The sequence below is a fragment of the Paramisgurnus dabryanus genome, chromosome 1 (assembly GCF_030506205.2).
Source record: "Paramisgurnus dabryanus chromosome 1, PD_genome_1.1, whole genome shotgun sequence".
NCBI classification, from domain to species: Eukaryota; Metazoa; Chordata; class Actinopteri; order Cypriniformes; family Cobitidae; genus Paramisgurnus; species Paramisgurnus dabryanus.
In genome coordinates, this window is record NC_133337.1 from 61,347,464 (window position 1) to 61,635,821 (window position 288,358).

The 288,358-nt window shown below is 37.4% G+C and overlaps 3 protein-coding genes and 1 long non-coding RNA gene across 7 annotated transcripts in view; 2 read left to right on the forward strand and 2 right to left on the reverse strand.

Moving 5' to 3' along the window:
• Positions 1-16,970: 16,970 nt before the first annotated feature.
• LOC135720565 (cGMP-dependent protein kinase 1) lies at positions 16,971-203,752 on the forward strand. 2 transcript variants are annotated; one of them, XM_065242768.1, is made up of 18 exons: positions 16,971-17,270; positions 40,829-40,995; positions 83,656-83,769; positions 142,580-142,685; positions 144,029-144,092; positions 153,577-153,654; positions 154,590-154,684; positions 167,685-167,750; positions 173,084-173,158; positions 190,810-190,906; positions 194,043-194,182; positions 194,269-194,358; positions 194,440-194,581; positions 194,666-194,829; positions 194,918-195,040; positions 195,271-195,333; positions 197,588-197,654; positions 202,354-203,752. In XM_065242768.1, the coding sequence occupies exons 1-18, from the start codon at positions 17,005-17,007 to the stop codon at positions 202,450-202,452; spliced, it is 2,016 nt and encodes a 671-aa protein (XP_065098840.1). In that variant the 5' UTR covers positions 16,971-17,004; the 3' UTR covers positions 202,453-203,752. The 2 variants fall into 2 exon arrangements, with proteins under 2 accessions (XP_065098840.1, XP_065098839.1); XM_065242767.1 differs by lacking the exon at positions 16,971-17,270 and adding an exon at positions 20,854-21,381.
• On the reverse strand, positions 36,856-38,398 carry LOC135720566 (uncharacterized). Its single transcript, XR_010521303.2, has 3 exons — positions 38,315-38,398; positions 37,274-37,395; positions 36,856-37,130 (listed from the first exon to the last, which is right to left on the reverse strand). It is a non-coding gene; the product is annotated as an uncharacterized lncRNA (long non-coding RNA).
• A 3,119-nt stretch (positions 203,753-206,871) lies between the features above and the next one.
• Positions 206,872-208,534, forward strand: dkk1b (dickkopf WNT signaling pathway inhibitor 1b). Of its 2 annotated transcripts, none has more exons than XM_065242848.1 (4): positions 206,872-207,168; positions 207,259-207,403; positions 207,500-207,640; positions 207,966-208,534. In XM_065242848.1, exons 1-4 carry the CDS (start codon positions 206,965-206,967, stop codon positions 208,214-208,216), a joined length of 741 nt encoding a protein of 246 aa, XP_065098920.1. In that variant the 5' UTR covers positions 206,872-206,964; the 3' UTR covers positions 208,217-208,534. The 2 variants fall into 2 exon arrangements, with proteins under 2 accessions (XP_065098920.1, XP_065098921.1); XM_065242849.1 differs by having other exon boundaries at positions 207,262-207,403.
• A 50,221-nt stretch (positions 208,535-258,755) lies between these two features.
• pcdh15b (protocadherin-related 15b) overlaps positions 258,756-288,358 on the reverse strand; it is a 409,107-nt gene continuing 379,504 nt past the window's right edge. The window contains exons 30-38 of one of the 2 annotated variants that reach the window (XM_073815853.1): positions 284,566-284,742; positions 281,928-282,146; positions 281,004-281,012; positions 278,890-279,000; positions 269,140-269,161; positions 265,607-265,645; positions 265,201-265,274; positions 263,849-263,978; positions 258,756-260,001 (exon numbers count right to left, since the gene is read on the reverse strand). In XM_073815853.1, coding sequence (XP_073671954.1) covers positions 259,423-260,001; positions 263,849-263,978; positions 265,201-265,274; positions 265,607-265,645; positions 269,140-269,161; positions 278,890-279,000; positions 281,004-281,012; positions 281,928-282,146; positions 284,566-284,742 — 1,360 coding nt within the window. In that variant the 3' untranslated portion in view covers positions 258,756-259,422. Of the gene's footprint in view, positions 260,002-263,848; positions 263,979-265,200; positions 265,275-265,606; positions 265,646-269,139; positions 269,162-278,889; positions 279,001-281,003; positions 281,013-281,923; positions 282,147-284,565; positions 284,743-288,358 lie in introns of those variants that run through there. The other variant, XM_065242769.2, reaches the window with a different exon arrangement.

Genomic DNA, 288,358 nt, shown 5'->3' on the forward strand with positions numbered 1-288,358 from the left:
ATTACAAATTAATTTCTGGATATAATTTCTAAATATTATACATATATTTGTTAATGCACCAGCGTGAAAGCTGCAGAAAAATACTCTAAATAGGCTATTTTGTAAAAAAAAGTGCTGTGCAGTGTGCACTAAATGTTTAAAGTAGAAAATATGTTGAATGCACAATGAGTTGGACATTTATTTTAAATGACGTGAACAACATTGATTCAACATGATTTTTGCATACATACCTGACGTAGATGGGGCACCCACCAGAGACAGGCTAGCTAGGCAGTCGAAAACTTTGCATTTCTCTGTCTGCACGTAATGCACTTTTGAAAGATGCTTAGACAGATTGCTCGTGTTTCCGCCCTTATGCAAAAATCTTGTTGCACTTATGACAACGAGCGTTGTCTGCATCAACTCTTGTAAAGTATAACCACACTTTTGAACGTTTTGCTCTCTCCGCCATCGTCACTCTTTGTATTAAGCGGGAGTTTTCGTGCTGTTATGCGTGTGCATGCGCCGCACTCGTTGTTGTGTGTGTGACAGACAGCCTCCGCAGCACGCATGAGAGATCTCGCAGATCTTACAGACAAACGTCTTAATATTTTTGCAAATTAGAAATGTGCAAGAAAACATTATAAAGCAATAATACATAGTACATTTATTTTTATTTTTTTCTCCAGTACCGAAAGCAGGACCGATAGCGTCAGATCTTACTGATACTGCGGTCTTTCATAATTTAGCCCCGGGGCCAGTTTAATACCAGGTTTCGGTACCCATCCCTAGGTAGCACGTGGTGCTATAAATAGTAATCGACATGCTTTATTAACTTTTATGTTTTTCAGTGGTTGAAAATTATTTTCTGATTGGTCGATGTACTGTTTGTCCCACCTCTACTTCATTGTGATTAGACAGCTGGATAAAAGCAACTTTATCAAGTGCTGTATTTAAATACACATATTATTATTTGTCAGCGTCCTACCTCCTGTTGTTCGCCTCCTTGCCTCTAGAGGTCCCCCTAGTTCCTCTCTCTCTTAGTTCTTCCTCATGTGGCCTTATGTAAGTCACCTGTGCCTTGTTTCTCATAGAGTATTTAAGTTGTGTTTTTTTCCCTTGTCCCTCACTTGCTACCGCAAACCCTGTTTTTTTTATAAATCTACCTACATCAGCTGTTTTCTTAAATAAATCTACATCAGCTGGACATCTGCCTTAAGTGTTTCATTTGGATCCAACATCACTGCTTTTGTGGCCAAGTGGTAGATCTCTCTGATCACCACACCAGAGATCCAGGTTCAATCCCAGCCAGTGACATTATTTCCAGATTAACAATTGTTTTACAAAGGATTTTACATGGTAACGTTTTTAAATTTATAAGAACCTAAATTAATATGTATATTTGTTGTGAAATATAACTTATTTTATAAAAATCTGTTTAGCCAATGGCCCACTTTACAGGGACTTTAAGTCACTTAAAGAGTGACGATTACAAGAGAGACAATTAGGGACAAGCCATTATTAAAAAATATATATTTTAAAGATTTACAAATCCTTGGCAACTTTTGGGATAATGTGAGTACACAACTGTAGGAATTACATTATACAGTGCAAGTGGTTTTGGATATTTTATTACAAAAATCTTACATTTACATACCATGTTTTGAGCAAGTTACATGTGACTGCTTTATTGTCATCACTTTGTTGTGTTTGCTATCTCTGGTCTTGTTTGTTTGAATCTGATATGATGAAGTGGTCCTGTGTACTCTCAGAACAAACCCTATATGCTGCTCGGTCATTCTACTGATTCCTTTCTGTTTCACATGAATAAAACTGTCAAAACAAAAGTCTTCAGTCACTGTATAATGATGAAACCTCACTGCAGTGAGTTACTATTACAGTACAGAGACTCTAAGTGAAATTGCGCCACCCTGTGATGAAAATCAGCATCAGTCAGTTTTGTATAAGATGATATCATTTAGGATTATCTCAAACTCAGCCATTCAGAGAGTTTAATGGATGAATAATTCAGAGCTTTATATATAACAATGTAACTGTGAACAGAAAACAGGAAAGCTTTACAGACCAGACTTGTGACATGAACATTGAAGACAAATTATTAGCCGTCAATAAGAAGGTTGGTGGTTTAAATATTAAGTCAGCTTCCAGAATGAACAAAGCACTTGTTTTTCTGACTGAAGTTAATATGGTTGATGAATTGATTGAGATGGGGCTTGAGGTAAACAATATGTTTATACAATTACGTTATTGAGTTCCTCCAAAAAAGTAGTTCTTTCCAATATACCACCATTCATAAAAGATGAAACTTTGAAAAGGAATACTTGAATGCTTACTGCTCTGGGCTGATAGGATCCTCACATAAAGCATATCATGTCTTTCCGACGATTCATGTAATTCTAATACCGAATGCATGACATGACCTGCTTGATGTAGCGATAAAAATATCAGTTGAAGGTAAAGGGTTAAAATATTATATCTGGAGCCAGATTAGATAGAATTTATGTTCAAAAATCTGAAAGACAGTGTTTTCTTAACATTAGTATTAGTCCCACACCCCTATTTGATCATCACTACATATCTGTCACAGTCACAACATCGAATACTTATTATAAATCTTACTGGCATTTAAATAATAGACTGTTAAAAGTTTACACTTTTGTGCAATGGTGAGTCAATGGTGAAAGATCCAGATTACATCTTTCTGCCAACAGTATACTAAAAACAATACGAATGAAACTAAAAAGAAGATTGTAGTGTATTTAGTCGGACTTTGGAACTCTAAAGCATATACAGTAAAAGGAAAAATAACCCTGAACAAGGATGCAGTACCAAAGTTTCTTAAGGCATGTCCCGTTCCCTATGCTATTCGCCAGTAAGTTGAAACTGAGCTGGATCGGTTGAAAGCAGAAGAAATACTTTCCAAGTTTGACTGGAGTCCATGGGCAACCCCAGTTATTCCTGTTGCCAAAAAGGATGGGACTGTTAGATTGTGCGGGGATTTTAAAGTCTCCATTAACCCTGAATTGCAGGTGGAACAATATCCACTACCGAGAATAGAGGATATTTTTGCTTCACTTTTAGGATCACAGCTCTTTAGCAAAATAGACCTTGCAGAAGCCTATTTGCAAATGGAAATAGAGGAGGACTCAAAAGTGTTCTTGACTATTAATACTCACAAGGGCCTATATCGTAAATAACAGGCTTTTTGGCGTTGCCTCAGCACCAGCTCTATGGCAAAGAGCTAAGGATCAGGTTCAGGGATGCCCCAGTACCCAGTGTTACCTGGATAACATCATTGTCACTGGTGAGAGTGACAGCAGGCACTTGGAAAACTTAGCACATGTTTTAAAGAGACTGGAAGGGTATGGAATACATGCAATACATGACAAGTGTGAGTTTTTCAAAGAAACCGTCACATATTGTGGACACAAAATTGACGCAAACGGTCTGCACAAATGTCACGATAAGCTAAGAGCAGTTGCAGAGGCCCTTCAGCCAGAAAACGTCTCACAATTGAGGTCCTTTCTTGGATTTGTCAATTACTACAACAGGTTTTAGCCAAATCTAGCTACTGTACTGCACCCTCTGAATGCCCTGTTACAAGCAGGAAAGGAATGGACATGGACAAAACAACAGCATCAGATTGGTGCTTTCACATGTAATGTCTGATGGAACGGAGCGTCCCATAGCATTCGCATCACACTCCCTCAATTATACCGAAAAGAATTACGCACAGATTGACAGAGAGGCTTTGAGCCTATGGGTTGTGAAACTATTCAATCAATATCTGTATTGAAACAAATTTACCCTGGTTACAGACCATCAACCTTTGGTTTCCATTTTCAGTCCACAGAAAGGAGTTCCACTGACAGTTGCAGCAGGAATGCAGAGATGGGCGTTGTTCCTGGGAGGACACAGATACCAGATTGAGTTTAAAAGAACACACAGACATGCAAATGCTGATGGACTATCATGTCTTAAACCGGATGGACCTGATAAAAATTCAGCTACAGAAAATCTACCAATGGATGTGTTTACATTGACTCAGTTTGAAAGTTCCCCTGTCACAGACAAAATTATTTGAAGAGAGACCAGGAGAGACCCTGCATTGCCGCAAGTATATACAGCCATACAGTCTGGTTGGACTGCAGATAAAAAGATCCAGTTCAAACAGTTCTATCAGCGCTGTGAAGAACTAACTCTGGATGGTGGTTGTGTTATGTGGGGACTGAGAGTTGTTGTACCACCTAAGCTGCATACCCAAGTCTTAAAGGAGCTTCATGTGGGACATCATGGAGTGGTAAAGATGAAGTCACTCACCAGAAGCTTTGTATGGTGGCCCGGTATAGATCTGCAGATTGAACAGCTCGCCATGCAGTGCTCTGGCTGTCAACATGTGCAAAAGACGCCACAAACTGCACCACTACATCCATGGGAGTGGCCTGCATTACCATGGCAACGGATTCATGTTGACTTTGCGGGTCCTTTCATTGGCACCACATTTCTGGTCGTTGTGGATGCTTGCTCAAAATGACCAGAGGTGTTCAGCATGGCCTCCACAACAACTGCTTAAACTGTGATGGTTCTCAGATAACTCTTTGCAAGAACTGGTGTACCAGAACAGCTAGTGAGTGAAAATGGGCCCCAGTTTATATCTGAGGAGTTTCAGATCTTCCTAAAGAACAATGGAATCAAGCATGTGACCTCAGCACCTTACCACCCAGACACCAATGGCCTGGCTGAGAGGTTTGTGCAAAGCTTGAAGAATGGTCTGCGAGCCATGAGAGATGAACGGCTTACACTAAACCAGAAGCTACATAATTTCTTGTTTGCATATCGCAATGCAACAAATCGAACACCCGCCATGTTGTTCCTTGGTAGACCTTTACGCTCAAGGCTAGACTTGCTGAAACCCAATTTGAGGATACCTGTACAGGATAAGCAGACAAAACAGTAACAAGGAGGTGGAGAAACAAGAGAGTTGGAAATTGGAGAGAGTGCTTTTGCTATAAATTATGGAGGAGATCACAAATGGATACCTGCAAAGGTTAAAGAAAGATCAGGACCACTCTCATATACTGTTGAGATTGCACCTGTCTGGAGACGTCACATTGATCAATTCAAAAGATTGGCTGTTCCTCTGGAAAGTGCTCCTGTGAGTGTTCCATTCACCACTGTTGATACTGCTACAGTATAGGTGGAAGTGATATAACAACACCTCAAGATGTCACTGTATCTTTCAGTGAAGCACCACAAACTTCAATTTCTGAAGAGAAACGTTACCCTACCAGAATACGGAAACCACCAGTCTTCATTCACCGTCTTGATTTAAAAATAATAAAGAAAATAAAAAATAGAAGTACAAAAAAAATCTTACAAAGGACTATTTAACTCTTTCACCGCCATTGACGAGATATCTCGTCAATTAAGAGAAAACGCTTCCCCGCCAATGACCAGATTTTCCGTCTTTCCGCAATACCGCTATTATCAACCAGGTGGTGCCCTTCCGCAACTTTTTAAACCCGGAAGTATTGCCCTATGGCAAGCGGCTGCATGTCCGTGTCTGTTTTAAAGATCGCTCTGAATGGGATCTCTATGAAAAGTCCGTCACAAAAATGGAATTATCTCTGCTTTTTGCTCAAAATGTGGTGTTTTTGCAGAAACCTACCCATATTCAAAAGCTGATTACAAAAGAACCACTGAAGGTAGGATGAAACGGGTTTTTTGTTTGAAAGCAGAGGGTCTGTTCTTTCATTTGGTATATTGTATGTTTATATATTTAAAGAAGAAAATGTTCTGGAAGGCATTAAACTTTGGTGAAAATCATGAAAAACGCTGGCGCTGGCTGGCAACTTTTTTTAAAAACGCTGGCGGTGAAAGAGTTAATGGCATACATTTCTTTTTGTTAGTATACAAAACATTTTGTTATATGCAAACACAATAAAGATAAAACTTTTGGAAAAAGAAATTTTAAAGCTGAGTAGCTCCATAAGTTGGGAAGATGGAAAAAGTGAAGATCTACTTGAACAGAATACATTTCATGCAAAATTATATGATGAAAGAGACCAAGGAGTAATAGTTTGAGCAAAAATCGCTCAACTTCACAATATGAACTCTTCCTCAGCATTTTTTTTCTTCTTGCTTTAGAGAAAAGAAAGTTCAGGAGAGAAAATAAATTGGTCACCTTAAACTACCTGATGGGAGAGAGACAACAGAAAAAAAATAGATTATCTCACAAGCCTTGTCATTTTATAAAAAAAAAAACTTTAGAGTGCAGTCTTGTGATCCTGAAGTTGTGGAACATATTCTTAATGATGTTCCTAAATTAAATGATGGTAACAAGAAAGAACATTCAATTTCATTTGGAGATCTGAGTACAGCTTGTAAACAACAATCTGCTGGACGATCCCCAGGATTAGATGGTCTAACATCTGAATTTTACATCTGAAGTTTTTTGGTCACTAATTGGACCGGATCTACATTCTGTATTCACTGAAAGTGAAAAAAAAAATAAAGGTTTTACCTCTTAGTTGCAGAAGAGCTGTAATAACTCTATTACCGAAAAATGGTGACTTAAGGTCCTTAAACTGGCATCCAGTCTCACTTTTTAAAGGCATTAACGAATAGCCTTAAAGCAATTGCCTTAAAGCATGTTTGGCTACTATAGTCCATGAAGATCAATCATACTTCTTCCAAAAGGCTCCAACTTTAATAATTTGTTTCTAGTGCGTAATCAAATACAGTTAACAGATATATACAAGCTTGATGGTGGACTTTCGTCACTTGACCAGGAAAAAGCATTGACAGTCTTTTGTTTAACCCTTCATCAGATGATGAAGGGTTAAACAAAAGACTTTTAATTACAAACATAAGAAAAAACAAAAGCCCACAAGAGGGCAAAACAAATCAACAAGATATATATAAACAAACAGAGACTAAACACTAAACTTGACAAACTAGACTAGACTTCAAGACTGGAAAACACACAATGGTACAAAATGATCCTAAACAGAACAAAGGAAAAAAATATAGCTGCAAGCAGCAATGCCGGGGCCAAGCACCTTCAGCGCAATGAGCACCCAAAGCACAGCAAACAAGACGCAATGCAGCAAACGCGCAAAGCGCAGAAAGCGCGCAATACAGAGCCCGAACCCGAAGCAAAGCAAACGCAGAGCAGAACCACCACAGTGCGGAGCAACAACAGCAAAGATGCCAAAAATAGAACACGTGTGGAAAAGCAGAAAAATAGGTGAGAAAGAACAAAACGTTAATAGAAGAAATTAACGCCTCAGACGGGATTCGAACCCAAGAACTCAGAATCTCTTTGCATGTGCTTTACTAGATGCACCACTCAGTTGACACAGTTCAAGGGGCAGCAGGAAAGAGATTACAGAGATGCAAGCATTGACATATGCCAATCACCAAAGATGTAGAAATGACACCGCAGGGCAGAAATAACTGAAATACAATGTATATGAGAATCAAAAAGCTCAAGTGAGATTGAAGACAAGAACAACATTCTGTAGAGAAACGCTATAAAATGTAATATACAGTGATTAATTATGACAAATAGACAACGTCACAGGCACGATCAACTTTACAAAGGTTTTTCTCAAAAAAATTCCTAGGTGCCAGAAAAAATGTGTTCAGTCATTTCTGTGCGGATTGCTCCAAACATTATACGATCAGAACCTGGCATAAAATAAACAAAATTTGTAAAAGGAGTAGCGAAAACAATCATTTACCATATGCCTTACAATAACACATGAACAGAATGATGGAAAATGACAAACAAGGTATCGTTGCAATCGGCATAAATCAGTGAATACAATTTCACAAAGAAAATTTATATCAGACAAAGTATTCAGAAGTTATAAGCAGTTCTATAAGAACTGTTATAGTTTATAACCCCTAGGTGGCGCCGTACTCTGTCTTCCCAGGTACCTTCAGGACATCATCCCGAAGCTCCCTACCTATTTTTGCGCCGATATATCCAATACTTTAAAAGTTATAGCAATTTATGACAAATTTCAAAATGGCGGACAGGCGGTTCGGTCAAACCCGGCATAATACACATCCACAGATGCGGCATGAGCCAAGGAATCCGTAGACACCACAATCATAATTTTCTGACAAACAATTCAGAAGTTATGGGCAAAAATAGCCTTTATTCATATCTCATGACCCATAGGTGGCGCTGTCACCAAATTTGGCATGGTCCCCCAGTCTATGGTGGACATGAAGTGTACCAAATTTCGTTTAGATTGATCAAAGAATGACCGAGATACAGCTTCAGAACCAATTTTGTGTCAACCTCGTTAAGTTCATGCATTTATTACTTTTGAACTAAGATAAATATCAAAATTCTGTTCAGTCATTTCTATGCGGCTCACTCCAAAGATCACCTGTGCCAAATTTCATAACAATTGAAACAAATTTGAAGGAGGAGTAGCGAAAAAATGAAATACTGTACATTTCAAAATGGCCCCTACTGTAATAGGTGGAGTCTTACTGTAAGGTATTAAAAACTATAAGTTTGATGAGAGCAAACACGTGAACTTAGTAGAATTTTCATAGATCAAACGGATCTGCAGTTATAACCATTTGAACATTGAATTTTTGCACTGCTGGTGGCGCTATAGAGTTACTGCTAGAGACCCCATTTTTGGCCACATGACTATTTATGACCACAACTACAACTGTGCCAAATTTCATCATTTTCCTACATACGGTTCATAGGACTGCCATAGACTCCCATTGGGGAAGAAGAAGAAAGTACAATTCCAATAGGTGCCTTAGCACCTTCGGTGCTTGGCCCCTAATTAGCACCTTCGGTGCTTGGCCCCTAATGACATCAAATAGGGAAACCAGACAAGATAAGGAGGAGGGAACAGGTGATGGGAATTAACTAATGATTAACAATAAGCAGGAGAACGAGGGGGCAGGGACAAGAGACGAGACACTTGAAGGCACATGACCCGATACGCAAGGCCATGAGCCTCCACATAGAACTGCCAGAACCCTGCCATCATAACAAGACATAAATATTAAACATGACTCTTTGGCAGGATCCTGACACCATCACTAACTGCTTTTGGGTTTGGAGAGAAATTAATTTCATGAATTCAGGTACTATATAGTGATGTTTACAGTATGTTGAAGATGAATGGAGTTTTGACAATAACTTTTCCCATGTGCTGAGGTGTTAGACAAGGTTGCAGTCTTTCTGGACTTTTGAGGAGGTCATCACTTTCTGAATTTAGGCTGAGATGCCATTCCCACGCTGTGGTTTCAGGTGTGTACGAGTATAGTGGAAAGTTATTGTGGAAGATGTGCTTGTTGCTACAAGAGGTGGTAGGCCATGAGAACGTCTTTTCTGCTTCTCAAATGAACAAGGCTTTTTTTGTGAACCACAACAACTTTTTGTCCCGTTCATACAAAAAGGATAACATTTATCAACAGAACAAGAAACAAAACACAAGGAGTAAAAACAACAGGCAGGTAAGTAACACAGGAACATCCAACAGGAACAGACATGGAAGTACAGTAATGACAATGGGGAGTGAGTAAGACAGAGACAATGGTATAAATACACACAGACTAGATAACAAACAGGTGGGATGAATCAGGTAATTAATCAATGAATGTCCAGGTGACGACGATTGGAACAGAAACAAAACATGACACGGACTAACCGTGACACTTGTTAATCAGCTTATTGAAAGTGAAAACGCTGAAAAATGAAAAGAAAAACATGTTTAAAAATTTGAGAAAATGGTGGGAATTGGGAAAATTTATATTAAAATGTTTTGTTTGCAATATACTGCCAATGCTACAAAGTTAAAGGAAACAATTAAGGCTGGTGAGGAGGAGATAAAATCTATAGAAATTGATTTAATTAATGGATGTGATCCTGTGTTTAAACAGTAATTTACAAAAGCTGAGATCCTACCCAAATGAAAAAGTAAAAGGGGCTTTGGTTGGATTTTGATTTGTTTCTCTAGCAAATACAGATGTTCCAAGGGCCTATTTTTTGAGTTTAGAATACAAATGGTGTGTTTACATCTTCCTAATGGGAGAATGATTTATGATGTTAAAGACATGCATCATCATGCAGGGAACTTTAATTCTAATCTTTACACCGCGGATCTACCCCAAATAGACTCTGACTCAAAGATTGCTGTGCACTTGGATATATCCTGATGCCATAGGACAGCTTCATTCAGTTAAATGTCCCAAACATGTTTTCGGGTTTGTTCTCCGGAAGTCGCGTTGGTCGACCGCATACGTCATCAAGGTGTAATATTTCTGGTTTAATTTCAGAAAAGCAACTGTTAAATTTCAAGGTAAGAATGAAACTACAATGATTGTATGTCTTAAAAGAAATACTGTAAATCTTAATTTTCTAATGTATTTTAACTGAAATGTGAGAAACTTGATGACGTATGCGGTGGAGCAACGCGACTTCCGGAGAACGAACCCGAAAACATGTTCGGGACGTGTCCAGCGGAACTGGCACAAATGTCCACCCTAGGTATATACATTTCAAAAAAAAAATGCCAGATGATCAGACAATCCTATTCCTAAATCAATAGAAGACAACCAGACACAAAAGACCTATTAAATATCACTAGACCTAATACATGTCTTTGTTATGTATAGTACAGTCAACAAATTGATTTAAACCAAAGCACTCCAACAAGGACAAGAAGTCCTTTGTTAATGCAGAATCTTTTTTGTCCATGTGGATGTTAACCCCCCCCCCAAAAAAGAGTTCTCTAAAATTTGAGGCACAGATACAACAGCAGATCCACAAACTCAGTTTTTGTCAGCTGTTCTACAGGGGTATCAACCAATTGATTACAAATAATCTGGTGGCATCTATACTGATTTATTTTGCTACAACCACCAGCAGGTCTTGTCCAAGCAACCTAAAGACACTTAGTCTCCTTTTTCTGGTCAGGACAACACTGGGTGTGTTCTGCAGCACTGTATCTTCCCAAAAAGGATGGGGGACAAGGCTTGGTAGACATCAAGGCAAGAATAAATGACTTTTAATTTACAGGCCTCTCAGAGACACAATAGCGATCTTGCTTGGACCAATGTTGCTTTTGGGTTTAGATAAACATCTATTCCTCATGAACCTACAAGAGGCACAACTAGCAGATCTTCCTCCTTTCTACAAGTCCTTATTCGAGGCTTAATTGGAAAAGGTTTGCAGTATCTAGACCAGGGATGGGCAACTTTGATAATGCAGAGGGCCAGCATTTTTCTCCTTTATACCAAGGGGGCCAGAACCACACGTACAATTTACATCATTCTTAATTTCCTTTATTAAGAAACCACAATTAACCTGTCTTTAAAGTTTTTAACTATAAAACTTAGCAATTATGCTAATTCTAAATCATAACTTTATTTTCAGTGGACAAGCACTTCAGATAAAACTTCTTAACTGCATTGCTTTAACATCTGTAACAAGCAAGGCACTTTTAAATTAGTATAGAGGAGTTTCTTGTCCAGCCCTTAGAGAACAAAATTATTTGAAATAAATAACACATAAATTCAAAACAAAATATATATAAAAAATGTTAATAACAATGTATTTTACCTTTCAAATCTGTGAGCAATTCTAGCCCGAGTACGACCCATCACCCAAACCAGTAGCATTGTTTTTAACCCGACTGGACCCGAATGTAAACTGACGTGTGTGCAGTCTGCAGCCCCGGTGGCCTCGCAACAAATTTGGCGAGCTGCTCCATTTGTTTATATGACGATGACACCAAGGTAACCGCTAAAATTTACATTTTAAAATATCTGAGATGTCTGTCTGAACGAAAATTAACCTGTCGCCAGCCACACAATGTCGCAAGCGCTCTTGCAAACAGAGGAGAGGTTTGAAAAGGACATTGACACACATGCGAGAGTTCAGGGCTTCTCGGGTCCGTTCGGCAAAAACACATTTTAAATAACCCGAGACCGGATTATTGTACCCGACCCGTGTCCGAGGCATGCGTGAAACTTTTAGACCCAAACCTGATCGGGTCTCCGGTCGGACCTCGGGTTTTTGGACTACGTGAAGACCTCTTCTTCACATAAGCCCAAACATGGGACAATGCTTACTGTGAGGATCCGCGGGACATAGCGCCCCCTCCTGGTTGGGAGTATTTACGTCCTAATACAAAAATCATAATTTTAAAAGTATTTGATTAAGTATAATATGGTCCAGCGGGCTGCGGGCCGTATTAGAATTTATCCCGGGCCGTGTGCGGCCCTCGGGCCGCCAGTTGCCCATCCCTGATCTAGACCATCAGATTTAGCACCTGGTCTTTGGTTGTTGGAAGAACAGTTGCTCTAAAACCCTTTTCTTCCAAGTGTATTACCATCTGCATATCTTTGGTCACGACTGACAATGGCCGAATATATAAAGCTGGGGCATGTGCTAAGCAGCAATGTGGAAGAAATAAGTCAAAAGGCTGGAGTTAAATCTGTGAGACTGATGTGCTTTAACAATGGACAGATATACGACTAGATCCTCCCTGCAATCACTGTTTCTGCTGCTGTGGAAAACTGGGAAGAGCATAAGCAGTACCTGTTGACTTTTAAAATCCCAGTTTTGGATGTTTTTGAACTGATTAGAAAGAAGGCACTGTATTTGACTTGTGTGAAAGTTTCCCTAATATGCTCACTGAATTTCTTTTAACAAAATGTAAAGACTTTTTCAGACTAGATTCTTTCCCTAAAGGTTGCTGGCGTGCTCTGCACAGTGTCCGATTTATAGTGGCCTCCAGTGGAGTGTTGTACATGGAGCTAAAGCTAGGAACAGACACGTGGAGCACCTTGATCCTAATGTCCTTTTTGTTTAGAGACAGAGTCTCTATTTCATTTGTTTGCTGTTTATTACTCAGTCTTCTCTATCGTCGTTGTTGTGAAGCCATCTCATATGTTGCTCTGCAGAGAACCCTTGTGGGCACAGATACACACTTTGCATGGCCCAGCACGCCAATACGATTTTACTGGACTCATGTGCTGCACTATGAGTATCCGCTGATGAACTGTGGCCGGAGATACAGGGTTCCATTTTGCAGGCATAATCCATACAAACATTTGTTTCATTGACAAGCAACTGCAACAGGATGGTTGAATTTTGTATGAATTAATGAGTTCTTGCCATGAATATAGAAATGTATGCTGGAATAGCATTAAACAAATGCCATTGCTAGTCCAACATTGGCGGTGTTGTTTTTTCTTTTTTGCCTTTTTCTTAGATTAGTCTATTTATTATTACTAGAATAGTAATGTGTTGTATGTTACAGTGTTGTGTGTGGATGTTGCAGCAGTTCCCAGACAAATTTCTCCCAAGGGAAAGAATAAATACTACCTTGATCTTGACTGTCAGGTCACAGAGTTTAGTATTGCTAAATCTGAATATCTACACTACAGCTTGTGATGTGTGCTGGATTAATGTTACAATTAACATTTGGCATTCATACCTTTCACATAGAGAAGAATCAGATGAAGTGTCCTCGCAAGTGTAAATTAATTGACAGTTTAAAAAACGAGTCTCGCATATATTACTGAGACACAAAAACACTGATAAATTATATATAAACATATATTGCTCCACTAAGTTGAGTGGAAACAATTGAATCTACAGTATATATAACAGTCTCTCTGCAGTTTCAAAGAAAATACAATTTTAAAGCATTTTCAATAAAATATCTCTGCAGCGTTGTGCAAGATGCCTCATCATTCATGTGTCTTTCTCTTAGCTGATCTCAGTCTCCATGAATCTGAATGATGGCACTTGAGAATCAGATCCCGGCAGGAGTGAGATGTGAAGTTTTGGGTTGAAGGAGCTGAAAATTTGTTGCACAACAAGAGATCCGAATAAGTTCTAAAAATAAATTCATGACAGCCAAACAAATCATTCACATATGACGATTTGATCACTTAAACTCTTATGTGAAACATGAACAAGAAGAATTTGTGAAGAACTTTCCTGCAGCTTCTTTCAATAAAGTGACATCATTCTGTCCATGACCGTCAAGCTAACCACACGACCAACAAAAAAACACAAAAGATCTACAGTACGTAACTTGTGCACTATTTAATTTCTTCTGAAGTTGTATTTTACATTTGTGTGGGGAACAAGCAAAGCAAAGGGAGTTAGTTGAAAACGTCGGTCAGGTGCAGGTTGTTATACATTGACCCGTGCATTCCTATCAGCCTGATCTCCTGAGAAATCATACATATTTTACAAGTTGGCTAATTCGTATCAATTCATTCGAAGTTAATCGTGCAAAATCGTATGATTCTCATTAAAAAACAACAACAAAACTGAATCCCTAACCACGCACCTAACCCCAAAGTCACAGGGGTCAAGGCAAATCGCACAAGAACTTACGAATGTGGTCGTATGAATAAATAGGAATTAGCCAACTCGTAAAATATGTACAAATTCTTGTGAGATAGCATTGTTTTTTATCAGTGGCGACTGGTATTAAATATTTTTTAATATTTGTCTTTAATTGGTTGTTCCTCTCTTGCAGTTGTTTCTGATTATGAAATAAATATTTTGTATATTCCCATTCGTTTACACCAAGTTATCACAAGAGTATATGGTTTGTCCTTTTACTCATTTCATAAGAATTTATTTAGAATGTGATCCAATGTTGATCCAAATTTGGGGATCTTGAGTGTTTAAAAGAGGAGCTGATGCTGAAATGCTTTAAATTACCATGGTTTTATTATAGTAAAAGTGTAGTAACTTGCTTTTAGGCAGATTGATTATCATTTGTATAATCACAGTTTTACTACAAATACCATATTTATACTATGGTTTCTGAAGCAAAAACAGGTTTATTTTTTGAATATAGGTTTTATTTGTAGTAATGGATGTAGTATAATATTTAGGGATCCACATGTACACAACCCCTTGTTAAAGAAGAACGGGAGAGAAGAACCAAAACCATTGGTAATGGTCAGGTGGGTTTGGACGCAGCTCTTACCTTCAGTTTTTCTGCCAAAGTTCTGATCTCAAACGGACATTGAAGGAGATTGCCCAGAATATGTATAAATAAGTGAAGACTATGACCGCTATTGTCACGTGGTGAAAACTGTGCCCTATCTGTCAGTCCTGAATTTAGCAGTTTGGGGCAATAGAAATTGCCCATCATGGATCAGTTTTGAGGACGCTGATTGGCTAAATTTTATGTCATATCATATGTTTTTATTTCTTGAATCAGCAATTGACTAAACTTCTACAAAGACCCGCCTTCTATGGTCAATTTCTAGATAGCCCTACAGCTGAACTTGACAGGCAGAGGGGACATACGCGGAACACAAATATTTTCCACAGATGATTTTCTATCATGCAACATAATATATACACTGTAAAAAAATCAGTAGAAATTACAATGTTATTGCAGCTGGGTTGCCGGTAATTAACCGTAGATTTACATTTCTGTTATTTACTGGCAAGAGTTTGTTCAAAGTTAAATAAATTTTAAATATTAACAAGTCTTTATCTTTACAGAATAAAACTATACAATAACAGCCTCATGCAAAGCATTCTGGGAACCAGAAATCATCATCAACCTTTTTCTGTTTTTTGCTTCAGATTTTGTTTCCCAGAATGTTTTGCTTGATGCTGTTTTTTTAGTTTTACTCTGTAAAGACAAAGACTTGTAAATGTTTAATGTTCATTTAACTTTGAACAAAATATTGCCAGTAAAAAACATAAATTTGAATCTACGGTAAATTACCGGCAACCCAGCTGCAATTTCTACGGATTTTTTTTTACAGTTGATACATTTATATAATTTACAAAATAATGATCAAATTATTATTCTTTTGTGTGTGTGTCCCAACAGTGGCTGTGAACTGGTGTTGTATAAACATTTCTCTATTTGTTACAAACCTTAGTATTATTTTTGCATGAACTTGTCCTTCATTTTAAGAACACACAGCAGTAAATCAGATCAACATCCCACCATGTCTCTCAGCAACATCATCTCATCTTCCTCCCCCTTCATTCAGATAAATGCTGCTGTGGAGGCCGATGACATAACTGTTATTGATTTTAACATCCGGTCTTCACTGAGAGATGTTCTACAGTTTCAACGAGAGAATCTGTGTGTATTACAGGAAGACCACTGTCTGTCTGAAATCTGATGCTGTCCTCCCTGGAGAGCCACGAGTGCAGATGCCTCACTGGGCTGAGATAACAATCCAACCGTGCTCGAATTTTGTGAATCACAGCAGGTTTTTATTTAGTGACATGAGCAGGTGTCAAGGTGACCCGATCAATGTACAAACATGACGGTGTTATTAGGTTGAACCATGACAAATTAATATATTAACAAACTTCACAGAAGTCAAAGTGAGGTGAACAGAAATGCAAGTAAAACACTTTTCCAGTGAGTTTGTAAAGATTAACTTTATTACCTCTGAGCCAAGACCACAATACACATACAAATATATTTGAGATTTCCACTCAGAGGCTGGAAATAACATAATATGACTGAATAACACAATCTGACCATCAGATAAAATCTAATAAAAAATTCAGTACTCATTCAGTTAATGTGCTGACCAGAAGACACTTAAACTATATTTGTTAAATCATGTTACCAAAACTGACACTACTGTAACTAACTAAATAAATGCAAGAAAACAAATTCATTGTTTAGATGGATTAGATGTCTTTATTATACCTGCATAACCCACTCTCTTTCATGTATTGAGAGATTAATGCCTGAACAGACTTCATCTTGTGTCCTTTAATAGTCTGTAAGTGCTGAATGGACAGTAAAGTCATCTTATCATATGGTAATCGATGCCATAACCCACAGTCTCTTCAGAGGAGGAGGAGGAGTTTCCAGTCTGCTGGAGTCTGCTGTGCCTGGACCGACAGCAGTCTATAATACAATAAGTCTTGTCAAATAGTCGGACAGGGAGAGATCCGCGTATTTAGCGGGAGTTCAATCCGCGCAAACTTCCATCATGAGTGAATTACACGAGGACCTCGGCAAGATGTTGCTCATGAAGGAGGAGAGAATAAAGGAGATGGAGAAACTGCTTTTAGAAAAGGAGCAGGAGTTAAATGAAGTGAAGAGAAAACTGCACAAATGTCAGTCTGTCCTGCCGAGCGCTATTGGACCCGGACCCAGAACCAGACGAGCTCAGGGGATCTCAGCCGAACCTCAGACCTTCAGATCCTTTCAGGAGTTAAAGAGTGAAATCCTGCGCAAACACTCAAAATCACACAGGTAAGATCTGCACACCTTTAGGCTATTGGGACTTTACTGTAAGTGTAAACTATACTGTATACAATAGAGTGCACTTTTAATATACTCTACCACATACAGTAATGTTGTAGCTTATACCTTTCACGTGTTACTTACTAGAGTAGGTTTGCTTACTAAATAGGCATAAATTGGATTTGTATCTAGGGATTTGTTAATCTCTTATTGATTCATATGTGCCTTGTTGAAATGCAGATCATTTTTCATTGTCATCAAAATATTGTATTGTTCTTTAAAACATGCAGGTGCTTTAAAATGTTATACTTGTAATGGCTAGAGTGAAATACATATTATTATCATACACGTTTATTGAAGTGCTGTGGTATAGTAATCAATTATTCTGCATAAATGCATTATATGTGCCAGTGAGCGACAGTATAATGTCTATTGCTCTTTCTCGTGGTAACCTTAATGAATATTTAATGCTGCCTGTTAAATATTTAATGTTATAGATATCCGCTGCTATATATTTAGGATTAATATATTTTACATTTCAACTCTTCCTGGAAACGTGGGAATAAGTAAACCGTATTTCTGTAAATCAGTGTCTTTATTAACTAAAGTAGGGGTCACTTACCGTCCACTGGTGTAATAGTGGTTAAAAATCACATTGATTATGCATTTAAACTAGGAAGACAAGAAAACAGCTGTGGGACTAAAATAAGTTAGTCCATTTAGACACTTTAGATGCAACTTTATAGTTCCTGTCTGAAATATACTGTATATAAATAATATACATATAATTATTTGTTCTTAGCCACTAGATGTCACTAAAATATCAGCCCATCATAATGGGGTTCTAAAAAACTGTGGGTGGGATCTGAAATTGACAAGTGATGCATTTTGATGCTTAATTTTATAGCTCATTTGAAATTATTCACTTGGAATATCATTATATTCAACGTATTCAGTAAACGTATAGGCAGAGCATTCCATTTGTTCTCACTTAAACAGACTCACTGTGGCCTCTAATGCTTGACATATCATGAAAATCTGACTTTTTCATGTTTAAGTCTTATAATTGGATCCCCAGTGCTTCTATCAACCTTGAAAACATGATAAAGAACAACCCAGTAATTTAGTTATGGCAAACCATTCTCCTCAAGCATGTAAAAAAATAGAAATCCGGCTCCCTTTGTGATGTCAGATGGGGATACTACTGCCCCTTAATCTGCACTATCCAACCACAACACAGCCATACAGTGCAGAGATCAGCTCATTTGCATTTTAAAGGACACACCCAAAAACGGCACATTTTTGCTCACATCTACAAAGTGTCAATTTTAATAAATTATCTACATGGTATTTTGAGCTAGAATTTCACATCAGTACTCTGGGGACACCAAATACTTATTTAACATCTTAAAAGAGTCTTGTTTATTACAAAAAGATGAAGTTGTAAATAGACAGGTGTTTAACTGGAGCATTTGTTGAATTGATTCTGATGGCTCAGCAGTTCATTGTATGTGTGTTGTGATCCTTTATTTGTGCTCATCTTTGTGTTATAAGATTATAAATTCAAGAGTTCTGGTCCCTATTTGAGAAATATTAAGCTCCTCTTCTCTGATCCTGTGTGTTCTCATCTCAAACTCCTTATGTAATCAACAAGCTCCTTAAAAAGCCCTTGAGAAATGAAACGTGTGCTACCTTTCTTGTCCTGATAAAAGGCTGCAGGGCAAGGTCGTCGGCTCTTATGGCACTAATACAAGCCTTTAACATTAACATCACATCTCATGTCCACAGTGACACAAACGCTTTGATCTGCTCCTGCTCTGCAGTTCTTCTAAATGGTTTACGAGACTCATCAATCGTCCTTAATTGGTCTTTTCTGCTACTGTATGCATGATAAATGTGATTCAGATTCACTATAAGGTGGCTGTCGTGGTCTACATTTTGCACAGTATCCTTGTGAGATTTGTGTGTTACATTATTACACGCGAGTTTCTAAATTCAGGACATTCATTAACAAGTGTGTTGGGATTCATTTTTAAAAACCACCTTACAGCAGAAATCTACTGTAAATGTACACAGTGCAGTACAATACAAAACCACAGATAGAATTGAGTTTGCAGTTGCCTTAAAGGATAATGGTGATTTTTAATATATCTAATAAAACATGATTTAGCATAATCTAAATATCAGAATTTAATTATAGTTTCATTTAAAGTGAACTCTCTTCAAAAAATCTTGTGGTGTGTCACTTGATTTTTACACAAGAGGGCGCTTTTGATCCTATTTTTGACATTCTGCTTTTATTTAGTAACATAAAGTCTGGTGCTCTTCTTCCATACATTCATTAAGTTATTTTTAAGGTTATCACTTCTATGATTATACTGTAGGATCCTAGACATTTTTACATTGAACTTATAATGAACATAACTAATGATACTAGAGATGCTATTCAATAAGATTTATTCTGTAAGATCTTTAGCTTTTCTTATAGCACAGTGTTATAGTACAGATAATGAGGTGAACTAAAGCATCATCTAGTTGGGTGTTAATAGAAAGATTCAGATGATGTTAGAAGCTGCAAGGAAGAAACGTGCAGTTCAACATAAACCCTGAACATGCAGAGAGCTCAGTCTGCTGCAAGCTGCTGTGTTTCTGAAAGTTTCTTGGCCTGCGGGTACCACTGTGCCATATTTTCTAACAAACACCATATGAACAGAGATTTTTTAGATGGAAAAACGTTTGTGAGATCAGACCAATATGTTTTCAACTAAACATATGTTTAGTGCCTTTGTTTCCAACAGAGGAATATCTGGTGCAACCTGCAGGCTTAATACATTTGAAGGTACAGTATATCACAGAGAAATATAAGTACATGACATCACTGAGATGTTTCAGTGTTTACTATACGACTAAATTTCTTAACTTCACAGCTCCACTCAGATGCAGAACTTGTACAAATTTGTATAATGTATACAGTGTAATTACGTAAGCACAGAACAAGTACAGAGCAGAATATTAAAAGCAAACAAAATTAATTTAATGAATGCATAAGGGTGTTGTCACACATAGCTCATTTTTAAAGAATCAAACCTAAAAGTAATGTCATAACCGATAAAGGTTTTGCTTAGATTAAATTGAAAATATTTGTCAGAGGAGTTTTATAAAATCATTAATTTTTTTAATTGTCTATATTATTTTTTTACAACACACATTGTTTTAGTAAACACTGAGTTAAATAAACAAGCTTTTGGCCATAACTGACCATAGTCTCGGTCACATTATGCAAACACAGAATATGTGACATTTTCTTACGGCTCTGTATCATATTTGATGGCCTTTAATATGCAAATGTGTGCCTAATTACTTAATATGGTGTCTGATTTGCATATTTTAACATTAGAAATGGGTAACGTCACATTACAAATAAAGTTTCATATGTGGAGGTATTTTAACGACGAGAAGTTTTATTATGATCAGAGGAAAGCCACCTGTAGTTGCTCCCTGTGCAGGCGCTCGTGCGCGTGTAGGTGCGCGCGCTCGACTCTTTTTGCCTGCGAACATGCCGTTTTTGCTGCGCGTTCACTGCGAGCTAGTTGCGATCCACAGCTGCGTCTGACGTGTCTGTAGAAGAAATAAACGAGTGAAAGTTCGTCTTCTGACAGCGATGTGTGCGCGCTCCGCGGGTGTTTCCCGGTCATTCCTCTGACCGAAGCGCGTTAACGGTGGATGCGGTGAAGTGTGTGTGGTTTCGCTGTCGCGGGAAATACGACATAAAGCGTTTTGTTTTAATTCCTCTGTTTATTGTGAGTGGTGAAGTGTGAGGAGCAATGGGGACTTTACGCGACCTTCAGTACGCGTTACAGGAGAAGATTGAAGAGTTGCGACAGAGAGACGCGCTCATTGATGAACTGGAGCTGGAGTTGGACCAGAAGGATGAACTGATCCAGAAGCTTCAGAATGAGTTAGACAAATACAGATCTGTGATCAAACCCGCAACTCAACAGGTGCACAAGCAGAGCGTCTTCGAGCATCAGAGGACCAAGAGACAAGCCATCTCAGCCGAACCGTTTGACATTCAGGACCTCAATCACGTTACCCTTCCTTTCTACCCGAAGAGCCCACAGTACGTGTTTCATACTTTATATCATGCTGCTGCTGTTCTCATTAAGGTGTATGATTGTATTTATACAGTCAAGTATTGATGATTTTACTGTTATGACATCTTAAAGAGTTCATGAATGGTGGTTTATGTAAAGCTCCTGGAGTTTGTGATACGAAGTGAACTTTACTGATGTGTCTGATGAATGTGCACAGTAGTCAACAGGTACACTACAGTAGTCAAGTCTGACATTTACACCTGTTGATGAGCAACTTAAAAAGACAGAAAAAAGGTGCACAAGTTTGAATGGAAGAAGAAAGAGCTTTTCAATCTGTATTTTGTTATGCATCAAAACTTAACATCTAGTCAGAAGTTTAAATGGTAATATCAATACTTGTAACTATGTTAAGTACACTGGTAAGTGAGGTAAAATATCAGTAAGTGATGTAGTTCAAATAGGGTTGCAAATTTTCATGAGAATTAACAGGAATATACGGGACTTAACTGGAATATATGAGAATAAATGGGAATAAACTGGGAATTTAAAACAAATTTTCCTGTAACAGGGAACTTAAATGTAGTTAAAAAAATCTTAGCAGCATAATTTTGTTTAAAACAACAAGATTTAATTTAAATCCTGGCTTGATGAGCGCAAGTATATGGCTTAAAACAAAGAACAATTTATTTAAAATAAAAGTATTTTGTAACAATACACACACTTACCATTCAACAGTTTGGGTATTGTTTTTTTTTCATTTATTACATTTGTATTACTCGTATGCATGTCTGCTTATGACCAAACAAATAGTTTATTTATGTTTGTATATGATATAGTTTATATAAATTTCCATACATTTCCAAATAATTTCCATAAATTCCCATATAACCGCGTTAAGTTGCCAATTTGCAATATTTTAAAAGTTCCCCAGATTAAGTTTCCATGAAAAGTTTTCGGAAATGTAGAAAACTTTCAGCCCATGCATTTGCAACCCTACGAGATGTGTTGTATGTGTGGGCTGTTGTTTAAAATAGTGACATGCAAATTGGCAAAATCTGTAAATTGAGTACATTTGTGATATTAACATTAAATTTACATTACATACATATAGGCATTTAGCAGACGCTTTTTTCCATAGCGACTTACAAAGATTAGGAAACAATAAAAGCGATTTGTCAAGGGAGGCAATAGTACAAAGGTGGTTATAAATAGATACAAGTTTTCACTATGCCGAAACAATACCTATTGAGAGAAAAAGAAAGTGTTTGAGGTTTTTTTTTCTGAAAAGGGAGAAGAGAAGGAATTTACATTAGTCATTTAGCAGACACTTTTATCCAAAGCGACTTACAATGATTAGGAAACAATAAAAGTGATTCGTCATAGAGAGGCAATAGTACAAAAGATGCTTAAAGCAATACAAGTTATCACTATGCCGAAACAATACTCGTTGAGAGAAAAAGAAAGAGTTAATGTTTTTTTTTTGGGGGGGGGGGGGCTTTTTATAACTGAAAAGGGAGAAGAAAAAGAAATGTGGTCAATAACTATGTCAAGTATTTTTGAACAAAAATGTTTCCAGAAGCTTGTTGAATCTGTGCCTGAAGGAATTTAAGGCAAAAATTGGGTCAAAGTTTAAATTTGATTGGCATATATTTCACTAATAGCACTCTTTCAACATTGGTTTGAGATCATTATTTGGTCCCAGAGATGAAATAGGGCTTTTAAATCTATATATAATGCATAGCTAGAAAGACGAAGCTGAAACAGCTGTAATGAAATGCGCAGAAGTGTGCGGCAGAAGAGATTCTCAGCATCTTTTCATCTTCTTCTCAGCTGGATCTCCAGAGCAGTGTTATCCAAAGATCCAGCATTTCCTCTTCTCTTCATCTCCTCCTACTCTCACCAGCAGCTTTCTTCACAGTTTGTGAGCATTTCAATACTGCTCATGTTTATGTCTGCTGAATTTTAACTCATGTAGTTGAGTGGATCCTGTCTCTTTGAAGGCGTCACACTTTTGTTCTGCTTTCATCGGTACTGACGGCGCGTGGAGGACTAATTTTATCATTCGCAGGAGTGAAATAAATAGCATCACTAAAACAATATGAGCACACACTGATACCAGCATGGTCTCACTGTTAATACTTAGTATTAATACGTACTTTCAAAAACACCAAGCGTATTTTTTGTACGTTTAAATTTCCCTTTAACCGTTTTATTGATAAAGTTACCACCCTTACCCTACCCAAAACCTTACTTTAAACACAAAACCTTTTAATACCAGAATGAAATACGTAATGTATTCGTTTCATATTATGATTTTAAAAGATCACGTCATGTTAATATTACACCTGTGTGGATTGCAGATTGGTTGCAGTGATAAAAGCAATCGTACATCTATTGCAACCAAAAATGTTTTACAGGCGCAGGTTATCAATGCTCCCCACAGAGCTAACAGCACAAACATTTCAGAAAGGCTAAAATGATATATCTTATTGTATTGATGCAAACAATGACCTTTAAATACGGATGCTAGATTTGTTTTCATTGGCTTGTTCACCCTAAAATGAAAAATCTGTCAACACGTGTGATTTTTTTCAGACCACACCAGGAAATTATCTCCATGTTTTACTTTCCATACAGTGACTGTGAACAGGGAACTGTTGCTGACGAGATGGTAATAAATCATGGCAGAAGGTTTATTTTTGGGTTTCTCTGTCACAGTAAAAACCACAGGACCGTCTTTACATTGTTTTCTCCCACTCCGAGGTTTTGTGGAATGGATCCATCTCGCTTTCCACCAGAAGAGCATATTTTCTCCTTTTAAGGCATTAGCTCAGCGTTGTGCTCTACGTTTGGCCAGACATAAATCTTTGTTTAACAAAAGAGTTGAGAGTGGGTTAGGAAGACCTGTAAAAAGCACGGTCGGAGAGATGGACCAAACACAAGCCGCAACCGTGCCAATCTGCGCTCTTCAAGTTCTTTGAAACAGCCCAACTGAACCATCTGGCAAAAAAATTCCTCGGCATTCCTGCGAGAGGTCTGCCAGGACACCCTAATGGTGCCTGAAATATCAAAGCTGCCGATTAAACTGAAGCTTCTGATGCGAGGTGGCATTTTCAGCACTTTTTTTGCTATGGTAACCCCATCAGGACAGAAGCGTTGCCAGACGCTGAAGAAATCTGCCCACCACCTGCAGCTCAGAGTGCAAAGAAAGCATTTGGCAGCAGCCCGCGATGGCCCTTTAGATTGCTGTCATGAATATGAGGAGACAGTGTTTGACATGCAAAACGGCTCATGGTGAATCAAAGTGTAGAAGAAGCGTTGACAGCGGACGTGGTGTTTTTTTTTTAGAGATATTTTATAAGATTTTGTTTCATTGTTTGCCTGCTTTAATGATTCCATTTGTGAATTTAGCTTTTAGCCATGGTGTTTTTTTTAGTGCACTAATGGCTTTTGAGTATGCACGTTCCCTGGATATCGAACCCATGACCTTGGCATTCGCATGCCGTTGTTAATCTCATGCTCTGCCAACAACCTCTATTACATTGTCAAGGCTTCAGTCCACACGGATCGTTTCTGATAAATCCTTTTTTAAAAGAGAAAATAATCTTAGGCAAACAAGAATGAAATGCATTCTTGCATGAGAACGTAGTATTTTATCAGACCACTGCGCTTATGAATGTGGATTCTGCTTATTTTGGCATTCAAAATAAGTCATGATAAAAATGATTTGACATGATCTCACACTGTAAAAAAATTCTGTAGAAATTACAGTCTTACTGGCAGCTGGTTGCCAGTAGCTTACTGTAGATGTTACACTTATGTTGTTTACTGGCAACAGTTTGTTCAAAGTTAAATGATGATGAAACATTTTCAGTCTTTACTTTCTACAGTAAGTTACTGGCAACCAGCTGCATAATTACAGCAATTTTTTACAGTAAAACAGACTGTAAAGTGAACATAAAATCAAAACTCATCTTAAAAAAACATGTTTCTAGTCTTATTTTGATTCTTCTGTGAATGTTAGTGCATATTATTTGCAAAAGGATGTTTATCATTTTTTGATCAAAAGTTAAAATTAAACAATGTTTTGAATGTGCTGCTTATTTGGTCATTTTACATCACTTTAAAGTCATAACCCTTCCCTGTAATGTGACTCTTCGGTGAAAAGTTGGCATTGGAACTTTAGTATTGGTGTTTAGTATAGGTTTTGAAATGTCTCCCATCCCCTCCCGTTTTGTTATTTCTCCCGGGGAACTCCCGTAATTTGTACGGCTTACCTCGTTATATGAATAATCACATCAATATATTATTCCAAGGTTGTCCAGATGCCAGATTTTGTATGAAATGCATTCTACTTGCACAATAGACACATCATACAATTTTAAACCTCAACCTGGCAACCTACAAATCAGTTTGGCTGTTGATCTGCACAGGTAGACGGGGGATGTTGAATCAAGCATCACTATTAAAAATAGCATTAGAAAGCTCAGATGGTGCTACAGCAAAAAAACTAAACAAAATATAGCTGCAAATTTAACAACAGCTGGACGGAGGAATTTAATTTCTTATCGGCACCATCGACAATAACGCAGCACAATAAATCACAACGGCACAATTGCACTGTGGAGGGACAGTATGGTCAGGGTGCGTGTGGAATTAGATGAGGAGATGAGAAAAATCCAATATGAATAAATTTTTATGACAATAATAATCTTTAACAACAGACAGACAATAGACTGAAGCTGCGGTTACACTAGACTTGAGCATGTGATTATTTGTCAGATTTTGCTGCAGGGAAGGGGGGGAGCAGCTCATCAAAATGATCTTGGCTTCATCCATTTTCGTCACGTAATGACATGTTTTGTACTAGTCACAACACTCCAAGTCATATGATTTCGATGGGATAGCTGATTTCAAACTGACGTTTCGATGCTGTTGTCCCGAAGATCTCGAAGTGTAGATGTTTCAAAGAAAAACAACAACAAAAACATTTAATTTCAGTTCTTCGCAATGAGGTGGACAACGATGCTTTTTCCCGGGTTCGATCCTACAGTAAGGTAGTCAAGAACACTATCCACTTGATCATTTGTGTGATCCAAACAAGAAGTATGCTACAATTAGTCAGTGCTTGTCTGAATCCTTGACAAGACGTAAAGTTTTACATCAAGACGTGCAAATGACAACTTGGGGTCACTGTGGAGACGGCTTTGTATTGATGTTTCAAAGCTTCAAAAAAATAGGGCCCAACAGCTTCAACTATTAGGGTGTTTCAGAAAGCATTATTCTGTCCACCACTACGAATTCACAGGTCAGAGTTCAACAGACTTGAACTTTGCAACGCAGTGACCTGCGAAATATCACTGCACAGTCTTGCGTTTTCGGTCTGACTCATTTGCATGCGTATGAATAAAAGTCAATGCAACAAAATGTCTAGTGTGACCGGCCCTTAAAGATGGTATACAAAGAGGAGCTGATGAGGGTGATAGCTGGCAGATGAGGATAACTGCAGACACTGCACAGTAACAGTGTTGGGTGTAAACTAGTTACTAAGTTATTAGTTGCTGTAATTTAATTACTTTTTCCTTAAAAAAAGTAAAGTAATGGATTAATCTTTTTCCAGTAAAGTAATGGATTAATCTTTTTCCAGTAATTTAATTCCAGTTACTTCTGCTGTGATTAAACTAAATACTGTGTATGAACTGTCTCAATGATATACCAGTGCAGCTGCTAGCCATTTTTGGTGCCCTAAGCTAAATTCCTTTATGATGCCCCCACCCGGACCACGAGAAAAAAAAACTTAGTTTTTACCAGTTTACGTTTTTACTAAACATATAACTCAATACCAATAGCCAACACACACTACACATATGAAAGTGCACTACACTTTTCTTCAGTAAATGGCATAGCAAAATAAATAAAAGATTGGATGTTTTTCCCAAATTCAATGTCACCTAATCTTGAATAAATTACATTAAATAATCATCACACAAGACAAACAAGAATAGACAATCTTCTTAAATAAAACAAAGATTTAGAGGACTAAAAGTCACAACTTTACTAAACACAGTATGCTATGTAGAACAGCTAATCTAATCTAATCTAATCTAATCTAATCTAATCTAATCTAATCTAATCTAATCTAATCTAATCTAATCTAATATAATATAATATAATATAATATAATATAATATAATATAATATAAAAGCATAATAGAATGAGGTGCAATAAAGCACTGCATTTAACAGTAATGTTTGATTTATATCATACGGAGGCCCTAAGGGGACATGGACCAAAACTTAAATAACGTTTAGTTTTGCGTGCGCACGTGAAACTTTCGCGCGCGAAATTTGAAACTATCACGTGTGCACGTGAAAGCGAAAGTTTCAAGTGCGCACGAGAAAGTTTCACGTGAGCACACAAAACTAAACTTTACAAAAAATTCTGCACATGAAGGTTTCGCATGAGCATGTGAAAGTTTCACGTGAGCACGCAAAAGTTTCAAGTGAGCACATGAAACTAAACTTTTGATTTATTTTACTCCAATGTCACCTACTGTAAGGGGCTGGGTAATATCATTCATAATGACATTTTATATATATATATATATATATATATATATATATATATATATATATATATATATATATATATTTGACAGGAATTGTTAGCCTACCATGTGCACTGCACTGACTGCGAATGTTAACTGTTACTGAGAAAGTATTAACCAGTGTCACGTCAAAACAAACAATGAACTACTCAATATCCAAAGAAAGATAGTAAAGAAATTAAAATCTAGCTGGCATCAGTTATTTGTAAAATGTATATGGCTGGTAATGTTTAACAGTAAAATCTCAATTTAGCTTGCACTGAAGTTATAAATTATAACAACATAGTTTGCTAACATTAACAACAGCAAGTTCAAGGCGCATAACAATAAGCAGCAGCACATGCACATTTCCCATGCTTAAACACGGACTTACCTTCAAGTGATGCATCTCGCAGTTTCTTTTTTTTTATTTTCTCAAATCCTGACTCCTGCTGTCTTTTCGGGGCCATTTCCATAAAAGTTGCCTACTGTCTGTCAAAACTCGTTAGGCGCCCACGCGATTAACTGGTGTGGCCCATACGAAGGGGGCATACTTTCTAGACTAGACCAATTAAATTTTCTCGTTCCCCCTTTTTTGTTACATAAACATGGCTAAAAAGTGCCAAATAATATTTCTATAGGTTAATGAAATAATATTGGCACTTTAATTTTTTTCATTAGGCTATTTTTGGTGCCCCATCAGCACTAGGTGCCCACGCACAGCGCGCCATGCGGCACTGTATAGTGGATTTAACATCAACATTTAAAGTCTATGGCAGTGTTCTTCAACCTCGGTCCTCGAGGACCCCTTAGAGAATGTTTTAGATGTCTCCTTAATTAACACACCTGGTTTAACTCATTAGCTTGTAGGGAGACATTCTGGAAGGAGGCTGATGAGTTGATTCAGGTGTTTCAAATAAGGAGACATCTAAAACTTTCTTGAAAGGGGTCTTCAAGGACCGGGGTTGAAGAACACTGGTCTAAGGTTAAAATGCATTGAGGATCCTGAGAAATGAGGTCCAGAAAAAAAGGGGGAAAAATAAGGAAACGGGCAGGAAGACAGACTGGGACCGTGACAGGTTTATTAAGTTCAATTTATTTCTCTCTGTAGTATTAGTCTGTGTCAACACTGACAGAAATCCCCCACTGCATTTTTCATGTACAAATATTAACTTCTTGCTTTAAACATTTTGACTCTTGTTGTTCACTCTTGCGTTAGGTAAAGTTATGCTTCTATGACTAAAAAATAATAAATGTGGTAAAATAAAAATATTTAGATTTAAGCTTTTATAGCCAAACTTCTATTTCTACATTCTGATGTATGGGAAAACCAGACGAAAGTAACAAAGTAATTTTCTCAGAGCACTGACTATATTTGCATTTCAAACTATGACAGCATCTTTAGCAGGCAACCCTTGACGGAGCTGACAAATATCACGTTATTTTGTCATTGTTTCGCATATGTGGGTCCAGAAGGCTGTTTTTGACCATGATAAGCAAATTCCTAAAGCTGTAATTTTTTGTTCTGTTTCTCGTTTTATGTGTCACAGTACTGATCAATCTACAGGTTCTATAAACCATCCTGATGTTTGACTTCTTAGAGTTTTTCAAAATAAAAGTAAATCAAGTTTAAATGTAGTGTCTGTTGGGAGGAAAGTAACACTTTTAACTTTTGTCCACCTGCTAATACTGTTGCATTATGTTGAAAATGTATATTATTATAATTTAATTAAATCTTCATAGTGTTCATACTGCTGAAAAATGTTTTATTCTCCACAGTTCAAGTTTGAACTGCCGGGTTGCTTTTGAAACATTTGAAAAAAACTGAATATCGTCACCTTCCTAAACTAATTGCCATTTTTTAAAAAGTCATTTTTTGAAAAAAAAAAATGTTTTAGGCTTATTTATTTTGCCTAAATCAAAAGACATTGAGACTTAGGCAATTTTACAAGATTTTCTAAATGGTAGCTGCATCAAGAAGAACACAAATCTACTCAACCTCTGAAGTTAGTTCCATTTATTTGTGTTTTCTGAGAAACCTGAAAAAATGACTTAGGCAAGACTTAGGAAGGTGACAATATGTAAAATGCAGTGGGGAACCTTCAGGGCCTTCTACGCCTTCAGAGAAGGCCTAAAAAAATTAATAAAAAGATTTTTTTATAATAATAATACAAATAAATAATATAGTATTCAATAAAAATATGTTTTTACATTTTAAAATTTCTATTTAATTCAATTTAATACAATACATGTAATATATTTTCTCTCATCTGTTCTAACGTTAAGCTTACTGTCAGGTTCATGTCATGAAAACATCTAATCCAATCAGAATCGTCTGTCTCTATTAAGGCCCGGTTATCTGGCTCATTCATTGGTTAGGACTTCATGAATCCCAGGGAAGGCCAAGCTATGTGTTTTGGTGTGGAGAGTGACGGGCAAATTGACCAATCACGTTTTGATTTCAAGGGGGCGGTAAAAAAACAAAACATTGTAAGCCTTCATGAAGTCCTAAGCATGCAACAAACTGGATGCGAGCTGCCGTAAAACACCAAAGACGAAGATCATAGACCGTTAATATTAATACAGTCTAGTGCCCCGAATCTCTGCGGTGAGAGTGGTTGAGGTAAATGGCGGAAAACGTGATTGACGTTGTGGTTAGCTTGATAGGGCTGAGGTAAAAACGAAATTACTTAAGCGCGTACTCGTGAAGAGCACAGCCGGGAGAAGCACGTTGAAAGGAGACTGTGCATATGACGCGAACACGAGAAAAATAATGGGTTTAATTATACTTTTACTTCCTGACAGTTTCACTTGTTACGTGAGGATAGTAATGACTGACAGACGACGCCAAATTACATACAATATAATTTCCTAACTAAATCTGAGAGAATATGAAAACATTCAAATATTTTTTTCCCCGCTATACTCGATGGGCAGGGCGGAGATACATTTTGGTAGCCCTCGGGGCTCGGGCTAGAGATTTTGCGAGCCCTGGATATCTTATAACAACAGTTATAAGCCACAAGGAGGTGCACTGAGAACGCAGGGTGCTATATTTCCCCTTATGAAAAAGGCTAACAAGGTATCCTACAGCTAAATATATATTTCCAAAAAATAAAAATAAATTAAAGAACATAATTTAAGCTTGTTAAATGCAAATTTACAGAGCCCCTGACTGTCATTACAGAGCAGCAGAATCTGTATTTGTGTTTATCAGTTAGATTAAAGTAATTTTAAACTTTAAAACTGCATTTAAAGGCAGACAATGCCCATTCTGTAATTTAACTTTGCGTGCTCAGAATTTTTACACGTTCACTGTATGATTTAACGAAATACGAATAGCCTAGTATTATGGATGGAGAGGCATTTGCACTTCATTGCATATTTTGAAGGCCCAGCTGAAGTACCCACGGTTCGCCACTGGTAAAATGTAATTTGATTATTTCTGATTATATAAACAACAAAATATTTTTGCAGTACATATTAACAAGGTCATATATTTACGAAAAACAAGTGTAACACAAAAAATCTATCTTGTTCTGTTGTGTTACTTTTCGTCCCAGCTGACAGGGTCTAAAGTAACAATGTGCTACTTGTTCAAAGTGAAATTATACTAAAATTATAAGTCATTTTACATTTGTTCAAAATTCCACCTGGTATTCGTAGACCACACCTGTGAGTTATTGACCACAGCAAAAATATACCTCTGTCTGAAACATTATCTTTAAAAATGAAGTTTTTCTGAAAAAAAAAAACAATGGTACTTTCGCCCCAGCTACCCTAATACTCTCATTCAACAGAAATAACATACACCATTTTAAGTTGACTTTGACACTAAAGTGGATAATCAGTAGATAATCCTTTAATGCATACAAATGATTCTGCTTTAGCGATGACATGGTAATTTAATACCAAAATACATTAGATTTATTAATATCATTCTGTCTCATTACACGTATGATTGGCTGAGATGGTGAGCTCGCTGCACAACATCTCCTCTAAATGTTGACTGATAAGAATAATCTGTCTTGTGCTTTCCTATCTTTTATTATAACTCTCATTATTGTTGGTGGACGGGCGTCTGTGTGTGCTTGTCTGAATGTGATCTCTATCTAGTATAAAACCTGGAACCATTTGTCTCTAATCCCCATTCAGATATAGGAAATGCTCGAGGACATATTTCTTCTGACTACTGTGCCATCAGAGGGGCAGAAAAACAGATTAAATGAGTTTATAATCCTATAAATGTTCTATTAGTTTCAGTCTCATGTTCCTCTTGAGAATTCAAATGCATGCAAATGATCGCTGTGACGACACACTGTGTAACTTTTAATGCTGGGGACACACCTAAAAACTTGCTGAAACATCCTAAGATTGGACCCAACACACATATTGGGTGTTTCCTGCATGAATGATTTTTATCTGTGATTGTAAACAGAGACTGAGCACAACTGGCAAAGCCTGGCATGATCAGTCATTATGATCAAATTGCATTCATAATCTGGGCAAAAATCAGTAGGTGTGTCTAGGGCTGTCACGGTTATGAAATTTGGCTGAGGGTAAATTGTCTAATAAATTGTGACGGTTATTAATGATTAATTGCCTGTTTTAGGGCTTTGACAATTAATTGTCTGTTTTATTGCTTTGACATTTAATTCTATTTCCTTTTTTTCTTGTTCAGGAAATAGATTTCACACATTGTTGTGGTTATTTAAATTAAATATTTGAAAGGTTTACCTAGCTGTATTAATACTAATACACATAACACATATTTCAAAGTAATTGTTTAATGAATATATCTTTTAAAAAAGGAAAATTCTTCATAAGATATAAACACAATAAAGTGCTAAAAAATAACTGAAAATAAAAATTCAATCAAAATAAACTGACTATACCAGAACAGGCTCAAATAGTAGCCAATCCTACTAAGGTCAAATTAGTACTAGACCACATGTCTGTAGTGGCTGCATAAATTTGGAATTTCTTTTTCGGAAATATATGTTTTACCTGGCAGTTCATACCGCTTATCAAAATTTTGCAGCATTTCTTTAAATGTTTGTATTAAACGGCTTTGCATAATGTACCGCGTTACATTGTCAGTTAAGGAGTGCCATCTGATATTGTCTCATTTGTACAGGCGCTGCAGCTCCCTCTTGTGTTTTTTAGAGAGATGTGCGGTAATCTGAAATCATTGTGATGAGGTCAAACAATTGCCATGTTTTGTGGGGACATTCCATAGACATAATGCATTTGTGACCCGTCACGGAAACCAGTGTGACAAGTCGGCAGGACAAGTTTCGAGAAAATGAGAAACAAAGTTTTTTTTACATCTATTTTTTACACGAGGTGCAACCTTTCGATCTCTCTGAGGAGGCCCATACAAAAGTGACTTAAACTGCAATTCATCGACTGGCAGCTAGAAGCTGCGTGCCAAGGTCAACGTGCTGCAAACTAACTGGTCTTCCGCCATACAATATAGTTCTAATTTTCCACTTAGAAAAATCGCCATGTTTTATTTTATGCCACCATACTTACTCGTGGAACTCCTCATGTAACAGTCTTTAAATGGGGAAAACATGAAAGTGTTTGGTGGCTTCTAAATTCATTCCTGTTTGGATCCTAAGAAGTTAATGGGGCTAGGCTAAATGCTAACAGATTCACAACACGCTGTACACTGTTAGACATTTTCAAGGATTTTTCCAGTAAATAAGATTTACAGTTCTAAACTGTATTTCCATTTTACAGTATTTAAATGCTACTGTAAATATGTTATACAGTGTGCTACTGTAAAAAACCCAGGTTTACTGTATACTACTGTATACTATACTACTATTCTTTTTATTTTTTTATACATTCATTTTTATTATATTTAAATTAGCTATAATTTTTAGATAAAATTAATTTTTACATTTTAACCTACAGATATTGCTAACATTTAATTCAAAGAGACAATTTCAAATATTGAAGCCTTTATTTAAAACAATACAAAAATACTTTAAGAAGTTGTGTGAAATTACATTTAAACCATACACATTTCAAATCATTTGCAGTAATACATTTAAAATAACACAAATTATAAACATACATACGTATAACACTGATTACAGGTTTAGTTAATCCAAAAATTATAATTTTATAATTTAAACAATGATTTTCTTTGGTTTTCCAGTTACAATGGGAGTAGTCTGTGACCGCATTATAAAATGGCTCCACATTATATGTGCTATATATTTCAAGTGTCCCAAAGACATACAAAAAGGGGTGATGAAAATATAATAAATTTTGACCCTTTTTTGATTTGATTTGATTTATTTATAGATTGCCAAACATACATAATCCAAAGGATAACATGTTAAAGTGTAAACACTTATTTCCAACATGGTCCTTGCCTTGGTGGTAAAACATTTCACACAAAAAAACAAACAAAGACCTATTATAGGTCAAAGACATAAACATTTACACAAATCATCCAAATTCACCAATATCCTAAAATCAAAGAATCATAAATCACATAAATTAATCAACTCCACGCTAGTTATAAAAGAGATCAGCTACTCTATTCCATAAAAGGGCCTTAATCTGATATTTAAAAGACCCTCTGGTATTTACCATCTTGAGGGAAATTGGCAAATTGTTCCATAGCATGATACCTGTATAAAAAAAGAACTTCCAGCTGCATTGTTGACTCTGGGCACTTTACAAGAACGGACACTGGCCCTAGTATTATGGTAATGCTGTGTATGAACAATTTTTATGCTGGAGTGTAAATATTTGGGAGCAGAACCATTTATAACATTATACATATGATTCAACTTTAGCTGCTCCACCCTAACCTGCACTGGCAATAGTCCTACACTTTTAAAAGCATCTCTGCCAATATGAGTCCTAGGGGGTGCATTTAACAGGTAACGGATAACATTATTTTGCATCACTTGCAGTCTGTTTTTAAGTTTAACTGATAATCCACAATACCAAGCGGAGCATGCATAATCGAAATGACATTGAATTAACGATACAACCAGTAATTTCTTAATAGAAAAATCTAAAAGCCTTGTTTTACGATACAAAAATTTCAATTTACCTGCACACTTGGATAGTATTTTTTCAGCAATGGATGAACAGGTTAATGATTGGTCTAATTCTATCCCCAAGTATGTAACACATTTCTGAGACACTATTTCAGTGCCATTACATTTGATCTTAAGTGATTTTACTTTAGACAACTTCTTTTTTGTTCCAAATAAAATGGACTCAGTTTTTCCCAGATGTATTGACAGCCTGTTGTCTATAAGCCATTTGCTGACACTATTTAATTCGTTACCCAGAGTCTTCTCAATCTCGCTGATGTCATCCCCAGAGACCAACAATGCAGAGTCATCAGCATATAAAAGCAGCTTACATTTCACGGCAGCTGGCATATCATTAATATAAATTAAAAATAAAAGGGGGCCAAGGATTGAACCTTGAGGCACCCCACACGTAATATCTCGAGAATCTGATATGGCCCCCTCAACATCACAAGATTGAGTTCTTCCAGTGAGGTAAGAGGTGAACCATTTCACCGCAGTATTTCTGAAACCTATGCTTTGCAGCTTTGATAATAAAATTGCATGATTTACAGTATCAAAGGCTTTTTGTAAATCAAGAAGAATCATACCCACATACTTTCCTTCATCAAATTTTTGTCGGATATAATCACATAAATGAATAAGACAGGTTTCAGTCGAATATGCTGCTCTAAATCCAGACTGAAATTCATACAGCAGATCATGTTTGACAAGGTACTCTTCCACCTGCTCATACACAAGACGCTCAAACACCTTTGATATGGCTGTCAGAATTGATACAGGCCTATAATTGCCAACATCTGATCTACTATTTTTCTTAAAAATGGGGACTACTCGAGCCATTTTCATATCAGCTGGAAAGATACCCTGAATTAAAGACAAATTTATTATATGGGTGAGCACCCTAGAAATTACATCGGCACTATCACGCAAAAATCTGGGTGGAATAAGGTCCTGTCCAGTAGCTTTGTTAATTGACAAAGTGGATAGACACAATCTCACCCTTTCCTCGATTTCTCTAAATGAGTAATGCAAGTAAACAGCTGTACCTGATGGATAGGATGCTCACAGTCAAGTTTACTGTCAGGTCTGCAACAACCAGGATATACAAACAAAATATACACATCAGGAAGAATGTGTAGATGCAGTATTTGGAGAGTCTTTGGCATAGGACTTCACACGCAATCCTGTCTGCCTTTATACGACTTTGTCAAATTATGTCAAGTTACATGGAGTTATGATAATGATTTGGTGTTATACATTTTGCATCCTACTTTTGAAGCTAGAGAGGTGATCATGATCCACTACCACTGTAACCAGAAAACCCATAACACCACAGCATCATAATAGCAAAATAAAAAATTTTGTGACACTTTTATTTAGTCTAGTTAAGTTCTCTTATAATAGAACTGGTTTAAAATGAAACAATGACTGTCTGTCTTTACATTTATCTTCACATTTACAGAAAAAGGCAAATAACATACAGTGCAATGCAAAGTATAATTTTTTTTTATCAGCATGTGCATTCCCTTGTTCGAACCCATGGCATTTTATGATGCTAACACAATGCTCAACCACAGATAAAGGTTCTAAGAACGTTCCTTGAAAGTTCCCAAAGTTCCCAATAACGTTATGAATGTTTTTGCTTGTAATGATAAAAAACATTACATTCTATTATTTACAAACTGTTGAAAAACATTATTTCTTAATGTTCTGTTAAAATATTGCATATAAACATTCATAAAATATACTAAACATGTGTTTTAACATTGGGAGTACATTTAAACATGACATTGTCTGAAAATAAAATGTAACATTCCTCTAACATTCGCACCATCAAGAAACATTCCTAAACAATTTAAAAACTGGACACTTTTATGTTGGCTTAACATTATTGGGACCTTTGGGAACGTTGTTAAAACTTAGAACTAGAAATTAGAACTAGAGGAGATATACTCTTTAGCCTTTACTTACAGTAAATACAGTAAATGTACTTACCAACTTACAGTTCTGAATGCACATCAAAATGAATTGTCATAAGAAATAATACAGTAGCTTCAAAAAAATACCATACTTCTGGTATAAGATAATCAGTCTTGTTATAAAATAATCCTGTGAGTCCTGTAAGCAAAAGAAAGATGGTCATAATTATTTTGAACCACAGTTTTTTTACAGTACTGTTTGTTACAGCTGCTAGTTAATTAGGGAGACCTAACTAACCCATATATGCAGCACATACTGTATCTTATTAAGAAGTGTCTCACCTAATACAAGTTGTTTCACTCAAACTCTGTAAGGTGGTGAAGAAAGGATGGATATTCTGTTGTCCTCTTCATCCTCACTTGTCTCTCATTCCAGTTCTTGCAGTGTATTTTGTTACATCCTCCTTAATTTATGCTCCCAAAGAATTTTAAAGAGCAGAATAAATGCAGGGAAACAAGGACATATTTAACACATTTAATACATGATGCTAAACACTCATATTTTTCAGTAAATACTGTTTTGAAATGATAACCAGAGTAGATGTACACTACTCGAATCACTGCACATTGCCACAGGTCTGTGTGTTAGGACAGTGGGACGTGGTTTTCTGATTGAGGCTCAATATTTACTGTACAGCTACCTTGGCCTCAAAAGCAATTTAATACAAAACAAAAACACATTATAAAACTTTATTTTATGCAAATTAGGTTTCAGCATTTATGTTTAAACATATTCACATTGAAAATATAATGTTTTTCCGATTGGCCACCACACACACATAACATACGTTGAAGTCGTTTGTAAAACTAAATGTTAAGCAAACTCTTATAATGGTCACATGGGACTTTCTAAAATGCTTAACGTAGTTTAACGAAATTGAAAGATAAAATTTAGTTATACACCTTATTAATAACGCATAATTTATGTAACAGGTAAAGCCAAGCGGATAAGAATATAAACACAACGTGGTAACTTACACTTTTTTAAATATGCTTTTATATTAATAAATTAATCTCTGTGGTAACGTTATATATTAAATCTGATCTTTTCATATCATTTACGTATACATTAGGCTACGTTAAGCATTTCTTCATAATAGTTTTATAAAAGGAAAACACTAGCGTGTAATTTAACGCACCACGCGTGCTCGTAGGCTTGCATACACATAGTATGATTTATTAATAAGGTTTATACTGACTTGGGTAAACTAATATTACCGTTAAACGTTAAGCAACGCGTCCGGTTAACGGTTTTAAAATGTCCCGTTCGGGTAAACAACAACCGCAGGTCTGATAATAAATAACTTATATAGATTATTTTACCTTGCTGGTCTTTTTTCAGTCTCTCCTCTCGTGTATCTTCAACTGAAAAGCGCCGCTGTCCCAGGGAAAGTCTTGTTTGAAAACTCTTTAGTTTATGTGCACACCTGAAATCGGTCCTCCGAACACCTGTGCTGCTACATGGTTCCTTAGCTAAAATAAGTCAACGCGCATGTGTATACAATTGTCAAAAATGATGATTTTGAGAAAAATAAAATAAGGATTTGTGTGAATAAGGAAAATACCGCCAAAAGACTGTTAGAAAATATACAGTAGCATACAGCAATTTTCAAAAATACAGTAAATTACTGTATATGATGTATGATGTCACAGAAAATTCCCAAAATGCAACGCGAATTACAGTTATGTACTGTATAAATTTTTAAAGTTTACAGTATTATACTGGGTGATATACAGTAAATAACTGTAAAAATTACAGAAATGTCTAACAGTGTACAAAGATTAAGTGCACGTATTGAAAAAGATAGGTATATATTAATTTGTCTAAGTTGAGGTAAGAACATAGTAAAATATTGAAAAACTGTGGTGTTTTCCTTTAAGCTCGTCCTTTACTTAAAGCAGGTTTATGTTTTTTGTCGTGTTTTTCTATCTACTAACTGGATTGTCTTCATTTTTCCAAATTATGTTACTGTTGTATCTGTTTTCACAGATTCCGTGTTTTCCGTTTTTTTTTTTTTTTTTTTGATTCTGGTTTTAATGGTTAAATTAAATTTCAGTAATCAAAAAGCATATCTTATCAACTAAAAACATTAAAGATATACAATTTAACACCAATTTATTGAAAGTTTATTTAAAATTACATTTAGGGCAATGTCACTACAACAATGCTACTGACGAGCAACCAAATGATTCTTTTAATCATAAGAGTCTTGTTTTACTTTTCAGGCAAATGTATTAAATGTAAATATATTAGTTATGAAATTGTCTGTCAATATACTGATTAACATCTTGTTGTTTATGTTCACTTAAACAAGAAAGAAGCTAAGTTTAGTGATCCCGCGTGTATTTACTGCTGGGGCCAATGCTCCTGTATGCGTGGCTGCTCACTTCAGATGTGAGTCCTTATGTTGTCTGAGGAATTTACAAATATAATCATATTCATGATTGATCCTGTAAATATACTTTCAAAACCTGCTTGCGCTCTTAAGAGACAACGCATGTCAATAGTCCCTTTCACACAAAGTCTTTACTGGTAATTTACTCGTAAATTGCAGGTAACAGGTCATGTGTGAACATAACCTTTCCGGTAAATCAGTGCTTGTGAGATTACCAGTAATTTACCGTTAAGCACTATGTGTGAACAAAAAATATAGATTGCCGGCGTTTAGAATGGACGACGTAAGACCGCGCTGACAGCTTCGGGCCAATCATAATGTGCAATGCAATGTTGTTTGGTCACGAGCAACTTCGCGACCGTCAGCATTTACCACAGACGTTAAACAACAAACCACGGACCGTGGATATGAATGATGTGGAATGTTTACAAATACAACACTGAGCTCACCGCGCGCCACAGGTAACTTCCGCTTTTTCACCTATTTTACCGGTATTTTGATATTGATGTGTGAATGATGTCTTTCTGGTAAAAAGATGGAACGTCACTGCGTATGTGAACAGCACATTTTTGTATTTACTGGTAAATTCATTCTAGTAAATTCATGGTAATTTACCAGAATTACTGTGTGAAAGAGACTGTTGTTTGCCAGGCATGACGAGAAACGGACGTACCTTTCTTTACATCCAACATTACACAAAAGGATAATGTTTCTGCACATTTTGGTCATTTTTTTCTTTTGTAAATTAAATTACACCAAAAATAGCATTTAAAAATGAATTAGAATGGGTTTTAAAAATAACTGTGACATTCCACGTTTTACAGTAAATAAATTTTTTTGTGTTTTCCACATGGCACAAATAAAAATGTCTGTTATCATGTTTTTTAATGTCACTCAAATTATATTTAAAATTTTCCATCCAAAATCACACAGACGGTCAATTTCTAGACCTCATCTCTGCCTCTACAATTAAATTAAAAAGCAGTCATTTTCCACGTTTGTGTGATAGTAGAATATTGAAATAAAACATCTGCAGGATTCAAAAATATAATTTGAAAGGGAACTTGAAATGCAGGAGAGCAATATCAAGGACATCTGATGAGCATTTTATTCAATAACCATCAGTCTTTTTCATACAGGTTGTCACCCATAAAGAGGAATTCATTCATTGAAGTGGTAAGACTTCGATTGCATTTACAAAAACCTGGTATGGGGGAATCTCTCAAATTATTCTTTCTGAGGTTTACACCTTCCTGTGAGTAATTTCACATGCCGTGCCACTGAATGGAGGTGTCTGGGATTTGTGACTGCCATCATTTTGACATTTCCATGAAAAGGAAATTTCCGTTCTGTCGGAGGAAGTCCATGGATCAGTTCTCTTTGATTTGAACAGGAATAACTTTAGCAGTTCTTATATTAAAGTACATTCTCTCGTCCACAGGTCTAAAGAACTGATCAAAGAAGCTATTCTTGACAATGACTTTATGAAGAACCTGGAGTTGTCTCAGATCCAGGAGATTGTGGACTGCATGTATCCGGTGGAGTACGATCAAGAGAGTTGTATCATCAGAGAAGGAGATGTGGGATCGCTGGTCTATGTCATGGAAGGTACATCTGTACATTTGATATTTCTGTAAACTGCTTAGTTTAGATTGAACCAGTTGAACAGTTGAACCAGTAGCTGGGTTTCCATCACTCACAATTTTATGCACATTTTAAAGTATCGCAACGATTGATGGAAATGCCAAAATTCAAATAAAAATCCCTAAAATCATAAAAACAACTCCAGGTGAGTTTTGACTGAAAAGGGTAAATGCGAATAATGGGAGATAAAAATGCTTTTTTTTAATCTCCCATAAATATTCATAAATGAATAAAACTCAGCAAGCCTCATACCTTAATACATTAAATATCTTTGCAGCATTTGTTCTAAAACAGACAAGGGCTTTCTCGCACACAGTCAGTTAGCCCCACCTTGGCCGGTGCGTCTTTTATGCATTCTGAAGGTGCCCGATTTACCCATTGGTTTTATCGTGTTGCAGTCTATTAGGCAACATTCCACATAATATGGGCTTAGATTTGGAAATAAATTTCTTTATTATTGTTAGCACTACCTCAAACTAAAGCACAGTCTCTTCTGAGCTTTCATTTTCTTAAATGAGAAGCGGCAATTTCCAAATGAGCTTCACAAACGCCTTTTTTCAACGCGATCACCTTGTACCTAAACCATTTCCATGCTGTAGGGGATTTAAAAGTGTTGTGAGTGGAAGGGTAGCGCCGGGGCTGTGTTTGTGTGTGTGTGTGAGCCGGAGGCAGAGCGCAGAGAGATGCAACACAGTTGCGAAATTGCATGCGCTGCTCGAAATGGCTGTTATTTCAAATAGCGTAGCATATTTTAAACTAATATGCCTATCGGTTAACTGGTTTCAACCAGCTAATGAGGCTCGTGGCCGGTCAAGAAAATGTTTAGTTTTTGCCATCCCTACATTAAACCCACTTGACTAATCGTCTAGCTGTATTAGCTGACGTTGTCTTAATATATGGAGCTCGACGTTGTCGCAATGCCCTTGCTGCTAGTGCCTGCATAAAAAATTCAACATTTCTTCTTCTGTGCACAGCATTCAGCGCAGCACATTTTGAAAAGATCGTCACTTCCTGATATATTGGCGCTAAAAGAAAAGTGTAAAGTTACTGTATTTTGAGGGCTGCATAATGAATAATCACAACTATTCGTAAAGCTTTTGTTTACATTATATATTGTATACTGTGTTTCACTAGTTCACATTAACATGTAATTATTAGGGAATGAGATAAATCATATTTGGCATGTTGTCTGAGGGAAGGGCTTTGAGCTTGAATTTTTCGCCCGAACTCAGAGTATTCCCCCTGTTTAACTGGGATAGTTGTACTAGCTGAGTTGCGGCGATGGGGTGGAGGAGGGATGCTACAAAAACTGTAATGGGCAGAGGTGAGGGACAGCTATTTAACACGGAATTTAACACGGCTATTTAACATTGCCCAATTGCACAGCCTTAAGAGCGTGCATATCATGAATGCTGGGTCTCATTTGTTTTCTGAGAATCTACTGAACCTACTGGTAACTTGTTTGCCACGTAGTAATAAAAAATATACTAAAAACCTTGATTATTCTGGTTAGTCACATTGTACTGCTATTATTTTGAACAAGACTGTATGTAAACAAAAACGTTTATTCTGCAAACAATTAGTTGGGATTAATTGTTGTGCAGCCCTACCATATTTAACCATTTTCGTGTATAATCACCTCAGAGCGTGAAGATGAAACACTATATGCCTGTTATCTGCTTTCGGATGTGGATTTCTGAGTTGTCAGTCAAGTAAGAAAGTCCTGCAAGTAATATTACCAAACTACTGAGATGTCAGACTTTACCTGTTCATTTCAAAACTTCCAAAACCGCATTTTAGATGGTGTGGAATGAGTTCTGTAAGCTGGTTAGTCCAGTAATGCTGTAACGTGCAAAGTCTTTATGTTGGGATTTATTTGGTTAAAGTGTTTCCATCATAGTTCATGTGCATGTTTTCTTATCAGATAAGAAATTTACACTCGTTTGAGCACATACATTTTCTGCACATTTTTTTTTATTTATCCACAGTTAGCTTTTTATGTAATATCCAAAATGGGCATTAAAATAGGTGGATGGCTGAACATAGCCATAGCCATAGTAACAAAATAAGATAAAACAGGTGGCAAATGTCATTTCTTTAAGAAAAAGAACCGGCCTGTAAGATCATGCTAATCTTGTGTTGTGTCCAGTGCTGATTTTTTGGGTGTTTATGCCATTACCTGATTTGCATAATTTCTTTAATCGCTATCAGGTGCTAAATCAATGTAGACAGCAGTGGAAATAAACAACAGAGGTTCTTACTAAAATGTCCAATCATGCGATAACCCAAAAATCATTAGATTTTCTCTACAGATGTCCAGCTCTGTTACTCAGCATTGAGCCTGAAGGTCCATCCGTACCTGTCGTAGCCTCTCTTACGCCAGCTGAAACTGAGACTAGATACAGAACTGAATGTGATGAGTCATAATGATAACCAGATATCAGTTTAATAGAAAACCAGTTCAGCGTTACAGTTTTAAACAGCTGAATCTGATGCTCTGTTTGAGCTCTGTGGTGCTGCATGTGCATTTTGTGAAACTGACTTTTTCTTTGTTCACCATAAACAAAAGTCCCGTTAGATTTGCATCTTATTTAAGCCGTCAATAACAGTCCAGGCAGCAGGTTTGGGACATGCAGGGATATGTGAAGGTTTATAGCTTGAAGGCAGTCTGAGAAAGAATCTGACATTGAATCTTGTAAAAGACTTTTATGTGGAGCTCTTGGTCTCCAGGTGCATTTTGACAATGTGAAATGTTATTGTGAGATGTTTTATTCTGCTGGTTTAAAAAGCGTCTGCACTGCCACTAATTGTATAAAAAAAGACAAATGATGCTAATTTTAGGAGTTGTACTAACTGGGTGGGAACCCAGAAGAATAGTTTGCATTCGTGTTTCAAGGGTCATTAAACGCTTAACAAGAAAGACCCTTAATGTGATTTTCACTCGCAATTATAATTCACCATTAATGCATGTTGAGTATTTGAATAGATGATGCATAACAACTTTTAAAGGTTTTAGCTCAAACTGCTTGAAGCTTAAAGGGTACATATCATTGATATAACTTCATTTATTTTATGATTAGTATTCATAAAATACTTTTACTTAATACTTTTATGTAGTCATGCTTTGATCAAATTAATTTCAGTAGTTTTTTTTATTTAATTTTACACTACACTGTAGGCCTGGCACAATAGCTACTTTTCATAAGTTGAAAATTTCCCCAGAAATAATGAGGATAATCCATATTATTGTAATTTAATGGCCATTTTATGTCACTGATTATATAATGACAATAAAATAGCATAATAATGCAAGTAAAAAAATTTTTTTCCAAGAATATTAAAGGCGGAGTCCACGATGTTTGAAAAACGGTTTGGAAAAGGAGACGGGCCGACTACCAAAACACACTTATAGCCAATCAAATCAAATCAAATGCCGGGTTGCGTATGTGTGGGGCGGGTCTATCAACAGAAGGTCCAGATTCTATTGGGGTAGGGGCGTGTTTGTTTAGGCGATTTCAAATATCAACACTGGCTTTCAAACATCATGGACTCCGCCTTTAAAGGCTTTTCTGAAAAAACGATTTGGAAAAGGGAGTCAGGCCGAGTACCAAAACACACTTGTAACCAATCAGCAGTAAAGGGGGGTATCCGACATCGTTGCCTGGGTCGCGTATGTGTGGGAACATCTATCAAAAGAAGGTCCAAATTTAAGGGTAGGGGCGTGTTTGTTTAGATGATTTCAAATATCAACATTGGCTTTCAGAGATCATGGACCCTCCCTTTAAGACATTGAAATTGGAATGTAAGAAAAAAAATATATTAAATAATTAAAACAATATAAAAGGTAAAGTACCACTCATTGCATGAGCTGCATTTTAATTTTACATTGCTAATAGTTACTGTTCAGTGTAAATTTGGGCTTTACAGCATTTTTTTGCTTTAGACGAGTGATCGTCACGTTTGTAATATCTAGTGTAAAACAACTCAGATGTAAATGCTGGGTGTCATGGTTGTGTTTCAGATGACTTTTTATTTGTATTGCTCTTTTCGTTGCCTCTGTTTTTGAACAAAGTTGACATGCCGGCTTGTTTACATTTATTTCATCTCCTCATGTCTCATTCACGTCAGAGTTGAGGGTCATTGTTGAATTGCCAGTCATTGTCCCTGCGTGTTTATCGTGAAGACAACACAGAAGTGACTTAAACTGCAATTCATAGGCTGGCCGCTAGAGTACGGCTCCAAAAGGGATTCAATCCCCATACTCCCATGTTAAAACTGCCAACTTTACGGGTGACGCGATGAGGCAAGATGGTGACGGCAGGCCCCGCCAACTATTGGCTTCAAAAAAGCTCTTCACTACCCTATAGGTGACGTCATGGACACTACGTCCATATTTTTTAACAGTCTAGTATGGTGTGGACCCTGAGCTTCGTGTGCCACTCCGCTGAGGCAGCACGAATGGCTAAAATGTTAATGCCATTCATTTTATGCAAACAAGCACATATGTAAACACTATGGCAATCACCAAGGTCATGTTCATTATTTGTGCGATAAGTCTATTAAGTAATTATCCCGACAGGCCTATATAACACTCCAGGATTTTATGTAAACTATGCATTTAAACAGTGTACTGTATCAATACAAGTGCAGTCTTCTAAAGAGGTGTTCAGGTAGGGCAGATCTGTCGCGTAAAGCCTCTTCCTGTGGTGTTTTTACAATGATGCTCCTTTGACCTTCCATACTTGGTTTTATAAACTCAACCCTGCCAAACTCCACTAGAGATTTTCTCTTTTTGAACCCTTTGCTCTTCTCTCTTAGTAACGTACACCCGACAAGCGGCTCACCTCATCCTGCTGTATTGTTGTCTTCACAGAAAACCTCTCAGTAGTCTCCGCTAGTGTCAGCGATGCTAATTCGATCTAATTTATTGGCTTGCCCTTTCGTTTGACTGCACACCCTCATAAGATTGACTGCTGCCCACCTCACAGATGTATTTCATAAACTCATGTGGCATTAAAATGCTGTTGGACTGAGTGAAGTGATGTCATGCTGCTCCCACGATTATTGAGCAGTGTCAGGTTTGCTGTTACTGTCGAGCTGTGTAATATTTTATCTCTTGAGTTGTGTACACCATTTTTTGTGCGACCAACGTAGGTTTCAAATGGAAGTGCCACCCTTTTAAAAAACGTTGGCAGCTGGCGTTTTCTTTTTCCGCAAAGAGCCGGCGTTCTGCGTTTTCATGCTTTCATCGCTGAGTGCCCAGAGTTGAAAAATGTTCAGCTTTGGGGGAAACTGTTAGGGACAAATACAACAACCACCAACTGGTGCATCATACAGCGACTGATAAACAAAATGGAACCAAAAGCTCTTTGCTCAAGAAATTATTTTATTTGCTGAAGGACAGAAAGTTAAGCATGTGCGTTTGATTAAAATACATGATAAATCCAGATTAAATTCAGGCAACTTTGGCCAACCAATAGCAGACTGTTAAGGGCTCGTTATAGTTGTGTGTAGGTCCTACGGCATAGCCGTGACGGCATAGGTTCCGCGTCGATTTTCATTTATACTTTTGCGCCATTGTCCGTGTCGACGTGCATACACATGCGCAGACTGCTGGTAGGCAGTATCCACGCGTGTAACCATAGTAGCAGAGTGACCATCAATAAAGAAGCAACTTGGCAAGTTAACGCACAAATGAAGAAGAAACAGCAACTTGTTGTGTATGATTTGAGAAGACCAGCAAAGATGGAAGTAAATAAACAGTGACTTTTGTTGCAATTTAAGTTAAATCACTCCCCAACTTGGCCCATCTTTGTTATCACCATCCCAAACGGAAATATCTATGACACAGTTTTTTTACCTGACGGGAGCATGGATTAAAGTTCTCCGTCGTAGCGACGGATTTCCGTCGATTGCAGCGAGTCTACGACGGATTTCCGTCAGTTGCAAAATTATTAAATTAACTTTTCATAAAGACGCAGTGTATTCACCTTGTTAAGTGGAATGTGATAAAAGCCTGGAGTGGAGCGAAATCACGTTCCTCTCTCCACTGTAAGCGTTCTGTAATCATACGCACCAGATCCATTCCGGGTTTTCTGGCTGTATCTCACGTTAAGCTGAGGTAAAACTTTATTTCTGCTAGCATGGACATACTTGTAATGCAGGAAGGATCCGATGTTTTGGACATCAATAAACGTGTATAAGACCAATAGAGATTAACTTGACTTAGCGAAATGAGGAAGATTGGCAAGCCTTTCAGTTCGTGGGCTAAGAAAATCAAACAGCCAGGTAATTTACGTGTGTTTGCACAGTAAGCCTAGGGTCCTGTATTTTGGGGGTAATTGGTTTGTCTTGTACGTGATCGTTTTTGACCACTACGCTGATCTAACCAGTGGCTGATATACAACGAGTTTGTTAAACTCATGGGTAAACTTCACTTGGTGCCACAAGAACCAAGAGGCAGTCAGATGACATCAAAATCCCGTGAGAGCGAATCGAGAACTCATTAGACGAGACTGCTTCCGAAATGCTCTCGCAGTACTTTGATGTCATCCACCTGTCAGTTCTTGCAGTTGCATGTGCGCGTGGTCAAGAAATTTTGACGTTTGTACATGTATCTGCATTTAAAAACAAGTGATTTTAAATTGAAACAATAACAACAGTGTTAAATGCGCTGTTTCTGTATGAGGGGAATAAGCAAGTCGCGCATTCGCTTCTCTTTGAGCATGTGAGTATTTTTGCCGCTTTATTTACATAAGGTTATGCATCAAAAATCCAGTCTTTGCAAGTATCCTCAAACACGACCATTTAGAGCTTAGGAGAAAGTAAACAGCAGAAAAAAGTTAACTTTTTTGCGTATCTATCACTAATGTTAATCAAACAATTAATCTCTCACTGCTCTTGACTAAATCAATTTATACCTTTACTAAGATATATACATTATTGTTTATTATCCTTATTTCATCACTGACTGTTTATACGTGAGCTTGAATTTTGTTCTTGTGTAATATACGCACGTTGCGCACAATGCGTTGTTTTAAGTGCATAACATTGCGCATAAAATTGCACCTCAGCTCTGCCTCTATTGTAAAATAATAATTTTTTGATAAAGGGTACAGTATTCAATGTACAACTGTCACTATGATTACAGGCATCCTGTGCGAATTGTACACGAGTTTTATTCGAGTTCGTTCAGGGTTTATATTCATACATAACGTTACTGTATTAGAGCTGTGACTGTAAGCTGTTTTGTGAACAGAACAGACCCTGGATTATTCGTTTATGTGTACTGAATAATATGATATGAAAAAGTTGTATTTGTTCACATTTTTAAAAGCATTATATAACATGAACAAACTATTGAAAATATAGAGTATATAAGCATTTATTAATTCATGTTTATGTCATTAAAGTAATTGATGTTAGTTCATGGTGCATTAACTAATGTTAACAGTTTCAACCTTGATTTAAAAAAATTTATAAGTAAATGCCAACATTAATAAGATTTACAATGAATAAATAATTAAGGTTCATTAAAGGTGGTAATATTCATATTTCTTTTTATATAGGGAGTTATTTAGCTGTTTCACCTTAATCTGAAATGCCCTGCAAACTACATTTTACAGAATACATTTTTTTTTAGTTTGTCACAACAAGTAGATTAACATGACGGGATAACGTTTTTAACCCTTAGTGCAGGAGTCACAAGTGTTTTGTTTTAGACAGATATTAAAGGTAATGGTTCAATTAAAGGACTGTGTTAAAAGTAAAGCTGTAAATTAACAAACTATTAATAAAGCTATCATATGTTGTAATTAAGTGTTATTCACAAAAAACATACCCGCACTGCTGCTGTATTTCATAGCAGTTGGCAACCCTATAAATGCCACAGTAGACTTTAATATGGCATTGATGGCAAAAAATATCTCCCCTTAGAATGCTATTGGTCTCGCCTTTTTACAAGGAATATGACTTGGCCTGAAAAAAATTTCAGTCAGAAGAATTTTTTTCACTTTAATCCATGCGGGAGGGGTTCTTGTGGACCAATCACAGCGGTCCTCGTAGAACTGTCGCGCTGTTAAAAATTTTGCGAGGTGCACGTCAGGCTACGCAGAGCTATGCACAGGCTACAGATAACCTATGGCGTAGCTACGGCGTATAGCTTACGCACAACTATAAATTAGACTTTAATATTATTTGGGAAACCTGTTTGAAAATATTATATTATTCAATTTAGTGAAATGTGTAATGTATCTGTCTTGTGCTTTTGGTTTGTGGTCATGACTTTTATTTTGAAATGTGTATTTTATATTGTGCATTATGTCACTTTCTTAGTTTCTAGATCTTATGCTACATACACACGCATTTTTCATTTTATTTAAACATGCTTAAAATATAATTGATAGACAGCAGTCTGATATTTAAAGTTGTTAAACAGCAGGTCATCAGGTTTTCCAGAAGGCAGGTAAAATAATTAAAGGTTAGAAACATATTAATCTGACATTAAGCATTGAAGAAAAGATTTCTTCTGCTCGACTGCACACTTAAAGTAGAGCACTAGATCATATAATATATGTGACTTAGTGACAGAGTTCATATCTACCAAGGGAGTCTTCGTTTTCATTGCAGGATTTAAGTGCATTGTGCAAGAGCAGAGAGGTAACTTTATGATCTGAGTAAATCTCTGTCTCTGCTGGGTTAAACATATATAAAAACATTTAGGCAAACCGTTCAGATTCTAATGCTAATCATAAACCTATGACATTCACAATACTTTTTCCAAATATTTCTGATGATCATTCGCTATATGACTAAAACAAAATTGGCTTTATGAGTAACGTTATCTGCTATGACTGGTTTATTAGGCACAGTAATATAATAGATGTAGTAGGTTGAATTATAAATATGACTCTTACTGTATATCAATATTCTAATAAACAGATGTCTGTACTGACTTATATGTCCTGAACTCATAAGATTTGAAAATCTTAAGAAACCTTACAATTTTTAAGGGATAATGTATAGGCAGCAGGTTGTTATCGCAGAAAAAAGCCCTGACAGTGTGATCAGGACTGAAACAACCTACTGCTTATACATTATCCCGCTTGTTATTTACCTCATGAGTAAGGTAAGGAACATTACATTTTGATTTGAAATATTTTATTTGCTCATTTGTCACGAATGCAGACCTTAAGTGACTTACTTTCAGTTGAATATTACATTACATGATACTTGATTCTGTTTAGGAAGAACAGAAGAACAATGCATTAGCAAAGAAAAAAAACTTTCATGGAAGTCTACTTAAATAACGGAATAACAGAAGAAAACAACAACCAGAGTTATAAGAGAGAGAGAGAGAGAGAGAGAGAGAGAGAGAGAGAGAGAGAGAGAGAGAGAGAGAGAGAGAGAGAGAGAGAGAGAGAGAGAGACGCGCAGGTCCCTTTGCTGATATTAAAAGTACAGTCTCAAAGACAAGCGTATAAAACAATATGTACTTTATATATTCTCAATAAAAACATCTTAGGACAATATATTATATTTAATTGCATTTAAAAAAAAAATAGTTTTCATATATCAATGCAGATTTCTTTTGTGCCAGCCTCAAGTTGCATGAATTAAATGATTATATTCTACAGATCTGCTTAACACTAAGTTACATTAAACAGTGATTGTATTTGTGGTAAAACAGACTTTATCAAACACTGAGCCAATCAATAACAGTTTCATAAAACCACAGTCACGTTTCGCACTGTTTTAAAAAACTAAATTTGTTTGGGTTTGACTGGTATGTCTTCACATTCACCACAAATGAAATATTTATTAGTAACAATGTTTTACCGTGTCAGTTCAGAGTCATTGATGAGTAAGACTGTTTGTATGACAGGATACTTCAGTACGATCATTCGTGATGTCAAATATTGGCTAAAATTTGCTTGCCACTTCCTGTTCTTTTAACATTGGATGAGAAATTGGCATTTCCAACACACTTGCAAGTGCGATTCAAACAGTAAAAGCCCCCCCATGCTCTTTTTACACAGAAATGATGATGAAACGTCACTATATTTAGCCACGTGTAATTTGTGCTCTGAGATCATGAGAAGACACAGACGTGACAGATCTCTGCTCCACGAAACAACCATGAACTGTTTCTCCAGTTATCTGCCAAACTGCCACAACTGTCCTCGCATGCCGATTGTTGCATAGCAACCGCGGGAATGCTCACACGGGATGGTTATTTACATCCACATTAATAGACTCTTCTGCTCCACAAACCCAGCATGGAGTATTGCGTAAGATTTTCGGAAGTTTTGATTATGTGGAGCTCGAAATGTGTAAGCTATAGTGAGAAAACGTGACTTATTGCTTAATTTAAATGTAGTGATTATTCATAAGGTAAAGAGTTTAACCTAAACACACACACACACAAAGTGGTGTGCAAAAATGCTTTTTGAACAATTTACATAGAAGTGCTAAAAGGGTTGTGAGAATTATCATATTTTTTCTAAGATTTATGAGGCAAAAATTGTGTTAATAAAGTGCACTGTGTCATCACAAGCCAAATGAATTGATTTGAATATAGACGGTTTTATTGGACCGTCTGGGCAGAACTTAACTTCTATGTCCGGTTGCATAAAGATAGCCGTGATGTTAAGACTGCGTATTAAGAATGAGTCTGAGTAACTAGCAATTAGTTAGGGCTAACAGTCTTATTTTTTGGATTTAAATTAGACCAATCTACCTTTCTATGTATACTTAAAAACAGTTATGATCAGTCTTGAAGAAAAAAAATTCGGACTAACTTTTAAGACTAGTTTTAAAGGTTTATGCAACCGGCCACCAGTCTATGTTTATTTAATGGTTTGACTAGTGGCTAAACTGAACTCCTGTGGACCAAATACCTTGTTGAAAATAATAAATGTTTTGGTTTCCTAAAGACGATGGCAGACAGAAGGGAGGTTTGGCAGCCGATCTATAGTTACCATGTATACATTATAGTACACATTTTACACAGCTTAAGCTATGATTTGAACTAAGGTAATCTACTTGTTGTTTATTTTGCTTGTTATCAGAAAAAACTACTTTAAAGAGTAACTAAACCCTAAACCAAACTTTTTTTAGTTAATGATCTGTAAGAATGAGGCTTTATTAGTGCTGTTCATTGATTTTAGTAAGTTTTTTGACATTTGGATGTAAATTGTTTTAATACTACAATATATGGTGTAAAAACGTCTGAGTGCTGCCCTCTTCAGGTTGAACGGTGGCTACTGCAGTTGAATTTTCCAATTGGATGTTGGGTCCAAAAAATAACTCGTGACGTAGGCAGGTTCAAGCTCACCACGCCCTTCATACGATCTCACCACACACTTGGTACAAGCTTAGTTTGTCCCCTCTATCTCCTGTTGGGATCTGCCCACTTTTCTTGCATTTTGCAAATATTGCCAGTGGGTGGAGTCAGGCTCTGACCAGAGGTTTAGTTACGCTTTAAAAGGACTCTGTTGTTATTTATTCTTTGCAAAGTTTACCAGAAGTTATGTTTAGTCCACAAAAGCCATTTGTTTACGTTGTTACTGCTGAAACCGTCTATACGTTGACATGTAGCATATTTAACTCATTCCACGCCAGCCTTTTTTTCAAAAGTTGGCCACCAGCATTTTTTGTGATTTTCACAAAAGTTTCACAAATTGCCTTACAGGAAAATGTTCTTCTAAAAATATATAAAAATACAAATATATCAAATGAAAGAACAGACTGTCTGCTTTCAAACAAACAATAAACAAACAACCAAATGGGGAAAAAATGTTACATACTATCTATATAAATATGATATTTTTTCTTAAAACATAAAAAAATAGCAAAAAGCTGAAATAAATGCATTTTTTGTGAAGGAATTTTGTTAGCGATCAGATTCAGAATGATAATCAAAACATACACGGGGTATAAAATTAATAGAGAAATTTTTGCTTCAGTTTTTAAATAAATTGGGATAATCGGGGTATTACAAATTACCATAAAACTCATCAGGAACACTTTTTTTTTTCAAGCAAATGTTTTCTCTTAATTGACGAGATAACTCGTCAGTGGCGGGAAAAGAGTTAAAAAGGGTAAAATGCTTGACAGTTTAATTTGATGCTAAAGTCAGGAAAGGCATTTCTTTGGAAAATAACTAAGTTAGCAGTTATCTCCAGTGAATACATAACAGCTACCGTAGTTGCAACACGCATTTGGAAAAGCGAGGCGCTAGAGAGCACTATTCATTTGAATGCAAAATACAATTTCACCACTAGATGGGGGTAAATCCTACGTACTGTCCCTGTAACACAGGTTTACCACTGGCTTTTTGAACGACAAAAGCTGTGTCCCAATTCAAGGGCTGCAACCTTATAAGCATGAGACCTTAAAAGGTGAGCACTCGGTCTTTCAAGGTGGAAGCCTCAGAATTTCGCGAAGAGCACTGAAATGAGATGGTCTAACCTTCGGATGACCCATAATTGGCGTCACCTGCTGCACGCGCCCACCGCGCCTGTCAGCAGAACACAACGGACGTTTCTGACTTATTAAAATAAATATGAAATCAGAAAAATATTAATTTATTTTAGAAAACATGACACGTTGATGTAGATACGCAACATAAAATGAATAATATTAACACAAAACATAACTTATAATACTAAAACAGTGACAAGATTTTTTTTCCTGATAAATACACTTTTATTTAATAAAGGTTTTAATTGTTTATTTTAGAATATCCAGCCATTATATGCAGCCGTTGCAGACGCGCAATGACTCTTGGGATATCCTCGTCTGTTAAGGATCCATTTGTTCCATCCTTAAAAGCGCGGAGAAATGAGGACGCATTTTCAGGCTTCATTGTAAGCATCCTTTTGAATTGGGACGGCCTTAACAGCCTCAAGTCGCACTGCTTTGACGTAATCGGTCTTAAAAAACGTCCTTAGAAGGTCGTAGCCTTTGAATTGGGACACAGCCTATGTACTATAGACCCTTTTACTGTTTGTACACAATGATGACTTGTCAGCGTATGCACGCGCATTTAGGCAACGGAAGTATGGCAAGAATTAGCAGTGAAGCAACAGAGAAAGTTATTTTAAAAAGATGACTTTATTAACTTTTTCAACACAGTTACCAGATCCGTGTACTATTGTGGAGTGGATAGAAGACGTTAGCAGATGGCCAAAAATAAAGTTGCCAGATACATAGTATATTAGTGCAACCAAATGCAACAACCAGACATTTTGATGCTGGGAAACATTTTTAATAAACTTTCTGAGTTGCTAACACGTTAGAACCAATGGGGAATAACACCACTTCTGTTGCGCGCGCAGGCTTTGATCACGTGAGCTGTAAAAGGGTCTATAGGGGGTGACGTCACTGCCTGTGAGAAACCTGACAAATCTCCAAATCCCACGTAAACACAGTTCCCTTTCAGTCGGTCACTACGACGTCACGTCGTGACCGACGAAGTGGGAACTCGCTTAGAGAGACCAATCTGCTTCGTTTACTACTAAAACGCCAATGAACTTGGCATTGAGATATTTGCATAATGCTGGCGCCGCCCCGCCAGGTGCCTTTATAAGCAGCAGGTGCAAATAGGGAAATTAGCTTTTTCGCTTCGAAAGCCGGCTTTATCTGCTACTGAGAAGCTACTCTCTGCTCTTCTGGGAACGGTTGCTGAAGTTGATTGACAAGCAGTACTAACACAGCGGACGCTCGCAGTATTCCACGGCTCTGCATCTTTTTTGTTTTGAGTTTAGTGTGTGCGTTGCCTTCCCTGTGCGCATCATCAGCTGAGCACCTAAAGAGTGATTTCCCTAAAAGAGTGATACGTGAGAGCTCTGTGTCTTTTTAAAGGCAGCCACTCTCTCGTATATGCGGAGATCAGCGTCCTTTTCAGGATAGCTTTTCGCCCGTGCGATCTTGGATGCGAGAAGTATAGGGTTCCAGTGACGGTCACGAGCGCTGTCTTCGTGCTCAGGCATCGAGCACTCCGGGGCTGCGTTCGTGGAGAGTTTCTGTTCTCTCTGTGAGAGCATAACCCTCTTGGATTGCGGAGACGACTGTCGTTTCTACGGGAACGCTGTCCGCGCCTTTGCAGTGCTGACGCCGCCATGGTGCGGCTGTCAAGCGCTCGCAGGGCGCCCTTCGCGTCCTCCACCTACCGGCCTTCTCATCCTCAGCCGGTTGAGGCTCCGGTGGAGACTGCAGAGTCGTGTTCTACGATGTCTGCCGAATCCATTGGACCTCCTTCTGGTCCCGTCACTTCTGCAGCATCAGAGGGGTGTCCATTTTTCCTCCGAGGCAGAGTCGTTCCGGAGATGGCGGCCGTGCCCGCTCAAGCGGCGGAGACGATAGAGTTGGAAAGGTTAACCCCTCTCCGCCCAAACCGTCCCGCCCACATGATTGGTACTTCGGAGCTGCTCGGGCCTCTCGGTCCTCTCCTCCTGTGCCTTTCTTTCCCGACGGCACGAAGAGCTGACGTGATTTGCGGCCGTCCGGCCGTTCAGCTTTCACCCCTCACCTCCCTCACCAACGGAGCCGCTAAGGGCGGGGACCCCTTCAGTGGAGCGGGATGCGTTCCTGGAGGGACCACCCAACCCTTCCCTCCCGTGTTTGTAGACAGTCGTCCGGTTACGGACGCTGCCCATCAGGCATGCCGGAGAGGCGGCTTCGGCCCTGCACGCAATAACGTTGCTGCAGGCTCACCAAGGATTTACGAGGGAGACCGCGACCTTCAGTCGTGCGATGTCCACCACAGTGGTTCAAGATCGCCACCTTTGGCTGTGTCTGGCTGACATGACGGACGCAGGCGAGAACAACTTCTTTAATGCTCCTGTCTCACAGACCGGCCTCTTCGGCGAGGCCGTGGAGTCGTACAGCTCCGCTGCGCAGACTGAGGCGATCTCCTAGGTCATGCCCCGGCGAAGGAAAGCTGCCCTTGGTCCACCACGCCGGCTCCTCAGTCTGCCTCTCGCCGTCGGCGTCCTGCGGCGACCACCTCCGTTCCCCTCCTCAGACCCCATCTCGGCAGCGCAGGGGAACCGGTCGTCAGCAGCTCGCCCCGCCCGCTTAGCCGCTTCCCGTGAAATTCGGGAGTTTAAGTGGCCAGTGAAGGGCGACCCGGATTGGCAGAGGATCACTCTTCAGGAGATGGAGCTCCTTCCCCCGATAGAGGGTCGGGTGGAAAATCCTTGGTTTGCATATGTTCCACCGGCTGTTCGGCCGGTACCCACTTAACCACACATAAGAGTGCATTCCTCTTCCCTCTCTAGGTCTCCGGAGGATCGAGAGAGCCGTGAGCGGGTCCACACCAGCTCCCCTACCTCTCCTCTATCGCCAGCGGGTGACCTGAGGAGTCCGAGCTCTCCGCTGAGGAGACCGGACCACCAGCACCCTCATCGGAGTCTGCGCTCTCCGTAGAGGAGACCAGATGACCGTTACCCTCAGCGGGCTCAGGTCAGTGTCACACACACATACTGTAGATGTTTATGCTGTCACAGCAGACGCACCGGCAGTCCCACCTGTCTCGCTTCGCTGCCCCACCGCGGGTACTTCGGTAGTGTCGTTATTTCTCCTCGTACGGTGCCTGGGTGCTTGGCTTCAGTTCCCAGCCCGTTTCGTTGGGTTTTACGCACGATCCGCCTCGGTTACGAATCCGGCACTCCCCAAAATTCGGGCTTTCGTTTCACTGTGGTGAAAGCGTCCGATGCACATGTACTGCGTGCAAAAGTCGATATCCTGTTGGCGAAGGATGTTCGAGCCGGTCCCTCTTACCGAGATGATGATGATAGGGTTTTTCCAGCCTTTATCTCATAGTACCCAAAATACGCGGCGGGTTACGATCGATTTGATTTACGCACCGGCTCTACGAAGGTGTTCTTTTTGGATGATAACGCCGAGGCTCGTATTTCAATATTCAGATCGGTTTGCAGCCTTAGACCTGTAAGACGTGTACTTTATGTGTCCATCTCCCCTCGCTTTAGACCGTTTTTTCGCTCTGCGTCGTGGGGTGGGCATATAAATACTGAGTACACCATTCGAGCTGTCTCTCTCTCTCTCCGTGTCTCCATGTGCTAGTCACGGCATTAAAATATCAGAGAGAGAGCGTTGTTCGCATTCTGCTTTTATGTACGTCGACTTATAATAGCCCGTTCTTAGCAGACGTGCGCGAACACAGAGAGTTAATGCTTCGGCATCTCGCTCGTTTAAGTCTTCAGGTCGACTGGGAAAGAGCAACTTTGCCCCGTGCAGAGGATCCTTTTTCTCAGTATGGAAATAAGACTCGATCGACTAATTGGCGTGTTTTATAAGAGCGCGCAACCTAGTCAGTTCTGACTTGCCTCGGTTTAATTCGAGGGAAGTACGCGGTCCCTCTGAAACAATTTCAGAAGCTCCTGGACATATGACAGCATGCTGCGGCTGTGACACCGCCCAAGCTGCTTCATATGAGACCGCTTCAGCGTTGGCTTACGATCGAGTCTCGAGGAGAGCGTGGCACACCGACATACACCGTGTAAACATTACACCTGCGTGTCATCTCAATTTTTCCCCGTGGTAGACCCGGCATTTCCGATAGAAGATGTGCCCCTGAGGGGTCTCCTGGCATTCTGTATATTGCAATGCCCTCAGCACGGGATGATCAGCCACGTATGACGGGCTTGCAGTCTCAGGGGTGTGCATAGCACCCCAACTGCCGCGAGCGGTGAGCTGTATATCTGGGACTTGTACGCTCCGCTATGGAGATGCGAGGGAAGGATGTATTAGCCATCACCGATAACATTGCGACTGTTGCGTTATTTACCGTTAAGGCGGTTTTGCGCTCTCGTCACCTGTCGCATCTCGCTCGTCATCTCCTCCTTTGGAGTCAGAAGCATCTGAGGTCCCTTCGTGCCATTTTCATCCCGGGTCGCTCAATACAGCGGCAGACGCGCTTCCCGAGCTGCGCCCCCGGCGAATGGCGACTCCACCCCCAGACGGTCCAGCTAATTTGGAAGAAGTTCGGTCGTGCGTAGATGGATCTGTTTGCGTCGCCGGACGATACCCACTGTTGCCTTTTTTATTCACTAACCGAGGGCAGCCTCGGCGTGGATACGTTGGCACACAGCTGGCCGCGGGGGCTGCGTAAATACGCATTCCTTTCAGTGAGCTTTATCGCGCAGACACTGTGCGAAGTCAGGCAGGACGAGGAGAGCCTTTTTAATAATCGTCCGTACTGGACGACTGGGAATTGCTTTTCATAGTTAATGCACCTCGCGACAGCCCTCCCTGGCGGATTCCCCTGAGGAAGGACTTTCTTTCTTTAGGAAGGGGCACATTGGCACTCGCGCCCCGACCTGTGGGATCTCCATGTATGGTCGTTGAGCGCGCGCAAGGTTTAGATGATTTATCGCAAACGGTATCTAACACCATCAACACGGTTCGAGCACCGTCCACAGACGGGCTTACGCGCTTAATGAAACCTTTTCGTCACCTGGTGCTCTTTGCAACGCGAGGACCCCAGAGAATGCCCATTAACATTGTGCTTTATATCTTCTACATAGGTTAGATGGTAGGCTGTCCCTTCGCCATTAAAGTTGATATCGCCGCTATTTCTGCTCGTCACTCACTCACTTATCAACGGCAGATCAGTGGGCCAGCATGATTTGGTTATTACATTTAAGAGGCGCTCGCAGGCTAAAACCCTCGCGCCCTCCCTCTATTCCTCCTGAGACCTGTCCATGGTGCTGAAGCCCTTCAGGTCCCCCATTTCAGCCTTTGCAGTCTGCGAGTCTGAAGTTTTTGTCAATGAAACTCTGACCCTGCTAGCATTGGCCTCCATGAAGAGAGTAGGGGATTTACATGCATTCTCTGTTGACGATTCGTGCTTTAGTTTGGTCCTGCTGTCTCACTGAGACCCAGACCAGGCTACGTGCCCAAAGTTCCCACCACTCCCTTCAGAGATAAGGTGGTGAGCTTGCAAGCGCTGCCCCCGGGGGACGCAGACCCAACCATAGCTTTGTTGTGCCCCGTACGCGCACTGCGACTCTACGTGGTTCGCACGCAAAGCCTCAGGACCTCAGACCAGCTCTTTGTTTGTTATGGTGGCCAGCAGAAAGGGAAAGCTGTCACTAAGCAGAGGATGTCTCATTGGATAGTTGATACTATCGCCCTGGCTAATAATCTTCAGGGTATTTCTTGCCCTTAATTTGAGAGCGCACTCCACACGGAGTGTTGCCTCATTTTGGGCTGTCGCTCGTGGTTCCTCGCTAACAGACATCTGTAGAGCTGCTGGTTGGGCGACACCTAATACGTTCATTAGATTTTACAGTGTTCGTATCGAGCCTGTATCCTCTCGTGTTCTTTCCTCACCAGGGAGGGCACGGAGAGCAGACTCGCAGGTCGGCTTGCAGCCTCCAACTGGGGCTCCTAATTGAGTTTCAGTATGGAAGGCCATCAGAGCAAAAATGCGTAATGGTTTGAATTGCTCTTCCTCCGATGCCTTGGCAGCCTTTGTTGCGGAGCATTGGCTGTCAGCCTCTCACTAGCTGTATTCTTACGAACCTACGTGTTTGGCTTGGGCTCCACATTGTGTCCCAACGGGTTCCTTTGTGAGTATTATTCCGTGGGGTTAATCCTACCAGCCCACGTTTCCCTTAGCAGAGCACTGCTTTGCTTACACAGCCACGGCTGTCATTTTTACCTCAACTATGGTTGACTTTCGCCCACCAATAGCCCTTAAAGGGGCGGTGGCTTCCGCATCGTCCCTATTCCGCTCAGATAGGGCGCTTCCCAGTCGCTGGCACTACTGTGGGGTTAAAGGAACATCTAGTGCCCGGCCTTCTGCCTTAAAACCTAATTCTCCTTCTCCTTAAGTGGAACCGGAGGGCTTTACGCAGACACTGGAAGAGGTCAGCCCGTGGTCAGTGGCGTTTTGGTAAGGATTCCCAATTCGTCGGTCACGACGTGACGTCGTAGTGACCGACTGAAAGGGAACGTCTCGGTTACGGATGTAACCCTCGTTCCCTGAAGGAGGGAACGGAGACGTCACGTCCCGTCGCCACAGGGCTGCTCCCTGCTGTTTATCGACCGGTCACTTTCTCCCGGCTTTCTCAGCGAAAAGAAGCTAATTTCCCTATTTGCACCTGCTGCTTATAAAGGCACCTGGCGCCGGCATTATGCAAATATCTCAATGCCAAGTTCATTGGCGTTTTAGTAGTAAACGAAGCAGATTGGTCTCTCTAAGCGAGTTCCCAATTCGTCGGTCACGACATGACGTCTCCGTTCCCTCCTTCAGGGAACGAGGGTTACATCCGTAACCGAGACGTTTTCTGCATAGCCAGTTTATTGATTTGCATGTAAACACATGATAACAGGTTTCTATAATAAGCAGATAGTTATTCGCTTATTCTGTGCATGTAAACGCACTCTAGTTCTGGTCCTAGATGCTGATTGGTTGACACGTGTGATTTATTTATTATAAAACACTCTCACAGAGTTCACATGAGTGCTTTTGAAACGCAGGTATTAAAACCATAAGTGCTGCGAGACTTTTAGTATGATGACTCTTATGAGAAATATAGTGTAGATCTGATAGAGATATTAAAGTGCTGCTCTTTTATGTAATCTTTTAATCATGTGACAGCGTTCTGTTCTGTATTATTTGGAAGTGAAGTGGGCTGTGTTTGGCATTTGGTGCGAGTTTCGTGTAGGAGTTAGAGACGGATGGTAGATGGGTCAGGTCCAGTTATGAGATCTGCCAGGAGAGGATCAAGTGTCAATTAAATAGATTTTATCAACAGCGGGAAACACTAATGCCAAGGGTAAACCCATGAACGTCTGTGAAATGAAATGAAGACTAAATCTCACCTGTCAATCTGCTGTGGCTTGTACACTAGAGGTGCCAGAAAGCAGAAATAGGTTGGAACCAAAGGAATATTGCTTGTTTTAGTATTCACACAGACCTATTCTAGTAGATGACGTGTGGGTATGACCAAGCTGGTGAAATGAAAGATTAGCTGTGAAACCTTGCAACCTCATTGATTGGTGGATGTTTAACTGATGTTGATATAGTTCCATTTATGATCTTTAAAATATGTGACAAAAATGTATGCAAAAATGTATTTAGATTGAACCATAACCAGCTATTAAATAGTACTATTAAAGTGTTTTATGAAAAAAGGGGTTTCTAATGGCTCAATGAGGACATTTAACTGCCACATAACGTGTTGACCTTTTAAATGCAACTCATTCTAGTTTTATTATCCATAAAAAATATCACAGGGGTCATAGTGACGCCTATTAGAACAATTAGGGAACTGCCTGGCTGATTTTAAAATCTAATAATAAAGTTAATGAAATAAATAATGTGATCTCAGTAGTTGTTGTTTGAGATATAAATGAGAAGTTCTACCAATTCGGTGAAAGTCTGTTTTGTATAGACCAGTGTTTCTCAAACTTTTTCAGCTCAAGGACCACTTTATCTTCCAATTTTTTTCTGAGGACCACCTAACAGAATCCGACTCTAACACGCCCCCCAAAAAACAACAAAATAGGAAGGATAAGCTAAATTTAATAATATGCAACTGTTTCAAGTCAAAAACTAATTTTTTAAACACAAATGCAATGCTATGTTTAGAAATTATTATATGAATTTTATTTCATTTGAAAAGTAAATGTGAAATGATTTGCAGCTTAATATGAACAACAAACTGCACATGTGAAAAAAACTGCAATTAAACATACTGTAACAGCCTAGGTCCCACTTAATGTCATTCCAAAGAGACATTAGTTTAAAACTGAGGTGGTGGATATATGAAGTCTATGGTTTTAACTATGGTAACAATAAAATGCTAAAAAAAAAATGTTCCCGTTACTGTCCAAAATCAGTGAAATTACAGTGACACATTACAAAACTAATAGATCTGTGGATTTTAGCTGCTTTCAGTTGATGTTTGATCTTTTCTTTTGACTCATCTTTGGTTTAGCCACCGATCCATTTATGTTATTAAAACAAAATGGCAAGAACTGATATCACAGTTTCGCAAGTGCATTAAAAATCTACTTAAATAAGTGACTATTGTATAAACACTTGCCTAGTTTAGGTCACCTTTTGGCGGACCACTGGGGGGGTTTGGCGGGCCACTAGTGGTCCACGGACCACACTTTAAGAATTACTGGTATAGACAGAAGGTTTTACACACTATCTACATTTACATGCAACCAAATAAGCCGTTTGTAATCGTATTGGTGGCTCATTCGTATTGAAATTACACACTTCATGTAAACACCTTAATTAATACGATTAAGGTTGATCGGGTGCAAATTTCAATCGTATCGAAAGGGGTGGTGTAGTCCGATCTGTGATCTGGTCATCAGGAGAAAGTACTAATTTAAACACGTAAATCTTAGTATTTTCTCAATCGGAGGCAAAAATACCTTGTGCACATGCGCAGATGAATTGTGCTTAAGTTCACGTCTTATTTACGTATCACATGATTCTCGTCACAGGCATGCAATAGCAAGGCAATGGCAACACGCATTATTAAGGTACTGTAATGGGGTCATGTGTTGTACATTCTGCAGCATTCATGTCTTTTTATAACATTACATAAAGCAATAAAATAGCGTTGTGCCTGTCAAAAAGTGTTTTCTTTGACTATATCTGAAAACCTCTTAAGAACAACTTTCTCCAACTCAACTCTGTACATTTATTCAGAGATAAAGCGTGAACTCGCTGAGAGATGCTATGTGCTGAATTGCTAAGTACTCTGCTTTTTGGGGGAGTTTAGATTTCGGCTACTCTATAACTGTTTCCATGAGTTTATTTCTTTCTGTGTGTTAAAGATGAAAGGATTTTGTTTATTAGTTATTGGTATTTTGGCTGTCAATATTCTTTGGGTTGCTTTTGGGCTAGTTTTTAAAAAGCAGGCTCATGATATATCATTACCATGTACAGAACTCTTATCATTCATCTGTGCTAAGATAGATACAGTTTTACATTCTACAATTCCACGTTTAAACCACATTTCAAATTCAAGTTTATTTTGGCTAAGTGGCTTAATTATAGCCAGACTCTATCGTGTCTATAGTTAGCCTAGATGTTGAAATGACTGCTATTGCTTGCTGTGAGGGCTTCATATAGGAGTCTTAAACAGTGTGTTCTGTTTCACCACTTCTGGAACCTGGCAACATACAGAAAAAGTAAAGCACAGGATTTCTGTAGTTTTATTTGAAAATGATGCTAGGTATGTAGAGTTATGACAAAATAGCTCTTTTATGCAGCTATGAACACACAGATGTTGCAGGTGGAAATTGTTTGCATAAGAATGTGACGATTTGCTGTTGTCTGTATTCTTGACAGCTCAGATGAAGAGTCATGCCAGCTGCCTGCTTCATATTCAGCATCAGACAGAGGGAAAGAAAAAAAATCTAATGTTCATCATAAAATCAATGACTTGAATCTTAATTTCCCGTCCTTTGTCTCAGTATGAACATGACTGTAATGTTAACCCGATGGTGTGCTACATTCCAGATGAGATGTTCAGGAGATTTATTGAAGACTTTAATTCCCTTAAAATAGATTTGTTCGTATGGATTTATGTTGTTCACCTAAGTTAACTATATAAGGGTGTTTCTTTGTCTATAGGCCTTATTCAGCCTGCCGCCATATTGATTTCAGAACAATGCTACGAGGAATGCACAGCCAGAGTGTGCGCTTTAAACCTGTTTTGTACAGGGATGATGGTATTTAAGCCATCAAAACACAGAAAATACATTGTTTTACACATTTGCTAAGGACAAAGAACCTCAGAAATCATGGATTGTTAAAACGATAAGACTTAACTTTGAGATAAGAGCAGCGCAATGTGTTTGTTATTAGCCTGTTGGCTAATCATTCATTTCGTATGTTGTATGCATGCTTACTTTTCTTTAAAACACTAATATAGTCCAATTACCAAGTACATATATCAAATTCGTACAGATTACAAAAAACGCAAGGCATGAATATGTTAAAAACTTTTCTCTAGTAAGTTTTTTAAGCACATTGACCAGAATCAACTGAAGCAGGATTCATTTCAAATATGTGGTTCATATGGGGTTTTACCTCTAGCAATACTTGTACAACAAACATCACATAAATAGCTTGTTATTAAATCAATCACACATTATTAAGTCAATGTTCATGTCATGTTTAATATGTCAACCATATATTATCCAAGAGAGTTGAAATTGAGAATGTATGAGACATCTGGGAAATACAACAAATAGCTTCCTGTGAAATGTCATGCTGAAACAGGGGAAGACTGCAGAATTATTTCCAGACGTTTTGTTTATTTGTACGAGACGAGCCCTCGCTGTGAGCATCAGATAGTGTGCAAATGGACCCATTGGGATTTGCATTATTGCCTCTCCTTCAGCTCCCACAGTTAATGAGGAAGTGAGGTCATCATAAAGACAGGAAATCATCAGTCATGTGATTAAAGAGCAACATTACAGCAGAACCGAAGCTTTATTCCTGCTAAATGTGGTTTTGTAGATAAGTTGTATTTGTTTTGGGAAGATAAGTTGGTTCAAAATCTAACCAACAGTGATGATGTCATTAAAGTACTGAATTTATTTTTATAAAATAACATCTTAACCATTAGCAGACTCCTGAAGTGCATGGATGTCATCTTGTTATGTATTGATTCTGACAGGAAGTATGAATGCTAAGGTTTTATTATGCAGAACCCAAGCCTGAAGTCTAAAGTTAGCTCAAACTTGTTAGCTCTGTTCTTCAGCTGCTTTACAAACACAGATCCTTTCTCCAGTTTTCTCCGCCGCCTTCTTACAAGATGTTTTTCTGCCAAAGTTAAAAGAAAAAGGCTGTTAAATATTTGGAATTAGCCACAAAAAAAAAAAAAAAAAAAAATGAAGCAGCAACATTTCATAAGCAGAGCTTATTTTATTTAATTATAAATCATTTGTAGAGATGCTTTTAAGCACACATGTAAACTGAATTATCATCAGCATCATTTTAGTCACAATGACAGGCAGCACTGGAAGGCTTCAAGTTAATTGGCCTCTTTGTGATTATGTTTACTGTGTGAAATCATTAAGCCTGAGCCTCACATGTTAGCCTTCTAGATTGATTGTGATTTGTAAGTATAATTTTCATGTGAGTATACGTTTAAGTATTGTTTGAAAGCATTGTGTTGAAGAGATCAGCATGCAGATGTTGTGCTGGTGTAAAGCACTTTCAACAGCTGAGAATGGCAGATAATTCCTTCAAAAATCAATTAGTGCTATTTTTTTCAAATACTTGCAAACTGCTACATAGTAAATATATTACATCTCAAAAGTTTGCATGAATTATGACGCCCAGCAAGCAATGGCTGTCATTTCACCGTTTAGGTTAACTATAGAGTCCAGCTATAAGCATCCCTCCTTTTAGCCAAAATAAACTTGAATTTGGTTACATGATGTTTTTGCCAAAATTACTTCTGAGATCTCTAATATTCCAGGTCAACAATGATTTCAGGGTGTTTGGTTTCATTTATTTTTATTTATTTTTTAGGAATGTGCATGTATTTTTTCATTTCGATTAATCCATAAGTCTGAAAAACGAGTATTCGATTAAACAAACAAAGGGGCATAGCCATGGGCGTAGATTTAGGGTGGGACGCTAGGGACATGTCCCTACCAATATTCAGAGAAGACTGAATTGTCCCTAGCAATAATTTCGACCAAACAATTAATCTGTATATATATATATATATATAACCACTAATGTCCGTCTTGTTCTTGTGTTTTCTATTTTTTACTTATTATATTTTTGTCAGAAATAATTTAAATTAGATTAGAAATCTTTTGCAATCCCGTTCTGTTAAAATAACGCTCTATGTGGTACACAAACGGTTAACAGCTTTCGTTCTCTGCAATGCCCGCCTCCGTAAGTCACATCGCTAATATGATTGGCTTTGCATTTCTTTAGTCCCGCCTCTCTGACGCACATTGCTAATATGATTGGATTAGCATTCTTGAGTCCCGCCTCTCTAACGCACATCACTTTTTGATGGGCTTGTTTTTACTCGCTACGTGTGATAGGATGGTTTCACTATGTACAACGCGCCAAAGTTCACTCAACAAGACGCGCGTGATTATTCGGCTACAGGTAAGTGAGGAAGAAAGTATTATTATACCCACTGTAACTGTTTCATCCACAAAAAAAGTTGTGCCACATAATGATTCAAGGACAGTGTTTTCACCAATAGACGACAATCCCATGTTAACCCTGAGGAGTTGCAAACTTGTGTCAACCTTTTAGAAATGGGGTGGCAAGGTTATTTAGAGGGTCCCTAATCCATGAAAGAAAATAACCCCAACATGGTAAAAACATGAATTCATGTCATGATTGCTGAATACTTTCATTACTGCACTGTGGTCATTACTTGCACAGATGTAGACATAATGTTGCATTTTAAACAAACTAGTTTTTTCACACTGATTAACTGTCTGTTAATGAAAAGAAGATTTAATGTGAACTACAGAAACGTTAATAAACTGTGTTCAGGAAACAGCATGATATATATACCTACTTCAACACTGGGATTTTTTGGCAAAATTAAATTAAGAATTAAATATTAATTGCATATTCTTCAATGTTATAAAGTTAATATGGATTCATATATGTTACAATGTGATTTTCTTTTTTTTTGACAAAGACTTAAACAGCTGTTTATTAGGCTCTAGGACATAACGAATTGTTTATTATAGTACATTAAATTTGGGATGGCACCGGGGGTGGCGAGTCAGATATCACTGAGTAAAGTGCATACTGAGTTGTCTGTTGTTTATGTCAAGTAAACAGTGATAAACAGTTTTTGCAATGCAACCATTTTATTTATGTCCCCACCAATGCCAGAATCAAACCTACGCCCTTGGGCATAGCGTACGCGTCATGGTAAAAAATGAAAATATTTTTATTAAAAACATTCAAAACTTAATTTTGAAGAAGCCATGACATATGCTAGATTATTAATGAATTAAATGTTTTTTAACAGAAACCTTTAACAGGAAGCTGCGTGATGAAGTAAAACTAAATGGTTGATAAACACAAACTGAAGCGCTTTCTATATGACGCACTCTACATAATATTAAGCCTTGATACCACATAAATGTATTATACAACATGCATCTGCACAAAATGCAAGACTGAAAATAAGTAGCCTAATGTACTGGACAGAAAGTTTAACTGGATTTGCACCAAAAACAGAACACATGAAGGTATAGGATGAAATGGATTTTTTGGTTTGAAAGCAGAGGGTCTGTTCTTTTATTTCATATATTGTATGTTTATATATTTAAAAAGGAGCATTTTCTGGATGACATTAAACTCTTGTGAAAATCATGAAAAATGCTGGCAGTGAAAGAGTTAATCACGCATGGTACGTAGTCATGTCATCAAACACGCACCCAGTCTTTACTACCACAGGCACTTGTTATGCTAACCAGACGTCCAAATGGCACCATAACCACAAAAAACAAACATTTTTTTTGTGATCGATTGACAATGCCATGAGTACTCAAGTGTGTTCAGGGGCATTGTTGCTATTTTGAGGCAACTAAAACAGACTGCGCTATTGACCAACTAAAACCTGGTCAAACGTCTAAAGTCAATGCTGCAATATTGTTTTTGTTGTATAAAGACAAAAACAACCAGTACAGAACGTTTTTCTGTAGAAATCAGTGGTTCTGAATATATGGCTTGTTTATTTGATCTGTGTTTGTTTCACAAATATCTCTAATATAACATATGCAGTTATTGGGTTACCAGCCTGAAGTCCTTGTTTTCCAAAGATTTAATGGTGTATTTTAATGAGAAACAAGTTGAGAGTGAAACAGCAGATTTCCTCTGTGTTATAATTGGAGGATGAGGAGTAAACTGTGATGGTAATGGTGAGCAGTAAGGCAGTATGGTGGAGGCGGTTTAACTCACTGTCTGTCTGCAGATGCCACATGTGATTAAAAGCTGGGATCAGCTGTAGAGGACGAGTTGGAGTTGGATGTCAGTTGTACATCTGTCATCAGCCACAGCTACAGGTCATCACTGGACTGAAACCAAACAGGGTTCAGCTGTAGCAGGTGCAGATGCAGACTCGCTGTCTGAGATAATGAGCCGGTACAGAGAATACATCTACATGTTTGTGTTACCTTGCATGAGTGGTTAGCAAAGGAATCTGCAATCTAAATAAAAGTAAAACATTACTTACTGAAAGCTGTTATTATTGCAGATGTTATGCTGTTATTTATTTCCCAGCAACACAACAGATGATTTAAAATAAACAAAAGATTCCACTTGTCCACTTTTTCCATATACAGTATATGAAAAATAACTGTGCCGGACAAGCTCTGTAAACTTCACAAAATACTATTAAATCCCATAAAAAATAGGCCATGCCACATGTCATTAACTGTTAAGGGTTTTAAACTAGGACTGTCAGAATTATAAAATTTGTTTGATGATTAATTGTTTAATAAATAATAATTTATAATTTATAATTGTGATTATGGCAATTAATTGCGTATTTTAGAGCTTTGAATATTAATAGGGGGCTTAAGAACATTCAGTGCTGCTCCGGTAGCTAGTGATCTTTAACCAGCGCTGTTAAAATGATTAAAGGTTTACTCCATTTTCTTTAAAAAGAAATCCAGATAGTTTACTTACCCCAGTGTCATCCAAAATGTTGATGTCTTTCTTTGTTCAGGCAAGAAGTTTTTTCTTTACTTTTTTATGAGAACATTCCAGGATTTTTCTCCATATAGTGGACTTTAGTGGACCTCAACAGTTTACAGTTTGAATTTAGTTAGGGCTGCACCGATATATCGGCCGATGATGCTTGCTATGCTTCTCAATGAATTAGGGTGAAATGCCGCTACATCCAAAAGCCAGAGGGCGCCTTCATGCAGAAACTTAATATGCGCTGTAGATGAAGAACCATACACACGAAGCTATGACACTCAGTTCCAGGAAATTACTTAAAGATATATTTATATTGCTGTTCTTCAAACCTTTTCATGTTATAAACGAGTCAAACTAACAGTGATTTCAGATCGATAAGGATTTACTGATCAAAAGCCGTAGTACATGAAATAGCTATGAATAATATTGGCTGTGCGATTCAGAATAGTTATCGGCCATGTATTATTAGTATATAATGTCGATATACGACATTTATCGGTGCACCCCTAAATTTAGTTTAAAAAGGAAGTTTCAAAGGGCTCTAAATGATCTCGATAGAGACAATAGTCCAAAATCTCTAGCAGCTTTTACACCTATGGTTTATCGCCCATCCCTAATATAAAATATATTTTGCTTTGCAATTTTTTGTATTACAACATAAAGGCAATGGTTGGTATAATATAATCATATATGTATTTGAATATAACACCTTTATTGTCATTACACAGCTGTACTTTGAAATGTAAACTCTCTAGTAGTTTAAGATAGTAGTACACACATTTATAAAAACACATACAAATAAGTAAAGTGCATATATAAACAAATATGTATAGAGCTTTGTGAAGTTTCATATTTGCATTATTTTTGTTTACAGTTACATTGCAATCTGTACAAATAAAACACAACTTACTTTATTTGTGTTATAACTCATCCACAGCATCAGCTTGTGCAGTGTTTCTCATTTTTATGCCATTTCCCACTTTGGAGGTAAGGAAGGGTTCTGTGCCCTACCTGTCCCCAATTGCCCAAACAAAATGGTAATCAACTACTGTTTATATAACAGAGCTAGTACACATTATCAGTAGCTAACACAGTAAATCTCGTAAAAAAAAAAAAAAAACTAGAGTAGCATTGCTTCTTGCATAGCCGCCAATCATCCCTGCATCTGAACATGCAAACAAAGATAACGACGAATCTGACCCCCTAAACCAACCAATTTAGGCAAGCATACTTAGATTACTTACATAACAGCTTGAACCCTTTCAAATCTCGTAGATCCCTCCACCTTTCAAATGCCGGTCCGATATTGATCCTAGTTTTATTACGGGCACGGTCACTTTCTGGATCTGTGGCGTGTGCAGAAGCTGTGATTGACAGGCAGATTTTACACAGCCCTGTGCTGATTGGACCAGATGAACCGGGAGCGCTGTATTTTTGCCAACAACTGTGGACAGAAGTGCGTTTTTTTTCTTAAACAGTCTAATTTATGTTGTTCTATCGGAGCATAGTGTCCCTTTCAGTGAATATGATTAAAAAAATCTTGCCGACTGCAGCTTTAACAGAGATGGGCACAAAAATGACCAAACTTCATCCCTTTTGTCATGCCTCACTTGTAATGTTCCTATTCCACACCAGTGGGGCCCGCCCCACACTTTGAGAAACGCTGAGCTAGTGCAGCTGCTTTGACCAATGTGCAGTAATAGCGGATGTGTTGGCTCGATCACATCTGCACTCCTGAAGTGATGATAACCAAATGTAGAATCAGGCTTGAAATTAAAATCCTTATGTTTAAGTATTGTTAATCCATGTGTGTGTGAAAACTCAGAAAAGAGTTTTGTATTATAGCACTGTGGCATGTTTAATGTATAATATTACTATATACTTTCCTTTTGCCTCTACAGTAGCTCAAAATTAGACGGTGCACATTCCGACTCATTTTGCCAGCAGGGTAACATATTTTTTCTTTGCTTCATCATAAAATTGTCAAAAAAAATTGTGATTATTTTATATGTAGTATAAGTAATTTATTCAACAGAAAATATGTCTTTCGGAAATGTGAATTCCGTAAATAACAGAAACATTCACTATAAAGGGATCACAACAGAAAAGACAATGAAGTCCTGAGTCCTAAACTAAACCTGAGACACGGGAATGGCATTACTTTAATTTACAAGAGTAAGTGCAGAGTAAAACTGGTGGCTGTAGGGCTGCTGCAGACACAACACCCTACATCTCATTGGTTTTATAGAGGCATTCAATCATTGTGGTTATCAGACTGCAGACGACTCCGGGCCATATCTGCACAGATCCGGTGTAGATCTTGCCCGGATTCATCTGCTGTCTGGAGATTTATGTCAAATAACTACGATCAGATGACTGTTTAATAACCATATTTTGTACAACATGAGACTGAGTAAATGATGACAGAATTTTCATTCTTGACTAAACTGCTCTTTTAACTCAAACCCTTAACACTTTATTACAACCTCATCTGTTCTGTATATCAACTTATTGTTCCGTGATATGAATTTCAGCTTTTGAAGCGGTTAAAATTACATAAATTGAGCAAACGCTTTCTCATTCATCCATAATGTTTTCTTCTTGATTGGTTTTCATGAATTTCTTCCATTTTAAATCTCTTTCTAAACATCCAGACACTCTGAACCATAACACTGACTGCAAGTAATAACCTTTCAGACACATTTAAAATATCTCTTGTTTTTGTGAGATCGGGTTTTTAAATGACTGCGTCTTTCTTTTTAGTAGACCCTTGGTGCAATGTTGTTTCATCTTTATGAGGCCATCCACAGGTTCATGTCTCTCTGCGAGCTTTGTCTGCTGCGTACAAACTAGTGCTGAGAGCGTCAATCGCACATATAAGAGAAACACTGGAATAGCTAAAGTACAGTACTGCCCTGTGTATATATGTTATGCACTATAGGGGAATGAAGCACGGAGTATATATATCACAGTATTAGAGGCTCTTCCACGGATCAGTGCAGTTATTCCTCAATGCTTCTTCATCACAGAAACACTTTAGCAGAGAGCTCATGCTGTTGGACTCTTACGTCGCCTATCAAACCTGCCACAGGGGTCTCCCATACACAGGGAGGTCCACTACAATCACACAACATAGTGTGTCACAGTGTCAGGTCTGGGAATGATGAAAAGGCCTATATGTGAAAGCCTATGGGCACCTATTATGGCCAATTTTACAAGATGTAATATAAGTCTCAGGTGTGACCAGAACATGTTTGTGAAGTTTGAGCTCAAAATAGCCCACAGATTATTTTTCATAGCATGTTCAAAATGCCCCTATTTGGGTGGGCGCAAAAACATTGTATTTTTGTGTGTTTACTAGGGCTGTGACGATGCATCGTGTTACCCATTAAAAACACCTGTCTGAAATCGGTTCTCAAACGCAAGCCTCCGATTCTGTGTTTCATGCACAGCTTGTGCATGTACTACGGCTCTGTGATCAGTAGAAAGTCCTTATCAATCGAAAATCACTATGAGTTGAGTCGTTTATAATGTGCATTTAAGAAAGCACAGACAGTCAGTGAGCACTTTAACCAAAAATATTTGATTTGATTTGATTCCTGTGAATACAGTCTGATACAATAGTATCTCGCTATTGAGATAGAGCTACAGCGTACTCGCTCAGGGCATGGTACTGCAAACTATGGTAATGCAGGACTGTCAGCAGTGTTGGGGCAGCTACTTTAAAACTGTAGTTAGATAAGCTACAAACTACTTAAAAGCAGTTAAACTATAGCCAAGCTTCACTTTTAATGTTTTGTAAGCCCTGAGGCAGGCAAGGGCAGCCTTCAAATCATCGGTACTGATCCTGCTGGATCTACCTACCACTTTTAACACTGTCAATCACCACATCCCCATGCAACGGTGCTACTATGGTTCAGGTCTTACATCTCAGGTAGTTCTTTTAGATTATCTTGGAGAGGTGACTTCTTCGAACCCCAACGTCTCAATACCGGTATACCCCAAGGCTCAGTGCTTGGACCAGTGGTCTTTTTTATATACATGACATCCCTGGGTTCTGTCATTTTGGAAACGTGGCTTTTCTCTTACCACTGCTATGAGGATGACACACAACTCTTCTTGCCGTTTCAGCCTGATTATTCAATGTTTATGCCCGCATCCCTATGACCAGGGTTTAAATTGGGCCGGGGCCGTCCAGGGGCTAAGCCCCGGCACATAGGCTGAAGGTCGCGCTCTGCTCCTGCCAGTGTACCCACTGCGCTTGTGCGTGTGTACTCGCTGAGCTGGTGCGTGTGCACTGACGTGAAGGAAATAATGCGTTTTCATTCATTATGGGGCATACTCACCAACGCAAGTTCAACGATTTGCGCGAGCAGATTACATACAAAGTCAATGCAAAGACTCAACCAGGCGCGTCCTCGCACTGGGCGATGAAAATGACGCGAATTGGACACCGCAATTGCCGGGAAAACACTGGCTTTTCCCTTTAAATGCGTCTTCGGAGAGAGAGAGAGAGAGAGAGAGAGAGAGAGAGAGAGAGAGAGAGAGAGAGAGAGAGAGAGAGAGAGAGAGAGAGAGAGAGAGAGAGAGAGAGGTAAGAATGGTGCCCACGTCGAGAAAACGTAATAGAAGACTAGAAACGTGTAAAGGATTAAGGTATTTGTCACTCATTTAATTACAGTATGTTAACTGGATAACACTGAATATAACTCATTGTATAGGCATAGTTTAATAAAATAATTTATTTTAATTACACAAATCAAACCTAACTATATGATTGTTTAAACTGCTAACCAGTATAGGGAATTTCTATGGATAATTTATAAGACATGTTGATGATACAGTACTGTGTGTTGTACCTTTTCTTTTTAATTGAGTCTTTTTAGCCTATCTTATGCCTAGAATTATTCAAGGAGATTGATTCTTTTAACTTCCTTTTAAAGTTTGATCAGTTGTGCATAATGGCATGTGCAACAAATGGATATAGGGTGTCAAACTCATAGATTTGCATCATTTAAAATTCAGAAGCTCTTTTTAAAATATTAATTTTGGGTCAACCTCTGGCACAGCTTTAAAGCTGAAACTTATCAAATCCTATCAGAGGTCCAGAATGTCATTGAAACACACCAGTGGCTTTGCTATCATCAGTATTAAACATGTTACCCCCTCAAAGTACCCCTCCCCGCATAGCCCCCCCCCACATAACAAATCCCAATTTAACCCCTGCCTATGACCCTAAGATTTATCACAATCATTCTTCTCAACTATGTTCTTCAACCATTATGCTTTCCAGGACAGCCAGAAAATTGGAAGTGGTCATTGATGATCAGCTTAGTTTTACAGACCAATGTTGCCTACACAACCAAACCCCTACAGATGATCCCAAATTCTGTTTCAAGAGTGGTCTTCAATGAGCCAAAGAGGGTGCACGTCGCTCCTCTTTTTGTCAGATTACACTGGCTTCCTATAGCAGCTTGTATCAAATCAAGTTCTGCCCCTGAACTTTAAAACGACCGCTGTGTCAGCTTCCCCTTATCTTCAATTGCTTATACAGACTTATGTACCCTCTAGATCCCTGTGCTCAGCCACAGAGCGACGGCTTGTGGTGCCATCCCAAAAATGGAAAAAAATCACTATCGCTTACCTTCTCTGGATCTGTTCCTCATCTGTAGAATGATTTACCGGTCGCGATAAGATCTGCAGTCTTTAAGAATCGCTTAAAAACCCATCTCTTCCGCCATCACCTCACTTACCGATCTTTTTTTCTTTTTTTGTCTATCTTTATCTTTACCTTCTGTCAAAAAAAATTACCAACCCATATGCATTCTGTGTTAGATTTGATGGGACTAGTTTTAGTGCACTTACGTATTGATGTTCTTATGTTGCTCTTATTGCTTCTATTGTTTACCTCCATTTGTTGGACAAAAGCGTATGCTAAATGACTAAATGTAAATGTTAATGGGAATTAAAAATGAGGAGTGGGTGGATTTTTTCATTGTAGGGTGGTTGTGTTCATACACTGCCAACGCACATTTATGTTAAATCACCTTGTAAAGTGAATTTTGCATAATAGGTACCTTTACACTTTTTGGAACTTTGGTGTGCTGACATATATATTTTTCTTATATGATTTTTTGGGTTGAGCACCCACTTTAAAGAGTAACTAAACCCCTGGTCAGAGCCTGACTCCACCCACTGCAATATTTGAAAAATGCAAGAAAAGTGGGCAGATCCCAACGGAGATAGAGGGGACGAACTAAGTGTGTGGTGAGATCGTAACAAGGGCGTGGTGAGCTTGAACCTGCTTACGTCACGAGTCATTTCTTGGACCCAACATCCAATAGGAAAATTCAACTGCAGTAGCCACCGTTCAACCTGAAGAGGGCAGCACTCAGACGTTTTTACACCATATATTGTAGTATTGAAACACTTTATATCCAAATGTCAAAAAACTTACTAAAATCAATGAACAGCACTAATAAAGCATCATTCTTACAGATCATTAACTAAAAAAAGTTGGTTTAGGGTTTAGTTACTCTTTAAGTCGGTGTGAGTGCTTGTGTTTTGTTTTTTTGCCATATGATTCCTATTCCCGAATAATTATCCCGTGTGATTATACAAGTCACAACACATAAATAGGAAAATGTTCGCGTTATTTTGTCACTTATTGGGAGCAGTTTGCTAGCTGGAGCTATTCACTTCCAGACTTTGTGCTAAGCTAAGCTAGCGGGGGCTGCGTCAGACAGAGTTACAGCACGCACGGAGATGAGAAAGGTATGTATGGACTTATCTAACTCTGGGGGATATGGTGAATAAGCTAATTTCCCAAAATCTGGGCATGTTCCTTTAATGATTTTCACAAAAGTTTAATGATTTACAGAAAATTTTCTTCTATGAGAATATATGAACATACAATATATCAAATGAAAGAACAAACCCTCTGCTTCAAAAAAAGTTTCATCTTACCTTTATTTGTTCTCTTTCTATCACCTCTCAAATATTGCTAAGTTTCTTCAAAAATACCACATTTTGAGCAAAAAGCTAAGATAACTGTATTTTGGTGAGGGACTTTTGTTAGAGATAAGACTTAGAGCAATGATCAAAACATACACAGAGTTTGAACTCTCTAAGGGGTTACTTCTGGTTTTTTTAATGTTGGGATAGAGCGCCAGAAAAACTCGTCATTGGCGGGGACAGAGTTAACTTATGTGTTGTAGATTATAAATACAATCTATGTGTTGTAGATTATAAATATATTTTGACAAAATAAAACTTCAAAAAATTATGTCATAATTGTTTTTTATGAGCTCAAATATTCGACTATTATATTACTGAAAAATGTCCATCCTAGTAACATGTAATAATAACAATAACTATCTAAAATATCACTGATGAAACTTTAATAGGTATGAAAAATAAATGTTTTTGAAGTTAAAATAATAGTTCACCCAAAAATGCAAATTCTGTCATCATTTACTCACTCTCATGTTGTTACAAACTTGTATAAATTTCTTTGTTCACAAATGTTTGTAACCAAACTATTTGTGGATCTCATTCACTTCCATAGTAGGAAAAAGGAATACTATGGAAGTAAATGGGGTCCATGAACGGTTTGGTTACAAATATTTCTCAAAATATCCTCCTTTGTGTTCATTAGAACAAAGACATATATAGGTTTGTAACATAATGATAGTTTGTAAATGATAATAGAATTTGCATTTTTGGGTGAACTATCCCTTTAAACATGCAAATGTGCTATTCGGTAATTATATTTACTTAAGATTTCAGGGGGTACTTCATGTATATAATGTAGATCAAGGGGTCCGGCTGACAAACAGTTTGAAAACCCCTGGACTAGAGGATTGATCACACATCTGAAGTGTCCTTGATTTAGAGATGTACGGCTAAGGGAATGATAGAGGGAGTAAGTGAGAGTAATTGGAATCCAACAGTGCATTCATTAACACAGCGAATCAAATTCCACTGACTCATTTAAGAGAGAAGAAAAATCTGAGCCCGCTGTCTCTTCTTCTGAGAATAGATCACAGTTATATATATATATGAGACTCTGAAAGCCCTTTACTCTGCTCTGTAATGAATAAAATCACCTTTAATAAACACTTTAAATGTATAGACCTCCACACACGTTTGTCAGTCCAATGCAAGAGTCGCTCTCAGAAAGCAGAGCTTATCTCAGACGCTTCTAAACCACTTTCCCATAACTTTCCAGAAGGATGCTGACTCACATTGTTTACAGGAGGATTTTACACTCGAGAGCCTGGCCGTACCAGTAGAGATTTTGCTTGATCCTTTATAGCACAGTAGATTTCACCACACGATAATCAGTAAAAGAAATGCTTTACATTATTTACACATAACAAATAAATAAAGTAATACAGTTTTACTGATGTTTGCTCATTGGTGCATTTAAATCAGCTATTATATGACTTATCTATTCAGAATGTAGAATAAAAACTATGCATTTATTATATTGTTTGCTCTTATTTGACTCACTAGGAATGATGGAGTAGGAATGAATAAATCTTAAATATGCTGCAATAATTATATTGTGATATACCATATGTTCAGTTACAGGTTATATCAAATTACTCACCATTTATACTTTAGTGCTGAATTATTAAAAAGGGCAAATCCGTCCGGGAAGAATGGCACGTAGGGTCACCCTAGACAAGCCCAGCTTTTGCCGACCTTTTATCTGCCACTGTAACTGTTAATTAGGTTCTTGGAAATGTTCCTCCCCTTTAAGGGGTCCCTGGCCCCAAAAAGTATGAGAATCCCATAGCCTTATGTGCACCTCCCCAAAAATTCAACAACGTGTCAATGCTACGTGGACAGCAAGTGATGTGATTAGCTTGCGATGGTATAAACAAAGATGGACCAAGTTGAAGAGCAATATTTAACAACTCAAGTTGACACAAAAACTGACGCAGAAGTATAAATGAACAGTGTTGGGGAATGTTACTTTTAATAGTAATGCATTACATTATTAAATTACTCCCAAAAAGTAACTAATTGCGTTACTTAGTTACTTTTCATGGAAAGTAATGCTTAAGTTACCTGTTAGTTACTTTTGCATTACTTTTTCTTGTCTGAGGCTTGATCTCTTTCAGGCCTTGCAGGTGTTTTTATGACTGAAAAGTTCTGCATTCAGACATCACACAAACGTCGAGCTCTGGCCTGCCATCTCAATTTCTGACTCAAACTGTTCCCACACAGGTGTGTACACATAGAGTGCATGATGTTACTACGTTCAGTTTAAATCAGTACATAATTTTTAAAAATTAAATTAATTAAACTAAAAAAGTAACTTAAATATTAATGTGTACATTTAAAAAGTAATGTGTTACTTTACTCATTACTTCAGAAAAGTAATATTATTATTACGTAATGCACGTTACTTGTAATGCGTTACCCCCAACACTTTGAATGAATACCTAGGTTTAGACGGTATGCCATAGCTCTGACGCAAATGTATATATATCTGTCTTAAGAAGTATGGACTTCATGATCAGAGCATTTAAAACCGAGCATCCTCTGCATTGGCACATTGATTTTTCATCTCTCTGTTTTCTCCTTGTCTGCAAGCGTATATTACTACATTTGGCTTCTTTGTTACAGCAGTTTATTTCCCTTGGTTGCAGATGCAGGCATTGATAACAGAGTCGTGCCACACAGCACTTCAACACAGTCAGTGTGACCTGCTTAAAAAACAGACTGACAGTCACGGCTCCAGATGAAAGCATCTTTTGTGCCTGGTCCCATACCTAATATTGCTCTGTCAAGATAAACCACAAGAACCTGATGGAAATCTAATAAAACGCCTACGAGGAGACAGTGGCACTGTTATCTCCACTTTGATGTATTACTGTAAGGCTTGTGTCAGAATGGACTTCAAACCTGTGAGTTGTACTTCCTGAGACTTTCGAGTTGACACATACCTGTACAACAGATGTTAATTCGTCTGGACCTGATTATCAACACTTGTGATAATCAAAAATGATCATCAAATACCACAAATACATCACAACATTTGTGCAAAAGTTGACTAAAGGAGATGTCGTCTGTCAGCGGGAGACAGTTAACAGCTCCAGTGACTCGGTTCCCTGCTGAGTTAATGGTCTGACTGGACCTCTGATCGCATACAACATCTTTAAAATGATTGTTGGCAGCTGCTGAGGTGAAACTCCAATGTTATAGCGGTGACTGAGAAGCATCTTTCACAAGATGCTTAGATCAAAACTAAGACCTTCTCTAATCTCAAAGGTTTGTTGTCTTACTAAAGTACACTACCACTCAAAGGTTAACCCGCTCACTCACTCATGATAATAATAAACTCATTAAAACTATGCAATGACAAATGTAAGCTCAGTATGGGAAATATGCTGTGATTAAGAAAAATAAAAAGCAATTCAGAATAAATCAATCTATGTCTAATGTAGTCACCCTTTGTCTAAAATTGGCAGGAATGTTTTCTGTCAGCTTTTTAAACAGTATTAAAGGAGTTTCCATTTATTGTGGCCTATACTGTATGTTGGCACAATTCACCCCCCCCCAGAATTTCGTATTTTAATTGTGATTTTTGCAATCAAAATGACTGATTTGTGGTGGTAATTTCCAGAAATGTGTGCAAAACAATTGTGATGTTTTTTCTCTCTAATTAGGATACCTGTCTGATACTAAATGAATATTAAAAATGAAAATATGATAAAATAAATACAACTTTAAATAGACAGCAAGTAGGGTTTTAAGTGTTTTATTAATCAAAATCAGTGTCTTTATTCATAAATATGTCCTCGCTGGTGTCAAATGACCTCTGCCAGTGATCTGACTTTTCTATGTAAGCTTAGAATTTCTTCTCTTTACTTACATTGAACGGGTAAATCCAAGGAGGCTTCCATGTCGTTCCACCATACTGATAATGGCAGAGAGGGACAAAAAACTAGTCTACCAACGCGTTTCCACAATGCATTTTCATTCAGAACACGTGAACAGACAAGGAGATCAGTGAGTTCATAACGGCTACCGTAGTTGCAACACGCATTTGGAAAAGCGAGGCGCTTAGAGAGCACTATTCGTTTGAATTCAAAATACAATTTCACCACTAGATGGGGTAAATCCTACTTATTGTACCTTTAAGATACAGATACACTGTTTGTTTTTTAGACAGCTGTCACAAAGTGGTTTAGGGGTCTTGGCTGATTTTGCATCCTTGAGCAGTTTTGACCTGCACTGACATTTGTGCTTTTTTAGTTGCTAAAAGAGCACCAATGGTCCAATTCACGATTTACATTTCCTTTGGTGTGTAAATGTGTATTAGTACATGTTAACGATATGCAAAATGTAAAAACCCCAAAGTTATCATCTCCAAATAAATCTCTTTTCTTGGATTACAACAAACACACGGATTGTAGGCAACAGTTTACTTCCTGGGATTGGTGACATAGAAAAGACCAACATTATCAAAATTCCTCCCACTTTGACTCACAGCATGTAAGTTAACTCCTGTTAGCATTGCATTGTGAGCGAATATTTCAAACATGGTAAGGAGCGTCACATTGTAGAGACACAGACCTTTTTTTAATTTCTGCGTTTCAGGAAGAGAGTGAAATCTGGAGCTACAAAAATGTATACGGTATGTAGAAATGTGTTTTTTTAACCATAAACCACGTGAACACATTGTATTATACTTTTATAAGTAAACAAAATAAAGTTTTTAGCAATTAAATAGGTGCACTTATACTGTATAAGGACTTCAAAATAGTAAATTAAAATGAATTATTATGACCTTATGCATTATGAAAATAATGGATTATACTAGCTTACAATTAAAAGCTTTAGCATTAAAAAGAGATAATGTAGTGATATGTCCTCAGGAGATTGTGATTGAATGTTAATTATGGGACCTTTTTAATTTTTGCAATTATTTAGTAGGATCTCAAAATAATGTGACATTTTGTTGATTTTGCGCTGTGTCCCAAGATCATGGAATCGTGGAAAACTGGAGGGACTGTATATTTGTGTCCATAAAATAATTTTCAATATTTAAATGATCATAAGAAACTTTTCAGTCATGACTGAAGTCTAAGGTTTTCATTTGTATGTAATCTACATCAAGTCACAAACTGTGACCTCTCCAGATTGGAGCTTTAGTTTGCTTGTGTCATTGTTTATTTATTCTGTCAGGTTATGGATGATGAAAGAAATAGGTTTGCACAAAAATCTTGTCATTATTTTCTTGGCATCACGTTGACCTTCAATACTGAAAGTCTGGTGTTTTGCGTTGCTTTTTTGGCCAATCCCCGCCCACAATTACGTTTTTTTTTTCAACAAATCAGAAGACGACTTTGACATTCCCACAGGGTTTCCAGTTAAGTGTACAATAGACATCAGAAGTTTAGCCAACATTCTGTGGGCCTAACGTCTGAGGCTGAGACAGGGACGGAATGGATTGGCAATCTGTGCGTTCTGAAAAAGTCCAGAACGGCCGTTCAACGGAGGGCCGTCGCCCGGCCGATGGCAAAAAAAGTCTAATAACACAATATGAACAGCCAACAGCAGAGTCACTAATACGATCACTTATATGCTGCTACGTGTAAAAAAACAAGGAAGAAGAGTCGGCCTACTAGCCGTGATTGGTCCACGGATTCCCGGAATTCGCGAGCGTCTATGTTTGCGAGCCTGAGCATCCACAGCCTGGTCATGATGAGGGACAGACCGACTTAACTTCACATCAGCAAGAGCTAAGTGCCAGTATTAGCAGGACACGTGACATTATAATATAATATACACGATATAAAAATAAATAAAACTCGCGTGAAAATTAACGTAATGCGCAACTAGTGTTAGAGAAAGACGTGATGTGAGTGTGTGCGCATGCACGCGTGTGTGTGTGAGAGAGAGAGAGAGGCGCGGGCGCGATGGAACAGTGGAAACATAAAAACAATACATACTCTGTCATTTTGTTCATATGGGACATAATTCAAACTGCAAAGTGTTTGCTTATATTTGTATACATTCACAATAAAACAAAACATTTTGCTTTTGTCAAACTGTAAACTCTTGTCAAACTGTAACCTACAACTGTCATCTAACCAAAATCACACACATCAAAGCAAAAAATATTTATCCAACCCCGTTTAAAAACTCTGTGGGTGGACATTCATCGTATTGCATTGGTTTTCATTTCTTTCATTGACTTTATTGTATATGAGAGGTTGTAGTGAGCTCACATTTTCTGCTACAATGAAGACTAAGGTATTGAATTAAACGGGTAAATATCAGGCATGCATTGCAACCACTCTAAACGTGCTAATAAGAAAGGGGGCTAAATAATTGACCAAATATTAGTTTAACCAAAAAATCCTAGCTTGCACTTTCTGTCTGTCTTCCATCAGAGTGCAGTTTTTCCTTGTCTGTCATATTTGTGTTTAGTGTTGTGGAATTGGCAAAGACCTGGTGTGAAAGCTGTAAAGACAAAATTAAAAGGCCTAGCTATTTTCATTATTCACAGCCTTATTATACATCAAAGTTTAATATGACATGGACAAAATATTAAATATCCTTGTCTAATAGTCTGACAGTATTGTGGCATAGTATCAGGACATCCTTGTGTCTGTTGCGCACGGCTTGGGGCGAATGGCCGGATGATGGGCCTATTTGGGAAAAAGTCCAGGGCTGTTTTTTAGCCCCAGTCCGTCCCTGGGCTGAGACTACAAACTTACAAAAAAAAGAAGTGGGTGAGATTATACCTGTTGAATATTTATTAAAAAGCACATACATATCATAATTAATGTTACTTCTTTGGACTCAAGTTTGTCAGGTGTTGTGTTTGTGATTTTAACACATCGTGTTGCATCATTTTATACTTACCTGAGCAGACTGCTGCTGATAGTGGATTTAAAGCAGATGTTTGTTGTTTCATTCTGTCAGAGCTTCTGAAGGTCCAGTGGCTCCTGAGGTCTTGTTTCATCAGACGGGCCTCAGGTGGCATGAATATAGAGCCACAGCAACTGATTCTGGGTCAGTGTATTTGTGGCCTGTGTGGATTAGCCTTGCTGATAGCATCACACAGCTGCAGAGCAGCATACTGAGTATGAAGATGAAAATCTGGTATTTTTCCTTTGGTGAGAACACTTAATGTAACCTCAGCTGTATAACATTTGAGTTTTTGTTTCCGTGTATCTGTCAATCTTCAGAGGTCACTTTGCTGTGTCACACATTCAAACTGGAACCAAAATACGGAAGTCTAATAAATAAATAAATAAATAAAGAGTTAACAACACACTTGCATCACTAGTACACAACCTAAATTATTTATTAATATGTTGAACATCAAACCAAACTTCTTGCTTTGCATTAAACAGCTGTGAAGAGTCACTAGCTTTCATTTCATTACAGAAATTGTCACATACAACATGAAAAAAAAAATTCCACTGGGAATACAACCGGAATGGTCGCTCAAGTGCTTGTAAGTCATAATTCCGATGGTTTATACTCCACTTCAAAGCCACGCAAGACTGTTGTTGAATTTCTGATAAGCTAATGCAAAGGAAATCACATCACTCGAACCCTTTCAGTATAGTTGTACTCTCATCTTACCTAATAGTTTGTCATAATATTTCACCAATCCCCTTCCCATTTCCATCCTTCACTGGCCTATTTCTCCCTCTGCCCATTATGTTACAGAGCTTCTAGGTTTCTTAGATCACACCAACCCCCCAACCCCTTTCGCGTCTGCTGGCTTAATGAAACCAGACTTTTATTTGAACGTATTAGCCTCGGCCCGGTCCAATCCAAGCATCTGCACGGCTGCATTCCCAGCCTGTCATGTTTGCTCCCATGAGCGGAGCGTCTTCAATAGACTCATGCATTTTCTATCTGATTGCTTTCAGATGGTAAGGTGGAGGTGACCAAGGAGGGCATGAAGCTCTGCACAATGGGACCAGGGAAGGTGTTCGGAGAGCTCGCCATCCTCTACAACTGCACCAGGACTGCAACGGTTAAGAGTGAGTCTGGAGAAAAATGCACCCACATGTTTGCATATGTGCATATGAGGTATGCATACTTATAATGCTTATTTGTGCAATCACTTACAGTGCACATTAAATAGACATGCATTAAAATGCACACATAGAAAGCCATTTTCTCTTCATATGTGTGCAAAGACAAACCACAGTCAAGAATAAGTAGCCATGGAAACTCATAGACTGTGTTGTCATCCATATCTTAAGAACAGTCATTCTCAGAGGGAGTAACCATGGAAACAACACACACACATGCACGCACACACAAACACACACACGCTGCGCTCTTGCATCTGTCTGAAGTTAGGTCACCAAGTAATCTTGTTTCTATTTGTAAAGTTATATGCATTTTAAGCGCGCTGAAGCAAAACTATCCTGATGCGTTTTAAATATGAATCGCATGCTGCTGGACCGTTTTGTTTGCAAGACACATTTTAAGGCACCATTGCTTTGACCTGATCCCAGCAACATTATACAAATGCATTACAACTCATGTTGTTCTGAACCTGTATGAGTTTCTTTATTCTGTTGAACACAAAGAAGATATTTTGATGAATAATGGTAAGCATATAGTTTACAGTACCCATTGACTTTCATAGTATTTGTTTTTATATACAAACAAGGTTCAGATTAAGTCAGGATTAGGCCTTGTTTACTGTAAATTAGGACACTTAAGTAGCTTTTATAAATGTGACATAAAAACATTACTGGTGTGCATCAAAACAATGGCACTGATATTTTTTAACATATGGCAGGGCAAGTTGTTTTGAGTTAAACTCAAACATGCATTTTAGTGTAGGATTATGCTTAATCCTTGTCTGTGAAACCAGGTCACAAATGGTGCTTTTCCATTGCATATTACCCCATGGTTTGGTTTAGTTTGGGTCGGGTCAGCTTACTTTCGGGAGCTTTTCCATTAGGTGCAGTACGTGGTACCCAATACTTTTTTTCGTACCACCTCAGTTGGGATTCCAAGCGACCCGAGCTGATACCAAACTTGATGCGAAAACACTGATTGGTCTGAGAGAATCGTCACTACCAACATCATTGCTATAATGTAATAGATTAGCTTTACCTTAGTGCTAGCTTGCACTGTCTCGAGCAAACATGTTGTCATCTGTGCTCTGCTTTAAGTTCCCAAACTCCCTTTTAGCAATGAAAAACATCCACAGGTTGAGAATCAAGGACACCATAACAGTTTTTTTCAGACTTGCAGTTTGTGGCGGAACATTCGCGATGAGCACGTCAGCATTATATATGCTTAAATGCAACTTAAATGAGGCTCAGCGGAGCGCCGTCGACTGACGCCACGCGGGTGTTTGAACAGAAACTGTCATGTGAGACAGAGGTAGTGATAAACGCGATGTGCAAACATCTATTTGTGGTGACCAATTTTAATTTTGTGGCGGACCGAGAAATAAATAAATGGATGATGTCACAGCAGTCGGCAGCGCAAATATAACGACACGCCTATAATCCCTCCCACTGCGAAGTGTTAATAAACTCGATGGAAAAGCTAACCATGCCAAAGTGAGTTGAGCTGACCCCACCCAAACTAAACTGAACCGTGGGGTACTATGCAATGGAAAAGTGCCACAAGTGTCTTGATAGTGACAGGCATTTACATAATGCATTTACATACACACACACACACACACACACACACACACACACACACACACACGCGCACACACAAAGATTTTCCTCCGATTGACTCACTATTAAAAGTCTGTTAAGGACATGATAGACAGGGATTATTTCTGCTGCCAGTGCCTGCTGTTACAGCAGTGGATTTTACCCATTTAGTCATCTGATGTGATACTGGAGTGACCCAGAGTGACTTTTGAAAGCAGTATATTTGTGCTGCCATGTAATTATTAACGGTCCCACAACGGTGTTTCTGTTCATCTCATGCTAATCTTGAGTACCTATAGAGTATTATTGCATTCTTCAAATCTCCAATGGTTCTTTAGTTTTATCAGATTTATAAAAGACAGATCAGCTCTAGCGAATGTTTCCTGAAAAGCATGAAATTCTGAAGGCGTCCAGTAGGAGGAGCGAGCTACAAACAGCGATATATTCAGCGAAATCCAGAAATAAACAAACACACACGCAAAACTACCCTGGATAAACAAACTATATCCATTGTTTCTGTAAGGCTGGTTTACTTGCAAAGCTGAACAAGGCTTTCTTCTCCTTACATCAAAAAACACACTTTCTTTTTTTTTTGTCTTGATATAAAACAAAGCTGTCGCGTGCAGTGATGCCTGTGACTTCTACTCAAAGAAACAATGCTAATGAGCATCTTCATTCACTCTCACTCTGATTTACGTGTGAGCATGCTTTTTCAGGGGAAGTGCCCATAAAGGAATATGGGGTCACTGATACCTCACGGGTACCCATGTTCGGAAAAAAAACTTTCCAAAACTTGTAAGAAAGAGGAGGCGAGTTTGGCCCAGAAATACTCAGTCACCAGAACATTCAGCACTGATCTGAAGACAGATTTTCTGCGTTCTGTCTTCCTCTCTCTCTAGATAGCATAGAATAAAATAGATTTTTATTCTCTAGGTGTTTTCACTTAATAGTTTATAAATTAATGCATTTGGTTTTTAAAGTCATCTAATGTTTGTTGAGATAGAAACAGATCCATTTTGTAAATCTACTCATCCTCCTTAGGGTCACAAACTTTCATAGATGTCCAGTCAACCACGTGGTAATAAATTATTTACAAGTGTACAATTACAATTAGAGCAGTTATGAAATTCTCTCTATTGTATTAATTTAATCCTGAATCCTTAAATTGCAATGACAATTATGTGTGTGGTTTGCTACCTCAGTGCAATTCAAAATCAGGAACTGTATTCGACTGCACCAGCAGTCTCTATTTAATTCTGAATGAATCCTGCTGGTAACTGGCGCTGTCACATATAAACAACTCAACAGGTAGAGAGAAACTTCTGACACATAAACACATCAAGGAGAGACTCGACAAGCCAGATTTTAATGACCTCATGCATATAAAGTAGAAATGAGACGTTCCCCTTTGATTTCCAGCACAGCTGATCTGAACACAGCATCTGTAGACACAGGGAACTTCAAGGAATGATCTGATTGAATATGTGAGTCATCAGTACACGAGAAGCACAGTTGTTGTGTGAAACATGATGGATCTTAAACACATAAAGTCATCTTTGGGATGTGAGTCATGTAAATATTGTGAAAGCCCATTATTTTTCCTCTTGAAGTGACACATCTCATTGTATTTCCTTAAACGCAGTGCCTGAACAATGAGGAAATGAATATATCTCACTGAAAATATCATTGAACAGAAACTCATCACTATGTTAGAGACTGGATGATACAGAGAGAAAAGAAGTAAAAGGTACCCTGAACATAATGTGTAATTCGACAGGCCGTTGAATTATTTGAAAATAATGCACACCCAAGGTGGCAATGCAGCACGACACAAAGCGGAGTTATATTCAAATATAATTCTCATAATGTGTTTTGCCCAAAACGCATACAAAATGAAGTCATTTATGGCCTTCTTTCGGTCTGTTTTCATCCTTCGATTGAAAGGAGCATTCAGCCTGGCTCAGTGTCTCGCTCACTTCTTTGATTTGACAGCCTTTTGCAGTGTATCTTTTTAAGCACATTGTGTGTTTATTCCTGTCACAGACACCCTATCAATTTCACAGACACAATGATAAAAGTTTTCACCAGTTAAGGATGCATAGAAATCAATCACTAGTGATCACAGACACAATGTTCTTCTCCAGTGTGTCCAAACACAGCTCTTCTGATTTTGCCCTGTGATTTATTTTTTTTAAGGGCAACCTTGTGTTGACCCTGGGACAACATTTCAATCAACCAATTTCGGAAATAATTTTACAGTTTGTTTTATGTTTAAGATTAGCTGCTTAGACCATTGCTGATATAAAAAAATGTGGCTGATATAAGGGCAATATTTAAAATATATTTATATAACTGATAAACATACTTTACAAACAATTAGTGAAACTAGATTAACATTTATTTTGCATAATATTTATGCAATATTCTCTTAATTATAAAAAATGCAATAAGGTCAAATTTGTAATGAGGAAAAATAATTACTGCTTCTTTAATCCAACAAAAGATTATAAATAACATGTATAATTAATGACAAAAACAATTTTAATTCCTTAAAATTAACAAATAAATTGCATAAAGTTATTCTATTCAGTAAAAGGATGTCTCACTTTCTTAAAGATAAAGTTAAAATGTATTACGAGATCAAAATAGATTTTTGTGTGTTCTTCTGATTTGTTTTGAAAAAACACGACAAATGCAAAGCGTAAGTTATATATTTGCTTAGTTAGAGGCATGTAGCATCAAAACAGAACAATGTCTTGTCTTCTCCACACACACACATGCACAGCTTTCTTGGTGGGCTTCGAGTGACGCTGGTTATTGAGTGCAGTGAGAAACAGTTTCTTATTTATAACCCACATATCTGAGGAAAAGCCGGTCACAGGATTTGGTGAATTTGTTGTTTTAATTATATTTGTGCTGCCAGTTGTAGTTAATGCTGTGCTGCAGATGTGACACTTCACAGAAGAGTGAGACTTTCTGCATCCCGGAGTGTTACACACAATGTCACCTTTAAAAGGGAATGATGATTAGTTATCTCACATCTGTCAGATGCTGGCTGTGTTGGACACCGCATGAGCCGGTCGGCGTGTAGCACAGGGGTTCTGCGGGAGTGATTTAAAAGCATTATGCAGAAAGCAGTTTGCTCTCAGGTTGCTCTCGCAGTGCTTTGCTGTCGTGCAGAACCGGTCTCTGGGATGCTGTGTGGTCTCGAGTATTCATCTTGGAAAACAATGCTAATGCGCTAGCGTTACCCAACCGGAGAATCTATCTGCCAAGCGGAAAGATTCATTGTCCCATGTCGATAATAAAAAGTGTCCAAATATGTGCAGATATATCAACCGACCACTGAAAACAAATAATCACGACTAATTGTTAGCATAAAAAAGTTTTTTTTTACATCACACATGCAAGTATATATTTAACTCTTTCCCTACTTCCCTCTTTTAACATTTCCCTACCAATGACTCTCTTCTGACGAGTTTTTACAGTAAACTGTAATTATCCACTAGATGCCTCTCTTATTTATAAAAAACTGAAGCAAAAACAAATTTTACAACAGTTAAAATTTGGTGTATGTTTTTATAATCGTTCCATATCTGATCTCTAACAAATTTCCTTTACGAAAATGCAATTATTTTAGCTTTTTGCTCAAAATTTTGTATTTTTTAAGAAACCTTCCCATATTTAAGAGGTCATAAAAAGAGAAAAAGATAGGATGAAACATTGTTTTTTTGTTGTTGTTTGAAAGCAGAGGGTTTGTTCTTTCATTTGATTTGTATGTTTATATATTTATAGAAGAAATTTTTTCTTGAAGGCATTTTGTGAAACTTTTCTGAAAATCACAAAAAATGCTGGCGGATAATGCATTAAGACATATAACATTTATATTATATACAAATACTTTATAAATAAATAGATTTTTTTCTTAAAATTATCCATGCATGTGTGTATTTAATATACTTTATGCATATTTTTTATACACAATACACACACATGTATGATGTAAACAAAAAACTTGCATTCTGTTTTATAACAAGTTTTAAAACACCTGGTATTATGGGACTTCTCCTATGTTCCTCTGGCATTTCAAATAAAATACTCTGCATTGTACCACATACTCTCTGATCTCTTCAATTGCTGCTAGTTCAAGCGTAAAATGATTTAAGACATGCTTTTTTACCATGTTAAATAATGGCGCAAATATCAGTAATATCACACGCGCAAACCTTAGTAATTCGCATTGCCATCTCCTCCCATAAATTTTGCATCTGAAAGGGAAACTCCTAGAAATGCATATGCAATAAGGTCAGTCACAAAAATAACTAGACCACACCTTTACAGCACTAATTATCCACTCACGTCTTTAGTTAATCCTGACAGTTGTTATTTAACGCCAAAATGATGGTTTGCACTGGCCCAAGCTGTTAGTAAAACGGGCCCTTAATCTTCGGAGTTGATTGGACTTAAGTCACTAGTTGAGTAAACACAAAATATTGATTGTTGCTTAATTGTTTAATTTTGTTGGTTCAAGTACAACTCAGTAAATTGAGTTAGCTGAACTACATGGCCCAAAGGGGGGTTAAGTTTGGGTTAATAGGTTGATAGATGGCATTTATACTTACAGTAGATAAAGAATCTGGATTGGATCCATTCACAAATCATCAGTGCTACATAGTGCTACAACTGAATGAGGGTCAGGTGACTAATGTCCTGGCACAGGGGTAATACCACATCTAGGTTTATGTTGCTGCATTCACAGTAAACATAATTTAGCTGACTTAAATTGGGACCTAAAATGTTACATTTTCAGACATTGGACACTCGCCAGTTTAACCAAGCCTTCTTTGTTTTGGACTTCCCATTTTACTGCCCATTACCTTTGTACATATGGAGAAAAGTCCCGTTAAAAGAGAGGCAGTCGTGCGAGACTACGTGATTTTCTCTTTGATCCACAACCCAAAGTCATAAAAGCCATTAGCAGCTAAAATTTACAGAAGCGCATTATCTACCACTCCAGCTTATTGTCGTGTTAAGTGCCACGATTCTCTTGTTGCCATAGAAACCCCTCCACATTGAATATTAGTGGTGAAATCCCCAGGGGAGAGAATTTCACCCATTTGGTTTTTGGCAGTGTACCTGTGCTCAGGGAGCTGATTTCATTAATAGCAGCCTTTCTGATGGAAATTCGTGTTGATAGTTTGAGCTGTTCAAGTGAGATAAAGCCAGAGATTTCTCTATGATATAAAACTGTTGAAAACGTAAGAAAGTGTTTCTTGTGCACCTGCATGAGTGCCACCGTATTCTCAAGTGCGGTTTTCAAGTCTAGTGTTATTCATATCAACCCTTTTGCATTTTTATCCCCTGCAAGCATTATTTCTTCAACAGTTATATGATGGTTGTGTTATCCAGAAATTATGTACTTCCTCATTATGAAGCTGGATGTTTCATGATTGCTTGTATTCAAGGGTGTAGATTTAAACATTGGGGGATTGAAATCTCAACTGTAGATGTTTTCCTTAATCGTTGTAGAAATATTGTGGTGGGGGTTGTAATTGTTACACAAAAAGTTTTCGACAAAAGTGTTAAGTACTCTGAACTTGTTGGGTTTTACAGTGTTGTAATAATCATGGGCTGAGTGACTGACTGATATGAAGTTTGAACAAGCAGTTTCTTTCTTCAGACTGTTTGTAGCACTGTGACATCTGCAGCCTCCAAAATGAGCTAACAGGAGGTCTGAAATACTTATTATCAGACATGAAACTGTTTATTGCTTTTTTGGGGATTTTTGCTTAAAGGAATATTCCATTTTCTTAAAAGAAAAATCCAGATAATTTACTCACCACCATGTCATCCAAAATGTTGATGTCTTTCTTTGTTCAGTCAAGAAGAAATTATGTTTTTTGAGGAAAACATTGCAGGATTTTTCTCATTTTAATGGACTTTAATAGAGCCCAACATTTAATACTTAACTCAACACTTAACTTTTTCAACGGAGTTTCAATGGACTATAAACGATCCCAAACGAGGCATAAGGGTCTTATCTAGCGAAGCGATTGTCATTTTTGACAAGAAAAATAACAAATATGCTCTTTTAAACCACAACTTTTTGTCTAGGTCCAGTCCGGCGTGACCTAACGTAAATGCGTAGTGACGTAGGGAGGTCACGTGTTACATATATAAAACGCACATTTGCGGACCATTGTAAACAATAAACTGACACAAAGACATTAATTAGTATCAGCTGACATACAACAACATAGGAATGGTCCTCTTTCAACACACTTGTAAACACTGGGGCGAAGTTTCGCGTTCGTCCTCTGTGACCTCTTGACGTCATGACGTATTGCGTGGGGTCACGCTGGCGCATCACGACCGGATCTAGACAAGAAGTTGTGGTTTAAAAGTGCATATTTTTTATTTTTCTTGTCAAAAATGACAATAGTTTTGCTAGATAAGACCCTTATGCCTCGTTTGGGATCGTTTAGAGTCCTTTGAAACTCCGTTGAAAAAGTTAAGTATTGAGTTAAGTATTAAATGTTGGGCTCAATTAAAGTCCATTAAAATGAGAAAAATCCTGCAATGTTTTCCTCAAAAAACATAATTTCTTCTCGACTGAACAAAGAAAGACATCAACATTTTGGATGACATGGTGGTGAGTTAATTATCTGGATTTTTGTTTTAAGAAAATTGAATATTCCTTTGTGTGTGTCATTTTGTCGTATGCAGGTTCATAAATTAGGAAACCATCAGAGAAGAAGAAGAAAATGAAATTGTTTATTCATACCCTCACAATAGGCTTTGATAAAACAATGCAAAATAACACATTGTGAACACAATATAACACAAGTGAAAGTAAAGGGGTTAATAAACACAAACTGAAGCGCTTTCTATATGACGCACTGTACCCTTAAGCCTCGATACAACATAAATGAATTAGACAACGTGCATATATCTGCACAAAATGCAAGACTTAAACTAAGTTATGCACTGGACTGAAAGTTGAACTCCCGTTGTGGATGTGCACACCATAACAGCGCGCTTTAAAACACATCCAGTCAAAGCACAAGCTTCATAACATTAAGCAGCTTTTGCTGTTTCATCTCAGTCAAGATGTTATGTTCGTATGCCTCTCTTGTATCTCTTAACATTTGATGTTTAAATATGAGATGATATTCCATTGAACTTGTGAAGGCCCTGTACATTTCGCACCTGACTGACTGTATTTTCGTCTTACCAAAGTGAATCAGAAAATCACTGCATCCTTTTAAACCATAGTGCCTCAGTGACAGTCATGTGTGGTGTGTTCGGCTTCACAGCTTTGTGTGGATCGACAGAGTTGCTGTGGCGCGGGTGCGTTTGAAGTGGACTTATCTGTTTGCTTTTGATTTATGCATGGTACTGATATCATACGCCGGTCTGCGCAGTTTAACACGACGACAAACACGCACCCAGTCTTTATTTTCACATGCTCGTATAACGCTAACCAGACCTCCAAATGCCAAAATTGCATACGCATATTTCTATGTCCATTACAGGTATGTGCATATGCAACGTTTATCCATCATGCCCCTGGTGTTGGAACAAAGAAATACGATGTAAAAATCTGCTCAATGGTCCTGGTCGTTCTGATTCCTGAACACATATATGTCATTTTTATTGAATGTTCTTAACATTTTTATACTGAGGTCAAGCTGATGCGAGCAGCAAAATTTCCACTCGGTTCCAATAAATATATGACACTTTCATAACACTTGAACACTTGCAGCTCTAGTGTGGAAATGACTTGTACGATGGAGAGAAGCTCTTCACCGGTCGTGACGACTGCAGTGGCGGAGAGCTTGATTATAACCACACGTTTCATAACCAGTACAATGAGAGGTTACAGTCTGGAGTGTCTGTTTCACACTGTGATTGACATATACAGACGTTTCCTGTTCCTCGCCCGGAAGAAAGGCAATATTGAGTTTGATTAGGGTTATGTTCCCTGATCATAACCCAACATCCAGTGTGATTTTACATCAAGTCTAAAGACGTGATGTCCTGCGTGTCTCATTCATTCTTTTGTTTTTTCAGAATGTGCTGTATATCTTTACAACTTTATCTTCTGTTGCTGATCATTCAACATTATCGGATATTTTCATTTTGGTTCCAGCTGCACATTTGATGGATGAAGACCTCCTCATGCTGTCAGCTATTCTTTGTGATGATATGAGTGTTACAGTGACCTTTAGTTCTTAAAACTGCAGCTTACCAAGATACAAGTTACTTATAATTAGTTAAACTATAGCCAGTCTAGTTTTTGAAAAGCTACACGATAGGCTATGAAACAAATTAAGAGTTTATACACAAAAGCCTCTAAGTTTTTAATCAGACTCTTTTGTTTAGGCTCAGTAGTTAGGGCTCGAGCCCCGAGGTGCGAGAACCCTATTGTTCTTCAAGGAGTTATTATAATTTCACTTGAACTCATTCCCTGCCAGCCATTTTTTGAAAAGTTGCCCACCTGCATTTTTTGTGAAATACATGAAAGTTTCACAAAATGCCTTCCAGGAAAATTTTCTTCAAAAAATATATAAACATATAAATATATCAAATGAAAGTGCAGACCCTCTGCTTTCAAACAAACAACAAACAAACAAAACGGGGAAAAAAACATTTCATCATATCTGTATTTTTTTCTCTGCTTATAAACTCTTAAATATGGATATTTTTCGTTAAAAATTTTTTTTAGCAAAAAGCTAGTGGATAGCCATCTAGTGGATAATCTCTGTATTGCAGATTAACATAAAAATTCTTCAGAAACATCTTTTTTTATTCAAATGTTTTCTGTTAATTGACGGATAACTCGTCAATGGCGGGGAAAGAGTTAATGGCATCAAAAAATTTATCAGTCAGTCACTGAAATGCCTTATTTTCACAAATGTCATTGGTATACAGTGTTGGGGGGTAACGCATTACAAGTAACGTGCATTACGTAATAATATTACTTTTTTGAAGTAACTTTTCAGTTGAATTAATTTAATTTAAAAATAAAAGAATGTACTGAATTAAACTGAACATATTAACGTAGAATTACGGGAACAGATTGAGTCAGAAACGGAGATGGTAGGCCAGAGCTTGGCATTTTTGCGATCATAAAAATCACCTGCAAGGCCTGAAAGAGATCAAGCTTTAGCCAAGTAAGAAAAAGTAACGCAAAAGTAACTTAAAAGTAACGTAAGCATTACATTACAAGTAATGCAATAGTTACTTTTTTGAGAAGTAACTTAATATTGAAATGCATTACTTTTAAAAGTAACTTTCCCCAACGATGTTGGTATATAACAAATTTGACTGTCTTTTGATGCAAAAATATTCATTTCTTTGGGCAAGACATAGTAAACAGTTGCAAAATCACTAAAGATGCAACTAAACTTTGCAAATGATGAAAGTCAGAATGTAAAAATTATGAAACTGAAGCACACATTAACTCATTCCCCGCCAGCCTGTTTTTTTTTTTTAAAGCGTAACTAAACCCCTGGTCAGAGCCTGACTCCACCCACTGGCAATATTTGAAAAATGCAAGAAAAGTGGGCAGATCCCAACGGAGATAGAGGGGACGAACTAAGTGTGTGGTGAGATTGTAACAAGGGCGTGGTGCGCTTGAACCTGCTTACGTCACGAGTCATTTTTTGGACCCAACATCCAATAGGAAAATTTAACTGCAGTAACCACCGTTCAACCTGAAGAGGGCAGCACTCAGACGTTTTTACACCATATATTGCAGTATTGAAACACTTTATATCCAAATGTCAAAAAACTTACTAAAATCAATGAACAGCACTAATAAAGCATCATTCTTACAGATCATTAACTAAAAAAAGTTGGTTTAGGGTTTAGTTACTCTTTAAAGTTGCCCGCCAACATTTTTTGTGATTTTTACAAAAGTTTCACAAAATGCCTTCAGGAAATATTCTCCAAAAAAATATACAAACATACAAATATATTAAATAAAAGAACAAACCCGTTGCTTTCAAACAAACAATAAACAAACAAAAAGGAAATCTTATCCTATCACTATTTTTTTCTCTGTTTATAAACTCTTAAAATGGGTTTTAACATTTTGAGCAAAAGCTGAAACAATTTCATTTTTGTGAAGGAATTTTGTTAGAGATCAGATTCAGAGCAATTATCAAAACATACACAGAGTGTAAAATGAACAAATAATTTTTGCTTCAGTTTTTTATAAATTGGGTATGCCATAGTGGAGAATTGCGGCATTACAAATGACAATAAAAACTCAACAGGAACACATGTTTTCTCTTAATTCACGAGATAACTCTTCAATGGCAGGGAAAGAGTTAAAAACATATTAAAACACTGTGATCCATGTGACGCGCTGTGGGGGCGTTGTGATCCATGTGACTGCCCAACCTGATCTCACAGGAATTCATACATATTTTATGAGTTGGCAAATTCATATGAACAATAATGAAAACCCACAAATAATTCCAGCTTGGTTTTCGTATTGTTTCTTTATCAATACGTTTTTGCACAATTAACTTTACAATATGTATGAATTCTCGCATCTTTTCTAATTAAAATCATATAAACATTTACAAATGTGGTCGTACCAATTAATACGAATAAGCCACCTCGTTAAATATGTACGAATTGCCGTGATATAGCGTTGGACTGCCACATACGGGTTGTATTCAGGTCCAAGTACTCACAAGGGCCACAAGTTTGAATGTGATTCAAGGTCATTTTGCACACCGTTGTTCATCTAATTCATCTTTCATGATAACAAATTGACGTGGCATTTAGCAGATTCGGATAGCAAAGCGGTATTTTTGAATGACCTGAGGCTAGGATTAAGCGGATTTGAAGCTAAAGCATTTAATTTGCCGAGAGCATTCAGTCAATATCATTGTCTCATTTTTTGACGGAGGTGATGTTTAGCATCATATTGTGTTAAAGGACAGCATTTCATTATATATATATATATATATATATATATATATATATATATATATATATATATATAAAACTGTTATGTTATAGTATTTAAAGTAGGATTTTCAAAAACTTGGGTGTTGCAAAACCTGCAGGCAGGCTTCAAAAAAGCAAAGCGATGTCGCGACACGTAATAAATGTTTTTTTCCATGTTAATCAGAGTTTTTGTCTTAACCAGCTCAACGTGGCTGACAGCTCCCCCTACACAGAGATCTCATTCAATGAAAGTTCTCAAACATGGATGAGGAGAGACTGATTATAGACGTGTAAAAGCAGAAATAAATAACAAATCCTTCAATTTGCAAAAAGGAAAGCCTTGAAAAGCGGAGGGATGCGTCTCTGTATGTGTGTGTGTGTGCTGCTCAGCTGCAGTTCAAGAGAGCAAAATAACTAAGCAAACTCAAACAGGGCAAAACTGTTTTGATTGGCTGTGTTGTTAAGTGATTGTGTCACGCACGCCCCTTTATTGTGTTCAGTATGGACAGACAAATTGCCCTTCGCTGAAATCATATCGCATCTGGTTGTGACATGGTGTTGGTTTAGTATGTTGTGATGTTCCTGTGGTCTTAAAGTGGTTTTGTCTTTGGCCAAGTAAAAATAATTTTTTGATTGCCTAGAAAGAAATATCAACAACCTGAACCTACAGCAGTGATCTTCACTATTTTTTCATGAGAGCCACACTGATAGGACAGGATTTCAGGTGCGCCCCCCGGAAGTCACATTTGCCGACCGTATACATCATCAAGATTTATCATAATTTATTATTATTTCATTGTAAGAATGAAATTTTTATGTTTTAAGAGAAATTAATGTTAATTTAATAATGTTCTTAACTAAAATGTTAGAACCTTAATGACATATGCGGTCGACAAATGCGTCTTCCGGATGACGCACCCGAAATCCTGGCCAATGGCACGTATGGTCAACCTACACATTTTGGCTCTTTAATGAGGTTTGTGAAATGTTTATATTGTCATCTTCATTTATACTTTGATATTTATTGACACACAATGCATTCACATAGAGCTTTAATTAAGTCAGCTGTCTGAGATCAGGAAGCTTACAGCCGGAAACAGAGGATGTTGTCCAGGGTTTGTGATGAAAGCTTCTCCATGGTTCTGCCAAGCGCTTAACCACTGGAGGAACATGCAGATGATGTTGTAAGGTCTGCATTATATCACTTGTGTCCTTGTAAAACAGGAGGAGGCAGGCAGAGAGCTACGCTGTGCTATGTAAACATGCCGGGATCAGAGCTGAGGTGAGGCTGACAGACAGCACTGCCTTGATATTTCAGTCAGTACTGTATATCAGCAGTCGCATGGAACCACAGTTCACACTTCACTTGCTGTATGATGCATATATTTTACATAGATAAATACTATCTGAAATCACCAGTTTATGATCTGATTGACTGCTTCTGTGAGTCACACTGCATCTGTCATCATAGCCACAGGCTGCTCATAGTCTGTTTACTGAGTCTCTGGCAAAATGCATGCAACCGGAAAGCATTTTCTTAATCTGGCAAGCTCTGCTTTGATTTACTGGTAATAAAACTTCCCACACAGTTTTTATTGTCCACGTGAAATAAATATAATTTTTATTATAAGAGAAAAATAGCAAATCAGATTTTTTTCACTTTCACATTTTTAAAAGGACAATGAGGTCATTGCAGATTTATTCTCCTCAGCTTCTGTCTGATGAAGAAATAGGCCACTTTAGGAAATATTTGTTTTTCTTCAGGTCTTAACAATAAATTAAAATTAACTATCTAACTATCTTGGAAGCTAAACGTTAATGGTAATACTTTACAGTTAAGGTCCATTTGTTAAAATTATTTAAAAAAAATATACACTCACCTAAAGGATTATTAGGAACACCATACTAATACCGTGTTTTACCCCCTTTCGCCTTCAGAACTGCCTTAATTCTATGTGGCATTGATTCAACAAGGTGCTGAAAGCATTCTTTAGAAATGTAGGCCCATATTGATAGGATAAAATCTTGCAGTTGATTTGTGAGATTTGTGGGATGCACATCCAGGGCACGATGGTCCCGTTCCACCATCCCAAAGATGCTCTATTGGGTTGAGATCTGGTGACTGTGGGGGCTATTTGAGTACATTGAACTCATTGTAATGTTCAAGAAACCAATTTGAAATGATTCGAGCTTTGTGACATGGTGCATTATCCTGCTGGAAGTAGCCATCAGAGGATTTGTACATGGTGGTCATAAAGGGATGGACATGATCAGAAACAATGCTCAGGTAGGCTGTGGCATTTAAACAATGCCTAATTGGCACTAAGGGGCCTAAAGTGTGCCAAGAAAACATCCCCCACACCATTACAACACCGCCAACAGCCTGCACAGTGGTAACAAGGCATGATGGATCCATGTTCTCATTCTGTTTACGCCAAATTCTGACTCTACCATCTGAATATCTTTACAGAAATTGAGACTAATCAGACCAGGCAACATTTCTACAGTCTTCAACTGTCCCATTTTGGTGAGCTCGTGCAAATTGTAGCCTCTTTTTCCTATTTTTAGTGGAGATGAGTAGTACCCGTTTGGTTCTTCTGCTGTTGTAGCCCATCCGCCTCAAGGCACCAACAACCATGCCACGCTCAAAATTGCTTAAATCATGTTTCTTTAACATTCTGACATTCAGTTTGGAGTTCAGGAGATTGCCTTGACCAGGACCACACCCCTAAATGCTTTGAAGCAACTGCCATGTGATTGGTTAATTAGATAATTGCATTAATGAGAAATTGAACAGGTGTTCCTAATAATCCTTTAGCTGAGGTTACTTCTAAAGCATTTTTAATGCAATGTTAATTTCAACATTTTCTAAGAAAATTACAAATTAAAATCAAAAGTTGTATCTTAATATTATCTAGCATAAACAATTGTATATCTATAAAAAAGATACACACTTAAAGGTGCCAAAAAATGCATGGAAATATTATGTTAACTCTTTCCTCGAAAACATTTGCATGAAAAAAACGTGTTCCTGATGGTGCATTCCCACCAGCCACGGTAGAGGCGGCAAAAATGCACTATTTACACATAGTTGGATGCTTGAACATTTGAATTCACTAACTTCATTCACGTGTGAAATTCTAGTCATTCGAGACATTCACACGGAAAATCGCGTCATGGGAGGGGCTTCTGCAACTCCGCTGAGATTCCTGTAATCACGTCACTACTTCAGCAAGGTCCTGATTGGTTAATGCAGCCCGGAAATCCGCTTAAGTTCAGATTTTTCAACTTGCGCGTTTCCCGCGGCAACGTTCAATCCATTTACAACCCTAGGATTTTTCCTTTGAATGAAATGGTCTATTTTTGCCCTATTTGGAAGGGTGATGAATAATAATGTTGAGCTCTGCTCTGATTGGCTCTGCCCTCTCTGAGGCTCATGCCAGTAGCTCACATTAGTAAACATGTCGGGACGTACATCTCGACTGTAATGTCACAGTTGGTGTTATGTTGAGATTGGTCTGTTTTCCAGCTGTCTTTTGCATGCATGTGGTTTACATAAGAAGGAGGAAACAATCTTGTTTGAGGCGCAAGATATGTCATTACCATTACAGATCTTATTATTCATCTATGCCTAGGTGAATACAGTTTTACATTCTGCGGCACCTTTAAAGTTAACAGCAGTGCGTTCTGATATCGTTGAGTATATTTTGAAGAAGCATGATTTAAGCATCATTGAACCTGGATGAGAGGATTTTACTGGAAATATGAGTCTCTACCATTCCTCTAGTTTGTGTAATCCTCGTGAACTCTTATGATCTCCAATGAAAACGGCTTAATTCCTCTTGCTCTATCCACTGAGGCAGGTGAATTGCTCAGACAACCGGTTTTCTTGCTGATGATGTTGTCTTTTGTCAGCCTGAATGATCAAACTTTACCGTGAATGGTTTACTAATGCACAGTGTGTTTGTGTGTGTGTGTGTGTGTGTGATGTTGTAAAAAAGCATTTATGAATGGTTTGCTCTGTGTATTCCAGCACATTCATTTCAGATGAGTACACATTATGATATCACCTCCAGGTCGTTTTTGGCCATCAGGTACATCAGTCTGATCTAGACCACTAATCTGAATATTATTTCAAGATGATAAACATATAGAAAAGCAATTTATGTTTCTTTTCATTAATGTGACCCAGAGGCCACTCATGTTTAATTTCTACCTGTCAAAAAATGCTGATTCTTGGTGATTTTCATCGATGTGCATCACAAAATATTGATGGAAATCATCACACATGACTCACTGATTAAAGCCCAGTGTCTATTAAACTTTTACAGATATGTGTCATAGTCCAACACAGCTTCAATAGACCTCGCTGACCTCTATTGATAATATACAAAACTTGAGTAAATGTAGGGGAAAGCGGATCATGTGACGAAATGCTCAGTTTGAGAGTGTCACATGATGTTTAAAATATTAAAATACAACAAGTGACACATATATACTGCATCTCTATGGGGCAGTTTCCCAGACAGGGTTTAGATTAATCTAGGACTAGGCCTTAGTTATATTAGGACATTTAAGTAGTTTTTACAAACACACCTTACAAAAATAATACTGGTGTGCATTTTAAAACAAAAAATGGCAGTGATATGTTAAAGGAAAAAATCGAGAATGAAAAATCTTTCATTATTTGGTCATCCTCATGTTGTTGTAAACTTGTTTGAATGTCTTTTTTCTGATGAACACCAAAGAAGATATTTTAATCAATGATGGTAAGCACACAGCTGATGGTACCCATTGAATTCCATTGTATTTGTTTTTCCTATTATGGAAGTCAGTGGTTTCAATCAGCTCTCTGCTTACCATCTTTTATCAAAAAATCTTACATGTGCAGTATATTCTAATTTTTTTTATCTTGCTGTTTATCATTTATACAGCAGTGGGACACATGAGTTTACTTTTTAATGATTTGCATGTACATTTTTTTTATCTTATTACGACAAACTAGATATCATTGGAAAGGTCTAAGAATTAGGTTTTCAAAACCTTGTAGCAGTAATAATAATGCAGTGGCAGTAATTTATTAATTTGTGACAATAGTATGCAGCAAAACGTTGACACCTAGTGGCCGTTGTTGGTAAAACCACTAAAAGTATTACACAAACCAAATTTGTTGTGATAATTTTGTGCATGAAATACATGCTTTATTGGATTATTATATATTTTATTTAAATAAATTTAAACTCCTATAATAACTTTTTAATTAATAATTTTTATCTCAGAAAACTTTAAAGTGTCTGTTTTAAACCAAGACCGAGACAAGGCTTATAGATAAAAAAATGAGTTATATTATTTTGAAGGTGTACATCACCTTTTCAACCCCCCCTCCCTTACAAAAAAGGGGTAAACATGTTGATGTTAACAAACAGCAGAGACACAAATTTCTTGAAATAACATTTCTTTCCTTTAGGAAATACTTTTATGTAGATGATGCATTTATGTGTCTATTTTCTATATATATATTTGAATTGATATAGACCATTTTGCAAGATGTAAACAACACTGGTCCAGAAGCACTTCATGAATAAATCCAAACTGGGATAAAATACAAGCAACAGAACATATATAACTGAATCAAAAAGTTAAACATTTCAAACATTTAAGATATATGTGAAATAAAGAAAACAGTTATAAACTGAAACAGAAAGTGTTTCTGGACCAGTGTTGTTTACATCTTGCTAAATGGTCTGTATAAAGTGTTTGGTGGTAGGGTGGTTTTACAGGTAGCGAGTGATGTTGGAATAAGAGATTATTCTAATGAATTATTACACGGCTCTCTGGTATGCTTGATTCTGATTGGTCAGTTGAGACATTTGCAGGTTCGTTCTTTTCAAATAATAACCGCTCCAAAGTAATAACGCATAGCCGGTACTACTTGTACGAGTAAAATCGCTCTGCGCCAATAAAGATCAATAAAGATTACTGTTTGGCGCCATCTTGTGACAAACACTGGACAACCACGACAAGACACAGACAGCTTACTGAGACTGAACTTGTCAAAATAGAGCATGACAGCTACGAAGCCAACACACAAAAAAATACAGAATGGACATTAAAACTTCTCAAAGACTGGCTAAAAGAGAAAAAATGGAGACAGACAAGTATGAAGCAGAGGATCTTAATAAGGTATTACGATCATTTTATGCATCTGTGCAAAGTTTTGCGGAAGGATAAAAATGTTAATTTAAAACAAATATGCCAATAAAATGTTTCAAATTCATATTCATGTCCGGTTTTTTTCTTATGTGACAAGTAGCCATGTAATAAGCGGGATAATGTAGAGGCAGCCGGTAGTTATGGGGAAATAAGCCCCTTCAGTGTGATACAAGACCCTCCGCTTTGCGTCGGGTCCTGATCACACTGTCGGGGCTTATTTCCCGATAACTACCGGCTGTCTCTACATTATCCCTTACATAGTACCTTTTTTGTTAAAAACATTGTAGTAAGCTTATCTCTGTGTAGTATCAGAATTAATAGCACTTTACATTTAAGTCTGGGAAATGTTCATTTGCTGCCAGCTACAGTAGTTTAAAAAGACATTGAACAGCCTGCGGGGAACTGAATCTATTTATCATCTTCATTTATCCCATTGTGGTGCTTTTGGTTTGCACTAATTTATCTAGAAGTATAAAAGGCCTTTAAAGACTAATTTCTTCATGCGCCTCCACTGGGTCTGTCTCAGATGCCTCAGTAGAGTCTCAGCAGTATTTTGTAATATAAATGTTAATATCTCTGAGACCCAGCACATTTAAGACAAGAACACTGTTAGGTATCAAAATCGTGTAAAGAGAACATGAAAGATAGTTCTGTCAATGAGTGGAACTGAAAAGAAACACTGAAAAAAATGTATGAATTTTTTTAAGGTAAGTAGTTGGACAGAATTAAATTATCTAATCTTACTCAATTGTTTTTAGTTACCTTAGCATAATTAAATAAAGTTGATCTGAGTAAAAATTAGTTATATTCAGCAATGCTTCTGAATATTCTGAAAATTCTTAGTTTTATTTAAAGAAAAACACCACCGTTTTTCAATATTTTACTATGTTCTTATCTCAACTTAGATTAATTAATACATACTTATCTTTTACCTATGCGTTTACTGTTAATCTTTGTGCAGCCCTTTTTGAATGTGTTAGCATTTAGCCTAGCCCCATTCATTCCTATGGCTCCAAACAGGGATGAATTTAGATGCCATCCTAGGCAAATGCTCGACTCATCTGCACAATGGTAACTATTTAAAAACCCAACAACAAAACAGAAACTTTCAAATACTAATATAACAACATACTAAACATTAATAAGTCCCCCATCTTAATTAAAAAGCATAAACAACCCTTTATTCAGTCTCATGCAAAGCATGCTGGGAACTGGAAATCCCCAGCCAGTTTAAGCAATATTGATTCAATACAACACAAATTATTCATGTTGTCCCAATTTAAATGAGGCAAGTTCACATAAGTTGATTTAAAACACATTTGGTATGCCTAAAAAACTAGTGGTGTGACGAGATCTCGTGTGATAAGGTCTCGCAAGATTAATTATGTCAAAAGATTTCTTGTGGAGGTGAAATGCTGTATGAGTTTGTGCCAAAACATTTTCCAGTGCATGCATTATATTTTGTCTTTTACTGCGTGTGCTTTTTTGTTTGGGTTTCCAATAATGTTTGTTTGGGAACTCATATAAAGTCTGAGCTGCGTTGTGTTTGTCTGTTGATCATTTACGTTCAATGTCTCAGCAGATTAAACCCTCATGATTTAATGTCTGCATGTTCGCACTCAAGTATTACAGTGGCTGTATCATTTCTGTTGTAAAGAATCTGCCAAATATTAAATGTTATATGCTATATGTGTTAAGAATATAAAATGTACTTGAATGAAATATTAGTGGCTTTAAAAATATGCAAAGAACACTCTCTGTTCTGATTCTGTTCTGATTGTGACTGACTAGCAAAACAATGCAAATAAAATGGAACTAACCATTTAATGGCGCACTTCAGGAGACAAACATTGTATATGCATAAGAAGAGGGTCTCTCAAACATGTGTAGCAGCGTTTTAATAATGTTGCAAATGTAACCACTAGTTGCTTGGCAACCATACATCCCATACATTCTTAAAACACCCGAAATGCAATTAGCCACACAGCTTTCAGGCATACAAAGTCTCCACTAGAGGAAACTTTTAGCTGTACTTTTAGAGTGGGAAAGTTTATCTAGATGCTAGTGTTTCTTATGGTCAATTATTTTGAACATTCTGGTAAAATCATTTGAGTTTTTGATTGAAATTCACAGTAGTTTGAGATATTGGTAATGTGGTGCTGGGTTATTACACATCTGAATATTGGTTAATTCATGGGTGTGCTGTGCAGACTTCAACCTCTGTCCTAATAAAATCCACCTAAACCAGCGAATCAATATCTGCATCATAATTCACCTGTTTATATTATGCACTAAAAGCCTACTCTCTTTGTAATGACATTATATCAGATTTATTTATCTAAAAGCACTTTTGACAATGTTACAATCGTTTCAAAGTGGCTTAAAATGAAACAAGAAATCACATTATATCTCTTAATATACAACATTAATCTAACATCTCTTTGAATTTCGCTAATGGCTTCATGCTGTAAACAATCTAACTGGTTTAAGCAAGTGATATTTAACTTTTAAATTCAACTCATTATGTTATAAAATATATTTTTAAGATGTTGTGAACAACTGTAAGAAGTCTGAATTAAATGTGTTGAGAGATATAAATAAGATTGTGCTTTGTATTAGCACACACAGGTTTTTTCACGGTATGGGTCATATAGATTGCACCTATCATTGAGCATTATTATAACTTTCTTCAGCTTCTGACATAAATTCATAATTAAAAAACGGGCAGTTCTGGTTCTTCATTCTGACTGGTTGAAACGTGTTCTAAACCGTGATAAAATACCCCAGTAAACCCACGGTTCGGACCGCATTACATATATATCACTGCGCCACTGTTGCTGCGTACTGATTTATGAAAATAAACATCATTTTTTTTATTTGTATATAATTGCACAATTATGGCGATATCCAGATACATGTCAATAAATATTGTTGAGTTATCTAATCAATAAAGAGAAAATGTTCGCTGAGGAGTTTATGACTTCAAAGTCATGTTTCCGCTATCCACTGTGTGGCGCTCTTACCCAACTTAAACACAGAAGCATTCACTCAACACTAACACCACCGTGTTTTGATCAGGCTCTGAATCCGATCTCTTACAAAAGTTATCTATTATATAAGATATATGGTTGGGAACTGCGCTCTGTTTCAGTCACACTTGATTCTGAGGAACTACTTTGTTTGGCGGAAGAGTAATATATGTACTAATATAATTACAGCTTATTTCTGTTTTATTTTATAAAATCCCGCTAAGGTTATGCATATGAAGTAACCGTTTTATAAACGCAATAACCCCCGCGAAGCAGTGGGGTTACAGTGCATTTTATAACAGCTAAGGGGGTTTTGTCTCCGCTTCGCGTCGTGCCTAACAACGCCCCTTAGCTGTTATAAAATGCACTGGTAACCCACTGCTTCTTGGGGTTTATTGCTTTATTAAATCTCTCTTGAGCTGCTTTGGTTTAACCTACTGTATTAGTAACAGTTAAAACTCAGACATCACAGAAGCACCACTTATTAATATCAACTACTGTATACAGGTATCTGACTGTTTCATTTTTTTTTATTTCACAAAAGATCTGTTAAATAGCCCTAAATTACTTAATTGACTTATTGCGTGATTAATGAACAGAGACTGGTAAAGAAAAAACATGAACTCACACAGTTTAAAAGAATAAATCCAACTGGTATTGGTTTTTAAAGGTATAACCCACATCTCCAATGTGAATAAGATGTGAGGAGAGGAAATTAACATAAACGTTTCCCGGACACGGTTAAGATTAATCCAGGACTAGCCTTAGTTATATTAGGACATTTAAGCAGTTTTTACAAACATGGCTTACAAATAAACAACACTGGTGTGCATCTTGAGACAAAACAATGACACTGATGCTGTATATGTTAAGATATGCCCATGCAAGATGTTTTTAAATTAAGGCAGCTCAAACATTCATTTTAGTCTGGGACAAGGACAGTGTTCTTCATTGCGCGGCTCAGCAAGCTTTAATTTGTGGCTCGCATGGTAGTAAATAATATGGTGATATGATCATGCAGGCATGCGCTTTTTCTGTCTTTTATGCTCCAGACGCTAACTTTATTAGAAAACCATACCCATCATATCAAGATGCACGTTGATAAGCGTGTTCAATCTAGTGCAGCGCTTGCACAGAGCAATTGTCATATAACATCAAAGTACCGTGAGATCAGACTGCTTGTTATGCTTTGTTATTGCTCTCACGGCACAAAAATGTCAATCGTTCTGTGCAGCGGCGCATAAAATTAAGAGAAAGGTGGCCCCCTAGTGGTTTGGGGGGCACTGCATATACATTTTATAAGACTGCTAAGCATTAAAATCCTGTTTTTTGTCAGAAAATTATAATTATTATTCATGGGTGTGATTCTTCCGGATAAATCCAGAATTCCGGCTTTTCCGACCTGAAAATATGGCTTTCGTGAATCATGCAAATCCAATTTTTTGTGTGTGCGTGTGTGTGTGTGGGGGGGGTGCAAGGCACCGTTATAAATAAGGCATATCACTCAGCAATAGTCTATTTATTTGTCACGATGGAACTTCATTCAAAGCAGAGCTCACCAAAGAGCTTGCAGTCGGGTCTCCGGCGTGTGGTGTTGGCTGCGAATTAAAATAAATCATGCATTCGCCTACAAATAGTATGAGAGAAACACATCTTTCACTCTCAACCAAACTAACAAACTAGCCAATCAGAAGTAGAATAGGTGGGGTCTTTGAGGTGTGGCTGAGATCCAGCTGCAGATGCCGCGCGGCCGCGGAGAAGTCATAACAAGTTAACGTTGTCAGGTGGATGAAGAGTAAGTTTATGAAGCCTAGGTAAGACGAATTAATTGATAAAGGACTTAAATCAGTGGCGCTGGGCATGGATAGAAGGAATAGGCAGAGACAAACAGCATTTTAGTAGTAAGAAATTAAGAGAACCTGCCAGGTGCTTGCTGCTTTGACAAAACTGTCCGTTTCAAATCAGGCTATGCCAGTAATGTAAATAACAGATTTCTCGTCGAGGGGAAATGCGGTCTCGCGATATCAATATAAAGTTGCGTTTTTGTCCAAAAGTTTGCAAGCATTATATTATACTGTAATCACATACGTTAACGCACGCATCCACGCAAATCAGATCCAACGTCATCCTGACGAACACACGCATACATTTGCTCCTCTTAATGGTTTGTGTATCTGGCAGTAACGCTTGCGATTACAGAATAATATAATGACAGACACACACATTCGTTGATCTGGCTTGTGAAATGCGTAGATCTTGACTGTTGGATGCTTTGCCAAAAGAACTATGCAAAAGACAAATGCACTTGACTGCCTTTCCAGAAAGTCACAACATATGAATTAAGTAACAAATGTTGTAATCAATAATTAATCTGTATTAAATGCCCCCACTAATTATTCTATAAACATCAAACATGTTTTGACCAATGGTGAATCTCATTTATCAAGTTGTGTATGTGGCTTGTGTGCCTTATTATTATTACCATATGCAACCAAAGATTTTACTAAAAGGGCATACATTTGTTTACAAGAACATAAAAATCCTCATACATGTAGTCTCTTATTTTACTCTCAAAATGCACCACATTGATGTATTTACCTTTAAATGCACAAAATGATTTTGTTTAGTAGAGTTGGGTCCGAGTCCACCTTTGTCGAGTACGAGTCAAGACCAAGTCCTTAAACATCAAGTCCGAGTCCAAGTCCGAGTCCAAAAGGGTCCGAGTTGGACTCAAGTCCGAGTTCTTAAAGGCAGAGTCCAAGTCGAGTCCGCCCGAGTCCATAAAGTAATTAAATTGAAAAAAAAAGATACAAAATTTGTATTGTAAATGGTTACTTTCTATTAATACTTTAACCTTTCAACCCATTTAACCAATGGCAATATAAAAATGTTATAAAAATACCTCTTTTGCATCATGTCATTGCCATTGAACATTTTTATTCTATGTCAACTAGTTTCCTATCAAAACTGATTTCAAAGAAAAGAAAGGGATATAGAGATATCTTCTTTTTACCAGATGTCATGCAAATAAATTCTCTATGATTTTCGTAAGCAAAACAAATTATTGCTGACTTTGAGGACATCGTGCTAGCCACGCATGGATGTATGTGATGTGTTTGTCTGCAAGTATGATGCGACTGGCTGCTGCCTGCCAATGTGTTGCAGTAAAATAACAGGAGGGGAGACGGTCCCGTACACACTGCATATTAAAGGTAGGGTAAACCATTTTGAATAATGCTAACGGTAGCCGCCTAGCAATGAAATCCCGATCCCACCCTCAAGTCAAATCGCCATCCAAAGTCACGCCTCTTTCCAAACACATGAACACGCACAGATCAGACGGTCACATTTCATGTCTCATTCAGCAGTGAGAAAACTTTGCAGTACAAAGTCGAATAACACTTCCAAAATAACCAAACAACTCGTTTACATCAGAATTAGTTTAAGCACACGTTCGGTTGTGTAAACGTAGAAACTATATCGTTACGCTAATCCGTAAACGAACACAAATTTCATAAGCAACACAATGTTTCATCAAAGTAGAATATCTGAATCCATCTCAGTACAAACATATCGCGACCTACCTTACCAAAATAAACAGTGCAACGACCCTTTCAGACCCTTTCCTCCTGCAGCTGTTTGTTAAAGTTACCGATGTTAATTTGGGTTTTTGCTCTTGTTGATCCAGGCAGTTTTTGCTGTTGTTGTTATAAAAGATGTCTTTCATTGTGTGCCTCCTGTGTAGGTTGTCAATTCAGCAGAAAAGTTTGCTGCTCTCACTGTTTACAGACAGGAGATGAGCGCACGTGAACGCGCCGATGACGTATGGTGTCTGCGTGGACTCTCTGCGCGGTGGGCTTTCAAATTACGCTTACGTATGAGGGACAAAAATGGAAACGTCCGTTCGGACCGAAATCTATGATTTGTTGAACATTTTTTGGTCCTACGCCTTTCACAGATGTCATAAATTTCTACAAATACATTTAAACAACTTAAAGGTGCTCTAAGCGAATTGAAGCGTTTTAGACCATAAAACATTTTTTGTTACATACCGGAAACATCTCCTCACTATCTGCTTGCTGCCTGTCCGCTGATCAAACTGTAAAAAAACGCGATCTCTGTAGATAGCCCAGGCTTCACAAACGGCAATATCAACAAATGGCCAAACCTAGCCAGCACAAAACAAAACAAAGTATTCCAGCCAATAAACGGCAAGAAGGATTTGGGGGTGGGGGTTGGGCGCGTTCATGAAAGCACGGAAGGAAGGGGGAGGGGGAGGAGTTAGCTACGCTCTGTCTGTTTGAAAACAGTTCAAACATCAACAGGAAGTGACGTCGCACATTATTCGCTTAGAGCGCCTTTAACACAGTGATTGCTATCAGGATGTGAGGAGACTTTTAACCAGCATAACAAAAAATGTTTCAGGATCAAATCTGTTACCCTACCTTTAATTCGGTTGCCACTTCACCTTTTAATGCTTAATCCTGTTCTGTACACACACACTTCAGTAATTTACGGTATTTACGTACAAAAAAGCAGAGGACCTGGCAACACGGCAAGACCGCGCGCTGTGAAGCAGCCTCACAAAAGAAGCGTACAATACCCAACGCCCGGACGGAGGTTCACTGCAAAACACAATGCTGTTAGATTATTTTGGTCAAAGCTGTGATTGATAAGCACGCGAGACAGCAGAACGCTGCTATGGTTATTTCTGTGTCAATCATCACATTTTCGGGAGTGAGTCTTGTTCCGTACAGACATGAAACGAACATTTAGGGGATTCACTCCCGCATTTAAATGCGGTTGTCACTCTCGAAAGTTTGCAGTGTGTACGAGACGAGATATTAATTAATTTTTTAGTTCATGCTGTTTTTAATGTTGCACATGACGTGGACTCGACTGTACTCGGGATATTTTCCGAGTCCAAAATGTCCAAGTCCGTGTCAAGTCCGAGTACAAATTCATCCGAGTGCGTGACAAGTCCGAGTTCATTCAAAATTGGACTCGAGTCCGGACTCGAGTCCGAGTCCAAGTTCGAGTACCCCAACTCTATTGTTTAGTCTGATGCAGTGGCAAGGCTACATAATGGTCAGGGTGGCACTTGCCCACGCAGATTGACGATTGGCCACTCAGATCGATCAACTTTGAGCCCAAATTATATTTCAACTGTATTTCATTTTGTATATATGTGTGTGTGTGTGTCTGTGTGCATGCGTTCATGTGTGCGTATGTACTGTATGTCGCCACGTCATGGTAGGTGTGCCGTATATCTTCCTGCTTTTTGTCCTTTGCCAATCACACCTATGATTATTTGTAAGAATAAGCAGACATGCTATATATTACATTGCAACAGATTGACAGATTTATAAGCAAACATGCTATTTATGACTGGATGTAACTTTTGATACTTTGCAGTAAAAGCGGCTCTCCTATTGATTCTGACCTATCAGCGTAGCTCCCATACAAAAAATAGCGAAGACCACTGCACTAGGATAAGCCCTGTCCGGGAATCCACTCCATAGGGTTTAGATCTGATGTTTTCTACACATCTATTATAAACGTGACTGCGTGTAATAGTGCATACTCACAGATGCGATCAGAGTAACACTTGTCTTGTCAGGACTCTGCCTTGAAGTCTTGTTATATTTGTATTTTGTCATGGGGGCAGAGTTCTGGCAGTCCCTGGACTTGTGTGGAGGTTCATGCCTTGTTTTTGTGTTTGGCATGTGCCTCCGGTGTCTTGTCTTTGTCCCTGCCCCCTCGTCCTCCTGCTTATTGTTAATTATTACTTATTCCCATCACCTGTTCCCGCTCGTTATCTTGTTTGGTTTTCTCTATTTAATGTCAGTGTTTCTTTAGTTCTGTGCAGGTTCCTTGTGTTCAGTATCGTGTTTCGTGTTCCAGTCAAGTCTTGCTAATAGTTAAGTGTTCCATGTTGCTTCATGCCTGTGTATACTCTGTCTAAGTAAGTCTAGTCATATCCAGTGTTTTGTAGATTAAGTGTTCTGTCAGTTTATTGTGAAGTTTTCCAGTTTAGTGTCTTAGTCTAGTCTTGTTTCCCGTCAAGTGTTTATTCTGTCATATTAGTTGTCCTGTTTATGTTGTTTTGCTCCCTCGTGGGCCTTTGTTTTCTGTTTATCTTAATAAAGTGTTTGTGTTCATCCACCTCTGTCTGCACTTGGGTTCCCTCTTTGAAAACCGTAACAGAATGAACAAGCCACCAATTAACCCAGCAGACAGAGTGGACCCGGCTGAGCGAGCTCGCCAAGCCCATCGTCTATTCGGCCTCCGCCAGAAGGAGGCCGAGGTCTTACCCTACGCGGTGGACTTCTTGCAAGCAGCAAGAGACTCCATCTTCACTGAGGACGAGTTAAAGACAATTTTTAATCGATGCCTCAACGAACCTCTCACTCCCAGTGAGATGAGGATGCTGAGACCCCTGGGCTTCAAGGACATGGTGCGTTATATCGGTAACCGGCCGGAGCCCAGGGTCTCAGCTAGGCCGGCGCCTTCACTTCCTCTGCCTCCTATACCTGAGGGTCTCACCGTAGGAGTTCTGACGCTGGAGGACCCAGCGTTCTCCACTCCTGTTCTTGCAGGCTCTGCCCAGCCCCCTGACCTCAGAGGAAAACGAGAGCGGAGGGTCTCGTGGGAGTCGCCATCCGAGGGGTCCTTTTCGGAACCTGCTGCTCCCACCCCAGTCCTCACCTGCCATGGCTTCTGCGCCACGCCCGAGGAAGAAGAGGAGGAGAGGGTTGAAGCCACTGCCGGCGCAGCCTCTTCCACTGCCGGTGCAGCCCACTGCTGCGCCCTCTATCATGGACCCTGTCTTGTCACCGCTGCTGGACGCAGCGCCCCCTATCTCTACACCTTCCTCTGGGAGGTTCCCTCAGCCTGCTGCAGTCATCCCTGTCTCGTCTGCACTGCCGGCCGCAGCGCCCCCTGTCTTGGTCCCTGTCTCGTCTCCGCTGCCGGCCGCAGCACTCCCTGTCTTTGCTCCTGTCTCGCCACCGCTACCGGCCACAGCCGGAGCCCGCGCTTTCCGTGCAGCCACAGCCGGAGCCCGCGCTTTCCGCGCAGCCACAGTCGGAGCCGCCAAAAGAGCCCACGCCGCCGACCCGTCCCGCGCTTTCCGCGCGGTCGACTCAGTCCGCGCAGTCAAGGTCTGCGCTGTCCCAGCTGCGTCCTCGCCCCGCACCCCCATGGACTGTCATGTATTAGTATCTTGTGGACTTATGTGTGTTTGATTTAGTTTTGTTTTTTATCTTGTTTTTGGCACCTCTTAAGTTTTAGTCTGATGTGTTCTAGTCTTGTCATGTTTATTATGTCATGTTCTCTTGTCTTGTGTGTTCCCTTTTTGGACGCCAGGTGGCGTCCTTTGAGGGAGGGCTACTGTCAGGACTCTGCCTTGAAGTCTTGTTATATTTGTATTTTGTCATGGGGGCAGAGTTCTGGCAGTCCCTGGCCTTGTGTGGAGGTTCATGCCTTGTTTTTGTGTTTGGCATGTGCCTCCGGTGTCTTGTCTTTGTCCCCGCCCCCTCGTCCTCCTGCTTGTTGTTAATTATTACTTATTCCCATCACCTGTTCCCGCTCGTTATCTTGTTTGGTTTTCTCTATTTAATGTCAGTGTTTCTTTAGTTCTGTGCAGGTTCCTTGTGTTCAGTATCGTGTTTCGTGTTCCAGTCAAGTCTTGCTAATAGTTAAGTGTTCCATGTTGCTTCATGCCTGTGTATACTCTGTCTAAGTAAGTCTAGTCATATCCAGTGATTAAGTGTTCTGTCAGTTTATTGTGAAGTTTTCCAGTTTAGTGTCTTAGTCTAGTCTTGTTTCCCGTCAAGTGTTTATTCTGTCATATTAGTTGTCCTGTTTATGTTGTTTTGCTCCCTCGTGGGCCTTTGTTTTCTGTTTATCTTAATAAAGTGTTTGTGTTCATCCACCTCTGTCTGCACTTGGGTTCCCTCTTTGAAAACCGTAACAGAATGAACAAGCCACCAATTAACCCAGCAGACAGAGTGGACCCGGCTGAGCGAGCTCGCCAAGCCCATCGTCTATTCGGCCTCCGCCAGAAGGAGGCCGAGGTCTTACCCTACGCGGTGGACTTCTTGCAAGCAGCAAGAGACTCCATCTTCACTGAGGACGAGTTAAAGACAATTTTTAATCGATGCCTCAACGAACCTCTCACTCCCAGTGAGATGAGGATGCTGAGACCCCTGGGCTTTAAGGACATGGTGCGTTATATCGGTAACCGGCCGGAGCCCAGGGTCTCAGCTAGGCCGGCGCCTTCACTTCCTCTGCCTCCTATACCTGAGGGTCTCACCGTAGGAGTTCTGACGCTGGAGGACCCAGCGTTCTCCACTCCTGTTCTTGCAGGCTCTGCCCAGCCCCCTGACCTCAGAGGAAAACGAGAGCGGAGGGTCTCGTGGGAGTCGCCATCCGAGGGGTCCTTTTCGGAACCTGCTGCTCCCACCCCAGTCCTCACCTGCCATGGCTTCTGCGCCACGCCCGAGGAAGAAGAGGAGGAGAGGGTTGAAGCCACTGCCGGCGCAGCCTCTTCCACTGCCGGTGCAGCCCACTGCTGCGCCCTCTATCATGGACCCTGTCTTGTCACCGCTGCTGGACGCAGCGCCCCCTATCTCTACACCTTCCTCTGGGAGGTTCCCTCAGCCTGCTGCAGTCATCCCTGTCTCGTCTGCACTGCCGGCCGCAGCGCCCCCTGTCTTGGTCCCTGTCTCGTCTCCGCTGCCGGCCGCAGCACTCCCTGTCTTTGCTCCTGTCTCGCCACCGCTACCGGCCACAGCCGGAGCCCGCGCTTTCCGTGCAGCCACAGCCGGAGCCCGCGCTTTCCATGCAGCCACAGCCGGAGCCCGCGCTTTCCGCGCAGCCACAGTCGGAGCCGCCAAAAAAAACCCACGCCGCCGACCCGTCCCGCGCTTTCCGCGCGGTCGACTCAGTCCGCGCAGTCAAGGTCTGCGCTGTCCCAGCTGCGTCCTCGCCCCGCACCCCCATGGACTGTCATGTATTAGTATCTTGTGGACTTATGTGTGTTTGATTTAGTTTTGTTTTTTATCTTGTTTTTGGCACCTCTTAAGTTTTAGTCTGATGTGTTCTAGTCTTGTCATGTTTATTATGTCATGTTCTCTTGTCTTGTGTGTTCCCTTTTTGGACGCCAGGTGGCGTCCTTTGAGGGAGGGCTACTGTCAGGACTCTGCCTTGAAGTCTTGTTATATTTGTATTTTGTCATGGGGGCAGAGTTCTGGCAGTCCCTGGCCTTGTGTGGAGGTTCATGCCTTGTTTTTGTGTTTGGCATGTGCCTCCGGTGTCTTGTCTTTGTCCCCGCCCCCTCGTCCTCCTGCTTGTTGTTAATTATTACTTATTCCCATCACCTGTTCCCGCTCGTTATCTTGTTTGGTTTTCTCTATTTAATGTCAGTGTTTCTTTAGTTCTGTGCAGGTTCCTTGTGTTCAGTATCGTGTTTCGTGTTCCAGTCAAGTCTTGCTAATAGTTAAGTGTTCCATGTTGCTTCATGCCTGTGTATACTCTGTCTAAGTAAGTCTAGTCATATCCAGTGATTAAGTGTTCTGTCAGTTTATTGTGAAGTTTTCCAGTTTAGTGTCTTAGTCTAGTCTTGTTTCCCGTCAAGTGTTTATTCTGTCATATTAGTTGTCCTGTTTATGTTGTTTTGCTCCCTCGTGGGCCTTTGTTTTCTGTTTATCTTAATAAAGTGTTTGTGTTCATCCACCTCTGTCTGCACTTGGGTTCCCTCTTTGAAAACCGTAACATGTCTAAAGCAATAAACTCTGAGAAGCTGAGATTTACACTTAACAGTGACTATTAGTTGTTTAAAATTTAAATGCAGCTCAACCAATGACTGTAACTATACCTTTTACAATATTTTTTGTTTTAATTATTTAGAATATAATTTTTTTGAAAATTGCATTTTTGTGTAGGACTTTTGTTAGAGGTCAGATTCAGAGCGATGAACAAAACATACACAGAGTTCTTACTGTATTTTCGACCAGTGGATTTGTTAGTGTTTTATAAGTTGGGTAAGAGTGCCACCTGGTGGATAATAGCGGAAATATGGATTGCCGTTAAAACTCATCATTGGCAGACAAGCATTTTATTGTAATTGACAAGATAATACGTTAATGGTGGAAAAAAAAGTTAATATTCTTATAAAGAAAATAATATTGATTATTGCCATTATTTCTAGGGCAATTAAACAACTTATGAAAAGTAGCTACCATGACAGGTCTACTGCTAAATATGGTGTATCAACTTTTTGGAGCTTATTGGCATCCAAGTAACCTTAAAGCTAGCATACATTGACAAGTTTGTCTTATGACAGTGTGCGGTTCAAGATTCTTAGGTCCAGTTTTTGGGTTTGATGTTTTCTTTGTAATGTGGCAAAACTGAATCCAGTTGCAAGGACTGTAAAGTCTTGCAGGTGTTAGAATAAGTTGGTTTTATGGATCTCTGTAATGAATGAGGTAAACAGAATCATCTCCTACATGTACATGCTCTGCAATCTCACACACACAGTCACCTGCTGGGATGATCTTCTGTGATCCAGGAGACCGCTGGGACGACATCTCACTCCCTGAGCTTGTCCCCGGGTAGTAGCAGCTTCTGTGAAGCGTGTCATCTGAATGCTGTGTGCACTTACAGTATTTATTTCAGTATGGAATAGGGATAAGGTTAAGGCAGGGGTCAGAGGTCTTGTGCCGAATACAGATTGACTTGTTTTAAAGATAGTCAGTCCTCCACAAAAAAATACAACCTATAGGTAGTTTTGTTTTCAAGTTAAACGCCCTCTAGCTAATACAAAGAAATGACTGTGTTGCGTGTCATCATAACTTAACGTTTGACTATGGCTACAATCTAAATGAAGGTTCATTGATATGTAATGTGTGAATGTTTTATGCACTAGTTTTCCAATGCTCATTTCTGTGGGCATTGCCTGCTGCCAGTAGGAGCGCTAATTTACAAAACATGTCTATGGTTCATATTGAAAGTCCCCCTGTAGTCGATATTTTTATACCTTCAAATCTCTTTGAGCATCAATACAGCATATTATAGTGATAATTTCTTTATGCCTTAAAACAGCTTGAATCTACCTCTACACATTTGCCTCATTTAGTATTTGTGTATCTACACTATAAGTGTAATTAACTTGGATTAACAAAGTAATTTCATCTTGACTGATGAGTTGCTGTAACTATAAAGTTGAAGTAAGTTAAGCTAATTTATTTTAATTTTATAAGTTAGATTTAAACAACAATAAAAACAATACAGAATAATTGAAGTTTACGGTACACACACCCAGCTGAGATTTATTCATGTGTGTTCATTGGTATTCATCATTCTCACAGCATGAGCTAAAATGTATACCTTTTAACATTTGTACTGACAGGAAGATTTATATCTCCCAGCTTGAAAATCTCTGAGCTCTTCATCTGTTCATCTTTGTTCAGTGCACCTGATCCTTCAGGTTTGTGCTTTCAGTGCTCGAGGAAGCACATGGACCAGTTTCAATATGAGCTGAATTAATTTCTGCTGTATTATCAGTTAGTAACGTTAATACATCATGAAATAATAGTTTCATCTTTATGTATTTAATTTATGCATTTTATCAGTTTAAAAATGCTCACAATTACCATGTCACCAACTAACTGAATTATATAATGTAATTCACATATTAAAACAAAGCATTAAGAACTGAAGGTTAAAAAGCCTAAAAAGCAGGAGCAAAGTTTACCACATTTGCTAGCTGTTGAAAGACATGCTTTTATTAAACATCACCAAGACCCCAATATTACGACCCATTTTTAGAATTGTTAATTAATAATTGTTGGTTGTTTACAGTTTTCAAACAACATAACAGAAATATCAGGGAGGGTTTTTTAAATCAAAAGAGATTTTAGTGCTGATCTATACTATATACAGCCAAACAGGGGCACCACTAGTTATTTTGGGCCCTATGAAAGAATATGAGGTTGGACCCCCTACCACACCCATTTTGTAGGGATGCACCGATACCACTTTTTTGGAATACGAGTACGGGTACTTGCATTTCAGTACTTGCCGATACCGATACCCAGTACTTGAAATCAAAAAACATAATTTAAATTTACAGGTAACAGCTTTAGTCATATAATTTAACAAAAAAACAAAGGACTAGTTTTCCAGTTTGTTGTAAACTCTGCCTCTTTGGACAACACAAGAGGCATTAACCCCTTACACGCCGCTCAAACATAGACATTTCTCAGACCGTGGTATCGATTCCAGGTATCGGGGTACTTTTAACGAGTATGAGTACTTTAGAAAATGTGGTATCGAGGCCGATACCCGATACCAGTATCGGTATTGGTGCATCCCTACCATTTTGCACCAAATATACAAGCCAACCTGTATATAAGATGATTTTTTTGTGCAAATGCAATATTAAAGCTGCCGTCGGCAACTCTGGAGGATTGAGCAGTTTCCAAATGTTTACAATTTCATGTCCCTCCCCCACTACCTCTGAGCAACCTCCCTCAGAGCTCGTTCTCGTCAGCGCGTGTGCAAAAGTATTAATCTGAACGCATACTTAGCAAGAATACTTAGATTACTTACATAACACTCCGAAATACAATCAATGGTTGATAAAGCACAATTACCTGTTGAGAAGAAATGTGGCAAGCTCTGCATCCAGCTTGAAATATCGTAGATTCCTTTCAAATGCCGGTCCGATATTGATCCTAGTTTTATTACGGTCACATTCGCTTTCTATCTTTGTTTCCTTCTTTTCATTGGTTGTTTTCCTAGCTCTAGTTGTTAACCGAGAAATCGGATGTTACTGAAAGTTCTCTCCGCCATCACGCTGTTCAAACCAAAACACCTAGGAGTTCAGGCGGATGCACGTGATATTGTAACGCGCGCGAGGGGGACGGGGATCTGTGGCGTGTGCAGGTACTGTGATTGACAGGCAGATTTTACACAGCCCTGCGCTGATTGGACCAAATGAACCAGCCTGCGCTGATTGGAACAAATGAACCGGGAGCGGTGGTTTTTGCAAAACAAATAACAGGCTCCAGGTGGAGCTAGAAGCGCGGGTTTTTTTCTTAAACAGTCTAATTTATGTTGTTCTATTGGAGCATAGTGTTGGTTTCAGTGAATATGATCAAAAAATATGATCAAATAAGTTGCCGACCGCAGCTTTAATAGTAACATTCTGTCAGGATTTGGATACACAAAACACAAACCCAAATGCAGACGTGATGAAAAAAGGATTTATTGAACAAAACAGGGATAAGCAGAAAAACAAAACCCACGAGGGAGCAAAACAAGACAAGGAAAAACAGACACTAAACTAACACTAAACTTAACAAAACTAACAATAAACTTTATAAAACATAAACAGGCAATGACTAAGACTTACTATACTCAAATATTCACAGGCAGACCGACAAGATGTGTGACAAGACGAACGTGCACAGAACAGCAAACACAATGACAATAAATAGGGACTAAGTAAATTACATACACCTGGAAAGTAATCACAAGTAAGGGATCGGGGAAAAAGTGACGAGACCCGGGAAATGCGTGGTCAGAATAAACCAATACTACAAGCACACATTTCCCACATAGAACATATGTACTGTCAGAACCCTGCCATGCTAAACTAGATCTAAATACCAACAGGATCCGGCAGGATTCTGACACATTCAGTAAAGTAATCAAATATTCAAAGAAAATGCAACATTCTTAAGCAAAATTAAATTAAATATTTAGCTTCAGAAAATTGTGACCCTGCCTGTAAAAACCCAGCTGACTGCTGAAGTATTTATTTGTGGTTTACTGTATTATGGTTTAAGCATGTGTAAAAAATTGAAATTTGGCTCCCCTTGTGATGTCAGAAGGGGATCATCTTATAATAATATTGCCCATTAATCTGCACTTTCCAACGATGCCACTGCCATTTAGTGCAGAGATCAACTCATTTGCATTTTAAAAGACACCCAAAAACGGCACGTGTGGAAATTGTATCATGTTATAATAAATTATCTATATGGTATTTTGAAGTCTTCTGAAATGTCCCCTTTAAAGTTTAAGTTCAAGTTTAAGTGGTGACCTGATTGTAAAAAGCTTTTGCAATAAAACATTGCAATAAATAAATGATTTGAAGAAGAATGTTAGGATATCCTCTGTGTACACTTATCCTTAAAAATAACATTATGTCTGTTTTATTTGTTTCCCCTTTAACAATGACTCTAAATTTTACATTTATTGTCCCCCGTTAGATGAAATTTACTCCCATGCGTGAAATGCAGAATATGAGATCAGAAGCATCAAAGTTTGATTTCAGTCTTTGACATGAACTTACTCAGTCAATATTTGATGATATATCAAGATTATATTTTCACAGAACGTTCTTTACATTATGTAGTTATGTAGAAAAATCACAAAACAAATATTTATGGACTGGGTTTTCCCAGGCATGGTGATAAGTGTTGAGGTGCCATGATCTGTTTAACTCTTCCCCGCCAGCCTTTTTTTGAAAAGTTGCCGCCAGCATTTTTTGCGATTTTCCCAAAAGTTTTAACAAAAAAATATTCTAAAAAATATATAAACTTACAAATATTTTAAATGAAAGAACAGACCCTCTGCTTTCAAACAAACAATAATTAAAAAAACTGGAAAAAACAAACGTTTCATTCTACCTATATTTTTTATTTGCTTAAACTCTTAAATATGGGCATTTTTCTTAAAAAATAATTTTTTTTTATCAAAAAAGCTGAACTATAGCATTTTTGTGAAGTAATTTTGTTAGAGATCAGATTTAGAGCAATTATCAAAACATTCACAGTTTCAGTTTCAGTTTTTTTAAATTGGGTAAGTGCGCCATCTAGTGGATAATCATGGTTTTACAGATTAACATAAACACTTATCAGGAACACATTTTTTTCATGCAAACATTATCTCATAATTGACAAGATAATTCGTCAATGGCGTTGAACGATTCAAAAAAGATGAAATTAATTTGCATTCTAAATAAAAAAATCCATTAAATGCATATGCATTTTGCAATGTATGGACAGACAGTCTTTACATGTTTAATGTTATGGCAGTACCATGGTTTAAATGTTTTTAAACATCATTATCAATCTTTAAACTGGATTCTTGACCTGAAAAGTTCATGTTATCATCGGCTATAAAAAAATCTCATTCATCAGCTTATAATGATTTTTTTTTCTATTCAACCTTTTAAAAATCTATTTTTAAAGTATTCTTTATGCATGGAGGGGGCACATGGTGTTCAGGGGAAAATGAGCAGGTGATTGTTGCTTAATGTGGATTAATCACACATGCTTGGCAAAGAGAAAGAGGAGCCTCAGCTGACAGCTGGAGTGTTTGAATCCTGATGGAACGAAGGCAAAAGGTTTGAAGGCTGGTCCTCTGTGACCTGCGTGAGGATTAAATCTGAGATCTCTTGAGAAGAGACCTGTCAATCATTCTCAGAGGCGACGGTTAGAGTGGAGGATTGTGGGAAGCAGGAGGTTTGAAGGCAGCTCGCTGATGCGTCTCAGAGCAAAGAAGCTCATCTTTCTCATATTCTCCAGCTTTTTACCTGCTCACTTTAAGCCATGCAGTGCACATCAGTGAAAGTAAAATACTGTCATGAGCTCCTCTGTATCCACTCCACAGAGACGTGCTTTATTTCTGTTTCTTTCTGATGGAGGATGAAGTGCAAGCTTGAAGATTTTTTTCAGGACAATAATATTTACACTGTAAACATTGTTTTGTTGAATCAACTGTTTATATTTAGTCACTTTGTACATTTAGTCATCTTCAATAAACATGCAGTTCACTAAAGTGTACGTTACATAAAGCATTTGTATATTCAGTTGAGCTGAACTTGATCAAATATTAAAAATAACTTTGTGTTGATAAATAGTCACCAGAAACACAGTAAAACATCTCTGCTTATCAGTATTTCATTAATTACATTTGATTGTTTGTAATTAATAAAAGAATAAACAGACACGTGTACCTCAACACATGACACAAATCACAATGATGATTCAAATTAACACATTCAATTTAAAGAGGAACGACAATAATAAAAACATCATACTTATAAGCTAATTTACAACTGTATATACAGTAATATATGTTGTGGTGCATGATGGAAACTCTCGTCTTTAGTTGAAAATGTTTTCTAATCACAAGTTCAGTTACTCAATACAACACATAAAACAAATGTTTTAAGAACTAAGAGTGTCTGTGACTTGCTGTTTGTCAAAAAATAGATTTCTTACAAGTCTGTAGGGCAAGTGTATGCAATGTTTGTTTTTCAGGCTGAAGTGTTTCATCCATAATATAAGATACTGGAGTATTCTTTGTTTGCTCTTAATGTCTGTTATCAGTATGTGTTGATAAGTGATTTTCAGCCTGATCCTGGAGTCCAGTTATAATGATCTGAATCAGGTCTGTTGGATGAAAGAGGCTGGTAATATGTGCAGGGCTCAGAATCACTCATTCTGTGTTACAAACAACAGTCAGCTTGAAACACTTGATTCATTATTGATAAATATAATGTAAACAGTTTGACTTCTCAAAGCTTTTAGAAATAAGACGTATTAAGATCACATCCAGAGGTGTCATGCCCATTCAAACTGAGGAGTTTTGAGCCAAGTGGATTTAGCATGCAACCTTAAAATATATGAAGCATCTTTTCATCTGTTACTTTGATTTATAGGCAAACATGACCAGTTTTGTACTTCACTCTGACATGTTCTGTGTTTTAATCACGTGCTTCATTTTGGACACAATTCCCCACCGGCCTTTTTTAACTAATTTCCCGCCAGCATATTTTTTTTGAAAAGTTGCCCGCCAGCATTTTTTTGTGATTTCATAGGAGTTTCACAAAATGCCTTCCAGGAAAATGTTCTTCTAAAAAAATATAAACATACAAATATATCAAATGAAAGAACAGACCCTTTGCTTCCAAACAAACAAACAAAACTGGAAAAAAATTGTCCTATCTTCGTTTGCTCTTTTTTATAACCTCTTGAATATGGGTAGGTTTTCTCAAAAATGCCAAATTTTAATTCCAAATGCTGAAATAATTGCATTTTTGTAAAATAATTTTGTTTGAGATCAGATTCAGAACGATGATCAAAACATACACAGAGTTTTTTTGCTTCACTTTTTTAAAAATTGGGTAAGAACGTCAGCTAGTAGATAATAGCGGAATTACAGATTACAGTAAAAACTCGCCAGGAAAGTGTTATTGGCAGGGAAATGTTTTCTCTTAATTAACGAGATAACTCGTCAATGGTGGGAAAGAGATAGGGGGCGTGCACACCAAAGCATTTAAGCCCGCGGACGACGCATGTTTTCAATTGTTTCCAATGGAAGCTCTGCGTTTTTCAAATAAGCCGGCAGATAGCGTTTTTCTGAGCGCCGACAGTTGAAAAATATTCAACTTTGAGTGAAAAGCTCCGCTCGTCAATGTCAGTTCTCACACGGCCATCCAATCACAGTGGAGGAGGGGTGGGACATTACCACAGCAACCAACCGGCTCACAGCTGACGTGTCAGAGCTACCAAAGCGCTCGGCTGAAAAACAGCTGGCATTCGCCGTCCTCAAGGCGTTTTCAGACGCGTTTAAAAGTTTTGGTGTTTCCAGCCCCTTAACTCTTTCCCCGCCATTGACGAGATATCTCGTCAATTAAGAGAAAACGCTTCCCCGCCAATGACGAGATTTTCCGTCTTTCCGCAATACCGCTATTATCCACCAGGTGGCGCCCTTCCGCAACTTTTTAAAACCGGAAGTATTGCCATGGCAAGCTGCTGCATGTCCGTGTCTGTTTTAAAGATCGCTCTGAATGGGATCTTTATGAAAAGTCCGTCACAAATATGGAATTATTTTTGCTTTTTGCTCAAAATATGGTGTTTTTGCAAAAACCTACCCATATTCAAAAGCTGATTGCAAAAGAACCACTAAAGGTAGGATGAAACGGTTTTTTTTGTTTGAAAGCAGAGGGTCTGTTCTTTCATTTGGTATATTGTATGTTTATTTATTTAAAGAAGAACATTTTCTGGAAGGCATTAAACTTTGGTGAAAATCATGAAAAACGCTGGCGCTGGCTGGCAACTTTTTTTTAAAACGCTGGCGGTGAAAGAGTTAATGAATTATACAACCCCAGATGCAACAGAACAGCGTTGGTGCCATCATTGTGCATGGTCTTGGACACGTTGCTGCTGGTGCTGCATTTTGTTATCTGATAAAATTAAACCCTTGCAACACTTTCAAAACACAGCGACTACCGCAATTTTCAGTTTAGCTTGTGTACAATGATGAAGTCCATTTCTTAATGTTTATATCTAGATTCACTCCTAGAGGGGGCGCATAATCATTATGTGCTCTGACTGAGGTCAAATATGATGCATTATATGCATTGTTGATCATTAGAGTCAATCACAGATGTGACCGATGAGCGCATCAATGTAATGTTTAAATGAGTTGTAAAAGCGATTTTTTTTTTGTAAAATAGCAATTAAATTAACTCAACGCTTCTTACCTTTTTGTTTGTGTTGGCCATGATTATATTGCTTATCAAAAGGTTTTAATGTATTATATTAATGGATGTTAATAATTATGATTACAGTATGAAGCACACTGATTACAGTATGCGCACACTGTCCCCCCTTTCAAAAATTTGGTGCATAACACCATGTTGTTATGTCAGGCACTCCATGGCTTTCATTTCTGCCTAACAAAACCTTACAATTGAACTCATAGGCATATGTTTCCTTATTACTGTGTTTGATTTGGGCTGCAAAGTGTTTCCTTTGTTATTTCTCCTCTGTTAAATGATTGTTGTGTTTGTGTGGTTTTTTAGATGTTGTTCTGCCTGTTCAGGTCCAATCAAATCACTATATTACCTTGATCAGATTTATCTTAATTACAGTACTGGTGTATGTTTTTGTTGGTCACAATCTGTAAACCTGAGCTCTAGCATTTTGTCAAATACTACAAATGCTTATTCGAGGTTGTGGTACTTGGTCTTTGTTATATAATCATAGTTGTTTCTTGGCCTAAAGTTTAAAAAACATTACAGTGACTATAGTTAGAGATCACTGAGTGTCAAATGTGTGAAATAAACTTGAAGTGTTTGCCAAAATCAATGATAGTTTGTTTATTCTGGCTGAACAGATTTCTTACAGAGACACAGAGCTGTAAATATGTCTGGTGTTTAATGCAGCATGTAAAAGATCTAAGACACAACACTTGAATACTGTAGCAAAGATTCTGAACAGGAGTATATAATAAAATGAAAGCATACTTACACATATTAAAGTTGGGTGTATTCACTGGAATATTCAGAGGTTTAAAGAGAGACAAAAAAATAAAAATATACAAGAAAAGTCATTTTAAAACACTGCTCAATATTCAAGGCACACAACAACGTGCACTAAGCCATATCAGAGCTATTATTGTCTGTCTGCCTGGAAAATATATCTCACATATCTTTCTCTCATTTCAAACAGAACAGTATGCTCATTTAATTTCCCTACCACAGAGAGAAAGTCTTTGGTTTCTTCTTTTGGTCAAATCAACAGAAATTATACAGAAGAAAGTGTAATAGTGGTTGTTGTGGCATGAAGTATAATCAAAGATGAGCCTTCAGCCAATAAACTCATTTGATTCTCCTGCCGAGCGATTTGTTTGTTTGTCTGGGCATGCACAGAAATGTCTTATCATGGGTTTGTTGAAGAAGAAACATGTGTTAGTCTCTTTAACTTTGTTTTTAGTAACATAAACCTTTACATAACATTAACATAAAAAGAAAGGAATCAAACCTGTGCTATTTTTCTTACTTTACTCTGTTATGAGATACTCTGAATACTTCATTAATGAGAATTATGAACCACAGCATAACTAAATCATGTAAATGTTATATATCTGTGTGTATGTTGTTTATAGACCCATTTACTTTCTTTTTAAAATAAGAAAAAAACGTTCAAATGTCACAAACACACTATTTGGTTTAATGATTTGTAAATATAAGGCCAGATAAGTAATGTTATTAAAAGACATATTTATATTTATATATATAATTTTATAAATGTATTAAGCTTTTTTGCGCTTAAAAACGCAAAAAAAAATGAAACCACCCTCCTGTGTGAAAATCTTAAAACGCTCTACCGTTGCAATCCCATCCAAAGGGTAAAAAACGAAAAGTCTGCTCACGATGGCTCTTGTCGCATACACGGTTGCGCCAGTTCAGGAAAAGACCAACAAACATGACGGATTATTTTCATACGTCGGACCTTCAAGTTGCCATTGCAGCTCTGATATATATACAAGAGTCTTTCCAGCAGTTGTACGAAATATTCACAGCAAGTATTACTGAGCACAGCAGGTGCATTAATTACCTCTATCAAATTGTTGATGCGCCAGTTCGTCATAGGCAAACCAGAGCCGTTTCTCAAAACCAAGTACGCCGAACTCGGACTTGTGTCCTTCGTAGTTCGAACTTGCAAGTTCAGACTCGGAAGAACGAACTCCTGACGCGAAATGCATTCTGGGAAACTTCGCTGTTATAAGTCCACACAAGTCTCCTCTGATGCATCCTCGATAAAATGGGCGGATCAAGAACACATCCGGGGATTTTATGTGAACTTGGGCTTGATGCGAACTTTGAATTGGAACAGTACTTGGGCCACGACTGATGACGTTTCACAAGTCCACAAGAACACAAGTACTGACAAGAACGCATATTGAGAAATATTTATTTTTTTATTTTATTATTTACGCAGGCGTGTGAACTTGGTGTTGTTGTGTGTCAGTGCTTAATTCATTGCCACCTAGCCACCTGGAATGCAACATCGAAAATCACACTTTTGCGTCACCATATACATGCAGATTTTGCGGAATAAAAGTGATAATGCAACGCCACTTTTGCGTTTATTCCATGTAAAAGCAAGCCTAATTTGCAGCATCTGGGTTACCGTGTGTTATTAGTTTTGAGCGGTTGTTATCTGGGATTATACCCTGGAGCTATTGAATGCTTTATTCTGATTGGTTGAGAAATGTCCCAAAGGTATGCATTATTTTTCGATAAAAGGCACAACTGACCTATCAAATGTCTTAAAGGTGCCGTTTTTAGTCAGTATGTAATGTTGCTCTTAGAGCATAAATAATACTTGCTAAATTATAAATCTTAAAGTTCAATACAAAGCAATCTATTTTTTTCAACAGAATACATTTTTAAACAGTCGGTTTGGACTAGAGCCCTTTACTTTTCAGTTATGTGACGACAATATTCTGAGTTTTTACTATCCTCCGCCTGTAGGAATACGCCAACAAAAAGGCGTGACCTTATTGTGCTTCCACTGAGAACATGAAGCGTTGGGTTAGTAGAGTGTTTTTTTCGCCATGTCAACCAGACGCCCCTTTGATTGGTCTTTGATGAGGACAGCTTCCTCAATCTGGCGTGACCTTTCCGGACAACATGCACTAAGCTGCTGTCAAAATTACAACACACTGAACCAGTTACACAATCAGAAGGAAGACATCAACCCGTTTTTTGGACAGTGAAAACAGCACTAGAGATAATTAAATTGTGGGAAAAATACTTGCGCAATGTAAACACAAGCAACACTTCGGAAAAACAAACTGGACCTTTAAAATTACCCCCAGAGCAATTTTTTGCAATGTTTGTGGTAACCAAGGGAAAAATTGACTCCGGTCTTTTTAATTATTTGAAAATAATGCACACCTAACCTGTCAAATGTCTTAAAATAACCACAAGAGCATTGTCTGTGGTAACCATGGTATAAGCGGAATAATTGGTTACGGTCCTTTGAATTATTCCGAAATAATGCCCCCATGCGGTGTACGGCTTTGCCTTGGGTCTGCAATCGTTTCGAATAATTCAACAGCCATCGTAAATTATTCTGCTCATAACAAGCCTGCAAATGTCAAGACTGGCCAATCAGAATCAAGCATTACAATGAGCCATGTTATAAATAAATACTATATATAAATAAATTAATATAATTGGTAATGAATTTTGAAATTAGTTTTTTCACACCTGAACCTTTGTTTCGGAACCTTGTGCGTTTTCTCCCTTGGTTAGGTTTATTTAGGCATATGTGAACATGCCAATCAAACGAACTCTGCCGCGGTTCGCTATAAGTGTGAAAGCAATCCAACCCAACGGACCAATGAACAGGCTATCTTATTGCTTTTTTAACCATAAACATACCTGATAGCTCTTTGGTGACGAATTCTGGTGAGCACACCATTAAAAACCAAAGTGCACCTGTCCCTTATAAAATGTCTTTTAATTGCTCTTCTCCGCAATAAAAACATACTGTAGTAAGAATGTTGTCATGCTTAAGTTTTGATTACTGCTCATAATAATGAAGTAATATAACCACAGTTACCAAAAAATCCACAAAATAATCCTGCAAAGGTGCTGTCTGTCAATCCTGAAGGACAAGATTGAGGGGAATCCAGAAAAATAAACAGATGCACTCTGACCAATTAAATGAGTTTACTTGCATGTGACTTGTATTAACAAAGTCTGGTCTGGAAATATTGGAAATATTGCCTTGTGAATGCGAGCTGAACCAAGATGAAATTGCAACGTAGCCATATAACCTTCGGTTCCGAAACAAAGCGATCGATCTACAGGCCTGAAAACACCATAATACTTTTGTGTGTAATTTTAATGGCAGAATATTGTTATCTTACCAGTCATCCAAAGTAATCTGCACATAAGAAAACAATGGTATTCATTTATTATGGAGTTTTTTCCCAAACAGTAACTCCAGGAGTTTCAAGACAAGATAGGCTGTGTTTATTTATATTTGATCACAAATGCTACTTATTTATTATAATCTATAAATACTTTGCGAATAACAGGACACAATGAATAAGTGAAGCATTTTATTGTGGTTTCATGTAAAGTAATATGTGAATTGTTGGGTCTATAACATTTAATAAGCACTGCTCAGTTTTTGTCTGTGACTGCACTCTGTAGACACTTTAAATCTCTCATGAACATGCTGGATTAATTGAATTATTGTATAAATTTGTTGAAGTGGCTGAAATAACAAAGATAGACGTCTACTGAAATTGGCAATGTAATGGGTTTGGACCTCATTTCAGATTTCAGAGTACATTTCTGTCTGTCAGTGTGATAACAGTGCTCTGCCGGCTCTATACAGTATAGATTTATGGGCTTTTAGTTTTTTATCAGCTCTTTTAACGTTTCTTCTGAGTGCAGCCAGTTTATTTTTTCATATGTTGTTGACCAGGGTTTGTCCTGTCCAGAGCAAGGAGGTACGTGTGGTCCGAAATGTCCTTCTTTAATAGGCGTCTGCTTTAATCAGGGTGACAGAAAAGCTATTTCATTCTTTTAGAGTCCTGCAGTCATTTGTTGAACGTTGCCATGAATAACATCAGGACAGCTAATCAATAAAAAGATTAGATTTGATTTAAGTGACGATCTGTGCAGTTCTCACTTTCTCTCTGTTTACCACATTGATTCTGTTTCCCAGTTTCTCCTAACAGATGTTAAATTGGTTTGATTGAAGTGAACTGGTCTGCTTATAGCTCACAGGAAGCACTTGATGGTTTTAACTGCTGGATGAAAGATGGCCTGTGCTTATATGATATTGAATATTCATCACGCAGGCCTCAGAATAGCATTGTCTGTCTGCTGTTGGCTCTCAATCAGCTGAATTATTATCTTAGCAGTTGTGTTTATCATTCAGGAGTTTTGTCATTATGTTATTGCTGTGAATGTTGTAATTACCTTTAAATTGAAACCTTCCTGAATAGAAGCAGGCGGATAATGGTTTGTACCGTGATATCGAGAGCCGTGAACCGGTGACTTTACCTTAACTGTTGAAATTAAAGGTTTCAGTCTGTGTGTAATTATCCTGGTATACAGATATCATACACTCAAATCACAGAGAAACCGTTTCAGTTGAATTTCCCACATTTGATTACATTTTACAGATGCACTTCATTTTGTATTTATCTAACCTCCAAAATATTCAAACACTGATGCAAATGAATTTTAAGAGACCGTTGTCATTCAGAAGACACAATTTAACACAATTTGTCATTGTAAAAACTCAGCTGTAAAACATTTGTGATGTGCTGGCAAATTCTTACTGTAATATACTGTCAATAGTTGATTATAATAGAAACATCTTAATACATTTTACAGAAAAAAAATCTTAAATGTGTATTGTGTAACTTTTAGAATGATCTCTTAACAGAAATGTAATATAATGTACATAACAATATTGTTAGTGGTGTATAGATGGTTTCATCGGACGCATGTGCGCTGACGCGATTCACATCTGGATCCGAAATTTACTTCCGGTTTCGTTTTTTTTTAATGCTCTGACTAGTTGCTAAACTGATCTCTTGAACAAATGCCTCATCGAAAATAACAAATGTTTTGGTTCCCTAGGTAATCTATGTGTTGTTTTTTACTTGTTATATAAATAAACTACGTTTAAAGAACTTTATTGTTATTTATTCTTAGCGGAGTTTACCGGAAGTTACGTGCGGACCACGACAGCTGCTTGTTTATGTTGTTACTGCTGAAACCGTCTATAAAGATCTTGCATAATTAACTGTATTGTTTTTATTACCTTAGAATGACACGTTTTTATTTCAATACACTGCGGGTCTCCTTACATCGAAGTCGCCGTCATGTTTCTATAGTAGCCCTTAACGGGCAAACTATTTTACAGAGTGCATTTCATCCCTATGTTGTCTCAGGCGATGACATACAGTGGCAAGAAAAAGTATGTGAACCCCTAGGAATAAACTGGTTTTCTACTGTGATTTGCCATAAAATGTGATCTGATCCTCATCTAGGTCACAACAATAGACAAACACAATGCGCATAAGGTGACAACACACAAATAATTCTAGTGTCTTGTGTATTTTTTGAGAACCCCCATAAACATGCATAGTGCTGGAGAAAAATGTAAGTGAACCCTTGGATTTAACAGCATGTTCAGCCTCATTTGGCAAGCGCTTTCAGTAGTTCTGAATCAGACCTGCGCATCGTTCAGAAGCAATTTTTGCTCATTCCCCTTTACAAAACCGCTTTAACTCAGACACATTTGTAGGATGTCTGCTGTGAACCGCTTTCTTGAGGTCATTCCACAGGTTAAGGTCTGGGCTTTGACTAGGCCACTACAAATGACGTATTTGGTTTTTCTTAAGCCAGTCTGTAGTGGATTTACTACAATGCTTAAGGTCATTGTCCTTGTTGCATCAACTAACTTCTACTGATCTTCAACTGGTGGACAGCCACCCTGACATTATCCTGTAGGATTTTTTTAACTTAATAATTCATTTTACCCTTGATGATGGCAAGTGGTCCAGGCCATGAGGCAGCAAAGCAAGCCCAAATCATGATGTTCCCTCCACCATACTTCACTGTAGGGATGATGTTTTGATGTTGGTAAGCCGTGTCCATTTTGTGTCATAACATTTTTCCCAAAAAAATCAACTTTTGTTTCATCAATCCATGAAATATTTTCCCAGTAGCACTGGGGTTTGCCAAGGTGCTCTTTTGCAAACTTCAGGCTCACAGCAATGTTTTTCGGGAGAGCAGCGGCTTCCTCCGTGGTGTACTGTCATAGACACGGTGCCTGTCCAAAGACTTGCGTATGGTAGACTCAGGAACAGAGCTGTGTGCCCGTTCCAATGATGTCTTCAAGCCTTTAGCTGTTACTTGTGGGTTCTTCTTTACTTCATTGAGTATTCTGCATGGTGTCTTAGGAGTCATCTTGACTGTGCGCCGACTTCTAGGAAGGGTAGCTACAGTATTTAACTGTCTCCATTTATAGACAATTTGTCTAAGTGTACACTGATGGAGGTCTAAACAATTTGAGATTGTTTTGTATCCCTTTTCAGCCTTATGGAGTGCAACATCTCTTGATCAGATATCTTTGTAAGAGCATGGTTAAGAAGAGCTGATGCTTGTTAAGGACAGCAATATTAAAATGCGTGAGTGTCTTAATATAAATCAAAGTTGCACTACCACACATTTAAACTCATTTTATTAATTGGACTCCAGTTTGCCAGCTTCTGACAAAAAAGTTTTCAATAAAGTAATTAGTCCATGGGCTCACTTAAATTTTTCTCCAGCACTGTGAATGTTTAATGGGTGTTTCCAAAAAAGACACAAGAAACTGGAATTATTTATGTCTTGTGAGCTTATGCACATTGTGTTTGTTTATTGTTGTGACAGTCCATTCCTAGGGGTTCACATACTTTTTCTTACCACTGTTTTTGTCCTGTGGGGGCTACCATACTGTATGTGTTTTGAAATTGAAGGGTTAACTGTTGGTTGCAATATCATAAGCTTACCACTAGATGCTGCTAAAATTTACACACACCACCTTTAAGACTTTCTGAACACTTTAAACCAGTAACCACTAAGGGTGTCACTATTTCGATTTTAAATAGAAATCGATCGAAATTAAGTCACAACCTCGAACTTCGAATTAAAAAATGTGATTCGTCGATGCTGCCACGCCCCCATGTCACGTCCGGTCGGCTTGCCAAGCGGGGAAAAAACTCTCAGAGATTTATATTTTAAACACAAGGGATGTATTGCTACAACTCGAATTGAAATGCATATCATAAACAGGATTACTACCTAGTTCTCTGACTTCGGACAGAGCCCAGCTCTCTGCACGTGCGCGAGAGTGAGAGAGGCGCCAAGATGCAGCGGGTAATATTTTAAACAAAAGGTATAGTTTGCCTCAGCTCACAGGAAACGCATAAAACTGAACAAATACATAAGGATTACTACTTTAGTTTATGTTGAGACTTCGAACAGATACGAAAACGCGTGCACGTGAGACAGAGAGAAGAGCAGCTGCTTATGACGCGCTGGATTTATTTCAGATGTTAGGAGTCCAAGACGCGCGCATTCCATGTCCAAGTCCATGTGCGTGCAAGAAGGAATCCTACAAGCTGTTAATGTAAAACTATAATAATAATAAATAATAAATAATAATAATGACATAGCATGTTTATCTTTCAAAAAGGGGAAAAAATTATCGAGAATCGAAACGTGGCCTTAGAATCGAAAATGTAATCGAATCGAGGATTTGGAGAATCGTGACACCCCTAGTAACCACTGAGCAACAGAAGTTTTGTTGAATCTAGAATCTGAGGGTTTTAGTTCTGTTTTTCAACTGACCTGAGATCAGTAACATAAGTAATTAAGTATGACATTTATGTCTGCTAGCATTGATGCATATTCCAGGTTTCATACAGGTTTCATGTTGAGAGCAATATTTGCATCATCATGGCCAAACTGACGTTTATGGAAACATAAAGATGTAGCTCTTTTTTGTGTCCTCAAGGGACTTTCAACTCTAATATTGATATAAAATATTAATCTCTGTTTCTTCTTTCAGACTGATTCCGTTGTCTGCTGTTACTGTAAAGCTTGAAAAACTTCGACACTGATAATACTAAAACAGAGACTTCTGGGAAAGATTTTTCTGAAAGTTTTGATAATCTTAGCACACTGTTTCAGTGTTTTGCCATGTTAAAATTTATGCTGACAGCGAGGAACAAATTGTTATAATAAATGTAATTTAAAATAAATTAAAATGTTATAGTTTGTAGCAGATCTGGATCCTAAGAATTGTAAAAAAAGTCTATCAATTGTTTAACTTACTAATATATATAGTTCATTTAACTAAAAACAAAACTTGAATATGTGAAATCAAAATAATAATAACTTGAAAATAGATTTAAATTTGTGAGGTGCAGTGCTACACAAGTGAAGACAGTATTGACCGTATTTGAGGAAAATGCAGAGTGGTTATTTCATCATTTATGTCTTACTTATCCTGTAGTTTAATGAAAACTAGTGGTGTAACGGATTGCAAAACTCTTGGTTCGGATTACATTACAATTTTAAGGATCATTTTTCAGATCAGCAAAAAAAAAGGTGGGAAAAATCTAATAAGAACAAATAAAGAAATTACAAACATTTTTAAAAAAGAACAAAGTTGCACATTATTAAGGTCTAAAATTAGCATTAAGTACAGAAATCTAATCAAATGAATAAGGCAAGGCAAGGCAAGTTTATTTGTATAGCACATTTCATACACAGAGGTCATTCAAAGTACTTTACATAGAAATGAGAAAACAAGAGAGAGAGAGAGAAAAAAAAAATGTAACAATAAGAGACACACGATAAAATCACAATAAAAACAAAACAAAAAACATAAAAATATGTGATTTTAATAAATAAATAAAAAACCAGGAGTAAAAGTGACTTGAGTTAAAAGTGCCGTCAGTGTGAATCAGCACAGTGCTCATTCAGTAAAGGCAGAGTTAAACAGATGTGTTTTTAACCTAGATTAAAAATTTGTCTACTGTTGCAGCACATCTGATCTCTTCTGAAAACTGATTATTATCATAACACTGTCTTTATTGTATAAATTAAATATAATCATATTTTTTTAGAGCTACAGAAATGATTTTCTCTTTGTCTTGGGTTGTTTGATTTAACATTTATGACACAGACTTCGGTAGGTTAATTGAGGTTACTGTCTCTTTAAGATAAGCATGGACCTGGTTTCTGCCTCTAATCTATACATACACTTAAGACATAAACAAATGTTTTTATTAGATAAAGAATACTGTGGAGATCATTTTGTTTATATGTGTCCTGTCAAGAACTGAAATATTAGATGTTCGCTTGCTTTTTGAAACGCGTCTCTCTGTGTATGCACTTTTGAGGGCACTAAAATGCGTGTACACATAGACGGATGGTTGAATTCCAAATGACGCTTCGGGAAGGAGATGCAGCATTAACAGTTGCTCCACATAAAGTGAAAATTACATTGTTTTTCATTGCTTTATTCGCCAAATGTATTTTAATGGACTCTCTCTTAAGTTTAGGCATCAAGAGTTCTGATCTTTGTAGGGCATAGGGATGATCACATCTGATTGGAATTGGACTGGACACATTCAACCTGTGTGCATCTGTGCCTACAGAAAACTGCTCACTTTAGCGCCTTTTTGTGGTTAAATTGTTTAAAATCAGTTGAATGTTAACATTTGCAAGCTTTGAAACGTGCAAATGTTAAACTTTCCCAATTTAAGTTTGCGTATTAATCCTTGAATCGCATGCGAGCTGAACCCTTATATCCGTTACACCCCTAACCAAAATGTTCTGCTTGTTTTGTATTGGTGTCAGTGTGATGGCAGTCACAGAGAGCTGATAAAACCCCACAACTAAATCAATGTGAGCCGATGATGTGATGGCTGTCCTCTCAAAAGTCTTTTTGGACACCGGCAGTGGGCTCTAGGGCTCTGATTGTTTAAGGTCCTCAATATGATCTACTGGTTATTGTCATAAAAACTTTATGTGCAGATGATCACATCTTTATGATCACACCAGATCTGCAGCAACCAGATGTCACAAGTCTATTGATTGTGAAAACGACATCATCACAGAAGATCAGAACTATAAATTGGGCTCACTCCTTTCCTTAACTCTACACCTAACAGTCCTTTACTACTGTAATGAGAGTTAGTTGACATGCAGTTGCGAAGTTTAGTTAATTATAGTTATAATATCTGCAGTGGACTATAAAAAACAAAAAAAATGTAAGAAATGTATTCCATCTACAAAAATAATTAAAGTTACAAATAATCAAGACATGAACTATACAGCACAATTTGACCTAATCTAATTCAATGAACATTGTAAGTATGAACTCCATTAACTTCCCACGACACATCAGACCACATTTCCCATCATTCATTGCAGTCACAATGCAAATATACTGAGATTTACAATTTATCAAGCCTTTGATTTTATCACTTAGTGTGTTGTTACATGATGTCAGGGCTGAACACAGGGGTTAATATATTATAATGGAATTTTACTCTAATAAAAAAATCAGACATCCCATCCCTAAGGCACAGAAGATTTCTATATCTGATTTAAACGTGACATTAAAAGTAAAATTGATTGAAGGTAAAGTTAAAAAAGCTAAATTGTACTGCTAATAATATATTTATATAGCACACCTGCATGTGTAGAATGACCCTGAGCAAAAACTCTCATGAAAGCATCAAAGTGCATTTGATCAGAACTCTTCAATCTTCCCATCTGAATCAGATTTATGACTGTATAATCTCTGCTCATTAGTGCATGGACAACAGATCAAAAGACTTGTTCAGACTCGAACTGATAGTTCCTCATCCCTCATGATCTGGTCACTTACAGAGACATTTTATTTTCTGTCTTGTTCTCTGGGTGACGTGAAGCACTCAGACATTTTTTAATCATGTGTTTCCTCATGACTAATTGGAAGCTTCAAGCTATGCAACACATTTAGATTAAACAAACGTTCTGGTCTGAGAGCAGCCGAGCGGCACGCTTCTGTGTTTTTTCTATCGAAATGAGCCAAATGAGCCTGTCACGAAATGTTCAGTGGAGTATTCATTATTATAATCGTGTATGTTTCCACTGTGCTTTTACTGTCACATGCTTGCATCGAAAGCATCATCTAAATTGAAATGATAAATTATACATTTTCATACTTGTGCAGATCATTTTTGCTTGCTTATCCGTCCTGATTTGTTTGGAAAACAACTCGGATTAATTTTTTTAAAGGTGCCAAAGAATGCATTGGTACAATTTGTTAAATTGTTCTCTACATAAAAGGTATGTGACTTTAGTAAGTGCAAAAATGACCCAGAAATGGTTTTACATGTCCGTTTACAGCCCTAGCATAAAATTGTCTGTTACCTTATTTGGAAAGGTCATGGATAATAATCTGCTATGATTGGCTGTTTCACAGCAAGGCTTATGTCGGTAGCTCACATTAAGTAAACACACCTTATATGTTTGAGCCAGATGTAAATACAGAATTTAAGGAATAATCAATTATTTGGAAATTGGGTAACACTTTAGTATGGGGGACACTTATTGATTATTAAAGGAACAGTATGTAGGATTGTGGCCAAAACTGGTATTGCAATAACAAAACTTGTGGCTAAAACTGGTACTGCAATCACACAACTGGTGGCCAATACTCAACATGACAACATAAACATCAGTTGAGGGCTGCAACTCCACTTTTTAAATGACAATATCCTGGCCAGACCACTGGCCAGTGATATAAGTATTTGAAATGAAAATGATTTCTTAATGTCTACTGACATATCAAGGCCATTTTATGATTCATTTTCTTACATACTGTTCCTTTAACTATGATTTTTGCCTCAGTAACCTCCCAATTTACTGCTAATTAATAACTTATTAGGTAGTTGTTGTAGCGGTTAGGTTTAGGAATTGGATTGGGTTAAGGGATGTACAATATGGTCATGCAGAACAAGGCATTAATATGTCCTTTATACGCACTAATAAACAGCCAATATGTAAGCTCATAAGAAACTAGTTAAAAGTGAGAATTGGTCCCTTTACTAAAGTGTTACCGGAAATTGTTATTGGACGTTTCAGAATGGTAAGTTTGTGTTTTTTTTAGTATGCACCTGTAAAATATAACTGTATTGTCAATAGTAGAACTTCAGCCTAAACGTTAGCATTTAGCATTAACTAGCATAGCGCTAACATTACAGTCACAACTCTGCTTTTAGCATTGTAACAACATTGTATTTAATTTAATGTGTCATTTAATGTTTGGGTTGTACATCTCGACAGTAACGTCACAGTTGGTGTTATTTTGAGATTGGTCTGTTTTCCAGCGGTCTTTTGCATGCACAAGGTTTATATAAGAAGGAAACAATTGTGTTTGAGACTCACGAAATGTCACATGTACAGAGCTCTTATTATTTATCTATGCCTATGAAAATATAGTTTTACATTCTATAGCACTTTTAATATGCTGAGTGTATTTTTTTATGTATAAAAAAGTGTAGATTTTTTATTGCATTAGCTCCTCATCAAATCTCCTGTCCAATCAAATGCTCTCTAGATGCTGAAGCGTCCCACTCCCTACGTTATGTGGAATCTCCGCCTAAAAACACAAGTGCCTGAAATGAATGTGCTCACTATGTAGGGGATAAGAAATGATTTAGACAATGTAAATCATAGGTTTCCTATTGGGGTAAATGAATAAATGTCTGATATCACGTCAGTGTCATGCAAGCTGCTATAACGCACAGGGTGCTTACGTTCTGTGCGATGGCAGAGAGCAGATCATCAGTACTGCGATGAAAAACAGTGAGGAGGAGAGCAGACATCACAAAGGGATAGACAGCCTCAACATTATAAAAATCACTGATGAGTAGAAAAGAAGACAAAGGCTTCAGTCACACCAAAAGCGCTTTAAACGCTTGCAAACGCAAGGCGCGACGCAGTGCCTTTTTTTAAAAAAAGAGCAGTGCGACGCAGCTTTTCATATTGCTAAGCAACCACCGAGTCAGCTGTCTTGTCAATCAAATATTGAAGCGTGAGCGCTCTTTTGCTGTTAACTGTCATATCAGCAGAAACTTTAAAAAGAGGACGCTTGCTCTGACCTTGTTTGAGGATGAGAGGTGCACAAACACGCAGGAGAGAGTGAGCGAGTGGAGTCCGGTTCTTCAAAGCAACTGTAAACTTCCCTCACCACAACGTAAGGCCCGCCTCTCCCCTCATTCGATTGGACAATGGAAAGACACGAATGACGTCGGGCGCTTCTCAGCTCTCGGGCGCTTCTCCGCTCTCAGCGCTCCTTCAAAAACGCGTGCGCGGCAGGCGGCAAAAAAACGCAAGGCGCTCGGCGCGCATAAACAGCGCGCAAACGCGCCCTGCCCATAGAATATCATTCAAAAAAGGCGCCTGCAACTGCCATAAACGCTATTGGTGTGACTGGCCCCAAACACAGCTGCCTACACAAAAAAATAAATCAATCTTATCATTGTTTTTTTTTTCTGTAATAACAATGTGAGATTATATCTAAATCAGGACTCTTATTAGACTTTATTTTAATACAACAAGCTGTCACATGTGGCTTTGCTCGACTGTGCTGTATACTAAATGCTATTGGTTATTTAAAAAAGGGGGATTCTCTTCTTAATAGTTCCGCGCTGACTTCCTGTTTCAGTTAGAACGACGTCACCACATCAAATAATGCTTCACTTTCTAAAACATCTAAAGCATTGCATCTCAGCATGTCTGAGTGAAATCTCACTCTGGATGAATGATCATCATCTCCAGCTGAACCTTGCAAAAACGGAACTGCTTGTCAAATCGTCTGACCCTAAGATTCATCACAATCTTTCCATTCAGCTAGGTTCTTCGACTGTTACGCCTTCCAGGACAGCCAGAAACCTGGTAGTGGTCATTGATGATCAGCTTAGTTGTTGCCAGTACCGCCCGCTCTTGTAGATTCATCCTCTACAACAGGGCTATTCAAATCTTACCCTGGAGGGCCGAGCACTACAGAGTTTAGCTCCAACCCTAATCAAACTTACCCACCTATGATTGTCTAGTGATCATGAAGACCTTGATTAGCTTGCTCAGGTGTGTTTGATCAGGGTTGGAGCTAAACTATGCAGTGCTCCGACCCTCCAGGGTAAGATTTGAATAGCCCTGCTCTACAACATTAGAAAAATTAGACCTTTCCTACCTGAGCATGCTACACAAGTTCAAGTCCAGGCTCTTGTCCAGTCCAGACTGGACTGTTGCAATGCATTACTAGCCGGTCTTCCAGCCTGCAGAACCAAACCCCTACAGATGATCCAGAATGCATCGCAAGAGTGGTCTTCAATGAGCCAAAGAGGGCGCACGTCACTCCATTCTTTGTCAGGTTACACTGGCTTCCTATAGCAACTCGCATCAAATTCAAAGCTCTGCTCCTGGCCTTTAAAACCGACACTGGTTCAATACCCCTTCACCTTTAATCACTTATACAGACTACCCTCTAGATCCCTGCGCTTTTCCACTGAGCGACAGCTTGTGGTGCCATCCAAAAAAAGGAAAAAATCAATATGCGTACCTTCTCTGGATCTGTTCTATCTGTGGAATGATCTGCTGGTTGTGACAAGATCTGCTGTAGCAGTCTTTAAGAATCGACTGAAAACCCATTTCTGCCGTCAACACCTCGCTTAATAATACAGAGCTTAATATATAGTTTTTCTATCTTTTGCTTTATCGTTTTTGTATTTTCTCTGCCAAAAAACCTTGGCTATGTATACTGTGTTAGACTTGATGAGAATAGTGTATTGTCCTTATGGTTCTTGTGGTGCTCTAATTGCTTCTATTGTTACCTCATTTGTAAGTCGCTTTGGACAAAAGTGTCTGCTAAATTAAATGTAAATGTAAAGCACTTCAGTGGGTTTTTAAAGGGGACATTTCATGCAGTGTCGGCTCGTGACTGCTCTTCCGAGGACGTGCGAATTCAAAAGAAATGTTCGGATTGTCACGTGTGTGGTTCCCCTTTTCCAAAATATGTGTTCTGCGTGTGGAGAGATCCTGTGTGCATCACGTGTTTTGTCAAAATAAGTGCCTGCTGCACATGTGTCAAAACCGTTTATGATAAAAGAGACGCTCACATTCTCTAAATACACGCACGACACTCCCTTAACAGTAAACACTGATTACGCATGAGATTATGCGAGTATCTGGCAAACGCGAGCGTCTCTTTTCAAGTTCAAGGTAGCAGGCACTTATTTTGGCATGACACGTGATGCACACACGATCTCTCAAAGCGCAGAACACATATTTTGAAATGACGAACCACACACATGACAAGCTACATACATGTTGTGATGAACTTTGCATTGTGCGCTTCAAAAAAAGAAGTCACCAGCCGCCACTGATTTCATAAAACTTTTTAAGGTGTTAAATCTTTGGTGTCCCCAGAGTACGTATGTGAAGTTTTAGCTTAAAATACAATATAGATAGTTTAAATTGCCACTTTGTAGGTACTGTACTGTAAATGAGTTTATCTCTGCACTAAATAGCAGATCTGTGGCTGGATAGTGCAGATTAAGGGGTGGTATTATTATAATAAGATCCCCTTCTGACATCACAAGCGGAGCCACATTTCAGTTACCTATTTTTCACATGCTTGCAGAGAATGGTTTACCAAAACTAAGTTACTGGGTTGTTCTTCTTCATATTTTCACAGTTAAAAGTGATTTCATTGGTATATGTCTGCTAAGGAGGGTGTATAAAGGGTTCATTATTCGGGAACCACTTGTGATGTTTCATGTGATTGATTTGCACCTACAGATTGTGGTTCCTTTGCAAAGCTGTTATTAGCTTGCAATATTGATCTTCAGATCTCTGTGGGTCTTCATTGTGTAACGTAAGACCACACAGATTTTACATACAGTCTCTGGTACTCTCACAGTAGTGAAATGGTAAAGTGGTGTACTCTCTATAATTATAACCTTACGAACACATCTTTAATGGATGATATGTTATGAGTCAGAACAGCCGAGGTTTGATGAGGAAAGTGTGGCTAATGTTTCCATACATGAGTGAACTGAAAACAATGAACCTTTTCAGTTTGAAGCTCATGCAAATGTCCAGCATTGAGCTGTCACAATCTGAGGCCTGATGGGAACTAAAGAGGCTTTTCATCTAATCATTATTTCAGATTCGCCTCTCTCCTGAGAACACATTTTAGAGGTAGAGTAATATTGGTAATGCGGTTGAGTGATGTTTTATTCTTCTGTCAGCTCAGATAAATGTGTCTCCGCTCCTGAGCTCTGACAGTATTACCGACTACAGAATCAATTACACTGTAAGCCAATTACAGAAGGAGCTTTTGCCTTTTGTTGAGCTCAACGGATGTATTTTAAAGTCATGTAAACTATCTTCTAAATGCTCACAGGCTTTTCATAAGATGCTTTTATTATTGTTATTCACACAGCATGTTTAAATAATTAGGAAAATTGTCTCGTTCTAATCTAAAGGGTAAATACTTTAGATCAGTAATTCACAAAATTTTATCAGGCTTTTTGACCTTCCATTAACTTGTGTTCTTTCTAAATACAGTAATAGTGACTGAATTGAATATCTTCATTACTTCTGGCATTTTTATATGTGGAGTAGAAGATGTGCCAAAGTGCAAGTTTTACTTTTTAATACAGTTCAATTCCTATTAAATAATGCTTAAAAGTATTTATAAATGGTGTATAGACAGATATTTCTATCAAGTGTTCAGTGATTTACAATGTTTACAATGAGGAATTCAAATTAGAGGTATTCTCAGATTCGAACTGAAATGACCCGAATCACTTTTTACCCGAACCCGACATGCATAAATCTTTTTTTTTTAAAGAAAGACCCGACCCGAGAGAAACCCGACTAAATTAGACCCAAGTCTGACCCAGTAACATTTTTTTTTAACGTGTGGGCAGTCTGCATCCCCACAAGCACCAGTCAGACAGAAAGAAACCCTGGTGGCCTTGCATCCAATTTGGCCTGCTGCTCCATTTATTTTTATTTGTTATCTGATGACAACACCAAGGTAACCGCTAAAAAGTTGAGACAGGTCTGACTCAGTGAAAATTACCTACCGCCAGCCACATAATTTCTCAAAGGCTCTTGGCAAACAGAGGGAGGTAGGAAAAAAGACTCAATGAACACTTGCGAGATAGTTCGGTTCTTCCCGGGTCCGTTCGGCAAAAACACATTTTATTTTAAATAAGAGACTGCTAAAATTATACCCAAGGCACACGTGAACCTTTTAGACCCGAACCTGCTCTGGTCGGACCTCGGGTTGTTAAAGACCTCTAAGTCAAATATCATTTAAAGTTCAGAGTATCACATGTTTGAGCCAAATACGGTATACAAACAATTAATGTGCTTCTGTATATCTACTGTATATAGTGAAGATGTATAAATGATGAGTGCGTATGTGTCTATATAGGAAATAATAATATTTTTTTGTATATGTATTGTTTTTTAGCCCTCACAAATGTGAAGTTATGGGCCATCGATCGTCAGTGTTTCCAGACGATCATGATGAGAACCGGTCTCATCAAACACGCAGAATACATGGAGTTCCTCAAGAGGTGAGGACCAAAGGAGATATTGATTCTTCATCACTAAATATCACACATGTGAACACAATCACACGGTTTTAACTCATCTCTCCTTTGGTGTTACTTAACATTAAAGTAAAAGTTTGAAACTTTATATTGTCAAATGGCTGTAAACAATATGTATGAGTTTATGTATGATCTATATCTATTGTTCCTGTTGTACGGCGAGGTAATGATTAAAGTGCTTTCTGCAAAGATGAAAGTTTGAGTCTCTTCCACACAAGTTTTTTTTAGCCGCAAGTTATTTACGAATAGCTTTGCTTCATTAAACCGTCCTTATTTGTGTTATTCACTATTGATTGCTCTGCAATCTGCTTTAAAACACATTCACACTTCAATAAAGCCCACTGCATTATGCAATAAGGATTTTGCATTTATATTTCAGCATGCAATGTTAGAGAAAACTGGATTTGTGTATCTTCTAAAGAAAATGTGAGTGCTGTTGGGGTGATGTGGGTGGTCGCTAAGGTTTTTTATAGGATGGTTGCTAGGTAGATTTTGATAGGTAATAGTTTCCTGTGAATCATATTCTGTAATGTTAAACTTTTTTTTACATGAAGAGGTTAGTCAGTTTTAGATATTCATTCAATCTGGCACTCCAAAAAGTCTGGTGACACAAAATTATGTTACGCATTAAGATTCTCGGGAAGAAATGACATTTCCCAGAGTCCCCCAGAGGAGCTTTACTGGAAAATGTCCAGCTGAAGATGTCAGGGAAATGAAATGAGCTTTTAGTGGAAACGTAAGATGTGTTAGTGTGCTCAGTGAAATGTCTTAAGATGAAATAATGTAGACGCTTCATTTGTGTTGGATACTCTGTCTGGTTTTATGTGTGAAGTGTCTGCATTTTTGTGCACTATTAATATTCAAGATCTTCAGACTCAATATGTTTCTGGCAAATTCACAAATTGTGCGAGCAAAGAAAGATATTTACCCTTAAGTTCAAATCGTTAGTAATGCTGCTGGCTGATTTCATTGAAGTTAATGTCAATATTTCATGATATCTTTGATTTTGTGAGTCATAATTCTACCGAGAGCATAACAATAGTAAATTGCTTCCGGGATTGTCTGTCTTTAAAATGTTTGTCAGCTTTTGTTCTAAATGACGTCATGAGACGTCCACCTCCACATCTCAACCTGAGACAGACTTTTATCTGCTTGTCAGTTTCGCTCACGTTTACTCCCATGTGCATTTTATTTATGTCTTAAAAGTCACTTTTTCTGCTTCACAGTTTCCAAATACTAATGATTGTTTTGTTTGAAACAACCTGACATGGTGACCTAAGAGAAGCTTGCTTTTATGTTTCTCACAGTGTTCCAACATTTCAAGGTCTTCAAGAAGAGATTCTGAGTAAACTAGCTGATGTGCTTGAGGAGGTGAGTGTCAACAAGTTATAAACTTTAACTCAAATCAGCAACTTCTGATCCGCTTTAAACTGTTTACAGATTTACACAATGCAGTTTGTGTGATTTATGATCTAACATGAGATGTAACCGTGCTTCTCCAAAAGCTGTAGTTCTATGATACCCATGAGAGCTTATCATTAAGTGAATGCACCCAGATGACCTGGATGTGTCATGTTGACAAACACACATAGCATGTGATTAACCTCCCGTTTATTCTGTTTCAACAAAATCCAAGCCCTGAAGTGTTTTGATGCTTTAAAACACTGATAATGACTCAAATCCCTTGTATGCAAGTAGAAGTTTCCTCAAAATAAAAGATGAGTATATATCCTCTGGAGAGGAACATCTGCTTAATTATGCAAATCCACGTGTGCTGAAGAAAAGCTTTTTTGAGGCTGTAACTGACCCAAACCCATGTGATGTAACAGAATATTTCAGGAACAAAAGAGCTTTTCATGCAGAGACCAGTTGAAGGATATTAATCAGTTTAATTGTATGATTAATTGGCATCATGTTTCTTATTTGAAATTCATGAATGTAATGAAATTTGAAGCAGAATGAAATTCACAGACTAGCCTTGGGACTTTCTTTTTAATTGAGATAAATGTATTAATTATAAATGCAAAACTTCACAGTTTTTAAATCTTGCATGCCAACAGGTCTCATAACATTAGACACACTGGTTACTGTGCACCTGTTACTATCCATCTTATAGGACAATAGTAACGTCTATCTGTCTGTCTGTCTGTCTGTATGTCTGTCTGTCTATCTGTCTGTCAACCCGCCCGTCCGTCTTTCTGTCTGTCCGTCCGTCTGTCTGTCTGTCTGTCCGTCTGTCTGTCTGTTCGTCTTTCTGTCTGTCTGTATATCCGTCCGTCCGTCCGTCTGTCTGTTGTTCTGTATGTCCGTCTGTCTGTTTTTTTATGTCTGTCTGTCTGTCTTTCTGACTGTCTTTCTGTATGTCTGTCTCCTTGCATGTCTTTGTCTGTTTTTCACACTGTCGGTCCTGTCTGTCTGTTTTTCTGTGTGTGTTTTTTTCCTGTCCTGTCCTTTCCTGTCTGTCTGTCTTTCTGTCTGTCTGTTTTTCTGCCTGCCTGCCTGCCTGCCTGTCTGTCTGTCTGTCTGTCTGTCTGTCTTTCTGTCTGCCTGTTTGTCTTTGTTTCCGTTTCTGTCTTTCTGTCTGTCTGTCCGTCTACCCGTCTGTCTGATGTTTTGTATTTTGGTCTGTTTATCTGTGTGGCTGTCAGCTTTCTGCCTGCCTGCCTGTCTGTCTGTCTGTCTGTCTTCCTATCTGCCTGTCTGCCTGTGTTTCTGTCTTTCTTTCTGTCTGTCCATCCACCCATCTGTGTAATGTTTTGTTTGTCCGTCTGTTTGTTTTTCCATCTGTCTGTCTGTTTTTATGTCTGTCTTTCTGCCTGTCATGTCTGTCTGTCTGTCTGTCTGTCTGTCTGTCATCTGTCTGTATTTCTGTCTGTCTCTCTGTTTTTATGTCTGTCTTTCTGTCTGTCCATCTTTCCGTCTGTTCATCTTTCTGTCTGTCCTGTCCTGTCTATCTGTCTCTCGGTAGGTTGGTCTTTCTGTTTGTCTTTTTTGTCGCTCTGTCTGTCTGTCCTTCTTTCTGTTTGTCTGTCCTGTCTGTCTGTCTCTCGTAGTGTTGTTTTTGGCAGCCTGTTTTCATTTTAGTTTTAGTCTAGTCTTTGTGTCAAGCTGTCATTTTAGTTTTTATTAGTTTTAGTCACGTCATACTCTTTTTAGTCTAGTCAAGTTTTAGTCGACTAAAATTCTTGCCATTTTAGTCTTATTTTAGTCAGACTTATCCATTACTATTTTAGTCTAGTTTTAGTCGACGAAAACTGATGACATTTTAGTCTAGTTTTAGTCAGTGAAATTGTATTTAGTCTCTTTTTAGTAATGCAATTCTATTTAACCCATATAGTATAATGACCTAATAGTATTATAGACAAAACAATATTTTCTTTTAGCCAAACCCATTTAAAACAAAAGTTATATTATTGTTACCTTATAGACCCAAGAATACATCCATTCCAGACATGGAAGATGCTCTGATTTGAATAGATATTTATTTTACTATCCTCTGAGTGAGTGACTTGACTGTTCGTAAGAGTCTACATAAAAGTCTACATAATCAAAACAAAAGTAGTCTAAGCAAACACACACACACACACACACACACACATTCTGGTTTCCATGTTTTGTGGGGACATTCCATAGACATAATGCATTTTATACCACACAAACTGTATATTCTATTACCCTTACCTACCCCATTCCCTAACCCCAACCATCACAGAAACCCTTCTGCTACTTCACATTTTCAAGATACATCATTCTGTTTGATTTATAAGCTTGTTTCCTCATGGGGACATCAAAATGTCCCCACAAGGTCACAAAAACACTGGTATTCCTATCTTTGTGGGGACAATTGGTCCCCACAACGTGATAATTACCAGGTACACACACACACACACACACCAAGCAATTTTGGAGAATTACTAAATGTTTTTCTTGTAAGTAAATTAAAAGTCAGCTTTAAGAAAACATCAGATGTCTATTAAGAAAAGCAAAGTTGGTATGTATGGTTATGTTCTCAACAGTACAGGTGTTTGATTGATTTAATATTCAGCGAAGTATGTTTTGTTTATTTAAATAATAAATAAGTGTATTTATTAAGCATATACAAAACAACGAATGTCTTTAGCATAGATATATTTACAATGTTTCAAAACGCAACGCAGCACAATGTCATTTAAACAACTGTTACATGACATAAATTTGTACATTGTTATACTGGTGGTGTCAGCAATCAAAGCTATAGATTTTAACAGGCTTGTTGAACTGACCTGAAAGTGATGCACGGGATTTATTTTGGACTTTTCTTTTACATTTGGAGCCAGAATGCTGCATCTTCCCGGTCGGAATCGCCGCGCTGCTACAGCTTTCTCATGTAGTGGAAGCATTTTGTGCAGCATTTAGTGGAAATGTGTTTATCTTCAACAGCGACTGCCATGAAGAGTCGTGTCCGTAAAAGGGAGAGGATCTTAGGTGCACGAGCAAGGGGTTTTTGGACCAACTCCGCTTCACTTCACCTCTGTAACTGCCCCCGTTTCTCCGCTTTCCGCATGTCTCGCGGTTGCCACGTACACTGTTTGAAATGCCCATAAACGTGCAAATGGAGGCGTATGATATCAAAGCATCGCGAGAGCAGACTGCTCCGAATGCTTTCTACTCATTCTCGCGGTACTTTCATGTTTTGATTGATCTACGCAGCGCCAACAACACACGTGATCACCTGCAGTCAGGTGGTGGGGGCGCGGAGATGCTGAGATGGGTAAAAGACGAAATACCGTTATAACATTTCGTCTCGTCTCGTTTTGGTCAACGAAAATGAAGAGACATTTTAGCTTAGTTTTTATTTTGTAAACCACTTTTAGTCTCGTTTTTATTCGTCAACAATATTGCATTATACATTTTATTATAGTCATCGTCACATGACCAGCATTTTCGTTACGTCTCGTCTCGTTTTCGTCACGTGAAAAAGGTTTGTTGACGACTATATTTCGTCATTCTTTTCGTTGACGAAAGCAACACTAGGTCGCTTGGTCTTTCTGTCTGTCTGTCTTGTCTGTTTTTTGTCTGTCTGTCTGTCTTCCTGTCTGCCTGTCTGTCTGTGTTTCTATTTCTGTCTTTCTTTCTGTCTGTCCGTCCACCCGTCTGTCTGATGTTATGTATGTCCGTCTGTTTGTTTTTCCGTCTGTCTGTCTGTCGGTTTTTATGTCTGTCTTTCTTTCTGTCTGTCATGTCTGTCTATCTATTTTTATGTCTGTCTGTCTGTCTGTTTTTTCTATCTGTCTGTATATCTGTCTGTCAATCTGTTTTATGTCTGTCTGTCTTTCTGTCCATCTTTCCGTCTGTTCATCTTTCTGTCTGTCCTGTCTTGTCTGTCTGTCTCTCGGTAGGTTGGTCTTTCTGTCTGTCTTTTTTTGTCTGTCTGTCTTTCTTTCTGTTTGTCTGTCCTGTCTGTCTGTCTCTCGGTCGGTTGGTCTTTCTGTCTGTCTGTCTTGTCTGTTTTTGTCTGTCTGTCTGTCTTCCTGTCTGCCTGTCTGTCTGTGTTTCTGTTTCTGTCTTTCTTTCTGTCTGTCCGTCCACCCACCCGTCTGTCTGATGTTTTGTATGTCCGTCTGTTTGTTTTTCCGTCTGTCTGTCGGTTTTTATGTCTGTCTTTCTTTCTGTCTGTCATGTCTGTCTGTCTGTTTTTATGTCCGTCTGTCTGCTGTTTTTCTGTCTGTCTGTATATCTGTTTGTCTGTCTGTTTTTATGTCTGTCTTTCTGTCTGTCATGTCTGTCTGTCTGTCTGTTTTTAAGTCTGTTTTTATGTCTGTCTGTCTGTCTGTCCATCTTTCCGTCTGTTCATCTTTCTGTCTGTCCTGTCCTGTCTATCTGTCTCTCGGTAGGTTGGTCTTTCTGTCTGTTTTTTTTTGTTAATCGGTCTGTCTGTCTGTCTTTCTTTCTGTTTGTCTGTCCTGTCTGTCTGTCTCTCGGTCGGTTGGTCTTTCTGTCTGTCTATCCGTCTTATCAGTTTTTGTCTGTCTTTCTGTCTGTCTGTCGGTCTTTCCGTTGTCTGTCTGTCTGTCTGTCTTTCTGTCCTGTCTGTTTTTTGTCTGTCTTTCTGTTTGTTTTTCTGTCTGTCTTTCTTTCTGCCTGTCTGTCGGTCTTTCTGTTTGTCTGTCTGTCTGTCTGTGTTGCTGTCTGTCTGTCTGTTTTTCTGTCTGTCTGCCTATTTGTATGTCTTTCTGTCTGTCCTGTCTTTCCGTCGGTCTGTCTTTCTGTCTGACTGTCTGCTTTTATACATGGAAATTTAGTCACTTAGTCTGTTTACTGAACATATTGCAATCATCTAGCAACATCCTAGCAACCACCTAGAATTCACTTTCCATCCATTCAGAACACCTTAGCAACAGCTTGTCACTATGGCAACCACCTAAAACACCTCAGCTATTGCCTAGCAACCACCCAGAGGGAGCACTTAACTGATCTTTCTGAAACGTTCTTCTGAGTGGCTAAACTTGTATGTAATAAACCACTACAATTAATTCAATTCATTAACCAGACTCCATTACTGTGGAGGTTTGTAGATCCGTTCAGTCTTAGATGCGATATTTATTTAATTTATTTGCCTTTTAAAATCTGCCCAATGGTATCGTCATCTTAATGTATTTACATATACTGAATTGTAATTGGTTTCTCTCTTTCATCTATTAACCATTTGTATCGGTCAATACTGTCAGGTTGTTTCTCAGGTGTGCTGAGTGTCATGAGAACCAGCCTTAAAACTAGTAATCCAACCATCCCTCATCTGTCTCATGTCTGTCTCACCCCATCTCTTTGTCCCTCTGCTACCCATGATGCTTTGTTTACTACAGTAGTCTCTCTGGGCTCAGTACTAGTTACTGACTAATCCTGATCATCACAACTGGTTATGCCTCTGCCAACCACCCTGCACTTTCCACCAGACAAATATAAAACATAAGATATTTTAATGACATTTAAAACTTTTTTAAATGTATAATGTCATGTTATGAATAAATAAAGAAGATGTTAAATGTGTTTGCATAACCTAGTTATAGTAATAGTAACCTCGATTTATTTTGTTTTGCTTGTACTGCTTGCATGCACTAGAAGCTGCTTTGCTACAATGTTAATATAAATAGTTTTGAATTAAATGTAGCAAAAGCATTTCTAAGCACAGGCTGAAATGATATTCTCATTACAAAGGTAAAAATATCAAGGATAAAATATAACATTATGGATTTGTATTGTGTAGAAAGTTTTTCGAAACGTTGGTTTCACGTCACTTCACTTAGTTTATTTACTGGTCACTGCATAATTCATGTGAACCTGAGGTGTATCACAAAAACATGTTGTGTTTTTTAGTAGCCTACTGTATGTGTACCGTCAAAAGGCTAAGACAAGACAAGACAACTAAGCATTTCAAAAATATAACTTTTGCTTAGAACTCATGTCTGACATTTCTGTTAGTTTAGTGTACTGTAGGCTGACTTCTTACTTTGTCAGTGTTTCGAGTCCCTATTCATTTTCCAAATGAATTTTCCAAAGGAAAAACTCTACATATCTTTACTTTAATACAGATTATATAAACAGGCAATATTTGTTTTTGATTGTAATTAGTTTGTATACATTTCAGGCTTTCTTTAGATATATTTATCATGTGTGATGACTATTTGCAGAGTTTCAATTGATTATTATAACGTGTTTTGAGAGACAGCTGGCGGATACGTAATCGCACCCTGTTTATTTTCTTTATTTGACAAAAACACAAAGATTTGTTGTCATTGTGAATGTACACAAATGAACGTAGAAAACACGTCAAAAGGGGCACAGCGTTTTTGGACCCCGGGGAGTTAAACATTGAGAAGTTCTGATCACACAGCTTTCTGACCTGATGAACAAATGTTAGTCATGACAGACATGGGGCCCTAAAGCGTATGGCTCAAGTGCACTTAGGATGAATCCACTTTTGCTAGTTTAATGATGGTAAAAATTATCTGTACGCCTGGCTCATGGTCTGAAAGGGTTGTTTCTATTCTCATAATGTTTAATGGGTGTGTTTTGGGCATAACGTGCAAAAAAATCTATCAGAGTCCATCTCCCATTCCCTTTAAAAGCCAGTTGCGCTCGTGGCAAGGCGGATTCCCTATTTACAAAATAGACTTTGTAAGCACAAAACCTGGAAGCGGAGGAAGTAGACCACCAGTTTAAAGTTAATGTTTTTTTTTTTTGTACAAATTTGTGTTGTATTTTCTTTATTGAAATGTTTTATTTTATGTATTTTTTAAAAGGTTATTTTTTGTAATTAAATCTTTGGTTCTCTTTTAAGAGCATATATTTCATTGCTAAAAACAACGTTATTATGTGTATTTTTTATAATACAATCCTTTCACATGGGTTATGGTTTAAAAAACACATTATTTTCCATATACCGTATTTTTCATATATGTTGTTCCTTTATGCCCTGCCTCCCTGAAACGCGTTGATTTGTACAAAGCTCATCGTTCTGAAAAGCGCAGTGTCCTCTGATTGGCCAGTTAACCAGAATGTTGTGATTGGCCTGAATACCTCTGACGTCAGCCAGAAATGTGACTCTCCTTACCATGTTTGGAAGATCAGCTCACAATGCAATTCTGACAGAAGTTAATATCGTCTTTACTGCATTAACAATCCAGTTAATCACAGTCAGTGTAATGTTGAGATTGTTCTGTTTTCCAGCGGCCTTACAGTATGCGTGCACGCTGTTTAAATAAAAATGAGAAAACAAACACATTTGAGGCTCACGGTATGTCATTATCATGTACAGAGCTCTTAATATTCATATATGCAGAGATAAATACAGTTTTACATTCTATGACACCTTTAAAAGATTTTTGTCTGCATCACAAGCAAACATTTGATTTATTATTTCTTGTATAGCCCAGTATGAAGAAGTTTTCAGTATGATATTTCAGTTTAAAGACAGAGCTTTCATTGATGACTCGCATCAAACGCATCTGAAAAGTGAAATTACAGCAAATGCCATTACATTATTGTTTTAAATGAGGCCAAATGGATGCTTGATGATAATGTCCTTCAGTGGATCACAAGGACAACAATTTTAAAGGTCTAAAGATGGTTATTGGCTTTTCTTCTCATTGTGAGATTATAAGAGAATATCAAGGCCCTAAAACATCTTTAAATATCTTTTTTTTGCCTGGTAAAGATATAGTTTCTCATTAAAACTTTATCACTCTGTTTAACCTTGAGATATCTGGTTTATTGTAACCCAGGAAAGGTTTCAGAGTTTCAGTTGACCTTTACTTAAATGCTTAGAATAATTAGTAATTGATTTTCCTGCAGAATCTAAAAGCTTTTACCTCAATCATAATGTCTGTATATAGCTCTAGTGTCTTAAAAATACAACCAGACTCACAAAATACCAAAGAAGGGAAATGAGAAAAATTATAGACCCAATTATTGAAAGCTAAAGTACTGCTTTTTATGGAAAACAATAGTCTTTTGTGAAATTTAGGAAAATAGGCACAACATGTCTATTGCATGGTAAGGTAAGAAAAAGTAGGGGAGAGCGGGGCACAACCTAACGCTTTTTGGTTTTGGCTCAATCTTTCAAAAATATTTGAATTTGATTAATTATATTTTTACACAAGCAAAACACAAATAGGTGGGGTTAATTGTAAAACTTGCTAAAAATTAAGTTTGCAGGCAAATATTTCAATAATATTTTGTCTATATACTTGAAGTGGATATTGTTTATATACAGTATCTGTCTATAATAGACAGGTATCTACACTATTCATAGTTAAATTATAAATGTATACAAATGTCTAAATATGTGAGAAAAAGCAGCACAATTATGACAAAACATTTTGTTATATGTGACCCAGTCTGTAATAACCATACTACAGTTTCAAAAATCAAATTCTGAGATAATGAGCATCAAAGTCTGATTTTATCTATTCATTTCATTATGATTTCAATCTTTGACGTGACCTTATTCAATCAATGTTAAAGGTATTGCGGAGGATTTTATTTTTCCGGGTGGATCATCAAGACTATTGGTCCTCCTAGTTGTCAATCAGGAGTGTTGCGCAATTAATTTTTTTTAAAAAGTGGAGAAGGCGGTTCTTTTCTAAAATTCGAGAAAATTTGTTTTATCCTCTGGTAATTAAGCAAGAGGTTTAAATCTATGCAGTATCTACAGATTTACAACCTTGAATTGCACGACCACTTTCAGAAGCTGAGATGAAGATTTTCACTAGTCTGCTTTATGGTCAATTTTACTTCAGAGCTGTGAGTTTAGACTTACAGGTAATCTCTGAAATTATGACAAACATGTTAGGTCTTGATGTCCAGAGATTTGTCAATCAATGACAAACAGATTTGTTTGCATGAATAGCAGGACTTATACAAACTAGTCTAATATTCAGATAATGTTGGTTAATGTCAGTTGTCTTGTTGCAGGTTTGCTCCCTCTGTCCCTATCACCTGACACAATACATGTTAAATGATACAGTGCTGTTGGTTAGTAGCCTTATTTTTTGAGGTTAAGTTACATTGAGTTTATGATAAATGAATGTACTTTGTCATAAAATGTCATAAAACCAGGGCCCCCTGGGAGCATCTCGCAACCGCCCCCCAGTTTATGAACCACTACTGTACTGCATCTGTATTGTGTTTGTGGAAAAGGACCGTTTATTTGTATGGTCTTGTTTTGGTGTGACAGGCCCGCAGAAGACTGTTGCTTGATTGAAACGTCGTCTTCTTCATAGCTTGAGGCTGGCTGTGATGGAGCAACACTGTTGAAATTGGACAGATGGAAAAATGGCACTTGTTTAATACTCTCTCACTTTATCTCTTTTCTCAGACACACTACAGTGATGGAGAGTACATTATTAGACAAGGTGCCAGAGGGGACACATTCTTTATCATTAGCAAAGGAAAGGTAAGATCTTTTCTGAATCAAACGCTTTCGCTTTCATGAAGGTCTAACACCCGCAAACCTCTAGCCGGTTGATGCATGAATTATTAAATTGCAACATAACATCAAAATGTTTTTCTCACTTGAAAACAATGCTTTAAGCATTACCAATAGTGCTGTAAGCATTATAAATGGATGTGAGATTAAACTCGGAGCTCTGTCACTGCTGTTTTGTGGCAGTTTAAAAGCTCATTACTGTGAATATTATAAGACAGACAAAATCTTTATGTAGCAATCCAATTAAAAATATGGTACTGCTGTTACTTTGTTTTAAGTAAGAAGTAAAAAAGTTTTAAAAGTTACAGAAGAATCAAAAGCTGTTAAGATAAAGGGACTGACAGAATATATATCTCTTTATTAGAATACAACCAGAAAATACAGGAAATGTGTATGTAGTTTTAAAATCAGTATAAAAGTATAAGCTGAAGTGTGAAGTATTTAGGGTAAACTCCCCTTCAACTTAAGCACTAGCAGGGAGCTGCCGGATCTCTTGAACCTAAATGAAATTAAATCCTAATTTCTCATTCTAATCAAATTACTTCAGGACTTCACTCTCCTCAAAAAAGCTCAAGGTGTGTTTCGTGCCAAAAGAGGTCACACTAAGTGAAGCCCGAAGGAGAAATGTAGTTCTGAAAATTGTTTTTAATTTGTTTGTATCTTAAAAAAGAGTGACAAATGAATATGGAGGGACAATGGGACATTAAAACTTTGCTAAAACAACAAAGCTGGTAATGGTGGCCTAAGACTTTTGCACAGTATATATATATATATATATATATATATATATATATATATATATATATATATATATATATATATATATATATATATATGTGTGTGTGTGTGTGTATGTGTTAGAATAATTTAAGCTTTTAATGTTTAATAAACTGTAATTACAGGTGAATGTTACTCGAGAGGATTCACCCAACGGGACCGCGGTTTACCTGCGAGCGCTGGGGAAAGGCGATTGGTTTGGAGAAAGAGCTCTTCAAGGGTATGAAGCAGAATCTCACATTACTTAAAATAGATCATCGATCACAGCTGGTGTCTCTGTCTATCTTTCCTAAAGTGGTCATTGACATCGATTAAACCTTCGATGGATCATTTGCCACACAGATAAGCTTAATGGACTGTTAACTGAGAATAAACTAAAATGCATCCAAACAAAGCATATACAACATTCTTAAACTGCAAACACACCAAATGCGAAGCATTGCATTCCTAGCTCTAGATTACTTGCGGGCTTTAACTTTGTGTAATGCAACTATAGCGAATAGCGTGTATTTACAAAGCAATTATACGTGTCATTCGCATTGGCCTGCACGAGTTTGGGTCTATTTGCCTCTTTGCATTTACTTTATATGTAATCTACTCACGCAAATTGTTGATTTCTTGTTTGGTGTGTACGCCCCCATTAAAGGAAGATGTCGCAAATTTTTCAGTGAAGTTAAATATTTTCAACTTGCGCGAAGACGCTTTTGAGGCGAATAGCATGCGTTTTCACAGCAATTACACCTCCCAATTCGCGTCATTCACATCGGCCAGCTGCACGAGTTTGCATCTATTTTCATCTTTGCATTGACTTTGTATGTAACCTACTCGTGCAAATTGTTTTATTTGCGTTTGCTGTGTACGCCCCCAACGCGAAGCATTGTGTTTTTTCTTCTCTAGATTGCTAATGGGATTTAAGTTTGTCCTGCAAATTTTTCGCTGGAGTTGAATATTTTCAACTTGCGCAAAGATGTGTTTGAGGCGAAAAGCATGCGTTTTCGCAGCAATCGCGTCGCCCAATTGCCTCACCCTGCTTGAGTTTGTGGGTATTCGCGTCTTTACATTGATTTGTATGTAATCTTCTCACGCAAACCATTGCATTCGCATTTGGTGTGTATGCCTTATGATGCTGCGTATACTTGACGTTCTCCTGGGACAGTCCCGTTTTTTGGTGTTCGGTTTTCCTTAAACTTACAACAATAAAAAGATGAAAACATTCAAAAAGGTTTTGTCCCTGTTTCTAACTTCATGGTATATAACAAATAAGATTTCAAGGATATGTTAACCATTGAACTAGGAAAGTTTATTTTTGTCATTTGAAAAATCTGGTCACCTGCACACCAAATGCTGGATTTTCTTTGTGTCATGCTAATTTTTCTCTGGATTTGAAAATATTTTCACCTTGTGCGAAGACGCGTTTGAGATCAATAGCGCATTTTTTTACACCAGTCGTGCCTCCCAATTTGCGTGATTTGCACCGCCCCCCGCAAGTTCACGTCTATTTTTCTTTGTATGTAATCTACTTGTTCAAATTGTTGATTTGGTGTGTATGCCCTATTACAGGAAGAGATCAAAATCTCTCTCTCTTCATCCTACATGAGCAAAACTGTTTCTACAGTAATACATTTGTCTGCAAAAATTATTAACATAAAACATTTTATTGGTTGAAATCAGACTTTCATCAAATATTGTAGTGTAGGTTTTGTTTCATGATGTTATTAGAAACCAATGAGATTTTATGTTACTGGAGTGCTGGCATATTTAAGTTGGGCTGTGTGTCCACCTTACTCATAAGACTTGAAATTATCCATTATGCTTTTTCCATTATGCAAGATTTTCCATTAAGCTTGATGTATTTAGTTAGACTTTACTGAGTTACATGAACAGCTCTAAAACTGAGGTTCATATTACTTTAAAGTCCACAATGTCAACAAGCAATAAAAGCATTAGTTCACAGTGGCAGCACAGGAAAGAAGAGGATTTTACAAAGACCATAAACAACATAACTTAGTCTGTTGTTCCTTAGCCGATGGCCATGCCGAGCGCTTCCTCCTATACTGAGCAGTCAACATGTTGACATATTCAGTTATCTTGTGTCTGAGGGTGCAGACCATGAAGATATATTAAAGATTAGAAAAGCAGAGACACGCACAATGAACCTACACAGGAATAAAATTTAATGATTTATTTTTGTCACAAGCCTTGACATGGATGTTTTACAGTAGCCACACTGTAGTTTAACTACAGTATTTGTAGCGAACATTGTAAACACACATTTACCGTTGTCTTACCATAGTAAACATAGATGATGTCAAATCAACATCTTTTTTCAACTTGTTTTTATAATTTATGTTAAAGTCAAAACTTAAAATAATAGGTTGGCAAAGCAAATTGTTTTAACTTCATTCTGCATTTTTTTCTGTCCTATACTTTTACTATGTTAATACCATGGTTTATTTTTATAGGTATAGCAGATGGAGTCACGCTATAAATAAACCTATTCACATTGCTTATTAAATAACGCAGTAGTAGAGAGAGCTGAAATCTCCTGTGTTGTTGGTCCTGTAGTGATGCTGCTGTGTTGTGAAATGTGTGCATTTATACAGCTGCACTGCTAGTGTGGATAAACACATATAAACATGCATTTAAATACTGTGTATTTACTGTGTCATTCAACATGAATACGTATCAACCGTTGTATTTTTACTGCAGGCAGCATCACTCAGATCTAAGTGAAGAGACATTTTACAAACAAATGTTTACATTTACTTCCATTATTTACTCGTGAAACTTTTTTAAACAGATTTTGTAAATTATTTAAATGTGTGCAGTCATGACCTCTAGTGGAGAGAAGTGGAATTATGCATGTCAAATAATCTCAATTGTGTTGTGTTATTGTTAGACATTCACCTAAATAGATTTGAAACAGTGTATTTACAGTATTTTTGTAGAGACTTGAGCAGTACTCTTAGTTAGTCTTTGACTTTGAATAAGCTCACACACAACTGTAGGAGAAAGATTTAGTTTGAATCACAGATACAGTATAAAACATAATGAAATAAAAGCTTTGATCAGAGAGGACAGTCAGACCTTTGGCACTTCTATCCACCAAGATTTGCTTTCAGCGATTTGTGAGATGAATCTCAATGTCCTGTACAGTAAAATCTAAAGGCAAAAGGTCTTGTTAATGTAATGCTTCATTTTAGGTCAGTGCGGTCTATCGACCAGAAAGTGAAACTCAGTGTTGTTTCTGAGCTGAGATCAGAGGAGAAAAGAGATGACTGAGAAGCTGAGGTTTATATTACAATACACTGCACTAGAATATTTACATGATAAATTCCAAAAAGAAAATGTGCTTTTGTCTAGGGATGGGCATTTTTCAGTAATATACTATTCTAATATTTGAGATTAAAATAATATTTGAATATTTGTTTTTTTAAATGACGTTTTATGTATTGTTCATTCAGTCACAATTTCACAGAATGCATATATAATTAGGAAATATACACAACAAGATAAGCTTATATTCTGTATATATGGCTATTTATAATTAAAAAAATAAAACAAACAAAAAATATTCTTTAAAAAAAGCCTGCAGAAAATGATATTAAAACCCCACGCGGATCAAATTCTTTGGTGTTTCAAGTCGGTCGTTTGTATGAATTCAGTACTGTTTGATCTAACAAAAATTATATAATACCAAATATTACATAACATATATATTATGCCCAAGCCAAGTTTAAAGTTTGAGGACTTGACATAAAGTAAGCTATCATCATGTAAACAAACTCAAAACACCAAATGAGAGCCCGGAGCAAAAAAACAAAAACAAAAAAACATGGGCTACATAACAGACTGCACAGACTGCATATAAATGCCTTCTTTATTTAGTTAGACTTGTTTTAGTAAAGAAAGACAATCATATTTAGTCTTCCTGCTCTGGTGAAAGTCTGTTTTTCATTCTAGAATAATGCTGGCTGCGAAGAAAACTCTGCTCCGTGGTTATCTGGTAAGATCAACAGATGATCTAACAAGAATCTGAATTTAACATTAATTTACAAATAATGTAAGCTGACTTGATACATACTTGCTGACTGTGCAAAATTACGAACTTAATTTAACAACACTTCACAAAGACAGAGCTATTGTTACTGTTTTTTAGTTATCCGGTTCATTTTCAACGGAGCACCGGATATTATAAATGTTCTTTGCATCGGTCTTGTATTAACAAAATAAAGTCGGCTATATAACAGAAAGCTAACAAATCTCTCATGATGCACTGATGTGGCGTAGCAGCACATCTAAATAACCCGTGAGCTGATAGACGAAAACAGACAACCCGCTGTTAAAAATTATTCAGTGGTCTGAATTGCCAAAACAATCAGAAATACATACAAATTTATTTTCATGGATATTTTACATTAAAATCTGTAAAAGACGGTACTGGTGAAGTGAAAAAGTGCATTGCGGTGGTGCATTAAAAACAAACAAACATTCGAATAACATTTTTGCATTCAAATTATTATTGCAGATCGAATATTCGACCATTAGTGCACATCCCTACTCTTGCCATGGTCTCAGAATCACAAATACATACAGTAGTTGTCATTACAAGTCGACCTTTGAATCTGATTCTTTTGACTTTACTTTGTTGGGAGAATTTTGAGGTCCCCATGTGGAAACAAGCTTATAAATCTGTGTGTGTGCGTTTGTGTGTGTGTTTGTGTGTTGTGGATTAGTTTTTACCTGAAGAGCTGTTACTCTTAACAGATGGGTCTTCTTCATCTTCATGGCTTTGATCTCGCTCTCAGCTTTAATTACTACAATCTTACCGCCTTTATTTGTTGTTGGTTACTCGTTTGTGAATGTGTTTTGCAAGCCAATCAGTCCTTCAGTGAAGTGGATGATCTTAAACAGTCTGCGTTTTATCTTAAAGCATATTTTCAGGCGCTCTGAATTGCGTTCGTGTGATACGGTGGCAGTTTCGGCTTTAACTAAGTAACAGGAATAACAATACCTGAGTCTTGTGGATTAAAGGCTGCCTACCGCTTTGATGTGCAACAGCTTGTATGCTAAATAAACTTTCATGTCCCTCTCAGGCAAAACACCTTGTTCAAGCAAATCGATTCAATTGCTGGCACTTAAGGAAATGTAAATCAGAGCTCATGATCATTCTGTTCTTATGAGGTTTACACAGTGGAATAAAAACTATATAAAAAGTGATCTATGAGAACATGGCATATAGCCAAATTTTAAAAACAATTTATTATATTTTACAAAATAAGAGGTTTTTCTCTGACATTTTTTATTTTCATTTATTTGTTTTATTAAATTGTGAAAATGATCCAAAGAAAGAAACTACACGTTTTATCCAACAGAAGGAGGTTTATTCACTGTTGGAAAAGAGTTCTCATACACAGGATCAAAGGTTTATACATAATTGAAATACATCTATGTTAAAGATCACTTTCTGAATGTTACTTTGAATGAATCAATGGCTTTGGGTTCAGTTGTGTTTGATTGACAACCCTGTGCTTTCTCTCATATTCTTACGTTAGATGGAGTTTGATTGAATGACTGCTGTGAGTTACGCTGTCTCACTTATTCTGTATCATCATTTGAGGACGGCTCTCTGAAATCTGAGAATCTAATCAAATGTTGTTTTCATGTACCGGTCTCAGTCGTTTAGAATTGACGCTTGATATTAGAATCACTGTCAGTGATATAATTGGATGTTATTGGCACCACTAGCATGTTTCAGGACTTTTAATTCAGATCTATTGAGAACTGTAAAGTAAACAGTCAGTCAGTTATAAAATAAGAACAGAGAAACAAAATGAGAATATGAAAAATAAATACAACTTTAAGATTCTGCAACTTATAGAACCTGGAAGTATCGCCCTAGGGCAAACAGATGTATGTCCGTGTACGTTTTGAGGATCGCTTTGAATCTGAGCTCTCCTTCACAAAAATGCAATTATCTCAGCTTTTGACTTAAAATTTTGTGTTTTTGAAGAAACCTATCCATATTTGAACAGGGATAAAAAGAGAACTAATGAAGGTAGGATGAAATTTTTGTTTTTGTTTTTGAAGCAGAGGGTCTGTTCTTTCAATTGATATATTGTATGTTTATATATTTTAAGAAGAACATTTTCTGAAAGACATTAACCATTTGTGAAAATCATGAAAAATGCTGGCGCTGACTGGCAACTTTTTTAAAGGTCACGTTCTTCCTGATCCCATTTTTAGTGGGTAATGGCTCATTCACACGGGGCGAAAGCGTTAAAGGGGCAAAAAGTAGGATTTTAAGTGTTTTATTAATCAAAATCAATGTCTTTATTCATAAATATGTCCTTGTTGGTGTCAAATGACCTCTGCCAGTGATCTGACTTTTCTTTGTAAGCTTAGAATTTCTTCTCTTTACTTACATTGAACGGGTAAGTCCAAGGAGGCATCCATATCGTTCCGCCGTATTGATAAACTATAATAGCAGAGAGGGACAAAAAGCACTTGCCTACCAACGCGTTTCCACAAAGCGTTTTCATTCAGATCACGTGAACCAGCTTTAACGGACAAGGAGATCAGCGATTACATAACGGCTACCGTATTTGCAACACGCATTTGGAAAGGGGAGGAGCTAGAAAGCACAGTTCGTTTGAATGCAAAATACAATTCCACCACTAGGTGGGGGTAGATCCCACTGATTGCCCCTTTAACGCATGACGGAAGGCTTGTCCGAAGCGTGGCCAACGGCCAATCACAGTGGCCGCAGCACATGCTACGGTCTTCCACAAATGTAATTGGCTGGCTCTGCCTAGGTTATTTGCATAAGGCAATCTGATTGGCTGAAGCTCGCATTGCCGCTTAAAAAGTTGAGGAATGTTCAACTTCTGCCGTCAGCAACGGCAGTGACGCGGCGCCGACGGATCCACAATTCAGATCGCCAACGCTTGATGTCACCCATTAAAAGTGAATGGGAAGCGTTAACGCTTACGCCCCGTTTGAACGTACCGTTATGTTGCTGTTAAAGCATAAATAATACCTGCAAAATGCTAAAGCTCATAGTTCACTGCCAAGCGATATTGTTTTTTTTTTACAGAATTCCCCTTTCAAAGCCTACAGCGAATGGTCAGTTTGGACTACAGCCCTCTAGTTCTCGGTTGAATGATGTCAATAAAACAGTTTTTGACTAAACTCCGCCCACAGAAATATGTCAGTCGCCAGCTAAGCTTTAACAGCTCTGCTAAGCTAAGCTGCTGTCGAATCACAACACACTAAACAAACTACACAATCAGAACTCGTTAAGTATTTCTGAAGGAGGGACTTCATAAAACAAGGAAGACATCAGCCCGCTTTTATGACAGTGAAAGCAGCGCTATACAGATAAGTAAATTGTGTGAAAAATATGCGTTTTTTTACACACGTTATATTGCACACCATAAACTCAAAGCTTAAAAAAAAACAAGAAGAACGGGACCTTTAAAAAACATCGGCGGGGAAAGAGTTTAAAGGTTTAAAAAAAAAACACTGACCTACAGTAATGCACTATAGCCACAAGTCTAAAACTACTGTTTCCCTAAACTGTGTGTTTACTTGTGTGTTATTATTATACGTGTGTGTGACCGTTCAAGTGTGCAAAGCCTGAAAGGAGTTCGGTCCTCCCACACTGACAGGCAGCATGCGCACATGCTTGAGATTGTTTATGTGTGTTAGTAAAATAAAGCCAGAAAAGTTTACTCTGTCTCATGACAGATAATTATATAATTTTATATAAAAACTTATGAGACCGCAAAATAACGCCACATTTTGATGATGTTGCGCTGTGTGGAAAAAACTAGATGGACTGTCTGATGACATCTCAGACCCACTTCAGACTATATTCACATCTGCTGTCTGCTTATTGGAGGCCATTCTGTGAAAGTTGACGATGAGTCTAATACGCTATTGCATTCAAGTACGGTTCAAGTATGGTATAGCATACAGTATATCCACTGTTATTAGACATACATTAATTAGATAATTTGATGAGTTTGTATTATTTCAGGTAGTTTGGATAACTGTGTAGCTGAAAACTCTACTGTACATACAATGTAGAAGACCTGCTGTATGCAGATGTTTTTGTTGGTGTTTTTTAGTGTAATGTGCAGTGAAATGGCTGAATATGTTAAGTGTATCTGTAAAAGATTGAGTAAATGTGACAAATGTTTGCTCATGCAAAACTCACAGCAACACAATGCCTTTGGTTATGTGAGTGGTTGCCAGGGCATTATAATGCTGTTGCTAGGGTGTTCTGGGTGGATGCTTGTTTATGGGCTCTACTCAAAAGAGGCACTGCCAAAAACAATGAACTCAGATGGGTTTTTCATAATACACTCCCAAAGATCTCCTCCAACAACATGGCCGTCCTATGGGAAAAGTTCCTCAAGATCTGTCACCTCAGTGTCTGGGAACAATGGCACTTGCAGGTGTTTTTTTAGAGTGGGTTTGATGACTATTTGTCCCAGTTAATGTCAAGTGGATTAATGGCTCTCCTTACACTATTGGTGAAGCGTACAGTGACTCCGCCTCAGTCCTGAAAAAATTCACTCATGTCTGGAGCACAGTTGTTGTGTAAATAAAGTTATATATTTACATTTGATAGCATTTCTAGCAAGAAATTAGTATTGTAGTCTTTCGGAGTCGGTCACAGCCTTAGTTTGCTTCATCATCATCATGACAGTCGACTGTTACATTCATCGCTTCATCAGAGACTGCATAAAACCCCAGTACAAATACTCTCTGAAAATCCCCCTGCATCTGAAATCACATAGTGTGACAGTTTGGTAACCTTATGCTCTGTACAGGCATTGATATACTGCTTCATAATCATACTGCAAATGTACTTCAATGTATCTGCTTTGTTTTTGTCCCAATGTATCTTGTCCCTTGTGTTTATCATTTTGTGCGTGCGTGCATGTGCGTGTGTGATGTTACTGCGCAGAGTGTTTTGTTATGCTGTGAAGTGAAAGTGCCGTGCAGTAATAATGGATGATGATTAACACTGTTTGGTTTATCACTGATTATGAAGAATAAATCTTACAGAGTTGATAATTTTTCTGCTACAGTCTAATGGCTTTCGATGAGTTGTTTTCCTCTTGTTGATTAAATGATTTACAGATGCCTGTAGGGAAGTGATTTTATATTACATTAATAGTATGTACCACGTTATGGGTTCTATGGTAGAAATAACACTTAAAAATGTTTTATATAAAGATAACATAACATACAAAGTTTCTGTTAATCTTGGGTACCTATAGAATAGTATTTCATCCTTCAAATGTTCAAAAAGTCTTTCGTGTTGTAAAAAAGACAGAACAGATTTATAAAAGACAGAACAGCCTTTACGTTTTTTTCCCTGAAAAGGCAGAACTCTTGGAAGCATACAGTGGGAGTAGATAAAGAGTTACAAGTACAGCACAGCTATATGTTCATGTTGTTTACATTATATGCACTCATGTGCCAATTGAAAAAAAACACTTCGAATTAGATTAAGATTAATTTACTGCCTGTGGTTCTGACTACTGAATGGGGTCTTTTAACATGGGGACAGCTCCATCATTCAAATCCAGCAATTGACAAATCCGGCGTTGAACTGGGCCTTGTTTGTAAAGCAGTCTTCTCCGAAATGCAGGTAACAAACATAAACCCGTTCACAATTCTCTTGCTATTTGAGAAAAAACTAACTACATCCACTTTTGTCTTAACTCTTTTTCTGCCATTGGCGAGTTGACTGATCGAGTTAACTCGTCAATTAAGAGAAAACACTTTTTCGTTCAATCTGTAATGCTATTATCCACCAGTTGGCGCTCTTACCCATAAAACGGGATGTATGTAGAGGATACCATCCTGCATATTTTAGCTCCAACCCCAATCAAACACAGCTGAAGCAGCTAATCAAGGTGTTCAGGGTTGCTTGATAATTACAGACAGGTGTGTTGGAGCTGGGTTGGAACTGAAGTCTGCAGGACAGAAGCCCTCCAGGAACAGGGTTGGGCACCCCTGCCTTAGGGCAAACAGTTCAAACTCTGTGTATGTTTGATTATCGCTCTGAATCTGATCTCTATCAAAAATCCTTCACAAACAACGTTTCAATCTGCACGTACTCAAATAAAGTGAATAAAGCCTTGGCAGGGTGGTAAGGTGTTCTTTACTCATAACTGGAATAAACAATGTCCACACGCCAATATCCTTTGAATAATGCCGTTCATTTACTGTAGGATTTGCATGTTAAAGGCACACCGCGGAACTTTTTGGCCACTAGGGGGCACTAGACATGTATTTTTCACGCCTAGCGCCCCTAGAGGCCACTGTCGCAAAGGAAAAGAACTGGCCAACCTTAAAACTAAACTAAAAACTAAACTTTTAAAACGCTAAACGATCAACATTTTGAGGCATCAGGGAGAAACGCAGTCATGTTACAACTTTCTGATGAGGAACTCGTGGCAGAAGCCATTTCTCAATCTGAAGGTTGCAGCCTCCGAATGTCATATTTATAAGCTGCATACATCATCAAGACTGTCTTATTTCAGAATATTAACAATTATAAAGTTGACTATTACACTTAGTTAATTGTAAATTGTTGCAGTATGCTTATGACTTGCGAATGTAATGCTCAGTTTACCTTAATAAACCAGGCTTGATGACGTATGCAGCCTGCATATTTGACCTCCGGAGCCTGCAGCCTTCCAATTGAGAAATGACCAGAAGTATTTCCTTGCCTTTTTCGAAACAAATATTGTTGCATCGTCCCTCTCTCCCTCGCCACCAGGATTTTCCGCAATGGCGCTTGTTTTTCCTCTCTTTTGTGTGAAAATTGTCGCTCCAAATGCAAGTAAACCGATGTGTTTAGGTATGCCGCTTTGTAATACGTCACGCGAGTGACAGCAGAACGCAGCAAATGAGGAAGAGAGAAGAGAGAAACGCTCGGATCTGATTGGTGAATGAATAGGGTTTGGTTTTACACTGTGTGAGTTTGAGCAAGTTTGACTGCTATAGCATCCTGGATTGTAATGTAAATACATAGACAGTAAAAGAAAGATAAATACGTGAACACGTGAATCCAGTATCTGAATACAGGGAACTATATGCAAGATAATTGTCGTCATTTATAAAGAAGATCTCATTTATGTATGAATCAAGATCGTGAGTTTATATAAAAAATTGCCTTAAAGGGGAATTGAACCCAGGTCACCTGTGTCATAGGTCCGTAACACTAACACGGTGCCACAGAGCCACTTAATAAAGTTGCTCTCTACACTCCTTAAGTAGCCTTCAGCAAAATTCACATAAAAAAATTGTGTTGAGGAAGTGGAGGAAGTGACGTATGCCGTAAAGCTTTCGAATTTTGTAGTTTTTTTGTGCTTTGGTTACTACCCTGAAACCCTACGTTTTAAAGTATGAGTAAAAGCGATACAGACCCTGTCAGGCTATGGTGGACATGTCATTCAACCTATTTAAAGTCGATGTACTATCACAGGGTCTTGAAAATGTATTATGAAGGTATCAGACACTCTTCTGCAGGCAGGGGGAGTGTTTCCTACCCTCCACCGCCACTCTCAGAGTGTGCTTGTAGCAGGTAGGAGGCTGCTCAGGTTGCAGCAACAGCACAATTTGTCTAGTTAAAAGTTGTTCTATCACTGAAATAATTTTAGAGACATTATTTAAAGGTAAAAAAACTACATAGTGTTGCTTTAAAAAGATTTAAACTGCAGGATAATATAATGGATACGGCTATGGCTATGTTTATGGCTATGGTAAGAACCATAGATCCTGCCACCCGTGCACACACTAACAAACACCCAAACCACCTTAATTTATATTAACATGTGTTTCCATTTAAAACATAGCACTCTCTAGTGGTGCAATAAAAAATACCTTTTGGCTCCAACACATGGTTTTAATGCTCATGGATTGATGTGACAAAATGAACCCAGAAAATTTTATATTTGACCCAACAATGGGTTAAAACAACCCAATATTTTGGGGTTGAAACAATCCTGCATGGGTTAAATTATAATCTGGGCTCATCCCTTTTTGACCCAATGCTGGGTTGAAAATAACAAATAGATGAAATATAGCGGAATTAAATATGCGCTAATAGCGTGAAGAAATTGAGCCAATTCTTTTTTTATATAAACCAATAACATCAAAGAAATAATACAGGTAACAGAACTGAACATTAAGACATTTATAGTCATAGCATCAATATTATAAAATATACAGAAAAGAAAATGAGAAAATGTACTTTTGATCTTTACATGACCTTCAGAAGATCCAGATAATTTAACTTTTTCTTGAAAATGTGACTTGTGGAGTATTCCTAGATTTTCAGGGGGCATGTTGGGTACCAGGAATATTATGACTTTTTCAATGGTAAAAATATTTAAAGCAAAGATGAGATATGGACCCACACAAAAATGCAAAAAATGAAGACATCTGAAAAATTGTAAATTGCTTTATATTTAAAGGAAAAGTATAGAGATACAGAGCAGGGACATATAAAAAATTCAATTTTTCAATGTTTTATGTAGTTTTATTAATGTTTTAAACTATATAGTTTCAATTTGGTGTAAGATTAACATGCAGGACACTTTGCTTCATAATAAAATGCTCTTAGAGTTAGTTAACTTCCAATTGTATACATATAATGTCCTCGGGAACACAAATGGCAGCAATTCAGTGGAATGGCCCATGAGTATAATATGAATATATTAAAACATATTAATAAATATGAAAACAATTAGATGTTATAGGGAACGTGTTTGTGTTGTACTGTCATTCACAAATAAATTAATGTGAAGTTGAAATTGTTGTACTGGTGTTAAGCTGCACGCTTATTAAAACACAATGTCCACTTGCAGCAAATGAGGTCCTGACACGCAGCTCAGACAAGGCTCATGCACCACTTACGTGTGCGTTGTGAAACATGTAACTTGATATACAAACAAATACTTAGTATGAGTAATATTATAACATGTATCATTATACCTTAGAATATTGATCAGATTGGTCATAAATTAACAGACATATAGTTCAATATTAATATTAATATCGCAACCGTAAACATCTAAACTCTGTGTAAGATTGTGCTTAGCATAGAAGAGATTGCTCTATAAACACATACACAGCTCATCAGTAATAATACACTTATGGGTATTTGACTGACATGTGTTCTTTGTTTTCAGAGAAGACATCAGGACGGCTAATGTCATCGCTGCTGAATCTGTTACCTGCCTCGTCATTGACAGAGAGTGAGTTTATCTCCCATACTGTCTGTGTGTTTGTGGGCTGTGAAATCTGATTAGGCTCTCATCTTTTCCACTTTGGGCACATTAAATTATTGCCGCTCATTTGATTTGACCTCCCATGACTTTCACCGCGGTAACTTTTGCTAGTTTACACCAGTTGCCTCACCAGAAAGAGTCTATGACAGCAGATTGTGTGGAAAATAAAGCGTGTGCTTGTTTCACATAGTAAAGTCTTAACCAGCAGAACTGACAGATCTCCTGTCTTCCCTCCAGACGCTCTGTCTCAAGTGTGCACTAAAATAAGAAATCCCTGGTTTTACCCTCACTACAGGATATACAGAATGAAGCCGGCGTTATGACACTGCTCATTAAATGAATGTTGTTTTTGTGATTTTGTGGGCTGGCTGACCTGTGATCAGTTGGAGATTTGAAAGGCCACGTAGCAATAACAAGATGTGCACATCATCATAGTCAGTTTCTGAATAAATAGTTGCAGCATTGGAAGGATAACAATCTTTATTACACATGCATATTGTGAAAATAAAAGAATAAATATCCAGTGGACTTTCAAAAAACAATCAAACGAAACATTAAAGTTTAACTTCTTTTTCATATGGAAATGAATAGGTTGCTATAGTAACAGGAATTTAATATTCTCCCCTCTAAACCAGTGGTGTGTAAAGTTTTGTATATGTATGGACTGAATTAGATTCTCGTTTTTGTTTTAAGATGACTGGCAGTAGAAGTGAATAGGTTAGGTTTTGTAAGCTTCTAGATGTGACTCTAACAGGTCATTTCACCCATTAATGGAACAATTAGACTCATACTGACACATCATTAAACCTAAAATACACACGGCAACTTTAAAGGCCTCATATTATGCAAAATCCACTTTTACAATGTGTCTGCACATACATACTGTATTTATTGGCACTGTGTGAACACAACAACCCTAAAAATCCACTCTCTCCTTCTTTGTTAAATCCCCTTAAACCAAATCAGTTTCATCAGCTGTTTTGATTCTCTAGTTAATGTGACATCACACTGATAAAGCCCCGCCCACAGCCACTGCCTGACTGCTTAACTTTACACAAAAGCTTTTTTTATGTGTTTCTTAGCGCTAATGCAGCTAAAGATACTATTGTCTCAGACTGTATTCACTTGAATCAAATCTATTTGAACTAAAAGTGCTCACTGTCTGTTGGTAAGGGAGTGAGGAGCTGTGGCTCATTTGCATTTAAGGGTACAGGCACGCTCTCACCCTATTTGCTCCCACCCAAATAGGGGCATTATACACATGCTATAATAAATGACTCATGTGGTATTGAGAGCTGAAACCTGAGCTTAAGTTGCATGTTGTAAAAATGGCCATAATATGTGCCCTTTAAGAAGAAGCTTGTTGGTCCATTAATAGTGTCAATGTCAGTGCATTTGTATTTTAATAGCAGTAATGAAATGTAACTTTTATTGAGGACAGTTCATAAAATAGATTAACACTGAAATCAGCCTTTAAATCTGTGTGTAATAAATCTCATGTTACTAAAGTCATCTGTGACCTCCACTGACAGGACTCCAAACGCCTAATGAATAATGACAACATCAAAGAAAGACATTATGATTTAAAGCTAATATCATCTTAAATAGCAACCCATATAATATTTTTATCCTGCTAGTGTTCACCATTTCAAAAAGCTATAATAAAAATGTGAGCTAATTCTAAGACTTACTTGCAGGTGCAGTAATGGAAACTAATAGTGACTTTGATTTGTGTCTATATCTCTTATCCTGTATCAGGACAGTCATATATTTTGGTGGTTTCAGAAAATACACAGGGATGACATTAAATACACTAAATATTTATTACAGTGTATCTTTATAGCTGGGTCAAGAATTAGGTTTGGAAATCACTTAATTTGCATGCTGTTGATGTTAAAGCAACTACAGCCAATTTAATACCCTATGTACCTGCACCTCTAAAAAAAATCATACAAAAATGTGTAGCAGTGGCTGCCAAACAAAAACCATAAAATTAAAGAACAATTTCTAAACTCTTAATAAAGTCCAAAAGTAATTTTACAAAGTTCTGCAGCTATTATTTTACAGATTTTCCCCAGATTATTATGATCACCTTCAATAAAGTGACCAATAAAAGAAAAGTGATAGAGAAATGATTGTCTGTATTTTACCCATCCACTGCAAGTCATTAACACACACAAACCACAAACAGACACAAATAATGAGCAACCATCACCAAAAAATACTTTGGTCACTTCCTGCCAGCTGTGGGAATTGAAACAACAACCTCTGGGTTACAAACAAGTCTAACTCTCTAACCACTAGGCCACGATGCTTGGACAACATACATCTGTGAATCCCAATCACTTTTATCTCCAGTTTTACCTGTGTCAGCTTTATTTATAAGCTTCTTGATGCCATGTCTTGACATTTTATATGGTATATAAGGCACACTTATTGTGCACTCATACCATGCACTCACAATGAGCTTGCATATATTACCCACAATATAATAATCTCACAGTATGCGAATGGTGTGATGTCTATGTGATCATCGAGTGATCTCACGTTTTTACTGGGTTTTGCACCATTCTGAGATGATTGAGTTTAGTTAGGTTAGGTGATTACATATTCAATCTTAAGTGACCCTATACACTTTATACAATATATTTATTATTAAACAGATATTATTTTACATGTTTGTGTTTTTTCATGTTAAATTGTTAGTATGCACTTGTAATTAAATTACAGATTTAAATTCTTAATTTACACAAATTTGTATGTAACAGAAAAAAGAATGTATAAATAATATAGTATTTTCCTGTATTAAATTATGTGTTATTAATAACATACTTAAAATAACAGTCCAGCTGTTGAGTTTTAATAATACATTTTAAGTAATTTTATTTTGTCGAATTTTGAGTAATTGGTCATAAACATAGAATATTTTTAATAGTGCATGTATTCACAAATTCACCTGTCACATGGTTAAAGCTATACAGATGCCCAAACACAACACACAAGTATTCAGGTCAGATCTATGTAATAACATCATAATAGTTTAAGGTCTAAGGTTTTCTTTCTTAACATGTGTTGCTTTCACAGTATGACAATTGTGAAAAGTGATAATTGTCCTTTACAGCTATATACCTCCTCAGCTGTGGTATTTTCTGTTTTTTATTAACGTTATAAATAATTGTGGGACTTATATCAGACGTGGAGCATTTCATACGTTTAGACTTAAAACCTGAAACACATTTTCAGCTGGCTTCATTTTAGCCACCAAATGAACAAGATAAAACATTTTTACAGTAACGAACATAAAAACAACTATGAATATGATTGATATTCAGTTAGAATTTATTTTGTTTTTATATATAATTATAAGCGGGTTTATCTGAATCCAGAGTGGCCTAAATAAAAGTCATTTGACCAGCAGTGTCAATCATATCTTTAATTTGGCTCAAAGTCTTTAGTATGAAGTTGTAATCTTTATAAAATAAGTCTAATGTTCTCATACTGTTACAGGACTGTGATATGGTAAGTGGACAGTCAGTCTTAATGCTTTTTAATGTGCAACACATACCTTTCTTTTAGTAGTAAAAAAATATATAAAATACTGCAAAGAGAGTACCATGCAGGCTTAATGAAGAGAGTACCGGTAGAGATGAGACTCAAGTGTTGCATTATCAGACTAAAATAAACCCATCTGTGGTGAGGATACTTTTCACCAAAACATTTCACTTTAGTTATTTATTTCCCCTCATGTTGCTTTGAACTTGTTCTTTCCATATACTACACCCCCAAAAAAGAGCTAAATAGTACTAGAAGCTCATAATCAAATGGGAACTATTTTTAAAAGAGCACCTATACAACACATCTGTAGAACTATAAGTGGTACTAAAGCATGACTACAGTATAACACCACTTATGGTTAAACATAGCAAAATATGGGAAAAATACAGATCATGATTCTGAATGCCAACTACAAAATAACATAATTTGCTAAAGGTTCTGACAAATGTTTTGCAGCAATGTCTTTAAAACATTTTTTAATTGGTTAAAATCGTTTTTTAAATAAATTTAAAAGATTCAACTATTCACTAATAAATATATGTTTTATTACTGGGTGAAAGAAGGTGTTTGCCCTCGATCGTGGACATTAGTGTTTATATGTAAATTGTAAACTATTATCCCAGTACTTCTGTGATCATTTAAATATTTTAAATACTGTATATAATGCAGAAAGAAATAATAATGATACTGTGTGGTTGAAAAGAGCTGTTTGAAACTTATACATCAGGTTTTCCAAACTTTTTCAATGCAGGACCCAACTAGACAGGTGTATAATCTATCTCATGAGTAGTTTTTATTTTCCTTTCATTTTCCTTAAATTTTACTCAAAAGTAAAATAAGATTTTAAATGCGATTCCTTAGTTGTTAATTTTAACACAGATTGCAAATAAAGTAAAGCAAATAAGTTGTATTTACACTATACAGCTAAGACAGCCGCGACCAGAATTAATGCACCGCTTTCGCATCCGTAAAAGCAAAAACAACGAACACATCAATGCAAGCTTCATCCGCGCCGCTTGTGCATTGAAAGCGAATGCACAAAAAAATAAAGCTTTATCCGCATTTGAAATGCGGTGTTTATGGAGTGAACATAGTAACATTTGTCTTTGCAACCCACTATTGAAAAATCCTCCTTTACATGATAATGGTTATCTCTGACTCGGCGACAGCGCCTACACATATTTCAATGTTCCGGTTTGATTTCTGTCAATGGTTTAATACACAGACAAATAATTTAAATTTAGGAATGAGATTATGTGTGTGTTTGAATCGATATTGTGATCTTTTTTTGATTAATTGTAGTCTACACAGGTGCTAGGTTCTGCTTAGGTGATGTTTAGCACTAAAACAATTCTCCTATATGATTACGAGCCAGTGAACCACTTTTAGTGCTATTTAGCACCATTTTTAGAATGTAAATGTGAATTAGGAAACACGTTGTTAAACAAGTACAATACATTTATCATAAAGTCCATAAAGTTCATCAAACTGTGAACTTCAATTGTTGTCGTGTGTGTGATTATAAAAATTTGTTGTTTTTCACAACAATAAGCATGCTTATTTCTATCGATCCTTTCTGAATTGTTATAAGATTTGTATTTATTGTTTGCTGTGCTTTCTAGACAAAAATTAGTTTTTGTTTGAAATATTTATTATGTTAAAGAGAGGTTCTTCAATGTTATTCAATTGACCAATTTAAGTAAAAGAAAATGTGTACAGATAAAAATATATTTTAATTCTTGCAGCTCCTTCAAACACTTGATTGGAGGTCTGGATGACGTCTCAAACAAAGGCTATGATGATGCTGGAGCCAAACTAAAGTAAGTCTAAGTTGACACTATCTAAGTGCAAATGTACAGTTTTGCAAATAATGAAAGGATTCATCCATTTGTTAGCTTGTGTTACTGGTCAAATGTTCAAGAGACCATCAATTTAGCTTTCTTTTATAAGGCCACGACGACCTTTTGGTAACGTTACTAAAACATTTAATCAACGTTTAATGATTTATTACCTCTAATATAAGACTTTGTAAAGCTTTTTTTTTAGTTTGACAATTTTTTTTTTCTTGACTTTTATTCACATGTATAGCACCACAGATCTTTCATCTATTTCAGTAGGCCTACCTACATCACGCCTACTGACTTGTTTGTAGTCTTCATTAAGTGAAGTAAATCAGTAGGTTTGTTTCTAACATGTGATGCATCATATTGTCTAAGATGATCTGTAGATGTTTTGTGTGAATATGGCGCCCTAAAGGAAGTGGACTGTTTGTAACACCTTTATATCTGACAAAACGTGTGTGGCATGTACAGGTGCAGTGAGTGATGTAATAGCGCCCTCTTGTGGCCATGTCTGCATACACAGTGTGTGTTTATACAGTTTTCTAAGGTAGCATGCTGACTTTACAGTGACTTTTACTGTATATACATGGTGAGATAGGATTTGATTGAAATTATATATTTGAGGCATTATAATTGATTGTAACTGATAAGGACTTGAGAAATCAGTGAATCAGTAAGGGTCCGTTTATTAGATGTTTACCCATAATGCACGTTGTCTGTGCAAAACACAATACAGTGCACTGCACACTATAATCACATGCAAGAGACCGGTGTCAATTTGAAGAAGTGGTTTCAATATGCATAAAATTATATAGCTGCATATTGTTGATGAGCTCTAGCTGTAAATAGAAGCTGTAATAAATGCGTACGTAATAAAGAGAGTGCCTGCTAAAAGCCTAGAGATGAGACTCAAGTGTTGCATTATCAGACTAAAATAAGCCGTCTGTAGTCAGGACACTTTTCACCGTTTCAAATTAAAGGAATAGTTCACTGAAACATTTCAATGTAGTCATTTATTCACCCTCATGTTACTTAAAAGCCGTTCATTTCCATTTAGTAAACGTAAATGAGGACTCACGCATGTCAAACAAGCAACATAAAATTATAGTCCATAAAGTTCATTAAACTGTTCTTCAGTGCCATTGTTTTGTCTCAAGACGCACACCAGTATTGTTTTTTGTAATATATGTTTGTAAAATCTACTTTAATGTCCAAATATAACTAAGGCCTAATCCTGGATTTATCTAACCCCTTTTCAGGACATTGTCCGCAAAATGACAAAAAATAATCTGTCAATTTTTATTTAAATAATGATTAATTCGTTTTCATGATATATGTTATATAGAAATATGTTAATTTATATACTAATATTATTATACTAATATATTATTTAAAAATGCTTTATTAATACAAACTCATTTTATTTAATAAAGACACCACTGTATTCTGTATTAAATGAGGCTCTGTAAACTTGCACTTAAAGGACAAGTTCGGTATTTTACACTTAAAGCCCTGTTTTCAGATTGTTTATGGTGAAATAGAACGGTTTTGACTGAAATTTCGACATAATGCGGCTGTTTGTGTTTCACCTCACACCTCTACAATGGGTTTAAAGGAATAGTCTACTTATTTTCAATATTAAAATATGTTATTACCTTAACTAAGAAGAGTTGATACATCCCTCTATCATCTTAGTGCGTGCACGTAAGCGCTGGGGCGCGCTGCGACACTTCGATAGCATTTAGCTTAGCCCCATTCATTCAATCGTACCACTCAGAGATAAAGTTAGAAGTGACCAAACACATCAACGTTTTTCCTATTTAAGACGAGTAGTTATACGAGCAAGTTTGTTGGTACAAAATAAAACGTAGTGCTTTTCTAAGCTGATTCAAAAGAGGAACTATATTGTATGGCGGAACAGCACTTTTGGGAGTACTTCGACTCGCCTGAAAAATCCGCTCCCCTTCTCACTCTCATAATGGGAGAGGGAGGGTGTTACTGCGTCGAGTTTTATTTTGTACCACCAAACTTGCTTGTATAACTACTCGTCTTAAATAGGAAAAACATTGATGTGTTTGGTCACTTCTAACTTTGTCTCTGAGTGGTACCATTGAATGAATGGGGCTAAGCTAAATGCTATCGAAGTGTTGCAGCGCGCTCCAACACTTACGTGCACGCACTAAGATGATAGAGGGATGTATCAACTCTTCTTATTTAAGGTAATAACATATTTTAATATTGAAAATGAGTAGACTATTCCTTTAATGGTGCACTGGAACAATCCTTTCTAAAATGCATTAAACTTTCGTTTACAAAACGTGAAACTCACCGAGTGGTCAGGGGTGTTCACTGATATGCTCACACAAAAATCGCTGCAAAAGATGCTTTCCAACAGCTGTTTTAGCATTCGTTGTTAACTTGTGGACCTATTTTTCCAAACGCCTCACACCCGTACATTCTTCCGCTTAGAGTTTGAATAATAGACACTCCAGCCCAGGTGGTGGTGCTAATCCGCCACTGCCAATTGCAAGAATAGAAACAAAGTTCCCGGCGCGGAGTAATACCGTACATCACAGCACAACTAATACAAGTCAATGGAGTTGGTAAAAACTACGATAAAACCTGTTGGAATGCGTCTTTTGCTACGATTTTTGTGTGAGCATACCAGTGAACACCCCTGACCACTCGGTGAGTTTCACGTCTTTGTAAACGAAAGTTTAATGCATTTTAGGAAGGATTGTTCCAGTGCACCATTAAACCCATTGTAAAGGTGGTAGGTGAAACACAAACCCCCAAAAATTCACGGGGAAGCCGCATATGTCGAAATTTCAGTCAAAAACATTCTATTTTATCATAAACAATCTGAAAACAGAGCTTTAAGTGTAAAATTCCGAACTTGTCCTTTAACAAGCCTAAACAATGTTCTTCAAATTATTTTCATTTAAAAAAAAATATATTTATGTTTAGTATAAGTTGTCTTAAAGTTCCCATAACACATGCTGTTTCTGCATATCTAATGTTAACCTTTCCCCACCAGCGTTTAAAAAAAAATGTTGCCAGCCAGCGGCAGCAATTTTCATGATTTTCACAAACGTTTAATGCCTTCCAGAAAATGTTCTTCTTAAAATAAACAAACAATATATCAAATGAAAGAACAAAAAAAAGTTTCACTCCACCTTCATTAGTTCTCTTTTTATCACCTCTCAAATATGGGTAGGTTTCTTCAAAAACACAAATTTTTGAGCAAAAAGCTGAGATAATTCCATTTTTGTGAAGGACTTTTGATAGAGATCAGATGCGAGCGATCTTTAAAACATACACAGAGTTCTTTCTCTTTCATGTGAGGCGTGATATATGCACTTTATATGCACTTACGCGCCGATTTCCAACATAACACAGAAGTCTTACTTACGGCATGCAGCTCATGATTCAATTCAATTCAATTTTATTTATATAGCGCTTTTCACAATTATTAATTGTTTCAAAGCAGCTTTACATTAATAGATGTAGGAAAAGCATAGAATAATAATGTAACGTATACAGTAAAGTAGTAAGTTAAGCCAAAGGTGGCGGACTCTCCAGGGGATGAAAAAAACCCCTAGGAGAAAAACCCTCCTGGCTAGTCCAGGGGGAAAACTCCTAGGGGAAAAACTGTTGAGAGAGATACATATTTATATATATAAATACTATCGTGATATGTTAACGGGTAAGCGAATTAAACTGGTTCCGCGGCCGCCGGAGGTGACTGGTCAGGTATTGGCTGGGCAATGATCCGTTTGGGACTTTTCAACGAAATCCAGCGTTAAACAAACACACATGCAGAACACTGCTCCTAGCCCCGTTAAACAAACTATATTCATTGTTTCCATAATGCTGACTTTCTTCTCCTTACATCCAAAATCACACTTCTGCTTTCATGCCATTGTTGAGTCTTGATAAAAAACAAAGCTGTCGCATGAAATGATGCCTGTGACTTCTAGCGTACTCTGTTCTCGCTCTCCCACTGATTGACGTGTGTGGGGCTTTTATGGAGGAAATGCCCATAAAAAAAGAAATATTACATATGGCTTACCTCTGAAACATCAGCTGGACCCGTATTTAAAAAAAAAGTTTCCAAACTTGTACGAACCCTGCCAAAGTGTATTCGGCACAGAAATACTCGGTAACACGTCCAACTGCTTTTTTGAAAATTTGCCTATGTTTAGCATGAGGAAACCAATTCTTAAACTGTGTTAATTAGTCAGAATGCATGAAATACCGTTAACCCCCCACCCCCATAATCTTTTTTATCATAGTGGAAAGACATGTTGCCTACCTTGCATTCTACCCATAGACTGTTAAAAAATGGACGTAGTGTCCATGACGTCACCCATTGGTTTGTGAAGATCGTTTTTGAAGCTTAAAGTAAGCATTGCCTGCCATCGCCATCTTGGCCGCGCGTCACCGTGAATCACCCGCGGAAAACCGAAAAGGGGTAAAAATGTGAGACATGGGTGAAGCAGAGGTGACTGGTTGCTGAAACCACGCCCGTCTAGCTTGAATCTAGTGACAACCGTGGCAGTTCACCCATAACTCAAGTGGCCACGCCCTTAATTATGCAGAAGTTTAAGGCTTAATATAATAAATAAACGCATGAGTTACCAGGTTGTAAATATAATATTTGCTACTGTAAATTTGGCCATTTTAACATGGAGGTCTATGGGAATTGATTCCCTTTTGGAGCCGGCCTCTAGCGGCCAGTCAATGAATTGCAGTTTAAATCACTTCCGTATTGGCTTCATCAGAGAGATCGGAAAGTTGCCCCTCGATTCTACCTCTTTGCTGCTTATTGTTCTGGATTTACCAATAAATAAATACCTCATTTGTTTTAAAACAGTCATATTTTTTATCTAAAAAACAATATATGGTTCATAATAAAAGCAAGAGAGCTTATTTACTTTGCACTACAATTACGATACAAAATGAAGGTGGTAAAACCGCAAACCGAGCAAGTAAGCCATGCAAAAAAAAAAATTCCTTCATCTACTTGTTCTCAATCCAGTTTACTGCGAAAAGTACTGAACAAGCATGTACATTAACATTGATATGAATAAAAAATTTCTCTCACAATATTTGTCTGACAAATACATTACAATCTTATCAAGATTATAAACAACTACTCCTTCAGATTGGGGCAGAGCCAACAATACGATGATGTAAAAGTATGTGTTCTTGTTATGCTGTAGGGACAGAGATATGCAAATGAATTTGTCCTTGTGACATCACAAATTGAGATTTACATCTTGAGATTTTATTTAGAGTTTAATAACATTTGAATGATGAGAATGACATTATAATCTGCACATGAAAGTTTTATGTCAAAAGCTTAAATATAATTCCTGACGTCATCACCCCTTTAAAATCACATGACTAGCAAACACAAGTATTAAATCATGCCTCATGGTTTTGGCATAAACGTCTGTTTGCTATTTCAAAAAGCGACAAACTTTTTGATATTTCTCTCCTACACTTTCATAATTTCTAAAAATGAACACATAGATTATGATTATAAATCATGGGTTTTTAATGCTGAACATTACACGGTGTAAATAAACAACATATTTTGAAGAGTTTGACTGCACATCGTGTCTCAGCTGGGTTGTCGGGGTACACCTGTTTCATGTTTTCTCACTGCGAGTACTGTTGGTCCAACACAGCTGGAAGTGTGACTCAGATGAGACTTGATCTGCCTCCAGCCGTCTGCTCTTCATAATGAATGATGTTCAGATGCAAGGCCGGTGGCACAGCATCAGAAACAAGACTCAGGTGGGCTGTTGGCTACCCAACACCATATTGAAGTCAGATCAAGAGATGAATGCTGCTGATAGTCACAGTGTGCTGCAAAAATCTCACCGATCACATGGCATCCACTATCATTTATAATTGTTTTTTATCAGCAGGTTGTTTAAAGATATATTCACACGTTTGTGTTACTATAAATTCTGTATACGAATGTAATGCTCTATTAACGAGATTATGGAAAATACATGGAAAATGTATCTGGGATTTGACCTGGATCATTTGATTCCCACTGCAATTAGTATTTTTCAATGTTAATCTTTTTAACAAATATACCTTAATTGTAAACTACAACCATTAACTAGTTAGTAAATTAGTTAAGTTTATTTTAAAGGCCTGAAGAAAAACTAAAATATTTCCTAAAGGGTGATAGGCCTATAGCATTATATTTGTCTTATAATAAAAGAAAAAGTTCAAGGCCTTGATGTTGTGGCAGATTTTGCCCTGTGGTACCGAAAATGTTATAGAATACTGTCATTTTGCCAGATATTGTATTGAAGTTAGAAATGCCAGTATCATGACAACACTACAATGAAGCACTTTGAATAGGTTATAACTTTGTACCGGTCAGTTTGACAGTCTGATCAGGATTAACCTCCAGATTGATTTGGCTGAGTCTTATCTCACTTTAGCAGAAAAACAGGGACACTCAACCCTTCGAATACAGGATGGACACATTGATCTGATGCTGCCAGTCAACAAATCCTGATGAATAACCTGCATTTGTTTACTACTAACTTCACTCTATGAACACGATGTCTGCGTTGACTGTGTTTGTAAACTAATAAGGGCTGGAGATTTAGCGTGCAGCTGTCTCCTGTCTCTCTCACTGGTCTGTTGTTTTCATGGGAACTGTCTGCTGTAAACAGTGTCTATATGTGGCAGCAGAGAACTCCCTGCAAAGTGCATAGCACAGCTAATTATGTGACAGAATTTACTGAAAAGTGATTGGCTGACCACCAGCCTCCTCCTTCTCCTCCTCAAGAACAGTAATGCTGACCTGTGAACAGTGTTTTAGCAAAATGTTTCAGCAGGAGTGTATATGAAAAGTATTACAACACTGCAAAAAATTATGTGTTAATTTTTTACACATTGTGTGTGTCATGCCATTTAAGGCGTTTTTTTCATGTTAAAATAAATGAAAGGGACAACACAAGTTGACTGGAGTACAGGGGCGTCAGTTTGTGTGAAAAGTGGTGGAGACAAAAGATCAGATGAAAAAACATTACAGCAGGACGGGAAAAAATATTAAATAACGGCGCATCAAAAATGGGCATAGTGTAGGCCGGTCAACAACACAAAAATACTCAGCATAAAACTCTCAACAATGTCATCTGCACATATAACAGTCCCTGCAACACCAGCTCAACCGAACAGTGCCAAAGCACCATACTTTAGAAAACAGCAGTGCATTAAGTCAATGATTACAAAGAAATTCATTACATATGTATACGAAAACACACCATAAGCATACAACGCAACATATGTGACCCTGGACCACAAAACCAGTCATACACTGCAAAAAATTATTTTCCAGAAAAAATGTTCTCAGTATTTTTGTATTGTTTTCAGTAAAAATATCAAAAAAATTATTTTTCCTGATGAGCAAAATAAAATAAAATAAATTCAAGAAAAAAATTGCTTACCCCATTGGCAGATTTTTTGCTTGTTTTATGCACAAAATCACTTACATTTGATATTTTTGGTCTAAAACTAGATTTTTGCTCATCAAGAAAAAGCATCTTAATTTCAGAATTTTTTTTATTTTTACTGAAAACGAGACAAAAATACTAAGAATTTTTTTCTTGAAAATCTGACTTTCTTACTTAGTATTTTTGTCCTGTTTTCAGTAGAAATATCAAAAAATTCTTAAATCAAGATGTATTTTTTTGATTAGCAAAATGACGTAAGAAAATAAGTCTAGTTTTAAGACAAAAACTATACAATTTAAGTGGATTTGTGCTTAAAACAAGCAAAAATATCTGCCAATGGGGTGAAAAAAAATTAGCTTAAATTACATGTTCAAGACAAAATAAATCTCATTTTTATATTTTTTCTTACCCCATTGGCAGATATTTTTACTTGTTTTAATCACAAATTCACTTAAATTGTATAGTTTTTAATCAAAAACTAGACTTATTTTCTTGGGTCATTTGGCTCATCAAGAAAAAGCATTTTAATTTAAGAATTTTTAGATATTTCTACTGAAAACAAGACAAAAATACTAAGTAAGAAAGTCATTTTTGCAGTGCAAGTCGCACAGGTATTGTTTGATTTTTCAGAACATTTTAACCAAATGCTTTCAAAAAGTGGTGGGGACAAAATCAGCCATTTCAAAAAGTGGTGGGGACATGTCCCCAGCGTCCCCAGTGTAAATGACACCTATGCTGGAGTAATGCGTTACAAATTAATTACGTTACTGTCATAGTGGTAACGACCATGTAACAAAACTTTGTTACATGCTCGTTACTGCTAAAAGTAGTGGTATTTAAGTAATCTCAACAAATAATAATTAAGTTTTTTTACATAAGTTCAAGTAAACTTAACAAACCTTATTAGTTTCAATAAACAATTGATTTAATTGTACACAAAAAATAATGACCAAAAATTTGAATAATCCCATTATATAAACTCCACCCTCTTTAATCACCTATAGGATCTCCTTTTTATTCACTTTATAACACTAAATCAATCAATTAATCAATCATAGTGCAGCTGCTTAATACAACTAATCATATAAACCTTTTAATTACAGCTTATCAAATATATCACAAACATATTTACAATTAAATGATAAATTTCAAACCGTCTGTCCATCCGTTCATCCGTTCGTTCGTCCCTTCCTAAATATATTTATATATAATATTCATATATAATTCATATATAATATTCATCCGGATCTCACGAGAATTCTTTCATATTTTACGAGTTGGCTAATTCGTATGAATTCATACGAAGTTAATTGTGCAAAAACGTACGATTCTCATGAAAAAACAACAATGAAACTCAACCCCTAACCCCCCCCCCCCCCCCCACACACACACACACCTAACTCCAACGTCACATGGGTCAAGGCAAATCGTATAAAAACTTCTGAATGTGGTCATATGAATTAATTCGAATTAGCAAACTCGTAAAATATTCTCTTGAGATACATTGTTATATCAGAACAAGTTGATTGACTCACACTTATGGCCCACTTTTTACTCACGTACCTATCTAATGGTGGTACACTTCTGCATGAGGGTGCCGTGACAAGATACACTTTTTATTGAATTAACTCAAATTAAGTTCACATTGTTAAATTTTTATTTTTTTAAGTATTCTCAACATGAAAGGATTAAGTAAAATTGGTGAAAGTGAGTTTTTCAGGGTTTGCTTACCAGCCCAGGATAGTAAGATCATTGTATCATATAGTAGGAGCTCTGCATGTGTACACTACACAATCTGCTTTTTTTCAGAGAACACCTGACTCGACCGCTGCTTATGTAAGCTGTTTATTTTTGCATCTGTCCTTTCACACAAAAGTTAAAGTCACCTGACAGTGTCAATCTTTACATCTAGAAGTTCAGCTGTATTCTGTGTCATAAGCTGTGTCCAATTCGAAGGCTGGTTCCTTTTAAGAAAGCGACTTCAGAAGGTGAGCACTCAGTCTTTGAAGGTCGCAGCCTCTGAAGGCCACAAAGAAAACTGAAATGGGGCGGTCCAGCATTCGGAGGATCCATACTGAGGTCGCATTTTAAGCAGCCTTCGAATTGGGACGCCATTACTGACTTTTAGTCACGTTGCTGTGACGCAATCGGTCTTAGTATGCATCCTTCAGACGTTGCAGCCTTCAAATTGGGACACAGCTATTAACTGAAGTCTTCACAGGTTTTATCTGTCAATGTCACAAAGTGTGCTTGGCATGTTGCTCAATGGACAAGCACTTTCACCAAAGTTAAATTTTCCAAAGTCTAAATCTGTTTATATACAGTAAAAAAAAGTTCTTAGTTAAACTCTAGTCCTACTTGTAAACATGGCTTTGTTGATTACATTTCTTGTTTGTGCGTGTATGGATAAACGTTTCTGCAAAATGAAAAATGTAGATTTAGACATCAGCCTGTGGTTTAAAAACAAACCAAATATCTAATTTTATAATTCATCCACCAGTTGTGACCATCAGATAATTAATTTCTAAACTTCTCTTGTTGTTTCCTTGTCATCATGTTTAAACGGTTAGGCAGGTGAATGTTAGACAGTGTGCTGTGCAAAGCTGTGTCAGCATCAAAAACGTAAAAAACCTGTATGTTATAGTACGTTATAACTTATATAGAACAAACTCCTGCTTCACAAATAAACTAAAACACTGAAATCAATCAAGATTTATTTTTTATTATTAATATTTCAAATATTTCCCTTAGAGTGCCTATTCCCAAGGCCCTCTAGAGCAGTGGTTCTTAGCAGCGGACCCCATAACTTTACATTTTAACAACTGAAAGATCTAAGACATTTTCTAAAATAACTAAAAATATTTTGGTCTGAAAAATGATGGACATATGCATCTCGAACGGCTTGGGAGTGAATAAATCATGGGTTTAATATCTTTTGGCCGAACTATCCCTTTAACACAGTATGATTAAATGTCATATCTTGTGTGATTTATATAGCACCGTATTACATTAGCTACTCACCAGTTTAATAAACCAGGTGTTTATTTATCTTGAACTGATAAAAATGTCCAAGTTGATGTTGGATGAAAAATGGAAGATTTAGTGTACAATTATTTCAGAAGATTGTTTTTAAGAACAGATTACATTGACAAAAATGAAAGACAAATCTGTCTGTGATGGACATTTTCTGCACTATAGTTTGATAAATGATCTTCGCATGATTTAAAGTCTTTGCCTGGTCAAGACATATGCAAACTTAAATGAGTGTAATGTAATGTGACAAGAGTTAAGTCAACAGGAGTAAACCTGGACTTTAAAAGGTCATCTCGTGTCAAACGCTGCATTGTAAAAAACACCTGGACCAAACGCCTTTATCAAACTGTTTCTGTAAATTCATCCATCTTTTCTTTGTTGGACGTCATGTCAAATCTCATCACCCAGCTGCTGTGAGTAAACCACTGACCCCTAAGAAAACTGACAACGCTTCCTCCACACTTTTATTTTTACAGCTGAAGTGGATGTGCTGAACACTCCTCACTTCTGCATAGAGGAATGTGACTGACCATTGTCTTATCTTTAGCTCTTACCAGAGATTTGAGGCCTGTCGAGGTCCAGATAGCAAGTAGATTAAATCAAAGTCATTTATTGTCATGTGTTCAAGTACTGTGTACAAGTAAAATAAGAAACATTCTTGAATGCTTCTACTATAGACATGAGCGAATGCATGTACTGCTGTGCACAAAAAATATGCATATGTATGGAAATAAACTGAGAAGTTACAAAAAAGTAAGCAATTATTGCTAGACAAGTCACAGGTAACAGGTATGTTAATATTACACATTAATGTGTAACACGCTGACACATGGAGAATATGTAAACTCCACACAGAAAGGCCACCTGCCCTAGCCAGAGCTCGAACCAGGGACCTTCTTGTGCTGAACCATGGACCTTCTTGCTGTTTGTAGCCACAGTGCCGCCCCCGCCAGCATTTTTTGTGATTTTAACAAAAGTTTCACAAGTTTCTTCTATAAATATATAAACATACAAATATATCAAATGAAAGAACAGACCCTCTGCTTTCAAATAGAGAAACAAACAAAATGGAATAAAAACATTTCATCCTATCTTGATTTGTTCTCTTTTTATAACATCTTAAATATGTCTAGGTTTCTTAAAAAATACTAAATTTTGAGCAAAAAGCTGAAATAATTAGCATTTTTGTAAAGGAATTTTGTTAGAGATTAGATTCAGAATGATGGTCAAACAAACACTGCTTTTGGATCAGTGGATACTTTAGTGTTTTAAGTTGTGTAAGAGTGCCACCTAGTGGAATATAGCAGATACATGGATGGCCGAAAACTCAGCGTCATTGGCAGTGAAGTGTTTCCTTTTAATTGACAAGATAACTTGTCAATGGTGGGGAAAGAGTTAACAAATTTGACAGTCTTTCACTGCAAAACCCTCTAATTGCAAAGACATCCACTTCTTTGGACAAGACATAGTAAACAGTTGCATAATCACTAAAGATGCAATTTTAAAACACTGCAAATAATGAAAGTCAGACTATAAAAACGAAGAAACTGAAGCACACATTAGGGGGCGCTGTGATGCATATGACTGCCATACATGGGTTATATTCAGGTCTAATGGCGCTTTTCCATTGCATAGTACCCCACGGTTTGGTTTAGTTTGAGTCGAGTCAGCTTACTTTTGGGAGCTTTTCCATTAGGTGCACAACGTGGTACCCGATACTTTTTTTGTACCACCTCAGTTGGGGTTCCAAGCGACCCGAGCTGATACCAAACATGACGCGAAAACACTGTAGATCACTGATTGGTCTGACAGAATCGTCACTACAGCGTCATTGCTATAATGTAAAGATTAGCTTTACCTCAGTGCTAGCTTGCGCTGTCTCGAGCAAACGTTGTCTTCTGTGCTCTGCTAAGTGCCCAAACTCCCTTTTAGCGATAAAAACATCCACAGGTTGAGAATCAGGGACACCATAACAGTTTTTTTCCATTCTTGCAGTTTGTGGTGGAACATTCGCTACACGCACGTTCGCATATATGCTTAAATGCAACTTCAATGAGGCTCAGCGGAGCGCCGTGGAATGACGCCACGGGTGTTTGAACAGAAATTGTCATGTGAGACAAAGGTAGTGATAAACTCGATGTGCAAACGTCTATTTGTGGTGGCCAATTTTAATTGAGAAACAAATAAATGTATGGGAATGTGCAACGGCGCTCTCACTTGTATGATGTCACAGCAGTAGGCAGCGCAAATATAACGACACGCCTATAATCCCTCCCACTACAAAGTGATACTAAACTCGATGGAAAAGCTAATTCTGCCAACAAAGCTGTATTTCTGAATGGCCTGCAGGCCAGGATTAAGTTAATTTGAAGTGAAGGTACAAAACATGTAACATATTCATTCGGAGCCTTTAGTTGATATCATTATCTCATTTTTGACAGAGGTGGTGTTCAGCAGCTTTTGCATCTGAGCTCTACATATTATAAAGTGCATAATTATACATAACATAAACAAATGTTTATTGAATGTTTTTACACAAGTAACATAAACAGATTCATATAGTCTTATCAAATTCCTCTACTCAGAGGATTATACAGGTTTTTATAACAGTCTGTAACCCAAACTCTCAGCTAGATCAGTGGAAAATCTTGCTGGTTGACGGAGTGACATCAGCGCTCAAACCCTCACATATCATCTGTCCTCACTCCTCATAGCTTATGTGATATCACTGCTATCCGTTCACATACAGAGCATAAACAGATGAGGACCACAACAATTCATAACAACTCCAACACTCCTGCAAACAGCTTAATTTGATAAAGTATTTACAATAAACATATACAAACTGTATGAAGTATATACAAAAATAATTACTTCATGTATGATGATTACTATAAATGTTGAGCCACTGGTGCATTTATCTGAAAGTAATCATTAGTTTAAAGATACATGACCATTTACAGTACATGTATATTACTGTAGTCCTTTACTGTATTAACAGACCAACAGTTGTGGAGCTGCTTTGCATAGTGTCGTATCATTTAACTGTGGTAAACTGATCTGTATGATCAGTTTTACTTCTTCATCAAAGATTTTTTTATTTTTTTATTTTAGCTGTATACAGTCTAGATGCATAAATGAATGGTTTTGTAATTTTTTTATTAACTTTCATTTTGTCAGATGTGATTTTGCCAGGTGTGTCAGTATGTAACATGTTGTTCCCTCCGCTCGTGTCTGATGTGGTAAGTTACCACAGATGTCAGTGTCAAATATCAGTCACATTCATTCAGGGTGTTTTCCTGCTTCTAAAGTGACAGGAGAGATCCTAACTCATACAGGGGGCCTCAGATGAATTTAGCCTTGTTTATACTCAACGCGTCAGCAAGAGCGCATTGGTGTGCGATGGGTCTACAAGACCTCATTTCGCGTCAAGGTGTGCACTGCAATTTTTGTAACCCGCACATGGCTCCGCATCAGAAAATGACCGACCTCGAGTCTATTCTGTGCCAGAGCTTGTGATGTATCTCTTTGATCAATCCATGCAAAACAATGCATATGTTATTTATCTGACACTGTTAAAGTAAAGTATGGAAACTTAAAACACAAATTCCTTAACGCCTCCTCTGTTTGTTAAGACACAAGTATGATCACCGGAGGCTCGCCGTGCGGTCCAAAGTGCGAGTATAAACAAAGATTTAAAGTCAACTGTATATAGGAGAGAGCAGGGGCGTCAGTTTGTGTTGAAAAGTGGTGGGGACTAAAGATCAGATGAAAAAACATTACAGCAGGATGGGAAAAAAAAAATGGGTGCATCAAACATGGGCATAGTGTAGGCCGGTCAACAACACAAAAATACTCAGCATAAAACCCTCAACAATGTCGACTGCACATGTAACAGTCCCTGCAACACCAGCTCAAACGAATAGTGCCAAGCACCATAGTGTAGAAAACGGCATCCCGTTAAGTCAATGATTACAATGAAATTCATTACATATGTAAAAGAAAACACACTATAAGCACACAACGCAACATATGTGACTCTAGACCACAAATCGTACACTGCAAAAAATGATTTTCAAGAAAAAATGTTCTCAGTATTTTTTGTCTTGTTTTCAGTAAAAATATCTAAAAATTCTTAAATTAAGATGCTTTTTCTTTATGAGCAAAAAGACCTAAGAAAAGGAGTCTAGTTTTTAGACCAAAAATATAAAATTTAAGTGATTTTGTGCATAAAAAAACAAAATAATCTGCCAATGGGGTAAGCAAAAAATATTTTTTCCTAAACATCAAATTCAAGAAAAATTCAAGAAAAAAATGCTTACCCCATTGGCAGATTTTTTTGTTTGTTTTATGCAAAAAATCGCTTAAATTTGATATTTTTGGTCTAAAAACTAGAATTTTGCTTATCAAGAAAAACCATCTTAATTTAAGAATTTTTAGATATTTTTACTGAAAACAAGACAAAAATACTAAGAATTTATTTCTTGAAAATCTGATTTTTCTTACTTATTTTTTTACTGAAAACAAGACAAAAATACTATCTTAAAATTCTTAAATCAAGATGAGCAAAATGACGTAAGAAAATAAGTCTAGTTTTTAGACAAAAACTATACAATTTAAGAGAATTTGTTCTTAAAACAACCAAAAATATATGCCAATGGGGTGAATTTTTTTTGCTTATTTAGTGTTTAAGAAAAAATAAATCTTATTTTAAGATTTTTGTCTCACCCCATTGGCAGATATTTTTGCTTGTTTTAATCACAAATTCACTTAAATTGTATATTTTTTGTTTAAAAACTAGACTATTTTTCTTACGTCATTTTGCTCATTAAGAAAAATCATCCTGATTTAAGAATTTGTAGATATTTCTACTGAAAACAAGACAAAAATACTAAGAAAGAAAGTCATTTTTGCAGTGTAAGTCGCACAGGTATTGTTTGATTTTTCAGACCATTTTAACCAAATGCTTTCAAAAAGTGGTGGGGACATGTCCCCAGCGTCCCCAGTGTAAATGACACCTATGGGAGAGAGTAGGACACAACCTAACGCTTTTTGACTTTGGCTCTATCATTCAAAAAAAATTAAGTTAGATGAACAATTTTTTTAACCCAATCAACACACACATCTCTGTTAAAAATGAACACTTAAAGTTTGTTAATGGGACCTACGGTTATCATACACGTACACCAAAAGTGACAGGAGTACAAACGTTAACCCATAGGTGGGGTTCATTGTAACAAACAGAGGTTTGTTGTAATACCTGCTGCTAAAATATTCTGTATATACTGTATCTGCTTATAATAGATAGATATCCACACATTCATCCATCCATGATCCTTTATCTAACCATCCTTGTATTATGCATCAATACATATAAATAGATTTTTTAAAAGGCTTGACAATTAAGACAAAACATTCATAATTCTGAGTTATTTTCTCTGATATTGTTTTAACAGTTATCATCTTGATGAATAGTATTTAAATTGTTTTCATTTCATTATCATTGTATACTGAAGGCTTAGTTGTAACACTGTCTGACAACCCCGCTGTGTAAAAATGTTTTCAGTCCCGGCTATCAGTTACGAGGGTTGCTGATATGTTTTAAAATGGTGTTATGTTTTAGGTAACAAGATCGTGATTAAAATAACATACGGTTGGATTTGGTGACTTACACACTAAACTCAGAAATTTAGAAAAAACATAGATGGGCCAAGTTGAGGAGTGATTTAGCTGAAACTGCAACAAAAGTCGCCGTTTATTTACTTCCATCACTGCTGGTCTTCTCAAAACATACACCATTTTTCATATTTGTTTGATATTTTAATACTGTTTTTTTATGGATTACATTCAGTTTCTTGTTAAATTGTTCCATATTCAGTGATTTAAAAATAAGGTCATTTTTTATCATTTCTTTAACTTTCATGTATTTTAGTGACTGACACACATCTTTATATAGTAAATCTAACATGAGAAAGGAGTGAGAGTTCAGATGCATTTCTAAATAAATATCTGCATGAATCAAAAATTTCAAATGATTCAGGAAACTCTTCTTTTACTTATGCACCAAATGTGTCTGTGGTCACATAATTTAATGTTCACAGACTCTTCTTTAGTACATTAAAATGAAATACTATACAGCGCTGGTGGTTTCTCACCATCCAGTACTCAGTTATTAAGTTATATAAGTTACTCAGATATCTTGTTAGCAGTTGAAGTTTGCATTGATTCAGACAGAGAAATCAGATCTTACATTGACTCCTCATTAAGTTTTTAGCCGTGTTCATTCACTTTATATTCTCTTAAAGTCAAGTCATATAAATTGACATAATTGTGTAGCGCACGTGTCACTGTGAACTTTAAGGCGGGATGTTGGTGTCAGGGTGGAGCGGGGAAACCTTTGGTGGCTAGGAAAACCTTGAACTCATGCTAAAAATAAAACTTGGTGACGCCAGACAAGTGTTGAGACTGTCAGTGTCAGAGAGAATCCAGTTGAGTTTAGTGTAGTAGTGTGACTGAACCTGACTGAACGCTGGTATCACTCTTCATCTTCGGTGCAGACCCTTTGATTCTGTGGGTCTTTACCCTCGTAATAAATCAGAGAACTTTGCTAAATTTTTAGCTTTATGTCTACTTATGACTTTGAAACATCCGAGCATTTTTACGTCAATCCTTTGTTTCCAGAAGAGCCTGGACAGACAGATCTTAATGCAGGGAGACTCCTCCGATCTGGATCACTCTGATCTTCTTAACATTCACTCTGTACGGCTTCACAAATCTCACAATGTAGCCTGGAAATGGCACCTGAACTCCGTATTTGAGCAAGAACTTTGTTATCGCTCTGCCGTACCTGCTCATGAGCTCAAGAATAAGTGGCACATTGCAAGCCGGATACTACACGTTTTGAAAATTTGACTTTTTGCAGTATTTAATTTGGTCACTGCAGAAGGCGTCCAGAATGCGTGAGCTGATTCCTAGCTCGGTGAAGGACAGAAGAGAGAGGGAGAGATTAAACAACCTTCCTGCTCCTGTACCTGCTCCAACATTCCCTATCACATACTTTATTCAAACCTCTAAGAAGTTTCCTTTTCTCCACTTCAAAAAATACAGATACGAGGCCGAGAACGCCTTCTTCTCCAACCTGAAACTGGCGGACTTCAACATCATCGATACCTTGGGCGTTGGAGGATTCGGTCGAGTTGAGCTGGTAGGAGTTTGCTCGACCTTTTATATGCATGCAAATCAGATCTAAACGTTAAAATGTTTTACTGTACAATAAAACACAGAACAGCATTTAACACAAACACAGCTTTAACCTCTCTGTTGTCTGTGATTTTATTAAACTGTCTGTCAACCAGTAGTAAAAAAAAAAGGTTTGCATCACTTCAGCGACTATAGCCGTGTAGACGAGCTAAGCAGAGATCAGATCTGGAAAAACTGCAGGTCTATTCAGGGTAACTTTCCACAACACAACTAATAGGGCGGACATGTGACTTACTGTACACTCGTAAAAATAAAGCTGCTACTTAAGATTCTTCACAGTAATCCCATAGAAGAATCTTTTCTTTCCAACCTTTAACCCCTTAGGGGTTAAAAGATGATGTATCCCTTCAAATTAATTTAACTCTGGCATTCTATGGTCTCGAAGCCTAATGGTCACTTTTGAAGAAAACACTTTGTAATTGTTTATATAAAAAAATAGTTATATCAGTTCAAGTTTATTTTAATAAATATAAACAATGCAACAAAGTATATATTATATATTGAAAAACTATGAAAGGAAAATGTTTCATGCCCCCCAAAAATAAAGCCATAAAACTCAACTAGTTTTAATCCAAATTTCAAGTTAGAATAACACTTTTAGTAATTTTACCAACAAAGGCCACTAGGTGTCATTGTTTTGCTGCATACTCTTGTCACGATTAATAAATTACTGTCACTGCATTAATATTACTGAAAAAAATACATGTTTAGAGCTTTCCAATTATATGAGTTTGGTTCCAAAAGGAATAAATCCTTTTTTTACTAATTTCGGTAAAAACAAGTTTTTTATATAAGCAACAAGATGAAAACCACTATTTATAACATCTTAAGTTTATAATAACATTAAAAATTCTAATCTATAATTTGGTTTTTAAAGATTTATTATAAAAATTAATTATGATTATACATTTTTTATTATTTTTTCCACAAAATGCAATAAATCCATGACAAGTTTTTTATTTCAAAATGCTATAAATCTATTGAATCAATATATAAATGTGCATTCATCTTTGCCATGTTATATTCATTTAGTTGACTAGTGTTATACACTGATAAAAAAATAAACATTAATGGCATTAATCAAAACACTTTGTCATATTAAGAACACTGTCATTGTTGCTGTCATCCTTGGGACATTGTCGCTGAACTGTTTTGACAGCGATCAGCTGTAAAAAATTTTGGTCCTGCTTGATTTTTGTTGACTTCAAGTAAAATAACGGAAGGTTAGCATGACAGAAGCTTGATGTTGTCGTGTGAGAACAAGCAACAGCCAGCAATTTTCCTTCGCCCGTGTGCATCTCACGTAAATTATTTGATTTTGATGGCTTACAGTACGTTTCTTCCCCGCCACAGAAAACCACCACAGGTTTATCAATGCCATTGAAAGTACTATTTTGTTTTTTTTTTGTTTGTTGTTCACAAAGTACAAAGTAGATAAGGAAAACTAGGGTTCCGTGTGTATTCAAAGCACCGCCATTATTGTTTACAATGCATTGAATGGTGCGCTGTGATATATTGAGCAGATTTATTGCATTCTGCAGAGTAGGAGGACTTGCGTTTGCCGTGGTTAGGAAAAAAAGGGAGAAAATATGACAGCATAACACGGCGGATATCGGATTTTGCGTAAAATGAAGAATTTACTTTTTAATACTGACCAGATACAATACTGATTTTGGCGGTAACTAAATTTTTTTAATGGCATTTATCACGTTTTGGAACCAGACTCTTCATATATAGTTTGTCAAGGTTTTTGAAGATTTACAATAGGATATTAGTCATATAAATATCTATTAACTCTTTCACCGCCAGCGTTTAAAAAAAAAGTTGCCAGCCAGCGCCAGCGTTTTTCAAGATTTTCAAAAAAGTTTATTGCCTTCCAGAAAATGTTCTTCTTTAAATATATAAACATACAATATACCAAATGAAAGAACAGACCCTCTACTTTCAAACAAAAAAAAAACCGTTTCATCCTACCTTTAGTGGTTCTTTTGCAATCAGCTTTTGAATATGGGTAGGTTTTTGCAAAAACACCATATTTTGAGCAAAAAGCACTTTTCATAGAGATCCCATTCAGAGCGATCTTTAAAACAGACACGGACATGCAGCAGCTTGCCATAGGGCAATACTTCCGGTTTTAAAAAGTTGCGGAAGGGCGGTATTGCGGAAAGACGGAAAATCTCGTCATTGGCGGGGAAGCGTTTTCTCTTAATTGACGAGATATCTTGTCAATGGCGGGTAAAGAGTTAACAAGTGGGCACACGTAAGGTCCCATGACATTTTATACAATTGCACTCACTTTCTCATTCTTTTCTTAAAATAATGATACAATATGAAAACTACATACTTGTAGCTTTCCAAAAATATACAGTTTGACAAGATTATTGCAGGTTTAGAATAGAAAATTAGAGTTATAAATATGTAATAACAACTTGACATTTTACCAAATAACTCTCAATAGGGCACACTTTTTTCAAAATCGTAATGAAATATGAAAACAACATTCTTAGTGTTTTCCAACGATATATAGTTTGTCAAGATTATTTTAGTTCTGTTATCGGTTTAATAATTACATAAACAGTTTGGACCCACCTGTGGCCCCGTGAAAGTTAAAAGGGTCAATGTTATAAAAACCTTTTGTAAAACAGATCTTAGGATGTAAAAGGTTCTTCTATGGCATTGTTTAGCAGCACCTTTTTTTTAATAGTGCACAGGCAGACAGATAGATGCATTGGAGATTTTCAAAGGAAAGCCTGATGGTTGGATCTAAAGAGGATTTCCCTTCCCATCAGTCTATTTCTGGCACCGCAGCAAAAGTAAAAACAAGTGCCCTTTAACTGAGGATAAGAGACACGCTGGCCGTGTTCTCCGTTTGCTAGATAGCTAAAGGATCAAATGAACATGCCTTCGCAGATACGCAATGTGAAGAATCTCTTCTCTCTGTCTATTTTAAGGACTCTTAAGACACGTGAATGGACCATTACTCATGTGCTATACTGAGAACCTGCGGCTCTTGTTTTTACTGAGAGTTTGCCTGGGAAATCCACCGATCAGAATTTTATCGTTGCTTTGGTTTTTTACAGGTACAACTCAAGAGCGATGAGACCAAAACGTTTGCCATGAAGATTTTGAAAAAGCGCCACATCGTCGACACGCGGCAACAGGAGCACATCCGATCTGAAAAACAGATCATGCAGGAGGCTCATTCAGACTTCATTGTGAGGTACTCTTTCTCACACCTCCGCCTGAGATCATCGCTGAAGGTCGTGTGTAAAAGTTAATACGATTGCTTTGGGATTTTCCCCTTAGGTTGTACAGAACGTTTAAAGACCGCAAATATCTCTACATGTTAATGGAGGCTTGTCTAGGAGGAGAACTCTGGACCATTCTTCGAGACAGGTAGTTAGTTATACAACTATATTATGATGAGATCACTAATGTCAGTCTAGTTAAAGTCTTGTTTATTTTTTTGAATCACAGAGGATCGTTTGAAGACTCCACTACACGGTTTTACACGGCCTGCGTAGTGGAAGCCTTCGCTTATCTGCATTCCAAAGGAATTATTTACCGCGATTTAAAGCCGGAAAATCTCATACTGGATCACAGAGGATATGCCAAACTTGTAAGTAGACATCTCTCCTGATTCTTCGTGTCAGGTTCTAAGACCAATGTTTTATCTCTCATACGTTTCTTCCCGTGCACGCAGGTGGATTTCGGCTTTGCTAAAAAGATTGGATTTGGGAAGAAAACATGGACTTTCTGTGGAACGCCAGAGTACGTAGCTCCAGAGATTATCCTCAATAAAGGTCACGATATCTCTGCAGACTACTGGTCTTTGGGAATCCTCATGTATGAACTCTTGACTGGAAGGTAAAATGGTTTTCTGTTGTTGCGTTTAAAAACTTACTTATTGGATACTTAATGTTTTTCTTCTTTTATGTGTGTGTTTTTTCTCCAGCCCTCCCTTTTCAGGGCCAGATCCAATGAAGACTTATAATATCATATTAAGAGGAATTGACATGATAGAGTTTCCAAAAAAGATCACCAAAAATGCTGGCAATCTCATTAAAAAACTATGCAGGTGAGGAACCTTCAGTTGTGTTCATTTATTCATTAATATTTATTGACAACATTTTCATGAATTTACTTAAAACGTTTCCAAGATGTTCAAACATCAACCACATTCATAAAATGTCTGTCCTAAAGTGTGAAAGAAGATTTCTTTACAAGCCTAGCTGGAAATGTAGTTGCTCAGGTTTTTGCTGCTTAGCACTTAGATGTGTTTGCTTAACGATGCATTATTTCTATCAGGGACAATCCGTCAGAGAGACTGGGAAACTTGAAATATGGAGTGAAAGATATCCAGAAGCACAAGTGAGTCTGTATGCTTTATATCAGAAATATTGGTAAAGGATTATTAAATTTTCCTAAAAAATCCAGATAATTTACTCACCCCATTGTCATCTGAGATGTTTGTTTTTCCTTGTTCAGCCAAGAAGAAATTAAGTTTTCTGAGGAAAACATTTCAGGATTTATTTTCAGTGCAGCTTCAAAGGCTCTAAATGATCCCAACCGAGGTATAAGGTCCCATCACCTTGCACTAGCTGTGTGAGGCGCCAGCGCGACCTTACGTGTTACATAATAACTTGGAAAGGTCACACATGACATATGCGAAACTAGCGTTCCAGTGTTTAGAGGTGTAGAGAAGAGGGCCGTTTAGACGTTGTTGTATGTGGAATGATACTAATTAATGTCTTTGAGTCAGTTTATTTTTTTAAATGGTCCTTAAAGGCGTTCTAAGCGAATCTGCGAGACGTTAGTTATTGTTGACGTTTGAATTGTTTTCAAACAGACGGAGCATAGCTAGCTCCTCCCCCTTCCCCCTCCCTTCCGTGCTTTCATGAACGCGCCCAACCCCCACCCCCAAATCCTTCTTGTCGTTTATTGGCCGATACACTTTGTTATGGTTTCTGTTTGTAGGTTTGGCCACTGTTTTGTTATTGCCGTTTGTGAAGCCTGGGCTGTCTACAGAGATCGCGTTTTTTTACAGTTTGATCAGTGGACAGGCAGCAAGCAGATAGTGAGGAGATGTTTGCTGTATGTAACAAAAAATGTTTTATGGTCTAAAACGCGTCAATTCGCTTAGAGCACCTTTAAAGGAATATTCCATTTTCTTAAAAGAAAAATCCAGATAATTTACTCAACACCATGTCATCCAAAATGTTGATGTCTTTCTTTGTTCAGTCGAGAAGAAATTATGTTTTTTGAGGAAAACATTGCAGGATTTTTTTCATTTTAACTCTTTCACCGCCAGCATTTTTCATGATTTTCACAAAAGTTTAATGCCTTCCAGAAAATGCCCTTTTTTAAATATATAAACATACAATATATGAAATAAAAGAGCAGACCCTCTGCTTTCAAACAAAAAATCGGTTTCATCCTACCTTCATGTATTCTGTTTTATGACCTCTCAAATATGTGTAGGTTTCATCAAAAACATTAAATTTTGAGCAAAGAGCTGAGATAATTCCATTTTTGTAAAAGGCCTTTTGATAGAGATCAGATGCAGAGCGATCTTTAAAACATACACGGACATACAGCTGTTTGCCTTAGGGCAATGCTTCCGTTTTTTATAAGTTGCGGAAGATAACGGGAGATAACTCGTCAATGGCGGGGAAAGAGTTAATGGACTTTAATAGACATCAACAATTAACACTTAAATCAACACGTAACAGTTTTTTTTCAATGGAGTTTCGAAGGACTATAAACGATCCCAAACGAGGCATAAGGGTCTTATCTAGCAAAACGATTGTCATTTTTGACAATAAAAATAACAAATATACACTTTTAAAGCACAACTTCTCGGCTAGATCTGGTCCAGCCCGACCTAACGTAAATGCGTAGTGACGTAGAGAGGTCACGTGTTACATATATAAAACGCACATTTGCCGACCATTGTAAACAATAAACTGACACAAAGACATTAATTAGTATCAGTTGACATACAACATCGTAGGAAGAAGTTGTGCTTTAAAAGTGTATATTTGTTATTTTTATTGTCAAAAAAATTTAATGACCCTTATGCCTCGTTTGGGATAGTTTATATTCCTTTGAAACTACGTTGAAAAAAACTGTTACGTGTTGATTTAAGTGTTAATTGTTGGTGTCTATTAAAGTCCATTAAAATGAGAAAAATCCTGCAATGTTTTCCTCAAAAAACATAATTTCTTCTGGACTGAACAAAGAAAGACATCAACATTTTGGATGACATGGTGGTGAGTAAATTATCTGGATTTTTCTTTTAAGAAAATTGAATATTCCTTTAAGTGTGTGTTTCACATATGTAACACGTGACCTTTCCACGTGATTATGTGATGCAAGATGAGAAGTTATGGTTTAAAAGTACTTTTTTTTGGCGAAAATGACAATAGTTTGTTTAGATAAAACCCTTATGCCTCAGTTGGCATAGCCCCATTAATTTTTTTCGACTGAACAAAGAAAGACATAAACATCTTGGATGACATGGGGGTGAATAAATTATCATGTTTTTTTATTTTATGAAAGTGGTGTAATCTTTTAATGCATTAAAGCCACGATGGAAACTCAATTCAGTTTTTCTCTATCACAGATGGTTTGAAGGCTTTAACTGGGAAGGACTGCGTAAAGGAACTCTCACCCCTCCAATTATTCCTGATGTAAGAACATCACACACACATGAACACGCACACACACGCACACGCACACACACACAGCAGCATCTCTGTGACCCTGCTTAAACCTGGTGTTAATATTCTCTTCAGGCGATCCAGTCACAAAAACACTGTGCTAAATTCAGCGTAAACAGGGTTCAAAACTTATGTGGTCACACAAATAAAATGTCCTAAATGTAGATCACGTGAAGCGTGTGCATCTGAGGTACACAGGTAAATTTCAGCCATTTAGACTTGTAGTAAGAACTAGATCTATAAAATACAAACTATAAAAAAGACGGGAGAATGCACAATCTGAAGACAAAGGTAATTGACACAGATGGTGAACTGAAGTCAGATTATTGTCTACAAGTATTGATAACCACCCACACACATTTAATTTCATTGCATTTGCCCGATTGCATGGAATACAGCGTCAAAGTGTGGAAATACAGCCATTAAACGCACATACAATCGTTATTCGTATGTCCCTTATTATAATAGTCCTATGGGGTTCATAATAAAACCAGCACGAAGAAACGTGTTTGCTAAATTATTAAAACTAAAGAATAAAACTATTACACTAAAATGCAGGGACGTGCACAGGGGGGTTGCTCAGGTTGCCCGGGCAACTGCCCATATGCCCTTCTCGACTCAAGTTGCCCTTCCGAGGTGGAAAAAATTAATTTGACTTTTTCTTCGTTTACACTATGCAGCGTTCCTTCGTTACTGTATTTTAATTAATTACGAAATTTGTATTTTATTTTTAAATTGCTATCCTGTGTTCCTGGCGCATTCGCGAATTAATGACTCGTTTGAGTCGATTCCTTACAAAGTGTTGCAAATAAATGAGTCTTTTGAGTCGATTCTTTACAAAGCGAATGGGCCAAACGTTTTAAATTGATTCGCGAATCAGTTTGAATGAATTGTTCAGATCTCTGCAAAAACGGAATCGTTTTACCCGTAACCTATGTAGAAACACGCAGAATATAACCAGTGTTGGGTGACGTGGAAATGAATTTACCAATCTTTTAACTAAAAGCAAAACTTCACACATGTACCCGCCATTACATACACGCGACCTGTTCGTCGTCTTGTCAGACACAGTTAAACGCGTGCAACCTCCAGAAGCATTGTAGCACAGATTGAAGAAAATACATCGATGATTGACGTCTGATGATTGTCTGTACTGTATGATGTAAGTGATTCTCACAAAACACACGTGACATGACAACGTAAGAAAACATGAGTTTTGTCTAAAATCATTTTTATGTAAGTGTAAACTGTCAATGTCCTCAGACCATCTTAGGAGATTTCTAACTTTATACATAGTGAATGCAAAACTGTTGTCAGTTTACTTGTCTGATATTTCAGCTATAAGCTACAATAACATTGACACTAGAGTTAATTTGTTTATTTGAAATGCTTGTCTATTCTGTGTTTGTATTCTTTTTTCTGTACTGTTTGTGTGTATGTTGCAGTTTTACACATACTGTAGAAGTGCCCTTCATAAGTATTCTTCTGTTTGTTGTGTAGTCAAGAAATGTCTAAACGTTAAAAGATGAGTCAAAAGTACAGAATCTGTCACATCATTATTTTTTAATGGTCACTGAGCTGTGTCCTGATTGTTTACACATGAAAAGCATAAAATGTGTAGGATCAGTTTGATTCACTTATGTGCATTTGTGTACAACACACATCACAAGTCAGCATTTAATGCTGTTGTTCTTTGTTGTTAAAGCATACGTATGTGTTGAAACATAAACAAAGGTTAATAAAATGTGACATTCTAAACTTCTGACATACTGATATTTATCTTACCAATTTCTGGTCTCCACAGCAAACAGAAAAATCTTGTCTTTACAGTTCTTATACTTATGGAGGGCACTGTATTGTGTGTGTGTGTGTACTAATGTGTGTGTGTGTGTGTGTGTGTGTGTGTGTGTGTGTGTGTGTGTGTGTGTGTGTGTGTGTGTGTGTGTGTGTGTGTGTGTGTGTGTGTGTGTGTGTGTGTGTGTGTTAGAGATCGACCGATATATCTGTTTTCCGATATTTTCCCCGATATTTGAGCATTTTCCGATGATCGGATATCTGTTTTGTAATATCGGATTGACCGATAAACAAGAAAATTGCGCGCTGGACGCATCTGAGGAGAGGAGCTCACAGCAGCAGCAGCAGCCTGCACAGCAAATATGACGGCGGAGTGACGCGACTTTATTAAAAGGACTTTGAGTATACTTACTTTGCATATGAGGCATTTATAGCACAGCTTATTTGTGCATTAATGTATGTTATGTTAAGTAAGTTGATATATTAAAAGCAATGTATGCAGCTTGTCCAAGAATAGAGACGAACTCACAGAGTCACGCTGGCTGATCCATAAAATCCGGTCCCAATAACGACGTAGCTTTGCATGAATAAAACAGCCATGAATTAATGCTTTGTGGAATTAAAAACGCTAAATTAAATTCGTTTTTCTGTTATTTATGCTTATAATTAGCATCGTAAAATCACGTTCATATTGCTGATCACTTACCGGAGGCTAAAGCACATCTACCACTTTTAACAAGATTTACCCTATTAACATTTACCAGATAAACATTATTTTGCTAAAATATCTAAATAAATGTCTGTGGATATTAATTAATTATTTATTACCTCCGCAAGCGGTCACAGTTTAATACAGTTAATGCGCGAGTAAATGCATAGATAAACAGCGCTGTCTACAGCCATTTCATAAGCTAAAACAACTAAATATTAATTATTCTGAAATCAAATAATGTTACCAGTTAAGAAATTTGATGATATATAAGCCGTTTTGAGTGTTACTTTCCTGAATGTAGTATTCCAGTCAGTGATATTATTTGTAAAATCTCTTTGCTAACTACTGGTTGGATTGCTGAAGGCTCAGGTTGCTGGTCGAAACAACGATATTATATCCCAAAAAAGGCACTTAATCCACCTGTTTTACTCTATAAACTATGTATAACAAGCAGCCAACTCCGCTATACTTTTCTCTCTCTCCCGCTCTGTTACCTGAAAACCGCAGCGCGAACTTTGGATCAGTCCATTTCTGACGAAATGATAGGGGTGTTTGGAATAGTCCATGTATTGGGAATATAGTTTCTACATTATTCATTAAATTAATATTATTCTTTACTCTTTCAGACCCCTCTATTTATGACTTTGTATGCAAAGAGGGAGTGATTGTGATGATGATTATTATTATAAGGGTTTGTTCAGTTCAGTAGTGTAGTAATTATTATGTCAAAAACAGAAGTATAACAGTAAATAAAAATCGGTTCAGCATATCGGTTATCGGGCACATAAGCCTCCAAATATTTGTTATCGGCATCGGTTTGAAAAAATGAGTATCGGTCGATCTCTAGTGTGTGTGTGTGTGTGTGTGTGTGTGTGTGTGTGTGTGTGTGTGTGTGTGTGTGTGTGTGTGTGTGTGTGTGTGTGTGTGTGTGTGTGTGTGTGTGTGTGTGTGTTTTTTCATGAGTAACTAGTAACTCGCTACTTACTATTTTCATTGCATACTTTTTACTTCTACTTGAGTAATTATTTATTTAGTTACTTGTACTTTTACTTGAGTAAAGTTTTTGGCTACTCTTTCCACCTCTGTTAAAATCTTCATGAATCTAGGCTGAGTTTGCCTCGTTTAAGCCTAAATAATCAGACAGATAGCAGCTAGCTATCATAGCTTGCAGACAAGAAACCTAGGCTACAATTTTTTTGGTAGGCATTAGGCAAACATGTTTGCTGATTTTAATAAAGACCCTGTTATTCTCAGTCCTTCATATAGGCCGTGATTTAAAAAAAAAAAATTGGGGGGGTGCCCTTTATTTAGGTCAGAGCAACTGCCCCTAAAAATTCCTGTGCACGTCCCTGCTAAAATGCTATAAATTCTGTGGTGAGCCTTGTGTGTAATGCTGCGTGATTACAATGCTGGAGGATTACGCCAATGGCTTGCATTTATTGGTCGGGTGCATTTACCTTAAGAATAAACAAATGAATGCCAGTTACATTAATATGCGGTCAGCATTCATGAGGTGATTTGCATTGACTATTTATAGTTAAAATGGGCGTGTACAGGGCAGATATGAAGGTGATTTACATACGCACATTTGCAGGTGATCTGTGATTTATAACAGGAACATTGCTTACTGGTGTGGGTACGCACGCTTTTATAAATCTGAATAATTTTTGGCTTTTGTAGACACATATCCTTTTAGTAAGGATCCTATGCACAGTTTTAAAAATAAGACCACAGGTCTGCCCGGGCACTGTCTTTTCTATGCTATTTTTTGTTTCATCGCCATGCAGTGATACACTTCTGTTAAAAGTGCAACTCCATGAAATCCAATCATCACAATATGACAGTACTGATAAAAAAACATCATAAATGAACTGTATGTCACAAAAAAAAGAGGTGCTTTATGATGCCACCGGATAACCTTTTTTGTCAGAATGTCTCAATAAAGAACCTTTAACATCTAAACTGTTATTTTTCACTTCTTTGTGGTGAAAAAAAGTTTTATAAAAAGTTAAAAAAAGAAATGATTATTCTATGGCTATGTGAAAATCCCTTCTGTGGCACCTTTATTTTTAAGAGTTTAATGTGATAAGCAGACACACATCAGTTAGATTTCTCTCATTTTTCTGATGATAATCATCTGAACTCCTCTTATGCTCACATCAGGTCGCCTCCCCCATTGACACCAGTAACTTTGATAGTTTTCCTGAGGATAATGAGGATCCGCCTCCAGATGACAACTCGGGCTGGGACACCGATTTCTAAAACTTAACACTGTCACAGACGTCGCTGCCCCGGAGCGTCCCGTTACAGTTGGTCGAACTGAGGACTGTGCACGAGGAGACCGGAAGAGAAAACACGAGGCCTACCTATAGTTCAGCTGTGTGACACCGAGATGCCTTCATCCACGCTTCTCCTGTCGTGAGGTGCCACTGGGTGCATGACAGCTCCCCGCAGCTCCTTACGACTCATAACTGTCCTTCTGATCAGGACCGAGGTCAATATTTCTAACACACCATCAGATATGGAGTCAGAAATGACCATTGATGTTTCATAAATGAGCCCGTCACATTTATTTTTAATTGACCCAGTGCACAAACTGTGTTTTTGAGATCATAAAACAAATGGATGCACTGTGAGATTGAATGTTGAATTATTCGAATTGCATAATTTTCATTTCATTTTTTTAATAGTATGAAACTTGTGGAACAGATACAGATTTATGGGCCATACTGTACTGTAAGTGCATGATTTTATTGTTTCTTATCATTCTCTCTTTTATACGAATCTTATATGTTTGTTCTGATTCTTCGGCTGAAGACTTCTGGATTCATTTTGTTTGTAGTTTGTAAAGGTTTCTCTCAATGAATGTTTAGTTAGAGATGTGATCTGTTTAAACTTTACAGTCACGAAACTCAATACAGTTTGTGCACCAGCAGAGGGCAGAGTCTCACCAGTGCACTCAGTTCTTACTGGAACAAAGCAAAGACACAGTGAAGATGTCTGTGAGATATGGACGATATATATAAATACAAACCAAACAGATATTCAGACACTTTTCTTCTTCAGTCATTTTTACATATATGAATGACTTAACTCACCTCAAAAAAAAAGACAAGATGGATTGTCTACAATAGTTTGAACACTAAGTGCTGTGCTGGAAAACCAATTCTGTATTCTTATTTATTGTAGGACCAGGGGTAAATATTTATGTGTAAATATACAGTGGTAATATTTTTGTGATATATCTGTAGAGATTTATTGTCAAAGTACAACAGTCCTATTGCTTATGGATGGATTTTTGTTCACTTGATCTGCTACTTCAGTCTCTAAGTTTTCAGTTCTTGTTTTCAAGTTGGTGATTTTGTGCTCACCGTATAATATTTTGGCATTATTGAAAGTGCCTTACCACAGTGGCGTCCAGAGTTTACCGTGTTTGTTTCGATGCTGCATGACTAGATCAGACACACCTGAGATTGTTCTTATTCAGATCTGTTGTGGATTTTTTAAAGTTGAGAGATTTATATGCCTTTTTCTTACAATAAAAACATATTTCAAAGTAATACTTCTGCCTGAACTTTAAAATCTTTTGACTATTTTGGTTATTACGCATGGTAGTTACAGTGTCCTATAAACAAGCTTTAGTTGGAGGTGTTGATACTGTGAAGGGTTTGATGTCTATCAGCTGAAGATAATGCTCTGTAAACACCACCATTCATTCTCATTGCTGAGCACTGTGCTCTTCAGACATCAAAAGATATAAACCCAGGGGGTAGAGAAGACATCTTTGACCTCCAGTTCACAGCTAACACCATCAGTCAACCAGTCAACGACAAGTGTACTAATTAACCAATACAAGAGCGTTCACTGTTAACATATCTACTGTGCCCAGCAGAGAAGACATCAACCTTCAAAAAAGTGACTTTACTGAATTGTCTATAAAAAAATAACTTTATTATTAGTTCCGGTATGTTTGTGATAGCCTGATCCAATCTAACCAGAGAAAATTAAACCTGTTTTTAACACAAGGTAGACATTTGCTATTTGGGAATGTAAAACTGTTATCCACTAATACATTCATCCTTATAGACAAATACAATAAATAGACATGCATCAGTCAGAATATCTAAAAATATGACAATGAACATTTATTTATATTTTATATCTGGGATTATTGTTAAACACAGAAATAATTTATAATGTTTCTCATGTGACCATTACGTTGATTTCATTGCTTTAAAAGTTTAATGGAAGTTTTGAAGTGTCAGCAATCTCAATATTAAAATTCTCACAGAAACCGTACAGTATGTTTAGCAAGTTAAAAAACAGTTTCACATATATGAAGAGTTTGGTTCCAAAACGAGATAACTTTTGTCAAAACAAATTTATTATTATTGAATCATGTTTTTATTGTGCTACTTATCTGTATTTTTTAGTTATGAAGGCTTAAATCAAAACAAACAAACCTCAGTTTGCTTTATATTAATTGGAATGCACAATCAAAAAACGAGATTTTTGAAAAAGTTATCTCGTTTTGGAATCAAACTCTTCGAATGTTAATGTAGGCCTATAATGCAGTATTCATAAAAGTGTGTGAAAGTCATTTCTGATTCATGGGCCTCATTTATAAAATGCTGTGTGGAAATGTGCTAAATTTGATCTTACCATCATTTCTCAAAAGTGCATAAGTGTGATTCATAAAACGAACGTGCGCACAGAACACATGCGCCTACTGTAGATGTGAAATCGCAAATTATCTTGAAATTGTACGCAGTTAAATAAGTTAAAATCTTCGTATTTAAACGGTGCCTAAATAATGTCATTACATATACTGTAAGAGAGCACCTGTCAAAATCCTTTTCGAGCAGCAAAAATGACTTATACGTCCAAAAACCTGCAGCAATCGGACAAGCAGACGTACGCACGTGCTTAGTGCTAAGCACTTTCCACATCAAAGACAGTTTTTATAAATATGGATTTTGCGTGCGCACACTTTACGATCAAATCTGTGCCTACGCATGCTTTATGAATGAGGCCTCAGGACTCTCACCATAAACTGTAACGAGATTTGTCTCTATGTAATAAACCTGTTTTTACACGTTACCTTTTTTCATGTTTTTTATATTTCATTCAAAACCAACAAAATATGAACAGAAGAGAGTTTTCATTAAGGGACACGTACACTGTCCGAACATAAATCACATGACCATCACAGGTAACACGCGCTTCAGTCCTCTCCAGGTGGGCAGTGTTTTTTTAAACTTATTCATACAAAATCTAGTTTTAATGCGTCTTGATGATAGGTTGCTTGTCAATCTTACGATTATTATCATCATCATCATCATCATTGTTATCGCAGTTGTTTTTGTTTAAAATCACTTATTTTGATAAAGACACTCTGTTGAGAGTCTGTGGTGTCCTCGAGATTACCTGACATCCCGCTAAATGAATTTACTGAGGACAAAGTCTACAAAAAGCTCGCAACAAAGGCGAGCAAATGGATTGTTTGTGAAGATGCCATCGCCGTTGAAGTCTGATGAAGACACGGGCTTCACTTCTGTTTGATCTGAGCTCATCAAAGGCTTCATTTTACACCACTGTAAGCTTGGGATGTACAATTAAAACAAAGCCCGAAGACAAAGCAATGGGGATGAACGCGTTTAATGAAGTGTATTGGGCGTTTGTCCTGTGCTCGTCTATTAGAAGCGACGACCCCTGTCAACAACATCAAAGACATTTGGGGTTTTATCCCGGACTATCTGACAGACAGGCGCTTTGAAACTCTTAAATTCGCATTTTATTTCTATACAAAAAAACAAAAAACAAAAAAAAAATGAGGACTGCATCATTGCTTTAATAATATCCTCTCCAAGTGGCTTGCATGTTGCAAGTTGCAACAAACCTCATTTTATTGTAATTTATTTGAATTTATGTACATTTGTGGTTAAGCTTTTTTGTTTGATGGGTGTCCAATATACAACCTTTTTGGCATTCACTGGTTCCTCAATAAATTCGGATGATATTTTATATGATATGTTGTAATATTTTATAAAGCAAGGATCGATCTTAAATCGTTATAATCAGATAACAGATCAATAGATGAACCGAGAGCCGCATTCTTATCTCAGATTGCTAATCACGTCCTATTTGTTTATAGGGACAGACTGAATGATAATTAATTCGGTAAACTTGTCACTTCTTCTCATTTGCATACCACTTTGATCTTTTCCCACTCATTTAATCAAACGCATTTCAAAGCCTCCCATCACCAACCTGAAGATCTAACATGGAATATACAAACTAACTCCCTTTGAAAAAGTGGAGATGATTTATTTGCTTAAGTGTAATATCTATATGAATTTGGTATAACCCTACCAAAAACCGTTAAATATATAATAGTATTGCATAAGTGCATCAACCAAACTATTTATAGTACGTCTATAAATCATCCAGCGTGCGAATGAAGTAACTTCTGTATTTGGTATTTCATTATCTCAGTTCAAAGCGGGATTGTCCATCAAATAAGCCATTCGCTATTGCTTTGGTGTGTGTGTGTTTGGCTCATACAAACCCATTGAGTGCCGATAGACAGACAGCTCATGACGCGAACGCTTTGAAATCTCATCCAGCTCTTTGTTACGCGCAGTGAGGGGCGGGAGCGCAAACAACCCCGGGCAGCTATAAATGACGGGCGCTGCGCTCCCGAGGAACCACACAAGAACCTCAGTGATCTCGGGAATAAAATTCCTACTCATCTAAGGAATAGCAGATCTGACAATGCTGAACGTCGCTATGCTCTCCACCGTTTGCCTCATCTTGGTGTGCTGCATAAAAGCAGCATCCTCCGGCTCTTTGGTGTTCAACTCAAACGCCATTAAGGCGTCTTCAGGTGCGGTGGGTGTCAATCACCCGGTAAGCCCAAGTCCGGATGAGGTACCCGCTGACAGCGCCAGTCTGAACTTCGCCATTGACGCACCGCAGGTAAGAAGATAAAAGACTTCAAGTTGCCAAACTTTTAGAATTTTCCTTCTGTAAGGGTTTTGGTCTAACCGTGTGTTTGTTAAACTCCAGCAGCCTTTAATGTGTGAAGCTGATGAGGAATGCGCGGAGGATGAGTTCTGCTTTCTGTCACGCGGCGTCTGTCTCCAGTGTAAGAAGCGCAGGAAGCGCTGCATCAGGGATGCGATGTGCTGCCCTGGCAACCACTGCAGCAACGGTGAGACTGCCTGTCACTGATGTCAAATGTGCTCTACATGCACTCTTTGAGATTGAATGTTGACTAACCTATGAACCTGTAATGTTTCTTCTTCAGGGGTTTGTCTTCCAAATGATCCTGACATGATTCAACAGATTGGAATGGAAGAGTTTGCATCCATCGCCTTTGAGAACTCGACTGTTGTGGTGCAGCCAAAAGTTGCAACTCAAGGTTCACCACAAAACCAAATGCTAAAAGGTGTGTAATAAAATCTGTCATTGCACTTTAATGGCAAAATTTTTGTGATTTGATGAGCAAAATATGACAATGATTTAGCCTATATATTGATGATTTGCTAAAACAGCCGCAATAATAATTTTGAATAGTAATGTTTGATTTAGTATATTATTTCTAAATGTTAATCTTACAACAGGATTTAGGTCACTGAAACCCCAACACTTGTGTTTTTGATTATTGTTACCTTTGTTTATAATCACTTAGAAATATCCCACTGATAAAATAAGTATAACATTAGGCTATTAAAATGGCTCATAACATTGATGGATGTTGTCTGTTTTTAAAGGTCTGGAAGGGGAGAACTGTTTGAGATCTTCCGATTGTGCAGAAGGACTTTGTTGCGCCCGTCATTTTTGGTCCAAAATCTGCAAGCCGGTCCTGAAGGAAGGTCAGGTCTGTACCAAGCACAAGAGGAAAGGCACGCATGGTTTGGAGATATTCCAGCGTTGTGATTGTGTGGAAGGCCTGAGCTGCAGAACGCAAAGAGCGGACAGCAACAAGTCCTCACGGAGTCTCCACACCTGCCAGAGGCATTGAAGCGATATCGAAAGGAGTTTTTCTTTGACAAACTTGCAGAAAACAAAACAACAGACTTGATCAGAGGCGATGAGCGACTGGATTTGGAATACTCTTCGTTTTATTCTGGTTTTCTCTGTTGTCCTTTGTCGACATTTTAAAGTAGATATAATTGTTTCGCAATGGAACTTAAATATTGCAGTAAATTACTGTATTAAACTGTAAATATTATAAGGCAGTTGGCACTTAAGTCAGATATTTTTGTCAACCCTGTTTTTTAAAAAAGAAGGTGCATTAGTTTATCTTTAATGCTTATACATCTGTTTTGTTTTTTACAGTCATATAGAGCTGAAATGTCTATTTTATTCTAAATAAAGAGCGAAAGGTTTTATACAGTATGCAATGTCTTATGTCTGTGCAAACATTACTGAGAAACAACATATATAATGCAGTTTGAAAACTCTACTGCAATCCTCTAAATCAGGGGTCTCCAACCTTTTTGTGAACAATGGCTACCACAATTGATAAAACAATCTGGAGGGATACTTTTTTAATATAGTCTTTATATAATATAATATAGTTTTTTTACATGTTGATTTTATTTAATATTCATCATTTATTTAATGATCATTAACATGCATAACAAATGTAATAAATAAATATTCAAATTTAGACTATTAATAGAATGTGCTTTGGCAGGTGGCTCAGACTCTGTGCAGGCAACCTTGTTGAAGACCACTGCTCTTGGTTTACTGCAAAAAGAAACCCTCAAAAGTGCACAATGGTTAAGTGAAGCTCCTTTGAGATTCACTCTTGTATTTTTATGTTTGAAGTCACAATAATGTTGGAAAAATACCAGTAATCTGCAACAAAATGGTTTTAAATACATACCTCTGAGCTACTCAAACATCAAGTGTATATTTCGGCATGTAAAGGATTAGAGTTCAGATGTTAAGTTAGGTGTGGCCAGAGCTGTAGGGGCTGGTATTTGGGCTTTTTCCTCAAAAAGTTCAATTATGCTATATTTAATAAGGAGTGTCTATGAGAGGCAGCTGAATCATTAAACATTTATAGGTCATGTGTAAATCACTCTGTATTTAATTGCGTCTGGGAGGATGTTTTATTATTATTATTATTATTAGTCATTTACTATACCTGTTCAAACTAATTTCTATCAAATACCACAGAGAACATCAAGTTTTACATAATAAATGAAGCATAATCCAAAAAAATGTTTTTGTGAGAGAAGAAAATAAAGCACTAATGCAGACAAATCCACCCTTAAACTCAGGTTAACAAGCAACTCATGTCTGATTGATCCGTTGCTTTCAAAAGCATTTATGTAGACAGGTCACCCATTACAAACAAGCGTCTGTTTGAGGTCTTCTTGTGAATTCTGTGTCTCTCTCTCTCTCTCTCTTTGAAGGTGAGAGACTTTGAGTCTAGCACATGAAGACAGCTGGAACAGAGATTTCAACATTTTTAACCAGTCAGTTTTAGTAATGCTGCATATTTAAAATTTGTATTTAAAATGGTTTTATCTATAACTTACATTTGAGTTCTGTCATGTTTTATTGCTGGTTATTTCGAAAGAATAATGTGTTCCCACAAAACATAATGAGTAAAAAAGCAAATCTCCTTCCACTTAACACGCCCTCTTTCAGAAACCTCTTTTCTGCGGTCATTGCGTTTACACTTCTCCCAGCTCGGGAGTAATCGGAAACTTCACGTCTTTTACCTGGAGCTGTCAAGACAGACAAAGCAGTGGGGTAAGCATTTCAAAGCACAGGATATACAGTCTGCAAATGTCCTCTTCCCGTCCGTGTGTTTCGGCTGGTATCAGAGGGCTTTCTTCCAGCTTTTGTCAACACCATCAACAGCTTGAAGACCCAAAACATCTGTGGGTGGAATCTCACGCAGCACAATGGGAAAAGAGAAACTCAAACCTCTCTGGTCAACATACAGTACAGGCTGAAGGCTTTGATGACTGTAGAAGAAGTTTCTGCAGGGTCATCGTCATTCATCTGAGAAGAGTTCATGAAAAGATGTTTTTGCTGTTTGCTCATAACGCATTTGCAAACATAAGAGGTTTAAAGAGTGGATTTGCTGCTTCTTTCTTTCTTTAAATCTAAGGAGAATAAAGCAGTGAGCGGTTCTGCACATAACAGTGTGAATGTTTGCATACTGCCACTAAAGCTCCAGTTTACTTTGAAGTTCAGATCAGTCAACACTTCTCAGCACATACTAGTTTTCAACAAATAGTTAAGTAAGTGGGACTCACACACAGAGTTACTTAAAAAACAACCCAAACACATTAATGTGAAATGAGCGTTTACTCTTGAAATATATAAGGGCTGTTCTAAGCAAAGAGTCCTGGAAAGCAAATTTAAAGGATTAGTCAATTAAAAAAAATAATAATAATAATAATTTAATCACCACCATGTCATCCAAAATGTTGATTTCTTTCTTTGTTAAGTCGAGAAGAAATAATGTTTTTTTAGGAAAATATTCTATGATTTTTCTCATTTTAATTGACTTTAACAGACCCCAACACTTAACAGTTTTAATGCAGTTTTAAATTGCAGTTTCAAATGTCTCTAAATGATCCCAAACGAGGCATAAGGGTCTTATCTAGTGAAACAATTGTCATTTTTGGCAATAAAAAGCACTTTTAAACCACAACTTCTCGTCTTCCTCCGGTCCTGTGACGCGCCAACACGACCTTACGTAATACGTCATCACGTAAAGAGGTCACAGATGACGCATGCGAAACTACGCTCCATTGTTTACAAGTGTGGAGAAAGAGGACCATTCCGACGTTGTTGTATGTCGAATAATACTAATTTATGTCTTTGTGTCAGTTTATTGTTTACAATCGTCCTCAAATGTGCGTTTCATATACGTAACACGTGACCTTTCTACGTCATTACCCAATTACGTGAGGTCGCACTGGCGCGTCACACGACGAGAAGTTGTGGTTTAAAAGTGCATATTTTTTATTTGTCTTGCCAAAAATGACAATCTTTTCACTAGATAAGCCCCTTATGTCATTTGAAACTGCAATTTTTAATTGCATTAAAATTATTAAGTGTTGGGGTCCATTAAAGTCCATTAAATGAGAGAAATCCTGAAATGTTTTCCTCAAAAAACATAATTTCTTCTTGACTGAACAAAGGAAGACATCAACATTTTGGATGACATGGTGGTGAGTAAATTATCTGGATTTTTTTTAAAGAAAACTGACTTATCCTTTAGGTCTTTTTGAAAACATTGAGATAAACTACCTAGAACAACTGTAACTCTTAAAGTTTATCTTTATCTTAGTTTACCTTTAAATATAAATACATAGGATCCTTTAGATATCATCATTTTTGTCAGGCTCTATATGCCATCTTCGCTGTAAATATATATATATATATATATATATATATATATATATATATATATATATATATTTTAATATTAAGAATAAGAAGTCATAATTTTTTTGATTAAATACATATTTTAGTAATCTCCCCAAATTTTCACTCAGTCATGTTACTCCGACACATTTCACATTTTTAACAGGAAGTTGAGTGATCTGGATCTTGTGAAGGCAGTGTGATCAAAGTGATTATTTTTTGTATTTTCTTGTTTGTATATTTGATGATATCGTAGTTATAACTGTAAGGGTCAGTCCAAGTACTGTCTAATCGCAAACTGTTAAAAATGTCTGTAGGATTTGCATTATTACTGCAGCTGTTTTTGCCATTATTCAAAGCATTCGGAACCAAAATCTGAAGGAACAAAACTGATAAAGTTTGATGAGGATTTTTGGTTTCCAGAATGCTTTGCATGAGAATGTTATTTTATATATTTATATTATAGTTTTATTCTGTATATATAAAGACCTGTTAATGTTTAATGTCAATTTAACTTTGAACAAACTGTTGTCAATATATAACATAAGTTTAAATCTACAGTAAGTTACTGGCAAACAGCCGCATACAGCAAACTACAGCAAATTTTGCAGCAAAAGTAAATAAAAAATTAAATCTATGCTTAAAACTCCATCCTGGGGTCTAATTTATAAAATGCTGGGTAGAAAACGTCGTAAATTTGATCTCACGATCATTTCTCAAAAGTGTGTACGTGTGATTTATAAAACGAACTTGCGCCCAAAAAACAAAACTTTTTTCGTATGCACATTTTATGATCAAATCTGTAAATAAGGCCCCTGTTATTTCAGTCCTGTTACTAAAATGCATCCATCTTCTGTTAATTAAGAAACTACATTTAAAAAATTAACTAGTTGCAACTAACAACCTGGGTTTGACCAATACCCATTATGCATAGTAAAATAGCCTATGTGTTTTATAGATTAATTGTTGACAAGATAAAACGTGATAACTCTGATAACTTTAAAAGTGAAGAACTGAAGATTTCCTGCAGACTTTATTTAAGTGGGTGAATGTAGTACAGCCTGTAATCTTTAATGTTATTTAACCTTAAACAGGTGGATATTAGACAGAGACAATGTGATTAAGGTAAGATTTTAAACTGTGATGCTTCCACAGACATTACATTCAGCAGGGGTCTCCAACCTGGCCCCCGTGAGTCAATGAGGTGCCCACTAAAGCACATTCTATTAATAGTCTTAATTGTAATATTTTTTTTATTACATATCTTTTATATTAGCTTGGCTTGGTTTATGTATGTTAACATTTTAAACAATACTAAAACATATCAACAAAGTAAAAAAAAAGTTTTGAGTAGACTATATCAAAAAGTAGCCCTCCAGATTGTTACATCCATTGGGGTAGACCTTGCCCAAAAAAAGGTTGGAGACCCCTGACATACAGACATTTCTGAAAGGAAAGTAATTTGACCTTTTGAACTGCAATTCATTCAATTGACAGTTAACATTTACCGAATTACCTGCTCAAATCTCTTAGAGATTTCCTGTTTGCCACATGAAGAGGAGTTTTGTGGGTCACTGTTGGCTGTCAAATGGTTTGCAATGATCCGCTAGTGTTTTACTAGCTGACTGACATCAGGATCCATGGCAGGCGTCACAGAAAGATGCTCTTCAAGATACATGGTTAACACAGCCTGACAAACACAGAGTTAAAGAGCTGAAGGTCATCTCTTTGTTTACCTAAAGTCTTTAATGTAAAAAAAAACATCAGATTAAAGCGTGCAATGCTTAATAAGATACTTCAACAGTTGCTGAGTTTCCATCACCCCGATTTTATGTGCATTTTAAAGTATCGCTTATGCAAGAGTAAATGCGAATAATGGGAAATGAAAACGTATTTGACAAATAAATTCTGACATAGCAAACATTTAACACACATCTAGCTGTATCAGCTGGCATTATCTTGAGAGTGATGTCATCGCAATGTACTTGCTGCTAGTGCCTGCATCAAAAAGTCTGCAATTCTTCTTCTGTGCACAGCATTCAGTTTGGCTATTCTAAGCGTGCCTTGTTTAATAGGTACTCTGTTACCAATACCACCATCATTCGCTCTAATAACTTGATGGAAACGCACCTAATTCTCATTCGTTTTTTTTTTTTTTTTAAGATTCGCTTCACATTTGGATTCGCTTCAGGTTTCCACTAATGACAGTATTACTAAAAGTAAAGATTTTAGGGGAAAAGGTATTTTGCAAAACTCAAACTTAAAATTACTTTATTCATACATTTTGAAATCTGTATCTGGCAGTGGCAGCCAGTAACTTCTTTTTTCGAGGGCGCTCGATGCAAAGTTCGTCACAACATGTATTGAATCCGTCATGTGTGTGGTTCCTTTTTCAAAATATGTGTTCTGCGCTTTGAGAGATCCTGTGTGCATCACGTGTCTTGTCAAAATAAGTGCCTGTTGCAGATGGGTCTAAGGGGTTTATGATAAAAGAGACGCTCGCGTTTAATCGCATAATCTCATGCGTAATCAAAGTTTACTGTTAAGGAAGTCTCTTGTGTGTATTTTGTGAACGTGAGCGTCTCTTTTATCATAAATGGTTTTGTTGCGTGTGCAGCCGGCACTTATTTTGACCAATCACGTAATGCACACAGGATCTCTCGACACGCAGAACACATATTTTGGAGAAGGGAACCACACACATGACACTCTGAACACTTATTTTAAATTAGCGTCCCTCGGATGAGCAGTCACGAGCCTGGTATCTGGCAAATCCAAAGGAAAATGTTGTGGTTCTGTAGACTTACCATTTACACAACAATAATTTCAACTGTAAACAAGATAATTTGTTATGTGGTTTGGCTGTTCATTCATATGTCAATGATGTTTGGTAATCCTAAAAATGCAAATATTTAAAGATGGGTTTCAAAGTGCAAGATTTTAAATATGACATTTTGTTGTCTTTGTGAAAACTACATAAACGTAAATCTGTGATACCAGTGACGTCATGCACATGTGTTAATTACAAAACTACAATGGTGGTTTACAGCAGTTTCTGCCACTCAAGATTCAGGGTTTATTAACGCTTCTCCCACAATGTTTCTAACATTTTGTAGCTTCATGGTTCAGGTTTTCTAATAAATCTACCTCATCGTTAATCTATGTAAACTTTTCGATGCTTTTGCCATTAATACTCTTTGTGTTTATCGCTCTATAGAAGAATGCTTATGTGTGCAGGGGTGTAGTGTTTCTTTACAAGGTAACATCGCCCTCTACTGGCCTGGGACATTTAATTTTCAGAGGTAAGCTTATCTGTGTTAACGCAGATCTTTTGACAGCCAGGCCCGGATTAAGAATTCAGAGGCCCCTGGGCACAATGTCTTGTAGGCCCCCCCACGCATACAATCAAATTGTATATAAATATGATATGGTTCTTTTTGTTAGAAACACCTCTACTTTTACATGACTTACACTGACACATTACAGCCGGTGATCACTACCTGTAGGACAATATCAATACATAGATATTTTTGTTGCAAGCAGGGACCTGCACAGAGGGCAGATGCTCAAGTAAAAAAAGGGCACTTCTCTTAGGCCTAATTCTTTTTTAACAAAAGATTAAATATATTGACACAACTTCCTTACCAGTTTATTACCAACCAAGGAGAGAGTAGACAGTTTCACTAATAATGTGTTTGTTTATTTTGCACGTGGTAGTAAATCTTTTTAATTCTTTTGGTGTTAAAATAACACATCTTAAAACTAAACTTAAAAAGGAGGGTTGCTGCTATATTGTTAATTTCACAGAAAAAATGCTGCAAAAATAGTGATAAAAAAGATAGATTGACAAAATAAAAAATAAAGTAACTGAAACTGTTCAAAACGTATTGAACTTTAAACTAAAATATGTTACTATTGGCTTTTCTACACTTTAGAAAATGTATTATGAGCAGGCCCGGTACTAGGCTTGCTGGACTGGGGGGGCAGTCAGGATTTTTGGGTGGGCAGCCATTCCTCGACTAAAATGATTCATACACTAAAATTATGGATGTTTCAATCCAATATTATTTTGCATAGGCTATGTCTTAAATAAAAAGGGCCATTTATAGGTCCTTTTCCACGTTCAAATTTTAAAAGTAGATCCGATTAGATTTACAATGATTTATAATGTTATAATGATTACACTTAATGTAGTTTTACACATTAAGTCAGTTAATGAAATCAGGCAAGCAGGAGATATTAATGCAAAGCTGTACAAATAGCTATATTTTAATAATGTGTACACTGCATTTAATCTATTATTTCACTTATAGATAAATTAAAGCCATTCTTATAACTACCCAACATATGCCTTTCTTCTAATAAACACTTAGTTGTAAGGCACTTTATTTCCACTTCTCAAACATTTTCTTCATTTAAAATAATGCATTTTCAATGTGATATGTGATAAGCTATAATTTCATTAATTCCTGACCCTATCATGCTGCTGCAGCAACCTCAAATATCACAAGAAAGCACAACGCTTTAAATAATCTATATTGAAACATCATGAAAGCAATTTGACATGCATGACAAATTCGTCAAAGGTTATCCTGTTTGCCTATAACAGCACCAGACAAAAGCACAAGCCCTAAAATACTGTAAGTGGGATTTGCGACGAGACCAAAGATAAATCACACTGCTTTGTTCATAACACAGCAAATTAGATATTATAATACAACGTAACTTTATAAAATACAACGTTTTACCTTACGATGACCTTGCGGAATGAAAGCTGCTCCTGAACTTAAAAGTCTGTAGATTTTTGCGTGTGAAGTTTTCCTCAAACGCGAGCTGAATGAGCTGATGAATGACGATGACAAAACCGCTAAAATTTGAATTTAAAACTGCACGCGATGCTCAGCTGTTACAATGCTGTATATTTACTGTATAACCATCTTATATCAATTATATCTTCTATATAGTATGCCACAACCAAACTGCATATTCTAATTTTAATAAACAGAACTACGTCTAAAACAAACACATGAAATGCTGCTGGAGACTTGCCATTGGCTGTTGTATTTGAATGAATAAGTAATGAGGTGAGTCTAAGAAAGGATAAGGGGCTATTTTGGGCATGTTTTACTATAAAAAAAGTTTCAATTTAGTATGTGTTGTGTCATTACGTTTATGTAATACTAAATTGCATCGTTTCTGATATATATTTTAAAGATGCGGTTTTTTTTTAGTCACCGTCATAGAGAACAGTAGTACTTTTCATGTGAGTTAAATACTGCTGAAGAAAGCTCTGATACTTGAATAAGCTAATCAGACAATAGTGGGCGGGAACCGTAAACACTAGGTTTGCCAACAGAAGACGTTTTATGTATAAAGAGACTCTGTTATTTTATGGTTGGCTGAATATTTTTGGGGGGGCAGAAGGAAAATCTGGGGGGGCAATGCCCCCCCCAGCCCCCCTGTAGACCCGGCCCTGATTATGAGTCATGTTAGCAAGACAAAAATGGTCTTTTGGATAATTAGCTGTAAAACTGAGGTACTGGTAGTTAAGTCATTTGATCTCCACTGACCTCCCCAAAAGTCAAGAAAAACACAGCTGGAATACGACCTGTGTAGAGCTCTTGCCTACCTGTCTGTCTGTTGGCGATGTGTGTTGCACTGTTGCGCACAGATGCAGGGGAAGAAGGGCAAATACGACAAACTTTCTGCATCTGTTTTTGTCTCGTGCGCGCGTTTCCGCGCAGCTTCCAAAGCATACTCAACCACGGACAAGCACGGACGGCTCCGTTCGACACGTACGCAGTACAAATGATTTCTTATACAAATGATTACTTTACCAGGCTGTCAGAGCAGCACTGATTCGCGCCATTTACAGGACATTCACAAATTCAGGATAGATGAAGAAAAGTAATGGATTGTCTGATAAATCACCTGTGCACTGCTGCTTTTCTCACTCATTCTGCACTTAAATTATGAAGACTACTGCCACCCACAGTCCGATCGTTTCAGCGCGGGGTTATTTGCGCTTAAATAGTTCATCTAAATAATTAACAATTAGAGTTTACATTTTTTTTCTCCCGTCGCTCGGGCCTGAACTACGCGTGGGCCCCTGGGCACGTGCCCATAATCAGGGACGGACTGGGTCTAAAAAACAGCCCTGGACTTTCTCCCAAATAGGCCCATCATCCGGCCATTCACCCCTAGCCGTGCGCAACAGACACAAGGATGTCCTGATACTATGCCACAATACTGTCAGACTATCAGAGAAGGTTATTTAATATTTTGTCAATGTCATATTACACTTTGATGTATAATAAGTCTGGGAAATAATGAAAATGGGGAGGCCCTATAAATTTTGTCTGTAAAAGCTTTCACAAACCACCACCAGGTCTTTGCCAATTCCACAACACTAAACACAAATATGACAGACAAGGAAAAACTGCACTCTGATGGAAGACAGACAGAAAGTGCAAGCTAGGATTGTTTTGTTTAAACTTAAATTTGGTCATTTATTTAGCCCTCTTTCTTGTATATTAGTGGTCGCAATGCATGCCTGATATTTTCCCGTATAATTCAATACCTAGTCTTCATTTGTAGCAGAAAATGTGAGCTCACTACAAATTCTCATATACAATAAAGTCAATAAAAGAAATGAAAACCAATGCAATACGATAGATGTCCGCTGGATAAATATTTTTTTAATTTGGTGTGTGTGTGATTTTGGTTAGATGACAGTTGTAGATAATACAGTTTGACAAGAGCACAATGTTTTGTTTTATTTCGACCGTATACAAATGAATGATGTCCCATATGAACAAAATGACGGAGTATGTATTGTTTTTAAGTTTGTACTGTTCAATTGCGCCCACGCCTTTCTCTCTAACACACACGCACGCACGCGCGCACACACACTCTAATCACGTAGTAGTTGCGCATTAGGTTTATTTTCACACGAGTTTTATTTATTTTTATATCGTGTATAATTTATTATAATGTGATGTGTCCTGCTACTATTGGCACATACAGGACCTCTTGCTGATGTGAAGTTAACTCTGTCAGTCCCTCATCATGACCAGGCTGTGGATGCTCAGGATGCTCAATCTGGATCTGTGGATGCTCAATCCGTGGACCAATCATGGCGACTATCTATGATCATGGCTAGCTAGAAGGCAGAATCTTCTTCCTCGTTTTTCTTGCACGTAGGATCATATGAGTGCCCCTGCTGTTGGCTCTTCATATTGCGTTATTAGACTTTTTTTGGCGACGGCCCTCCGTTGAACGGCCATTCTGGACTTTTTCAGAACGCACAGATTACCAATCCGTCCCTGCCCATAATGCCCATTGGATAATCCAGCCCTGTTGACAGCGTTGTTGTGTGTATGTGAAATTATTCAAAAACGCAAAGCAAAAACTTTTCTGTTATCTATAAAATCATTGTCATGTAAATGTAGCCATAATGGAGATTTTTCTTATGAATTCCCTAAAATAGACAGAAATTGGATTTCTCTCAATCACAGGTAAAATACTAACTTCGATTTCTCTTCTGGCAAATCTGAATCTGTAATGGAGATGCACATGAGATAACTTAGGTCTGTTTCTCATGCGATAGATCTGAGAAGCAGGACATATCAGCACATTTATATATGATTTATTAATCAGAATTGAGATTTTTCTCTCGTATGAGGATCCATCAGGACTGTTTGACCGAACTTGGCATATTAAATCAATATAATGAAGACTGAGTTAAGGTTATAACAGAAACTTCAAACAGCAATATGAGACATAAACAGTGTTTTAGATAAACCACAACCACATATGCAAAAGTCATAATATGCTCTGGGGGCTTAACATGAAATTAATGCAAGGTTTGGTTTTAGTGTACAAAGCATTGAATTTCAAAGACATTATCTTGACACATTATCTCAGCGTTTATATCATTATTAAGTTAAACGTTGTGTTGTGTCATTGAACATCTAAATGCGGTCTGGACACGCTCTCTCTGTAGTTTGACACTGTGATTTATGAATTAATCTCGGTCACTAAGGCTTGTTGGTATAATCGGCAAAATTACATGAAAATATTTGTCATGATTTGATGTCTTGTGGCTAAGAGATTTTCATTTGTGTTGACAAATCACTGGCTTTCCTCAAACAACATTATTTTATACCTATAAGACTTAGCTTTGTAATACAGTAAGTTGCCTTTCATCTTTCACTGTCGGCAATACAAAAACAAATACTGTCTGGAGTAGACAGATCCTCTGTTACTAACTGATTAAGGCATTGTGGTAAAGAGACTCTTTGATGTCAAATGTTCCTTTTGCACCTGAGACATGCACATGTTGTTGTTATTGCTACACAATCTGACAGAAGTTGGAAAAGCAGGTTAGTATAATTTTAACAAGGATTACAGAGAGTTAACCATCCTACAAACACTAAGATCTCTTCAGTCATTACTTCATATTCACAATGCAAAAAAGAAAACTTTTTTACATAGAATTTTTGTCTTGTTTACAGAGATCTAAAACTTTTTAAATCAAGATGTATTTTGATGAGCTCAATTATAGAAAATAAGTCTCGTTTTTAGACAAAGAATTTCAAAATGTATAAGTGAAAACAAGCAAAAACATCTGCCAATGGGGTAAGAAAATGTAGTGTGAAAAAAGTAAACTTATTTTTAAGATGTTTTTTCTTATGCCATATGTTTGCTTGTTTAAATCACCAATTCAATTAACACTTATTGGTTGTTAAGGCAATTTTTTGTCTTAATTTGGCCACAACTTTTTGGTGAAAATTTTCAAAAACTCAAAAATGTTACTACCCTTTCAGGTTGTTTGTGGCCAAAAAAGCCACTACATAAAATGGTTGTAAAAATTTTTTAATCAACCTCATTACTGTACAAAAGTACCAAATGTTAAAAAATTCCATGATTTCAACTCTTTAATTGCCAAGATCTTAAGTGATGTCACTGATTTGGGGAAAAACACAAAATAACAATGCACGCACGCACGCACGCACGCACGCACGCACGCACGCACACACACACACACACACACACACACACACACACACACACACAATAATATGCTGTTATACTCCATATAACTCATTGTTCATTAAAATTAAGCTCTGTTTTAACACAGGCCTACTAAAGTGTTAATGGTGCCACATGGTGATCAACAGCAAAAATGACACATTTTACCTCTTTGCAAAAGGAAAAACTACCAACAATTAAGAATGCATAAGTTGTTATGGCTTTGCAGTCAAGCCATAGGAAGAGAAGAGAATAATTTTAGAAGAGAAAAATATAACCTGATGCTGCACAAAAACTAAAAATGCATGAAAGCCGATGTTGTTACTTAAGGGGTTGTGTACACCAAAACTTTTAAACGCGGCTGAAAACGCCTTGAGGACGCCGAATGCCAGCTGTTTTTCAGCTGAGTGCCAGCTTTCTTCAGCTGAGCGCTTTGGTAGCTGTGATACTTCAGCTGCGAGCCAGTTGGTTGGTGTGGTAATGTCCCGCCCCTCCTCCACTGTGATTGGGCGGCCGTGTGAGAACTGACATTGACGAGCGGAGCTTTTCTCCCAAAGTTGAATCTCTTTCAACTCTCGACGCTCAGCGCCGAGCGCGAAAAAAACCGCCGAGCGCCGGTTTTCAGCGCGGAAAAAACCCGCTAGCTGCTGGCTTATTTGAAAAACGCCGAGCTTCCATTGGAAACAATTGAAAACATGCGCCGGCCGCGGGCGTAAAAGTTTTGGTGTACACAACCCCTATCTTTGACTTGCCCAAGACTGTGAAAAAGGTAAAAAAAAATCCATTCCACAATTTTTGGTGTGTTTTCAAAGAGTTAAAATCATTTGATCAGTACTGAGGTTGATTAACAGATTTTATGCAAAAAAAGAAGAAAAAAAAAACATTTCTGATCTGAAATCTGATACATTTTTACAGCCATTTATTCAGAGGCCTTTTTGGCCACGAACAATCCAAAAGGGTAGTAAATCTGAACAACCGACAAGGGTAAAATTTGATATTTTTTGTCTTAAAACTACACTTATTTTCTTAGGTAATTTTTCTCATCTATTTTGCTCTTGATTTAAGAATTTTTAGATATTTCTACTGAAACAAGACAAAAATATGCAAGAAAGTAATTTTTTGCAGTTCAGTACTTTAAAGGTAGGGTAACAGATTTGATCCTGAAACATTTTTAGTTATGCTGGTTAAAAGTCTCCTCACATCCTGATAGCAATCACTGTGTTAAGTTGTTTAAATGTATTTGTAAAAATTTATGTCATCTGTGAAAGGCGTAGGACCAAAAAATGTTCAACAAATCATAGATTTCGGTCCGAACGGACGTTTCCTTTTATGTCCCTCATACGTAAGCGTAATTTGAATTCCCACCGCAGCGAGTCCACGCAGATACCATACGTCATCGGCGCGTTCACGTGCGCTCTGTCTGTAAACAGCGAGAACAGCAAACTTTTCTGCTGAATTGACAACCTACACAGGAGCAACAAAACTAAATGCATCTTTTATAACAACAAAAGCAAAAGCTGCCTGGATCAGCAAGAGCAAAAACCCAAATTAACATCGGTAACTTTACTGCTTTACCGCGAGATGCAAACAGCTACAGGAGGCAAAGGGTCTGAAAGGGTCGTTGCACTGTTTATTTTGGTAAGGACCTACGCAATATGTTTGTATTGAGATGGATTCAGATATTCAACTTTGATGAAACGTTGTGTTGCTTATGAAATTTGTGTTCGTTTTCCGGATTAGCATAACGATATAGTTACTACGTCTACACAATCGAACGTGTGCTTAAACTAATTCTGATGTAAACCAGTTGTTTTTGTTGGTTATTTTGGAAGTGTTATTCACTTTGTACTGCAAAGTTTTCTCACTGGTGAATGAGACGTGACCGTCTGATCTGTGCGTGTTCATGTGTTATGAAAGAGGCGTGACTTTGGATGGCGATTTGACTTGAGGGTGGGATCGGGATTTCATTGCTAGGCGGCTACCGTTAGCATTTTTCAAAATGTGTTACCCTACCTTTAATTTATTCATGATTTATAATATCATTTATGATTATAATTGTCATCAGGACATTTTTACCTGATTGTTTCTAATAGCTCATGCGTCTTAACCCAGCCAGCAATGACCTGGTGGTCCGTCAGCATTTTTTGGGCGGTACAAAGTCACCGGCTTGACACAGTCAGACCACCATCGGCACACTGTCGGCAAGCTGACCAATGTAAAAATGATGTCGGTCTTCCAACAATCTTTCTAATGAGCTAAAAAAGCAATAATGCTCTCATTTAACTATCATCTTTATCTCAAATGTTTCTAAGTTTCCACTGGATGAAATTAAATAATTGTTGGTTGTCCTGCAGAGCATTTAACAGAGATATTGAATTTAACCATATTACACTCTGAAGTTATGAATTTGTGTAAAATGATGTGAAGCTGAACTATGTGAACCAGCGGTGTTGTGATGTTGAGTGTGTGGACATCATAAAACTCATTAAAAGTAATGAGTATGAATGTATCAGCAAAGGATCCTATTTCTCCAGTCCATCTCCAGAAATAGTTTTGTCATTATTTTATTTTAAAGTGTTTATGTGGAAAAGAACAAAGTTATTTGTCTTTGAAGTTTGCAGGTCGCCAGGATCTATCTATCTATCTATCTATCTATCTATCTATCTATCTATCTATCTATCTATCTATCTATCTATCTATCTATCTATCTATCTATCTATCTATCTACTGTGCCCTCTGAAAGACACAATGCCATTCCAGAGGAACGCTTAGACTGCCAATATTCATCATTAAAGACAATCATGTCACATTAACTTCTCCTCTGCAGCTCTGAAGGGAAGTAGCCAAAGCCAATTTAATGTTCCCCAATTGTCTCCTTTGTACCGCGTACGATTTACAGGGCTTAATAGGGCTGGCCGCTTCCCTTTGATATCACCTCTTCCTCAGCCAAACCCATAATGCACCCATTTGTTCAACACAAAAGCCCAACTTAAACAACACAAAGAGGTGGTTACATAGAATCTCATTTGCTTAAGTGATTGCATCCAGCGAAAAAAGAGCCCGGGATCTTTGATCTCAGTGAGGTGCAAATGCGTCGGCTTTAGTCGGTCCGAAGGCCGTTATGCGACAGCGCGAGATTTGGAGAGAAACAATGGCGCTTCTAACGTGGGCCATTACCCGCACGTTACCGTTTGCTCATTTAAACAAGGGTTTGGGGGAAGAATTTGCATCAGCTGGTGGTTTTTATAACCAATGCACACGGCCCGTTGAGTTTATCTGTGTCATCCGGTGGAGAAACAGCGGGCAGCCTTAATTCAGAGGGGACGCTTCAAAAAGAGCGGCCTTGGCCACTGGCGAAAGGCAAACAGCATTTAGCACCTCAGTGCCCCTCGTGCTAATGACAAACAAGCAGCTTAGATCAACATGAAAGAGGGACATCTTCAGAGCTCCATCAATGACCTTTTCAAATATGCTTCCTCCGCACACAATGGAACGCACCATCCGTCTCCTCAACGGTGCGGACGCGTTCCACCCCGGCCTATTCACTCTCCAGTCTCTCGCTCTAAATACGAATGCAGGAGAGGGGGGGAAAGTTTTTTCTTTTCGACTACACTTGAAACAAATACCGTAAATAAGTCAATGAGAAGCAGGGAGGGGTCGGTGTACATTACGTGACTTCAAAGGGTCCCTCTCTGCCCCCGATGAGCCCGGGCGATGTGTTCACCGTGCTCATTCATGTGTGGAGACTCGGGGCTACATCACTCACCATTTACCCGAGGGACACTTAACAGTTTCCTCCTAAATAAGACAAGGAGGGGGCTTCGAACACACCCCGGAGAACTTGAAACTGACAGAGAGGATATTTCCGAGACGACGGTGGTGACCTCACGTCAACCCGCGAGCTATATCAATTAACCTCTCCTATTCTACAGTTGGCCGCTGCGTGAGAAAATACACACTGGCACAAAGGCCAAGTGTCATCAATTATACCGTAAAAACAACACGGAGGCCTTAAATCAAAGGAAGGGGTGCTGCCAAATATGACTTGATTTTACTTGAATGGTCTTGTAAAGAGTTTTGATGTCAGGTCCTTTAAAGAAGACAAATGGTTACATCTGTAGCAGGTCACATATTACTGCATTAAGAGCATACAGGTGAGTGAGAATACTTAAAAAACATAACCTGTCTGTGGAAGACATCACCACCACATTAAACAAATGTGTGAAGGTTTAATATTAATATCCTAAAAAAAGTTATATATATATATATATATATATATATATATATATATATATATATATATAAATGCTGGGTTGTTTTCAACCCATGGTTGGATCAACGAGGGACAAACCCAACCACTGGGTTAAATTAATTAAAATATCTTCCTTCCATGGGTTAAAACAACACAGCATTTTTAGAGAAAATTTTTAAAAACGTAAAATGCTACGATTAAATGTTGCAAATACGTCTGCATTGCATGCTTCAACATCTATTTAAATGTACAAAACTTGTACATTTTGTATTAACAGTGAAACCAGGCTGAAAAGGTTTCATGTTGAGGTGAGGTGTAACATGCTTTTGCCTTTATATTAATTTCTGTACTCTCTCTTGTTCTGTATGGATTATGAAATCTAATGGACAAGTTAAGTTTTAACACATGACTCTGCATTGACACACAATGTTTCAAACTGTGAAAGACACGTCTAATCTCATCTGAAGTACAGGAGCTTCTCATCTAAACAAATGTGTTTACATGAGATAGAGACAGTTGACATCAGTCTGACAGTAAGTCCATGACAAACAGTCTGTGCTGATAAAACAGCTTGTCACAAATTCATTGATCTCAAGACAATATCATTCATTAGATCTTTATTAAACAATGATATTTCTTATGGCTGCATTGTAGACATATTCACATATTAAAAAACACATGATAAGAGAAACATACATATGAGAAACATCTGTTTTAACATGGGGATTAACTTGAAAATATCCCAAAACCAAGACACAATGATCTTCATGCACATTTGAAATTCATGTAGCATTTCTGCACTGGCAGATTTGTTACGGTAATGATACCATACACCAAAAATATGTTTTAAATATATGCTACATTTTGTATAAAATTAATTAAATATATTTTGAAATTTGAAAATATATGTAGCTTTAAGGGGACACTCCAGTTTTTTTTAAATATGCAAAATTTTCATCTCAATCCAGTTAAACACTTGATTTTTATTGTTTTGGAATCCATTTAGCTGATCTCTGGGTCTGGCGCTACCACTTTTAGCATAGCTTAGCATAACCCATTAAATATGATTAGACTATTAGCATCGCGCTCAAAAATAACCAAAAAGTTTTTATATTTTTCCTATTTAAAACTTGACTCTTCTATAGTTACACTGTGTACTAAGACAGACGAAAATTTAAAGTTGTGATCTTTTTGATCCGAAGTCAAAATCCAACGTTGATTTGAATTCAAGTGGATCTGACAACATAAATGTTTTTTTTTCAATAATATATAAGTCTATGGACATTTATTATGAAATTTTAGCTTACAACCTAAAGGGTTTCTGCAGATATTAAATAGTCTTGACATCTGTTTAAAATTGGGTATTGGCGTCAAAATCAGACATTGATCTGACTTCAAAATCCAACGTCAATCTGATGTCAAAATCCAACACATGTGGATACAGCAAACTGGCAACATACATTTTTTTCTGTGGACATGTATTATGAAATATGAGCTTACAACCAAAAGGGTTTTTGCAGGTCTTAAATAGTCTTGGGGCAGGACACACAAAAGCTTTTTTACGTGGCTGAAAACGCCTGAAGGATGCTGAATGCCAGCTGTTTTTTCAGCTGAGAGCCAGCTTTCTTCAGCTGAGCGCTTTGGTAGCTGTGATACTTGAGCTGTGAGCCGGTTGGTTGTTGTGATACTTGTCCCGCCCCTCCTCCACTGTGAATGGACGGGCGTGTGAGAACTGAGCTGTGGACAGAATCCGGCTCATGTTTAACATTTAACCGATCAGCATCCACATGACAGTAGGTAAGCCTTTTAGGGGATATTAACGTGATTGACTTGGAGAAACGATTGACAATGATAAATATTTAGTGTTTTCTTGAGATACTGGGAGGTCTGTAGTGAAATCCACTCATATTCCTACAGTAGATGTGACCAGGGTCGGTGTGGTATAAGCAGTGGACGAAGTTTACCAGATGCCAATTTACGTGGAGTTTGAGATGGCACAGTCTTTGCATCCACTCACGAACCTTCTGATGTCCTGAGCCATATTGGGTCCCCAGAAGCAAAGTTTTAGCAGTGAGAGGGTTTGATTAGCATCAGGTAGACAAATGCTAGTGGAAGTATGAGCCTTGATGAGCTGCAATCGTAGAGCGGGTTTGAGGCCATTGCGGTAGGTGGTGAGAAGGGTGCTTTCATTCCAGTCACTAACAGCCGCTAGCGTACAAAACTTTAGTGAATAATCTGCTGCAGACAACTTTCTCCATTTAAGATGCTACAGATTATCACAGACAGTAGTATCACCGGAGGGAATACCGAATACCTCTTTGAAATATTCCATGAAGTCTGAGATGCTTTGTAGAAATGGCCCGTTCTGCTGCCAGATGGATTTAGCCCACCGCAACGCCTTTCCGGTGAAAAGCAATATGATGAATGCAATCTTTCCTTGATCTGTGGAGAAACGATTACTGTGGGTTGCATTTCGAAGATGCGTGAACATTGCAATAGAAAACCTTTAAATTACTCTGCCAGACCAAAATAGGGCACCAGGTTAGCCATGGGAGCTGCGACTACGGTAGCCTGAGACGGTGCTGTGACTGGTGTAGAGGGGGTGCGGAGAAGGGCTTAATGGAGTTCCATTTCTTGAAAGGGGTCGAAGGGTGTTGTGCTCATGATTTCTGTTATTGGTCTGGTCTTCTGTTATGGTAACATAGACCAGAGGTCACGGGGATAAAACAGAATTGGTGATTTATTTCAAATGATCAAAAACACAGGCAGATGGTATTGGTAAACAGGTGAATGATGATATGACAATGGTGACTACAGGTAACTCCACACATACATTTCTTGACAGTCACAGTGAACGAACAAATAACTTTCCTTATCTTCTTTTAGGAGATCCAATGACAACGATGATGATAATGATGACAACAGGTAGAACAAGGATAACAATATTTAAATGGTGAGTAGAGTTGGGTGGCTTTTATAATGTTCGCTGATAATGAGGGACAGGTCATGGTGATTGCGCTCGGCACGGGAGAGTGAGGTGGGAACCTGTGGAATCCGTAACACAGACAAGTGTAATGACAAACATTTTTTTGTTGCAAAATGTCAAGAGCAGTATCAAAAGCAGTTAAAAGGACAATGTGCTGCAGATGTGGTCCTCTCTGGAGTATATGAAGTACAGAGAAGTTTTAAAGTTATTGATCCATGAGAATGTTAATCTGGCTTCTAAGGCGTGCTTTTCAAATTTCAAAGACAGTACAACCCAGTCTCACCCCATTTCGTCAATATTTGACGACACTTGACCATTCGTCAATATGTGACGAATATTTTTGACGAACTGGGGACTTCAATACTATTACGTCCGTTGCATTCTCTTCTCCTATTTTCTTACCAATTTCGCGTCGGTTTAGGGTTAGATTTACATAATGACATCCCTACCCAAACCTAACTCTAACCCCGACGCCAGGTGACAACTGTTTCTAACCCCAATGCCAGGTGACAACTGTTTAATTTCGCGTACACTGTTTAATTTCGCGTACACGGTTTAATTTTGCGTAATCTAACCCTAAACCGACGCGAAATTGGTAAGAAAATAGGAGAAGAGAATGCAACGGACGTAATAGTATTGAAGTCCCCAGTTCGTCAAAAAATGACGCGAAAGGTATACCCTCCGCGTCACATATTGACGAATGGTCAAGTGTCGTCAAATATTGACGAAATGGGGTGAGACTGTGTTAGACAGTAATGTCGCAAATCTGTGACAAAGCACGCAAGAGCCAACAAGCTTTGCTATCACTGCCATAAAGAATTTTGTTGGAAAGCTTCTTGAGGTGCAGTATGTGAATACAAATTCATAACAAACTTAAGATTTGACGTTTACGATTTGGCGTCTCTAACTGGAATCAAGATCTCTGGATAAAGGGCTGAATTTGGATCTGTTCCTCGCAATCGTATCGAAATCGTTTTAAAGATGTGGATTACAGCGAATTAATAAAATGAACATCTTTTGTGAATTTATGTTGTGTTTTGGTGCCTTTTGTGTGTCATGGCAAACCCACCAAATATTACAAAATGGTTAAATGATTACAGAAATGTTATTCATTTGAAAGTCTTAAAGTGTAGTCTTGTTTAATATTGTGTAATTCTCTGAAAGTCATTAATATGTGTAAGAAACACCAATGCCCACAATTTTACATTTTATGAACAGGAATACAAACAAATCTGTACATGCGTAAATACTGAACATATTAGTCCTGTCAACACGTTGATATTATGCGTTTCAGTGTGTATGAAACGTAAGTAAATGTATGTGTGGTACAACCACACTCTACATAAAAATACACACATATTCTCATGAGATCACGTTGGTTTAAAAACACATTCAGATAGATTTTCCATATTTCTTTGAAACAGTGTGTTATCCTCTGAATGTGGCAGTCACAGGAGAGCATTATGTCATTAACAGCTTGCTCACCACAGTTATAATGGCTCATTATGAATTTGATTTATGATGGGGTTTAGTCTCTTAAGTTTTCCATCATCAGCTGATTTGACATGAAATGTTCTCCAGAGGCTCAGCCACAACTGTGCCACTTCATCGCCACATGTTCGGTTGTCTTTGTGAGTTCGTCCACTTTCGACCACATTCAGAGGTAGATGAAAACACATTTGACTGGTGTAAAAGCTGCATGAGCTTATTCCATCAATTGCGCTGAATATACATGTACAAAACACTGTTCAGCATGTTTACTAAGAACACAAGCAGCGGCCTCTTACCTAATATTAGTTTGCATCAGTTTAAAGCCATCATTTCTCCTGCTTGTGTTTAAACGAAAGCAGAGGGACTCGCCCACAGACCACCCCCTCAGTAATCAGGACAGGACAGGTTGAAAGTGGACAAAGAAGACAGATTAAAATACTAGGTGTTAAAGTAAATGTGTCTTCCTCGTCCACTTGTGATCCGATCAACCAAAACGCATCTTACTCCATTGGTTTGGCTAATTTCTTGAAACAGAAATTACATTCTCAAAACAACATGGACAAACCTCCAAACCACTTGGCAATTGTTCACAACAGAATTGAATTTCATTGTAAGTCATCACATGCACAATAGTCTGTTCAATTGTCAAAATTAGTCAAGAACATAATACCATGAATACCATATATGAATCCTTGAAACATTTGATACATTTCTTACAGCAATTGACAGTCAGGTGAAACTAGAACTTGACTAACAAAGGAGGAGTTTTACACAATTCAGATGGCCATTAAACAATAGATTTAGTTACCTGACAGGTGCTGTCCATGACTGAATCCTACCCAACATGTATGTAAAGAGCTTGACCATGCAGGACCAGTTCAATTTCTGAACATGCATGGAGGCACATGGCCAAGTTCCTGCTTGAGAAAGAGGAGGAGGATTAGGGGGAAGAAGAAGAGGAGGAGTAAGAGTGCATAGTGGTGGAATAGGGGGAAGAGGACGAGGAGCACGAAGACACCATGCTGTCCCAGATGAAATTCGGGCCACAATTGTTGACCATGTCATCAACCATGGCCTCACAATGTGCCTCGCTCTACAGTCTTCTCCATCATCCAAACCTTCCACATGGAAAACAGGTATGTAGTCAGTCAATGATGGAATTATTTGTTGTATAGGACAGGACACTATGCATAGAGCAAGAAATATATTTATTTACACATTTACCTCATTTAGTGCGTGCGTGCGTGCGTGATAGGCTTAGTAATCTCTTACTTCAATTGGATGTTATGATACTAAAAATTGAATAGTTTATTTTCTACAGTATTGATGATACAGTTTACAGTAGTAGTTCAGTTACTGTGCAGTAATGTATTAGAATTGTGGTAAAGTTACTGTAAGTAAAACAACAATGCAATTACATAGGTAACTCATTCTGTAAGGAATACTTAATGTATACATTTAGAATGAAGTGTTGTCCTTTGAATTCTAGGATTGAACAACAACCTTGCATGGGTGGCAGAAGAAAACTTCTTAATGACCAACAAGAACCAGAGATTTGTAACATGGTGATGGCTATTAATGCCATCAAATTGAGACAGATCTGTGCTGCAATCAGACAAGACAATGCCATATTCCAAAATGCCAACTCTATAAGCATCTCCATAATAGACCGGATATTGAAGAAGCATTAGATGACAATGAAGTAAATTTACAGGGTTCCATTTGAGAGGAACTCTGATAGAGTCAAACAGCTGTGGTAACAGTATAACCATGTAAGTCAGTTACTGGCTTTCCATCATTGTAACCTTTCTACAATTAAGCAGTGGTTCCCAAACTGTTTTGGCTTTAGTACCCACTTTACCTGATTTGTCTGTCCAGGTATGAAAGTATTTGATTGATCTGACTTCCACATTCTGCCTAAAAACCGCAGCTCACTGTATTATACAAGTATCATTATAATCCTTATTTTGAAGAATATAACATACAATAAGAAAAAGGGTCAAAGAGCTGCAATTAGTACCTCCCATGTAAATCTATCTGATACTGTGGGTTTAATTGTAACATTTCAGTAAGACTTGTCATTGATGATTTCCCCCCTTCTCTTTCTGTCAAATACCCCCTGTAGTACCACTGCGTAGGGGTACCCCAGGTTTGGAATCACAGGAGTAGTGGCCAGTAGTATATTGAACTTGTGCAGAACATTCCTATGTAATTGTCTGTAACTGAAGTGTATGACTCTTCTGTATGACTAATTTTTTTACGCTATTGTAGAGAATAATGGCATAGGAAACGAGACCCCCTTGAAGCTGGCTTTAACCTGGCCAAGGGCCGAAGACGTGGCCGTAATATCATTAGCCACTGGGCCACGGTGGATGTCCCAGGCCAGCGAGGGGGCAATATAACTATATTTGTGTGCTGCCATATCTGAGAATGATGTGGCCACTCACATCCCCAGTCTTGATCCATACAATACACAGAAGCTCCTCATCTTCTTGGACTGCCTCATTTTGATTTGATCCCTGAAAATGAGAGAGGTCTTTTAGGGCTTCACCTATCACAACATGTCATTGTATGGGACAATGTGAATTTCCACCGTTCATCAGGGACTGGTTCACTACTCATCCAAGGATGGTCAAGGTTCCTACCACCTTACTCTTCTTTCTTCAATCTTATTGAGGAGTTTTTCTCCGCTTGGAGGTGGAGAGTGTATGAGCATCGGGCTCAAGATCAACAGTCCCTGCTCCATGCAATTGATATAACAGGAGATCAGTGTAGGGGATGGTTAGGTCATGCATGCCATTTCTTCCCTCGTTGCATAGCAAGGGAGATTATATGCTGTGATGTGGATGAGAATCTGTGGCCATATAGACAGCAGCGTGTGGATGGCCAAGAGGGTGAGCACAGTGGCCAGGAGAGGGAGGGTGAAGACAGCGACCAGTGAAGAAATGTTAGTGCTGAAACTCCAGCATTATTTACAGCACTAGGCTGCATATAATTTTTGTGTTTATATTACAGTATTTTATATTTTCTCTTTACTCTGATGTATGGAAGATACTTTGTGTGTGAACAAAAGTGGTTACAATTGCCTTGGCAGTGTGAGTGCAATGTGTGGTGTCAAACCTTGGAGGCTACTCTTACCCTAAAATTCTATTTTCGTTTTTTTTTTTTTTCAGTTTTATACACAATTATATTTTGTAAGCTAGACAAAAACAGTACAGTAACCATTGGACTGGGCTAAGACTGAAAGTTGGACATGAGGGATATTTCAATGGCCCTCTGCCATAGTGACAAAACATCTAAACAGTTTGACTTGCAGTGCTTACACAATGCCAAAGGGACAAAGAATTTTGGGGGCACTGGCTTTTAAATGAGAAGGAAATGTAGTTTTGACACATGAGTGAACTGTTTTGGGAGAGGTATGAGTTTTTGCAGGTGAACCATTGTGTTGAACCATCCACATTATTTTGACAAAAGCACCAAGAGTGTTGAGAACGTCCGGTCTGTTTCAAGAAATGAGCCAAACAATTGAGAAGGACATTGCCATTTTGTGGCACTGACACTTTATATGGGAAAGGAATTTAGTTTTAAAGCATGAGTGAACAGTTTTGGAAAATATATGAGCTTTTGCAAGTGAGCTATAGTGTTGAGCTGAACTGTATACGGTTTTGCAAAATGATCTTAGAGTTTTGAGAATGTTATTTCTGTTTCAAGAAATGAGCCAAACCAATAGAGAAAAACTGTAATACCAGGTATAAACTGCTTTTTAGATGCCAGTAAAAGGGAAATTTGAATGTATGAGGATTTCAAGAGTGTGACAGCCTTGGACAAGACCAGAGTCAATACAGAGCTGCACTTAAAGGCCCTGTTTACACCTGGTATTAACTCTTTCCCCGCCATTGACGAGATATCTCGTCAATTAAGAGAAACCGCTTCCCCACCAATGACAAGATTTTCCGTCTTTCCGCAATACCGCTATTATTAACCCCTTCCGCAACTTTTTAACTCTTTTCCCGCCATTGACAAGATATCTCGTCAATTAAGAGAAAAGGCTTCCCCGCCAATGACGAGATTATCCGTCTTTCCGCAATACCGCTACTATCCACCAGGTGGCGCCCTTCCGCAACTTTTTAAACCCGGAAGTATTGCCCTATGGCAAGCGGCTGCATGTCCGTGTCTGTTTTAAAGATCGCTCTGAATGGGATCTCTATGAAAAGTCCGTCACAAAAATGGAATTATCTCTGCTTTTTGCTCAAAATGTGGTGTTTTTGCAGAAACCTACCCATATTCAAAAGCTGATTGCAAAAGAACCCCTTAAGGTAGGATGAAACGGGTTTTTTTTGTTTGAAAGCAGAGGGTCTGTTCTTTCATTTGGTATATTGTATGTTTATATATTTAAAGAAGAACATTTTCTGGAAGGCATTAAACTTTGGTGAAAATCATGAAAACGCTGGCTGGCAACTTTTTTTAAAAACGCTGGCGGTGAAAGAGTTAAACCCGGAAGTATTGCCCTATGACAAGCGGCTGCATGTCCGTGTCTGTTTTAAAGATCGCTCTGAATGGGATCTCTATGAAAAGTCCGTCACAAAAATGGAATTATCTCTGCTTTTTGCTCAAAATGTGGTGTTTTTGCAGAAGAACCACTGAAGGTAGGATGAAACGTTTTTTTTTTTTTTTTTTTTTTGAAAGCAGAAGGTCTATTATTTCATTTGGTATATTGTATGTTTATATATTTAAAGAAGAACATTTTCTGGAAGGCATTAAACTTTGGTGAAAATCATGAAAAACGCTGGCGCTGGCTGGCAACTTTTTAAAAAAACGCTGGCGGTGAAAGAGTTAAGATTCGTTGATGGGACACAAGTGGACGACCGAGACTTGTTCTCATTTACACTTGGTGTTTTAATGTGTCTTTTTTATCCACTTTCAACATTTCTGTCCTAATTACTTGGAGGGAATGATCTGTGGGTGAGTAATTACGGGTTTAAATTGACGCACACTAATATTATGTCAGACTCTGCTGCTTGGGTTGTTAGTAAACATAATGCTCAATAAAAGCCTAAAGACCACGCTGAACAATGTGGGTTCACGCTAGAAGTCAGGTCCGGTGTAAAAACATTGTGCTTAGTACATTACATTAGATCAATAGGCAAAGAGTATGCAGTGTTTTTGTGGCTGCTCGAATGTGTTTTCAACTACCTCTGAATGTGGTCGAAAGTGGAAAAGCTCAAAACATTTTACACACTGTTTACACCTGTCTTTATCGTCGTCCAGGTGTAAACAGCTTCTAAATTAGAGATGATCCATACAATATTAAAGTGAAACGCACAATAACACAACCATGTTTTGAATTCCCTTGAGCCAGTTGGCACGTCACGCCAACCATTCATGTCACTTAAGTTTTAGGCCCTTGTTGGCCAAAATTTCTTTAAATGATTGTAATTATTATGTAGCGAGGGCGAGTCACATTATTTCTCTGCAGCATCGGACACATCATTGCAGTGAGACCTGTTTTATGTTGAAACATATGAGCAGTTTTCCTTAGTAGCTTTGCTGACTCAGAAGTCAAATCCCTAATTTCACACTTAATACTTTGTTTTGGCAGCACTTTGCTTATTTCATGACTTTCTCATTTAATTCAACAGTACAGCAATAAAGGGAAAAAAACAGGCCAGAGCAATGCAGAATCATTACTGTATAACATGTCGGCCAAAAGCTACATGCATCAAACATTTCCATTAACATTTGAAAAGAAATTAAAATTACTTCTTTTTTTAGTAGTGACACTAAATATAGCAGACACAAGTTGATAAATTCCAATTAGACAGCGTTTGATTTTCCAGGACTGGGAATTCTTTGATGATCCGGAACGTCTGATGTTCTTCCTGGATTCTGCTTGTGAGAGACAACTGTATTCTCTAATTGTATAAAAATGGCTCGTCCTTTTAAAAAAGATAAAGAGAGAATGCCTGATAGCTGGACAGTCTGGCACACTTTGAAAGACACTGCCACATCATGATAATGGTAAAGGTCCAAACACAAACCACAATGTTAATGATAATTGATGTCACATGTTCTCCACGCTCTGTCCAGATGCTTAAAGAAGAAAGCCAGATATTTGTGTCCTGTCCTCACGTTATCCACTCTCCTTCCGCCTCTGTGCTTTCATCTCATTAGTAGGTCTCTTGTGCTTGAGTCATGAAAGCATTGTGATAAATGAGGGATTATGGCGTATGGAGCGGGCAATAATGAAGGATTAATGTTGACGTGAACTGCGCCCGTGGAACCCGTGGGGTTGGAGCCCTGCACGAGGAGCCCTTTGAGGGGTCAAGAGGAGGGTTAAATTGGAGAAAGCCAGGGTGTGGTCATCCTTTAATCCTCTCAATGGTTAATGCCTGGCTCCAGTCCCCACCCTCACACCATAACTGATGGACCTGACTCACCGCTGGAGCGCCGCAATGAAATCAAACCTCTAATAACAGCGTTATTTGACAGATCTTATCATTCAGTCAAAGGTGATTGTAAATGTTTGTGGCTAGAAGACGTCGCGTGTAGAAACAGGTTAATGGAACAGAGATGGGCAGTTGGTAAACTCTTTCTTGATGTGTTCATCTACTCAGTGGGACACAAGGCAGCGTGGAGCCAGCCAGACATTTTAAAGTGTCGTGCAAGACAGGATTGAGATTCATGGATAAATAATGACATAGTCTAAGTCTACCGAATTAGAGCCTGTCCAAGACACATTTTTCAAAGGAGGGAAAAAATACTTTTTCTTGGAAAATAACTTAATTTAAAATTCAGTTCCTGAGCATGTATAGAGTTGAAACTTACAATGATTTCGTATCTGTGCAGTTGTTTTAACTTGAAGATAAATATGTAAAGTATTGTGAAATCAAAATTTTCAAACAGAGGTGGCAATAGAGAGGCAAACACTATGTCTGCAGCTTTAAATGTAAAATGTAAAAATGATAATACTATTATATATGTAATGTGATTAAAGGGTTAGTTTACCCCAAAAATCATCATAAATCACTTACCCTTGTGTTGTTCTAAACCACCAAGTCCTCCGATTGTCTTCTGAGCAAATTTTAAGATATTTTGGATGAAAATCGGGCAGGTTGTGACTGTCCCATAGACTGCAATTTGATTCACAATTCTTTTCTCAGAAAAGAATAAAAGGCATCGCCAAAAAGGTCCACGTGCAGTCAGTAGTTCATTAATAATATTATGAAGCGACAAGAACACTTTTGTGCGCAAAGAAAACAAATCAAATGTTTTTTATTCAACAATTTGTTCTCGTCCTTGGTCATTCAGTGCGTGTTCACGTGTAGACTACGCCGGATGCTTCTGACGTGACCTGCTGACGTAGTTGACAGCGAACAGACAAAGAATAGTAATATGTGATTTATATGGGCTGTTTAAGTATTGTTTGCAATGTTTGCATAATGGCTTAAATAAAAACAATTTAAACAAAAACGCTGGCAACATCGTCAGCAGGTGATGGCAGCAGCAAGTGCTGTAGTCTGCTCTTGAACACGTACAGAATGTTCGCTTTATAATATTATTATAACAACTATTATCCAACTACTGACTGCACGTAGACTTTTTTGGCGATGTCTTTCAATCTTTTCTGGGAAAAGAATTGTAAATCAAACTGTAGTTTGTAAACTCGGTTTTCATCAGAAATATCTAAAAATATGTTCTGAAGACAATGGAAGGACTTGGTGGTTAAGAACGACACAGGGGTAAGTGATTTATGAGGAAATTGTTATTTTGGGGTGAACTAACCCTTTAAGGAGATATAACATGATTAATGCATAGTAATGCATTATTCCATTTTATAATTTTGTAGGTTTTGCAACAACAACAATAATGCATAATAATAATATTTGTAAAATGTTACACAATAACTAAATATGAAAATATTATTCAAAACGATAACAATGTAATGTTTACATTTTAGAGAGTAAGATTCATATTAATCATTATAAATGGTCCAGATTCATGTTACCCAGAGCAGACTCTCTCGTATACGAGCTGAAATCTGATCCGGAGCCAGTGTTCATTCGGTGGCAGACCTGCTGGCACCAGAGCAGAGAGGAGCTGAACTCACAGGACTGCAGGGAAGGTCTGTCATTAGAGGAGCTGACTCCAGATCAGTGCCGTGATTAATTATCCAGCTCAGAAGACACACCTTCAGTCGAGCGTCCCTGCTGCTCATTACATCCCTGCCTGGCTTGTAATTTACCCTTGTCTGTGTCAAACGGCGTCGATCTGTGAGCATCAGAGAACCTCGGGAGAAACCTGTAGGTGTCTCAGACACGTATGGAATTCCGACGGAATATCTGGAATACTTTAGTAGGACACTGGTGGGAATTTTTGTTTTGTGTGTTTTATGAACTGACGTAATGAGAGGACTCTAGGTCTGGGTAGTATGACCAAAACCTTATCAGTCATTTTTATCTCACCATCAAAATCACAATATTGTTTTTATTTGGTTGTAGATATATTTATTAAATATCATGAGGTGCCTAAAGTCTTGATTGGTTTGGAGCAATACTATTCGGTTTAATTCTATACAGGTTGACAGATACCTTCCATCATGCTATCTATCTATCTATATATATATATATATATATATATATATATATATATATATATATATATATATATATATATATATATGGTGGGATTGACCCAGCTTTATTCCATACTGAAGATCTTCTTTAATTTGCATGTGAACACACACAGATCTTCTATCTACACTACAGGCATCACTCACAGGAAACATTCAAAATAACAACATTGTGTAAGAGCTTTGAGTGAGAGCGTAGAGTGTTTTTCCTGTAAGACGGGCGACATCACTGCGGATGTGAATGTGTGTTTGTGTCAGAAGAATGTAATGATAAGGTTCCTCGCGGCAGATGTATGAGCTGTGCCGAGGAGCGACAGCAGGAGTGTCTTCGTCCATGGCGTCGCTCCTCTACGGACCATCCATGCAATTTCTCTTATTACAAGCTAGACACACAACAAGCCAAAAATAAGCAATTGCATTTAATTAGACAACAACAACCACAAGACTCAGTCTCCAACACAACACTAGGAAATGTAAGGAGACCGAAGAGGGAATAATGAATGATAGATCAAAGTCTGAAGCTAAATAACTGTTTCATTAGTGGAGTCACAAAATTACATGATTTCTTCAAAGCAGAGAGAGTAAGATGAGTGAGAGAGAGAGAGAGAGAGAGAGAGAGAGAGAGAGAGAGAGAGAGAGAGAGAGAGAGAGAGAGAGAGAGAGAGAGAGAGAGAGAGAGAGAGAGAGAGAGAGAGAGAGAGAGAGAGAGAGAGAGAGAGACATCTTTACTAGATCTTTTTTAAGGATTCTATTCAAAACCCAATGTTTCTCTTTCTGTGGTTATTATTACACTTAGCACTCAGGCTCTCCAAAATCTGATTGTCTGGCTTGCTCCTAATTTCTCGTCACTGTCAGAAAATCTCTGTTTGATCTGAGAGACACCATCTCTCTCTCTCTCTCTTCTCTCTCTCTCTCTCTCTCTCTCTCTCTCTCTCTCTCAGCCTGGGAAAAGCCGCAGCGACACGGCTGGGATGGGGTGGTTTGGGGGGTGCAGAGGCCTGAGAACATAAAAGATGAACAGCAGCGGTCTGCCGCAACACCGCTGTCGCCAGGCTCGGTCGTCTGTCTGTGTGGACGGTCGGAAGAGAGCCGCTGCTACTGCTGGTCCTGCTGGGGATGATGGGAGGGGGTGATGTTTGGTTTGGTCTGATCGGCTGGTGGTCTGGGAAGAGCTTGATTGGAAACCAGAGGTACACTCTAAAAAACTAAGGTGCTTCTTGATTCCATAGAAGAACCATCTTTGGCTGAATGGTTTCATAAAGAGCCTTGAACAACTGAAGAAACACTCTATGTAATGAAGAAAGTTTCTTTAGATTATTAAAGTTTAAGAAGAAAATGGCATCACTGTGAATAACCTTTAAAGCACCTTTATTTTCAAAAGTGTGCAAAAGTAAAAAAAAAAAAAAATGCTGACGATTATAAACATATTGGCTAAAGTAAAAATAAAAACAAGACCCCCTAAAATCAAAGCAAAACTTCCTCTCCATCTCAGCCTTGATCTTGAAGTATGTTAGAGTTAAAGGGATAGTTCATCTGAAAATTACCTCATGATTTACTCACCTTCAAGCCAGCAGTGATGTACATTATATGATTATTTTATTTCAGACAAACACAATCAGAGTTATATTTGAAAACGTCCCAAGCTTTATAATGCTAGTAAATGGTGCTTCTGATTTAAAGTCCTAAAAAGCATTTAGTAATCCACATGGCTCCAGGGGCTTACTAAAGGCATTCTGAAGGCAACTGATGGCAAAACATTTCAAGCCTAATAAAAATGTACATTATAGCTAAAACAAATCACTTTTTGCAGATTTCCTGACTTGGCATTTTGTTTTGCTTTCTGCACTTCTGCATTCGTCATTACGTCCTAAGTCATACACTGGAAACTATTCTCTCATAAATGCTTATCGGTCATTACAAAAAGTTCGTTTTTTAGTTTGTAAAGTTTTATATATATATATATATATATATATATATATATATATATATATATATATATATATATATATATATATATATATATATATATATATATATATATATATATATATATCTTACAAAATCACATTGATTGCCCTCAGAAAGCCTTTATTAACTTTTTCCCCACCAGAGTTTTTTAAAAGTTGCCTGCCAGCGTCAGCATTTTTTATGATTTTAAATGACAAACAAAATGACAAACATAACAAAAAATATCCTATCTTCATGTGTTTCTCTCAAATATTTCTTCAAAAACACAACATTTTGAGCAAAAAGCTGAGATAATTGCATTTTTTATTATAGATCACATTTAGAATGATGATCAAAACACAGAGTTTTTACTGTTTTTTTTTAATCAATGGATGCTTCAGTGTTTCATAAGATGGGTAAGAGCGCCACTTTGTGGACAATAGCGAACATATGGATTACAGTAATAAACTCATAATTGGCAGGGAAGCGTTTTGTCTTAATTGACAAGATAACTTGTCAATGGCAGGGAAAGAGTTAAGCCCCTTGAGCCATGTGGATTACTTCTGTGAAGGATGGATGCACTTTTTTAGACTTCAAATCAGAAGCACCATTTACTACCATTATACATTTTGAAAGAGCTAGGACATTTTTCAATATTACTCGAATTGTATTCATCTGAGAGACTTATTGAACATTGTCTGTCTATATTAAGCAGGATTACACAGTAAGGATTAAACATACAAATTTTCTTTAAAGTATGGTCTTTAGACTATTCTTAAAGAGCACCTATTGTCCAATACACGTTCTAAAATTTCCTTTGCTGTGTAAGTGTGTATTAATACATGTTAACGATATGCAAAAGGTACAAACCCCAAAGTAAATGGTGACACAAGTTATCATCTTCAATGCAAATCTCTTTTCTTGGACTACAACAAACACACAGATTGTAGGCAACAGTTTATTTCCTGGGATTGGTGATGTAGACAAGACCGACATTATCATAATTCCTCCCACGGACTCGCAGCATGTAAGTTAACTCCTGTTAGCATTGCATTGTGAGCGAATCTTTCAAACATGGTAAGGAGCGTCACATTTCCGGCTGATGTCAGAGGTATTCAGGCCAATCACAACGTACAGATAAGCTGGCCAATCAGGGACACAGCGCTTTTTAAATCCGTGCCTTTCAGAAAGAGAGTAAAATCTATGTTTCTTTAACCATAAACCATGCAACACATTGTATAATACCACAAACACAAAACAAGGTTATTTTTTAGCAATGAAATAGGTGTTCTTGTCAAATCATGTCAACTTGAATGCATGCTGTCCAAAAATGATAAAATATACTAAAGACATTTTGAGATTCATGCTAAATATGAAGTCAAAATTTTACCGAAAAATTGTTTACCGAACTTGTTTTCGACAATTTTTGTACAGTAGTAAAAAATGCACAAAACACATCATCTCCAGTGGACTCAGACATTAGACCCCACTGTATGTACAAGTGATTCGACTGAACAAAACAAGTCATTCCTTTCGTGCGTGTCACGGAAGAACGAGGGGCATTTAGTTGGGGGTAAACTTTAATTTACACACTTCTGGTGTCTCAAACCACAAGCACAATGGCACGGTCCCAAAACTATGTTTAAAATGTCTGGTATTCGGTAAAGCTCTCAAGACCCATAAACTACACGGGCCAGACAATTATCTGAATAAATGATGGAGTGTTAAGCACAGTCATCATTTCGATGGTTTACACAAACCGTGGTTATCTCTCCTCAGCCAGGTCACGTCTCTCGACAGGCGTCATCATAACTGACTGAACACACAGCTGCGCTTGGAGGAACAAACATCGTAATACTACTTCAGTCTTCACACACACACACGCACGCACGCACGCACACACACACACACACACACACACACACACACACACACACACACACACACACACACACACACACACACACATGTTGGCATATGTTGTTTACTGGGACAATTCCATAGATGCAATGCATTTTATACTGTACAAACCGTATATTCTATTCCCCTAACCTACCCCAGTCCCTATCCCCATGAACCATGTTTATAGCATAAACATGTCATTATGCACTATTCATGTGCCCTGTCCCCGTAAACCACATATAACAAAACACACACACAGTCCTGAAGGATAGTGACAATATCATGATTGTGTCATTGAGCCTTTAGGAAAATGTGGTAAGGTTGACAAAATAACAGACAACACATATAATTAGAGATCCATTAGAGATGTTTGAAGCTACAGTTGAGTTCAGAACCAAAGCAACACATAAAAGCGGATAACTCAACATGTTTACATTACTGTGACAAATACCATTTACTGTTTGAGGGTAATGTTAAATAGTTGAGCATGACTGTCTTCAGATTTGGACTATGGTTTGCAATTTGAGGTAAACTTTAATGAAATACACATCATCATACACCTGTACTAAAATGCTGTGGATTTTCAGCCTGGTCTCACTGTTAATACATAGTATTAAAGGGGACATTTCACAATACTTTTTTAAGATGTTAAATAAATATTTGGTGTCCCCAGAGTATGTATGTGAAGTTTTAGCTCAAAATATCATATAGATAATTTATTACAACATGTTAAAATTGCCACTTTGTAAGTGTGAGCAAAAAAATGTGCCGTTTTTGGTGTCACCTTTAAAGTGCAAATGGGCTGATCTCTGCACTAAATGGGAGTGCCGTGGTTGGATAGTGCAGATTAAGGGGTGGTATTATCCTCTTCTGACATCACAAGGGAAGCAAAATTTCAATTACCTATTTTTTTCACATGCTTGCAGAGAATGGTTTACCAAAACTAAGTTACTGGGTTGATCTTTTTCACATTTTCTAGGTTGATAGAAGCACTGGGGACCCAATTAAAGCACTTAAACATGAAAAAAGTCAGATTTTCATGATATGTCCCCTTTAATACATAACAACACAAAACTTCAGCATCTATGTTTAAATAGATGCTGAAGTGTACAATGTTGATGTATTTGCAACATTTAATTGTAGAATTATTACATTTTTACAGCTGCAAAACTTGAAACATTTACAAATCTTTCATACCATAAAGACTGCTGTATAATTTCCCTTTAACCAATGTTGCGATAATGTTACCACCCTAACCCCACCCCAAACCTTTCCCATAACCAAAACACAAAAAACTAAAAAATGTAATGTGTTTTTATATAATGTAACAAAATGGACAGAAATGTGTTGGAAGATGTTTGTAATAATAGTAACAATTTAAAAGAAATTAAGAGTTTTGTTGCAAAACAAGATAACTCTGTTTTTGTTTTATGGTGCTACTTAACTGTATTTTTTAAGTTATGAAGGTTTTAATCAAAACAAACCAACTGCAGTTATTTCGTTTTGCAACAAAACTCTTCATATTTTAAACCACTAATACAGTTTACATGTGCTGCAGTCTTGGTCCTCTCTGGAATATTTGAAGTACAGAGAAGTTATTAATCCACGAGAACATTAATCCATCTCTCTATCAAGGTGTGCAAATTTCAAAAAGTACATCGACCAAAAGACGCCATTTCTGTGACGTAGCAAGCAAGAGCCAATGAGTGTTTGATATCACTGCTGTAAAGCAACATTCGTAAAGCTTCTTGCGCAATATTTGAATTCAAATTCATAACAAACGCAAGTTTTGACGTTTATGGTTGCTGATGAGAACTGGAATCAAGATTGCTGGATAAAGGGCTGAATTTGGATCTGTTCCTCGCAATCGTATACATTTTTAAGTTGCGGATTACAGCGAATGATTACATTTAACCATTATTGTCATGAGATCATGTTGGTATATTTTACATTACATTTATGCATTCGACAGATGCTTTTATACTAAGTGACTTACAGTGCATTCACATATTACTTTTTATTAGTATGTGTGTGCTTTCTGGGATAGACCTATGACATTTGTGTTGCTAATGCAATGTTTTACCATCGAACATTTTTATCAACACCACTTGATTCAACACCAAAAGTTCTTTATTAAAAACATAATAGATATTTATTTAACTCAAAACTACAAGGCATATAGAAAATGTTTAAATATTGACGGAGTCAAACCCTATATGGACTCAGCTGACATTGGCTTAACTTAGCAACCTCTTCTATAATATTACGCTCGCTAGTACAGTTTAATCTTAGACGCTGAATTCTGCTGCTTATGCTGCTTTGAAACAATTAAACAATTGTGAAAAGCTCTATATATAAATAACATTTTATTTAATTAAACAGATAAACAATATTTGCTCAAATGTTGGTTTTTGTTTTCACAGAAGACATAATGAAGTTCTTGGTTGTTTCTTTAAACCTCAGTTTTGTCTCAGGTGTTTTTCCTAAATTGCTTATGATTTAAAAATAAAATTAAAACCAAGACAACTACTGACATACAGCACTAGTATCACACTTTAAAATTACAGTTTTTTACAGATGCTAGGACACATTTCTCAATACTTAGGTAACTTGCAAAACTCTTCACACAGTGAGCACCACAGAAGTCTATGTGGGCTAAACTGAGGATCAATTATCATTGCTTTGGCACAAAATGCATTCAATGACTACATCTTTCAAATTTCATGAATTAAAGAATTCTGCATCATATCTGATTCATTCCAGTAACATATATTGCAGTGAATTATAAACAGAGAAAACATTGTATAATGCTGCATGTTGTTAGTGTTTTTAGGTCATTGTTTTGTGGGTGACAAAGTGTGTTTGTCGACTGTCAACCTTTGCTAGCGTTCTGGAAGAATGAGTTGATTTGAGACCTGCATAAAGTGTTTTGGTAGTTGTAGTGCATTTTGAATGTGAAATAAACTGCTTTGCCAAGCTGAAAGTTTGTTAAGAGAACTGTGTGAAGAGTTTTGCAAAAGTGACCTAAGTATTAAGACATGTGTCCTAGCGTCTGTAAAAAACTGTAACATGATAGCTCAGATAATTTAGTCATGAAATAATGCATTTAAAATGAATTCTGCTTAGGCAATTTAAAATTGTTTAGGCAATTTTATAAGAAATTCATTTAAATAAGTATCTCTGCAAATAAATGAAATCACATCTAATCATTCAGTCCATTTAGCGCTTTAACAAATGGCACTAAGAGATAAAAGCACAGAGTGAGTTCACCTGCCAAAGATGAAGACTGACCACCAGAAAGTAAAACGACTAGAAAATGAATGCTAATGACCGTTAAATGCCCATTTCTGAAGCATTAGAAGACGACAGCAGTTTGACATCACGCAATCAAAACGTATTTTGGCTATGAATAAAGGCGCAGAGATACTACGGTACACGCACGGCTGAGACGAAAGCCAGCACCCTGAACTCTAATGGGCCGCTTCTTTATAATTAACCTGGGAAAGGTCACAAATCAAAGAGTCTCATACAACACTGGCGCCACAAAATCTCTTTGACCACTAATGACTTCAGAGAGAGCATGTCTCAATCTTTACCCTTTATTTTATCATTTTTTAAGACTAAATGGTATTATTATGCTGAGATTAAAAATAATCTAAGAGGTGTCTATAATCAATTGAGAGTCTTTCAACAGAGGCCTCAAAAATGCATTTACACACGAAAGCAAAAGTTTAGCCATACTTCTATACTTCATACTTCTTTTATATTTTATGTACAGACAGATTTTTTAATCAGCAGCATACCCGTGCACAATGGTGTTGAGTTTAAAATCGTGTTATAGTCACGAAAAATTTGAATAATTTATTCTCGTCCATGGTACGAAATTCAGCTTTTTTCGTGTCTTGAGCACAAATCTTTTTTTCGTGTCACTCAGTTTCTATAAATAGTTTTTCGTGTCCGTTGCATGACTTTCTTTTTGGTATATTGTGCAGTGAATCCAATGTTTTTATTGTTTTTTACTGTTGTCTGAGGTCTACTTATGATGTTCGTGTGGTTTTTACATTCAAAAACAACACAAGCAATAGATAATGGGCTATTTTAACTATAAATACTGTCATGGTATTTATGGGGCGGTTTTCCCGGACAGGGCTTATCCTAGTCCCAGACAAAAAGGCATGTTTAAGCTGCCTTAATTTAAAACATCTTGCAACGACATCTTAACATACATCAGTGCCATCGTTTGGCCTTAAGATGCACAACATTATTGTTTTTTGTAAGTTTTGTTTGTTGAACTACTTAAAGAGGGGTTTCACAGTATTTCATGCATTCTGATTTATTAACACAGTTAAAGAGTTGATCGTGTGACAGAGAATTTCTGGGCCAAAATCACGCCAAACTCCCGAGACTTGGTGGAGATATGAAGGATGTAATACTACTGTATATGTACTCAAGTTTAACATAAGATGAGCAGAAACAGTGTGTGTTACAGTATGTGAGCTTTAAATGTCCTTATATAACTAGGTCTAGTCCTGGATTAATCTAAACCCAGTTTGGGAAACAGCCCCGCCATGTCTTGAGGTTTCCTCAAAGGTGATATGTTTAATTTTCTCACCACTTACCATCAAACAGAGTTTAAAGAAATATTTTCTGATTGTCAACAAGGACCGCATACTGTAAGTCACAACATAATATTCAGCGCTAACGCACACAGCTGATGTTAAATGATCACAGATGGATGGAAATAAAGTTTTGAATGCTTTAATGTGTGCTGAGTAGAGTGGGTGTGGCCTCATTAACATTAAAGAGAGATCAAAGCAGAGTCGGTGACTGACAGTACAGCCTACTATTGTTTCCCCATCACTTTACTGATGGATTGAAATCCTGCGCCTGTTCCTGCTGACTGTAGGTCAGTTAAGTCCTGTTCAGTTTCTATAGATCAGAAACCATCTCTACCCAGGAGGCGAGAAACCAAAATATGTGTTTGGTGCGTCATGGGAACCATGTGTGCATCCTGGTTCATGTCAAAATACGTGCCTGCCGCATACACGTCTAAAGAGTTCATGATAAAAAAGATGCGTCACATTTCGCAAGATACTTACATAACACTAAACTCTGATTACACATGAGATTAAGCGAGTATCTGGCAAACGCAAGGGTCTCTTATCTTAAACCCGTACAAAGCATCTGTAGCAGGCACTATTTGGGTGATTCTCACGAAACTATTGAAACACCATGGCACTAATGCTTTGTGCTATAAAATGTGTAATATAGTAATATTAAAAAGCATCAGAATTAACACAATACTGTGTTCTACCTTGCACAATGTGTGATTTCAACATAAGAATTTATAATTTGTCAATTTTATCTCATTTTCTGCTAAAATTCTCATTACCGCAATGTGTCCGGCTGTGTTTGAACATGCGTTATGTTGTAATTTAATCAAATTAACACAAAAATATTTAGAAAAAAAATAAATGGATGTTTTGCTAGACTACTTTAGATGACAGAAAAAATATTTACTGAATATTCATGTATAATAATAATGAAGAAATATTAGGAAAATGATGTGTCCATGCCTGATGTTCTCATCCTCTGCAACACTTTTTGAGAACAGTTTAAGCACACATACAGAATTTTAATAAAGTTTGATTTTGAGTGACCAAGCACATGGACCAGTTACTTCAAGATGGCTACCAGGTAAGATCATTTTTTTTACAGTTAATTTGAAATATTGTCTTGTCAGAATGCTTACACGACATTTTGATTATCATTACCGCAACAGATGCTTATTAAATGTTAATTTAATTAATAGAAGCATAATACTTTGATTTTAAATGCATGTGCAGAATCTCCAAATTATGTTCCTTCAGTTTTGTTATGTCATTTTGAAAATATGTCAGTGTTGATGTTTTCTGACTGTTGCCGTAATGAGATTTTTTAGGACTCATTTTTTAAATTATGTTACAAAATGTGTTAAATGATAAGTAAAAGTGTTTAAATTAATGTTCCCATTTACTCCAGACTTTGTTTTTCAATGTCTGGTGGGAAAAAAAGTAAATTTAAGCAATTTTTACATTTTCATGCTTGACATTTTTAAAACCAAGTTTTCGTGAGAATCACCCATTTGGACCTAAATAACCAAACCAATCTCAAGTCAACTAAGACAAACACAAAATATTTTATTTATTTATTTTTGTTTATAGACACTTTTTCCATGTCTGTGGCACGACGTGTCATTTTATGTATTGTTTTCACATTTTTTCCCCTTATTTTTTTACAATTGTCACTTAGGGATGGGGTTAAAATGACTTTCTGTTACATTTCAGACATCCTTACCCAAACCCCAAGCGAAAATAGTTTAAAAATCAGAAGAAAAACATAGAAATCAATATATAAGATTAAATCCTAACTCAAACCCCAAGCGACAATGATTTAAAAATAGAAAATAAAAAGGAAAAAAACAATACATAAAATGACACGAAAAAGAAAGTCGTGCTAGGGACACGAAAAACTATTTATAAAAAAGTTTCGCATTCGTGCCTCCTCAGAAAAGAAGTCATAAACCACTTGAAACCGTATGGATGCAGCCAATGAACATAAAAGTATTTTGACACTTGAGCCAAATTAAAAAGTCATTTCAAGTTCACACAGGTGCCCTATAAAAGAAAAAGCACAGGTGAGGTCTATCACATGTTATTGAACATACAGTATCAAAGACTTCGTGGCATTCATACATTATGCGGTTTGCATCTCTAAACAAGTTCTGAGCCACAGTAATGTCAGATCATGAAATACCTATGAGAGCTTTTACATCTGAGTAGAAGAACCCATAACAAACACGAGCTTTCCAAACACTCTTATACGCCGTGAGGATTACACATCACAGCACAGAGCCAATGGACATGTGACTTTTAAATGCTAAGTAATCTCTCGACAAATCTCTGTGCTTTGATGGTACATTCAAGTCAGTCTCTCAAAACGGAGAGGCTCAATAACGGGGATGTTAGTGTCACTTAACCCATGTCATTTTAAGAGGCATCATTGGCGCCAGACTCCGCATTGCCACGATAAACAGAGAATAAAGGTTTAACTGCAGCGGGAGCCGGGTTGGAGAGTCGACCGCAGCTCTGAGCACTCGGTGTTTAACTGGTGCTACATAGCTCTGGATCACACACACATACGCACGCACACACACACACACACACACACACACACACACACACACACACAGAGAGCTGCTGGCAGACGCTGACCACTCCACCATCAGACCAAACGCTGTCTTAGACTCCATATAACAACAAACTGTAGACCATCTGTAGTGACTGTCATACAGGAGTCATATGTGATGATAAAACCACTTTATAGGCTTAATATAGCTTTATACCAAAATTATTTGAGTTCACTTTACAGTCACTTACAGCGATAGAAGCATCTGCTTATTAAATACTCACTGCATTGTTAAATACTACGAATTGTGCAATAATGCAAACCACAGGAATCATATGAAACGTTTAAGGAATGTAGGGTTAATGCTGATGTGCTTCATATACACTGGGTGTCTGTGGCAAAAGGCATACGGAGGAATAACTAGTTGGTGACATACAACTAAATCCTGTTCTGGTGAGCAAGAAAAAACAGCGAGGCGAACCGGCAGCCACAGAGGCCTGGCGAACACACAGCACTTCTGTTTGGTCTCGGAGCGCAAGCAGTGAAATAGACGCCGCGGTTTCTGTCGCGCACTCGGCCCTCGCTGAGGCTTTTATGAGAGCTAATAGTCAAATTCTCATTTCAAAATCTGCGTTTAACCTCAGTCCAGCAGGCGCTTGTACCGCAGAGCTTCGAACCCCTATCATCTTATTTCTCTTTAAGTAGAGGCCGGACTGATGAATTCTTGCGGGCCGCTGGCCAGGCATCACCGCGTCACACCGACTCAGTGCTGAGAACTAACAGGACCTGAAGTCTGGAGGGAGGAACCTTCACTCAACACATTACATTCGCAGCTTTTGTACGATACGACAAGACTGTAAATAACAGAAAGCTGAAACACGGGCATTAGTGCCACTAGAGGCATTACATCTTCTGTTTATAAAGTGGTTATACCAAAATAAACTCAGACAGGGTGATCAGGTTTCAAGTATCACAAGAAATTATTTATATTCAGCTGCTTGTCTACCTTTACTTACCACAAGTAAATAACTGTACAGGAAATACTGACTTGAAATATTTTGGCATTAGTTAAGCTTTTTAGTATGTTTAGTGTGTAAAACATTATATTTAATATCGATGATAATTACTCACAGATGACTGAATCGATGGCAGGACACAGACTGACCACTTTTCTATAGAGAGTTGTGAAATAAACACATACGTCCCTATAAATACTTTATTTTGCAAACATACACCATAAAAGAAATGCAGCATGGACACTCTAAAAAAGGCTGGGTTATTTTTAAAACCATGTTGGGTGAATATTGGACAGAACACATCGCTGGGTTCAAATTGATCCAATTTTGGGTTGTTTAAACCCAACTGCTGGCTTATTTTAACCAATGATTGCGTAACAACAACCCAGCATTGGGTCATTTTTAAACAGTGGCGCACGATGCGAAGCTTGTCACAACATGTGTTTAGCCCGTCATGTGTGTGGCTCGTCATTTCAAAATATGTGTTCTGCGCATCATGCAAACTTATGTGTCATGTCAAAATACGTGCCTGCTACAACACTTGAGCAGCAGGCACGTATTTTGAAATAATGCATGATGCACATGACGCAACGAACACATATTGAATTTGTGTCCCTTCGGAAGAGAAGTCGCCCGCCAGCGACTTCTCTGTTTTTAATCCAGCACGTGTCCAATATTTAATCATTATGGGTTAAAAATAACCCAGCCATTTTTAAAACAACTTGCAAGACAATTCAACATACTAGTTATAAATAGTGATAAATTAAAAAAAATTCAGTTAAAAAAATTCTTGGTTTTTTTTAAACTTGTTTTTATAAGTTAAAATAACACAAAATATTTGTTTTCACAGTGTACTTTGCACTTAGTAATTTAGCATAAGTGATGTATTGGATATTGTCAATTCAATTTGATTTTAAAGTTTATTTTATTACTATTATTTCCTATTCGTATGATGTATGTCATCTGCTAAAATGCCTTAATTTCTCGCAGATAAATTGTTTTAAGATATTTTGAGAAATATTTGTAACCAACCCGTTCATGAGCCCTATTCAGTATTATTTTTTTTCCTACATGAAAGTGAATAGGGGCTCATGATTGGTTTGGTTACAAACATTGCTCAAAATATCTTCCTTTGTGTTCATCAGAACAAAGAATTTTATACAAGTTTGTAACAACATGAAAGTGAGAAAATGATTTAATTTTAACACGCTTTGAAGTGCCATCCATTTTACCCATCACAAAGTCTACAGGATCATAATAAATCTTTTACTGTCAAACCTTCACACATAAAAAATTATAAATTTGTAAACTACTTTTGTATAATTTAAGGAAAGGTGGTTTGTGTAGAATAATCCAATTAACCAGCAGGGACAAACTGCTTATGGTAACCAGCTAAACCTTAATTCCATTAAAAAAGAAAGTTTATATGAGTCAGGGTTAGGTGTATTAAAATGTAAAGGCAAACAAACAATTAAACATGAAAAAATATTTGTATAACACAAAAGTATAACACAATATTGAGAGATATAAACCACAGATAGAAGACAGCTGATGAGAACCGTAAAAACGAAATGAAAAAAAAAAAAAAAATTTCAATAAAATATAGAACAAATAAAGGTATTTGTAAATATAGTTATAAAGTATAAACATTCCAGGAAAAATGGTGTTTGCTCCTTTCAGACAAGATTTAAAGCCCACAGGTATAAACTACACGCATGATGGCAAAAGAAGGACCATACTATAGTTTTCTACAGTACTCTTGTGACATGCTATATTACTGGTTATAGTGGCACGATGGCCAGACCATATCTTCAAATGTCTGCCCTGGAGCCGTGCCTGATAAACCCCTTCATTACAAGAGCCAGACTGCCAAACTTATATTTTTCTATATACCCTGCCTTTCAGAAATAATAAAATGCTTGGGTGGGATGCCATCAATTTCTTTTTTCTCCCTGAGTTTATGCGGCATGCGTTTGCAAGTGAAGCAGCGTGTGCCGTTCTTCTTCTTTTTTTTTCTTCGGGACGATCGCAAACATCTTTCAAATACTAACTTTTTCTGTACGGACATAAATTACACAGGAAGAGGGACACTCAGCATATAGTTTAGGAAACCAAAAACTAGCCAAAAAATGGCTCCAAATATATATACAGTTCACAAAAATAGTTGCTATGTCTGGTTTCATATTGCAAGTGCCAGGATTTCGGGCCAGCAGGTTTAGCCTAAACGGGTGTCACTCGTATGAAAAGCGACCTTTTAGACTACACCATCCACGTGTAATTAATGCAATGAAAACAGTCTTCATCTTGACACTGAGCGCTTGATATATTTGAGTTTCAGATGCATTCGCCATATTCAGAGCGTTTAACATGACCACAAACCACAGAGGCCTAAACTGGCGGCTTGGAAGATGGTGAACATCAACCAGCAGACTGAAGGTAAAAACTGTCTGTGTGTTTGTGTGTGTGATTTTAAAGAGACACTTACACACCCTGACACTTTACATTGGCTCCAGGACGTGCAGTTTGATACTTTGAAACGCTCTCATCTGACGGTTAATTATAGAATTTGAAATATCCACGAAGCGTAGGTAGGTGCCCATAATAACATATACGCCAGCTTGTAATTATTGACTTTATTTACTTTTCGGATGTTTGTTTGAAATAATGCAGCGCTGGGATGACGATCTGAAGATCAAAGACCTTCAAACGTTATTAGGGTGCCCTCATCAGCCACGGATAATCGCTTCATGTGTAATTACTTTGCCAAACCCAGGCTAATCTTGTTTTTTCTTGCTCTTGGCATTTTTAATAGCATGATTCAGACGTTCGTGTGTCCCCTAAGGGCCGTTTAATGCCAGAAAAAAGACAACAACTCTTCCACAGAGGTCATTCTTCGGTGTTTTCAGGCATATCGTGTTATGTAAATGTGTCAGCTTGAGCGATGTTCAAACATGTTTAGGATTAAAGTCTCTTTGTTACCTGCCTGAATCAAAGAGAAAATGATTTATACCTGCCGACAATTAACATTTAGCCAGCTAACAACAAAGATCATTTCATTTCAAAGGCTTTAATAGCACAGATTTAAGAGTCTTATGCCATCTAATGGCCAAGCCTTTGGCTACAAGAGCTCATAAAACGGTCGTGTGATTCTCAACAAAAGGACACTTATGCCACCTAGTGTACAAGATGAGAACATCAAGTACTCTGAGATATGTGAGGAAGATTTTAACCAAATCGTGACATTATTTTCCACCTATTTCATGAATAAAGCATTCGCATGGCTTTTGCTTTTGTGTCTCTTATAGCTTGTCAACATTCTGTTGTTTCTGTGTTTCATTAAATTAAATTAACTGATTGAATAAATTACTCAATGCCAATCATTTGTTACATAATATTTATCCACCGGCAGAAGATATTTCATTTGTTGTTTCTTAGGGCACCGTTTGATCTGATGAAACTTTTTGACGGGAAATTGAAGACAGGATTGTTGGTTAAGGTGACAGCTGGTAGCAGAGGCAATTTCAAAGTAGCCTTTCAAGTGTGAGGAAATTGTTTTTGTCTCCTTCTCTCGTGACCTTTGAGCATCCTAGATTTTGGTGTTTCGTGATATAAACCTGATATTTTCTGTTCTTTTCCTCACACCAGTCTAACCAGTTCACCTAACAGACTAGAATGGTTGAGTTTGTCTTTGCTTAATATAAAAAGGCCTTAATATGATAACACACCCTTGCAACAAATCAACTTAATGCATTTTTTGCATGTTATTATGCACAATGATCAAACTTTCAGAATGGGAAGTTATGAACCAAAGAATCATACCCTCCTTGACTATTTCTAGCCATAAGATACCTCAAAAGACTCAATTTACAACAAAATGTATAATGAGCAAAATATAGATGTCTTTTTAAAAAGACAGATTTCCTATGCTGAGTATATGCAATCACTATAGTTAGGTTGAAATTAGTTTGTTGCTGGTAACATATATTATTACTTTAAATAGGTTATACAATATAAGTTAAATCCAGTGTTAGTATATATTAATCCGTTCAGTGACATGGCTATATATATACTTTTATCCTTTACATGTTTTCATGACCGTGGCACCTGATATCTAATACCTTTATTCTTAACTATGTCTTTGGTATTTATTTAGAAGTTCTGCTGCTCTCTCTATCTCTCATTGGTAAATTAACTGAGCACATGGTGACACACATGGTGACATTAACACGTTGTGCAAACGATCTGTAAAAACCTGGTCACCCTTTCCGTTTTTCTTTACGGGTGCCCTGTGCAAAATGTCATCCATTACATTTTTTAAGTAAATTTGTGCATAAAACAAGCAAAAAATCTGCCAATGTGGTAAGCAAATTTTTCTTGAACCATTCTTGAATTAAGTATTTAAAAAAAGTTCAAAATGTTTTGTTTACCCCATTGGCAAATGTTTTGCTTGTTTTATGCACAAATTCACTTAAATTTTTGTCTAAAAACTAGACTTGTTTTCTTAGCATTTTTGTCTTGTTTTCAGTACAGTTTCAGTATCTAAAAACTCTTAAATCAAAATGTATTTTCTTGATAAGCAAAATGATCTAAGAAAGTCATTGTTGCAGTATGCACACTTGTGGACTCACCTTTAAACCTGAAATAATAACCTGAAAGAAGAAACTGCAAATTTGCAGGTTGCACATGCATGAGTACCTGTAAAAAAATGCTTGCATTATTTGATCGCAGTCTAGAGCCCTTAGTGCCCCCCTATTGGCTGGTGCCCCAGTGCACACTCGCCTTATCCCGTGTATGGATAATTCGAGTAAACAAACAGCTAAACTGCATAAAAACTTTTTCAGTTTCAGTTGAAAATGTTGCTGTGTAAATGGCACCTTATGCACAGAATATGCTAATGTTGTTTAATGGGTAGTCATGTTGTTTTCAGTTCAGGTTACTGTAACTGTATTCTGAGCTTTATTTTGAAATTTCAAATGAATTGGAGTTATTCTGGTCTAATTCATTTCAGATAACCCCTATACATGCAATAAAACCGAAATAATTTGGTTGATGTGAATATCTGGCAGTGCTTTCCAGTGAGCAGATCTCGTCTCATTCATCTCAATAGCAGATACTCAGCAGGTACAGATATGCTATTGTCTTGACAGGCAGCAGGATCATTTTCATTTGAATTAATGCATGCGCAGCCATAATTAGCATGTGAGAACACTCTTAACGCAAATTAGTTGACTTTACTAGAAAATTGCTTGAAAACCTGTTGCACAATATCATTTGAGTTTTTACACATGGTAAATCTATACAGGTTAAGTTGTATTAACATAGAACACACAACCGGAGCAGTGGGCAGCTAACCCAGCACCTGGGGAGCAATTAGGGGAAGGTGCACATTTTAAGTTGAATTCATTTGTAATATCTATTACTCTGTCCAACATCTGCATTTAGTTAATTATGTTCAAAGATTTTCTATTTTTAATTCATTTTTTTGTTACCCAGACAGGGTTTAGATTAATCCAGGACTACACTGTCAGAAATAACTGTACCTTTCCTGTCACTGGGGCTGTACCCTTTTAAAAAGTACAGCTTTGCACCTAAGAATTTCATTTTAGTACCTCAGAGGTACATACTGGGACCAGAGAGCTTATTAGTACCTGAAAAATACATGTATCTCAAAGGTACATATTGGTACTAAATGTTTACATATCTGTAACTAATGGTCCATACAATTACCTTCTTAAAGGGTGCTGCCCCACTGAAAGCTAGGATACATATTTTGACTTTTTTCTAACAATGTAGGTCCTAAAGGTACGGTAATCTACCCAAAATTGTATTCTGTTTTGTATTCATGTAAAGGTACCAAACGGAAAATTAGGGTACAGCCCCAGTGACAGAAAAGGTACAGTTTTGTACCTTTATTTCTGACATTGTAGGCCTTAGTTAGTAGTTTTAACCAAAAAACCTTACAAAAACAATACTGGTGTGCATCCTGAGACAAAACAATGCCTCAAAATGTACAAAATATATGTTAAGATGCGTTAGTGCAAGTTGTTTTTAAATTAAGGCAGCTCAAGCATGCATTTTAGTCTGGGAATAGGATAAGCCATGTATATAAGACTATAAATTATTGAATAAGCTTAACTTTCTACAGAAACAAATACTACAACTTTTTTGACATGAATTGTCAGTACTGTGGAGAGAAATACAATAAAATGTGCTGAACAGGGTTCATAGGGTTCACTGATCACCTGAATGGTGACTTCACAAAATTATAATTTACAACAAAACAACATCAATAATATAAGAGCTTAATCCTCTATGGCATTTTATTACCAAATATTTAAGCAGTTAAAGTTCTTATTCAGTGATAAAGCTTAAATAATCAAAATATTCAGTCACAAAGGATTATGGGTATTCCTCACCGTGCACCTGGGCTGTTTCTCAATTGCAAGAACGCAAAGAATGGACTTGCGTTCTTGTGGAGATTGTTCTTGCCAGGTGACCTTGGAAGAACGAACTCACAAGGTCGCGAGAACACAGAACGCACCTGTGAGAATAGAGATGTGTGCGATCTTCCTGTTGGTCACCTGACCTATGCCATTGTTTTGTCGCAATGACTTCAGAGGCGTAAAACAATTTCAGCGCTCAAGTCTGCACTTGATGCATCCTCGATATCAAAAACACATCCGGGAATTTTCAATGTTCTTGAGAATTGAACTTCAATGGTTAATGATGACGTAGAGTGAGAACACAAGGACGCAAGATCGATGAAGAAAGCATATTGAGAAACAGCCATGTACTGATCATTTCAAGTTCAGTTTACTTAAATGTTTTAGTTTATTGAATTATGTGCATTTAAATGAACTAAACTAAACACAAAATATTAAGTGATGTTTACTTCATTGTTTAAGTAAAGACAATGGGTCTCATTCATGAAACATTCGTAAATATATGAGTAAATATGTGAGTGATTTGCACGTAAACAGACCTTCCGGAAAACTCTCCTCCTGATTCACAAATACTTCGTAAACGTCAGATTTGATAGTTAAATGTGTGTATGTGTTAATGAATTCCTATCAATCGTACATGGGACGCGCGTGCACGGTTATTTTCAATTACCATAAATACTGCCCATTAAATCCGACTGAAAACTATATATGGGCATCATATTATGACACCAAACGAAGGATTTCAACATGTCATCTTAAAAGCAAATAAAAAAGAAAAATTTATTAGATGCAGAAATTTATTATCAGAAGTTAATTCAAAAAGTCAAATTTTATTTTCAAGCATACATAGTGGGGTCTCAGGTCCTAAAAAAAAGGAAGCTTGGCAGCACATTACAGATGCTGTTAATGAAATTTCATCTGTTAATCGAACTGAAACTTGACTGCAAAAAACGAATTAGTTAATTTCAAAAAAATCTTATTCAAAAATAAAAGAAATATAATTTTAGAGAAAATACACAAGCAGTTTACATTTGAGCAGATTTAACTTTTCACAAAAGAACTGGTCTGGGTAGCCTGAAACAACTGATTAACCAGTCTTCATTCTCGGTAAGTAAGTCTGCGCGTCTCTGAAAATACGCCTTTTGCGCAGCACTCTGCCAAATCTATATATTAGCCATCGTAAATGTGTTATGCCCGATTTTGGCCATTTTATAGGAAACAATTTCCTTAAGAATTTCGTTTGCCCGGCCCATTAAAAACAATAATGTATTTGATTAAAGTGTTCCATTTGCAGATGCTATTACTGGAGCTTAAGTTAAAAGAAAAAACGTATATAATTATTACTGTATAATATTTTTTACAAAATGCTGTGTAATATGTACATGATTATGGTGAATTAAAATACAGCCTTCTTGATGAGCAAAACGTTCGGATGTTAAACGCACCATTTACGCGTTGCTAGGAGCAGGTGTAGATTTCTTTCGTACCAACTAACATTTGGAAAATACGCACATTTTCATGAATCCGAAAATGTACGCCAAAAGGACTTTACGAACGATTTACACAAAAATTTGTTATACTCGTGTTTCATGAATGAGACCCAATGTCAAACAACATGACGATGTTAAACAACATAAGATGGGGGAAATGTCACTATTATTACCTTTGAAAGTCTATTGGGTGCCACTAGTGGCAAAGTGTGAAACTTCATGATTATTTTATTTGTATATATATATGCATAAGGTGTAATAAGAATATAGGTGAACATATAGAGACAATGCATTGTTTAATATGCATATGCACGTAAATATGGATGTGTGCATACATAAGCAATAAGTTACCCAAGGCTGTGCTGTATTCGTGAGTAGTCAGCTTTGACTTATTCATAAAGCAGCACAGCTTCGAGTACCTTATTGATTTTATAAAATAATTATCACACAATACAAAAAATTATAAGCAAAAATACGTATCAATGCAATTTCACAGAGTCCTCGCAGTGGGAAAAATACATGTCGGCCGTGCAAGTGTGGTATAGCTGAAGCAACCTGGATAAGTGTTTTTAGTGCAAACAAAAATGATGGTAGTTAATTTTAGGTTTAATTGACAATATGTTGTTTAATTGTGATTTTATCATGTAAATTTAGAGATATCTGTCTTCAGTCGTGCATGACTAAAACAACTACTCAGAGGCATTGTAAACATGGCTGAGACTTCTCAAAAGGGACTTTTGATTAAATGTAAGTATTATCATACACATGTTCATTACACAGAACACTGATGACAATAAGGAAGAATGGTGCAGTTTGTAAAAGGAATGTTTATTTGAGGAGCCCGTTTAACTGCCTTGTAGAAACAGAAAAATATTATTATTGAATAATGATTCTGCTTTGCTTTTTCACTTATATCTGCCAATGAAAGATAACGAAATAGAAACTAATAATAAAAACAACAACAAGAACAACAAAAGTATCTTACCTTTAGTTTGGCAAACGTTTGTACCAGATGTTTTCATTTAATATGTTATAAAAACACAAAAATACAGCACTGTCAGGGCTGGTGCAAGTTCAGCTAAAAAACTGTGTCATTAAATAAAAAAGTGTGGTAAACAAACACACCTCAGACTGATCAGAGGTGTTTACAAAAAATACACTTCAGCCGACAACCAATTTTTGCCTTTTAAACTATAAAAACAATGATAAATATTTATGAAAGCATTAAGCAACTTAAACGGAAATAGTGATAGACAAAATAAATGGGACACAAACCTTTTTGACTTTTTAAGGTACAAAAGTTTAGGGTCGGTTGACTAAATATGTGACTTTAAATGTATAAACTGTAGTGTACTTATGAATGTAATAATCAGTGAGAAAGCTCATTGCTCAGGGCCACAAAAGCAATGACGTAATACTGTATGAAAGTGCAATTAAGATAAACACATATAGTCATCTGTCTGACAGACATCACAGTTTTGTCATTGGTATGTGCAGGTTATTCCAGGGCCCCATCCACAGTTCCTCCTCATCGGATTGAGTGCGGTCACTGTGCGACCCTGAAGGCTCTCTGGTCTCCTGATTGTCCACGGTGGACTCCTGTTCATCCACATTTTGTGTTCTATCACTCCCTCCTTTCGGCACGTTTGACCTTGAAGCTATACTCTCTGGGCCGGTGGTGCTGGAGGCCAGGGACCCACTGGAGGGTCTGGTCGTGAGGTTCTGTGCACCCACCACAGAGGAGCAAGCGGGGATTACTGGGCTGTTTAAAGGTAGTCGCTCCTCGTGTGTAACGGCAAGTTTGTCCAGTTTCTTAAAATGCTTTCCCATTCGTACGGGAGAGGTCGGTTTGATGTTGTTCGTGTGTGGCACCCGTCGAGTCCGGATAACAGAGCCGTTCTGCGCCAGATAAACGCTGCCGTTGATGTTGCTGTGGCTGTTGATGTTCGACAAACGGTTCCTGTGTGACTCCGGGACACTTTCTTCCCCAGTCGAGCTGGTCTCGTAGTCACGGTCTACAACAAGCTTGATCCTCCTTTTCCTTCCATACTTAAAAAGAAACACAAGTCTGTGATGAAAATAGAACAATACTGGAGATTTTGACACTGCACACATCATGAGTGGTGCCGGAGCAGACAAGAGAGGCTGAGCTTTCTCTAAAAAGTGTCTTTTAAACAAGTACAACAACTTATGCAATTAAACTACATCTTGTTGTACTTAAGTGCATAATTCAAATGCATATACTGTAATACTGGAAATAAGCTTTTCTCCATTATTATTTCAGTGCACTTGAGCATTCAGTTTCACCTCAGCTTTAAAAAATCTGCTGTGCTTAAGGCGACAAGTGTAGAAAGTAAAAAATAAAATGACTTGAACTTTTATACTTCAGCCTCATCAGCAGATCAGACCGCCACTGCATGAGATCAAATGCAAGAGAAGCAAAAATAAACACCTTTAATGTCCTTTTATGAGCTCATTAGATGTAATGTGCTCATTGACCAAATGCCTTAAGCCGCCTTTCCACTACACACAACATTCGGACACGACTGTCGGAGTTCGCCCCCTAGTGGCAGTCGTCATGAAATTTCAGTTTTATCATAAATCATGCCAACATGGGAGAGAAGCTCATTCCAGCGCAAGAGCCTTACATCTACGAATATTCACTATAGTGGAATAAATAAATAGAAGTGAATGAAATATTATAGTGAAGCCAATAATTTTTATATTATATTAAAAATAATAACATGTAAATATTAAGTTAATATTTTTTTACTTATCAGTAATAAATCATTTTTAAAGGATTCAAGTTTTACTGATGAAGTAAAACAAAACAAAAAAGGATTAATAATTTTCACCTTACACACAGTTTTAGAATACACTGAAATACATCACCTCCGGTCAGCGTATCCAACGTTATCTCACGAGAATTCGTACATATTTTACAAGTTGGCTAAGTTATATTAATTCATAAGACCACCTTGTAAGTTTTTGTACGATTTGCCTTGACCCCTGTGACTTTGGGGTTAGGTGTGGGGTAGAGGTTGGGTTTCGTTGTTGTTGTTTTTTTCATGAGCATCGTAAATTTTTGTAGATTAATTTCGTAAGAATTCACAGGAATTAGCCAACTTGTAAAATATGTACGAATTCTCGTGAGATCAGGCTGGCGTAATGCATGCAGTGTAGTTGCAAAAGATGTTCGTCACCTCACAGCCCCTATGCTACACTCCATAGGCAATAAATGAATTCCGGTTTATCAGCTGTTTGTAGTGTACAGTGGAAAGGGCGGCTTTAGGATTTTTTTAACATTGTACCAAAAGCCAATCTACTTTTCTCCAGAGTATTAATTGCTGGTCTTAACCTTTGAAGGTTGATAGGAAAGGTAAAGGTAGAGAACAGGCAGAATGCAGGTTATTAAAGTGAAATCACAGAAGTGCCCAGTGAGACGAACCCCAGATAGATAAAGGCAAACAAAAGTCCAATCAAACTTCCACACAGGAAATGAAGACAGAGCCCAATCTTACTGAACACATCAGAATGTCATTCAGGATCGGCTTCCTCATCCTCCTCCTCGTCATCTCTCAAGTGCCTGCTTCTATTTGCAGAGCTCGAACCATCATCAGGACCATCACTTCTGTCAGAAATCATTTCTCCTTCTTCATTCTCAGCTATAGGAGGAAGTTTGTCAATCTCTGAAGCTCTTCCTACACTGATGGCAACAGAGAAGCTGCTTGAGTTGTGGAAGACAGATTCTTGTTTTTCCTCTGAAGCATCACTGATGTTAGATCTAGAGGACTCTGGATCTTCACTTCGCCCCTTAGAGAAACTTTCTTCCTTTCCTTTTATGTCCTCATCCTTCTCATTCTCTTTCAGGATAGTATCTCCTGATGCCCTGTATCTAATGTGTGTGGATGTAGACAGTGGTTTTGAAGATGACCAGTTGCTGTAGGCCGGTAATCTCTGGGAACCACTGCCAGTTGTAGGGTCAAAGTTTTCAGAGCTTGTGTTGCTGTATTCGGACTGAGAGGATCTTACTGTTCCTCTGTCCTGTGTGCTGCTACTCCCTTCGCTCTCTGAACTCATCTCTGTCTCCTGATCTGATGCAGACCCATCCTCAGACTCGGTATCTCTTTCAGTCTCGGTCTCACTGCCCTGGTCTGTCCCCGATTCAGTCTTTGACTCTGTCTCATCCGTCTCCACATTAGATTGGCTCTCTTTATCTGAGTCAACAGGACTCTGCTCCCGCTCATCATCTGAGTCTAAAGTGCTCATTTGTGCTCCATCTTGAAGTCTGTATGAATGGTGAGATGCAAATGACACGGCACTTCCTGTGTAGGACTGTCGAATAACGTCTTCACTTATTTCACCTCTGTCACGCTCACTTCTCCCACCATCATTAGGGATACTCTGTGAGATGATCGAGACGCTCCCGTTACCGTCTCTGGTCTTGCTAGTGCTACTCATAGAGTTCTTTTGCAATGTTTTTAAGATATTCATCTGACTTAAAACTTTGCCAAGTCTCGTCTTTGCAGAAGGCATCGCTTCGTTAGTCTGAAAATAGCTGCCGTCAATGACCATGCCACTGTCTGCACTGTTCGATCGTTGTCTTGTTGTTGGTTTTGGGACGTCGATACCTCCACCGTTCTCCTCTGGAAATATTCGGTTGTTCTTCCACGGAAAGTTATGTGGTGAACCAGACTTTCTCTCAAACAGTTGTTTTATGGGTGCTTTGATCTTACTTTCAACCTGGGAGCTGTGAGGGTGTTTGATGCCCTCTGCTGGATGTTTTTCAAACTTTTGAGGCTGGTCACCAAAGGCTAATCTAGGTGGCCTGCGTGGTGCAGCCCCACCTGCAGGTGGAGCCAACCTTCTGCCTTTCCTGGCAACCTGTTACAGTGATATCAGTCCAGGCTTCTTATCATTCTGAACATTCTGATCAACTCAGTTCACTACACAATACATCCACTAGAGGGCATTTTACATGACTTGGTTTACTTTGTAATATATTTTAAGCTACATTATTACTCATAATGCTATGTTAAACAATTTCAAACCTGATCCTGTTTCCTGCTGAATATTTAAAATCACAGCCAATAGTTACTGGATGGTTGTCGTATCGTTACATAGATGCTGCCAGTGTGAAAATTACAACTCCCATGGCAACGAGGGTCACCATCTAGACCAGTGGTCCCCACGCCCAATTTTTGAGTCGTCCCCTGTAGATGGCGCAAGTAAGAGAATAAACGTAGGTCCAGGCCCGGAACATCGGGATCACTGAGACTATTCTCGGCAGCCTGGCAACTAATTTGTCCTGCTGCACAGTCAGCCGCTTTATTGCTTTTATGTACCAAAGTCATATTTTCCGAATTCAGCATTCAATAGAAAAATAATTCATCAGTTTCACTTCATGCGCAAGCAGATCATTCGCGCACGCACCACGCGGATTGTGGAATGGAGAGTCAACATTTGACAGAATTTATTTTTCAGTATGACTCCAAGACGTGCTTTGCCCCTTTGAGTTTTTTTGGCAAAATTGAAAATTGGATCAATGCATTTTATGTCATTCAAATATGATAAGCCTAAATAAAACGCCTCAAGTTTGAGGTTCAGTCTGGGCCCTTTGTAGATATTGCCTTTCATCAAGGCCGAGGTTGGGGGTCTTGGTCGTAAAAAGGTTGGTGACCACTGGTCTAGACATTACAATCCTTCATCATCTACATCTACAACATGAAAGTTTAATGAAAGGCCCATTATCACATTTAGAGAGTCTTGTATTTTCTTTTTGTAATGCATTATGCAATGGTCAGGATTTTTAATGCTCAAATGCCTATTTTATTTCTTTCACTGCTCTTTGTATTGGTTTAAAGAAAACAGACAGAATAAAAAGGATAAACAATACCTCTCCTTCTGACTCGTGTGAGCTATAGTAGTAGCTGCCATCGTCTTCCATAATCACTTCTCCGAATTCATCGTACATCCCTGTCGGAGAAATGAGTTTCCGGCGGCTCCCGTACTGAGGTAAGTCATAGCTGAGAGATGAATGAGGGATTCAAGCACACGAACATTTCAGTATTACAGAAGGCATTCACACAGAACATAATGACACTCAGGATTATACAATGATTTCAGCATTAACATTTGCAGATGTGTCACTATAACCGTATGAAACACAGGAGAATGAGGCTGTAAAAATGGCAAATGACACTAAAAAGTTTAAAAGCAGATCTAAAAGTGTCTTATGAAACTTTGGGGACAGAGAAATAAATGCCAAACCCAATAAGTGAAATTTAGTAGCTGAATTTCCTCATAAACTTTATGTGAAAGGTCAGAGCGGACCTTCATTACGGAGTCTGAGAGTCTCTGGAGAGCAGCAATGTTGGAGAAAAACCATTTCCAAAAAAAACAAGGTTTTAAGCAATGATTTTTTTACCCATGGTTTACACTTAAGAGCTTATTATAATTGTGCGTAGCCTTAACGGCATAGGCTATGCGTCGGTTTTCATATACATTTTTGCATTGTCGTCCTCGTCGGCACGCAATTACACATGAAGACCGCTAGTACGCAGTATCCCCACATGTAACCCACAGTAGCAGTGCTTAACCATTCATTTACAGCACCTCTTCATTATTTCTTCTGTTCATCATGATGCCAATTCATGTGGTACATAATTACCATAGAGAAAACAATTATCTTCACTATTGTAGTTAGAAAAGATGAAAATGGGTATCCATAATGTTTCAAGAAAATATTATCCAGAAGCCATACACAAACACACTTTGAGCAGATTTATAAAAGGTGCTGTGTGTACATTTTATGATGATCTCTTGTCAGAAATGCAATATAATGTACATAACTATATTATTAGTTGTGTATAAAGACCTTACATAATAAACTGTATTGTTTTTATTACCTTAGAATAAGGCGTTTTTATCTACATACACCGCAGGTCTCCTTAAACAGAAGTCTCTGTCATATTTCTACAGTAGCCCTAAATGGACAAACTGATCTACAAAGCGTGTTTAGTCCCTACGTTGTCTCAGACAATTATGTGTTTGTCCTATGGGGGCTACCGTAGCTTCTCTTTGCGTTTTGAAAGGAAGGGGTGAGCGGTGAACTGAACGGTTTGTTGCAATTCGTAGTCTCACCACTAGATGCTGCCAACATCTACACACAGCACCTTTAATACTGATCCTTTCAGAATAGTGTGATGTGGAGCAGACGAACATTTAAACTGATGAATGCACACTCACCCGTGGTCATAATTATAGTAATCCTGTGTATAATAGTCCTGTCCTGGGTCGATGCCAGACTCCATAGAGAGTTCCTGTGGTCAGAGCAAAAAGGCTATAACTCAAAAAGTGCAACGCTTTAGGCAAAATCCTTGGGAAAGATGAAACTGCAGTGCCGAATGAGAAATGAGGGAATTTGTTGGTTAGGCACTATGTGACATCGATGTATAGGCAATGTTTATAGAGTGGGTGAAAAACAATGCACAAAAAAGATTTACAATATAAATAAAAAAGAAAAGCATGCATATATGTATGAAACGTAAATTGCCATGAAGCGGAAGACCATTAATCCATATTCATTGCAAAACATACTGCAGTACAACAGAGAAAGAGTTTAAAGGACAGTTAAAACAGAGGGATCCTCTACCTCTGGTCTTAAGAGAGAAGGCCGAAGCAACTGCTGTTGCTATAAAACATGCAGAAACAAGAGGAGAGAAAGGCAGAAATATTACATTTACAAATCTGTGTATCCAGGAGAATCAAGTGAATACATAGGGTCCAAAGTATAAAGAGCACAAATATAAATAAATCTACTTTCTATTTTTTCTACTTTCCTTATTACCAGATATTAACCATATTAATATAATTTAAATTTTTAATGAATTGAGGAATTGTATTTATCTAAAGTTCAAATCGTATTTGAAATCGTATTTGATAGTTTAAATTTAGTTTTCCAGGTTTATTTCGAGACAAACAAGGAGTCAACAATGGGAATGTCTTTCATAATATAAAATAAGAAATGACTAAAGCATTTAAAAATGACACATATGGTAAGAATTTTGTACATAACTCTAAATTCGTATTGAACGAGTAATTTGAAAAAATGTATAAACTCATGTATTAGGTTACTACATTGTTTAGCACCTGTAAGCAGGCACGTGCACAGATAGGGCTCAACCTGTGCAGAACACATGCCCTTTTTGTCCTTACACTCCGAAGTGCCCTTTTTTGGAGGTGTTTTATTATTATTATTTTATATATATAAATTAATGCTATTGTTAAACATTTACCTCTGTCTGTGTGTTTTACAAATATATTTATCAAGTAAAATTATTAAAAAACTAAATATTTTTGGATCCGCTCAAACTGTCTGTCAAACATCTTAACTCCGCCCCCTGAGTGCAGCGAGCTGAAGTTCCACAGCAGTCAGAGGCAGCTGAACGTCTTGCAACGGTAAATAAGTATCTTGTTGTTTGAGTACAATGCTGTCTCATTACGAAAGAAACACTAGTATGTATATAACGGCGCATGTTTTTAGTGGGCAATCAGGGGGCACTAAGAGCTCCAAACTGCGACCAAATTGAGTTTTTGACAAAGCGCGAGCAGTTTTTAAACAAGTGTTCACCCATGTGAAGGGCACCCGTGACAACAATACGGAATGCACGGTCGGGTTTTTACCGCTTTTTCCCATGACGCGTCTCAATCGTTAAAATGTCTAGCCTACATTAACACCAAAAACATATCAGATTAGAAAGGTCTTAGACATCAGATGCCCAGTTGGGAAAACTGGATAGAGACGAAAAACGTGTAAAGGATACAAGTATGTACATTTTATTGCCCTGTCACTCATTATAGTATGCAATCTGGATATAATTTATTGTATATGCATGTATCTTATGCATTGAATTAGTCAAGGGAGTTGTATGATTGTTGTATGATTATTTGGTTCATAACTTTTTATTCTGAAATCAACTAAGTCTACTTAGTGTTTAGTATATTTATTAGTAATGCAGTTATTTGCACCTTCAAAAGACCAAGGTTCCTGGTCCTCAGCACAGTTTTTGCCAGGTAGGCAGAGATACATGTTGAATATGCTAATGGTATGGCTATAGTATAGTATAATCTCCTATTTTGATCTTTAATCTCCTATTTCCCCTCTTCTCAATCACATATCAATCACACAAACATGTTAACCAAATAATAAAAATGAGCTTATAAAACAAACAGAATACCTTTTTTTTCTTCAAACATATTTTAATGTAACTTTATGTAAGCAGAGGAAAAAATTAAAATTTATATATTCTACAATTAAATAAGAGCGAGTTCACAAGAGCACTTCACAAACACATGACTACAAATAGGCCTAATACAGACAAACACCCAGCATGTAAATTGTTAAAGCCAACTTAAAAGGGCAGATATCGTTTGCACTGTATAATGCCAAGCTATCATAAAATGTCATTTTTCATTCATTAATAGTGATTTTTTTCAATCATTAATAGCGAATAAATATAAAGCTATTAAGATGATTATTAAGTGATATTTATTTGGAGGGGGTGCCCTTTTTCAGTTTCAGCACATGCCCCTCAAAAGGTCTGTGCACGGCCCTGCCTGTAAGCATTTTACATATAAATAATGTACAGTCATGTGGTCTGTGTGAGAAATTAAAAGAATGGAGGACTCTTGTTTCAGCCTGAAGGGCTTTATTATATGCAGCTGAATGTAAAAATATTGTTTGCCAAGCCATGTTATTTTTTATTTGCTGGATGAAATTAAAGAGTCACTAGGAGAAGTCCAGAAGTCCAATACCAGGTGTTACAAGACTTTTTGTAAACCTTCAACCACCAGTTCTTTTAGTACTTAGTATTTCACACCCTGAATTTTCAGCTGGATGTCAGTGGTGCTGAACTCAAGTGCATCAGGCGCTTTTTTAAAAATTGAGCTCTTACGCTAATTTCCTCCATTTAGTAAATCTGGCCCTACGTTTTAATTTAAGTTGAAGAACAATACCATAGAGAGCCATGGAAATAGTACAGCAGGGCTATTCAAATCTTACCCTGGATGGCTGAGGACTACAGAGTTTAGCTCCAATCCTAATTAAACTTAACTACCTGTGATTGTCTAGTGATCATGAAGACCTTGTCTGTGTCCGAAAACTTAGCAGGTGACTTGTTGCCTCTCTGCCTCATGAGGCAAAGACTTAAGAGAAAGCTAAGAGAAATGCTTTCAGACACACTTCAAAGGCAGCGTGTTTGAAATATAAACAGAGAGCCCCTTTGTGATAACTAATCACATATTTGAAAACTACAATACTAATTTCTCGCTAGAAATGCAATTAAATTTGTAAAAAGTGAAAATATACATTTATTTACACTACATTGGTGCTCCAGCCTGTTTCTTGGCCGCTATTTTATTTTTTCTAACTCGACCAGGTTTGACCAATCACATTCCCCATGCGTGCACACGCATAGAATTGTGGGACAAGATCTCAGGAGTCAGGAAGTAAACCTAACATTGGATTCAGACATGTCTTGATGCCTTCCTACCTTGGAAAGCTGCTGCAGAAGGCAGCAATTTAGAGTTTTTGGACACAGCCCTTGATTAGCTTTCTCAGGTGTGTTTGATCAGGGTTGAAGCTAAACTCTGCAGTACTCGGCCCTCCAGGGTAAGATTTGAATAGCCCTGCAGTGCAGTATAGTGCATATGTATGAAATCAGTAATCTGGAGAGTTTAATCATTATTCAAAATATCACAGAAAAATTTAATTGACCAATTAGAATCAGCTATTTCACATAACAATTATTTAACTTGGAAGATTAACTGTTTATTTTGCTTTTTAATATGTGAAAAGGTAAGAAATGATTCAACATTGGTCTGTTCATATTGCTGCTTTCCACGTTTTATAAAAGCAATAAACAACTTAAGCTGTATTCATGGATAACTGATTTTATTTTATGCCCTTATAAATGAAACCTCCCCCTCCCCAAATAATAAAAATATCAGCATTCAAGTCAGATTTCCGAAAATGAGAGATGAAGCCACATCTACAGATGAGATCTTTCCTCCTTCATTATCATTCCCATCAAATAGCATCAACTGATAAAAATCATGACCAATGAACTGTCTCAGGATGGGATGTCATTTGAGTATAACACAATTGAAAAGAATAAAAATACATACCTCCTGATGGCCGTACCCTCTCCTGTGAGGAGATAACAGAATGGAAATAAAGTCAGCAAGATTATCATGATAAAACCTTGATATTTAATATCTAAAAAGTTTTTTCACATTCTGTGTGTAAAACTGGACTGTCAGATATTTGACAAGGCTTCAAATGTTAAACAGATTTAAATGCATGAGATGAGGAATAATGTAAGGTTGACCAAATCATTATTTTCTAAGAATATAAATGTTTTTTCCCTCTTATCGAGTCCATCATTTCATATACTGTGTACCCTGATGACTGATTTCTAGTTCCGTTCTTGAATGACTTTGTTTTATTCATTTATTTATGGCCTTCATTGAGTAGGAGAGTTAGATGAGAGACAAACGGTGAGTGATAGGAGAAAGTGTAAGATCAGAAAATGTCAAAAAAGTCAGATTCAAACATAAACACTTCACCAGCTTTATTCTCACTTCTATAAACTAGACAGAAAAAGATGAAGCTCACAGGTCTCTGAATCAGAGGTGTTAACATGAATCCATTATGAGCAGAGTATAAACAATTGACCAGTACTTCACAAACCCGGTGGACCGCAGCAGTACTGACGTCAATTCCCCATCTGATATATTTTGTTGTTCTTTCTTTCTTTATTCGTCATGCCATTCCAGCATCTATAGCTATATTCATTGCAAAAACTGGTTCATCCATACACAAGTTAATCCACACAAGTTAATCAATACACAGGTTGGGGAAGGGGCAATTTGGCATCTCCAATTCAACTAACTTGCATGTTTTTGGCTTTTAGGAAGAAACCGTAGCACTCGAACATGAAAACTCCACAAATAAAGCCAGGCCCCATTTTGTTGTTCTTAACAAGGATAAAGTATTTTAAAAATAATGACTTGTCTCACTCTTCACTGTTTGGGTGCAAACATAAAGTCTCGTCCCAAACTCACGCTCCTTAAGTCAGGATACTCAAACAGACAAAGACACAGTCTTAGAAAACAACTCATCAATGATTATCTCTCCATATTAAATCGGTATCGTAAAAAGAACACAATACTTTACACACATTTCAACTACAATTTACTCTTAGTGTCTTAGAGTCCAGTTTTCATCTCTGATTTTCATAGACACAGTTACACGAGCTTAGAGAAACATGCAAGAAACATACTTGATACACTGTAAAGAAGCAGAAGTTAGACAATACATTGATGGGCATCTGATTATACTGTATGATTACATGATCATTACAGCACAACACGCACAAGTGAAGAGTTTTAACTCTTTCATCTCTGTGTAAGTGGAAAGATACACAATTTTTGAACATTGCTGCCACCAATGCTTTTATAATGCACAAAGTTATATGGTAACATGAGCCACATGAGTGCCAGGTGATGAATCAAACTAAAACTAGCTTGAGGAAGAGTTGAGATGACCAGATATCAGATGTAACTGCACATTTAAAGATCTCCTATTTGTTTTTGTTTTTTTTACATGCAAGTGTCAAGATCCAATTATTGTCAAATATCTAAAATCACAATCGGTGGACAGTGTAAATGCAACCATAAATGCTGTCAGATGACAGATAGATATGAAAAAAGGAAAATTAAGAGTTGAATGCATGATGTGTATATTAAAGCTTTATATCAGACATTTATCTCAACCAGGACTTATAGCCCAACATTGGGAATATGATGACAAAAGTGCTTTGTAATCATCTATTATGAACTTACACAATTTAATGAATAAAATGTCTTTAAAAATATTATAATTTCAACTGCTCTAAATAATGAAACACACTCACAAAACGGTTAAGAAAAACAGTTTACAGTATGAACATAGCAATAAGACAGAAATGTAGTGACAGTTAAGAGGAATGAATGTTATTATTTTGCACCTGCAGTATTTTTATATTTATCTTTTTGCAAACCTTCCAGATTAAGATGAGTTTTGCGTTTCAGTATCTTGAGCACGGCTATAAGTGACATGTTTATAAGATGCTAAAAAACAGTTCACTTTGAAAGACAGCACAGCGAATCAATTATACTTTACAGAGCCCATATTTTCCGTTTCATGATGTTACATTTCTTTTGGTGTGTAAGTGTGTGTTAGTACATGTTAACAATCTGCAAAGTTACAAATCCCAAAGTCTACGATGATGCGAGTTATCGTCTCCAACTGAAATCTCTTTTTTTTGGACTACAATGAACACAAATGCAGACATGGTTTCATGTTTAGTAGCCGTACCTTACCAATCTGGGCCTGGTTCCCCAAAACATTCTTATCGCTAAGTAGTTCTTAACCTATTCCTTAACCTCTATCTTAACTCTATGGCACGATTCCCAAAACGTTCGTACGCTAAGTATATCTTCTGTAAGTCACACTTTCGTAAGGTTGGTCTGGACCATTCGTAAGCTCTCTCTTAGCGTTGTTTGAGCGCAAAACGCTATCGCCGCAGTCTTTAGAAATCAGCACAGCGCAGTACAAGTCAAACTATGGTATGCTGACAATGATTTTATGTTATGGACATTTTTAAGACTTATAATAAAATATGTTTGCAATGGATACAGGACTATTTATGCAGTTGACTTTATTTGGTATCAGAACTAATGAATCAAAGACGGCGCCGGTGTTTGTTCCTCATTGAAGTCTGTTCCCTCTATGTTTATAGCGTTTTCATCACGTTACATTAATAATTTATTTAAAAAGATTAAATATTTCAATTGGTTATACTAAAAAGCAATAATATCATGTATTCTATTATAAAATTTATTAAATATTTCATATTTAACAGTTTTATGTCTTTTAAAATATAGCCTGTCTTTTTCTTTTCTTTTTTTCTCTACTGTTTGTTTTAAAACTGTTATGTTTCCAAACATAATAAATATATATTATACATATAATATGATTCATACTGTAAAAATAAATGACTTACAATCAAGAACAGTCAAGATACATTACATAAATGCACACATATACATCTCAGTAGCCATTAAAACTTTCAATGTATATAAAGAATAAACGTATAATGTGATAAAAATGCTATAAAAACACTACACTAAAGGGAAACATAGGGGGAACAGACTTCCACACAACACCGACCGCGTAACTGATTAGTCCATGCCAATTTTTTTATTCGTCAACCCTTAAACCTTTTGACATTTTGTGTGACGTGGCTAAATAAAAAAATCGCCTTCCAAGACAACTCATTATGGAGCTGCTAGATCTTCTTAGACCATATTCTCTATCTAACTAGGTTGCTTTTTATTGAAAACATTAATGGTAAGCAATACCGCATTAAACAGAAATACTGCAGCTGCTTGCCAATCAATTCTGATTGTTAAGTACCTTAACATTCGTATAAAAGTGTATTAAATATTTTTTTTAAAGTCAAAACCCATGTCAAGAAGCTGCACAAGTGGCACAACGGTATAAGGAGGGTGGATAAATAGCGAGGGATACCCGGTTCGTCTACCCGTATTACTGACAATTTGATCATTTAATTAATAGTCTATATTTTACGGATAACTTAAACTATGTTAAAATAAATGTGACTGGAATAATTTGAGTAATGTTCCATTTGTATATAATGTGTTGTCTTTCTTAACGTCGTAATGCACCTTCGCGTGAAGTGGAAAATCGATCCCTGAGTGATCGATCGCAAATAATTCAGCACCTTCACTTGGGACAGCGCCATTGTACGTCGAACTTAGAGGCAGCGTGTTAAGAAGCTTCCTAAGAGACACTTCGGGGAACACACTTAGAAACATCAACAACTTTGGTAAGATATATCTTTTTGAGTCTTCTTAGCACACTAAGAGTGAACGTTATCGGGGAACCGGGCTCTGTTACATTCTGTTAATGCCGCGCTGGTAAAGTTAATCAGCTTGGTCATTTGCATTTTCTGAATTACATTTGACAAGGTATTAAAGACAATATTGTCTCCTGTTGGGAGCTGATCTTCCAAATATGGTAAGGAGCGTCACATTTCCGTCACTTGCTTGAGGTAATCGGTCAATCACAATGCACTGGATAGCTGGCCAATCGGAGCACACCACGCTTTCTCAGAATTATAAATTATAAGAAATCAAAATTTTTCGGAAAGGCAGAGCATAGAGGAGCAACAATAATGTACAGTATGTGAAAAATAATGTTTTCGGAACCATAAACCACGCAAACACATTGTATTACATTATATCCAAAATAAGCTCTTTTTAGTAATGTCATAGGTGCTCTTTAAGGGGATCTGGGGGTAGAATTTACTCAAATTCAGTGCCTATATCACTATTATTACAATTAGTGCACATATGAATGCACTTCTGTTTAATTCCATAGCATCTAGCTGTTTGTAACGTTTGAACAAGACCTTCGCGAACAGCCCTAGTAAGCCAGAGTTACAGCGACAAAGAGAGTGTCACAGAACAGTGGACTGAGATGGAAAGAGTTTTTCCAGCTCTTCCACAAGTGAGTTCATGTTTGGATTGGGCTGCGGTAGAGATGCTTCCTGTACAAGCTCCACCTCTGACTCGCTTACCTCTAAGTCGCCAGACACTTGTGGTTTGAGCACAACCTTTGGTGTGCGCTGCTTTTTATCTATTTGACTGTACATGTTGGCAACGGATTTTTCTATGTCTGCTATGTTCTGGATGTTCTTAAGGATTCCTTTGAGTTCCCTTCTGGCAGGTTCGGGGTCTGGAGGAGGATGCGGTAGTGTGGAGCGTGAAGACACAGGTCGCAGAGATGAGACCGAGGGAAGAGGAGGAAGGACGAATGGTGAAGCGTTTATTGGGCGGGATGAGGATGGGGATAGGGATGGAGGGAGGGGAGGAGGAGGTGGAGGAGGAGGATGGGATGGGGCAGGAGGAGATGGAGGGTCAGGAATGGACTGGGGAGGGGGACTGTATAGAGGAGGTGAGGGTGGGAGAGGAGCAGGTATATCTGGAGGATCAGGTATGATCTCCACATTGACCTCGAAAGACTCCGCATCAAGACAACCGGTCATTCTGCTATATTTCCGCAGAACTGGTGGTGTTGGTTTGCGACTCGGTGGAGGCGTTCCGTCACTCTGTGTGATGATTATGGCCGGGGGTCTAGAAGATCGCGGGGTCTCAAAGACAGAAAGAATAATTTCTGAAGAGAGTGACCCACGAGAGTCCTGGCCTTGCCACGGCCCGATCTCTTGCAAAGCCTGCTGCTCAAACTGCCGGGCTTGTTCCTTTACCGTCAACTTAGGCTCTGGGTCTTCGATCCCATCAGACTCTTCCAGCATTTCCTTACTGTCCCTAAGTTCGGACCTGAGCAGCTCCCACTGAACTGGGTCCATGACCACACCTCTGCTCCAAGGGGCTTCACTTGTTTCCCACTTGTGCAGTCTAGAGGGTAAAGTCCAGGAGTGACCCGAGCCTGCAGTTGGAAAGCGCAGGATGGATTTTTTCAAACCTTTCATCCTGGGCGAATACATTCCCAAGAGACACCTGAGACGGTGATTCTCAGGACTGCCGAGGGTGCCATCATCAAGGTACAGGGGGTTGGTAGTAGTTAGCGGGTTGTCGTCTGAAAGGAAGGTGATGTTGCTCTCTGACTTGGGCAAGTTGTTGAGTAGGACTCCATTAGCAGTGGACTCTTTGTGAGCAGCAATGGCACGGGAGGCAAACGTGCTGATGAGGCGCTGGCGATCGCCCTCCTTTAGGACACACCTCTTACTCCTGCTTTCGGCACATCCGTAAAGAAAGACAAAGACCAGCTTAATGAAGTACTTGAATAGCAAGGTAGACTGGGAGGTGGGAGAGAAGCTTGCCACAAAAAGCGCTTAACTAGTGTGCTAACAACACAGTGACAGCCAAATCCTTTGCAAACACCCAATGCAATAAGGGTTCTGTGAAGACCACTAACACAGTAAATATTGAATGCTGATCAGGAGGTAACGTCCCACAAAAAGAAGCCTAAACTATAGATATATAACACAGTGCTAGGCAACTATTTGCAAGGAAGGAATGTGCTTTCTGACAAACATTAAGAATAATAAGATTTACAAACAGAAATAACTAATAATAAAACATAATTTATACATTATTTTGTCCACAACACTTACTTAGGTCTGATATCCAAGAAATGAAAATGAAGGAAAAGAAAAAGATTTATGCAAATTAGAGGCTGAAAAATTTGACATATTGATCAACAGCATCAAGGCCTATTCTGAACGTCCAGTCCCAGTGAAAGACTGAGAAATATGCTATTTTTAGTTAGTATTTAAAATAGGAATATTGCAAAATGTGGTGGCGAGATTCAGAGGACCATATAACAGATAAATACAAAAGTAATTGAATATATGCTTTTAAATAATACTGTAAAAAGTCAGAACACTGCTCTCTTTAGATTACAACAGATACACACTGATACCAGTTCAGTTATAGTTAGGGGTAAGAATTGTATTACTGTTGTTTCAGCACTAAGAAAAGATGCTGACGCAAGAAGATTACTCAGTAAAATCAAGAAATGTGGTTTTGCTCTTTTTTTCAAGCTGGTCTGGTATTTATCATGTCTGGAATGGATGGTCAACATTTAACAAAAGAATACCACTGTGAAAACTGACCTGGCACACACTAAACAAATGTGCAGCTATGCATTGACAAGGCTCAGCTCAACTTTTCTTTAATTCTCAGAATGTTTTTTTATAAATCTGTGTATCTGCCTCTTTAAAGATTTATCCAGTAATCGCTGCTTGTGGCCACATTTATGCCTGTATGTGGTCCAAGATATGATGAGTTAGTGGACTGGGATACTTATTGTAATTCGAAATTTGGGATGCAACTCTTATAGTGGTACTAGTGGGAGGAATTGTCTTTATAAAAGCTATCTGTGCAAAAGCATAAACAAGAGATTGATTATTAATACAGACCCATTTTATCCAAAGCAACTTAAAGGCTTTGCCTTATTGTACAAATGTGATAACTTTAATAAATCATCTCAACCCTTTTGGCAAAAGATATTTTGTTATACCAAGAGTAACTTGACAAAGTGTCTGAAACACTGGCCGTTTGGTTGAGAGGCTAATAAGCATAAAAAAATGTTTTCTTTGCCAACAAAAGCAAAATGTTTCATTAAATCATATCTATTTATTAACACATCTGTGCAGTACAAAACCACACAGCATGAAATCAAATCTTAATTATCAAATTCAATTTTATTCACTATTCAACTAATTTCCCCACACACTTTCATAAGCAGGAATCTTGCTCACAGTGTTATTACGTGTCATATTTAATATAATATTCCCTCAAAATAAAAATCATGAGGTCATTATGTTGAACAATTCTACTTGAGATGTAGGGTAGAGTGTGGCACAAAGTAACACTTTTTGGCTTTGGCTCTATCATTTAAAAAATATTTAAGCTAGATTAATGATTTTTACACAATCAACACATACACACACATCTGTGCTACAAATGAAAATTTGTTTGTGGGACCTACCGTTATCGTACAATTACACTGAAAGTGACAGGAACGCAAACGTTACCCTATAGGTGGGGTTAAATGTAACAAACAGAGGGTTTGTTGTAACACCTGGTAGATAATTTAGTAATAATCTGTTAAAGGTGGATATTGTTTATATATCTGCCTATAATAGATAGATATCCACACATTCATCCATCCATTATCCTTCATCTAACCATCCTTGTATTGTGCATCAATATACAGAAATGTTTTTTAAAGGGCTGCAAAATAATGTGAGTTATTTCCCCTGGTATTGTATTAACAGTTATCACTTTGATTTAAAGTATTTACATTGTTTTTATTTCATTATTATGGTATATCTGAGGCTTAAAGGCAGGATAGGCAGGAATTATCTAAAAAAACTTTTTTACAAATTAGTTTAAACTGTCTTTATATACCAATACATAAGTAAAATGTAAGTACTCTGAAAAAAAGAGTATAAAAATCGCATGTCTGTAGACCTCCCTTTTGGGTTTCTTCTAAACCCACGCCCCCAAAACACATGAACGTGCTACGCTGCCTGCTTTGTTGGGAGAAGCATTTACCTGAGACGAGCGGAGAGGAAGGAGCGCGGTGCATGTAGTAACACCATGTCAGAATCACATCATAATACACCTAACTTTGAATATAAACAAATACGATGGCTTTTAGTACTCACTATTAAGCTAGCATATCGATACTGGTAAAGTTTAAAATATATTTTGTTTGATTCTGTAACAAATGAACTAGTTATATTTATAAGACAAAGCTAAAAACAGATTGCATTGATACAAGTTTTTTTTTATTACCATCAGTTACACTCTGATGAAGGTGAATTTCGTGGAAGATTCATAACATATACAGTGTTTTACATGGAAAAGTTTCCGTGATGAAAGCATTGTTGACTCTGATGAAGACTACACTCCGGAGACAATACCGCTACGGCATCGTCGACTCGAGGAAAAGCCACGCGATATTTACTCTCGTTTGATTTCTTCATTTATTCCTTGTTTGCCTTCGCTGACTGGATATGCAGGTACTGTGAGTTCTGAATGCATTTTCTCTGCCATACTTTTGCTCTTCCTAGAGTGCCTTGTGCACGTTAAAATCAATAAGGTGTGCCCATGTGTGGGCAGATTCCATAGCAACAGGGGTGGTGCCATGGTCGCGCGAGAGAGAGTGATAGTCGCGCAAGCCGATCATTTGTTTCGTCCCGAATGGAAAAATGAGCTGTGTTTAAAACAGTCATGAAAGGTCTACAGACACTCGAGTTTTATACTCTCTTTTTCAGAGTACTTACATTTTAATTATGTATTGGTATATAAAGACAGTTTAAACAAATTAGTAAAAAAGTTTTTTAGATAATTCCTGCCTATCCTGCCTTTAATTGTAACACTGTGACAACTAACCCTGGTGTGTAAAAATGTCATCAGTTACTAAGAGTTGCTGACATGTTTCAAAATAGTGTTTTAGGTAACAAGACAGTGATTAAAATAAAATAAGGTTGGATTTGGTGACTTACACACCCAACTAAGATAAAGAAATTACTTCCATGCCTCCAAAACACTCTTTGTACAATATCTTAACCAAAACACATTAAAACTTTTCACAAATTCACAGGAGATCATCTTTTGACAGTAAGAGAAAAATACCAAAAGCACAGTTTGCTCGGCCCAGTATAAATATGTAAAGTAGCCGTGTTACGATTAACCCTGCATTAGTTTGTGTCCCACTCACCCGTACTGTATGTAGAAATCTTTGATTCAGACTAGCATTGGTGTTAACTCACCCTGATAGTGATTAAAAAGCTTACAGTGATTTTTATTCTAACTTACCCTGTTTACAACTATTGTACATCATATCAACAATTTACTTGGGTACAATTTAACCATGGGAAAATGTTTTCTTGATACCTTCAGGATTTACAACTTTTTAAATCTGACAACTCCTCAAGGCTTCATGGGATAGCAAAGCGTCCACTGATCACAGATGGTGTCAGAATCTCAAGAGAGGCAGTATATCATTTTTATTTTTCGACTCGTTTGACTGTGTTTTCCATACTGAGTAGCAGGGAAGTATGCAAGTGATTACTTTAGGAATGCAAAGTAGGGATATTTATTGTATTCACTGTAATTTAGTCTGAGTGCCTTCATGAAAACATCTGCTAAAGTTATTAAGTATCTTGAACTTGAAACGTATTTTATATTTTGCCGTACAGCAAGAAGCATTTTGTGAAAACTCATGATGTATAAAGATTCTGTACCAACAATTGCTGAATGTATGAAACTTACATTGTGCTGTCGCCGAGCTCTTCATACAGATTATTTGTGGCTGCACCTCCAGATTTAGCGGCTGGTAGAGACATTTGAATCCTGGCTGATTTTGCACATTCGGCCTGTCGCCTGTCGAAAGATTCATAAATGAAAAACATTGAATGTATGATCAGGTAAGTATGCATATACATGGTTATTTGTATGAAGTGATAAAGCATTACTTGTAATAACACAATATGTTACATATTACATAGGGCTCTATCTTACACCCGGCGCAATGCAGCGCAATGTGCGACGCAAGTGTCTTTTGCTAGTTTCTACCCTGCGCAATTATCATTTTCACGTTTAGCGCCACGTTGTGTAAATAGCAAATGCATTTGCACCACCTTTTGCGCCCATGGGCGTTCTGGTCTGAAAACGAGGTGTGTTCAAGCGTATTTTTGGCGCGTTGCTATTTTGAGGCAACTAAAATATATAGCGCAATATGTTTTTTTGTTATTTAAAGAGCGCATTAGTAATATGCGCCTAAACGGGACGACAACGCGGGCATGACTAAAAGAAAACAGGTTTTAAAGGTTTTAATAATAAAAAAAATTCAATACAAGTGAAAAACAACACAATTATTTAACATTAATCTTAAACTAGGGATCTCCGCTTAGTTTCTCAGTTTACAAAGTCCGTCATCTTAATAGGGATAAGACATAGCCCCAGCGCAACAGGCTTTTAAAGGGGATGCGAGCTGAGATTCTCATTGGTTTATTGCACGTTACGCCCAAAATACTCCCATTACTCATAAAAAAAGGACCAAACCTTTTCGACCAAATCTAATTTAACCATTTTTCCCATCATTAAATTAGCAAAAGTTACATCGGATACGCCCATTTAGACGTTGCACTGTGCGCTTTAGAGAATGCGCTTAAATCATTAAAATAGGGCCCATAATGTTTATTCCAGCACAATTATTGCACAATAATAATGGCATACCTTTACAACAACTGTTTTTTATCTTGCTGTATCCCACAACCATCAGCTAAATGTTTTCAGAAATAATGTTAACACAATACATTAGATTGATCCGAACTGGGCCACAGGTCTGTTCTGAGATTAAATAACACGATGAATGCAAATAATTAGGGTTGTGCAATTAATCGTTTTTGATTTTCAATTTCCATTTTCAAACAATTACAAAAACAAAGATAACCGGGGTAAAACAATTATAGGCGATTAAAATATAAATTGCATGCCGGTGGACTAGGTGTTTGTAAGGCACTTTGAAGGCACCACACACTTTTACACGGGTAGCCTATTGCAACACATCCTTAATTAAACGGGTAAATAAATGCATGTTTTCAAAGTCACTGAGTAATTGTGTTGAACATGTATGATTATGATTTCAAAATCAAACTTTGATGGGCCTCAATCAGACAGGAAAGAGAATTCATGTTAACAGATAAGGTAAAGTTATCAATTTGATAAATGTTGCATTTTATGACATCGTTTTATTTTATTATGCAAGGTTTCATGTAATGTTCAAAATGCAATTGTTAATCATAGATGTTACAGTATTAGTCCTATTCGATGGTGTTTACACAGCACAGAATTAAGTGTTCAGATTACCATAAAAAAAGAGTAGCACGACAGACGCTATACACATACACATACTTCCACATTTCTCCACGTCATGTTGTCATGTGGTTTCTACGTCAGTAAAGGCGGTAACAAAGGGTAAGTGATATTAACGTCATTGACAGGTGACTGCACTGCTCTCATTAATGTTTAGAATGGCAATTTTCTCATGATTTACAAGTAGTTGAAAACATTAGAGATGTTAGTTATCAGCTGGACAGAATAACAGTGGCCTAGTGGTTTTTGGGTATTTTACTGCAAATATCTTACAAATTGTACCGTTAAAAGCAAAAGGTCTGTTCTTTTTTTGATATATTGTATGTTTATATATTAAAGGAATACAATACGAATATTTAAAGAATACAGTTTTCTGGAAGGCATTTAACTTATGTGAAAATAATTTAAAAAAAAATGCTGGCGCTTGACTGGAAATAAAAAAAAACCATAGCGGGGAAAGAGAAAAAGAAGAAGTATGTATATGTAAAACAGAACAATATGATACTCACTCTTTGAATCTGACGTTGGTGCATTGTGGGGAAAGAGAGAGAGAGAGAGAGAGAGAGAGAGAGAGAGAGAGAGAGAGAGAGAGAGAGAGAGAGAGAGAGACAGAGACAGAGACAGAGACAGAGACAGAGACAGAGACAGATGTTAGACAATGCCTCATTCAACAGGAAAACAGGACGCATTTCACAACTTGTCTCCGTAAAAAACTGCATTATGAATGTGAAAATCTGCTTCTTTCCCCTAGAGTGCCAATTAAATTCATCCCAAAGTGAATGCTGAATCATTCCCTATTGATTCTTTTATGACAGCTCACTCCTAATTAGATTGCTCAGTGTTTATCTGTCTCATTCTCTGTGTTCCAGCTGTGTGTTCCTGACATCTACAGGTGTATTATATGACACAGACACAGCTGGAAACAAACCGAGGTCATATGACATGAATAAATCTCCTGTCACGCTGAATAAACTTGATTCAACTCTTTTCAAAGCTGTTACTGTGGTGAAACTATTCCTAATAGTTGAAAACTTCCTAATACACCAGGATGTTTCTACCTGAACAACATATTACATTGGTTTTCTTAGTCGCCAAGTGGAGAAATTGGCAGTGTATCTTCCCACTAAAGCAACCCTTTATCCCACACAGGCCATGAATATTGCTTGGATACCAGCCGGTTAAATAAAACCGTGATTTTGTGTTTTGTTGAAAAACAAAATCTATATTTAAATTGTGGTGCAACTATTTTTTGGGATGCTGTATTTCAGAGAGAAAACCAATATTCTACAGGAAATAATAAATGATTTTATCCAAGATAATATTATTAATTCTTATATTATTTTACCCGCAGACATGGCCTTGGTTACATCAGCAGAAAAGTAATTTTAGAGCTAAAAAGAGTTTCATGGTGTAATGTAGGTGGACACACTCACTGTCGGTATGTGATGATGACGATGAGGATGGCAGGGATACAGCACATAATAATGATGACAGCAAGAGCCAGCAGAGCTCCTTCGGTGTATCCCATAGACTGAACGGCCTTATTCACGCTTTCCACAACTTCCGGTGTACGGATCTCCAGAATCCGTCCTCCACGACCCAGATATGGCTGGAACTCCTTATTGATATCCAATAATTTCCCATCCAAAAACCTGTTGTAAGTGCAGACATACAAGCACATGATTTTAGCTGCTCTTGTATAGCTCAGTGGTAGACATTGCATTAGTAGCGCAACAGGTCATGGGTTCGAACCCAGGAAACACACCACTGATAAAAATGTTCACCTTGTAATGCCCTGCAAGTTGTTTTGGATAAAAGCATTTGCCAAATGTATGAATTTAAATGTAATGATTTTCTTGCGAGTGACAAATGTGGCGGCAGTGGCTCAGTGGTTCATGTAGGTTGTCTACAAACCGAAAGGTTGGTGGTTCAATCCACGGCTCCACCGGACCAAGTGTCGAGGTGTCCTTGAGCAAGACACCTAACCCCAGCTGCTCCCGACGAGCTGGATGGGTGAATGTGAGCCAAAACTTGTAAAGCGCTTTGGATGGCCATAGGTCTGTTAAAAGTGCTATATAAACGCAGTACACATGTAACAAGCTTTTTTATTTTCGCAGTTATATATACATGGGCAAAATCGTCTTCTTGTGGTGTTCGGTGGCGTTTGGCAAACCAGCATCTCAGTGCCACCTATAGAGTGGGAGGGTAGGGCACAATTCCTTTATATTCTTCCTGTGTATGTATATCTAAGAAGTGCGCTTTACCTTCACGCTTTATAGGTGGTACTGAGAGACTGGTCTGCCACAAGACGTCAATATGTTACCTATTTATCACCAGGAGTTATGGAATTAATTTTATATTGGATATATCTGTTTTCTAAACTCTCAAAGTGATGGAAACTGTCATCTTGTATTATATGAATCACAGAGCACCGAAGTTTCTGAAAAACATCTTCTTTATTGTTCTACTGAAGAAATAATGTCACCAACATATCTGATGGCCCGAGGGTGAGTAAATAAACAGCAAATGTTTGAAAAATTGAACTATCCCTTTAACCAGGCCTTAAACTATAAAGCATACGGTAAAGTCAGCTTTCTTCAGTCCAGCCATCAGACATTTTGGTCATGTATTGATTTCTATCCCATCATGATTGTTTGTTACAGTAAAAGTGAAATCTCACTGGTTGAAAAGTCCCATTTCACGTTTAAACATAAATGATGTTCTGATTGATTGGTTGCGTTTTTGTCGCATCTTGATGTAGTTTTCTTTCAAGAATAAATTCCTGTCCACTGCATTATTTTACTGGTGATGTATGGTTGTTAGCATTTCCATTTACCTGCCTTTAAGCAATCCTGTTCCCACCTCTGGGCAAACATCAGGTAATCGTATTTATGTGGCAAAGTTTGATAGTAAAGTTTTATATTGTGTATTCAGCTCCTGCGTCTTATGGCATGTGTTATAACTGACTAGTAGCTATACTTTCTTTGGCAGCTACAGTAAAACACACTTTCAATCTGCAGTGCTTATAGCTATAAACAAGAGTAAGATCTTCTAGTTGTTGTTTGCATTAGGACTGAAGAGTTACAATCACACATATACTTAGTTCAACTCAAGTTTGTTTTTCTTCAAAGTGCTGTGCAAACAATATTTAAACAATTAAAACATAAGAAAAACAATAAACCGAACAATACAACAACAAAAGAAGCAACAACAACAACAATACAATAATCATAAAACATTGGAAACATAAAAGAACACCTCTGAAACTGAGTTAAATGCTACGCTAAAATTGGTTTTAAGATTTGATTTAAAAATGGAAAGTGTTTGGCCTTGCCTTACATTTAGTGGCAAACTATTCCATAGTTTTGGGGGTGCCACCGCAATAGTTGCCTCAATTGGAAAAATATTGATTTATTGAATAAACTAATCTGCCTGTTCAGTTTAAAATCTCCATTTAATATAACATCACATTTTCAGAGTAGGTGTTAAAAAACTCAAATCTAGCTTAAATAATATAACTCTGGTTTTTCCCTCATTAAATGATACAACATTTAACGCCATCCAGGTTTTAACTTCTTCAAAACACTCAAGCAATGCTGTAATGCAGTATGCATCTTTCCTCTTTAACGCTGTGTATCATCTGCAAAACTATGAAACAATATCTTATGTTTTCTAAAAATAGATCCAAGTGGAGGTAAATATAAAGAAAAGAGAATGGGACCAAGGATGGAACCTTGGGGTACTCCACATATACAGTAACATCTTAACAATTTTCTATATAAGCTTTAGAAACAGTGTGTACAGATACTGTACAGATAAATTTACTATGGTATAAAGGATCAAGGCTTACATCCCTGCTAATGGCAATTAAGAAATGACCCTGCTAATCATGGATTATTCCTAATCTTATATGAAAGAGCCTATTACGAAATATTTAAACCTAGGAAATTATTACTAAGCAGATCATACTTTCCTTGACACATTTGTCTCTTTGTTATAACCTTTAAAACATCATATTTAGTGATATGAAAGGACAGGGCACAGCAGAGGTGTTTGATAGGAGAAACTCACTTGAATAGCTCTTGTCTTGAGATGGCTCTGTTGGTGAGAGGGTCGATTGCATAAACCATCAGGTCAGATTTGGAGTAATCTTCCTGTTCATAACCTTCACCAAAACGCCGAGGTCCGACGGACTCCACAACTACTTTTGCTCCTGGGATCTGATCCTGTACATAGCGCTCCAAAATCCTGCATTGAGATACAGAGAGACAACAAAAAAATATTTTAGACCTACTGCGCTTAAGACAATGTTTTATTAACTCAATTTCGATTCAATAAAACTTTATCTTTACAGTGGCAGATTCACAGTGCCATAACAACTATCACAAAATCATTTCAGTTCAGTTTGGGAAGAAAATGAGATATAAACAATAAAATTCACACTTTTATAAAAACAAAAATGTAAACTTTGGGTAGCGCTTTATTTTACAGTGTCCATGATACAGAGTACTTACCTAATTAAGTACTTAGTAATACATTTTTATAACATGAAACAAAATGTATTTAATTTGTAACCAAAAATATGTACTTAATATGACGTATGCGAAATTACCACTCCAGTGTTTACAAGTGTGGAGAAAGAGGACCGTTCAGGCGTTGTTGTATGTGGAATGATACTAATTAATGTCTTTGTGCCAGTTTATTACTTAAAATGGTCCGCAAGTGTGCGTCACACGGCTAGTAAAATAGAAGAAGTTGTGATTTAAAGTACATATATATATATATATATATGTGTGTATATATATATATATATATATATATATATATATGTGTGTATATATATATATATATATATATATGTGTATATATATATATATATATATGTATATATATATATATATATATATATATATATATATATATATATATATATATATATATATATATCCTTTTTTTTTTTTTTTTTTTGGCCGAAATGATGATTGCTTCGCTAGATAAGACCCTTATGCCTCGGTTGGGATTGTTAAGAGCTCTTTGAAGCTGCATTGAAACTGTAAACCAGGGATGAGCAACTTCGGTCCTGGAGTGCCGGTGTCCTGCAGAGTTTAGCTCCAACCATAATTAAACACACCTGAAGCAGCCAATTAAGGTCAATTAAGGCATACTAGAAACTTTTAGGCAGGTGTGCTGAGGCAAGTTAGAGCTAAACTCTGCAGGACACCGGCCCTCCAGGACTGAAGTTTCCCATCCCTGCTGTAAACTGTTGAGGTCCGTTGCTGGCCGAACTCCCAGCCTGCACAACCAAACCCACACAGATGATCCAGAATGCTGTGGCAAGAGTGGTCTTCAATAAGCCAAAGAGGGCGCACGTCACTCTTTTTCACTCTTTTTCAGGCTTCCAATAGCAGCTCACTTTAAATTCAGCAGCACCCCCTTATGCTCACTTGCTTATACAGACTTATTACACGGCTCTCTGGAATGCTTGATTCTGATAGGTCAGTTGAGACATTTGCAGGTTCGTTCTTTTCAAATAATAACCGCTCCAAAATAATAACGCATAGCCGGACTACTTGCACGATTAAAATCGCTCCGCGCCAATAAAGATCAATAAAGATTACTGTCTGTTTGGCGCCATCTTGTGACAAACACTCGACAACCACGACAAGACACAGAGAGCTTACTGAGACTGAACTTGACAAAATAGAGCATGAAAGCTACGAAGCCAACACACAAAAAAATACAGAATGGGCATTAAAACTTTTCTAGGCTAAAAGAGAAAAAAATGGAGACAAGTATAAAGCAGAGGATCTTAATAAGGTATTACGATCATTTTATGCATCTGTGCAAAGTTTCGCGGAAGGATAAAAATGTTAATTTAAAACAAATATGCCAATAAAATGTTTCAAATTCATATTCATGTCCAGTTTTTTTTCTTATGTGCAAGTAGCCGTGTAATAAGCGGGATAATGTAGAGTCAGCCGGTAGTTATTGGGAAATAAGCCCCTTCAGTGTGATACAAGACCCTCCGCTTCGCGTCGGGTCCTGATCACACTGTCGGGGCTTATTTCCCAATAACTACCGGCTGCCTCTACATTATCCCTTACTTATGAACCCTTTATGAATCCCTGCATTCTGCCAAAGAGCGACGGCTTGAGGTGCCATCCCCATCAAATATTGCATACCTTCTCTGGATCTGTCCCACAACTCTGGAATGATTAACAGAAAATGTGCAATACGCATCAAATCAAAATTAGACAGGTGCATACATTTGGGCACCCTCGCCATTTTGTTGATTTGAATACCTGTAACTTCTTAGCACTGATGAATTGGAACACACAATTGGTTTGGGGAGCTCATTAAGCCTTGAACTTCATAGACAGGTGCATCCAATCATGAGAAAAGGTATTTAAGGTGGCCAATTGCAAGTTGTTGTTCTTTTTAACTCTCCTCTGAAGAGTGGCAACATGGTGGCCTCAAACAACTCTCAAATGACCTAAAAACAAAGATTGTTCAACATTATGGTTTAAATGGGAAGGCTACAAAAACTATAGATATATGCTGTCATTATCCACTGTGAGGAACATAGTGAGGAAATGGAAGACCACAGGCACAGTTCTTGTTAAGGTCAGCAGTGGCAGGCCACGTAAAATATTGGAGAAGCAAAGGATGGTGAGAACGTTAAAAAACAGCCAACGGACCATCTGCAAAGACCTACAACATCAACTTGCTGCAGATGGTGTCACTGTGCATTGTTCAACAGGTCAGCATACTTTGCACTTTGATGTGAAAGAAGCCTTTTCTGCACACATGCCACAAACATCGCTTGAGGTATGCAAATGCACATTTGGACAAGCCAGCTTCATTTTGAAATAAGATGCTCTGGACTAAAGAAACAAAAATTGAGTTATTTGGTCATAACAACGGGCGTTATGCATGGTGGCAAAAAAACACAGGGTTTCAAGAAAAACACTTGCTACCCATAGTAAAATTTGGAAGTTCCATCATGTTGTGGGGCTGTGTGGCCAGTGTCGGTACTGGGAATCAGACGATTCTTGAGAATAATGTTGAGGAATCAGTAACAAAGTTGAAGTTACGAAGGGGCTGGACATTTCAACAAGACAACGACCCAAAACACTGCTCAAAGTCTACTCGGGCTTTATGCAGAGGAACAAGTACATTCTGATATGTTCTGGAATGGCCATTCCAGTCCCCAGACCTGAATATCATTAAACATCTGTTGGGTGATTTGAAGCGGGCTGTCTATGCTCGGCAACCATCAAACCTAATTACAGGCTATAGGAAGCGTCTAGAGGAGGCTTAAGGAGACTCTACTAAATATTGATGTGATTTTTCTGTTGAGGTGCCCCAAATTTATGCACATTTTCTGTTGATCCAATAAACCTCATTTCACTACTGAAATATTACTGTGTCCTTAAGTTATTTGCTAGAAATGAAATTGCCAAATATCCAAATATTTATAAATCAAAATCATGGATATTGTAAGGGGTGCCCAAACTTTTGCATACGACTGTATGTATTGCTGTTCTTGTTTTGTCCTAATTGCTTCTATTGTTACCTCATTTGTAAGTCACTTTGGACAAAAGCATTTGCTAAATGACTAAATGTAAATGTAATTTCTTCTCGACTAAACAAAGCAAGACATCAACATCTTGGATGACATGGGGGTGAGTAAATTACCGGTTTTTTAGTTATGAAAGTGTAGTAATCCTTTAAGAACATTTTGTTCCATGTTATTACAACATCTATTAAGTACTTAAATAGGTAAGTACTCTGTTTTATTTACACAAAAAATAACGCATTACCAAACTTTAAAATTAATCAATAACAATATAAAACTGCATTT

Bases quoted from the DNA above. Each gene is read 5' to 3' on its own strand.
- LOC135720565 (XM_065242767.1), top strand. From the start codon at position 21,086: ATGGGGACTTTACGCGACCTTCAGTACGCGTTACAGGAGAAGATTGAA. The intron at 195,041-195,270 runs GTGAGGAACCTT...TATTTCTATCAG, and splicing joins CTCATTAAAAAACTATGCAG to GGACAATCCGTCAGAGAGAC. The intron at 195,334-197,587 runs GTGAGTCTGTAT...TCTCTATCACAG, and splicing joins AAAGATATCCAGAAGCACAA to ATGGTTTGAAGGCTTTAACT.
- dkk1b (XM_065242848.1), top strand. From the start codon at position 206,965: ATGCTGAACGTCGCTATGCTCTCCACCGTTTGCCTCATCTTGGTGTGC. The intron at 207,169-207,258 runs GTAAGAAGATAA...GTTAAACTCCAG, and splicing joins TCGCCATTGACGCACCGCAG to CAGCCTTTAATGTGTGAAGC. The intron at 207,404-207,499 runs GTGAGACTGCCT...TTTCTTCTTCAG, and splicing joins TGGCAACCACTGCAGCAACG to GGGTTTGTCTTCCAAATGAT.